This window comes from Physcomitrium patens, chromosome 26 (genome assembly GCF_059467195.1).
Source record: "Physcomitrium patens ecotype Gransden chromosome 26, ASM5946719v1, whole genome shotgun sequence".
Taxonomy (NCBI): domain Eukaryota; kingdom Viridiplantae; phylum Streptophyta; class Bryopsida; order Funariales; family Funariaceae; genus Physcomitrium; species Physcomitrium patens.
Window position 1 is genome coordinate 7,063,435 of NC_143435.1, and position 288,358 is coordinate 7,351,792.

A 288,358-nucleotide genomic window follows, 5' to 3' on the forward strand; every position below is an offset into this window, starting at 1 on the left:
CAAAATTGACTCAATGGTATATTTTAGTACTTATATTATTGATCAGTGCGGATATGATATTAGTAAACATACTTAGTAGTCAGCCAAAAATCTTATAAATGCAACAAAAAAAAGTTGATACTTTTCATCAAAAGCATCCATCAAAATCAAGATAAAACATAGAAATTTTTTATTATAGAAGAATTACAAATCAATATAGATTTCATTTGAACTTTTATCTTTATTTTTAATTTTTATATATTTGTGGTGCTAAAAAGATAGAGAATCAACAACCAACAAATTCAACTTAAAAGCCATTTTTTGATAATTTATCAAATGAGATATTACAGTTATTACAACCTTCATAATAACATAATCAAGATGAAGACCTTCAAGAATAACATGGTATTTTTTGAATAAATTCCAAGATATAATGTGTTTGATACTATGAACTTAGAAAAGATTCTTGATGTTTAATGATTTTATTGGAGATAGGAATGACTCCTAATGGTGTCACAAATATATCATTTGAAAGAAGTTACAAAAGCCTCAACAACGATTTAATAATAGGATGTTCTTTCCACCTTAAAGAGAGACATTACTAATAATTGAAAAGACCTATCAATTATCTTTGAAGAGAACAAAGATCACAATATGTGGCAAATACAAATCACCGCATCTTGGACTTTTTCAACATATGAACATCACTCCATGTACAATTCGTCCCTAAAAGAAAAAATAATGTCATAGTATCGTATGGCGTGATTTGCTATCTGGGAATACACCAGGTATCTAGCTATAGAGAGTTTAGGTTTCACTTGTATATCATGCCTTAGCTCCCAAAAATCCTCTTTGCTTTGTATAAAAACTCAAAATATATTAAAATCCTTCAAAACATTTTTCTTTCCACAAAGTCCTTTTTACATCAGACTTTAGGATCTCATATATCTCGATCCAACCATTCAGTTTGTTTCAAATTTCTATATAAGCTAGATGCTATTCTTAACCCTTACCACAACAAAAATGAACCGTACATCTATCATCGATCTTTTAGCATCTTAGAAACCCTAGCTGGTGCACAAAACCCTAACTTACAAGCACCCGAAAACTATTTTTTCTATATCTCAAAAATCCAAACTTCAAATTCTACAAAACTTATGTAGAAAGTTTTATAACAAGATTATACACAATCTTGAAAATTTTGAGTCAAAACCTCGTCAAATTGTCTAAAATATAGCTCAAATCACAAGTACAAGTAAATCGGGCTACTTACTACCTTTCGATTCCAAGTGCTGACTTCAACTGTCAATATCTCCTTCATCAAAGCTCTAATTAAAATCTACTAACATGGCTTGCACCATGTTACTTAATAAATTATATATTAAGTACATAATTACATTATTTTCATATAGTAGCCGAACTACAACACGAAAATGGATATACATATTTATTCAAATAATTACTTAGATATTATGAATAGATAAAAGTAATTTAACATTATATCATCTTTGAATATTTTTTTGGCCTTTTCAAGTGATGGAAAAATATATTAATCTTTTAGTTTTTTGAGATTCATGTCTTTGATAAGAAACTTGGCTCTTCTTATTAATATTATGTCGAAGTAAAATTAAAGAAAATATAGCCCTCTATAGTAGTATTTTGCTATCAAGTTTTTATTTTGTATCATAAAATTTGTAGCTCTAATTATCTTGGTCTTTGAATGGAAAAAATAAATATTTTTTATATTTTATGTTTATAAAGAGACTGAGATTGGTATGAATCTTGTGACATAAGGTAAGAGCAAAAGGTCGCAATAGAAGAGATTAAGGTAAAGAGAGGAAAAGATGAAGGAAGTATGAAGGTTAAAAATAGAAGGGATTAAAATAAAGAAAGTGAAGAGAGAGAGAAGTATGAAGGCTAGAAACAAAACAAATAGAGATTGGAAATAAAAGAGATTAGAATGAAGGTTGGAAACAAAGATAGAGAGTGCTTAGAATAAAAGAAGTTGGAATGAATTTGTCAAGGACATACACTAGGAAATTGTAGAAGATTCTAGAAGGTTCTAGAGAAGCTTTGTAGTTTGTAGAAGCTACTTGAGAAGTTTTCAAGCTCGTGGAAGCTGCTTGAGAAGCTTCATAGCTTGTAGAAGTTGCTTGAAAAGCTTCCTAACTTGTCGAAGCTGCATGAAAAGCTTCTTAGTTTGTGGAAGCTACTTGAAAAGCTTCCTAGTTTGTAGTATATATAGGAGCCAAGACTGAGAGGATCCTCAGTCTCGACAATACACCTCTTGGAGCTCTAGCTCACCTCTTTAGTGTTGTTCTTGTACTCATCTAATTAATCTAGTTCTTGTCGATTCTTTTTCAACTTCTTGTTTAGATTTTTAGTCAGTATTCTAAATTCGTGACAATTTGTTGAGACTACATTCATCTTTCATATTAAAGCTAGTTCTTTCTTGTTAGAGTGTGGATTATCTCTCTGCTTGAAGGTGCTGGCATTTTAGAGGTTGTGGATTACCTTCTTCTAAACTGATATTTCTTCTATTATAATATTGGAGTCTTATCTTTCTTCGAGAGAGTCGATTATCCCTCTTCTTGAAGGTTTTAAGGTATTTTAGAGGTTGTAGAGTACCTTCTACTAAACCAATATTGCCTTCTTGTAGAGTCATTTCTTTCTTTCTCTTAGAATGGTATTAGGGACATAGTCCTTAGAACCTTCTAAAGATAAGTTTCTAGAACCTTCTAAAGATAAGTTTCTAGAACCTTCTAGAAGCAAGTCTCTAGAACCTTCTAAAAGTTTTCTAGTTGATGGAAGTTGCTTGAGAAGCTTTCTAGTTAGTGGAAGTTGCTTGAGAAGCTTTTTAGTTGGTGGAAGTCACTTGAGAAACTTCCTAGTTGATAGAAGTTGCTTGAAAAGCTTCCTAAATAGGAGTATATATTGGAATCGAGGCTGAAGAATTCTTCAGTCTCGACAACACATCTCTTGGAGCTCTAGTTCTTATATTCATCTGATTAATCTAGTTCTTGCCAGTTCTTCTTAAACTTCTTGTTAGATCTCGAGCCTGTATTTCTGTGTCCGTGATAGTTTGTCGAGACTACACTCACCTCAAATATCAAAGCTAGTTTCTTCCTCATTAGAGTGTGGATTACCTCTCTGCTTGGAGGTGTACTAGCGTTTTAGAGGTTGCGGATTACCCTCCTCTAAACTAATACTTCTTTTGTTACAATATTAGAGTCTTATTCTTCTTGGAGAGAGTGGATTATCTCTTTTCTTGAAGCTCTTAAGGCATTTTAGAGGTTGCAGAGTACCCTCCTCTAAACGAATATTATCTTCTTGTAAGGTCATTTCTGTCCTTCTCTTAGAATGGTTGGAGGCCAAGACATTAGTGTGACGGAAAGTTTGGGGTCTAAGTTGGATACTATCATGAATGCCCTCGCTACGTTATTGCAAAGAACTGCAGAGATTGAAGGAGTCGTGGCAAGGCTTCATAATGATGGTGCATCTGAGATGGTACAATCTAGGTTGCACCAGCCTCAAACTTCTATACTTGGAGAAGCAACTTTGTCTCAAGTTCGACAAGCACCACTGGTTCTACAACATAAGGAGCCCCGAGTTAGCCTCCCGGATAAGTTTGATGGTATGCATTCTAAGTTTCGAGGATTCGTCAATCAAATCAGGTTGATAACAGTTTTACAGCTCAAACGCTATCCAACGGAGGAGTCACGTTGTCGTGTTGTAATACGAGTATACCGTGAAAATATAAAGAAAGGGGACTTTTATTAATATTCAGTTACCTCGAATATTGGGAGCAACAACCAACTCCAGTGCAAATACTGAGTGGCCAGGTTCAGTCACCCCGTTACAGTCAGCCGGGGCATACTGAAATGCTCCGTTCGATTCCAATAACGGGAGTCAGCAGGAAGAAAAAGGACCAATTCACATGACGGGTGAGCCTGGTTCGAAGAGCCAATTGGATCCAATTTTAAGAATCCAATCCGGGTCCTCTTACCCAATATGAGACCTGAATTGGCCGGACAACCCAATGCAGTCTAATTACGGAAAAATCCAACTCTTACTACGGGCCTCAACCAATCTGACGTGAAGGACCAATTTGATCCAATTACGGGGACATCCGGATCTTACTACTGGACTCTTAGCCAATATGAGATCTGAATTGGTCGGGCGACTCAATGTGGTCCCGATTACGGGGTTTCGATTTTGTTTCAGGCTGTCCTGTTCTCTGTGCCATTTCAGGGAATGTTGTTTTCGGTAAAAAGATCTCTTAAAGATAAAAATGGGGGAGAAAGCTCTGACGACGAGAGCCAATTTTGGATCCAAGCTCTAACGGTGGGAGCCAATTTTGGATCCAAGACAGAAGATTGAAGAAATTCAGAGGATAAGGTTAGGGGGGAGAATAAGTTTTGGGGGGGTTTTTTTTGAAGGATCGAGAGAGCTAGCTTCATGCTTTGGGCGGGAAAAGAAAACAGAGAATTGGATTTTTTTTCTTCATAGGATTTGGGAAGACTGAGGCAATCGTTGCTGAAGTCAGTGTTGTAATGGTGAATCGGGATTTTTAATGAAGTGGGTTTGATTACTCTTGACTGTTTTATGAAATCGAGTTACGTCTGTGATGAAGAATTAAAAGGGTGTCTATAGGATTGAGTATGTGAAGTGAATGAAATTTATTGGGTTAATCTAACAAGACAGTTAGTGGATACAAGATCGTGAGTATAAAGCGGTGTCGAAGATTAGCAGTTTGGGTTGTTCGGGGTTCTCTGTAACGTCTAGAGACCTACCGGCTGGGACAAAAAGGACTTTGGCAAGCAGTCGATGGGCACCGTATAGATTTACAGTATATTCTTGCAGTCATTTATATTCCAACAGTCAAAAATTGATAGACTGCTTGACTATTGGCGAATCTCCATACTACCTTCTACAGCTAGACGCCCGGCGCGTTCTCGAGCAGGAAAGCACGTAATACAACAACGTGTTGGACTTGTTGGAACCTTACTTATAGGGCAAGCTCTATCATGGTTTGCTCCTTTGTTTGAGAAATGATCGTCCATACTAAACAACTTTGAAACCTTTTTGGAGGCATGTGCGGAAGCATTTGGTGAACACAACAAGGCTCGATGGGCTACAACAAAGATCTGGTCACTACAACAAGGGATGCGCTCTACATCAGTCTATGCATCAGATTTCAGGCAATTAGTATGCGACATCAATTGGGACAAAGAAGTGTTGATGAGTCAATTCTATTAGGATTTAAGAGACGATGTGAAAGATTTGCTGTTAACTCTTCCTCATCTGCAAATGCTCAACAAAGCTATTAATCAAGCTGTGAAGTGCGATAACCACCTATTTCAACATCGCCAAGATCAACATTCAAGACAACATACGGTTCGCCATGCCCTAACTAAATCGGCAAGTAGCAAGAATTCACATTCAGAGATAGAAGACTTACAAATTGATGCGGTACGTGTCAAATCTCTTACTCTAGAAGAAAAAAAGCGGCGTATGGAAGAAGGTCTATGCTTGTATTACGGTGAAGAAGGCCACAAAGTTGGAAACTGCCACAAGAAGCAAAATCGACGTACTATCAGGACCATGGGCACGTTTGTTTAGGAAAACAAGGATACCCAGCCACAATAGGAACCGTGTGACTAGACAGTGAAATATCGCAACAACAACCAAGTTCCTTTCTTTTTGCTCAACCTGCCCTTTGCTTTACAACCCCTTTGTTTATTGGCCCTCAAAAATTGAAAACCTTAGCATTATTAGATTCAAGATTATCTGCTTGTTTCTTAGACGAAGAATTTGCGAAGCGTCATAAGATCCCTTTAGTACAAAAATCCAAACCTGTTCACGTTGAGGTCATAGATTGACGACCTTTATTGTCTGGTAGTGTCACCTATGAATCAAAACCTATAGAAGTGACGTTTAAGGACCATAGTAGTCATATTATTTTCAATATTATTAGAATTCCATCAAATCCTGTTATTCTTGGTCTTTCTTGGTTGAAAAAGCATAATCCATCCATAGATTGGAGGTTGCAAAAGATAACCTTTCCCACAAAACCACCCAAGAGCAAGCCAAGTAGAAAACCCCAAATAGAAAAATCCTTATTCATTGGAGCAAGAGCATTTATAAGATCGTCCAAGGAAGGCACACCATTTATTATTTATGCGACTTCAACTATCGGGGTGAAGATCTCGACAGCAAGTATACTGGAGCAATATAAGGATTTTAAAGACGTATTTCAAAAGAAGAATGTTGACATGCTACCGGAACATCGATCATATGATTGCGCCATAGACTTGCAAGAAGGAGCATAACCGCCTTTTGGCCCAATCTACAATCTATCACAGATGGAGTTGGTAGAGTTGCGGAAGTACATCGATGAGAATCTAGCCAAGAACTTCATCCGTCATTCAAAATTGTCAGCTAGAGTACCCATCTTATTTGTGAAGAAGAAAGATGGCCCGTTGTAGATGTGCGTGGACTATCGAGGCTTCAACAAGGTAACAAAGAAGAATTGTTACCTGTTACCCTTGATTTCTGGTCTTTTAGAACAACTTGGATGTGCAAGGATCTTTACAAAAATTGATCTAAGGTGAGCTTACAACCTCGTACGAATCAAAGAAGAAGATGAGTGGAAGACTGCGTTTCGTAGAAGGTATGGCCATTTTAAGTATAATGTCATGTCCTTTGGTCTTACCAATACTCCAACGGTCTTCCAACATATGATGAATGACATTTTTTGGGAGCACCTTGACGATTTTGTTGTCATCTACTTGGATGATATTCTAATATTTTCCAAAAATGAGGAAGAGCATGAAAAGTACGTTCGTTTGGACTTAAAAAAACTACGCGAGCGAGGACTATATGCCAAGTTGGAGAAGTATTTATTTCACCAAATAGAAATGGATTTTTTGGATTTCATTGCGACTACGAAAGGCTTGAAGATGGACTCCAAGAAGGTAGAAGAAATCGTGTCCTGAGAGGTTCCGAAGACGGTTAGAGACATACAATATTTTCTTGATTTTGTATCACGGCCATAATCATGTAAGCTAATAATTACATATAGAAATAGGTAGAAGTAAGTAAAAGTAAATAAAAGTAAGTTAATTTTATAATATTTAATATAGAAGCTCCCTAGAAACTTCCTAGACGCTGCTTTGACTTCATAGGTGTCTTTAATTGACTTTTTGGATTAGAAACGTGGTCAACAAGTTGGCCATGTCCCACACATGTTGTTAGCTTGAAGATCAAGCTAACTATGTGGCCCACACGTAGAAAAACTTGCCTTGTAAGTCAAGGCATGTGTCCTACAAAGTCAACACATATTGGAGGTCCTATAGAACGTCGCCACGTAGCCCCTAGTTAGATAGTATATATAGAGACAAGAGTGAAGGCTTCTTCACTCTTGTCAACTCCTTTCTTGCTTCTAGTCCAGGTTCAAGAGTCTTTAGTTTCTTGTCTTGTGGCAATAGCCATTCCAGTTTCCTTTTAATATACCTACTTGTTTATATTTTGACTTATTATATCGAGATAGCCTTTTTGTGTATATTTTCCTTCATTGAGACTTTGTCTTTGACAGATTGACAAGAGTACACTATCAATATCAGAGCTTTATTTTTTTGAGTAAGAGTGGATTATCCCTTTCTCTTGACAAGACATAAGCATATTAGAAGTTTGCGGATTACCCACTTCTAAACTGATATTGTTCTTAGTATCTTCTTTGTTATCAAGTCTTTCTTTTCTTTTGTCTTGAGCAGTATCAAACAAATTTTTCTTCTTAGTGTCATTATGGCAGAGCTTGTTGAAATGAAGAGTGCAATGGCACAAATGCAAGAGCAAATGAGGGAGTTAATGCTTGTGATGCATCAACTCAATTCACCAACACATGAAAGAACAAGAATAGCAGAAAGTGGGGATATAGAGATGATCGGAGCTGCTTCAACATCTACAATAAATCACATTCCTTCTCCAATTGTACAACACCCTGTAAGCACTAGAGAACCAAGAATTGCCTTACCCGAGAAATTTGATGGTACGAGATCTAAGTTTCGAGGGTTCATCAATCAAGTATAATTGGCAATTGAACTTCAACCGCAAAGCTATCCAACTCCAAGATCACAAGTCAGGTTTATTGGCACTCTACTTTCTGGTTCTGCATTATCGTGGTTTTCATCTTTTCTTGAACAACAAAATCCAATATTGGACAACTTGGAAGCTTTTTTGGCGGAGTTTCGATCTATGTATGGTGAACATGATGCAACTTGTGTTGCAACAAATAAGATCCGAATTCTACGACAAAGAAATCGCTTAGTAACAGTGTATGCTTCACAATTTTGACAACTTGCAATTGACATCAAGTGGGATGATGCTGCACTCATCAGTCAATTTCTTTATGGATTGCAATATGAAGTAAAGAAATTGATGCTCAACTTACCTGATCCTCAAACTTTGAGTCAAGCAATCGATTTTGTGGTAAAATGTGATAATTGACTTTTCGAATTTCGATCCGAGAATCATTCACGGGAACCTCAACGTTATTACTCAATGGCAACATCAACATCTTTGCCAAACGTATATTCGGAAGTAGAAGACAAGCAAATTGACACGGTACATTTTAAACCCCTAACTGAGCAAGAAAAGATTCGTCGTCGTCAAGAAGGATTATGTTTATATTGCGGAGAATCTAAGCACACTGCTCAACATTATCTAAAGAAACGACGCAACTATAAAATGAGGGGTACGACGGTCAAAGAAGACAACATGTCGGAAAACGGATTCGTCCAGCTACAATAGGGACCATGCAGCTGGAACCTTGTACAATTCCTAATGAAGGTCCTATCCTCTCCTTAGAACCCTCTCCTTGTTTTATAATAGACTTATATTTAGGACCTAAGAATTACAAAGCCTCTGCTTTATTAGATTCGGGAGCCTCAGCATGTTTTTTAGATGAACAATTTGTTAAAAGTCGTAAAATATCTTTTGTACAAAAACCTAAACCAGTACATGTAGAAGTCATAGATGGTCGTCCCTTGTCTTTTGGAGATGTCACTCATGAAACTCATCCTATAAAAGTAACAATAGACGGTCATGATAGCTACATAGCTTTTAACATAATTAAATCCCCGTCCAATCTAGTTATTTTAGGTTTATCCTGGCTAAAAAAATATAACCCTCGAATAGATTGGAATTCACGTAAACTTGACTTCTCCCAGAGCGTTATTAATAGTTCTACCAACCAAATAAAAAATTATAAGTCTAGTATAGTAAAACCCGTATTGATAGGTGCAAAAGCATTTATACACGCAGCAAAAGAAGGATCAACTTTTGTTATTTATGCTGCACCTATTTCTAAAAACGTAAAGACTTCAAGTGGCATTCCAAGTCAATATCAGGAGTATCAAGACGTTTTTGAGAAAAAGAATGCAAATATTCTTCCTGAGCATCGCCCTTATGATTGTTCAATCGACCTCAAGGAAGGAACTCAGCCACCATTTGAACCAATTTACAGTTTATCGCAAGATGAGATGGCTGAACTCAAGACATATATTGACAAGAATTTAGCGAAGAATTTCATACGCCATTCAAAATCTCCAGCAGAAGCTCCAATTCTATTTGTAAAGAAAAAAGATGGAAAAGTGTATATTTCACACTACTCAAGTTGACTTTTTAGGATACATCATTTCAAATGATGGTCTCATGATGGATTCTAAGAAAGTCCAAACAATCATGGATTGGAAGATTCCAAGGACAGTAAGAGATGTCCAATGTTTCTTGAGATTTACCAATTACTATCGGATCTTCATTAAAGATTTCTCACGAGTTGCAGCTCCACTTACACGCTTGACTAGTAAAGATAAATTCCAATGGAATCAAGAAGCGGAAGCAGCATTTGAAGCCTTAAAGACATCGTTTGTCTCTGCACTAGTCTTATATCGTGTTGACTTTTCCAAAGCATTTTTTATGGAAACAGATGCATCAGATTTTGCCTTGGGTGCAGTTTTATCACAAATGGGATCAGATGACAAACTTCATTCGATAGCTTTTCATTCAAGAAAATTCTCAGCAGCCGAGATCAATTATGAGATCCACGATAAAGAACTTCTTGCGATCATGGATTCCTTTCAAGAATGGCGTCATTATCTAGAAGGCGCTTCTAGTCCAGTCACTGTGTATACAGATCACAAGAACCTCAAGTATTTTATGTCAGCATGCGTATTGAATCGTGGTCAAGCTCGTTGGAGTATGTCTTTGTCAAGATTCGAGTTCATTATCACTTATCGGCTAGGAAAACAACAAGGTTTATCCGATGCCCTATCTAGACGTTCTTATTTTGCACCAAAAGAAGGAGATGTAGCTTTTGAGCAACAAAGAACGGTCCTTTTGAAACCGGAGCAATTTCATCTCCGAGTAATGAAATCAACATTGACTATTGATTCAACTTTTCTCAAGCAAATCCAGTCCAGTATGTCCTCAGACCCTCTTGTTCATGATATTGAGAATAATTCTTCCAAGTCTCATGATCCTTCTAAGTTCGAGTTCAAGAATAACCTATTATATTTTGAAGGACGCCTATATGTTCCAGAAGGAGAAGCACGTTTACGTGTTCTTCAAGCACGTCATGACTTTCCAGCAGCAGGGCACTTTGGATATAATAAGACTTTGGAACTCATATCAAGAGATTTTTGGTGGCCACAAATGTGGAAGTCAGTCAAAGACTTTGTACAATCATGTGATATTTGTTCAAGATCAAAAATTCCTCATCATCGACCTTATGGACTTCTTCAGCCATTACCTATACCAGAACAACCATGGTCTTCTGTTTCTATGGATTTCATCACAGATCTTCCAAGCTCAAGAACTTATGATTCTATATTTGTGATAGTAGATCGTTTCACCAAGATGGCACATTTTGTGCCATGTACAAAATCTATCAGAGATGAAGAAACAGCTAAGCTTTTCATTGATAATATCTATTGCTATCATGGATTACCTAAAGATATCACATCGGATAGGGGAACTCAATTTGTGTCAAGATTTTGGAGGACCCTTTTCAAGATTTTAAAAGTGGACATAAAGCTATCTTCGGCTTTCCATCCTCAAACTGATGGACAAACAGAGCGCGTAAACCAAGTCTTGGAGCAATATTTAAGGTATACTATTAACTACCAACAAGATGATTGGACAACCCTTCTGCCATTGGCAGAGTTTGCTTATAATAATACGGTACATTCTTCCACGCAACAAACACCTTTCTTTGCCAATTATGGCTATCATCCACGACTTGATACTTTTGATTTTTCAAAAGTTGATAATCCTGCAGCAGAAGATATGGTAAATCGGTTGTCAGAATTACATGCAATAATGAAGACGCAATTGAAGGAAGCTCAAGAACGACAAAAGATAAACACAGATCTATATCGTAAGGAGCAACCACAACTCAATGTGGGTGATGAGGTATGGCTACTTTGTCGCAATATCAAGACTACTCGACCTTGTGACAAGTTGGACTATCATAAGCTTGGCCCCTTTTCTATTTTTGAACAGATCAATCCAGTTGCATATCGGTTATATCTACCGGAGTCAATGAAGATCCATCCTGTATTCCACATGTCTCTTCTTGAACCATATAAGACAGTGGATATACAAGGAAGAAGACAAATGCCACCGCCTCCTATAGAAGTAGATAATAATGAAGAATTTGAGGTGGAAGAGATATTAGACTCAAGGCGGCGCCAAAATAAGCTGGAATATCTTGTTCATTGGCGCGGATATGATATTAGTGAACGCACATGAGAGCCATCCAAGAATCTAGCAAATGCATCAGCTAAAGTCAAAGTTTTTCATCAACGACATCCATTAAAACCAAGATGAAAATCTCTCTTATAAAAGAGACAAGATTGAGGCAAGATAACATTCAATTTCCTATCCTTGTTTGTAACTTCTTTGCATTTGTGACGCTAATTAGATGGAGAGCCAACAACCAGCGGATTCAACTCAAGAACCTTCGTTTGCTGACCTACCGGACGAGACATTACGATTGTCACAACCTTCAAGTAACGCAATCGAGATGAAGATCTTCAAGAACGACATATTCTTCCTCGAATAGATGGAGAAATACAATGCGTTTGGTATCACGATTTGGGAAGGGACTCCCGATGTTTGGTGATTTTGCTAGAGGTAGGAACAACTCCTCATGGTGTTCCAAATATTCTATTCGAAGGAAGTTACGAAGGCCTCAACAATGATCAAATAACTCGATGGTCTTCCCGCCCTGGTATGGGACACTACCGATGGTTGAGAGGCCCTATCAATCATCTTCGAAGAGAACAGAGATCAGAGTATGTGGCGAATACAATTCGTCCCATCATAGATTTCCTCAACATATGATGACCGCTCCTTGTGGAACTCGTCTCTAAAAGGGGGGGTAATGTCACGGCCATAATCATGTAAGCTAATAATTACATATAGAAATAGGTAGAAGTAAGTAAAAGTAAATAAAAGTAAGTTAATTTTATAATATTTAATATAGAAGCTCCCTAGAAACTTCCTAGACGCTGCTTTGACTTCATAGGTGTCTTTAATTGACTTTTTGGATTAGAAACGTGGTCAACAAGTTGGCCATGTCCCACACATGTTGTTAGCTTGAAGATCAAGCTAACTATGTGGCCCACACGTAGAAAAACTTGCCTTGTAAGTCAAGGCATGTGTCCTACAAAGTCAACACATATTGGAGGTCCTATAGAACGTCGCCACGTAGCCCCTAGTTAGATAGTATATATAGAGACAAGAGTGAAGGCTTCTTCACTCTTGTCAACTCCTTTCTTGCTTCTAGTCCAGGTTCAAGAGTCTTTAGTTTCTTGTCTTGTGGCAATAGCCATTCCAGTTTCCTTTTAATATACCTACTTGTTTATATTTTGACTTATTATATCGAGATAGCCTTTTTGTGTATATTTTCCCTCATCGAGACTTTGTCCTTGACATTTTGCTAACTTCTATCAGATCTTCATCAAGAATTACTCTCAAGTTGCTGCCCCTCTCACTTGGTTGACATGCAAGGATAAGCTGGAATGGAGACCTCTAGCGGAGAAGGAGTTTCAAGACCTGAAGATGGCATTTACTACGGCTCCAATCTTGGTACATCCAGACTTTACAAAGGCCTTCTATTTAGAAACTGATGCTTCGGATTTTGCTTTGGGAGCTGTACTTTCACAAATGGGAGAAGAGAAGAAGCTCTATCTGGTTGCATTCTATTCTCAAAAGTTCTCTATTGCTGAAATCAATTATGAGATCCACGATAAAGAACTTCTTGCTATAGTGGATTCTTTCTAAGAATGGCATGATTTTCTTGAAGGAGCTGCACACCCAGTGATCGTATACACTGATCACAAGAATTTGGAGTATTTCATGTCGGCTTGAGTTCTAAATTGACGTCAAGCTCGATGGAATATGTCACTATCTAGGTTCAATTTTGTTATCACTTATCGACCTAGAAAGCAGCAAGGACTATCCAATGCCTTATCGTGGAGATCGTATCTTGTACCAAAGACTGGAGAAGCAGCGTTTGATCAAAAATGTACGACGTTGTTGAAGTCAAAGCAATTTTAGCTTTATGCTACTATTATACCAATTGATGCTAACTTCTTGAATCAGGTACGTTTCGTGACCATTGAAGATTCAGTAGCCATTGATATCAAGGAACATGCCAATGATGACAAGTTCAAGGTGGAGGGAGATCTTTTATACTTTGAAGAGTGGTTGTATATTCCAAAAGGACCAACATGACTCCGAGTTCTTCAATCTCGCCATGATTTTCCAAGTGTAGGACATTTTAGATTCAACAAGACCTTGAAGCTTATTTCTCGAGATTTCTGGTGGCTTCAAATGTGGAAGGATGTGAAAGATTTTGTCTTCTCCTGTGACATCTGTTCAAGATCCAAGAATCCTCGGCATCACCCTTATGGACTTCTACAGCCATTGTCGATTCCACGTCGACCATGGTCTTCAGTTTCCATGGACTTTGTCACGAACCTGCCATCATCGAATTCATTTGACAACAACTTCGTCGTGGTAGATTAGCTTACAAAGATGGCACACTTTGTCCCTTGCAAGAAGACATTGTCTAGTGAAGTCACAGCAAGGCTCTTTCTCGATAATGTGTATCGATATCATGGACTATCAATGATATCGTATTAGATCAAGGAACCCAGTTCATGTCAAAGTTTTGGAGATCTTTCTTTGGGATACTGAAGGTGGATATCAAGCTTTCTTCAGCTTTTCATCCTTAAATTGATGACCAAACGGAATGGATGAACCAAGTCTTGGAACAATACTTACGATGTAGCATCAACTATCAATAAGACGATTGAATCACATATCTGTCGCTAGTCGAGTTTGCATATAAAAACACCCTCCATGCGTCGACTCAATATACACTATTCTTTTCTAACTATGGATATCATCCAAAGTTTGATTTATTGAGTCCGTCAACAAATAACAATCCAGCAGCTGAAGGTTTTGTGAAGCAACTATCAGAGCTTCAAACTATGTTGAAGCTTCAATTACAATCCGCTCAAGAATCCTACAAAGCGTCTGTAGATAGATTTCAGAATCAAGCACCTACTTTCAAAATTGAAAATAAAGTATGGCTTCTTTAATGGAATATTAAGATCAAGCGACCATGTGATAAGTTGGACTATCGAAGATTGGGACCATTTATCATCCAGAAGCAAATCAATCTAGTGGCGTACCGTCTGGAATTATCGGCTTCTATGAAGGTACATCCATTCTTTCATGTTTCTCTGTTGGAGCCTTATCAAGAGTCGTCTTTTTCTGAAAGAGTACAATGTCCACCACCTAGTATTGAGATCGAGAACTATAAGGAATACGAGGTTGAAAAGGTGTTAGATTCATGGCAAAGGTGGGGCAAGTTGGAGTATCTTGTTTATTGGTACAGCTATGACATTAATGAGCGAAGGTGGGAGCTAGCTGAAAATCTCGCCAATGTGCCACAAAAGGTACAAGAGTTTCATCAACAACATCCTCATAAACCTAAGCCGGTTCGACAATAGCTTCTTTCTGAAGCTTGTTCACCCAAGAATATAAGAAAGGAAGAGAGCACCACCAAAATTCGTAGTTGATGTAGTTATTTTCTCCAAGATAAAGTAGAATTTTTTCAATAGCCATAGTTTGGTCTTCTAATATGGATAGCCAAGAGATAGATACTATGCTAATCAGATTATTTCAACTGACTAGCTCATGAAGGCTACCCCAAGATGAAGAACTGCCTATACCACGACGACGACGAAGGATACCAAGTAACCGATCACTGGTGATTATATTTGAGATCGAGCCTGCTTACGATTGTCAACGAGAAGGCATGTTTGCAGGACAATTTCGCAATGAGGACACGAAAGTTCATGCTTGGTCAGAAGTCGAAGGCATGGGCGACTATAATTGGCTTCAAGGACCGATGAACCACTTGCCTCATGAACAACAATTGGAGTTCATAGTAGACATTATGCAACAGATCTTCATTTTCTTACGTTAGTAATGATTAACAACAACATTGCTTCTCAGAGACCTCGAAGCTAAAGGAGGGGTCAAGATATTAGTATGTCTAAAATTTTGGAGTCCAAGTTGGATGCCATTATGAATGCTTTTACTACGTTATTACAAAGAACTGCAAAGATTGAAAGAATCATTGCAAGATCTCATAATGATGGAGCATTGGGGATGACACAATCAAGGATTTATCAGCTTCAAGCTTCAGTACCAAAAGAAGCAGCTTTGCTTCTAGTTCAACAAGTACTGTTGGTCTTACAATGAAAGGAGCATTGAATTAGCCTTCCAGACAAGTTTGACGATGCACATTCTAAGTTTTGAGGTTTTATCAATCAAATTGGATTGATAACAGCTTTACAGCTCGAACGCTATCCGATAGAGGAGTCACGTTTTGGACTGGTTGGAACTTTGCTCACGCAACAAGCTCTATCATGTTTTGTTCTTTTGTTTGAGAAAAGATGGTCAATTTTGAACAACTTCGAAACTTTTTTGGAGGCATTTACAGAAGCACTTGGCAAACATGACAAGGTGCGATGGACTACAACAAAGATCCAGTCGCTACGACAAGGGGCACACTCTGCATAAGTCTATGCATCATATTTTAGACAATTAGCATACGACATTAACTGGGATGAGGAAGCATTGATGAATCAATTTTATTGGGGCTTGAGGAACGACGTGAAGGATTTGTTATTATCTCTTCCTGATCTGTAAACGCTCAGCAAAGCTATTAGCCAAGTTGTAAAGTACGATAACCGCTTATTCCAATGTCATCAAGATCAATGCTTAAGACAACATATGCCTCACCACGCTCCAACTATGTCAGCAAGCAGCTTGAATTCACATTCAGAGGTGGAAGACATGTAAATTAAAGCGATATGTATCAAATCTCTAACTCTAGAAGAAGAAAAAGTAGCATATAGAGAAAGGACTAAGCTTGTATTGTGGTGAAGAAGGCTTTAGAGCCAAAAACTGTCCCAAGAAGCAAAATTGATACATTGTCAAGACCAGAGGCACATTTGTATAGGAAAACGAGGATGCCCAGCCACAATAGGGACCGTGCAGCTGGACAGTTCAATACCACAACAACAATCAGGTTCCTCTCTTTCTGCTCAGCCTGCCCATTGTTTTACTATTTTTCTATCTTTTGGCCTTCAAAAACTAATAACCTTAGCGTTATTAGATTCAAGAGCATCTTCTTACTTTTTAGATGAAGAATTTGCTAAGCATCACGAGATTCTTTTAGTACAAAAATCTAAACCCGTTTACGTAGAAGTAATAGATGGACAACCTTTATTGTCTGGTAGTATCACCCATGAATCACAACCTATAGAGGTGATGTTTAATGACCATAGTAGTTATGTTATTTTCGATATTATTAGAACCCTGTCAAACCCTGTTATTTTTGGTCTTTCTTGGTTAGAAATGCATAACCCATCCATGGATTGGAGGTTACGAAAGATGACATTTCCTATAGAACATTCTGAGAGTAAGCTTGTTAGAAGATCTCGAATCAAAAAATCGTTATTTATTGGAGCAAGAGCATTTATAACATTGTCCAAGGAAGGCACACCGTTTATCATTTATGCAACTTCAACTAGCGGAGAGAAGATTTCGACAATAAATATACCGGAGCAATATAAGGATTTTGAAGACATATTTCAAAAGAAGAATACCGACATACTACTGGAGCATTAACCATACGATTGTGCCATAGACTTGTAGGAAGGAGCACAACCACCTTTTGGCCCAATCTATAATTTGTCGCAGATGGAATTAGCAAAGTTGTAAAAATACATTGATGAGAATCTAGCCAAGAACATCATTTATCATTTGAAGTCGCCAACTAGGGTATTAATCTTATTTGTGAAGAAGAAAGATGGCTCGCTACGGATGTGCGTGAATTATTGAGGTCTCAATAAGGTAACAAAGAAGAATCGTTATCCATTATCTTTGATATTAGATCTTCTAGAGCAACTTGGGCGTGCAAGGATCTTTACAAAGATTGATTAAAGAAGAGCTTACAACCTCATGCGAATCAAAGAAAGAGACGAATGGAAGATAGCTTTTCATACAAGATATGGCCATTTTGAATATAATGTCATGCCTTTTGGTCTTACCAATGCTCCGATAGCCTTTCAACATATGATGAATGACATCTTTCGAGAGCACCTTGATGATTTTTTTTTCATCTATTTAGATGATATTTTGATATTTTTTAAGAAAATAGAAGAGAATGAAAAACACAAGCGAGGACTTTACGTCAAGTTGGAGAAGTGCTTGTTTAACCAAACTGAGATGGAATTTTTGGAATTCATTGCAACTACGGAAGGCTTGAAGATGGATCCTAAGAAGGTAGAAGCAATCGTATCATGGAAAGTACCAAAGATGATTAGAGATGTACAATGCTTTCTTAGCTTTGCTAACTTCTATCAGATCTTAATCAAGAATTATTCTCAAGTTGCTGCTCCGTTCACTCGGTTAATATGTAAAGACAAGCTCAAATAGGGACCTCTAGCGAAAAAAATATTTCAAGATCTTAAGTCGGCATTTACTATGGCTCCAATCTTGATACATTCAGACTTTACAAAGGCCTTCTATTTAGAAACTAATGCTTCAAATTTTACTATCTAAGTTGTACTTTCGTAAATAAATACAGATGAGAAGCTTCATGTAGTTGGATTCTATTCTCAAAAATTTTCTACTCACAAGATCAACTATGAAATCTACAATAAAGAACTTCTTACGATAGTAGATTCTTTCTAAGAGTGGCGTCACTTTCTCGAAAGAGCTATGCATTCGATGACCGTATACACAGTTCATAAGAATTTAGACTACTTCATATCGGATTGGTTTCTGAATTGTCGTCAAGCTCAATGGAATATGTTGTTATCCCGGTTTAATTTTGTTATTACTTATCAGCCTGGGAAGCAATAAGGACTATCCGATGCATTATCAAAGAGATCGTATTTAGCACCAAAGGCTTGAGAAGCAGCATTTGATTAACAGTGTACAACATTGTTGAAATCGAAACAATTCAGGCTTTACTCTGCTATTGTACCAATTGATGCTGACTTTCTCAATCAGATACATACTATGACTATTAGAAATTTTGTAGCCCTCCATATCATGCAACGTGTCAATAATGATAAGTTCAAGGTGGAAGGAGATCATTTATACTTTGAGGAGCGGTTGTATATTCCAAAGGGACCAACACGACTCTGAGTTCTCCAATCTTGACACGACTTTTCAACTGCGGGATATTTTCGATTCAATAAGACCTTAGAACTTATTTCTCGAGATTTTTGGTGGCTCCAAATGTGGAAGGATGTCAAGGATTTTGTCCTCTCCTGTGACATTTGTTCAAAATCCAAGAACCCTCGACATTGTCCTTATGGTCTTCTTCAGCCATTGCCTATTCCACGTTAGCCATGGTCTTCAGTTTCTATGGACTTCATTATAGACTTGCCACCATCAAATTCATTTGACAGTATCTTTATTGTGGTAGATCGGCTTAAAAGATGGCACACTTTGTCCCTTGCAAGAAAACATTGTCAAGCAAAGACACAGCAAGGCTCTTTCTTGATAGTGTGTATCAATATCATAGTTTATCAGATGATATTATGTCATATCGAGGAACCCAATTCGTATCAAAGTTCTACAGATCTCTCTTTGAGATATTAAAGATAGATATCAAGATTTCTTCGACTTTCCATCTTCAAACTGACGACCAAATGGAATGGGTGAATCAAACTTTCGAGCAGTATTTATGAAGAAGCATCAACTATCAACAAGATGATTAGACTACATATCTATCGTTAGCTGAGTTTGCATATATCAACACCCTTCATGCATCCACTCAACAAAGACCATTCTTTTTCAACTATGGGTATCATCCAAAGCTTGATTTATTGAGTTCGTCAAGTAATAACAACTCGGCAGCTCAAGGATTTGTGAAACAACTATCGGAGCTTCAAACTTCATTGAAGCTTCAATTGCAAACCGCCCAAGAAGCTTATAAGGCGTCCAAAGACAAATTTCAAAATCAGGCTTCTACTTTCAAAATTAGAGATAAAGTATAGTTGCTTCGACAGAATATCAAAACCAAGCAGCCATGTGGTAAGTTGGACTATCAGAGATTGGGACCATTTATCATCTAGAAGCAAATCAATCTAGTGGTATACCATCTGGGATTACCGACTGCTATGAAGGTACACCCAATCTTTCATGTTTCTTTATTGGAGCCTTATCGAGAGTCGTCTTTTCCTGGAAGAGTGCAATATCCACCACCTAGTATTGAAATTGAAAACCACGAGGAATACGAGGTAGAAAAGGTACTAAATTCATAGCATAAGTGGAAGAAATTGGAATATCTAGTGCATTGGAACAGCTATGATATCAATGAGCATACATGGGAACCAGGGAAAAATCTTATCAATGCGTCGTAAAAAGTAGAGGAGTTTCATCGACGCTATCCTTAGAAACCTAAGTCCTTTTGATGAAAGTTTTTTAGTGAAGTTCCTTTTCTTTGAAGCCTCTTAATCCTGGGCCTTACAAAGAAAGGAGAAAAGGAACCTCTAAAAGACATAGTTAGAGACTATAAATGTGTAACCTGAGTCCATTCTTCCATGTTTAGTACTTGTTTTTTTGGTCTGATATGGATAGCCAAGAGATAGATACCATACCAATTATATCTTCTCAACCGAGTATTTCACAAAGACGACTCTGAGATGAAAAACCACCTGTACCTCAAAGTCAACAGAGGATACCTAGTAACAGGTCGCTAGTGATTGTATTTGAGGTGAAACTTGTCTATAGTGAACTTCCCAAAGGAGTGTTTGTAGGGCATTTTCACAATGAAGACACGGAAGTTCATGCTTGGTTGGAAATTGAAGGCATAGGATACTATCATTGGTTACAAGGACCAATGAACTACTTGCCGCACAAACAATAATTGGAGTATATTGCAGACACTATGGGACAAATTTTCAACTTCTTACATTGGTACTAACTCACAATAGGAGTGCTTCTCGGAGACCTCAAAGCTAAAAGGGGGGGGGGGGGGAGAGGAGGGGGGTGATGTCAAGAACATACACTAAGAAGTTGTAGAAGATTCTAGAAAAGCTTTGTAGTTTGTAGAAGCTACTTGAGAAGTTTTCAAGCTCATGGAAGCTGCTTGAAAAGCTTCTTAATTTGTGGAAGCTACTTGAAAAGCTTCCTAGCTTGTAGTATATATAGGAGCCAAGATTGAGAGAATCCTCAGTCTCGACAACACATCTCTTAGAGCTCTAGCTCACCTCTCTAGTGTTGTTCTTGTACTCATCTGTTTAATCTAGTTCTTGTTGATTCTTCTTAAACTTCTTATTTAGAATTCCAGTCAGTATTCTAAATTCTTTACATCCACTTATAGAAATAAGATTTAAGTCAACAAAAATTACAAAACTACTTAACAAATGCATGAAATATTTTTACAAAAAAATATTTATTCTATAAAAATTAGAGAAGTATTTTTAAAACTATTTTATACGATATTTTTTCTAAAATGATAGAAAAATTTGGATGCAAATCCATAACTGTAAAAAAAAATAAAAAAAAAATAAAAAAAAAAGATTGGACTTTAAAATTTAGTAAAAGTTTAAATATCTTATAATATTTTTTTAATTACAAGTAATAGATTAAAATTAAAATATTAAATCTCTCAATTTATTAGAATTTCTATATATAGAATTATTTAAATAAAAACTTAATCATAAATTTTATACTTTGAAGAAAAGAAAAGAAGAAAAAAAAAAAAAAACAACAACAACAACAATAACATTTAAAAAGTATACAAAAAGAACTTTGACTTATAAAACCAAATTATATTTAAAATAAAAGACAATTGATGCATTATTATAGATATAGATCTTATAAAAATAATCACAAAAATCCAAAGACTATCACATTATTTTATGGATTAGTTAAAAAAATTATAATATAGAAATAAAAATTTAAAAATAAATCATTAAAATGCATAACTAAATTAGATTACTAAATTACTAAATATAAAAATTATAATTAAAATTGAAATATATATATATATATATATAATCCTAAAATAAAATTTTGAATTTTAATGTCTATTACATGGATCAAAGTTTGAGCATAGAGAGTGGGCAATTTTTTATAACTAATTTGGCATTAAATTTGTGGAAAAAATACAAAGAGGATCCAAGTTCATCCAAATATTCTAATTTAATTCCAACTATCAATTTTTTGTTTGAAAGGTATTGTAATTGGTGAGAATGTAAAATATTTTCTACAAAAAGATATCATTGCATCCTAATTTCTTATTTAGTCTAATTTCTTTAAAAATCATATGATTTTTATTGCAAGATCTTTATTTATAAGTTTTATAAGTTGAAATAAATAAAAAGAATAAAAAGGCTATTTAAAAAGAAGCATAGAATGAAATTCTAGAGAAAAAAATATTTTAAAGAAGTATTATAGAATATAATAAAGTATCATAGAAATTAACAAAAGATAAGAATAAAAACAAATTGTTAGTACCAATTCTTCTAAAAATAGAAAAAAATTGGATATTTAAAAATACACTAAGCTTTAAAGATTACTTAAATTAAGTAATATAGTAATTTTTATACGACAATCATACACAATAGAAAAAAATATATATATGAGTAAATGTAAAATTTTTTGGTATTTTAAAGTTTATTTTCATAAGTATGGAATAGTAATTTAAAAATTTAATTCGGCTATATTATGCTAACATCTCACTTTATATTAATTCTAAAAGCCAAGACAAGCAAAGACTTCGCAAGAAGTTTTGTTTCACCAAATGAAGGACCCTGTTAAGGCTTTATAGATCACTTCCTTTTTTAAGTTTATTTTTAATGTTTTAGATCATGCCTTTTCGAAAGTCCATTTTGAAGTACAAAAGCATCCAAGGATTATATATTATATACTTTTTAAACTAAGGCAACAGACTTTGCTCAATAGGTGTTAATAAACAAAACAATAAATTCAAAATTATAAAATTATAAAAAACAAATAAATAACTTAGTTCAGCAACGGGGAAGTGGGATCAGAGCTGTTGGGTATTTAGTCTAGAAACAGACACAACAAAGATCGAAAGTTTGCAATGTCAAATAATGCAGACAGCGAAGCATCACAGCACGGCGCGTTTATTGCCCCTTCTGAAGCTTCAAACTAATGCGCGAAGGCATTCACCATGAAGATTACTAGAAAGAATTCTTGAACATGAACTAACCTCCAGAAAACGGTAAACTCTTTAGTGAAGATGTGGACTCAAAGTATACTTTGGCTGTTGTCTCAATTCTTGTCAAACCAACGTTGGATACACACCCTGCAACGGCCATGTGGGAAGTATGCAGCGGTTTCCTACACCTTGGTGTTGCTTCCAAGGGGAGGAATATAGTGGCTGATGCCACTATGAAATAATTCCCTCCAAGGAATTTTAGACAATAGTTACTTAGTCCTACATTAATCCATATGATGGTCCTCAGAAGCTTGGAAATGTCAGTGAAGCACTGGCTAACAGTCAGCAGTTGCAAACCCGATCTTTTTGGCTTCCAAGTCGTAGACGACGAGGTGATTCTGTTGCTGGATATTACCGATGATACTGAAACCCTGACTCCCCCCCATTGCTAAGCACAACGTGGTGGCACTAGTATCAACGAGGACGAACAAATTCTCACCACGCATCTGAAAATCTGCCCCTTGGAACTTGAAAACCATGTCTGGAACACTAGGATTCGACACGCCAGCGATGTTGAAACACAGGTCCAGGCCGTATGCGGAACCATCCAACCGAGGGTAGTTGACAAAGGATTCGTATGCCTGTACATAAGGCGTGGTGAATATTGAGCCAAGTTAGTTTCTTATTCAGATAATCGCATGCCAATTTTCTCGAACAACTCTAAATTCAAGAGTTCAAGCAAGGTTAAATCAGGTCTAGTATCTTCAAATCAGACCCAACAAGTGTAGCGGGTTACCCTCAAGACAGCACTATATGCAGGCAGAGTGAGCATGGTGATAGTCGTTCCGGAATCGATGATAGTTCCACCACGTCCCGTCGACTGATCGATTGCAAACACACTTGGCGCAAGATTCAGAGGCTGCCCACCAACTTCGATGGAGTTAAGCTGAACGTAGTAGTAAGTGGGGTGCCGGGCATTTACCACAATGGACGTGTACTGAATGTTTGCGGCTGCAGCTATTGATCCGAAGGTCAAAGGGCTTGCTGACAACGAGTTCAAGCTCACCAAACAGTAAGAAAACTTATTGGCGAACGTGTGTGATAACTGCGAATTAAGAGATAGCGGACCCTGACCGAGGCCAACCAACCCAGCAGCTCCCGCGAATGTACCAAGGTTTTGCGTGCCGCATCCAAATGCAAAGTTAGGAACGCTTTGCGTGCCAGCGCCGTTGTTGAGGGAAATCGTTTCGAAGGCCAAATCACCGTTGGTGTTGGACTGATCACCGTACGTATATTGATATTGACAGACGTTGGCAGCACAAGCCTTAAGAGGAAGAGCCTGGGACAACGCCAAGAAATTCAGATTGCCAGTCAATAATACAGGATGCAGAGCTGAGAAGATGATACAATGCTACACAATTATCTTAACATCAATAACCTAGTTTACCGGTTGGAATGATCATCCCAAAAGGTTGTCTATCCGCGGTAAGTCAATGAATTCAGACAAACCGTGCGAGGGATTGGTAAGAAACAGCATTTAATTACAACACTTACATTACACAGGTTATCGGTGCAAGCAGCCTTGCGAAAGGAGCGGGATTTGGAAGGATCAAACTTAGGACCAGGCTGCTGGTAACAAACTCGGCAAGGCAAGCACTGTACCCAGTTCAAATCACTTCCTGTGTCCACAATAACATCGAACGACTGCGGAGGACTTCCAAGCGTTAGAGTCATGAGATACTCTCCATTTCCAGCCTTGACAGGGCTCTGAAATTCTTGGGACCCAAATGCATCGGGGCTAAGTTTTAGCGTGTAAAATGCAACACGTTCATGGCTCCGTTGCACTGCTTCAGTGAAGCTCTGCTGCCAGGACTTTCCTGAGACACCGGCGAGCTTCTCATGTTGATCTCTTCGCAGGAGGTTCACAGTAAACGCCTGCTGCAATGTCCAAAGAAGTTCGTATCAAATTAGCTCAAATCTGCGAGGATGGACATGGCCTCCAATCGGCAGTCAAATGCAAGCAATAACTGCAATAAGATCGTTCACGATAAACCACATATTCTAAGATGGTTCATCCAAACAACAACTATCCGTTGTGATGACCAAAGTATACTTAAAAATTCGCCTCTCAAAACTTAGGCCCCGGAAGATTCTTGATTTGCTCTCATTTACACCTCCAACACACAACGAGGGAGAGAAAGCATCTCATGGTAAATAACCGACACCCATACCTCAATTACCTTAACAAATCTAAACACAATATCTCCGTCCCATGGATTCTAGTCTACACACCACACTAACAAACCATAGATCATAGAGTTTTATAAAGAACCGATGTCATGCAATTAGCTTCATCTCACCAAGCAAGATAGAGGTAATGTGTACAATATTTGAGGCAATATATCAACTTTCAATTGAGCAACATAAGGGCCTAATAGTCACAGACCGCTTTCGCAGGGTCGCCGAATGTAGTGGCCACAACCGCTCCATCCACTCGATGGGGAAAGCTCGCAGTCTCAAAATAGTTGAAATGCCTGCCAAAGCCCTCATCGGCTGCTACGGCAAACTGCACGAAAAGAAGTATGGCCAAGACCACCAACAGGACAGGTAATCCTAAATGTCGCCCCATTCTTATTGTCTCGCAAGTGGTAGCTCCCGCACCGATTGCGAGCTTCTTCCCGACCGGCTGAACAGAGACGCACCACACCCAAATATCTTTGCAGCTACTGCTATTGTAGAAAGGTTGTCCCGCAACCCTATAAACTTTCACTGTTTACAGTGCTCAGTACTCAAATCCTTCAGCAGCTCAAAAAGGAGGTAAACGTATCACCATGGAAACATTATCTCCAACGATGCGGCAGCTGGTGGCGAAACTGCTGAGCTAAACCATGCGGTGCAGATGGAGTGCTAGTTACAGCTTGAGCTGAGCATGCATGATCAAAGTGACTCTCTGACAATAGCCTATTATTGGGACCAGAGCCGAGGACAAGAGTAATAAGTCCGGGTGTGAGAATGAGTGTCAGAGATGCAGAAACCTCTACGAAGTCATGGGCGCTCATACAATTGGGGTGGGGTCAAACCCTTTGATCAACAATTGTCATCACTCCCTATTGGACCTCTACATGTGCGGCTTGAAGACATACGTAGTCTCGAGACTCATCGCCCTCATCTGTAGGGATTTGCACCTCCCTTGGCCGATTAAGAGCATGGAGATGAATTTATTGTGATCGCTGAGAATTATGTACATGGCCCTGTCGCCTGTACAACCGCCCTCACTTGCAGCCCTTCTGTCTATACTGCAGTTGTTGCACTTGCGATCTCACCCCAGTAACCATGCCCTGTTCCCCTTGTATTAGAACTGCGGAAGCCTGTTGGAATTGAAATCGTACTATTACACAATAATTCGTAAGTACTGCAATACACATAGAATGCTTGAAGCTGCAGGGTTCCTAAAAGTCCACCTTACCTCACTTCTTTTTCTGTCTTTCCTCTGTGCGGAGTTAATGCAGGGACGTCGATTAGTACAAGGCCATTAGTGACGCTTGTCTCGCATTGCTCTGATGGTCTGGTGCACACACCAACTCTCATCAACTGCGCGGAACTGTTAATCAAACAACTCACCATCAGTTGGGTGCAGACACCAGCGATTGATGCAGCAGTGGAGTGTTGGCGTGGCCTGATTACTCAACCATTTGTTATTTTACAAGAAGATTCTATCGTCCTCGTCCCAGTTCACATCTCATCCCTATGTCTGCCAGGTGAAAGTTTGGTGACAAATAATTGGCAGAAACAACTCGAGCGCCGAAGTAGAGAAAATGACTCCAGTCCAGTGGCATCCACGAGGTCGCTGGTATTTGATAAATGCACCAGTAGTGCATTGATTACATGAGATGAAGGTAGAGCACTAATTTGCAGTAACTAATTTTAGGTTGAACCTGTGGAACCATCTGTGTTTGCTCTTGGAGGCCATATATTCTCTGTACCAGCATTGAAGCGTTCAATCAATCTTTGACGCATGTACAAAAAGAAAGTTTGTCTGAAAGTAAATAATTCCACATTTGTTGACGTGTATATTTTCAAGTAATCTGAAATTTTAACTTCAAAAAATTATGAAATGACTAAAATTGCACTCTTTTCGAATTTGATCTCCTTTAAACATAGGGTGACAAGACTGAATGGGAATAGGTTCTACACCCGATGATGTGGACAGAAAAAAAAACAAGTTGTACTGCATGGCATAGAATCAACTGACACATTGTGTGGAAATTGTCAGCTCAGTTGCTATCAACCCTCACATGACAGTGAGGAAATCATAGCACATCACACATTTAGTGATATCATCCAAAAAAAATGGGAGAAGGGGTTACTCATCTAATAAGGAGTGAGGTCTTTCACTATTTCACAGAGTGGGTCACTTGCTGTTAGGGTGTACTTCTTGACTGTATTTCTGCCTAAAATAACTTACTCACATTTTTTCTCATGGTAATGAAGCAGATGGGCACTCACACTAAATGCATTTTATTATATATGCACTTGCAAATAATCTGCATGAAGTGATATGATTACATTAAATGAAATAAAATAATAATAAAAGAACAAAAGAAAATTATGTAGGACTATTTATTTGAGTTTTTAAATTCTGTCATATTTAATGTTTAAAATTTGAACAATAATCTGATTTTATGATTAGAGAAATGAAGTCAGATTTTGAAGTTTAAGATTTTTATTTATTAATATAAACTGCAAATGTTTCAAAATAAATTTTGAGCAGTTAATATTAAAAAAATAATAATTTGAGCTGTCCTTACAATCAAACATCAAGTTTAAACTTTAATCTGTTTATTTTATTTATTTATTTATTTCATGCTTAGAGTAGGAAAATTCTGGATAGATTTTTTTGTCTGAAACCTCAACGTGCACAGATAACTAAAAAGATGACTAGTTGGGTAGATGACATAAAAACAATGTCCACCTAGTCTTTTTTTTTTTTTTTTTTTTTTTTTTTTACCTATGTATTCTGAAGAGTAAACATGACCTGGATATTACATGGGATCATTCTTTTTAAGTTTATTTTATACAAATTTGCCGTTTCTTTTAATACAGCTTAATCTTTAACATAAATACATTCATCTCCAGAGCTTGGGAGGCCTCTTTTTTAATTTTATTAATAATATTACTAATTTTATTAGTAATATTACTAATTTTATTAATAATATTAATATTTAATAATGAAAAAAATGCTTATTTTAAAGTTTTGTAGGTTGAATCAAAAAGCTTTATTTATTTTTAATATAATAAAAGATGACAGAATATGTTTTTTTGTATCTTTATTTATAAATCTAAAAAATCTATATAGATCTATATACATATATTTTAAAATTTTATTTTATATAAATATAATATAATATTTTTTTAAAAAATTAATTGTCTTAATGACTCTTATTTTAAATAATATATATAAGATTCAATTTGAATGCAAAGAATAAACCTTTGATTTTTTATTTATTAATATATTTAAAATTTAAAATTTAAAAATATTGAAAAAATATGTGATGTCAAATCATAAATAGAATATTACTTGAATTTATTTTATGATAGAATAATATATTATAATATTTCATGAATAAAAAATGATATCTTTTCATATTTTTTAATGATTTGAAAGCTATATTTAAGATATATTATATCATTTTTTTATAAAGTATAGCCACTATTTGATCATATTTCATTTTATAAAAAAATATTTTTTGATATATAATACAACTAATTTAATACCAAATAATATATTAATATATTTTTTCATAATTTTAAGTTTTTTATTTTTATTTTTTTGATTTATAATAGAAAAGATAATATAATTTCTTCCTTCTTTATGACATAAAATTTTATAACCAATAAATCATATGCTATTAATTTATAAAATTCTTCCATGTAATTTTTATTTATAATAATAAAAAAATAATTTAACTTAATATATATATATACATATATTTTAAAAAATTAATATAATAATTTATTTTAATACATAATTTTAGTTAGTTATTAAAAATAATATTATATATATTTATATCATCTTCAATTATTAGATATAATAAAATTTTGAGATTAAGTGCATTTATACCAAAAAAATACTAAAACGTGACAAAAGTATTAAAATCTAAATATTAAAATATATATATATATATATATATATATATATATATTTAAATTTTATATGATAAAATAATTTATCATATAATAATATACGAATTAGTATCATAGACATACATATCAAGTTTATGTATACATATTTTATTTTCTAAGTATTTCTAGGTAGTTGAAAGGATAAAAAATTGGCCAAAAAATTGCTATGTAGCATGCATATTGGAAACTTGCCTTGCAAGTAAGACACATTTTTTGCAAGTTAGATATGGATTGGATGACCTATAAAATATTAGCATATAATTTTTTAATCAGATAGTATATATAGAAGCTAGAATAAGGACTTCTTTACTCTTATTAAATCTTTTCTTATTTCTAGCATAGTATCAAGATTTTGTATCTTTTTTGGTTTTGACAATAGTAGTTTTAACTTTTCTTAAATATAATTTTTTTATTATCATCTTTATGTTATATTTTTTTTAAGATACAACTTAATTCTTTAATTATATTTTTTAAGTTATAAATCTTGACAATTGATTAGTTACAATATATCACAAATATCCATATTTATTCTAATAATTACCTAAATAATATGAATATTTATTAAAGACATGAATCTTAGAGAACTAAAAAATTAATACATTCTTGTGTCATTTAAAAAGATTGAAGAATTATTCAAAGATGGTATAATATTAAATTAGAATGGTCATTACCAATGCCAAGAAGACTAGAAAGTCTTGAAACAAGCTTAAAGACAAAAAAAATATTAACAAGAAGGAACGAGGCTTCACTCTTGCCTCTATATATACTTCAAAACTCTATAAAATTAGATTTTTCTTATATAAATCATAATCTAATTTATTCAATTATCATAAAATAAGAAAAAAATTTAAATTAAAAATTTGAAGCATAATTGAAAGGTCACAATCTTTGTATACTTTCACAATAGCTTTGTCCTTCTATGTCATCATATTACTAATATAAAAAATAATAATCGCAACCAAATCCATATCAATCACATTGAAATAAGAGCCTAGCTTATCAACATTCATAGTGCTGCATCTTTACAACCTTAAATCTTAATAGTGACAAATGAATGTAGGATTAAGATGGTGGTTGTATAAGAAGAGTTAAAGTAGTTTGTCAATGCACAATAGTTCATAGTTGTTCAATCTTCAAATTCCTTCCCAAAATAAGATAATAAGGCCAAAGTAGTAGTTGACAACTAGAAGCATTGATAGTCCTTGATGCCACATATAGAACCTTGGAGCAAAAATCAGATCTAATATTATATTTCTTGTGTGGCTTTAGATACTTCCAACTCCTCTATCAACCATCATTTACTCAAATAACAAAACTCAACCCTTCTAAGCAATGACCATGATTCTAAATCAAAGTATGAAACTCAACAAAAGACTATATGGATTGGTTCATAAGGCCTTTTATATAGCACAACTTGTACGATTGGTCTAAGATCTATAATAGAAGCTACCAATAGGTACTGCTTGAAATGCTTCAAAATCAAGCTAACCTTAAAAAATAAATTTGCTTATCCACTTATCTTTTTATTTTTGTAGAAATTTTCAAACATATTAGAAGAGGCTTTGTGATTGCTCGTTTTACTTATTCCAAATTAATCTAATGAAAATAAACCCATATAGGGAGATTCGAACACAGGAAATGACTAGTTGCTTAAGCGTTCACATTAGGGTCACACAATCTATTACCTCCTAAATGTATCGTCTCTATTTCCAATATCTGAACACACAAGGAAACTATAATCTCTTCCTTCACCTTATAGGTCTCTTCCTTATAGTAATTCAGTCATACCAATAACTGCTATTTCTACTAATATATTCATCCTCATAATCTCCAACTGTAATACTTCGCCCTCACAGCTTTCAATACACAATTATCCTCATTCCAATCATTGGAATTCTTCACACAGAACTGCCATTCACATTACGGTGTTTCACACAAACACAGACTCATTTTCTTTGCTGAACTACAATCAGATTTCAGCATTCAATCTTTCTTCTTCTCAAATAATACCAATGACATTTCCATTCCATAATTCACTTCACAATATTTAGAAACTCTCAATCCTCTTATTCAAAGAAATTAACAAACAAAAGAAAAGAGGTAGCACCAAGCTTATTCCAGCTCATAACTATCACAACGATGGCCCTCGGCTCATGACTATCACAGTCTGGTACCTTAATTAACTTCTACAATTTTTATATATTTTTTCATGATTTTCCAGATTCTAACCGTATTTCTATAATTAACCACTTTTAAGAACTAAATTATTCATCTGTACTCTTGAATTTCCTATTATATGGACTATTAATATATTTTACTAATATCTTTCAAAAATGAATTAATATCTATTCTACATTGCCCCACTCCTATCTGTGCAGCATCCTCACAAACACTCAATTGATACCTATCTAAAAACTACTTAACAAATCTCTACAAAGTTACTAGTTCCTCTGGCCTATCTAATTAATCAATTTTTGCAGTATCTGTTATTGGTTCCATCGATTCCGGTTCCAAGTGCAAATCTTTGTCCTCCTCCAATCCTTCCATCGGCTCTTGCCTCAACTGAGCTGAAAGATCTTCATTGTACTCGCCCAGTTCATGGACTTGAGCTTCCAATTTCAAGATCTGGGCATCTTTCAATTCCAATTGTTGTTGTTGCTGACTCATCCATTCTGGAACATCTTCAATCGACACTTGTGACCAGTTCCTCACTATTAACTTTTATTTGGAACTACTACTCTCAAAAATACAAGAAATACAAGAAAATGGCACTCCAGCCAACCCAAAACAATACCACAGAATGACTTTAACTGGTGCCCCACTCCTATTCTTTTACTACCTAGTGATAATGACAACAAGTTATCCATACTGTCTGTAAAAGGTAATGGAAAGTAATCTTTCTTGGTGGCTACATTAAGTTTCCAAAAATCTTGACAAATTTAGATTTTCTCATTCTTTATCGGTACCATCATGATTAGAGAAACTCACTCACTATTTGGTACTGGGTAAATAAAATCCACGTTGAGAAGTTTATCCAATTCCTCTTTCACTAAAAGGGAATATTTTGGGTTAAGTCAGTGTTGTCTTTGATGAACTGGCATAACACCCTCCTCCAAAATAATCTATTGCTCACACACATCAACTGGAATCCCTTTCAAATTCACATACGACCACGCAAAGGTAGATTTGTGATGGACGAAAAACTGTTTCCAAGCATCCAATTCTTTACTTATAATACCACCATATATTTTAATTAGCTGTGGCGTTTTGTTGGTGCCCAGGTTAATAGATTGACACACATGGTCTTCAACAATCTCTGATTTAATTATCTTCTCCTGATCTGAATATCTTGTATTATCTGACATATGGGAACTATCCAAATCTGGTTCCAATGTGCTGACTCTATTGACTGCGAGATTGTTCATCCATTCGGCAATAGCATGATCCGAGTTAGTCACATCCTCCTGATGTAGTAAATATTCAATGGGACTTCCATATTAGTAGACTCTTGCCTTTGTTGTTGAAGTATTTTGTCCTACCCCAAATTATGGTAAACCTATAGCATCGGCATCTTCCTCAATTGATTGACTCTCATTGTCCGATGTAAATTCTAATTCTGGCAATTGAGATTCTCCATGATATTGTACCGGATACATTTGTAAAACAATCTGATCTCGGCCTTTTCCAATTATCAATGTGCCTCAGCCCCAATCGTTCTTAGCTTTGGTTTGATAAAGCCAAGGTCTGCCCAATAAAATGGGATATGATAACATAGAACTCTGTAATCGGAATACAATATAATCGATTTTGTATGTCAATCTCGTGATTATAGTGGCAATATTACGTAAGATTTCCATTGGCTTTATCCGACTATGATCTGCCATTCGCAAGATCAATATCGTAGGTAGCAATTGCTTTAGATCCAAGTACTCTATTGTATCTGCATTCATTAAATTCACACTAGAGCCACCATCGACTTGTATCCCTGGAATTAAAATGCCATCGATTGATACATCGATTGTTGGTGCTCCCGGATTTGAATTTAAGCTAATTTCATGAATTTCTTTAGTGTAGGATCTTTGTCATATTAGCATTGAATTCAATGTAGATCGACATTCTGGTACTACAACCAAAAGTTGCTTCATTGTAATTGAAGGCTGAATAACATCCAAATCCTTCAAAATATCGTAGAGTTCCATATTTAGGATAATTCCCAATGCCCTCTTTCTTTTCAATTGTTTGAATTTAACTCCGTGAGGTAAGATATTCCTCTACCCTAGACTCAGAATTGGAACAGCAATCGGGGCTTCCTTTGAATTCTCGCCCCCGAGAGGATCTTTCAATGGATAGGACGTTTCTTGGAACTATATAGAGATCAACACTGCTTGGAATGGAACCAAAGCCTCCGTAATTGGAACCTCATTGGGTTGTGCCATCGAGTCAGGTCTCATACTGGTTACAAAGCCTATAAGAGGACGTGGATTGGATGGTCCCCTAATTGGGTCAAATTGGTCTTTCGAATCGGGATTACCCAAATGTTGAATTGGTCCTTTTCTCTTTTGCTGACTCCGGGTAAGAACGGCTTGGACACATTCCACCAAATTTACTGGAGAATCTTGAGGACCTCGATTTATTTCCTCAATTTTTCCTTGGCTTTGGATCTACTGATCACAATTATTGAAATTAAAAGGAGCATTACATTGCTGATACGTATACCCCAACTGCTTGCAATTCCCACAAACTGGTGCATAATCATCACTGGCTCTGAGATTAGGACATTCATTGGCATGATGACCAATTTGTCTGCAACGAAAACAACAAAGTGGTCTTCTTGTACATCCATCAGGCATATTGGGTGTCTCCACCGATATATACCTACTAGGCTTATTCCATGTAGGATTAAAAAATGATCCTGGTTATCCCATTGGTACTGAGGGAACTTAGTTTGATGACATCAATGGAGCATATTGCTAATATCTCTACTGCTCCTTACCGTAGTTCTGGAGATTCGATGCAGATCTTTGATTAAAATTGGAACTTTGAAAGTTATTGAATGCTCGATTTTATCGATTAAATTAATTTCCATTCCATCCAAACATATTTTTCATTTGTACTTGATTGACGTCCCATTGGGTTGGTGGAATCATGGTCTGATTACTAAATTGTTGTTGTTGTCTTTGCCAATTTCAACAATTTGCTGTTAGGTGCTTTCCTCTGCAAAATGTACATTGATCCATTATTTGTGAAGGTGAGGGGCATTTTGTTACAAAATGACCATGGCCCTTACAATTATTGCACCATATATTGGTCTTACTATTGGTAGGCTTTTACCTCTTCTCCCTATCTCTAGTCATATTGTCGGCCATTTCCTCCATTTTCTTCGTCAAATTCAATAATAAGGTTTTATTGAAATCTTTTAAGGCTGACATTATTGGTATCTCTGCCGTAGTTAACGCTTGTTGTTGATACGGAAAATATGGAATATACGCTATTGTCACATTTGGTGGTATAGCTTACAAAGAGGTGACATTAACTGGCCCCTTAATATTGGTATTGGAATTGGTCCTTATTTCTAACATCCATGGATAACTACCCACTGATTTGTTCCAAGTCGGATTTTGATATCTACCTTGAATTGGAATCATCGTGGCTCCGACAGTAAAAAACTGATCATAATAGCATTCCTCCCAAACCTTGGCTCTATTAAGGGATGCATCCACCGTAACGGTTTGAGCTTCCTTTCTAAACATTTTTAGCTCTGGTGGGTGTAAACCATCGATTAATATGGATAAGATAAATGCCTTCGACATTTGATGATTCAGCCACTTAGTGAGTATATCAGCCACTTGACCATAGTACGATTCTACCGCCTCCCTTAAGATCATTATGATGTTCATTAACCACTCTTGAAGGCGGTCCTCAAAACCAATTGGTCGAAAATGAGATAAAAATACATTCTTCAATGCTTCCCAATTCGGAAATTGATCCACTGGTTGGCGGTTGTACCATTCAAATGCCATGTCTTTTAAGGTCGCTGGCAGCCATCGCAATCAATTATCTTCAGTTCTGCCATTATTAGCTTCACATGCTGTAAGAAACTGAGACAAATGTTGATCGGGATCCACATCCAAAAATCCCCAAAAAGTAGGTAGTGGCACAATATTAGTCATGTGATCATCCACTGCACCCATTTGTAGTGCAATTGCAATGGTTGGTCCTCCTAATGCCATTGAATTTTTTGTACTGCTAAACTCCATTTTAAAATAATCTCTGCTTTTTCTTATTCTAATTTCCAAGCTCTCAGTGCTCCTCGATTCACTGTTATTTTCTCCAAATATTTTTATTGGTTGAATTGCAGGTGAAAACATCAGATTTTCAAATATAATATAGTTATCTTTATTGGCGACCAATTTGTGCCAATCTGAAGAGCCACTATTGCTCGTTTCAGCGGTACCCCTTACTGAAAAAATATCCAATAGAATACCAAATTCTTCTACGCCTCCTTCTCTTTTAATTAATGGCCTCAAGATTTCTACTCGAATGTTAACAAAATTATCCAGAAGTGTTCTTGGTAGTTTCTCTAATGGTACATACGATTGGGAATTAACAGTCTGTCCGGTTCTTGATATGTTCGGATGCGCCGACAAGCTTGCAACCATGGTTTAATCCAATTTTGTCGATGCTTCTTTTTAAGATTACATTTTTGCTCCTCTCTAAATAAGTTCTTTCTTTGCGCACTTCCCTGACTTTCTCTCAACTGATTTATTTTCCTCGATGCAATGCTCTCGTTCTTATTAACGATAATCTTGCTTCAAACACTACTAAAATCGTCTTCCATTGCCAATTTTCTCACATGTTTGGTAATTAATTCCTAACACTCACAGCTATTATCACTCCCTGACAATGGTGCCAAAATATGATTGCTCGTTTTACTTATTCTAAATTAATCTAATAGAAATAAACTCGTATAGGGAGATTCGAACACAAGAAATGACTAGTTGCTTAAGCGTTCACATTAGGGCCACACAATCTATTACCTCCTGAATGTATCGTCTCTATTTCTAATATCTGAACACACAAAGAAACTATAATCTCCTCCTTCACCTTATCGGTCTCTTCCTTATAGCAATTCAGTCATACCAATAACTGCTATTTCCACTAATATATTCACTCTCATAATCTCCAACTGTAATACTGCGCCCTCACAGCTTTCAATACACAATTATCCTCATTCCAATCATTGGAATTCTTCACACAGAAGTGCCATTCACATTACAGTGTTTCACACAAACATAGACTCATTTTCTTTGCTGAACTACAATCAGATTTCAGCATTCAATCTTTCTTCTTCTCAAATAATACCAATCACATTTCCATTCCATAATTCACTTCACAATATTTAGAAAATTTCATTCCTCTTATTCAAAGAAAATAACAAACAAAAGAAAAGAGGTAGCACCAAGCTTACTCTGACTCACAACTATCACAACGATGGCCCTTGGCTCATGACTATCACAACCTGGCACCTTAATTAACTTCTACAACTCCTATATACTTTCTCATGATTCTCCAGATTCTAACCGTAATTTTGTAATTAATCACTTTTAAGAACTAAATCACTCATCCATCCTCCTGAATTTCCTATTATATGGACTATTAATATATTTTATCAATATCTTTCAAAAACGAATTAATATCTATTCTAAAGGATTTCATGAGAATTTAATAGTAGCACAACAAATAATATAGAAAGAAAAAAATATAACAATGACCATAAGGCTGCTCCACTACTTCAATACTAATTACTTCAAGTAGCATCAAGCATAGCTATTAGACCTAAACAAGATTATTTTGAAACTATCAAAAAAGCTATTAAAAAATAATATATGAATTAAAAAAAAACTTAATGTCATTCATATATTATTTTTCATTGTAATCCATCAAATAATATTTCCAAAAAAAACTTAATATAATTTTTAATTGAGACAATTACATTGGAGATATCAGTGGAACAATTACATCGGAAAGAACACTTTTTCAACTATACTTTTGAAATATTATTTGATGGATTCTAAGTTGGAATAAAGGAGATATTCAAGATTGAAGTCAATTTTTACAAATCTAATGGTAGTAAGTAATCAAATTCACTAGTGGTTGTGTTTTGAGCTATATCTTGAGCAATTTGATGAGATTTTGGCTCAAATTTCTGAAAACGTGTATAGTCATATTTACAAATTTTGTATTTAAATTTTGTAGTATTTGAAAATTTAGTTTTTGAGATATGAGGAAAATAGTATTCTGATGCTTGTAGATTAGGAATTAGAGTACCTTCAAGATTTTCTAACATACCAAAAGATTGGTAATAGATTTATAGTTCAATTTTTTTGTGATAAAGCTTAAAAACAAAATCTATATTATATAGAAATTTGAAAGAAACCAAAAAATTGGAACAAGAGATATGAATTTCTAAAGTTCAAGGTAAAAATATCCCTTGCGGGAGGAAAATGTTTTCAAGGATTTTGTTATAATTTGAGCTTTTGTGCAAAATAAAGGAATTTTTGAGAGCTAAGATATCATATATAAGTCAAAGCTAAACTCTCTATAGCTAGATATTTAGTGTATTTCTAGATTGCAAATTATACCATATAACAATGTATAGATGACTTATGGAACAAGCTAACTATGTGGCACACATAAAAGACTTGCCTTGCAAGTTAAGTCATATGGCTTGCAAAGTCAACACATGTTCAAGGTCTTATAGAATGTCACTACATAATTCTTAGTTAAATAGTATATGTAGAAGTAAGATTGAAGTCTTCTTCACTCTTGTCAACTCCTTTCTTCTTTTAGTCTAGATTCAAGAGTCTTTAATTTTCTTATCTTTTGGCAATAGCCATTCGAATTTTGTTTTAATATATGTTTTTTCTTACTTCTATTTTTTTATACTTCTACAAAAAAAGTCTCACTTGATTATTTGGTTTCATCAAGTTCTTATTCTTGACAATAAGTCCATCGAAGTTGAATCAAAATGCTCAGAGGATACAACTTTTATTCTATCTCATATTATTACCTAGGAGTCTAACCTTAATTGTTTATTTTAATCAAGTACCACTAAGAAAAAACTAAAAATAGGATATTTAGGGCTATATATAAAAATATATATGAATAAATATAATTTTTTAAGCTTGCTTTATGCACATTGATTACATAGATAGAGGCATTGAACTTGCCAACCTATGAATTAATTTCTTTACTTGATCTTACAAAGCAATTACAATAGATAACACTATAAGACAAGAAAAAGAAGACAATTCAAGAGAAATAATATACTTAAGTGCCTCAATTGCAAGTAGAATAAGATAATATAATAACTTTATTTTATTAAAATTAGATAGTTAGCCTTTCAAAATTAAAGCACCAACTTAGCCAATCTACTAGATTTAGAGTTTTGGTACATCTTTTAAATAAATCTAGAAGCTCAAGACTCTAGTACAATAATTTCAAGCAATTCAAACTTTGCCAACTAATGATAAGATTAGTCTATTGACATCATTTGATTCTAATTGTTATTTTGTCACTTAATTCAATAGTTTCAAATAGACAATACTAATTGCTATAGAAGATATTTTGGACAATAGAAAGATTTGTGAATAAATATTCTTTAAAAAAAAAATCAAACCTTAAGATAATATATTAGATCTTTAAAAACTCTCTTCGATAATAAAAAGATGATCAATATATCATAAATTTAATTATGGATATAATTACTATTAAAAAAAAAATTATTATATATCTATTAAAGATACTTCAATTTTTATAGGAATAGTATTATATTAAAAATCACTTCTATCTATCTTAACAACCACAATCAAAATGAATAAGGTGATACATAAATACAAGATCTTAAAAAAGTGTCAGTGCAAGAATCCAAACTTTATTATCAAACCTTATAGTGTTCATGAGACAAGTTCTTATGCAAGATCTTAAATAGAGTCTAAATTCTTTGCAACATAAGCAATCTAATACAAAACAATTGTCTCCTATTTCTATGGAGTTGCATTAATGGCCATTTTTTGACTTTGCAAATGAAGTGAATTATAATATTATTTTTTACCTCTTAATATTAAATTAAACCTTTAAAATTGATAAAATAGCAATATACTTCTTAATTACATCAAAATTCTTAATATTCTTTCTTGCATTTTGTAGTAGTATTATATTATAAGATGACTATATAATAAAAGATAAAAATATGGATTCTATAGAATTAATATTATAATTTTTTATAAAAATGGCTTCTATTTATTTTATAAAATTATAAATAAGGCAAGACAAAGTGGATTAGAAAAATAAATAATAAAATCATCTTTAAGAATATTTTGTAGCAAAAACTACCATAAGTAATTAGAAATTGATACCTAAAGAGGACCAATTAAAATTGAGAATCAAAATCAGATTCTAAAGCATAAAACCATACACCTATGGTAATTTTGAGATTTTTTTTCTAATTAAAGAAAAACTTTAAAGACCAAACTTTAAAAAATTTTAAATAGCATTGATTTCAAGTAAATTAGATGGATATTGAGTTTTTGAGAGCTTTTCAAAGTAAAAGATGTATTTTAATGATTTTTGACTTTTAGAAATAAGAAGCAGCTTACACATATGAGGAATTTGCAAATATTGTTATAGATATATGGATAAAATGTTTTAGGTATGTAAATACACTTGTCTTAAAAGTATTCTTAAACTTGAGGTCAATTGAATTGTTGGATTCAAGAATATATGAATTTGATTGGATTAAAGTCTCAAATATTTGAATTTTAGGATTAATAAGATTTTCTATGATCTTAAAAAATCCGTAAATTTGATTGAAGTAAAATTTTGTGAAGACATAATAGACTTAGGTATCTATGCTTAAATAAATTTAAAAAGAAATTAAATAATTCAACAAAGAATAATTGTTGCTAGAAGATCAACATCTATATTAAAAAAGAAAGCTGGTTGACATCTAAGAGTATTAGGAGCTCTTTCTTCTAATAAATTAGTTTTATTTTTTTCAAAATTTTTGTATATGTATGTGTGTGTGTATTTTTCTTTTTTCTTTTTTCTTTTTTCCTCTAAAGATTAAAATTTATATTTTTTTAAATCAAAATAAAAAAATTCAATGAATAATTATTGAGATTTTAAAACTACTATTAAAATTTAATTAGGATTTTTTTAGGATTAGTTTTGGATTTCATTAGGATTTTGTTGAGATTTTATTAAGATTTGGTTAGGATAAACTTTAGATTTGAATACAGTTATATTAAGATTTAATTTATATTTTATTAGGATTTTATTAGGATTTTTTATTATTTCTTTTTGATTTCTATTTTTATTGTTTTTTTTTAGGATTTCTTTATTATTTCTTCAAAAAAAAGTAATATTTATTTAGATTTTTTTAAAGTAATTTCTTAAATTTTATTTATAATTTCTTTGTGATATTTTTTTTATAAAATTTAATTAATATTTTTAAAAAATTGATTAAAATTTGATTAGAAACTCTCAGATTTAATCGGAATTTATTCGATATTTTATTAGAGTTTTTGGAACCATTTTTGTTGAAATTTTTAATTTACCTTCCACAATCATGTGCCCAATGCATTCTCAAGCAAGAGAACACGTTATATAATAGTAATTGCTCATTCAATTTTAAATTAATAGATACTTGCTAAATATACTAGATTTATCAATTTTTACAATAATGATTCACAATAATTTAGATGTTATTTAGACTTTGCTAAGTCTTATTAGGATAGACACTAATTCAACTACACAAAATGTTAATATTATTTTAGAAGTAGTAGCAAACCTAAAGCTAATTACTTCAGCTCATTTTGCCTATACTTACATATGTGAATATTTAATTTAGACTATTTCTCTAAATTTTAGTATTCAAAGAATGGAAGATTATTATGATCCATAAACTTTAAACTTTGATAAAACAATCTCTTTTCTTTAGGATCAAATTAAGCCATATTTTAATTCGCCCATTTATTTTTAAAAAAATTGATTTTGATGGTTAAGTCATTACGTGCAAGTAAGATCAATTTTAAAAACCTCTTTTTCTCAAAATTTCTTAGAATGAAGAGAAATAGGAAAAAAAATGCTACATCTCATGATTGAGAGAGATTTCATTTTTTAAGACATCAAGTACTTATTGATATAAAAGTCTAAGAATCTTTGCTTATATATTGTTGATAAATTTAATAGTCATCTTCTATAATTTTTGTAGATTAAATAATACACACAAAATTATAAAATTATCAAATTATATACAAAATATTTCTCTAAAATATGATATTCTTATTATTGAAGAACATAAACTATGAAGCTATTAAGTATAAGATTTAGAAAGGATTTTATAGCTAAATATAAGATTTTATTTTATAATTATTATTATTTTAGAATTTTTACTTGACTATATAAAAAACTCTAAAAATACAAGTATTAGTGGTATTTATATACATATTTCTCCTTCAATAAAATATTTGGTTTAAGATGTTGGTTCTTTTCTAAATATGAGAATTTTTTGCATCAGCTTTAATGGTATTCTTAAAAAAATCTATAAGTATTGTTAATATATATGCTTCCAACAAATATTAAGAATGTAATAAGTATTGGACATTGCAAAATTACTACTTCTACATTACATGGAATTTTAGTATACTTTTCAACCACCTTCCTATTGAATTTTAGTTTTAATTTAAAAAATCTAAACCTACACCTTCCAACTTCAAAATTTATATTTATTTTATCTAAATGTTCATGTAGTTTTTCAACCTATTAATAAAATTTGATCTCAATACAATAGTTAAAGATCCTTTATTCAATGCATGAAAATTTGTATTTGTTATTAAAAGTCTTTTTTATAAAGAACATGCATTATTGCATACAAGAAAATACATTGAATTACAAGGCTAATTACAAAGAGTATACTCTACTTAAGCCAATCTTCAAGACATTTGCCTTCAAGCTTGTTTTAAATAAATTTAGGTTTCTTTCAACTAATTTGAAGATTAGTTGAAAGAAGAGAAGATTGATAACAAGAAGAGAAGATAATATGTGCTTAGCTTAAATGAAAAAAATAGATAATGATTTTGACAAATCTTATAATGTTGCAATTAAAAAATATATATTCTAAATCTATCATCATAAAACTTCAAAATATCTATGATAAGCTATAGAGTGATACTCAAGACTTGAAATAATTTTATTTTAATTTTTAATCTAATTTTTATAAAACAATTCTAAGATCCAAAAAAATCTAATAAATCAATTCAATATATACGAAATTGAAGAAGTTATTAAAAAAATGACCATAGGTAAATTACTATGTCCAAATGGTGTAGGTATTAAGTTTTTTTCAAACCTTTTGATGCATTACTAGTAATAACTACATTTCTACAATCAACATTGCTTTAGCTATAAGTTGATTTCTACATTGCATTGTCAAAGAGAATATTGCTCTTTTATATATAAAAAAAAATAATAATTATAAGTCCATTACTTTATTAAACACATATTATCTTGAAAAGGTTTTCATATCTTTTCATCTTAGTTGCTAAAAAAATTAATATTAATATTCATAATGCTATGACATAATACTATTTATAAGATACTTTTTTATTCCATAGAGCCCTTACTTGTAAGTCATCAACTAATATGTTAATGTGTCAAGGACAAGAACATGATAAAAAAAAAATCAACAAGTGAGACTTCTCTCAAAGAAAGATGATAAAATAGAAATAATTTGATATATATATATATATATATATATATATATATATATATTAAGAAAGAAACTAGAATGGCTATTGCCAAAAGCCAAGGAAAGTAGAGACTCTTGAAATTAGACTGGAAGCAAGAAAAGAGTTGACAAGAGTGAAGGAGGCTTCATTCTTGTCTCTTTATATACTATCTAACTAGGGGCTATGTAGTGACATTCTATAGGACCTCGAATATGTGTTGACTTTGTAGGACACATGCCTTGACTTACAAGGTAAGTTTTTTTATGTGTGGGCCATATAGTTAGCTTGGTCTTCAAGCTAACAACATGTGTGGCACATGGCCAACTTGTTGACCACGTTTCTAATCCCGAAAAATCAATTAAAGATACCTATAAAGTCAAAGCAGCATCTATGAAGCTTTTAAAAAGCATCTACATCAAATACTATAGAAATAACTTATTTTTATCTACTTTTATTTCTATTTATTTTTATATGTAATTATTGGCTTACATGAATATGTCTGTGACATTATCCCCCCTTCTAGGGACTAGTTCTACAAGGGGCGGTCATCATATGTTGAAGAAATCTATGATGCCATGTATTGTATTTGCCACATACTCTAATCTTTGTTCTCTTCGAAGATGATTGATAGGGCCTCTCAACCACCGGTAGTGTCCTATACCAAGGCGGAAAGACTACTCAGTTATTTGATCATTGTTGAGGCCTTCACAACTTCCTTCGAATAAAACATTTGGAACACCATTAGGAGTTGTTCTTACCTCTAGTAAAATCACCAAACATTGGAAGTGCCTTCCTAGGTCATGATATCAAACGCGTTGTCAGGGTAGAGAGAGTTTGCCTCAAGAAAACATTCGGCTTCTAGCTGTCACTAATTATTCAATTAAGCTTGAAAATAAGAAAAGTTCTAAGTTTATATATATAAATTTTTCCTTTTTGAGTAATTATACCAAATACAAAAGCCTCAAGTTAATAACAAGATCCAAAAGATGACAAAATCCTCTAAAACCTTATTTATTCTTATGTGGAGATTTTCTCGAATTTCAACACCTCATATTCCCTAATCCGACCGTCCAAACAAATTCAAATTTTACATGAGGTACTAATGTATTCTTATTAACTTCTACAACAATTTTTAACCACAAATTCATTGCGGATCTTGAGATATCTTGAAAATCCTAATAGTCGCTTCAAACCCTTGTCATTATATACCTGGGTGCAATTTTCTTCATATCTCACAAAATATAAGCTCAAATGCCAAAAAAATTATATTTATAGCTTTTTAATACATAAATTTATATTTTCCAAAAAGTTTAAGCCAAAAATTCTTCTGAATACAGAAGTTATGGCTCCAACCCTTAATACAAACAAAACTGCTTACTTACTGCCTTTGATTTGGAAGCACCGCCTTTAATTCCTTATAACTCCTTAATATAAACTCTAAAATCAATTATTCTTTCAAAGCAGATGTAGGCCTTAAAATCGTCATTCAAGTCGCATCTTTTGATCTTCAGAAGCTATTGTAAAACTCCTTGTATCTTCAAAAGAGTAACATTATGTCTTCAATTAACACCTTAACTTCAAACGGCTATAACTTCTTCAATCTAACTCCAAATCCTCTAGATTTTGCACAAAAATTTTACTCCAAATCTTAAAATTTACAATCTTAGCTTATAATCTCCAAATGCCTTCTTTAAAGTTGCCGAAACTCTTGTTAAGGTCGCGGGTTGCCTCCTCAAAGTCCATTAGGCATGGAATTCGACCAATAGGGATGAAGTTTCCTATTCCTTGCCTTCATCCGACCATGCCTTGCTTTCATCCCTCTCAATAAGCCTCCTACTTATTTAGATATTCATCCTTAGGCTTCCACCTTCTCCCAACACTTCATACTAAATATTTAGGTCTTAAAATTTATTTTAATGACAAAATCAAAATAAGTAAAGAAACAAAGTAAAGTTTCTTATACCAACTCTTTTTAATTTAATCTACTAGCCACTCTAACACACATCTAAAATTATTAACATATAATATGATTTAATTAATTTTTACATATTGTAAGCATTTACAGTACAACAGCATTGTATCTTGCCATCTATTCCAAGAAGAACATGTTGTTCTTGAAGATCTTCATCTCGATTGCATCGTCTTGAAGGTTGTGACAATCGTAATGTCTAGTCTGGTAGGTCAACAAATGAAGGCTCTTGAGTCAAATTCGCTGGTTGATAGTTCTCTATTTCCTGAGCTTCACAACTACAAAGAAGCTACAAACAAGAATTGAAAGTAGAATATTATCTTACCTAGATCTTGTTTCTTTTATAAAGAAGATTTTCATCTTCATTTTGATGGATGTCATCGTTGAAAAGCCTCCACTGCCTTTGCTACATTTACAAGATTCTTTACCGCTTCCATGTGCATTCACTAATATCATATCCGTGCCAATCGACAAGATAATTCAATTTATTTTGACTCCGCCTTGAATCTAAGACTTCTTCCACTTCAAACTCTTCATTATTGTCCACTTCTATAAGAGGAGGTGAAACTTGTCTTCTTCTTGGTATATCCACTGTCTTGTATGGTTCAAGAAGAGACACGTGGAATACTAGATGGATTTTTATTGACTCTAGTAGATGTAACGATATGCAACTAGATTGATTTATATAGAAAAAAAAAATTGTCTAAGCCTTCTATAGTCCAACTTGTCACAAGGACAAGTGGCCTTGATATTGCGATGAAGTAACCATACTTTATCATCCATGTAGAATGGTGGTTGTTCCTTTTGATAGACATCCGCATTGTCCTATTGTTGTTCTGAAGCTTCTTTTAATTGTGCCTTCATTGTTGCATGTAGCTTTAACAAATGAATTGCCAAATCTTTTGCTATAGGATTATCAACTTTTAAAAAGTCAGAAGTATCAAGTCGTGGATGATAACCATAATTAATAAAGAAAGGTATTTATTTTGTAAAAGAATGTACCGTGTTATTGTAAGTAAAATTTGCCAATGGCAAAAGAGTTGTCCAATCACCTTGTTGGTAGTAAATGGTACATCTTTAATACTGCTCCAAAACTTGATTAATACGCTCCGTTTGTCCATCAGTTTGAGGATGGAATGCTGAAGATAGTTTTATATCTACTTTTAGAATCTTAAAAAGAGTCCGCCAAAATCTTGATACAAATTGAGTTCTCCTATTTGATATAATATCCTTAAATAATCCATGATAACAATAGATATTGTCAAGAAAGAGCTTGGCTGTTTCTTCACATGTGATACATTTTGTATATGGTACAAAATTAGCCATCTTGGTAAAAGGATCCATTGTCACGAATATAGAGTTATAAGAACTTGAAATTGGAAGATCCGTGATGAAATCCATAGAAATTAAAGACCATGGTTGTTCTAGAATGAGTAATGGGTGAAGAAGTCTGTAAGGTCGATGACAAGGAGTTTTTGATCTTGAGCAAACATTATAAGATTGTACAAAATCTTTGACTGCTTTCCACATTTGTGGCCATCAAAAGTCCCTAGATATTAGTTCCAAAGTTTTATTGTATCCAAAATGTCCTGCTGCTGGAAAGTCATGACGAGCTTGAAGAACATGTAATCGAGCTTCACTTTCTTGAACATATAGGCATCCCTCAAAATATAGTAGATTCTTCTTGAATTCAAACTTAGAAGTATCATGAGACTTTGAAGGATTTTCCTTAATATCACAAATAAGAGGATCAGAAGACATACTTGATTGAACTTGCTTAATAAAAGTTGAATCAACAGTCAGTGTTGATTTCATTGCTTGAAGATGAAGATGCTTTAGCTTCAAGAGAATTATTCGTTGTTGGTCTAAAGCAACATCTCCTTCCTTTGGTACAAGATAAGATCGTTTAGAGAGTACATCTGACAAACCTTGTTATTTTTCTGGTCGATAAGTGAACTTGAATTCGAATCTTGACAAAGACATACTCTAATGGGCTTGGCGATGATTCAAAACACATGTTGATATGAAATATTCAAGGTTCTTGTGATTTGTATACATTGTGACTGGACTAGAAGCACCTTCTAGATAGTGGTGCCATTCTTGAAACAAATCCATGATTGTAAGAAGTTCTTTGTCGTGGATCTTGTAGTTGATCTCGAGTCCTAAAAATTTTCTAGAATAAAAAGCTATTGGGTGAAGTTTATCATCTGTTCCCATTTGTGACAATATAGCACCCAAAGTAAAATCTAATGCATCTGTTTTCATAAAAAATGGCTTAGAAAAATCAACGCGATACAAGATTGGTGCAGAAACAAAGGCTGTCTTCAAAGCTTCAAATGCTACTTCTACTTCTTAATTCCATTGAAGTTTGTCTTTGTAAGTCAAACGTGTAAGTGGAGCTGCAACTTGAGAGAAGTCTTTGATGAAGATCTGATACTAGTTGGCAAATCCCAAAAAGCATTGGACATCTCTTACCGTTTTTGGGATCTTCCAATCCATAATAGTTTGAACTTTCTTAAGATCTATCATAAGTCCATTATTTGAAATGATGTATTCTAAGAAGTTGACTTGAATAGTGTGAAATACACACTTTTCTATCTTGGCATAGAGTCCCGCATCTCTTAGTTTTTGTAATACTTGGCAAACATGAAGTTCATGTTCTTCTGGATTCTTAGAATAGATTAAGATGTCATCTAGGTAATAGACAATAAAATCATCTAAAAACTCCTAAAAGACATCATTCATTAGATGTTGGAATGCTGCTGGTACATTTGTAAGTCCAAAAGGTATGACGTTGTATTTAAAATATCCATACCTTGTTCGAAACACAGTCCTCCATTCATCTCTTTCTTTGATGCATACCAAATTATATGCTCCTCGTAGATCTATTTTTGCATAGATCTTAGCTTGATTCAATTGATCAAGAAGTCCAAATATCAAAGGTAGTGGGTATTTATTTTTGATAGTGATTTTGTTGAATCCTCGATAATCAACACACATCTGGAATGATCCATCTTTTTTCTTCACAAATAAAATTGGAGCTCCTGCTAGAGATTTGGAATAGCGTATGAAGTTCTTGACCAAATTTTCTTCAATATACTCCTTGAGTTCAGTCAACTCATTTTGAGATAAATTATAGATTGGTCCAAATGGCGATTGTGCTCCTTCTTTAAGGTCAATTGAGCAATCATAGGAACAATGTTCTGGAAGAGTATCCACATTCTTTTTCTCAAATACATCTTGAAAATCTTGATATTTGCTTGGAATGCCACTTAAAGTCTTTCTACTAGTAGAAACAAGTGTGGCATAAATGACACAAGGTGATCTTTCTTTTACAACAAGCAAGAAAGCACTTGCACCTACAAATATAGGTTTAATTATACTAGACTTATGACTTTCTACTTGATTAACTACACTCTTAGTTATACTTTAAGAAAAGTCAAGACTACGAGAAGTTCAATCTATTTTAGGATTATATTTTTTTAGCCATGATAAACCTAAAATGATTGGATTAGAATGAGATTTAATGATATTAAATATTATAAAGCTACTATGACCATTAGTTGCTATTTCTATAGGAAGGATTTGATGAGTAACATCTCTTGAAGACAATGGACGACCATCTATGACTTCTACATGAACAAGTTTAGTTTTCTTTATTAAAAATATGCTATGTCTTTTAGTAAATTTTTCATCTAAGAAATATGCTGAGGCTCCTGAATCTAGCAAGGCAGAGGCTTTGAGATGTTTAGGTTTTAGAATAACATGTATTGTAAAACATGGAGTGGGTCTGAGGAGAGGATAGGACCTTCACTAGGCGTTGTACAAGGTTCCAGCAGTAAGGTCGTTATTGTAGCTTGACAAATTTTTTTTGGACATACTATCTCCTTTGATCGCTATACCCATCATTTTATGGTTGCGTCACTTCTTTGGGCAATGTTGAGCAGTGTGTTTAGGTTCTCCACAATATAAGCACAATCCTTCTGGACGACGACGAGTCTTTTCTTACTTAGTAAGAGGTTTGAAACGTACTACATCAATTTGCATGTCCTCTACTTTCGAATGTATGTATTGAAGAGATGTTGGTGTTGCTATTGAATTATAGTTACGTTGAGGTCCACTTGTATGGTTCTCAAATCAGAATTCAAAAAGGTAATTGTCGCACTTCACATCAACGTCAATTGCTTGACTCAATGTTGGAAGCTCATGTTGTCGTGATGTAACATGGATAACAAGTGAAAGGATGAAGAAAATATCATGTTTTGAGGATCTCACTTCAAAAATATTATAGCAAATTATCTTGGAAAAATAGATATTAGTCAAAGTGTAGAAAATTTTAAGGTGCTAATGCTCCCTATTTGCAAATTATGCTTCTATTTACTCATAAGGCCATAAATATGGCAAAACAAGGTAGACTAAAAAAATAAAGGTTATAGGCATATGTAGGAAGGAGTTAGAAGTACAAATTAGTAAAAATTACCTCAAAAATACGAAATATTGATACCCGAAGAGGACCGGTTTTGAACCTGGGTCGAAATCAGACCCCAAGGCACAGAACTGTGCTCTGACGGCGACTCAAGGACTCTTTGGCAGATCGGAGAGTGGGATTTGATAGAAGATTGGATAAGTCTTCTATGGATGTTAAATTTGGATAATTTGGATTTGTATTGTCTTTGTAATAGCTTTGCAAAGTCAAGGTTTGTTTCGGATGACTTGGGTTTTATGAAATAAAATTGGGATTACATTTTAGGTGATTTCAAGAGTTTAGTAATAGATCTACGGGTGAAATTATGTGGGTTTACGGTAAAAGATGTGTTCAATATGTATCGAAAATTTGAGCTTGATCTAACTGTTGAATTGAGGAATATTGAGGTTTAAGTAGATTAAGCTCTTAGAAAGTAGAATTTTAGGTGCAATGCGGATTTTTGAGATTTCTTGCAATATATTGGTTGAATTGGGGTAAAACTTGCGTGAGAGAATATTATACTTGTTTTTCTATGCGTATGGAAATTTTGAGATCAATCGAATGGTGCAAAGAAGAGATATTGGCTCTGGAAGATTGGCATTAAGATTGGAGAAGGAGGCTGGCCAATATCTGAGCAAATTTTTGAGGATATCATCAATTTGGTTACTCCGATCCTTATCAAATTTTTTGTGCTTTTTTTTAACTTTTTTTTTTTTAGAATTTTTTAAAATTTTAGTTAAGATCAACGGTTTGTTCATTAGTTATTGAGGTTTAAATCTATTGTAGGAATTATTAGGATTTTGTTTAGGGTTTGGTTAGGATTTGGTTTGGGGTTTAGGATTTGGATTAGGATTTGATTTAGGGTTTAGGGTTTGGTTTAGATTTTAGGGTTTGAATTAGAGTTTGGTTTAGGATTTAGGATTTGATTAGGGTTTGATTTAGGATTTAGAGTTTGGATTAGGATTTGGTTTAGGATTTAGGGTTTAAGATTTTGATTAGGATTTGATTAGGAATTAAGATTTGATTAGGATTTGGCTTAGGATTTAGGGTTTGTCTAGGGTTTGATTAAGGTTAGATTAAGATTAGGATTTAGTTAGAATTTAAGATTTTATTAGATTTTTGTTAGGGTTTGACTAAGTTATCTTTAATATTCTTTTATATTTCTTTAGGATTCCCTTGTGTTTCTTTTATAACTTCAATAAAATTTAATTGAGCTTGCTTAATGTTTGATTATGATTTTTAACATTTAATTGTAAATTTTTTATAATCCTATTGGATTATTAGGACATTTTGTTGTAATTTTCTTTTACCTTTCGCAGCCAGGTGCTCGGTGCATTCTCAAGCAAGACTTCACGTAATACGACAACGTAAGTTGAGCATTAATTTTTTTACCTCATATTATAATCCGTAGAAAAATTGGCTAATAAGTGCAGCATCATCCTATTTGATATCAGTTGCAAGTTGTCAAAATTGTGAAGCATACAACGTTACTGATCGATTGTCTTGTCGTAAAATACAAATCTTATTAGTTGCAACACGAATTGCATCATGTTTTCCATACATGGATCGAAATTTTGCCAAAAAAGCCTCTATATTTTCTTATATTGGATCTCGTCGTTCAAGAAAAGATGAAAACCATGATAATGCTAAATCTGAAAGAAGCGTATCAATAAATCTAACTTGCGATTCTGGACTTGGATAGCTTTGGGGTTCAAGTTCAATCACAAGTTGTACTTGATTGATAAATCCTCTAAACTTTGATCTGGTGCCATCAAACTTCTCGGGTAGGGCAATTCTTGGTTCTCTAATATTGGAAGGGCATTCCACCATAGGATGAGGGACATGATTTGGTGCAGATGTTGAAGCAACTCCAATCATTTCTATATCTTCACTTCCTTCGAATCTTGTTCCTCCTTGTGGTGGTAAATTGAGTTGATGCATTGCAAGCATTAACTCCCTCAATTGCTCTTGCATTTGTGCCTTTGCACTCTTCATTTCAACAAGTTCTCCCATGATAATACTTAGAAAAGAAAAGATGTCTAATATCACTCAAGACAAATAGAAGAGAGGGCTTGAGAACAAAGAAAATACTAAGGACAATATCAGTTTAGAAGAAGGTAATCTGCAACTTCTAATATGCTTATGTCTTATCAAGAAAAAAGAGTAATCCACTCTTAATGAAGATTAGACAAAGCTTTGATATTGTAAGTGTACTCTTGTCAATCTGTCAAGGACAAAAACATGATAAAAAAAAATCAACAAGTGAGACTTCTCTCAAAGAAAGATGACAAAATAGAAATAACTTGATATGTATATTAAGAAAGAATACATACACAATACATACATTCAATGTCAAATTGATTAGTCCAATATATTCCATAAACAAGTTGAGAATATAAACCTCCATGAAATAGGGTAGATAACAAGAATATAAGCTTATGCAAGACTGAAGTGTCTAAATTTACGTTGTGAAAGAAACATGATAGTTTGATTGTTGTGGTAAACATTAAAAATTAAAAGAAAGAAACAAAGAGATACCAAAGTTTCTAGGGGCTGAAGATCTAATGTAATGTAAAGGATGAGAACAAATCTGGTAGCCTGCATCCCAAGGTGGTGAATAAGGAGCCATCTGCAGTGAGCCATCTGCAGTGCACTAGAGTAGAGTGGGGGACAGATTTCGTTGAACTGCCCTGAACTGCCCTGGTCCTGAGAGCTCACGAGATGTCCTGCCAAAGCAGATGGCTCCCATCGAACACACTTCTTGCACTGCAAGAGTTTTGACTTGGGTCAACTATTAACCACCTACATCACCTCACAGTCCAGATCTATACCACCACAACCCACATTTCGAAATCATCCACCGGTGTCCATGCGTACGGGTTGAAACTCGAGAATGTTGGAAGTAACATAATTAATGTCTATACAATAAAACTCGGCTGAAAACCTGACATCAAGCCTTGCGACTTCGGATGCCGATCAAAGAACTTGTACATATGTAAATTACAAAAAACTCTTCCCTCCACGCTCTTACGGATCGAGGAACACAATCATTTTCCCGATTCAATCAAATCGACTACAGCTGGGTGCACCCTTTGTAGCTTACTGTCTCATGGGAGTAACCTTTTCCTACGCTAAATTAACAAGACGAGAATTTACCGATAAATCTGTGCTGACCCTGCCACAAACTCAAGAAACTTGGTGTGCAAGCTCTGTATCCAGAGACTAGATTACACCGAGCTTTGGTCGAACTCAATGGGCGCATAGTACCTGATTATTAGAATCAATTTTCCAAATCTATCTAACCGAAAATAGCTGCTAATGATATCAGACAGGCGAGTAGCAGTGGTAGAATGTCGGCCAACACCGCAGTCGCAACATTAGAGTTCGCTGTGACTGTGCTATTCGGCGAAGCCGGACGTGGAACAGCAGGGAGAGGAGCCGTCGGTGGCAAGGCAGCAGGAACAGAACCAGGTGTGGAATTACTTAGAGTGAGGTCAGTGGAGCCTGCACCGCACAGCATTTATCAGGAGTGCAAAGCAGGGGCGTTACGTGCGATCCGCGCGTGCTAACTAAAATTTTAAAGTCCATAAAAACCTAATAAAAAATAACAGGTGGTGGGATCCTTACAGTCCGAGGGGGTCCAACCGATGGTCATTTTTGCGCGATTGTAGGTGATGCTGTAGTTTGTCATAAAATTCTCTGCATAATGGAAAACACGCAATCAATATGCTTCGCCTATTCTTGTGGGACTCGCAAAGCTTTAAAAAAACACGTGGATGAGGTACGGCATGCCATTGCATTTACATGCGTCCCTCTGCACTGCCGCTGGAGTGGAGACAACTTTGAAACGAAGTTGATGAATGTCTAACTAACAACAAACGCCAAGAAAGAACCGTGTCGACTGAGAGAACATTGAACTTACGACCGATGATCGAGAGGCCAGCACCGCTGTCCATTACTGTTACGCAAACCGCAATCATCGCATTGTTCTGAATACAGATCGCGAACAGTGAAGGTCAAAAATAAAGTAACGACAAAACTCATAACAACAGCAGAACATTGGCAGGTTCGGTTCGAAATATCACGTGATTATGTTCTTTACGAAAAGTCGGACGGCCGGAGATCTATTCATGCGACAACCTCCAAATTCAGATGGAACGAAAGGCACTACAATGAAACGCGAAACTCACATCGTCGACGATGCTCTTCAGACCACTGACGACATCCAAAGAGTTCCCGCCTGACAAAGCTAAGCTGACCACTGGAACTTGAAAGTTCGTGTTGCTGCATTTCCAAAGAAAGACACACCCCACATGATTAAAACAACATCGTGCGCATCTGACTGTTGAGATGACGAAATGATCCATTTTTGTGTTATCAAGCATGTACAACAGCCGATCCAACGGCTTTACCACGTGACAAACAACATCGTACACGTAAGTTCCTTAAAGTTACCGCACCTCAAATCCTTACATTTAGAATAATCCAGGCTCGATTCATTGAAATCCTCTAGCAGCTAGATATCTTTAGGAACTCACACGCCATCCCTAGCAAGGACCGACATGTGTTGAGAAGTCGTGGATACAAACCTCGTCTGGTAGCAGAGATCCCATTTGCTGAATCTGGGATCATTCCACTTGGGTAACGACATCTGAGCATCATACTGCAAACCAAAAGCACAACAAACTCACAGACGTCATTCTACAGTGCTTGTGAGCACGTTCCGTACGCAAGGAGTTCACGCTGGCTGAACATGGTCCAGCCTTCAGTTCCCAAATCGTGTGGACGTTGAGGCACAACCAGAAGACAAGCAGTTACAGGAACTCACAGCCTGTACGAATTGGGGGTAGACGGTCTTGGAAAGGTAAGTGAACGAGGTTCCCGTATCAAAGAGAGCATGCGAAGCCATAAGCAAGTTTGTATTCCCCACGGTGATCGAATCAATCTCCACAATATACGTATCACTGCACGATATAAATCACGAGCAGGCCAGCCAATATTCATGGCCAGTTCCAATGAGGGGTTACCAGCAAGTCAACACCATGTCTCATCCGTGGCAATAAAAAAAACATTTTCAAAATCCAAGTTGCTAAAACTTTGAGGCTAAGCTCCGCAAAGATACGGCATTATCCGCACACCACATCTGCTGCGGCCCCATTTCATTGGACAGGAGTTACAGCCAAGAAACTTACAGCATCGAAACCGACTTGGGAATAATTGGAGTGGTTCGTTGTGCAGCAGGCCCTTCATCCCCAAAGGTGAGAGTCCCTGATCCCCCAGGACTTATGCACAAGCTAAACGAATCCGCCAGCTGCCCTGTGCTTGCTAACTTGTTGGGCACGGATATGTCAGTCGTCCCGAGACCCATCAGTCCATTGGGCGCAGCGCCCTTCAAAAGTGAACCCGTTTGAACCTTGCCACATCTGCAACGATGATTGACCTCCCTTAAATTCTTGTCATCAAGCCCGCATGTCGACCTCAAGTAGGCGAAACTCAGATAAACACTCGCATTCACTTTCGAACTACTTACCCCAAGTAGACAGGCAACTTCACTGGATTGCCTCCTGATTCCCGCATGAAATACATGTAGTCTTCGTAAAGTGCTCCGGAAGTCGAGGTGTTGGCAGACACATAATTGATTTCATATGGGCATTGATCTGTTGGCGCCATGCACGTACTAGACATCTCGCAGAGAGGATCACTACACAGAACTGGCTTCGCAGTCGACGATAGTGACGGCGTGTAAGGATTCAATTGACTCTGCCAAAAGTGTTCAGGATCAACATTATTTAGATCCTTGTCAATCCAATTTGCGAAAGATTGCAATTGTGTAGGAATCCTCTCGCCAGAATGGCCTCCAATGAGTGGACAGGGAAAGGGAGTCCAATTAGAGAACTTACGGTGCGGGGGTCTTTGCTTTCAGCCGATAGAGGAGCGCAGGACTCACACTCACAGGGGATCCATAGCAGGTCACTTCCTGTGTCCAGAACCACCAAAAACTGCACGTTTGGAGTCCCAATGTCTATGTAACTATAGTGTAATCTGCATGTGATGGCGTAAAAACATAACCACGTCAACACGGCTGACATTACGCAAACGACAAGACTTCCGCATGTGACGAACACGGCAACAAATCTTGGGCATACTTAGCATACTCCACGAGATGATGCAACAAGGGATGCATTTCATGCCACGCCGCAACTCTGTGGCTTACAATTTCGAAGAGACACATGCGCACAGAGACTTGTCAAACAAGTTCTCAGCAAACACAAGGTGGGCCAAGCATCCCAATTTTCCCGCGAAGGAAGCAAAGCACCATCGCAGCTAAAAGAATAATTAAGGGGTTGAGATCGAAGAACCCATCAAAAAAAATGCAACCCATTTCATTTAGCTGTAAACTAACCCACCGTGCAGCTACGTCCCGCAATGCCGAATTGTTCTAGAAAACGAAACCGACAACCATTCTGCAGAGAATCGATGTTTCCGACAGCGGCGTGAAGACTTGACGAACAAAGAAAGAGAGATCCGGTCTAGATATCAAGCCATTTCGTCCGGCTCTCGTGCCCTAGTGCGAAGACGGTGCCAAAAGGCAGCACGCTTTCTAGCAGTTTAAAAGCGTTGAAGAAACTCACCCTCCTCCGAACAGCTGCTCTGTGGCATTTCCCTGGATGAGAACGTACTGGTCCATCGAGGATGCAGCTAGAATCCGTCGCGCCGTGCGGGTGTGCCTGGCAACATCGTGATCGCGCAGCATGGTCTGGAACTCGATAGTGCCCTCCGTGGGCCAATCCTGGGCGTAATCCATGCCGTTCCGGCTGCGCATCGCTTCAATAGCCTGCTTGGAAAACTTGTGAAACAGGTCCATCCGCAGAGCATTCGCGAAGGTTGTGGCGAGCATCCACAAGACGCAACAATGGACCATCACCAAGACCCCGCGGGAGCGGACGGTGGTGGCCATGCTTGAGGGCCTGGAACGATAAGCAGACAGAATGCAAGAGGACGGAGGGCACACGATGGCACCACCGAAGGGAGGGGGTGGAGGAGGCCTCCAAAGGCAGATGAGGAGGAATTACTTCCCGAAAGAGTGCACAAACAAAGAGAGAGGTGGAAGGGAGAGGAAAGGAGGCTACACATGAGGCGGCTGAGTTGACGCCGCATACATCGTCAGCGCGCAGTAGCCCGAAATTACGTGCAAGGCTTGCGGCCCCATTGGACCTCCCCCTGCTACGATGAAAATTTGGTATTTTTTTTTCTCTTTATAATTATTTGCGTAAATGTTTTTACTTCATCCTCAATAAATATTTTAAAAGTTACTTTTTCACTAATTAAGATATTTATAGTTTTTCAATTTATTATATTTAATTATATATATCTAATAGAAAAAAGTTAGTGCTATTTTTATTCTTTATTATAATTTTAATATTAAAAATTAAAACTATTTTCTGTTAGATATAGATATTGGCTTTTTTTTTTTTTTTTAACTCTCTGAATTTATTCACATTAAATTAAACTTGTCCTTCAATGTCAACTTAAATATTCAACTTAGATGTTTTCTTTTTTTAATTTTAAAAATAAAATTCAATTAAGTATATCTTAAATCAATTAGAATTTTTTGAACATAAATAATTAAATTAATCTTTAATTAATTGATGCAATAATAATTATATTTATATTTTTTTAATTAGTTGATTTATCTATATTCATTTTTTACTTTTAAAACCCTTTTTAATTATAAAAGTTCTAACAAAATTTTCAAACATAGTTATTTGTTTTAATTCACAATTGGAAAATTTAAAATATTACTTATCAACAAGTACATCATTTATATCATAAAATTAAATGAATTTATAGTTATTTTAAGTCATTTTTATGAGAAATGTTTACGAATATCTTTTTATAATAAAGAGTATGAAGAAGGAGAAGAATAAGAAAAATTTAAAGACAAATTTTATTATATTTGCACAAAGCAATATATTAGCTTTAATTATTTTTAAAATATCACTTATTTCTATTAACTTAAAAATAATAACTAATTTATCAATTAATTATATTTAATATTATTCAACATGAAACATTCTAATGATTTAGTATTAAAATGCTAGATTTTCAATATTAACTTTTGAACAAAAAATAAACAAAGAATGATTCAAATGAAATATTAGTTTGAGCCAAAAACCAATAAAACTAAAGATTTAGATACTTTGAAGGTCTATAATAGTGGATTAGAGGTTCAAAGTGTTAATATAAAAATAGAGTATTAATTATAATATATTAAATATATATATATAATTTTTCTTACATAACATAATTCCATTCAAGATAAATATTTTATTATATTAATTTATTTATTTCATCTCCTAAATGATGGATTAAATGTCAATTGTCATAACACTTATTAATGAACAAAATATAAATCTTAATAACCATTCATGCCAATATTCTGTCTTGAATTGAGTCTAGCATGAGTATATGGTTTTTGTTCATTTTCACTTTTCTTATCTTATTATGTATCATCATCATGCTCTTATGAGTAATTTGATTTTACAATATTGCACATAAAGTACTTGGCATGGTAAAGGGCATGGTGTTAGAGGTCAAGGCTATGGCTTTGGTGGTCCTCAAATCCATCATAGTATAACAAAACTTCCTTGAGGTAGAGACGTTTATTACAAATAGTGATAAAAAATTATTAAAAGTAAAGGTTGTTACAAAGATCAAGTAATTTGGTAGCTTATCTTTAAAATAAAATATAAAACTAGGCTATGGAGGTACTAAAGAATAAGAAGAATAAGGTGTTGAAGCTATTGGTGGGCAATAAGAAGCTAATGGTGGAAGAATTATACTATTACCAAGAACAAGAATTCAAAGAATGTAAATAAACAAGCAAGACATATATTAAAGAGACATGAAAATAAATAAATAAATAAATAAATAAACATGTATATTTAAGTTAAAATTAGAATAGCTATTGCTAAAAATTAAAAAAATTGAAGATTCTTGAAACTAAATTAGAATTAAAAAAAAGAATTGATAAGAATAAAGAAGGCCTCACTCTTTCCTCTATATACACTTTTTAATTAGAAGCTATGTATCAAAGACATATATATTTATCTAGATTAAAGAAATTAGATAAAAAAAAATTAATTTGATAACTATACTATGTCAAGTTTCTTCTCTATGCTTTTTTATTGATGTCATTCTTAACCGAGTTATAATGCATAAATGCATATTGAGCATGGATGGCTTCTTGGACTATAACTAAATAGCTATAATTCCCAAGTATAACCACAAAATTACTTTTGTCACTAATAGCGATAGATACGTTAATTTTATTATGCCATTTAAGTTCCAAAATGCACTAGAAACCTTCTAATGATATATAATTATAGTCATTATAGCCTTCAAAAAGATTTTGGTACTCTACCTTGATAATATATGTGCCTACAACTCCATCTAGAAGCACACAAAGATACTTCAAAAAACTTCTTTGCATGTAGGGTTGCATATATATTCTTTAATCTCTCTTAATTTATATTTATTGTAAAATACAAACTCTTTTAAAATACGTTGTCAACAAGGCTAAAATTATGATTGAATTGAAGAAAGTAAAGATAATCATTATAATATTGTCACTAATAATAATCAAATAACTTCATAGTTTTTTTCAATTGCAGCAACTATTATAAGTGATTTGTAGATAAATTTACATTCTTCTCTCATTTTTTAATTCAACCACTACAAAATTATGTAAAATTTATATGATCCACAATATGTATACATACTTACAACTCTTTCAAATAGACACTTGTGTTGGTGCTAATTCTATAGGCACCATATTAAGACTATGAATTCCATATATTTAAAGATATATTGAATATATCAATGAGAGTGGTCATTTCTCATTTTAATAACAACAATTAAGATCATATAATATACAATACATCTTGGCAGCTCAATTCCACTAAAAAAAATCTTAAACTTGAAGAATTAATTAAGTATAACTTTCTACAATTAGATGTAGATCTTTGTCTATTGGAGCTATATATAAAAAAATATATTCTAGAAAATCCATGATGTCACAATCAAGGATTTATATATGAAGCAAGAAAATATTAAATGAAGTCGTATATATGTAATAAACTCTAAATTTCAAGGACTAATTAATATAACTTCCTACAAATATGAAATTCATACTCTTTAATACTTTTTGGAATAGATTTAGATGTCATCTAGATAATAAATAATAAAATTACTAAAAACTTATAAAAAAATATTATTTATGAGATGTTAAAAAATAGCTAAGGTATTTGTGAGTCTAAATGATATGGCATTATATTCAAAATGCCTATATTTAGTTTGAAATATAGTTTTTTATTCATTCCATTTTTTAATAAATATCAAGTTATATGTTTTTTGTAGATCTATTTTAGTATAGATCTTTGCTTAATTAAGTTGATTCTCAACAAAGATATATTTTGATATAGATCTTTGTCTAATTATCAAGGATGAGAACATGATAAAAACAAATAAAGAAGTGAGGCTTCTCTCAAAGAAAGATGACAAAATAGAAATAACTTGATATGTATATTAAGAAAGAAACTGGAATGGCTATTGCCAAAACACAAGAAAAGTAGAGACCCTTGAAACTAGATTGGAAGCAAGAAAGGAGTTGACAAGAGTGAAGAAAGCTTCACTCTTGTCTCTATATATACTATCTAACTAGGGGCTATGTGGCGATGTTCTATAGGACCTCCAATATGTGTTGACTTTGTAGGAGACATGCCTTGACTTACAAGGCAAGTTTTTCTATGTGTGGGCCACATAGTTAGCTTGGTCTTCAAGCTAACAACATATGTGGTACATGGCCAACTTGTTGACCACGTTTCTAATCCAAAAAGTCAATTAAAGACACCTATGAAGTCAAAGCAGCATCTATGAGGCTTCTAGGAAGCTTTTATATCAAATACTATAGAATTAACTTACTTTTATCTACTTTTACTTACTTCTATCTATTTATATATTTAATTATGAGTATGTCCATGACATTACCTTCCCTTCTAACGACGAGTTCCACGAGGAGCGGTCCTCATGTGTTGAGAAAATCTATGATGCGATAAATTATATTCGCCACATACTCTGATCTTTGTTCTCTTCGAAGATGATTGATAGGGCCTCTCAACCATCGGTAGTGTCCTATACCAGGGCGGGAAGACCATCCAGTTATTTGATCATTGTTGAGGCCTTCATAACTTCTTTCGAATAAAATATTTGGCACACCATCAAGAGTTGTTCCTACCTCTATTAAAATCACCAAACATCGGCAGTCTCTTCCAAGGTTGTGATACCAAATGCATTGTATCTTGCCATCTATTCGAGTAAGAACATGTCATTCTTGAAGATCTTCATCTCGATTGCATCGTCTTGAAGGTTTTGACAATCGTAATATCTCATCTGGCAGGTCAGCAAACGAAGGCTCTTGAGTCAAATCCGCAGGTTGTTGGTTCTCCATTTCCTGAGCTTCACAACTACAAAGAAGCTACAAACAAGAATTGAAAGTAGAATGTTATCTTACCTAGATCTTGTTTCTTTTATAAAGAAGATTTTCATCTTGATTTTGATAGATGTCATCGATGAAAAGCCTCTACCGCCTTTGTTGTATTTGCAAGATTCTTTACTGGCTTCCATGTGCGTTCACTAATATCATATCCGTGCCAATCGACAAGATATTTCAATTTATTTTGACTCCACCTTGAATCTAAGACTTCTTCCACTTCAAACTCTTCATTATTGTACACTTCTATAAGAGGAAGTGAAACTTGTCTTCTTCTTCGTATATCTACTATCTTGTATGGTTCAAGAAGAGACACGTGGAATACTAGATGGATTTTTATTGACTCTAGTAGATGTAACGATATGCAACTAGATTGATTTATATAGAAAAAAAAAATTGTCTAAGCCTTCTATAGTCCAACTTGTCACAAGGACGAGTGGCCTTGATATTGCGATGAAATAACCATACTTTGTCACCCATGTGGAATGGTGGTTATTCCTTTCGATAGACATCCCCATTAATCTTTTGTTGTTCTTGAGCTTCTTTTAACTGCGCCTTCATTGTTGTATGTAGCTCTAACAAATGAATTGCGAAATCTTTTGCTACGGGGATTATCAACTTTTGAAAAGTCAAAAGTATCAAGTCGTAGATGATAACCATAATTAATAAAGAAAGATATTTATTTTGTAAAAGAATGTACCGTGTTATTGTAAGCAATATTTGCCAATGGCAAAAGAGTTGTCAAATCATCTTATTGGTAGTTAATGGTACATCTTAAATACTGCTCTAAAACTTGATTAACACGCTCTGTTTGTCCATCAGTTTGAGGATGGAATGCCGAAGATAGTTTTATATCTACTTTTAGAATCTTAAAAAGAGTCCGCCAAAATCTTGATACAAATTGAGTTCTCCTATTTGATATAATATCCTTAAATAATCCATGATAACAATAGATATTGTCAAGAAAGAGCTTGGCTGTTTCTTCACATGTGATACATTTTGTATATGGTACAAAATTAGCCATCTTGGTAAAAGGATCCATTGTCACGAATATAGAGTTATAAGAACTTGAAATTGGAAGATCCGTGATGAAATCCATAGAAATTAAAGACCATGGTTGTTCTAGAATGAGTAATGGGTGAAGAAGTCTGTAAGGTCGATGACAAGGAGTTTTTGATCTTGAGCAAACATTATAAGATTGTACAAAATCTTTGACTGCTTTCCACATTTGTGGCCATCAAAAGTCCCTAGATATTAGTTCCAAAGTTTTATTGTATCCAAAATGTCCTGCTGCTGGAAAGTCATGACGAGCTTGAAGAACATGTAATCGAGCTTCACTTTCTTGAACATATAGGCATCCCTCAAAATATAGTAGATTCTTCTTGAATTCAAACTTAGAAGTATCATGAGACTTTGAAGGATTTTCCTTAATATCACAAATAAGAGGATCAGAAGACATACTTGATTGAACTTGCTTAATAAAAGTTGAATCAACAGTCAGTGTTGATTTCATTGCTTGAAGATGAAGATGCTTTAGCTTCAAGAGAATTATTCGTTGTTGGTCTAAAGCAACATCTCCTTCCTTTGGTACAAGATAAGATCGTTTAGAGAGTACATCTGACAAACCTTGTTATTTTTCTGGTCGATAAGTGAACTTGAATTCGAATCTTGACAAAGACATACTCTAATGGGCTTGGCGATGATTCAAAACACATGTTGATATGAAATATTCAAGGTTCTTGTGATTTGTATACATTGTGACTGGACTAGAAGCACCTTCTAGATAGTGGTGCCATTCTTGAAACAAATCCATGATTGTAAGAAGTTCTTTGTCGTGGATCTTGTAGTTGATCTCGAGTCCTAAAAATTTTCTAGAATAAAAAGCTATTGGGTGAAGTTTATCATCTGTTCCCATTTGTGACAATATAGCACCCAAAGTAAAATCTAATGCATCTGTTTTCATAAAAAATGGCTTAGAAAAATCAACGCGATACAAGATTGGTGCAGAAACAAAGGCTGTCTTCAAAGCTTCAAATGCTACTTCTACTTCTTAATTCCATTGAAGTTTGTCTTTGTAAGTCAAACGTGTAAGTGGAGCTGCAACTTGAGAGAAGTCTTTGATGAAGATCTGATACTAGTTGGCAAATCCCAAAAAGCATTGGACATCTCTTACCGTTTTTGGGATCTTCCAATCCATAATAGTTTGAACTTTCTTAAGATCTATCATAAGTCCATTATTTGAAATGATGTATTCTAAGAAGTTGACTTGAATAGTGTGAAATACACACTTTTCTATCTTGGCATAGAGTCCCGCATCTCTTAGTTTTTGTAATACTTGGCAAACATGAAGTTCATGTTCTTCTGGATTCTTAGAATAGATTAAGATGTCATCTAGGTAATAGACAATAAAATCATCTAAAAACTCCTAAAAGACATCATTCATTAGATGTTGGAATGCTGCTGGTACATTTGTAAGTCCAAAAGGTATGACGTTGTATTTAAAATATCCATACCTTGTTCGAAACACAGTCCTCCATTCATCTCTTTCTTTGATGCATACCAAATTATATGCTCCTCGTAGATCTATTTTTGCATAGATCTTAGCTTGATTCAATTGATTAAGAAGTCCAAATATCAAAGGTAGTGGGTACTTATTTTTGATAGTGATTTTGTTGAATCCTCGATAATCAACACACATCTGGAATGATCCATCTTTTTTCTTCACAAATAAAATTGGAGCTCCTGCTAGAGATTTGGAATAGCGTATGAAGTTCTTGACCAAATTTTCTTCAATATACTCCTTGAGTTCAGTCAACTCATTTTGAGATAAATTATAGATTGGTCCAAATGGCGATTGTGCTCCTTCTTTAAGGTCAATTGAGCAATCATAGGAACAATGTTCTGGAAGAGTATCCACATTCTTTTTCTCAAATACATCTTGAAAATCTTGATATTTGCTTGGAATGCCACTTAAAGTCTTTCTACTAGTAGAAACAAGTGTGGCATAAATGACACAAGATGATCTTTCTTTTACAGCAAGCAAAAAAGCACTTGCACCTATAAATATAGGTTTAATTATACTAGACTTATGACTTTCTACTTGATTAACTACACTCTTAGTTATACTTTAAGAAAAGTCAAGACTATGAGAAGTCCAATCTATTTTAGGATTATATTTTTTTAGCCATGATAAACCTAAAATGATTGGATTAAAAAGAGATTTAATGATATTAAATATTATAAAGCTACTATGTCCATTAGTTGCTATTTCTATAGGAAGGGTTTGATGAGTAACATCTCTTGAAGACAACGGACGACTATCTATGACTTCTACATGAACAAGTTTAGTTTTCTTTATTAAAAATATGCTATGTCTTTTAGTAAATTTTTCATCTAAGAAACATGCTGAGGCTCCTGAATCTAGCAAGGCAGAGGCTTTGAGATGTTTAGGTCCTAGAATAACATTTATTATAAAAAATGGAGTGGGTTTTGAGGAGAAGATAGGTGTGATTGTCATTTTACTTACTCTAACTAATCTAATCAGAGTAAAACTGTATAGGGGAATTCAAACATAGGGAAAGAATACCGCATGAGCTTACACGTTATGATCACACAATTAACTATATTTCGCACTACTTAAAATACCCAGGAAACACTACAATACTTTCCACTTCGTAATAATACTCCACCATCATTGATAACAAGAACATGTAATCCCGCACTATCCTAAATGACAGGACATAATCATAATATAATCCAAATTCTGGAGTTCTTCTCCATTAATTGCCTTCACATTACAGTGATTCACACAAATACAGACTCATTCTCTCTGCTGAACTACAATCAGATTTCAGTATTCAATCTTTCTTCTTCCCATTTAATAACAATCATACTTCCATTCCATAATTCACTTTCACAATATTCAGAAACTCTTAATCTTCTTATTCAAAGAAAATAACAAACAAAAGAAAAGAGGTAGCACCAAGCTTACACCGGCTCACACTATCACAGTCTGGCCCTTACTTCCGCTCTCCCATCCTCCTTATGCTACCACGAGATACCAACTGCTACATCTCTAATGAAAACTGCTTTTTCTAACTATTCATCCATTTTACCTACTGAACTACCTTTTCAACAGTCATCTATCCCTGTTTACACTATAAACTAAGTATCTACAATTCAACAAATAACTACTTATTCTACATAGCCCCACTCCCATCTGTGCAACGTTCTCGCAAACATAGAACCGATACATAACTAAAAAAAAACTTCTCCAAAATTTCTATTTATCTGATACACCCAATTGATCAATTACTACATTATCCATTATTGGTTCCACCGATTCTGGCTCTAGTGGTACGTCTTCATTCTCTTCCAATATTTCAAGCGACTCCAATCTCAACTGGGCTGAAAGATCTTCATTGTATTCTCTCAATTCCCGGACCTGAGCTTCCAGTTTCAGGATCTGGGCATCGCGAAGTTCCAACTGATGTTGCTGCGGACTCATCCCTTCTAGGTGTTAGGGACATATTCCTTAGAACTTTCTAGAGAGAAGTTTCTAGAACCTTCTAGAAAACAAGCCTCTGGAACCTTTTAGAGAGAAGTTTCTAGAAGCTTATAGAAAGGAAGTCTCTGGAACCTTCTAGAGGAGAAGTTTCTAGAAGCTTCTAGAAAGGAATCCCCTGGAACTTTCTAGAAGCTTCCTAGTTAATAGAAGTAGCTCGAGAAGTTTCTAGAACCTTCTAGAAAAGAAGCCTTTGGAACCTTCTAGAAGCTTCCTAGTTAATAGAAGTAGCTCGAGAAGCTTCCTAAGTAGGAGTATATATAGGGATCGAGGCTGAAGAGTTCTTCAGTCTCGACAACACATCTCTTGGAGTTCTAGCTCACCTTTCTGGTGTTGTTCTTGTACTCATCTGTTTAATCTAGTTCTGCGACTTCTTCTTGAATTTCTTGTTAGATTTCAAGTCTGTATTTTGTGTCCGTGACAGTTTGTTGAGACTACACTAACTTGAGATATCAGAGCTAGTTCTTTCTTAGTAGAGTGTGGATTACCCCTCTACTTGAAGGTATACTAGCATTTTTTAGAGGTTGCGGATTACCCTCCTCTAAACTGATACTTCTTCTGTTACAATATTGGAGTCTTATTCGTCTTGGAGAGAGTGGATTATCCCTCTTCTTGAAATTCTTAAGGCATTTTATAGGTTATGGATTACCCTCCTATAAACCAATATTGCCTCTTATAGGGTCATTTTTGTCCTTCTTTTAGAATGGTCGGAGGTCAAGACATTAGTATGACAGAAAGTTCGGAGTCTAAGTTAGATGCTATTATGAATGCCCTCACTACGTTATCACAAAGAACTGCAGAGATTGAAGGAGTGGTGGCAAGGCTTCATAATGATGGAGTATCTGGGATAGCACAATCTAAACTATACCAGCCTCAAATTTCGGCACTTGGAGAAACAACTTTACCTCAGGTTCGACAAGAACCACTAGTTCTACAACATAAGGAGCCTCGAGTTAGCCTTCCAGATAAGTTTGATGGAACACGTTCCAAGTTTCGAGGATTCGTCAATCAAATTAGGTTGATAACAGTTTTACAGCCTGAACGATATCCAACGGAGGAGTCACGTGTTGGGCTTGTTGGAACCTTACTTACGGGACAAGCTCTATCATGGTTTGCTCCTTTGTTTGAGAAACGATCATCCATATTAAACAACTTCAAAATCTTTTTGGAAGCATTTGCGGAAGCATTTGGTGAACACGATAAGGTTCGATGGGCTACAACAAAGATCTGGTCGCTACGACAAAGGATGCGTTCTACATCAGTCTATGCTTCGGATTTCAGGCAATTAGTATGCGACATCAATTGGGATGAAGAAGCGTTGATGAGTCAATTCTATTGGGGTTTAAGAGATGATGTGAAGGATTTGCTGTTAACTCTTCCTGATCCACGAACGCTCAATGAAGCCATTAGCCAAGCTGTGAAGTGCGATAATCGCCTATTCCAACGTCGCCAAGACCAACGCTCAAGACAACATACAATTCGCCATGCTCCAACTATGTCGGCAAGCGGTGTGAATTCACATTCAAAGGTGGAAGACATGCAAATTGATGCGGTACATATCAAATCTCTTACTATAGAAGAAAAAAAGCGACGTATGGAGGAAAATTTATGCTTGTATTACAGTGGAGAAGGCCACAAAGTTGGAAACTGCCCCAAAAAGCAAAATCGAGGCATAGTCAAGACTAGGAGAGTATTTTTTCAGGAAAACAAGGATGCCCAGCCACAGTAGGAACCGTGCGGCTGGACAATGAAATATCCCAACAACAATCAGGTTCCTTTCTTTCTGCCCAACCTGTACTTTGTTTTACAATCCCTCTGTTTATCGGCCCTCAAAAACTGAGAACCTTAGCACTACTAGACTCAGGAGCATCTACTTATTTTTTAGACGAAGAATTTGCAAAGCGTCATAAGATCCCTTTAGTACAAAAATCAAAACCTGTTCATGTTGAGGTCATAGATGGGCGACCTTTATTATCTGGTAGCATCACCCATGAATCAAAACCTATAGAAGTAACATTTAAAGACCATAGTAGTCATATTATTTTTAATATTATTAGAACCCCATCAAATCCTATTATTCTTGGTCTTTCTTGGTTGGAAAAATATAATCCATTGATAGATTGGAGGTTGCGGAAGATGACTTTTCCCACAAAACTACCCAAGAAAAAACCTAGTAAAAAACCTCGAAAAAAAAAATCCTTATTCATTGGAGCAAGAGCGTTTATAAGATCATCTAAGGAAGGCACTTCATTTGTCATTTATGCGGCTTCAACTACCGAGGAGAAGATCTCAACAGCAAGTATACTGGAGCAATATAAAGATTTTGAAGACGTGTTTCAAAACAAGAACGCCGACATACTACCGGAACACCGACCATATGATTGTGCCATAGACTTGCAAGAAGGAGCACAACCACCTTTTGGCCCAATCTACAATCTATTGCAAACGGAGTTGACAGAGTTACAAAAGTACATCGACGAGAATCTAGCCAAGAACTTCATTCGTCATTCAAAATCATCAACTGGAGCACCCATCTTATTTGTGAAGAAGAAAGATGGATCATTACGAATGTGTGTGGACTATTGAGGCCTCAACAAGGTAACAAAGAAAAATCGTTACCCATTACCCTTGATTTCTAGTCTCTTAGAACAACTTGGACGTGCGAAGATCTTTACAAAAATTGATCTAAGGGGAGCTTATAATCTCGTACAAATCAAGGAAGGAGATGAGTGGAAGACAGCATTCCGTACAAGGTATGGTCATTTCGAATATAATGTCATGCCTTTTGGTCTTACCAATGCTCCAGCGGTTTTTCAACATATGATGAATGACATCTTTCGAGAACACCTCGATGATTTTGTTGTCATCTACTTGGACAATATTCTAATATTCTCTAAAAACAAGGAAGAGCATGAAGAGCATGTTCGTTTGGTCTTGGAGAAACTACGCAAGCGAGGACTATATGCCAAATTAGAAAAGTGTTTATTTCACCAGACGGAGATGGAATTTTTGGGGTTCATTGCGACTACAGAAGGTTTGAAGATGGACCCCAAGAAAGTAGAAGCAATCATGTCTTGGGAGGTTCCGAAGACGGTTAGAGACGTACAATGCTTTCTTGGTTTTGCTAACTTCTATCGGATCTTCATCAAGAATTATTCTCAAGTTACTGCTCCTCTCACTCGATTAACATGCAAGGATAAGTTGGAATGGGGACCTTTGGCGGAGAAGGCGTTTCAAGATTTGAAGACAGCATTTACTACAGCTCCAATTTTGGTACATCCAGACTTTACAAAGGCCTTCTATTTAGAAACTGATGCTTCAGATTTTGCTTTGGAAGCTGTGCTTTCACAAATGAGTGAAGATAAGAAGTTCCATCCAGTTGCATTCTATTCTCGAAAGTTCTCTATTGCTGAAAACAATTATGAGATCCACGATAAGGAACTTCTTGCTATAGTGGATTCTTTCGAAGAATGGCGTCACTTTCTTGAAAGAGCTGCACATCCAGTAACCGTATATACAGATCACAAGAATTTGGAGTATTTCATGACGGCTCGAGTTTTAAATCGGCGTCAAGCTCGGTGGAATATGTCGCTATCTAGATTCGATTTTGTTATCACTTATCGACCTAGAAGGCAGCAAGGACTATGCGATGCTTTATCAAGGAGATCGTATCTTCCACCAAAGGCTGGAGAAGCAACATTTGATCAACAATGTACAACGTTATTGAAGCCAGAGAGATTTCAACTTTGTGCTACTATTGTATCATTTGATGCTGACTTCCTAAATCAGGTACGTGCTATGACCATTAAAGATTCAGTAGCCATTGATATCAAGCAACGTACCAATGACGACAAGTTCAAGGTGGAGGGAGATCTTTTATACTTTGAAGAGCGATTGTACATTCCAAAAGGACTAGCACGACTCCGAGTTCTTCAATCTCGTCATGATTTTCCAGCTGCGGGACATTTTGGATTCAACAAGACCTTGGAACTTATTTCCCGAGATTTTTAGTGGCCCCAAATGTGGAAAGATGTGAAAGATTTTGTCCTCTCTTGTGACATCTGTTCAAGATCTAAGAATCCTCGACATCGCCCTTATGGACTTCTACAGCCATTGCCAATTCCACGTCGACCATGGTCTTCAATTTCTATGGACTTCATCACGGACTTGCTATCATCAAACTCATTTGACAGCATCTTTGTCGTGGTAGATCGGCTTACGAAGATGGCACACTTTGTTCCTTGTAAGAAGACATCATCCAATGAAGTCACAGCAAGACTCTTTCTCGATAATGTGTATCGATATCATGGACTACCAGATGATATCATATCAGATCGAGGTACCCAGTTCGTGTCAAAGTTTTGGAGATCTCTCTTTGGGATATTGAAGGTAGATATCAAGCTTTCTTCAGCTTTTCATCCTCAAACTGATTGCCAAACGGAACGGGTGAACTAAGTCTTGGAGCAGTACTTACGATGCAGCATCAACTATCAGCAAGACGATTGGACTGCATATCTATCGCTAGCCGAGTTTGCATATAACAACACCCTCCATGCGTCGACTCAACAAACACCATTCTTTTCCAACTATGGGTATCATCTGAAGCTTGATTTATTGAGTCCGTCAATAAATAACAATCCAGCAGCTGAAGGATTTGCGAAGCAACTATCAGAGCTTCAAACTATGTTGAAGCTTCAATTACAATCCGCTCAAGAATCCTATAAGACGTCTGCAGATAGATTTCAAAATCCAGCACCTACTTTCAAAGTTGGAGACAAAGCCTGGCTTCTTCGACAAAATATCAAGACCAAGCGACCATGTGATAAGTTGGACTATCGAAGATTGGGACCATTTTATCATCCAGAAGCAAATTAATCCAGTGGCATATTGGCTGGAGTTACCGGCTTCTATGAAGGTACATCCAGTCTTTCATGTTTCTCTGTTGGAACCTTATCGAGAGTCATCTTTTCCTGGAAGAGTGCAATGTCCGCCACCTAGTATTGAAATCGAGAACCACGAAGAATATGAGGTTGAAAAGGTATTGGATTCACGGCGAAGGTGGGGAAAGTTAGAATATCTTGTTCATTGGTGCAGCTATGACATTAATGAGCGAACGTGGGAGCCAGCTGAAAATCTTGCGAATGCGCCACAAAAGGTACAGAAGTTTCATCAACGACATCCCGATAAACCTAAATCAATTCAATGATAGCTTCTTTCTGAAGCTTGTTCTCCCAACAATATAAGAAAAGGGGAGAGCACCAGCAAAATTCATAGTTGATGTAGTTATTTTTTCCAAGATAGATCGTAGTTTGGTCTTTTGATATAGATAGCCAAGAGATAGATACTATGCCAGTCAGAGTATCACAACCGAGTAGCTCACGAAGGCGACCCCGAGATGAAGAACTACATGTACCACGATGACGATGGAGGATATCGAATAATCGATCACTGGTGATCGTATTTGAGATCGAGCCTGCTTACGATGGTCAACCAGAAGACGTGTTTGCAGGACAATTTTATAATGAGGACACGGAAGTTCATGCTTGGTCAGAAGTCAAAGGCGTGGGCCACTACCATTGGCTTCAAGAGTCGATGAACCACTTGCCTCGTGAACAATAGTTGGAGTTCATAGCAAAAGTTATGCGACAGATCTTCATTTTCTTGCGTTGGTACTGATCAACGACATTGCTTCTCAGAGACCTCGAAGCTAAAGGAGGGAGTGATGTTAGGGACATATTTCTTAGAACTTTCTAGAGAGAAGTTTCTAGAACCTTCTAGAAAACAAGCCTCTGGAACCTCCTAGAAGAGAAGCCTCTGGAACCTTTTAGAGAGAAGTTTCTAGAAGCTTGTAGAAAGGAAGTCTCTGGAACCTTCTAGAAGAGAAGTTTCTAGAAGCTTCTAGAAAGGAATTCCTTGGAACTTTCTAGAAGCTTCCTAGTTAATAGAAGTAGCTCGAGAAGTTTCTAGAACCTTCTAGAAAGGAAGCCTCTGGAACCTTCTAGAAGCTTCCTAGTTAATAGAAGTAGCTCGAGAAGTTTCTAGAACCTTCTAGAAAAGAAGCCTCTGGAACCTTCTAGAAGCTTCTTAGTTAATAGAAGTAGCTCGAGAAGCTTCCTAAGTAGGAGTATATATAGGGATCGAGGCTGAAGAGTTCTTCAATCTCGACAACACATCTCTTGGAGTTCTAGCTCACCTTTCTGGTGTTGTTCTTGTACTCATCTGTTTAATCTAGTTCTGCCACTTCTTCTTGAACTTCTTGTTAGATTTCAAGTCTGTATTTTGTGTCCGTGATACTAGGACATCTTCAATTGACACTTGAGATTGGCTCCTCACAGTTAACTCTTCCGTCAGTTTTGACACCTCATTTTGTAAAACTTCAATTTCAGACGTCATTTTTCCCGTTTCACATCTCAATTGGTCACACAATAACGCTTTCTCTGTCGCCAATAACTCTGTCTTGTCCACTTCCGCTTGCAACTGGCATTTGAACTTCTCTTGTTTCAAATCCCATGACTTCCTATTCTGAATCAATTCATCCCGTTGTCCTTCCACAATCCGTGAAATTTGTTTTTTTTCCTTTGTCCAAGACTCATATTGGAGAACCAATTTCCGCTCTAGGACCAACTTGGCTTCTTCAATTTCTTGAATCCTCAATTCTTGCTTCCTAATTTTTCGATTTTGATCTGATATCCTTTTTTTATTGTCCTCCCAATCCCGTTTACTTCTGTCTTCTACATCCAATGCTCGTACCATACAATGTATTTACGAAATGTGCTTCAATACGGCATTTTTAAGAGATAGTCCTTTAGGTAATCGACCTTCTGGAAACGCCAACTGGTTGATATCTATCAATAATGGGACTTCATTCTCCTCTTCCACCGCAACACCACTTGGAACCCGTCCTGCTTCGATAACCAGAACTATTCCTTGAACCACTATATGACTTGATTCTCCGATTTCGTGTATTACATCCGCTGCATTGTGATTCTGTGCCAACAAATTTTGTTCTCTCTGCAAAGGTACTGACACTGGTATAGGGTTTTCCTCTTCTGACGGTGGTTGACGCAATGTGTGCGCGATGACAGCATACACATAATTTGAACAAAGCAAAGATGTGAACTTCCTCAATTTGAACTTGGCTCCTATCTTCGCATGAATACGAGTAGCTACGTAAGTCGCCCAGTTGAACACCATCCCTTCAAACGCCCCTACTGCTGCATACAATAATCGTTTTGACACATATGTGGAGTGTCGGTACAATCCTAACTGCCTCAGTACGAACCGCAATCATTCCACATATTCTGGTGTAATCGCCTCTTGAGTCCGCCATCCTTGGTTCCTTTCAAAAGATGACATTCTTCGCTTGAAATATCTACCTGGGCTGAAATCGCTTGACTCATCAGTCCCTACTGCCATCTCTCCAATGGGAAGAAACAACACCTTTTTTAGGATTGTTTCATCAATCCCAATAATTTGCCCTTGAACGACACTCGATCCATCCTTGGGGTCGTAATTCTTAATGTATTCCTCCACTAATGACACATTGATTGATGATAAATGCTCTGAATGGTGCAAAAACTGGAACAGCTTTGCAGTCCAAAAATCCCTTATTTTTCTCTACGTCCAATAGATTTCTAACTTCATCGGCTCCATATTGGTAACGATTATCACAGACGGTGGTTTTGCTGTGCGTTTAGCTCTCATAGTCCGGCCACTTTCATCTCTATCTACAGCTCTCTTGGTACTTTCAATCGCCATGACTCAAATGCTTACAGGTCCTAACCATCAATGCGACTCTCCAGTATGCCCGAAACACTAAAATGAAACACAAATAAGCAACAACAGAATATAATACCACAGAATAATTCTTAATAGGAGCCCCACTCCTATTCTATTACCTAGTGATGAGAACGACAACATGGTACCCATACTGTCCATTCTCACTTCCTTCGCATCTGACACAATAGTGATTACTAAATATCCTTGCAGCCGCCTCTACGCCTTATACCACAATTAGGTCCCTCCTGAGTCCATTCGAAGTCCCCTCTCCTCAAATGAAATAAAATCCGTCCAGGGTTTTAGGTATTATATAACCGTAAACGATTCCCATTAATGCGGGTACTGAAATGATGGCCCATGAAATCCTCCAATTGAACAGACCCATTGAAAAATCCTTCAATTACGCGATATGGCCCATGCCAGCGAAGTTGAAATTTTTCCGAAAAATGATTGAATAGTCTGTCATACAGCAATACCAAATCATTGGACATAAAATACTTCGGCCGCAGTTTACTATCATAGTCACTCTTACTCCATTTTTGAGTGGCTTCAATGTGGAATAGAGCGACAGCCCGTATTTTATCCAATTCCTCCAATTTCATCAACCGAGAGTGTAAAGACTCGGTGTCACTGAGACGTTTGTCTAAGGTAATACGTAAACTGGGAACCTCCAATTCGATAGGTGAAATTGTCTCTTGACCGTAAACTAATTGGAACAAAGTAGAGTGGGTAGTTACTTTATAGGCGGTACGATAAGCCTACAAAGCTGCAAAGAGTTTGGTCTCCCAATCAGTACCGGCCCTTAAAATTGTCTTAGTCAAGACTTTGCACAAAATGCCGTTGGTCTTTTCCATGTGCCCATTGGCACGAGGATGATAGGGAGTGGTCTTACGATGCTTGATCTCATATGTGGTCGTCAACGGGGTGTCGTGTTGTAACACGAGTATACAGTGAAAATAAAAAGAAAGAGGAATTTTATTAATATTCAGTTACCTCGAATATTGGAAGCATCGACCAACTCCAGTGCAAATACTGAGTGGTCAGGTTCAGTCACTCCATTACAGTCAGTCGGAGCATACAGAAATGCTCCGTTCGATTCCAATAACGGGAGTCAGCAGGAAGAGAAGGACCAATTCACATGACGGGTTCGAAGAGCCAATTGGATCCAATTTCGAGAATCCAATGCAGGTCCTCTTATCCAATATGAGACCTGAATTGGTCGGTCAACCCAATGCAGTCTAATTATGGGAAATCCAAGTCTTACTACGGGTCTTAGCCAATCTGACGCGAGGACAAATTTGACCCAATTACGGGAACATCCAGGTTACTACTGGACTCTTATCCAATATGAGACCTGAATTGGTCGGGCGACTCAATGTGGACTCGATTACGGGGTTCAATTCTGTTTCAGGCTGTCCTGTTCATTGTGCCGTTTCAAGGAACGTTGTTTTCGGTAAATGGATTTCTTAAAGGTAAAAACGGAGGAGAAAGCTCTAACGGCGAGAGCCAATTTTGGATCCAAGCTTGACGGTGGGAGCCAATTCCGGATCTAAGATGGAAGATTGAAGAAATTCAGAGGATAAGGTTAGGGGGGATATAGTTTTGAAGAGGGGGGGTTTTTTTTTCTTTTTCTCTGGGAATCGAGGGGAGCTAGTTTTCAAGCTTTTGCAAGGTTACTAGTTCGGTTTTCATTGGAGGTTTTTGAAGATCAAAGGGATTAGAGAGAGGAGCTTCATGCTTCGGATCGGGGAAGGAAAGACAGAGAATTTGGATTTTTCTTCTTCGTAGAGTTTTGGGAAGGCTGAGGCAATCGCTGCTGAAGTCAGTATTGTAATGGTGAATCGAGATTTTTAATGAAGTGGGTTTGAATACTCTTGACTGTTTTGTGAAATCGAGTTACGTCTGTGATTGAAGGATTAAAAGGGCGTCTATAGGATTGAGTATGCGGAGTGAATGAAATTTATTGGGTTAATCTAACATGACAGTCAGTGGATACAAGATCATAAGTACAAAGCGGTATTGAAGATTAACAGTTTGGGTTGTTCGGGGTTCTCTGTAACGTCTAGAGACCTACCGGCTGGAGCAAAAAGGACTTCGACAAGCAGTCGAAGAGCATCCGTATAGATTTACGGTACATTGTTGCAGTCGTTTATATTCCAACAGTCAAAACTAATAGACTGCTTGACTATCGACGAATCTCCATACTACCTTCTACAGCCAGACGCCCGGTGCGTTCTTGAGTAGGAAAGCACGTAATACGACAAAAAGTGGTGAACTCGACGTGAAAGCTTGAGGTAGAAGGTATTGGATTTTGGTTGATTTTATCTTTATTTTATGGAAAACAAAAATAAAAATTTGGAAGGATTTTTGGGAGGAGTTTCTGGTGGGGAGTCTTCTAAAGGACAAGGTATGCACATGGATCCGTCTATTGCTAGTTTGTTTCAAGCCTTCTCATTGTCAATGCAGCAATAGCAAAGCAATGATCGAAAGGAAGCTTTGGCAACCAAAGCATTGCAAGCAGTGGTCAATAAAATTGATCAGTTTGATGGGAGGAATATTTCAAGGTATTTAAGATGTTATGTTCGTGAAATGGAATTAAATCGGATTTCTGAGAAGAAAATGGTTGCACTATTTGGACTTGCCACGATACCAGAGATAAGAGACCACATTACATCGATTACGGATCGTTATGGGAATTCATGGGAGGTTTTTTCACATGCATTGAAAGACGAATATTTCTTGAAAGATGCTGATCGCGTTACTAAGAAGCTGTTTCTGGGATGGATTGAACGGCCCAATAAGAATTTGCAAGCAACAGAGCTACTAAGAGAATTTGAGAGGCAGTACTCTCAATTATCGAAGGTAGAAAAATTGACATTGGAGCCGAACAAAGTTGATCTATTTCTTCAAGCTGCTGATGGAGAATTGCAAGAGAAATTAGAACCCCTTCTTGAAGACAAAGAAGAAGATGAAGGATTGACAACGAAGTGGAAGAACGTTGAAGATGCGGTGGGGTTGCTTACAAAAAAAGAAAGGAGGAAGGATAGGAGCAATATTCCGAAAACAGTACAAGCACCCAAAGCTCCAATACGTACAACACCACCAACAATGCCTACAGTTCAACCTTCGACATCCTTGTCAAAGAAAGCAGATATGGGTATGGAAGAAATTACACTTCTTCAGGAGGAATGCGAGATCTTCAAATCAAATACTTCTATAAACAATTCGAAGAATGTTTAAAAACAAGGATATGTACAAAGATGTATTTGGTGTGATGATGCTTCACACACTAGAAAAGATTGCAATGAATTTAATAATATGATATGGCAGGGAATTATTTGCTGGAAAGATGAGAAGATAGCATTGAAAAATAGAGAGGATCTTCTTCAAACCAATTTTGGCAAGGGAGGAATGAGAGCATTGATTCAAGATTACTTAAAAGAGCATGAAACAATAGCACGAGAAAGTGCAAGTTATGGTGCTAGAGTAGATGATGAAATTGGTGGAAGTACGGAAACTAGTGAGTTTTGGGCTTCTGCCATTTCTACAATGCAAGAAGGGAAATTACCTCGAGAAGCGTTATTGAGAACTGCAGCTATAATACGAGGTAGAACAGGTTGGGAGGATCCTGTTGAGTCTCTTTCAGTTCATGCATATATTGCTAAGAGCCAACATGAAGCTTTGATGGAAGAAAAGAGACGAAGAAATTTTGATGATACTAGAGAAGGAAATTCTTTTAAGAGGCAAACTCGAGGAGACAAGGCTCAGGAGGCAGCTTCACAAGAATTGCCTGTAAAGGATACCTCATCATCATTGAGAGAAAAAACAACGGAGACAAAAGATAAGGGCAAATCAATTGCTTATAAGCTACTTTCTGACATTGAAGTGGCAACAAATTTGAAAGGGGTGTTGGAAGAACGTATATTAAACGCTAAGGTGGAATTCACATTGAAAAAAGTCTTGGGAATTGCAAAGAAGGAGTTTCATGATGTTATCATTGACAGCATTAAGCGAAAGAGGCAATTAATGGGCGAAACTGGAATGAGTCATGCTATTGATGCAAGAATATGTAGAGATGAAGAAGAGGTTGATATTGGTTACAAGCAACCAACAAATGAAAAGAATGGGTATAATCAGCGAGTACGTTTCGAAGATTCTAGTAACAAGGAAATGGAAACTTTGAGCCATTATACTCGAAAGCATTGGGCAAGGGCAACTACTGAGGTATTGGTGAAGGTAGGAGATATAGATGAACCAATAGTTGCTTTGGTCGACCATGGTTCTGAAATAAATCTCATGTCTAAAGATCTTTATAAGAAGCAAAAACGGCCAATTGATATGGAACATGGATGGGCAATACGAGCAGCTAATAACACACGGAGCGAATTATATGGAGCTTGTCCAGATGTCAAAATTCGGATTGGGGATGTTGCGACGGAGCAACATTTCTTCATTCAAGATACAACGTCTTATCCGTTGATTTTAGGACAACCTTATATCACGGCAACACGGATGGAAACAAAAGTACTTGACGATGGTTCTGCTTATGCAAGGGTACGGAGCGAAGATGAGAGGAAAGCTATACAATTTCTAACAGTACGTCCTAACCATGAACGGAATCGAGATAGGTTGAGGGAGAAACCATTGCCAAAGATTGTTGAAGGATTTTAGGATTTTGGGGAGGTACCACTGTAAAGCGAGATTATGGAGGTACAATTGAGGACCTACTCTCGCGAGATGAAGGTACCTTTGATGCGAGTTTTATTGGTATATTGGAGAATGGAAATATTATGTATAAGAAAGTTGATGATTTTAAAAGAAAAGAAAGAAAAAGATTATATAATATTGAAGGACAATTATGCAAGATAGGTGCATTACAAGATGATGAGAGAATTTTGGGTGTTTATGAAGAAAATGGACTGGAAGATTCATTGGAATTGATTACATCTATTGGGTTAGGGGATAAAGATGAGATTGTTGAGATTCATTTGAGAGAGGTTTATACCATGCTTGAATCTTTTCAAGCACCAGAAGTCACAGTAGAGACGAGATATAAAACGGCAGATAAGAAGGTAAAGCCTGTTGCCGGACCATTACCAGAGGATTCTAAAGAACAAATGGGAGAAGCATCAAAAGAAGCAAGTTTAAGAGATCCAATGAGTATTGGACATCAATTTACTGAAGAGACTTTTGAAGAATTGAAGATTGGTTCTGATGGTTCTTTATTGCCGGAGGAAATTACTTGCTTCAAAAAGATGTTGGCTAAACAAGGTAGATCGTTTGCCTTCGAATCTCATGAAATTGGGTGTGTGGATTCAAATATTGTCACACCTATGGTTATCTTCACTGTACCGCATGTTCGTTGGAATCTAAGACCGATTCCAGTACCGAAGGCACATTTACCTAAATTGGTTGAACTATTAAAAGAAAAGATAAAGATGAAAATATTGGAACCTTCATTTGCACCGTATTCTAGTCGATGGTTTACGGTACCTAAGAAGAATGGGTCACTATGGTTTATTCAAGATATGCAACCAGTGAATGCAGTAACTGTCAGAAATACAGGAATTGGATCTATTGTGGATGAATTTCCCGAGGCGTTTGCTGGAAGGGCGATCTATTCAATGGGTGACTTGTATTCAGGTTATGATCAATTTCAACTTGCCGAAGGAAGTAGAAATATGACAATAATGAGGACACTACTTGGATTGGTTAGAATGTGCACTCTTCCTCAAGGCGCGACCAACTCAGTTGCACATATGATGAATGGGATGAATAAGGTATTGAGAGATTTTATTCCAAAAAAGACTATGCCTTTTTTGGATGATGTTCCTATAAAAGGGTGCAGAGAAGGAGACAAGGATGAAACTTTAGATACGAGGGGGTGTCGCAAATATGTTGTTGATCATATACAAGATTGTGAAAAGATTTTAACTCGGCTTGGAAAAGTTCATCTTACATTATTGGGTATGAAGTCCGTATTTGGAGTACGAGAGGTTGTAATTGTTGGACATTTATGTGGATCTTACCGAAGAAAATCAGATCCGACTAAAGTTGATGCAATTGGAAGGATGAAAGAGGATTGTGATTCTTTAACAGAGGTTCGCAGGTTTTTGGGTGCATGTGTATTTTATCGAATCTGGATCCCTCATTTTGCTCACATAGCGGATCCATTATATGAACTGTTACGCAAGGGTTACCGATTTAAATGGGAAGAAAGGCATATTCAGGCCATGCAAAGATTGAAGAAATTATTGATGTCACCTCCAATATTGAGGAAGGTTGATTATAAGTGCAATAGACTAGTGATTCTTACTGTAGACGCTAGTCCAATTGCCGTTGGATGGGCTGTGGATCAAGATGATTCAAATGGGAGTAGATTTGCAGTTCGATTTGGGGCTAAAGTTTTAAGTATTCATCAGCGTGCATATTCGCAAGTCAAAAGAGAACTTTGGGGAGTCGTTTCGGCTATGAAAGCTGAAAAGGACTATTTGATTGGGGCAGTAGTAGTAATTGAAACAAATTGCTTGCCATTGCTTGGAATGATTATTAACTGTTCAACGCTAGATATTGCAATGTTGAGATGGATTGCTTATATTAAATCACTAAATCCAGAATTTAAGCATGTTACTGGAAAGGGCAATTTAGTAGTAGACATGCTATCTCGAGCAAGATACGAGAGGGAGGACGAAATGGTTGAAGATATTGATGACGTCGGATTGAAATTCTATTCAATATCAAATCTCAACAGGGAAGACAAGCTATTTCTTGAAGAATCTTATGAAGGAGAATTATTGGATATTGGTCATTACTTGAATACCTTGACTAAGCCAGAAAATTGGTCTACAGAAAAATTCAAACAAATAAGAAAAAAAGCATATGGATTTTTACTTCAAGATGGATTCTTATGGAAGAGACCGAAGAAAGGAATTGGGATGCCACAACGAGTGATAGGCAAAAAGAAAGAAAAACTAAAATTATTAAAGAAGTTTCATGATAGTTTATGGGCAGGGCATAGAGGAATCTGGGCTACTTTTGCTAAACTCAAGGAATGATATTGGTGGAAAAATATGTATCGAGATGTGCTCTCATTTGTAGAGTCATGTAAAATCTGTCAATCGTATTCTAATATCCGACACCGAGATGGTCTTCATCCTACATATCCTCTGGCTATTCATTTTAAATGGGTTGTTGATTTGGTTATTATGTCGGTTGGGTTATGGCAGATGAGATATTTGATTTTAGCTCGTGAAGATTTATCAAATCAAGTAGAAGGAAGAGCATTGAGGACAAAATCTACAGAGGGGATTTGTAGGTTTTTGCTTGAAGATGTCATTTGCCGTTACGGGTGCGTAGGAAAAATCACTGCAGATCGTGGAGAATTAAATGCACAAGAAGCTCGTAAGTTCTTTGAAAGATGTGGAGTTAAACTATCATTGACTACTGCTTATAATCCAGAAGGGAATGCAAAAAGCGAACGTGGTCACCCACCGATTGTGAAAGCATTAGTTAAAGCTTGTAATGGGAAAGTTAAAGAGTGGCCACGGCTTTTGTCATTTGCATTATGGGCTGATCGAACAACACATAGCTCGGTGATAGGATATATGCCAGTAGAACTCATGATAGGTCAAAAACCAATTATGCCGATTGAAGAAAAGGTACTTACTTGGAGTATGCTACTATGGAAAGATGGATTGACAAGAGAAGAACTTCTGGCTATTAGGATTCGATAATTGGAGCAAAGAACGGAAGATGTGTAGATAGCATTGGAAAGGTTAAAAAGAGCGAGGTTACAAAACAAGGCGCGATTCGATAAGCAACATCGATTGAGACCAAAAGCAATCGAGGAAGGTGATTGGGTACTTGTTTATGACAATAGTCTGGGTAATCAACATAATACTTTGCGAAAATTTTCAAAACGTTGGTTTGGACCATATGTGGTAACAACAGTTCATGATAATGCGACTTACTCGTTACGGGAGTTAGATGGTACAAAATTGAAAATACCAATTGCAGGGAAGCGAGTAAAAATATTTAAATAAAGACACGCAGAGATGAATATGGAAGACCTTAATCAAGGTATAGAGATTCCGCAGCAAGAAGATGAAAGTGATTTGGATAATGAAGGTGACGAAGATGAACTAGACAAATACGTAGAGGATATATTCTGAATCAAACAGCAATTGGATAAATTGGTGTATACCGGAGGATGCACAGGTTCAAAGGGGGTGGATGTCATGTTGTAACACGAGTATACAGTGAAAATAAAAAGAAAGGGGAATTTTATTGATATTCAGTTACCTCAAATATTGGGAGCATCGACCAACTCCAGTGCAAATACTGAGTGGTCAGGTTCAGTCACTCCGTTATAGTCAGCCGGGGCATACTGAAATACTCCGTTCGATTCCAATAACGGGAGTCAGCAGGAAGAGAAGGATCAATTCACACGACGGGTTCAAAGAGCCAATTCGATCCAATTTCGAGAATCCATCCGGGTCCTCTTATCCAATATGAGACCTGAATTGGTCGGTCAACCCAATGCAGTCTAATTATGGAAAATCCAAGTCTTACTACGGGTCTTAGCCAATCTGACGCGAGGACAAATTTGACCCAATTACGGGAATATCCAGGTTACTACTGAACTCTTATCCAATATGAGACCTGAATTGGTCGGGCGACTCAATGTGGTTCCGATTACGGGGTTCAATTCTGTTTTAGGCTGTCCTATTCTCTGTGTCGTTTCAGGGAACGTTGTTTTCGGTAAATGGATTTCTTAAAGGTAAAAACGGAGGAGAAAGCTCTAACGGCGAGAGTCAATTTTGGATCCAAGCTTGACGGTGGGAGCCAATTCCGGATCTAAGATGGAAGATTGAAGAAATTCAGAGGATAAGGTTAGGGGGGATATAGTTTTGAAGAGGGGTTTTTTTTTTTTTTTTTTCTCTGGGAATCGGGGGGAGCTAGTTTTCAAGCTTTTGCAAGGTTACTAGTTCGGTTTTCATTGGAGGTTTTTGAAGATCAAAGGGATTAGAGAGAGGAGCTTCATGCTTCGGGTCGGGGAAGGAAAGACAGAGAATTTGGATTTTTCTTCTTCGTAGAGTTTTGGGAAGGCTGAGGCAATCGCTGCTGAAGTCAGTATTGTAATGGTGAATCAAGATTTTTAATGAAGTGGGTTAAAATACTCTTGACTGTTTTGTGAAATCGAGTTATGTCTGTGATTGAAGGATTAAAAGGGCGTCTATAGGATTGAGTATGCAGAGTGAATGAAATTTATTGGATTAATCTAACAAGACAGTCAGTGGATACAAGATCGTAAGTACAAAGCTGTATTGAAGATTAACAGTTTGGATTGTTCGGGGTTCTCTGTAACGTCTAGAGACCTATCGGCTGGGGCAAAAAGGACTTCGACAAGCAGTCGAAGAGCATCCGTATAGATTTACGGTACATTGTTGCAGTCGTTTATATTCCAGGAGTCAAAACTGATAGACTGCTTGACTATCGACGAATCTCAATACTACCTTCTACAGCCAGACGCCCGGCGTGTTCTCGAGCAGGAAAGCACGTAATACAACAACGTACATCTCATAGAAGGTGATTTTGATGTGCATTTAGCTCTCACATTTTAGCCACTATCCTATTTGTTTGTAGATCACTTTATACTTTCAATTTCCATGACGCTCCTTCTCTCAAACTCTTAACTAGAACTACTAGTTTTGAATACACAAGAATTACAAGAAATGGCAATGTGAGATTTAAAAAAAAAAAAAAAAACAACAACAACAACAACTCAAAACAACACCAAAGAATGACCTCTAATTAGTGCCTTATTCCTATTCTCTTACTACTTGGTGATTTTTCTGAAAAATGAGTAAATCGGCTATCATATAGTAATACCAAATCATTGGGCATGAAAATCTTCAAATGCAGTTTACTATCATAGTAACTCTTCTTCCATTTTTGAATTGCTTCCATGTTTAAAAGACCTGTAGTCCATATTTTATCCAATTCCTCTAATTTCGCCAACCGAGAGTATAATGACTCATTGTCACTAAGACGTTCATCCAAGGCAATCTATAATCTTTGAACCTCCAACTCGATAGGTAAAATTACTTCTTATCCGTAAACTAGTTGGAACGTAGTAGTATTAGTTGTTACTTTATATACGATACGATACGCCCACAAAGCCACAAAAAGTTTGGTCTCCCAATCGGTACTCGCCTCTGAAATTATCTTAATCAAGACCTTGTACAAAATTCCATTGATCTTTTTTATTTGTCCATTTGTGCAAGGATGATATGGAGTAGTTTTTCGATGCTTAATCTCATATGTATTTTTCAAGGCGGCTATGGTAGCATTTATGAAATGGGTGTCGCGATCATTAACTAATTCTTTCAGACACCTAAATCGAGTTATAATATTCTCGTAAAAAAAAGTGGCCACCATATTGGCATTATCATGGCGAGTAGCAATAGCCTCTACCCATTTTGTTACATAATCTATGGCGACTAAAATATATCGCTTCTAGTCAAGTTTTGATATTGGTATGATGAGACCGACAAAATCAATACCCCATTTTTTAAATGGTGCTTGTGCCAAGATTGGTACTAATGGCATGGCTGAAGTATCTATGGGTCAACTCATTCATTGATAAGGATCACAACGACAAAAAAATTGATGTGCATCAAAAAACATTGTAGGCCACCAATATTTGGCCATTAAAGCTTTATGAGCAGTATTGTCGCCCGTAAAATGACCACCACAACTATCCAAATGACAACCCTCTAGTATCGACTATATTTTACTTGGAAAGATACAGCATCTTAAAATATCATCTTTACCTTATTTATACAAAATATTGTAAATCATTGTATATGGGGCACTCTTCAGAATAAGTCGCTTCTTAAGCTTCTCGGTAAAAGTCAGCGAAAAAGTATGGAAGGTCAAAAACTGAATGATTTCACTATACTTGGGAGAAATTACATCCACCACAAATAATTTGGCATCAAGAAGAGCATCAAGGACAGACTTGTTGCCAAAAATATTAGACAACCAGGATAAATGATCAGTATTTGCATGTTTCTTCCCAAGTCATACAACAATCGTAAAATTGAACTCTTCTAGAAGTAATACCCATCGAACAATGCATCTATTCAATTGAGGCTCATTAATCATGTATTTGAAGGCATCATGATCTACATAAAATTTAAAAAAATATTCAAGCAAATAGTGCCAAAAATTCTGAATCGAGTATATCATACCCAACGCTTTATATTCAGTAGTAGTATAATTATGTTTGGCAACCACCAATTCCTAATTGACATAATAGATGAGATGATCTAGATCTTGGTCATCCTTCTGACTTAGCATCGATCCAATAACCACATTGGATGCATCAAAGTACACATGGAAATGCTCCATCTATCAAGGTGCCACCAATATTGATACAGAGGCCAATTTTGACTTTAATGCCTCAAAGGCCACAGTACACTCCATGGTCCTAAGTGGACTAGTTCCATCTAACGAAGGTTTCTTTAGTAAGTTCGTTAAAAGTTGACAAATAACTACAAACGAATAAATAAAGTGGCAATAATAACTAACATAGCGGATGAACCCTCGAACACCAGAGACCGTCTCTAGTTTGGATAAGTTCATTATATGCTGCACTTTGTCAAGATCCGTAGCAATATCTCGATTGGAGATGATATGTCCCAATAATTTTTAAGACGAAATACCAAATTGACACTTACCAGAGTTCAACAATATTCCATACTTAATGCACCAAGCCAAACATTTGTCTAGACAATTAAGATGATTTTTTTTTGTACTAAATGTACAAAAGTCATCTAAAAAGATCTCCATAAACATCTAGAGATATTTTTGGAAGGCTTAAGTCATCACTCTCTGAAATGTGGCTCGAGCATTGCATAATCCAAAAGACATCACGTGATAAGCAAATGTGCTCTAATCCGTAGTAAAGGTTGTCTTGAGTTGGTCTTCCAATGCAATTTGAACTTGATTATATCCAAAAAATCCATCAAAGAACGAATAACATTCGAGATTTACTATGACGTCTAATATACTATTCGTGAAAGGTAATGGGAAGTAATCTTTCTTGGTGGCCACATTAAGTTTTCAGAAATCTTGACAAATTTGGATTTTCTTATTCTTTTTCGATACCATCACGATTGAAGAAATCCACTCACTATTTGGTACCAAGTAAATAAAACCAACTACAAGAAGCTTGTCTAATTCCTCCTTCACTATGAGAGAATATTTAGGATTAAGGTGATGTTGCCTCTGCCATATCGATTTAGCATTTTCTTCTAAAATGATATGATGCTCACAGACTTCAACAAGGATACTTTTTAGATTATCATAAATTTAAGCAAAAGCTGATTTATGATGCAAGAAAAATTCTGTCTAATAGGTCAACTCCTATTCTTTAATACCTTCATAGACCTTAATTGTCCAAGGCTCTGCTGTGGTCGCCAAGTTGATAGTTTGACATAAAAGTGCAATGGCAATGTTCTATTATAACTCCCGCACTGGTTTAAAATCAGTCGACAAGTCCGACATGTACAAAGTACTGAATTCCATGTCCAAGGTACTTACATGGTATATGTCATACTTGATTATTCAATCAATACTAATTTTAGCAAATATTTCTAAATCTGGCAGGTATATCAAATATTTCCCTAGACCTCCACATAGATATACCACTCCAGGGTGTTGAATTGCTTCCACAGGTGTCGCCGTAATCGATACTACTATGTCATCATTGAAGCTAAGCTCATTGTTCGATGTGAATTTAGATGCTGACAATTGAGACTCCCTGTGATAGTATACTGGATACATTTGTAATACCATTTTATCTCCATCCTTACCAATTATCAAAGTACCCCAATTCCAATCATTCTTGGCCTTCACTTGATAAAGCTAAGGTTGCTCTAATAAAATTGAATACGATAAAGTTGAATGTTATAACCAAAAGATAATGTAGTCGATTTTATATGCAATACCGATAATTATAGTTTAAACAATCCATAAAATATCTATTGGTTTAACCCGGCTATGATCTGCCATTTTTAACACCAATATTGTGGGTACTAAGTGTTCCAAATCTAAAGCATCCATTATATCAATGTTCATTAAATTGACGCTGAAACCACCATCGACTTGAATATCTGAGATCATAATACTATCAATCGAAACATTGATGGGTGAGACACTTGAGTTACGGTTCAAATTAACTTCACAAACTTCCTTATTGCCTTGCTTATGCCGTGTTAATAATAAATTCAATATAGAATGGATCCTGGTGTCACCGCTAGAAATTGCTTCATAGAAATAGAAGGCTGAATAGCATCTAGATCCTTCAAAATGTCATAGGGTTCCATATTTAAGGTAATTTCTGATACCTTCTTTCTTTTCATTGGGTTGAGTTTAACTCCGAGAGGTAAGATATTCTTCCGCCCTAGACTTGGAACTGGAATAATAGCCTGAGCTTCCTTAAAATGCGTGCCCCCGAGAGGATCTTTCAATGGATAGGACATTTCTCAAAATTACGTAGAGAATGAAACTACTTGGAATGGATCTGAAGCCTTCGTAATCGGGACTTTATTGGATTGTCCAACCGAGTCAGGTGTCATACTAGGTAAGAGGCCCGTAATAGGATCTAGAGTAGATGTCCTCGTAATTGAGTTAAATTTGCCCTTTGCATCAAGCTCACCTAAATGTTGAATTGGTTTTTTGCTGACTTTTGGTAAGAACAACTTGGACACATTCTACTCGATTTACTGGAGAACTTGAGGACCTTGATTTATCTCTTCAATTTTTCCTTGGCTTTGAATCTGTTAATGTCGATTATTGAAATTGAACGGAGCATTATATTATTGATACATATGCCCTGACTGCTTGTAATTCCCACACACTAGCACATAATCATTACTAGCTGTAGGATTGGGACATTTACTCCCATAATGACTAATCTATCTACAACAAAAATAACGAAGTAGTCTTTTGGCACCTCCATCAAGCATATTGGATGTCTTCACTGGTATATACCTACTAGGCTTATTCCATGTAGAGTTAGAAAATGATCCTGGTTGTCTCGTTGATATGGAAGATACTTTGTTCGATAATGCTGATAGAACATAATGCTGATACCTTTGCTGCTCTTTATCATAGTTTTAAGAGTTTGATACAGACCCCTAATTAAAATTGGAACTTTGAAAGTTATTGAATGCTCAATTTTATTGATTAGATCGATTTCCATTCTATCCAAATGTATTTCCCATTTGAACTTGATTGACGTTCCATTGAGTTGGTGGAATCATAGTCTGATTACTGAATTATTGTTACCTTTGTTAATTCCAACAATTAGCTATTAAGTATTTTCTTGCGCAAAATGTACATTGATCCATCATTTATGAGGGTGAAGGGCATTCTTATACCAAATGACTATGGCCCTTACAATTATTGTATCATACATTGGTCATAGTTTTGATAGGCTTGTGCCTCTTCTCCTTATTCTTAGCCATATTAACGACCATTTCTTCCATTTTCTTCGTCAGGTTCAATAACAAGGTTTCATTGGAAACTTTTGGAGCTAGTATAAATGGTAACTCTGCTGTTATTAACGCTTGTTGATATAAAAAATATGGAGCATACGCTGTTGTGACATTTGGTGGTATAGCTTGCAATGCGGTGACATTAACTGGCCCCTAAATATTGGCACTGGAATTGGCGACTATTTCTAATATCTGTGGATAACAACCCACTGATCTGTTCCAAATCGAATTTTGATAGCTGCCTTGAACTAGAATCATTGTGGCACCCCTAGTTAAAAACTGATCATAATAGCATTCCTCCTAAACCTTGGTTCTATTAAGAGATGTAGTTACCATATTTGTTTGAGCCTCTTTTACAGACATTTTTTGTTCGGGTGGGTGCAATCTGTTGATTAATATGGATAATACAAAAGCCTCTGACATTTGGTGATTTAGCCACTTGTGGAGCATATCTGCCACAAGACCATAGTATGATTCCACTACCTCTTTTCAACTCATTGTGTTAGTCATTAATATTTCCCGAAGTCGATCCTCAAAACCAATTGGACAAAAATGGATTAAAAATATATTCTTCAATGTTTCTCAATTGGAAAATTGTCCCACTGATTGACAGTTGTACCATTCAAATGCCGTGTCTTTTAAGGTTGCTCACAACCATCATAACCAATTATCTTCAGTTCTTCCATTATTGGCTATATATGTTATCAAAAACTAAGACAAATCTTGATCAGGCTTCGTATCTAAAAAATCTCTAAAAATAGATAATGGAGCCATACTTATTATGTAATCACTCATGTCACCTATTTGTACTATTATTAGAACCGCTAAATCACTCGTCACCATTGAAGAGAACAATATTTCACTTAATCTTTTGTTAAAACAATTGGCACCTTCTCCAATTGATTATTTTGAATTTTCAAGTTTTTTTAATTTACTATTATTATTCCTTACAAAGTTATTCGATTGAATTGGAGATAAAAATGATAGATTTTAAAATACTCTGAATTGGTCCTCATTGATCAGTAATTTATACCATTCTACAAAACTAGTTTTGATGAAATTGAAAGCTTCTATTATTAAAAATATATCCAATGGAGTACCCAATTCTTCTGTGATTCTCCCACTTGCAATTAACGGCCTCAAGAAAAATACTTATCTATTGATCAAATTTTCTCCGAAAACTCTTAGCAATTACTCTAATGGTATATACTTTTGAAATATTTGATGTCGATTAGCTTCTTGACATACTCGGATATGCCAACAAGTATGTAACAATGGTTTAATTCAACTTCGTCAATGATTCTTTTTTAACTTTCATTCTTGCTTATTATGCAACAAATTACTTGCTTACAATCTCACTATTCTTTCTTTTGATTGTCGTATTATCTTTAGTGTTAAGTTCTCATTCTTAATAATCATACTCTTTCATTATATTCTATTGAATTTGCCTCCTATCTATCACCTAATTAAATCGGCAGTTAATTTTTAACACTCAATGCAATTGTCTATCCCTAGTAGTGGCGCCAAAATGTGATTGTCATTTTACTTATTCTATAATTCTTTTCAGAATAAACCTGTGTAGGGAGATTCGAACATAGGAAAAGACTAAGTGCATGAGTTTTACTTATTAGGATTACACAATTAACCGTATTCCGAACCATTAAAATACCAAAAAATACTACAATTCTTTCTCCCAGTAACAATACTCCTTCATCAATTGATAACAATAGTGTACAATCCTACACTCTCAAAAGATCACTCAAAACACAATAATTTCATCTAACACCAGAAATAATAGACTTTAGTCCAACCAATCTCAATTCACATAATTTCTGTAATCTTAAATTTCTTCTATCAAAACACACACAGCTCTCAATAAACAACAATCATAATCTTTCAATAACTCCTCATATAATTCAATCACTCAGTGCTCCAATTACATAATCAATAACTCATAAATCAATCTCTGATTTATTCCCTAGACTTACTTCTCAATATTCAGAAACTATCCAATACTTTTCAACAATAAAGAAATAAAGAGGTAGCACCAAGCTTACCTCGGTTCATGACTATCATAGTCTGGAACCCCAACAAACTTCTACAACTCCTATATAATTGCTCCTGATTTTCAGATTCTAATTGTAATCCTATAATTAACTACTTTTAATAATTAAGTTAACCATCTGTCCTACTGAACTGACTATTCTATGGACTATTAGTCTATCTTATCAATATCTTACAAAAACAAACTAATATCTATTCTATAATTATTTGTATTCTTTTTATCTCTTTTCTTAGCTTTGTAGCAATTCTTAATAAAGTGATCTGATTTTTTAAAAATATGATATTTTTTTAGATTTTTTTTAAAATTATCGTATTAGTGAAAATAATTGTCTTTGCCTTTTCTTGAAAATAGAGCCAAATCATCATTTTGAAGCTCATTTTTTTTTCTTCTTTATTATTTCATAGAAAAGATTTGATGTGGCATAATTCATAATAAGCTCTTTCATGTTGATAGATTCCAATACCATAATGAAGTAGTTTTAGAACTTAAAAGACTTATAAATAATGTCAACACAATGTTCTTATTATTAGCAAACTTATCATCAATTGTTAGTTGGTTTACAAGTATTTTTATCTTGCTAACATGAGTCATGATGTCATCTTCTTCTACAATCTATATTATTAACTTCTTTGTTGTCTATAGAATGTTAGCAAGGTTTCTATTCTCATAAATATTACAAAGAATCTGCAATGCTTCTTTTGATTCATTGCGAGCAATTATATGTGAAAAATTAATATCATTTGAATTTGATACAATTATATCAAAAGCCTTTATTTTATAATATTTATATTCTTTCTTTACTTTGTCATCAACATTGTCACTTAGAAGCTCTTTACTTCCATCAATAATATTCCAAAGGTCTAGTGAAGCCAACAAAAGCTCTATTTTTTTTCTTCCAATCGTAGAAATGATCACCTCTTAATTTTTCAATCACTTTCAAATCCTCACCTTCACTTGAAGCCATGTCTAATAAAGTAGTATATAAGAAAGAATTAAAAAAAAAGAAGTTAAAGCTTCTTAAATAAATAAGGTCTTCTTGTCTTACAAACTTAGAATACATCTTTTGTTAGTAAATAAGTGATTTCACTCTTTAATCATTCTCAATTTTCATAGGAATACTTGTAATTCCACAAATATCTTCTTATGACTATACAAAAGAATAATATTAGTGTATCAATAATATATCTCAATAAAGAAATACAATACTAATATTTTATAATATCATTCTCAGTTGATTGATAACTTCTAAAATAATAAATATAATTAATAATGAGTAAGAAAAACTATATTAATAATTAGATGTAAAAGAAAATTTAGAAGATATCAAATTCTAATATTAGTAATAATTATAAGATTTATTCTTCAAAATAAGAAAGACTTCAAATAACTTCAAAATTCTTAACTAAAGATGAATGGATTAATATCCTATCAAAGAAAAAGAACTTTGAAGTCACCAATACATAACTTTAATAAGGTTGCTTGCAAAGAGAGTATAAAGTAAGATATCTTTTACTTCCAATATTCATTACTTATAAATAGTGGCTTGTGTTCTAATAAAAAATCTCCATCTTTTGATGAATACATCCATCTAATATTTTATTGAAACTATCCATTGATAACTTGTTTATTATATGAATATATTTTTAGCATATTTTTTATATCCATAAGATACTTAGTCTGTTCATTTACTTTATTCTTTGGCTTTTTTATATACCAAGAGCCAATCTTTTAATCAATGGAAACTTATCTAAAATAATATTTTTTATAATATAACTTATTCTACTTTTATATTTACTTAATTACTTCAATAATAATTAATATGAAATATTATACAATAGAAGACATGCTTGCTAATTTATTGATAAAAGTATTCATAAAAGATAGATGAAATAGGATCCATCTATTTCAAGAATCTAAGATCCTTCTAATTCATAGCAATTTAAAACCTCATCATATAGTAGGACAAAATGGACCAGAACAAAATTAAATAAAATTAAACAGAAGAGGACACAAAGACAAAACAAAGCAAAGTAAAATAGAACAAAATGAAATTGAATAGGAAGATACAAAATCAAATTTTACTAAAAAAAAAGGTCCAAATCCATATTTAACCAGATGCCCTAAAAGGCCTTGGCTATTCTTATTTATATTTTATTCTATCACCTAGGATATTTTAGAATGTTTTTAAATAATGGACCCCATTTAGATAACCATTCTAAATTCTTTCTAGAAGGTTCTATAGTAGACGCCACCTAAATAATCACCTTAAGCTCTTTCTAGAAGATTCTATGGTAGATTCTATATAGTCTATCAAACTAGTCTTAATTCTGAAAACTTCCATAATTTCTCAAACATGGATCCAACTATCTATTCCTATGTATCAATAATACAAATATCTTATTTATACTGTCTTATAGTTAATCCTCCTCCACTAATGCGGAATGTCCTTGTTTTGCTTCTGATGGTAACTCCAAATTGTCTCTTGGCAATAAGTGAGGTTTTGTAGAAGTTTTTACATTATATCATAGATGGAATAACCTTCCAAAAGAACTTTGTATTAAAATTGTAGACATCCATTGCCTTTATAAAGATAGCAATGTTTCAAAATGTTATCCATTTCATATTTTTATTAGTCAATAATTATAATTGGTAGTAGTAGTTATTAGTATTGATTCAGAAAGCACTTTGGTTTGGTATGAAATTCCTTCAATTGTAAAATATAGAACATTAGATAGACTCAAATATGTAGTAGAAGCTTGAGATGGTATGCGACATCAAAAATCACTCTAGAAATTTGAAAAGGTCCAAGCCACCAAAGTTTCAATTTATAGATTTAGGTTGATGTAACAAGTGGCGTATTGGTATTAAAATATAACACCTTATTACCCTCTCGAAAGGTCATGTATTGCTCATGGTTATCTATATACTGCTTTTGTTGATTCTGTGCAATAAATAGGTGGTGCCATACCTCTTATAAGACCATTATAAGTCATTATATAAACTCCTCCGTAATCAGATAGTTGGTATCAATGGAATAATAAAAAATTATTAACATGATTACATGCTAACCAATATTAAAGAAAAATTAATATGAGCTTGAATATAATCATTGTAAGTAAGTTCTAAAGGCATCAAATATTCGTCCTTGTTATTATGATGAACAACCATGAATATTTGTAGTATATCTTTTAAGGTCTGATTTGCATGCTATTATGATATAACCCGACTAATAGGTCAAAAGGATAAAGAAATTATTATATTATAGAAGATCTTACTTCAAATATTATAGTAAGTTATCTTAGAAAATAGACAATAGTCCAAAAGAAAATAAATTAAAGATATAAATGCTACTTTTTTATAAAGTAGGCTTCTATTTACTTTGTAAGGCCATAAATAAGGCAAAATAAGATAGATTAGAAAAATAAAGAATATAAGCATATTAAGAAAGAAGTTAGGAGTTGCTTTTGGTAAAACAGAATTTAAAAAGATAAAATTTAATACGTAGAAAGGACCAGTTATAATCTAGGTTGAAATCAGATCTCAAAGTATAAAATTGGGAACCTATGGCAATTTGGAGGTTCTTTTGTAGATTAAAGAGTAGAATTAGAGAAAAAACTTAAATTTTTTTTTTAGATATTAATTTTGAGTGATTTGAGTGTATAATGACTTTACAAGAGCTTTGCAAAATCGTAATTATTTTGAGTGACTTTGAAATTTGTGAAATAAAAAAGAATATTATGTTTTGGAGAATTTCAAAAGTTTGGTAGTAGATCTATAGTTCAAAATTTGAGAACTTATGAAAATATTTGTTTAAAGTGTATGCAATAAGTTTAAGCTTGATTGAATTGTTGAATTAAAGGTTATTGAATTTTAAGAAGGTTGAGGTCTCAAAAATTGGACTTTGAGAGGCAGTTAGAATTTCTAAGATCTTTAGCAATCTATATATTGGATTGAAGTAAAATTTATGTGCAAAAGTAATAGACTTAATTTGCTATATATATGTAAAATTTGAACAAAATTGAATGGTTTAAAAATGAAATATTAGTACTTAAAGTTTATTATTCAGATTAGAATAGGAGGTTGGTATCATATTATAACACAAATAAATAGTGAAAAATAATAATATGGTTCTTATTATCAAAAAGCTAAGTTAAAAAATAAAATAAAAGAATATAGATAAAAGATAGGAAGGTATTAAAACTTTTAGTAATAATTCTATATTTTTAGAAAAGTGGCTTCTACTTACTTTGTAGAGCCATAAATAAGGCAAAATAAGGTAGATTAGAAAAATAAAAGATATAGACATATGTAGGAGGGAGTAAAGAGTTGTTTTTAACAAAATATACTTCAAAAAAGACAAAAAATGTTATATGGAGAAGACTGATTACCAACCCGGGTCAAAATCAGACCCTCAAGCACAAAACCAAGCTTCAATAATGATTCTAGGATTCTTTAGTTGATTGGGAGTGGAATTGAAGAAAAGACTTGATAGAATTTTTATGAACATTCATTTTGAGGGATTTGGTTCAATAATGACTTTGTAAGAGCTTTGCAAAGTTGATGTTGTTTTCAATGACATTGATTTTTGGAAAATAAAATAGGATTGATGTTTTGGGCAATTTTAGGAGTTTAGTAATAGATCTACTACTGAAATTTTTTGGATTTGTAGATGAAGTTGTACTTGATGTATGTTATGAATTTGGGTTTGATTAAATAATAAGATTGAAAAGCATGAAGGTTTTTGTGGATTAAGGTCTTGGAATTCTTGGATTTTGAAGACCAGTGAGGTTTTCTTAGATATCTATCAATCCGCCAATTAAATTGAGGCAAATTTTTTTCACAAAAGTAGTCAACTTAATTTCTAATAAGTATATAAATTTTAGAAGCAAAGTAATGGTTTAATTAGGAATAATTGGCTTTAGGAAATTAACATCCAAGTCGGAGAAGGAGGCCAAGCAATATCCAAGGACATTTTTAAGGTTATCGTCTATTTGGTTTTTTTGATCTTTTTTAATTTTTTTTGTACTTTTTTTCAACTTAATTTTTAGAAGTGTCCAAAATTTAAGTTAAAATCAAAAATTTATTTATTAATTATTGGAGTTTAAATTTATTATATGAATTACTTGAAATTTATTAAGGTTTGATTTAAGGATTTGGTTTAGGATTAGGATTAGGATTTTAGATTGATTTAAGGTTTGTTTAGGATTAGGATTTTATTAAAATTAGAATTAGGACTTTGGATTTGTTTTAAGGTTTGATTCAATCTTAAATTAGGTTTAGGATTTCATTAGGCTTTGAGTAGAGTTTGTCTAGGATTTGGTTAGGTTTATTTACGATTTGATTAGGTTTATTTAGGATTTGATTAGGATTCAATTAAGATTTAACTAGGATTTGTGTAAGATTTGGTTAGGACTTATTTAGGATTTGATTAGGATTTGACAAGGATTTGAATAAAGATTGATTAGAATTTGACTATATTTTGATTAGAATTTAATTAAGGTTTTATTTTAATTTTTTATTAAATTTTTTATTTTAGTATTTTTTTTTAATTTCTATGTCATTTTTTTATGATTTCTTTAAAGGCTCTCTAAAAATTCTTTGTATTTTTTTATAATTCTTTTAAAATTTTAATTGAATTTGATCAATTTTTTATTATATTTGCTAAACTTTAATTGAAATTTATTTAAAGAATCTATTAAAGTTATTAGAACTTGTTGTTGTAATTTTTCTTTTATCTTCCATAGCTAGGTGCCTAGTGCATTCTTAAGCCAAACATCACGTAATAAGACATCAATCAACACTTGAGTGGATTTTAGAATTTTTCTTGTATTTGGTACTTGCAATTATCTTCAAATTCCGTAAGCTTGTTGCTAACTTAGTTGTTGAGAAGTGTGTAAATTTTCAAGTAAGATCAACTGTTTAATTGATAGATATTGAGATTCTAAATAGTCCTAAGATTAGATTGAGTTGATTAAGATTTACTTAGGATTTGGTTTAGGATATGATTTAGGGTTTAGGATTTATATAGGATTTAATTTAGGATTTTTTTAGGATTTGATTAGGGATTTAGGATTTGTTTAGGATTTGGTCTAAAATTTAAGATTTTTCTAGGATTTGGTCTAGGATTTATGATTTTTTTAGGATTTGATTTAGGATTTAGAATTTGTCTAAGGTTTAATTGAAGTCCATTAGGATTTCAACAAGGATTAAATCAAAACTTCATTAAAATTTATTTAAAATATATTTATAATTATTCTAACATTTTTTAGGATTTCTTAAGGATTCTTTTAAGGTTTATTGTCGATTTTCTTTCAATTCCTTTAATATTTTTTATTATTTCTCTTGTAATTTTTTTCAGGTTTCTTTTGAATTTGATTAAAGATTTTTTAGAATTATCAAGATTTAATTAGAATTTATTTAGTATTCTATTAGAGTTAAGATTTTATTGTAGAAATTTCTATTCTATCTTCTACAATTAAATTCTCAATGCATTCTCAAGTAAGTCTTCACATAATACAATAATGCTCTATTTGTCCAACTGTTTGGAGATAGAAGGCTATAGATATGACAAGTCATGTATCTAGTAGCTGAGACAAGGATTGTCAAAAACTTCCTATGAAGTATGGATCTTGATCTGAAATAATGACATAAAGTAATCCATAATGAAAAAAGACATAATCAAAGAAGACTTGTACAAGCATTGAGACATCAATATTTAAGTGCATGATGGCTAAGTAGAGTTGCTTTAAGAGTCAATCTATAAAGATAGTAACTATGGTATGATTATGAGGCATCTGCAATAAATACATAATAAGATTCATAATCACTTATTTTCAACGTGCCATAGATAGGAGAATTGGCTATAATAGTATAAGAGATATTGTATTATGTACTTTATTATTTTGACATGATTTTTAGTAGAGCACAAAAGCTCAAATATCATAATTCAAATCTATCCAAAATCATGTCTATGAGATCTATTTTAAAATATTCTCTCATTCTAGATATCCAAATATTAGGATGTTATGTCACTCTTGAAGTATACGCATCTGGAATATAATATTGTCAAGTATACAAATCTGCTTCTTAAATTAAAGTATGCCATTACTAAGACTATAATCTTAATATTGTATATTACTTACCTTCAGCCAATTACTAACTACCTTCAAATAAGCATCTTCATGCATAGCTTCCTTCTTTTCTATTTCTTTGGTTAGATTTGAAATGATACTACTAATAATAGCTACTTTTGCCTTATTTCTTGATTTGACTTTCAATTCTAATCTTTGCAATAAATTATTTAATACAATATATTTTTGCTTTTACTCGTACTCAAGTTAGATATCAAAAATTTGTAATTATTCTTCTCAATAATGATATTGTGATTTCATATTTTTCAAATACAAATTGAATAGAAAGAATTGATGGTCAGTTCAAACAACTACTAGCTTCTCTAATAGATAGTGTCACTATACTTTTATAGCATGTACAATTACTAATTACTCTTCATCAAGTAGTGATTAATTATACTTTGTCCTTTTGAAATTGCATGATTCATATGCCACAAATTGAAGGTCCCTACCAAAGTCTTGTTGAAGAACCATTACAATAGCAAAGTGAGAATCATCAATGTCAAGTGTTCAAGGAAGGTTGGATTTATATGATTGTAATATTGGAGTAATAATCAATGTCTCCTTCAACCTATCAAAGGCACTTTGCTACTCCAATTTTTATTCAAACAAGGCACCCTTCTCTAATTGGTTTATCAATGAGGTAGTAATGTGTCCAAATTGTCAAACAAAATGGAAATAGTATCCAACAAGGCTTAAAAATGAGTGGACTTCAAAAGCATCTTTGGAGGTTGAATAATTATATATATATAGATATTATTATATATAAGGATATCATCAATGAAGACAACTACATACTTATCCTAAAGGTCTTGAAAAAAATTGTTCATGTCATCCATAAAAGAAGTTGGAGCATTGATAAGGCCAAAAGATAAAATAAGCCATCTAAAGTATCCATAGTACATATAAAAAACCATCTTTTCTATATTCTTTCTTAATAAAAATATCTATCAATAACTACTCAAAAGATCTAATTTGCTAAAGATGGTCACACCTTAAAATTGATCAAAAAGATCATTCATGTATAGAAATAGATATGAATACTTAAGGATTTGTTTATTAATGCCTCAATAGTTGATGCAAAGTTCAAATCTACTATCTTTCTTAGGTGCAAAGAGTACATATGCTTCCTATCATAATATGCTCTCTTGAATGATGCCCTGCTTGAAGAATTTATCTAATGTGTTTTACACCTCTTTAAGTTCATTTAGTGCTAGGCAATAAATTAATTGACTTGTTGATTTGGCTTTAAGCAATAGTTTTATTTGAAAGAAGATATCTTAATGAAGAAGCAAGTCACTAGGTAGGTCAATTGAAAAGACATCTTGATATTTCCGTATGAGTTGCTCTACTTATTCTACCCCTTTAGCTATCTTTTTTACTATTTATGGAAGATTTAGAACCACCATATATACAAATTACTTATTTTGTATTTTCTTCTTCATAAGGGTCATTCCTCCAAATAAGTCTTTATTTGTAGATTTTCTTTCCTCTTTGCTCAATAAAAAGGTACAAAGAATCATCTTTTATCAATTCTCTTTGAAAAAGATTGTCCTTGCTGGTAAATAAACTTATTTATTTTTCACACCTAGCCATGGCATACCAAAGATTATATCATATCTTAGCTTTGTTATCTTGAATCTCTTTCTTAAGATATAGGTATCAATCAACCTCAAAGTTACTTCTTCATATGTCTCACTTGATACATTCTCTTAATCATTTACAAAGTATATACTTCCTCCTTTGATTACTTTAGTTTTAATTTCAAATCAATCAATACTTTCAATAGAGATGTAATTTTTTGTAGAATAAAAATCTATAAGTACTTGACACAATGTTATATTGTATGGTTTTCTATCTGAAAATACATTGGATACTAAGCTATAGAGAAATTAGTTTTAATTTATTGTTTTAATTCCAATAAGTTATTTAACATTTAAAATAAAAGACAAATAAATACTACAATATCAAAAAGATATTGTACTAGTAAAATATTTTGTAGTTAAGAAGGTTTGTACATAAGGCTTTTTAAAATATCTAGAAATTTCCTAATACTGTTGGCTATACCAAATCATAACTAATCATTTGCTAGTAAGTTAGATTTTCAATAATTCCAAAGAAAATCCATAATCTCCTCTCAAAAGCTCACCTTTATATCAAAATTTAACCATAGCTCTATATATCCATCTTCAACAAATAGATAAAGTCTTGACTTCCAAAACCCCTTTATTTTGTATAAAATTTTTAAATTATAATAAAATCCCTTCAGAACATAATATTCCTGCAAAGGATTTTTTCTTTCCAAACTTCAAAAATTTATATCACTTGATCCAACTATTTTATTTTTATCAAATTCATAAATATTATAGAATTTATCTTTCAATTTTATTTTAAAAAAATTAAACTTTAAATTTGCTATTAATCGTTTGAAATCTTAAAACTCTTAGTAGGTATTCTAAAACCCTAATTCACAAGCATCTAAGTACTATTTTCTTTATATCTCACAAATCCAAAATCCAAATGCTACAAAAATTATATATAAAGTTTAATAATATAAAAATACACATTCTTAGAAATTTTAGCCAAAAGCTTGACAAATTACACAAGATATAGCTCACAATACAACCAATAGCAATTTAGGTCACTTACTACTCTTTAGATTCCAAGTGTTGACTTCAACTTCCAATATCTTTTTCATTCTAGCTTAGAATTCATCAAGAAATATGCGTAAAGTATAGTCAAAAAAGTATTCTCTCTAATTCTAGTTGCCGATTCTTAATTTTTTTTTGTATGCTTGTGTTATATCTAGAAGTGTGATAGTAGATACAAAATCGATACCTTGACTTTGAGCGCTTGTATGTCTTTCAAAAAAATTCAAAATGACTCAAAAATTGCACCAAAACTATAGCTAAAAATTTGAACTTGCCGACATTAGCCTCTAATGTTCAAATCTTCTAAAAGACTACTCTTAATTCCTAATATGGCCTTAGACAACCTCCTTGAAGCCCATTCATGATGATTTTTGATCAATAAGAATAGAGATTTATATCATCTATCTCTATTTATTCACATTGGTATCCTAATTCCTTATTTTTCCATCAAATCCCTTCTTCAATCTCTTTTAATATAAGATTTATATATTATATGCCTTAAACACCAAAGTAAAGAATCAAAATAAAACTTTAAGGGTCACCAATATCTAACAAAGGTGACTCTATTTGTATAAAGTTACTATCAATAAATCCAAAGGAATCACCTTTATTAGAGAGCTTCATTTTTCTACTATGTCTCATTATCAACTTGATATATTTTGAGATTCTAAACCTACTTTCTTTTGTTAATACTTGAATTTTGAGATTTTGAATAACCTCAAATCTAAAGGCCTCACTCTCAACAATAGAAACATAGTTTCTTTTATATCAATATTTGTCATCTTTATAATATCAATAATCCTTGTAGGGCACTAATTTCCATTAACATTGGTTGTTGTACCATAGCATTAAATAGCAGCATAAGACTTTGTATTATAGGTCATACTCTATAATTTTTGAAATCAATAGCATCAATCCTCTCTCCATTAATCCTCATTGGCTCTCTAAATATTTGTAGATCCCTTAATTCTACCTTTTGTTAGACCTCAAGTTTCAAATCTCATAGGAATCAATCTATGATAAGCCCCTCTAAAATATTGTCAATTTAGAAACATAAGAATTTGAATTAAAAGACATAATCTTGTATCAACCTAGTTTGTGTAAGATTTTCCAATTGATCGTATGCTATCATCTCTACATTGGTGGGCCAAAATTGATTCCTAAATTCAATTTCAAATTCTTCCTAATCACAAAATCTACCTTGAACTCTATAGCTTTTAACTCAATGTTACCACCAAATAGTTGTTGCATCTCTTAAATAATTGGTTGCATATACAATTGCTTTAGTAATATTTGTCCCTTATTATTGGAGGTATTATTGCATATTAAAGAGCCATTAATATACATCCTCTTGGCTTGAAGTTTTAGAGTATGTATTAAGTTTATTCAATTTCAACATAGTAGATGTCAATTTTCTTGTCATAGAAGCTTCTATTTGTCCTTGAAAAGTAGCTATTTAGTCTAAGAGGTATTGTATTTGAGCTTCTATTTGGTATTGCTAAACTATATCTCTCAAGTTGTGATTTCTGTATTGAACTCCTTCATTGTAATGCCTTCTTATCTTTTGGTTGATTTTTTAAGAATAACTTGTGGTAGCCTCAATATAGTACCCAGTGTGACTATAACAATTGATCTCAAACTAGATAATGATTGAAAAATGGATAGAAATTGGTTTTTGTAGGACATTGATTAGATATTTCTAAAATTGATTAATCATCAATAGGACAGTCAATTCAAGAGGTAGAATAAATGATTTAATCAAGAAAAGTAATTAAATAAGAAATATTGGTTGAAATCTCTATTTTGGAATAAGTATAAATCAGTTAAAGAAGAAGTAGAGATGGCTAGATTATGATAGTCATGAGCAAATATAAGCTTGATGCTACCTCTTATTTTTATTTTCTTTATAGAAGAAGGATAATTGATAGATTTTGAATAATGTGAAGTGAAATTTTATAATGAAAGAGAGATTTGATTTATATGAGGTCAAATAAAAAATTAAATTTATTGTGTACTGAATTATAAGTGGAGAATTAAAAATTTGATAATTAAAGATGTTTTTGAAGTATAGATATGAATGGGAGAATTATAATACATTGATTATAGAAAATTGAAAGTGTTCCACAAGAAAAAGTTTGTGAAGTTTGGAATTGTATGAAGCAGATTATTAGGAATGATAGTTAGTTTTGAAGAATTCCAATGATTGGATTATAAAATATTTTATGCAGTCTTTTAAGGTAGTGTAATATTACATTTTATTATTATAAGTTTGGAGAGGCCAAGAGATAGTGAATGGATAAGATAGAATCATCAATTATAATATTTTATTTGTTAGAAGAGGAATTAATAGAATATAGAAGGGATTGTAGCATTCTTGGGTGTTTGTAGTAAATCAAAAGATAGTTAATTGTATGATCTTAATGTGTAAACTCATGGGAATAGTCTTTCTTCATGTTCAAATTCTCCTTTAATGATTTATTCTGGGAAGGTATTTGAAGAATAAGTAAAACAATAATTACATTTTGGCACCAGTGCCGAGGATTGACAATAGTATTTAGTGTTAAGAATTAATTGCCAAACGAGTGATTTTGGATGTTAAACAAAGAGGTTATAAAATTGATATTGATTCAAAAATGAAGCCAAATATATAGTAAGATTTAAAATAGAAAGCAATTTAAGAATTATATGATGAAAAATCATGATTAATAAGAATAAAAATATAGCACTAAAAAAACACGCCTGTTGAAGGACGATAAGAGAGAGCACAAGCAAATTTTTTATTGAAGGATGATGTCACGGCCATAATCATGCAAGCTAATAATTACATATACAAATAGGTAGAAGTAAGTAAAAGTAGGTAAAAGTAAGTTAATTGAATAATATTTAATATGGAAGCTTCTTAGAAGCTTCTTAGACGTTGCTTTGACTTCATAGGTGTCTTTAATTGACTTTTTGGATTAGAAACGTGGTCAACAAGTTGGCCATGTGCCACACATGTTGTTAGCTTAAAGATCAAGCTAATTATGTGGCCCACACGTAGAAAAACTTGCCTTGTAAGTCAAGGCATGTGTCCTACAAAGTCAACACATATTGGAGGTCCTATAGAACGTCGCCATGTAGCCTCTAGTTAGATAATATATATAGATACAAGAGTCAAGGCTTCTTCACTCTTGTCAACTCCTTTCTTGCTTCTAGTGTAGTTTCAAGGATCTCTAGTTTTTTTGTCTTTTGGCAATAGCCATTCTAGTTTCTCTTTCAATATATATACTTATTTATATATATTTTGTTACTTCTCTTTGAGTGAAGGCTCACTTGTCTGATTTTTTTTCATCGAGTTCTTGTCCTTGACAGATTGACAAGGGTACACCTACAATATCAGAGCTTTGTCTAATCTTGATTAAGAGTGGATTATCCCTTTTTCTTGATAAGATATAAGCGTATTAGAAGTTACGGATTACCCTCTTCTAAACTGATATTTTCCTTAGTATTTTATTTGTCCGCAAGTCCTCTCTTCTATTTGTCTTGAGCGATATTAGACATCTTCTCTCTTCTAAGTATTATCATGGCAGAACTTCTTGAAATGAAGAATGCAATAGCACAAATGCAAGAGCAATTGAGGGAGTTAATGCTTGCGATGCATCAACTCAATTTACCACCACAAGGAGCAATAAGATTGGCAGGAAGTGAAGATATAGAAATGGTTAGAGCTGCTTCAACATCTGCACCAAACCATGTCCTTTCTCCTATGGTGGAACGCCCTTCAAATGTTAGAGAACCAAGAATTGCCCTACCCGAGAAGTTTGATGGCATCAGATCCAAGTTTCGAGGATTTATCAATCAAGTGCAACTTGTGATTGAATTTCAACCCCAAAGCTATCCAACTCCAAGATCACAAGTTAGATTCATTGGTACGATTCTTTCAAGTTTGGTACTATTGTGGTTTTCATCTTTTCTTGAACGATGAGATCCAATATTGGATAATCTAGAGGTTTTTTTGGCATAGTTTCGATCCATGTATGGAGAACTGTGAGCTAAATTCCTCCACCCTTAATTGCGTTTAGTAGTCAAGTGGATTAACTTCACTCACACGCAATTTTTATAAATCCTAAGTTCATTCATAAACCCTAAGTTCATCCATAAATCCTAAGTTCATCCATAAACCCTAAGTTCATCTAGAAACCCTAAATTCATTCATCCTAAATTTCTCTTCATCAATCATCCATCCCTTAAATCTCATTCATCCTATAACATTCATTCATTCAAAGTTTGTTCATCCAATTTTCATCTAAAGATTCATTCATCCAACCATAAGTCAACTTATCATCCAATTGACAATTCGTGCAATTGACCTAATTCATCCAAGATTCATCCTAAAAATTAAAGAAAATTGGAAGTCGCCACCTTCCAAGTCATGGTAGCGACCCCCTTGCACGAATTCTACTACAATGGTTGCATCACTAACTTGTTTATAACAAGCTTTGCTATTTTAGAAAGTAGACTTACAAGCGCTTGTCCTCCAACAAAATTCAATGCAAAACAATAATTAAGCTAAAAGAAATCTTGCCTCAAAGTTGCCTGACTTTCTCGGCCTAGTCAGAGCACCCCTGGCCACAAAAACCCTTGCCCTTGCTCCATTCCAGTTGTGCAATGCATATGCTTTAGCATTCTAGAAACTAGAATTGAAGCCGCATCACCTCCAACAATTTTTTCTTGAAAATCTTGGGTGAATTCCAAGATATGACCTTCCAAAGTAGCTTGAGTTGGCGGAGTGCTACATCTTCACCACGGCCGACTCCTCTTCACTCCAACCACCATAACTACCTTGGCCTTTACTCAATCTAAGCGTGCAAATAGTTCTTGCAAAGCTGACAATAAGAACCATCGCCCACAAAAGTTTCAGCTCCAAATTCAATACTTTCCGCCAACACTCGCCTTCCAAAGTCGGACCTCCAGATCTGGCCGGCAGCTGACCTCCTTGTCACTAAAACCACCACAACTTTCTTGTTTTCTCTCCAAACAAAGCGTGCCTATTGTCCCGAGGAAGCTAACGACAAGATCTAACTATTGGTAAAGTTTGACGTTCTATTTCCACATAACTAATATACTACAGCTGCGCAATTGCAACTCTATAGAAACAAGGGTACGTGGGGATGCAATTTGGCATGGCTTCGCCCTTCCAAAAAAAAAAAAAAAGAGAGAGCGAGCGAGTGTGGCCACCTCCACCCTCTTATCCAAGTAGGAAGAAACCAAAGGGTGGCGGCCACATCTCCACCATCCGAATCCACCAACCCTAATCAAGATCAAGGGCCCACATTAACCCTAAATCCTAAACCCGATTTTAGTACTGGACATGCCCAAAATCCCCAATTCGAAGCATTTTTTGACAAAACTAACTCTACCAATGTGTTTAAAACATATTTAAACATCAAGTTTGACTATTCATACATCCAAATCTAAGTTCTAGATCATTAAGAACCAACAATTTGACAAACCCATCACAATAAATTTACTTCTAATTATTTTCTTCTCCTTTTTCTTCTTCTTCTCCTTGTCCATCTTCATCTTCTTCCTTCTTACTTCTTGGCCTATTTGTTTTGTTTTGTTTTGTTTTGTTTTTTTTTTTTTTCTTTTGGCTCTTTTTCTTATCTTTCTTTCCACTCCTTTCTCCCTTGATTTTTCTTTCCACTACTAATCATCAATAAGCCACTAACATTAATGTCTATAACTAACTTATTATAACAAAACATAATCAAAATCCTCATTTTTTTTAGATTTTTTTAGTTTAACCAACAATGTGAACTAACTTTTGGACTCACATAATTGGCGACCATCAGGGGACGAATCCAGCTTGTACTTGCCAATTTTTGTCCTTTAAAGTATTTTCACCATGCCAGTTCATACTATCGCCTTATCATAAGATAGAAAGGTGGAGCTCTTGCCCAAAATTGCGCTCCCTCATGTCTTATATTCTTTACACCTGCTACCTAATGTTCGTGTGGGAAACAATTGACCATTTAAGGTCTCCAATTGTACGGAGTTGTTTAAAAACACCTCCTTGACAAGATAAGGATCCAACCATACGGCATCAAACTTGCTTGGAAAGTCGATCTTCCGAGCATCTTGTAACAATACTAGCATACCAGGTTGCAAGATCCGAGTCTTGTTCCGTTTATCAAACACGACCTTGCGCTGCCTCTGGATGGCCTCAATGTGTTGAGCCCCTCGTCTTTTGCTCTCATCCAACGCCTCGAGCTCGTACAACCATGTCTTTAAAGATTGTCTGTCAGTCAATCTGGAATCTACTGCAATCCAAAGGGATGGAACCTCAAACTCAATTGGTAAAACTGCTTGCAGTCCATAGACTAGAGAGAATGGCATAGCCTGCGTGGTGACCTTGAATATTGTTCTATATGTCCATAAGGTGGCTGGCAGTTTCACATCCCAATCACGCTTGGAGTCTCTAACAGTTTTCCTCAATATAGTACCAAGTGTTTGGTTGACTCGCTCTGTCTGACCATTGGTTCGAGGGTGATAGAGTGTAGTCTTCCGATGATCAATCTGGAATCGCTCAATCATGGATTCAATCACCTCGTTGAGGAAATGAGTACCTCGATCACTCACAAGGATCTTCGGGACTCCAAATCTAGTAATCACATTCTCAAAGAGAAAGATTGCAGCATTCTTGGCATCATTTGTCCTCACAGCCTTGGCTTCAGCCCACTTAGTGAGATATTTAGTGGCCACTACAATATATGCCATTCCTCGAGATGAATGAGGATGAATCTCTCCCATGTAATCGATGCCCCACTTCTCGAATGGCACCAATGGTAGGGAAATGTGAAGCGGCAACTGCATGTGAAGGTCATTCCTAGCAAATCTCTGACATGCATCACAATGCTTCACATAGGTATGAGCGTCCTTGAAGAGTGTTGGCCAGTAATAACCAGCCCTAAGAATTTTCTGACCAGTCAATTGGCCAGAAAAATATCCGCCACACGCATTGTCATGACAAGCCGACAAAATAGAAGGAACCTCATCTTCCATCACACAATGTCTTAACACTCCATCCAATCCACGTCGATACAACCGATTTCCTAACACCACAAAATCAGGACTATTGAACCGAATCTTCCGCCTCTCGTCCTTGGATAAATCCACTGGCAATTGTTGAGTAGTCAAGAACTCAATAATCCTAGAATACCATGCTGGTCTAGCTGTCACCAAGAAAAGACTCTCGTCTATCAATCTATCATCAATCAGGTGGGTCTCCATTCCTCCAGGCAATCTCGACATGTGATCTGCTTGTTTGTATATGGATCCAGGTTTGTACTCCACAGTGTAATCAAACTCTTGTAGCAACAAGATCCACCTAGCTAGCCAACCGCTCAACTCAGGTTTGTTAACCAAATACTTGATGGCCATGTGATCCACATAAAAAACCACTTTGTTGCTCAACAGATAATGTCTAAACTTCTTAGCTGAGAACACCATGGCTAGACATTTCCTATCAGTGGTGGAATAATTTTTCTCTGCAAGATTTAATTGCCTACTAGCGTAGGCAATTACATGATCCTTGCCCTTGCTTGGGCCTTCTACAAGTTGGCACAAAATGCTGCCAACCGCCACCGCACTTGCATCACAATAGATGTGGAAAGGCAAGTCCCACCTCGGGGGCCTCAATATTGGATAAGAAGACAATTCCTTCTTTAGAACCTCGAAAGCATCATTACAAGCCTGAGTCTATATAAATTTGGTGCCTTTCTTCTGAAGGCTAGTGATGGGAAGGGTAATAGTGGCGTAATCTTCAATCAACTCTCTATACCAACCGGTGTGTCTCAATACACGTTGCACTTCCTTCACACTGGTAGGAGGTGATAAATTCTGAATTACCTTCATCTTTTCTGGCTCGGGCTCATGATCCCTCTTACTAATCATATATCCCAACAAAATGCCTCTAGTCAAGGCAAGATAGGTTTTTTCTGGATTCAGGGCCATTCGAGCTTTCTTGCACCTCTCTAAGCTTTCTTTCACCAAATGAATGTGAGAATCTGCATCAGATTGGGTGCTGAAATCATCAATGAATACGGTCATTGATTTGTATAACAAGTCTGAGAAGATAGACATCACCAGACGTTGGAAAGTAGCAGGGGCGTTACATAATCCAAATCGCATCACATGCCACACAAACGTCCCCCAAGGTGTTGTAAATGCAGTCTTGTGTCGATCTTCAGGTGCAATAGACATTTGGTTGTATCCAGAATATCCATCCATAAATGTGTATAAATCGTGACCTGCCACTTCTTCCAAGATGCTAGTGATAAATGGCAAGGGAAAGTGGTCTTTTTGGGTGCAAAAATTCAACTTCCTATAATCCACACATACCCTAAGTTTACCATTCTTCTTCTTTACAAGCACCATGGGAGAGACCCAATCTGTGATCTCAACAGGTTTAATAAAACCTGCTTGGAGTAATTTCTCCAGTTCCTCTTTCACAATCAATTGAAGCTGAGGATTCATTCTCCTCTCCTTTTGCCTGATCGGCACTGCACCGGTCATCAAGGGAATTCGATGTTCTACAATCTCAGGAGGAATCCCCTTTAACTCTTTGTAAGACCATGCAAAGACCTCCCGATACTCTCTTACCAACTAACAGTAGGCCTTGATCTCTTCATCGTCTAGTTGGCTTCCCATCTTCATTTGTCTTGGTTCTTCTCCTTCAAACTCCACTGTCACAAACTTCCAGTCTTCCTTAGCAACGTGAGATTGCTCATTGTTATCTCGATACCAATCCGAAGGCACATTGGGATAGCTGAAAATGTCTTCTCCAATCGTAATTCCCGAAGAACCAGTCTTAAATTTCAATGATCCTCCCAAAGGCTCACTTTCCTCTAAAATCTCTACTCCTTCAACATCCTCTATTCCAATCAAATGGACATCTACCTCAATTAAAGGTGTCAAACCATCGTCCAACTCCATTCCAATGAAATTCAATCCTGTCGTCAATTCTGATGAAGAATCAGGGTTGTCCTGGAGCCACTTGGCATACTCTCCATTGTCTGACCAATGGTAGAGATTTGGACCAAGACACTCCAAGGTTTGAACCTCAGCTTCAAACGTCATCCCATCCACGGATTTTAATGGTGTGCCTTCTCCAATAGATATGGTGTCAACCACCTCGAGTCCTATCAAAGGCTTGATTCTAACTTTAGTGGGATTTTCATATGGACCGTAAACTGTGGAGGGCTTATCACCACCCCACATGATGGTGGCATTGGCCATCCTCAACCACGGACGACCTAAGAGAAGTGGAAAAGATTCTTTGGAAGTGTGCATCGTGATAACATGGAAGGTCACTAAGTAATCCTCCCCTCCTGTAGAGATTTTACAGTTTGTGATCTGGCCTAAAGGCCTAGCAGGACTCAGATCTGCCATGATTAATACAAATGGTGAAGGTCCGGTTAAATTCAACCCCAACTTCTCCATGGTATGAAGTGGCATGATGTTAAGCCCACTACCTCCATCAATGAGCACATTCGGAACCACCTTGTCCACGATAGTGACCTCGATCTCCACTGCCTTCACATCCACTGGCCTAATAGATGCTTGTACCCTAGCCACTGTCCTCTTCTGAGTCTTCTTCTTCCTCTTCACCCTAGGCAATCCTTCTTTGAAACTCTCCCTCATCAAAGGAGATATTTCCAATAATTGAGCAATTGAGATGTCAGCCTTTATCCTCTGCAAGTCCCTCCAGAGATCATACTTCTGATAAGAGGTTGGCATCTTACGACCCAACCCTCCAAACTCCTCCTCTGGAATATCTGGACCCTCTCATTCACCCAGTTCTAACCCTTTATCTGGATCAGAGCCTTCAGATGATCTTTCATCACCTACCGCGGCGCCTACCTCCCTTGTAATTCTTGCCGCCTCCTTTGCAGCCACCTCAAGAGCTACTAAATCCAACAACTCTTCAGACTCACTACTATCTGAGTCTTCTTCATCGATTGGTGATTGCCTATGAGCTTGCCCTCGGGTAATCACAGCCAAAGTATTATTCTCATGGCCACCGCCTCCATCTTTCTTCAATTCGTGGATCACTAAATTAGAAGGTGCTTCATGTTCTTCAATTACCACTGTGGTCTTTGCTAGAGATGGCGCAGGACCCTTCAATAAGACCTCTTCTGCTACTTTAAAATCTTAGTTAGAAGATGGACCTTGTTTCTGGTTTGCATAGTTTCGATAGCCGCCTTGTTGATTTTGGGCAATTGAGATATAACCTTGGTGGGTTTGTAACCCTTCCGGAGGTTGATGGTTTTATCTGAAATCTTCATAGTTGTAGTAGAGATTAGGAGGTTTTAGGCCCCTCTGATCATCACCATGAGGTCGTCTCTGATCTCTCATGTTATTCCGTGCGTTCTCATAAGGATTTGTTATTGGTGGTGGTAGTTGAATTACCTTATCAGGTTGTCTACATTCATGGGTAGGGTGATTGCCACCACAATTGCCACACGGCCATGGTTGGCCATCATCCCAACACTGACCCGGCTCATGCCATCTCCTGCAAAGCTCATGGTACTCCTTTCGAGGCTTGCCACTTCTACCATATCCTTGAGGACCACCTTGATAACCTCCTTGCCACTGCTGAGGTCCTCTATCTCTTCTATAGCCCTGTGTTGGCTGGTATGGTTGAGGATTTGGATTACCTTGAGGCCTTACTCGGCACTGAAGAGATGAATGCCCATTTTGGCCACAAATAGTGCACCAAACCTCCGAGTTATGGTTACCAGACTCTATCCGAGGAAGTGGGGTGTTTGAATTTTGATTCTTTACCATGAATGCCATCTGCTCAGTCAAGGCTTGGATCTGCTTCATCATGGAGTCTTGAAAACCTTCTTGTCCGGCCTGTATTTTCTTCTCCAAGTCCTCCACTCTCCTCTCCAATTGTGGCTCTGGTAATGCCAATAAGGGTACCGGAGCTCTGGTGGCCGTGGGCATGACATTGTAATATTGAGCACCATTGTCGACTATCGGAGGTGTACTTGACGTACTTGGTCCTACCGCTTGGCTTACGGGATTAATTGGAATAAACCCAGGGATAGACTCATCTTCCTTCCTCCAATGCCTTTCATAACTTCTCTTGATTAAATCTACAACGCGCGCCGCTGTTTTAGCTTCCTCCAAAGTGGCTGGGTTTCTCTCTAATACTCCCTTGATTGTAGATCGATTAGCAAATCCTTCAATGAAGAATTGCTTTAACGTATTGCCATTCAACAATCCTCCTACATAACGCATGCAGACCAAGTCAAACCTCCTGATGTAGTTAGCCATTTCTTCATCTCTTTGCTGTTGTACCGCTCCCAGTGCTCTCAAGGCTGTACTTTGTCCAACCTCTGGCCTAAAGTGGTTTAAGAAGGCTACTTGCAACTGGGACCACATGGTAAAATGTCCCTCATCATGGTCTCGATATCAATTGTAAGCCTCATCGTGTAAGGTTCCGGGGAACCAAACCAGGTAATACCCCTCGTTCCTAATGAGGGATGTTGTCAAAATCTCTATGTACCTCTCCATGTGTAGGGTTGGATCCTCGTCCTTGGTGCCATAGAACTTGGAGAGATTCCCTGGAACTGTGGCCGCTAATAGCCCTACTGGCATAGCCACGGGCAAACCTCGTGGCCTAACTAAAGGATCCAAAGCTGGAAGCTGCTCCTTCGCCAACTCGTGAACAAATCCCTCGATCGCAGGCACAAAGTCCAAGGTCCTATCTTGTTCTCCTATTTCCCTAAGGTTCACGTCTCCAAACACTCCGTCTTTAGGGTCTATGTGTTCTATCTCTAACTCCTCCACTTTCAACTCCTCGAATAGCTCGCTGCCCCTGACGTCTCCTAAAGCCTTTTCTAAATTCCTTCTAATGTCTCCTCCAAGAAATTCTTCATTGCTTCTACTATTAATGAGTGTATTCCGAGAAGGGGCTGCTTCCTTGTTATCCACGACCTTGCCCCCACGTCTTCTAATACGTTCAAGTCCTTGGTTCAAAGTAGGTTTTTGAGATCTAGTTTTCGGGAACATCTAAACGTCCTCACTGACCTTCTCTCATTACCTACCAACCCATTTTTTTTTTTTTTTTTTTTTTTTTTTTGAAAATTTTAAATTGATAATTAATAATCTAGCCTACCCTCAGGTGGGTAGGGAACGCAAACCACCAAGATAGTAATTATGGGCGATGACATGGAATTCACCAGGACAAACCAGCCCGCTAGTCCAATCTTGGCATACGGTACAACCTATGTTGTGGGGCTTACCCGGTCAGTAAACGAGACACTGTGATTCTGCCTTCGTGGCCAAAACCCCCCTCATTCTCAATTCAGCTCACTACCGAGGCATTACCCACTAACAAGGCAACGACAACGACAAATTACTATCCTAAGTTAACATAGATCATTCAATGTATGATGGCTTACCTCATGCAATTCCACCTTCCTGAATAATTAGTATACCACCGGCCTCTCGATCACATGCTAAGGTTTCTAGCAAAAACTAACCATAGATATCCCTAGGACCCACATACCTTCTGCTGTGCTCCCTCCAATCATGACCCCATCATCTTGCTCCTATTATCTCCTTCCTCAATGTAATCAATCATCTCAACTCAAAAAAAAAAAAAAAAAAAAAAAAAAAAAAATTTGTTAGACAACGTCTCTAAGATCGGCTCCCGACAAACGTACCATTTATGTGAGCTAAATTCCTCCACCCTTAATTGCGTTTAGTAGTCAAGTGGATTAACTTCACTTACACGCAATTTTTATAAACCCTAAGTTCATTCATAAACCCTAAGTTCATCCATAAATCCTAAGTTCATCCATAAACCCTAAGTTCATCCAGAAACCCTAAGTTCATCCAGAAACCCTAAGTTCATCCAAAAACCCTAAGTTCATCCAGAAACCCTAAGTTCATCCATAAACCCTAAGTTCATACAGAAACCCTAAGTTCATCCAGAAACCCTAAGTTCATCCATAAACCCTAAGTTCATCCAGAAACCCTAAGTTCATCCAGAAACCCTAAGTTCATTCATCCTAAATTTCTCTTCATCAATCATCCATCCCTTAAATCTCATTCATCCTATAACATTCATTCATTCAAAGTTTGTTCATCTAATTTTCATCTAAAGATTCATTCATCCAACCATAAGTCAACTTATCATCCAACTGACAATTCGTGCAATTGACCTAATTCATCCAAGATTCATCCTAAAAATTAAAGAAAATTGGAAGTCGCCACCTTCCAAGTCATGGTAGCGACCCCCTTGCACGAATTCTACTACAATGGTTGCATCACTAACTTGTTTATAACAAGCTTTGCTATTTTAGAAAGTAGACTTACAAGCGCTTGTCCTCCAACAAAATTCAATGCAAAACAATAATTAAGCTAAAAGAAATCTTGCCTCAAAGTTGCCTGACTTTCTCGGCCTAGTCAGAGCACCCCTGGCCACAAAAACCCTTGCCCTTGCTCCATTCCAGTTGTGCAATGCATATGCTTTAGCATTCTAGAAACTAGAATTGAAGCCGCATCACCTCCAACAATTTTTTCTTGAAAATCTTGAGTGAATTCCAAGATATGACCTTCCAAAGTAGCTTGAGTTGGCGGAGTGCTACATCTTCACCACGGCCGACTCCTCTTCACTCCAACCACCATAACTTCCTTGGCCTTTACTCAATCTAAGCGTGCAAATAGTTCTTGCAAAGCTGACAACAAGAACCATCGCCCACAAAAGTTTCAGCTCCAAATTCAATACTTTCCGCCAACACTCGCCTTCCAAAGTCGGACCTCCAGATCTGGCCGGCAGCTGACCTTGTCACTAAAACCACCACAACTTTCTTGTTTTCTCTCCAAACAAAGCGTGCCTATTGTCCCAAGGAAGCTAACGACAAGATCTAACTATTGGTAAAGTTTGACGTTCTATTTCCACATAACTAATACACTACAGCTGTGCGATTGCAGCTCTATAGAAACAAGGGTACCTGGGGATGCAATTTGGCATGGCTTCGCCCCTCCAAAAAAAAAAAAAAAGAGAGAGCGAGCGAGTGTGGCCACCCCCACCCTCTTATCTAAGTAGGAAGAGACCAAAGGGTGGCGGCCACATCTCCACCATCCGAATCCACCAACCCTAATCAAGATCAAGGGCCCACATTAATCCTAAGTCCTAAATCCGATTTTAGTACTGGACATGCCCAAAATCTCCAATTCAAAGCATTTTTTGACAAAACTAACTCTACCAATGTATTTAAAATATATTTAAACATCAAGTTTGACTATTCATACACCCAAATTTAAGTTCTAGATCATTAAGAACCAACAATTTGACAAACCCATCACAATAAATTTACTTCTAATTATTTTCTTCTCCTTTTTCTTCTTCTTCTCCTTGTCCATCTTCATCTTCTTCCTTCTTTCTTCTTGGCCTTTTTGTTTTGTTTTGTTTTGTTTTTTTTTTTTTTTTTCTTTTGGCTCTTTTTCTTATCTTTTCCACCACTCCTTTCTCCCTTGATTTTTCTTTCCACTACTAATCATCAATAAGCCACTAACATTAATGTCTATAACTAACTTATTATAACAAAACATAATCAAAATCCTCATTTTTTAGATTTTTTAGTTTAACCAACAATGTGAACCAACTTTTGGGCTCATAAGAATATGATGCAATTCGTGTTGCAACCAATAAGATCCGTATTGAATGACAAGGCAATCGATCAATAACGTTATATGCTTCACAATTTCGACAACTTGCAACTGATATCAAGTGGGATGATGCTGCACTTATTAGCCAATTTCTCTACGGATTACAATATGAGGTAAAAAAATTAATGCTCAACTTACCTGATCCTCAAACATTGAGTCAAGCAATTGACTTTGCTGTGAAGTGCGACAATCACCTTTTTGAATTCCGATCTGAGAACCATACAAGTGGACCTCAACGTTACTATAATTCAATGGCAACACCAACATCTCTTCAACACATACATTCGGAAGTAGAGGATATGCAAATTGATGTAGTACGTTTCAAACCTCTTACTGAGCAAGAAAAGACTCGTCGTCGTCAAGAAGGATTATTTTTATATTGTGGACAACCAAAGCACACTGCTCAGCATTGTCCAAAGAAACGACGTAATTACAAAATGAAGAATATGGCTGTAAAAGAAGATAATATGTCGGAAAACGAGTTTGTCCAGCTACAATAGGGACCGTGCGGCTGGAACCTTGCACAACATCTAGTAAAGGTCCTATTCTCTCCTCAGAGCCCTCTCCTTGTTTTACATTAAATGTTATTTTAGGACCTAAACATTACAAAGTCTCTGCCTTGTTAGATTCAGGAGCCTCAGCGTGTTTTTTAGATGAAGAATTTACTAAAAGACATAGCATATCTTTAATAAAGAAAACTAAACCTGTTCATGTAGAAGTCATAGATGGTCGTCCATTGTCTTCTGGAGATATTACTCACGAAACCCTTCCTATAGAAGTAATAATCAATGGTCATAATAGTTTTGTAGTATTTAATATCATTAGATCTCCCTCTAATCCAGTCATTTTAGGTTTATTGTGGTTAGAAAAATACAACCCTCAAATAGACTGGATTTCCCGAACTTTCACTTTCTCTGAAAGTATAACTAATAGTGTAGTTAAGCAAGTAGAGAGTCATAAGTCCAGTTCAATTAAACCCATATTTATAGGTGCAAAAGCTTTCTTGCATGCTGCTATGAAAGAATCACCATACATTACTTATGCTACACCCGTTTCTACTGGTGAAAAGACTTCAAGTGGCATTCCAAGCCAATATCAAGAATTTCAAGATGTAGTTAAAAAAAAGAATGCAGATACACTCTCGAAACATCGTCCCTATGATTGCTCAATTGACCTTCAAGAAGGAGTACAACCGCCATTCGGACCAATCTATAGTTTATCATAAAATGAGTTGGCTGAACTCAAGGAGTATATTGAAGAAAATCTAGCCAAGAATTTCCTACGCCATTTTAAATCTCCGGCGGGAGCTCCAATTCTATTTGTGAAGAAAAAAGATGGATCATTACGAATGTGTGTTGATTATCAAGGACTCAAGAAGATTACCATCAAAAACAGATATCCACTACCTTTAATATCCGGACTTCTTGATCAATTGAATCAAGCTAAGATCTATACAAAAATAGATCTTCGAGGAGCATACAATCTAGTACACATCAAAGAAGGAGATGAATAGAAGACTGCATTTCAAATTAGGTATGGACATTTTGAATACAACGTCATGCCTTTGGACTTCCAAATCACCAGCGCTTTTCAACATCTAATGAATGATATTTTTCGAGAGTTTTTAGACGATTTTGTGGTAGGTTATCTAGATGACATCTTGATCTATTCTAAGAATCCAAAAGAACATGAACTTCATGTTCGTCGTGTGTTACAAAAATTAAGAGATGCAGGACTCTATGCCAAGATAGAAAAGTGTGTATTCCATACTATTCAAGTCGATTTCTTAGGTTACATCATTTCAAATGATGGAATTATGATGGATCCAAAGAAAGTTCAAACTATTATAGACTGGAAGATTCCAAAAATGGTAAGAGATGTCCAATATTTTTTGAGATTTGTCAACTACTATCGGATCTTCATCAAAGACTTCTCTTGAGTTGCAGCTCTACTTACACGTTTGACTTGTAAAGACAAACTCCAATGGAATCAAGAAGCGGAAGTTTGTTTTGAATCATTGAAGACAGCGTTTGTTTCTACACCAATCTTATATCGTGTTGATTTTTCCAAAGCATTCTTTATGGAAACAGATGCATCGGACTTTGCTCTGGGTGCAATTTTATCACAAACGAGAACAGATGACAAACTTCATCTAATAGCCTTTCATTCAAGAAAATCCTCAGCAGCAGAAATCAATTATGAGATCCACGATAAAGAACTTCTTGCAATTGTGGATTCTTTTCAAGAATGGCATCATTATCTAAAAGGTGCTTCTAGTCCAGTCATCGTGTATACGGATCACAAAAACCTCGAATATTTTATATCAGCATGCGTATTAAATCGTCGCCAAGCTCGTTGGAGCATGTCTTTATCAAGATTCGAGTTCATCATCACTTATCGACCAGAAAAACAACAAGGTTTATCTAATGCCTTGTCTAGACGTTCTTATCTTGCACCAAAAGAAGCAAATGCAGCTTTTGAGCAACAAAGAATGGTTCTCTTGAAGCCGAAACAATTTTATCTTCGAGCAATAAAATCAACATTGACTGTTGATTTAACTTTCCTTAAGCAAGTCCAGTTAAGTATGTCTTCAGACCCTCTTGTTCATGATATCAAGAATAATTCTTTTAAATCTCATGATCCATCTAAATTTGAATTCAAGAACAACCTACTCTATTTCGAAAGATGCCTATATGTTCCAGAAGGAGAAGCTCGTTTACATGTTCTTCAAGCTCGTCACGACTTCCCAACAGCAGGACATTTCGGATATAATAAGACTTTGGAGCTGATATCTAGAGATTTCTGGTGGCCTCAAATGTGGAAGGCAGTTAAAGATTTTGTACAATCATGTGAAGTTTGCTCAAGATCGAAAACTCCTCGTCATCGACCTTTTGGACTTCTTCAGCCATTATCCATTCCAGAACAATCATGGTTTTCTGTTTCTATGGACTTCATCACGGATCTTCTAATCTCAGGTTCTTATGACTCTATATTCGTGATAGTAGATCGTTTTATCAAGATCGCACATTTTTTACCATGTACAAAATCTATCACAGGTGAAGAAACAGCTAAGCTCTTTCTTGACAATATCTATCGCTATCATGGATTATCCAAGGATATTATATCAGATAGGGGAACTCAATTTGTATCAAGATTTTGGCGAACTCTTTTAAAGATTCTTAAAGTGGATATAAAACTATCTTCGGCATTCCATCCTCAAATTGATGGACATACGGAGCGTGTTAATCAAGTTTTGGAGCAATATTTAAGATGTACCATTAATTACCAACAAGATGATTGGACAACTCTTTTGCCATTGGCAGAGTTTGCTTACAATAACACGGTACACTCTTCTATAAAACAAACACCTTTCTTTGCTAATTATGGTTATCATCCACGACTTGATACTTTTGACTTTTCAAAAGTTGATAATCCTGCTGCAAAAGATTTGGCAATTCATTTATCAGAGTTACATGCAACGATGAAGGCGCAGTTAAAAGAGGCTCAACAACAACAAAAGGCCAATGTGGATGTCTATCGAAAGGAACAACCATCATTCGTCTTGGGTGATAAGATATGGCTACTTCGTCATAATATCAAGACCACTCGTCCTTGTGACAAGTTGGACTATCGAAGGCTGGGACCATTTTCTATTTCTGCACAAATCAATCTAGTTGCATATCGTTTACATCTATCGGAGTCAATGAAAATCCATCCAGTATTCCACGTGTCTCTTCTTGAACCATACAAGACAGTGGACATACCAAGAAGACAACAAGCTCCACCTCCTCTTATAGAAGTGGACAATAATGAAGAGTTTGAAGTAGAAGAAGTCTTAGATTCAAGGCGACGCCAAAATAAATTAGAATATCTTATCCATTGGCGCAGATATGGTATTAGTGAACGCACATGGGAGCCAATAAAAAATCTTACAAATGCAGCAAAGGCGGTGGAGGCTTTTCATTGACGACATCCATCAAAATCAAGATCAAAATCTTCTTTGTAAAAAGAAACAACATCTAGGCAAGAGAACATTCTACTTTCAATTCTTGTTCGTAGCTTCGTTGTAGTAGTGGCGCTCAAGAGATACAACGCGTTTGGTATCACAATTTGGGAAGGAACTCCCGATGTTTGGTGATTTTGCTAGAGGTAGGAACAACTCCTGATGGTGTTCCAAATATTCTATTCGAAGGAAGTTACGAAGGCCTCAACAATGATCAAATAACTAGGTGGTCTTCCCGCCCTAGTATGGGACACTACCGATGGTTGAGAGGCCCTATCAATCATCTTCGAAGAGAACAGAGATCAGAGTATGTGGCAAATATAATTCGTCGCATCATAGATTTTCTCAACATATGATGACCGCTCCTCGTAGAACTCGTCTCTAGAAAGGAGGGGTAATGTCACGACCATAATCATGTAAGCTAATAATTACATATACAAATAGGTAGAAGTAAGTAAAAGTAGGTAAAAGTAAGTTAATTCTATAATATTTAATATGGAAGCTTCTTAGAAGCTTTTTAGACGCTGCTTTGACTTCATAGGTGTCTTTAATTGACTTTTTGGATTAGAAACGTGGTCAACAAGTTGGCCATGTACCACACATGTTGTTAGCTTGAAGATCAAGCTAACTATGTGGCCCACACGTAGAAAAACTTGCCTTGTAAGTCAAGGCATGTGTCCTACAAAGTCAACACATATTGGAGGTCCTATAGAACGTCGCCACGTAGCCCCTAGTTAGATAATATATATATATAGATACAAGAGTGAAGGCTTCTTCACTCTTGTCAACTCCTTTTTTGCTTCTAGTGTAGTTTCAAGGATCTCTAGTTTTCTTGTCTTTTGGCAATATCCATTCCAGTTTCTCTTTCAATATATATACTTGTTTATATATATTTTGTTACCTCTCTTTGAGTGAAGGCTCACTTGTCTGAATTATTTTTTCATCGAGTTCTTGTCCTTGACAGATGAGTAAGAACGTAATTTAAAAAGGAAGTATTGATAGAGTTGGATGAAACCATGGTTGCATACTTATTGACATATCCAAGCATATCCAAAACCTTAAAAGACCTTTAATATTTTAGACATGTATATCGTTAAAAAAAATTACCAAAGGCATTCAAGAAAATTTTTGTCAACAATCTAGTGTATCTCTTAAATCCATTAGCTGAAAGTGAAGGAGGCACAAAAAAATTAGATAATCCATTAGATACTTTTTTAATAGTAGATATATCAATTTTGACAAGACTAGTTCCTTAGAATGGCATAAATTGCTTGCCAATAAATACCAATTTAACATATTTCAAAATCCATCATTTTTTATTTCTAATTCAATTAATAAAATTATTATAAATAATAATAGCAAATTGAAGAGGTTAAAAAATTTAAAATAGATGATTACGAAAGGCAATATTTATTTTAATAAGGAATTAAGTAGAACATTGCTATCTTCAATGGCGGTGGAAGATCCAACAGTTCCAATTGGGGTCCAAATAGGTGCAGTGGATGATTACACAACTAATATAGCTCTATTATCTATTTTTAGAGGTTTATTAAATCTAAATCAATATTTATCTCAATTTCTAATTGTATGAGTAGTTAATAATGGTAGAATTAAAGATATTTGGTTGAGATGGCTACTAATGACCTTGAGAGATACAACATTTGAATGGTATAATCGTCAGCTTGTGGATCAATTTTTTGATTGTAAAGTATTAAAAAATACGTTTTTAATCCATTTTCTACGAATTGAATTTGAAGAACATCTCAAAGAAAGATTAATGAATAATAGAATGGTATCAAGAGAAGCGATACAGTCATGTTATGGCCGAATAGCAAATATTCTTTGTAAATGGCCAAATAATCAAATGTCGGATTTGTTTGTTTTGTCTATATTGGTTAATGGACTATATCCACTAGAATTGAAGATGTTTGTAAAAGAAGCTTAACTAGGCATTTTTGTGTTCTCACTTGATTGAGTTAAGGTATGAAAAGAATGTCATTATGATCAAATCCTAATCATAAGACCTATGATGATTCTATCACAAAGAGGTTATTAAATGCTAGCTTGGAATAAAGCAGTGGATAGTTATTCAAAAATGATTGATTACAGTGCAAATCTTAGTACTAATCCGTAAAAAATAGTTAATGTTGTCTCATTACATGCTGTCATATTACATGGTGTTTGACTTGAGAATGTAGCGAACACTTGGCTGTCAAAGATAAAAAGAAAAATTGCAAAAATATGCTCTAATAATCTTAATCAAATCCTAAACAATCTTAAATAAATCTTAATCAAATCCTAACCAAATTCTAAACAAAATCTAAAAACATCCTAATCAAATCCTAAGCAAACTCTAACCAAATCCTAAACAAATCCTAACCAAAATCTATATAAATCCTAACCAAATCCTAATCCTAAATCAAATCTTAATCCTAAATCAAATCCTAACCAAATCCTAATCCTAATCAAATCCTAAATAAATCCTAAATCCTAAATCAAATCCAAATCAAATCCTAAATAAATCTTAAATAATTCTAAACAAATCTTTACTAAATCCTAACTCTAAACCAATCCTAAACAAATCGTAAATAAATTCTAAGAAAATCCTAAATTAATCCTAGTAATTCTTATAGCAGATTCAAACCTCAATAATTAATAAATGAATCATTGAATTTAACTCAAAATTTGTACTCCTCTTAAAAATTAAGTTGAAAACAAACACAATAAATTTGAAAAAGATCAAAATTATCATATAGACGAAAACTTCAAAAATGTGCTTGGGTATTGATTGGCCTCCTTCTTTGACTTTGATGCCAATCTCCCTAAGCCAATATCTCATCTTTTCACCATTCGATTGATCTCAAAATTCTTATATACATAAAATAACAAGTTTAATATTTTTACACATAAATTTTACTCCAATCCAATTAGTAGATTGCAAGAAATCTTAAAAACTTTCACTAGACTAAAAATTCTACTTTTTGAGACCTTGACCGACTTAAACCTCAATAATCCTCAATCAAACTCTTTGATTAAGTTCAAATTTACAACACATATTAAACACAATTATAAATATTAATCCACAAAATTTCACCTATAGATCTATTACAAAACTCTTGAAATTATCGAAAATAAAAACCCTATTTTATTTCACAAAATCCAAGTCAACTGAAACAAACCTTGACTTTGCAAAGCTCTTATAAAATCAATACATATCCAAATCACCCAAAACCAATGCTCATTGAAACCCTATTAAGTCTGTTTTCAAATCCCACTCTTTGATCTACAAAAGAGTCCCAAAATCGCAATCAGAGCTCGATTTTGTGCCTCAGGGTCTGATTTTGATCCAAATTCATAACTGGCCCTCTTTGGATATCAATATTTAGTTTTTCTAAGTAATTTTTATTTGAATTCACTCTTAACTTCCTTCTAAAGATGTTTATATCATTTATTTTTTCAATCTACTTTGTTTTGCCTTATTTATGGTCCTACAAAGTAAGTGAAAGTCACTTTTTTAAAAAAGTAGCATTACTACTAAAAGTTTTAGTACCTCTTTATCTTTTATCCATATTTTTTTATTTTATTTTTTAACTTGGCTCTTTTATAATAAGAACCATATTATTATCTTTCTCCATATAGTTGTGTTATAACATGACAATGTTGTACTACCAATAGCAATAGTTCTATATTCTTCTTATTTTCCATATCAAAAACCAGTATTTATAAAAGAATTATCCAATGAAATAGTATCAAAGGATTCAAATGAAGCTTTTTTGTTAACTTTGACAAAAAAGATGGACAAATTAGCTATTAATCTAGCAAAGGATAAGGAGAAGAGGCATAAACCAACTAATATGTGTGCCAATATTTGATACAATAATTGTAAAGGATAAGGCTATTTGATAACAAAATGTTCTTCACTACCCCAAATAATTGTGCGGTGTACATTTTGTGGAGATAAACATGCTACGATCAATTGTTGGAATTTATAAAAATAACAATAGTTCAGTAATTAGACTATGATTCAATCGACTTCGTGGAGTGTTAATCAAGTCCAGACAGGAAATATGTTTGGCTAGAACAAAAATTATTTAAATAAACAAAATAGAAATTTTTTTAATTTTTAAAATTCTGTATATAATCAAGAATGTGGATCCAATTCTCAAGATATTGAGCAAAAACAACAAGAATATTCTCAATATCCACCCATTCAAAAATCAATTTCAGATTCTATAGTATCAACCAGAGAGTCAGGACCATTTATCAATCCAACCTAGAATAAGCCTAATTCATATATATCAATAGAAACATCCAATATTCCTGATGGAGTTGGAAGAAGACCACTTTGATGTTATTATTGCAAGCATATAGGACATTATGCTAGTAAATGTCCCAATCTAAGAGTCAATGATGAATATACTCTAACATGTAGAAATTATAAGTAGTTGAGACATATATATCAGTAGTGCAATGTTCCATTTAATTTTAATAATCAAGATCAATAGATCTAGTTGCATAGTAAGATAGAAGATAATAATTGAGGTCCATAAGATTTTCTTGTAAATTGGGTGGAATGCGTTCATGCAGTACTTATTAGAGGCCAACAAAAAAGAAAAGATCCAATTCAATAATTAGATGCACCAATTACAAAGGACCACTTCAATCCAATTATGGAAACTCCAAATTCAATACATGTATCAAAAATATTACCAACGATGGAACCAGGTCTGTCTGTGTAATCTAATGATATTTTTAGTACTGAGGTATTGATTCAACCTAAATTAATATCATTATCTAGAAAGTTTTAAGAGCTATCTTATACATTAAAGGATCTTCTCATCGATGGACATTTTGAAAAAATTCATTCAACTATTCTACATCCAAACTCCATAAAAAAAGATATATTATTTCAAGGAATTAAGTTGAAATCCATGAAAAAAAAGAGGGCCCTAAGAATCATTACCAATAAAGAACTATATGATATTTTAAAAGATTTAGATGCAATTCAGCTCCCTATTACAATGAAGCAACTTTTGGTGATAACTTCAGAATGTCATTTGATATTGAATTCCTCATTAATAAGATATAGGTTCCATAATAGAGAAATTTATAAAGTCAATTTAAATCCCTATGTAGGAGCATGAGCTATTGATGTATCTATTAATGGTATTTTTATTTCTAGAGTTCAAGTGGATGGTGACTCTAGTATGAATCTAATACGTCGATATAATAGAGGACTTAGATTTAAAACAATTAGAATCCATGACATTGATATTAAAAATGGCAGATCATAGTTGCGTAAAATCAATGGATATCTTATGCAATATTGATACTTTAATCGTTAGAATTATATACAAGATTGATTATATTATATTTTTTATTATAGAGTTCTAAATTATCCTATCCAATCTTATTAGGTCGACCATGGCTATATCAAGCCAAAGCAAGGAACAATTACGGCCATAGGATATTGAATATTGAGAAGAATAGAGACAAGATTGTGTTACAAATGTACTCAGTTCAATATCATGGAGAATCTCAAATTTTAGATTCAAAGGCGACATTTGATAATGAGAGCCAATTTGATGTAGAATATGATGAAATTATTAATGCAATGCAAGTTAGTGATGATCCAATTCACATGCAAAAGCAAGGCATATTATATCAATATTGAGGACTTAGAGAATATTTAGTATATCTGGAGGATATAGTAAACTTTGATCATGCTATTATCAATTAGATGAATAATTTTACAGTTAATAAAATCAGTATATTAGAACATGAATTGAGTAGTTCTAACTTGTTAGATTATATGAAAGATTACAAGTCGGAGATGAAAATCAAATCAAATGATGTCGAGGAATCTGTGTCCCAATCTATCAACTTAGGTACCAATGAAACACCAAAGATTATCAAAGTATAGAATGAAATTATGGATATTCAATTGAAAAATTAGAATGCTTTCTCCTTAAGTCATAAAACTTCTTTTGCGTGGTCATATGTGGATTTGAAAGGCATTCTTGTTGAAGTTTGTGAACATTAAATTATTTTAGAAAAGAATGCTATACTTGTTTGACAAAGACAATATTGACTCAATCCAAAATATTTTCTTATAGTGAAAGAATTAGACAAACTTCTTGATATAGGTTTTATTTATCCAGTCTCATATAGTGAATGGATTTTACTAATTGTGATGGTACCAAAGAAGAATGAGAAGATCCGAATGTATCAAGATTTTTATAAATTAAATACGGCTACTAAGAAGGATTTTTTTTTTTTTTATCTTTTATGAATAGTATCCTGGATGTAATAGCTGAGCATCAATGTTATTCTTTTTTGGATGGATTTTTGGATTACAATCAAGTTAAAATTACAAAAGAAGACTACTTAAAGACTACTTTCTCTACAAACTTGGGGACCTTTGCTTATAAAATTATGCCTTTTGAGTTATGTAATGTCCCAACCACATTTCAAAGGATAATGACACAAGCTTTTTAAGGTCATTTACGACATTTGATGGAGATATTTTTAGATGATTTTTGTACATTTAATATGAAGGTCGATTATTTGGAATGTCATGGTAAGTGTTTAGATTGCTATGGCCATTATGGAATCTCTTTGAATTCAAAGAAATATCAATTTGAAATACCATTTGATAAATTATTAGGAGATATTGTCTCACTAGCTGATATTGCTATTGACTTAGATAAAGTTATTCATATATTGGATTTATCAAAGCCAGAAACAATGTTGGATGTTTGTGATTTTGTCGGCTATGTTAGTTATTATCGATGATTTATTCATTCATTTGTGTTCATATTTCAATCTTTAATTAATCTCTTAAAGAATTCATTGATGGATGAATCTAGTTTAATTTGGACCAAGGAATGTACAATTGTATTTGAGAAATTGAAACAAAAATTGGTGTTTGCACCAGTACTGGATGCACTTTGTTAGACGAAATTATTTCATGTTTATGTTGATGCATCCAATATTGCTATTTGATCCGTATTAAGTCAAAAAAATGAAAAGAATTTAGAACATCCAATATATTATGCTAGTTGACAATTGGTTGTAGTTGAAAGAAATTGTACTATGACTGAACAAGAAGCTTTGAGAATGATTTATTCTATTAAAAAAATTTGGTATTATTTGCTTAGTTATGCATTTATGTTTCATGTCAATCATGATGCTCTTAAATATATGATTAATAAACCTCAATTGAGTGGATACATTGCTCAATGGATATTTCTACTTCAAAAATTTAACTTTACTATCAATGTCAGATTAAGAAAGAAACATGCTAATGCAGACCACATGTCCCATTTATCTAATATATTAAAAAATGAGCATATCAAAGATACTCTACTTGATGCAGAATTATTTACCATTGACGTAATTATACCTAAATATAATGAATTGATTTAGTATTTGACATTTCAAACATGTCTACGTACATATAGTGAGAAACTTAAGAAATGCTTGATTTTAAAAAATGCGCCATATATAATGATTGATGATGCCTTGTATAAGCCAGATATGAGCTCCAAATTCACCACTCATTAAATTGACGCCACACAACAGGTTCAAAAAGTGGAATGGAAGGACTTCTAATTGTGAAATTGTTGAGTTAATTTAAATGTAGATATTTGTAGTTCAATTCAGATTAACACCTTCCAAGTAATGATTATTGACATTAAATTAAAATGTTAAATGAAATTTACTATACAAACATAGTAAAAATAATTAACTAAGTTGTTACTATTAATTGATCATAAGAATAAAAAGTTAAGTTTGAATTAAAAGTTAAATTAAAAGTTAAGTTAAAGAATTAAAGTTTAAAGTTAAAGTTTAAATTTAAACTTAAAAGGTTAAGTTAAAAATTTAAAATTAAAAGTTAAAGTTAAAATTTAAACTTAAAAGGTTAAGTTAAAAATTTAAAATTAAAAGTTAAAATTAAAATTTAAACTTAAAAGGTTAAGTTAAAAATTTAAAATTAAAAGTTAAAGTTAAAATTTAAAATTAAAAGTTAAATTTAAAAAATTAAGTTAAAATTTAAAATTAAAAGATTAAGTTAAAATTAAAAGGTTAAGTTAAAATTTTAAATTTTAAATTAAAAGGTTAAGTTAAAAAGTTAAAATTAAAAGATTAAGTTAAAATATAAGGTTAAGTTAAAATTTTAAATTTTAAATTAAAAGGTTAAGTTAAAAAGTTAAAATTAAAAATTAAGTTAAAAGGTTAAAATTAAAAGTTAAAATTAAAAGTTAAATTTAAAAAATTAAGTTAAAAGTTAAAAGTTAATATCAAAAGATTAACTTAAAAGGTTAAAATTAAAAGTTAAAATTAAAAGTTAAATTTAAAAAATTAAGTTAAAAGTTAAAAGTTAATATTAAAAGTTTAAGTTAAAAGGTTAAAATTAAAATTTAAAGTTAAAAATTAAATCTTAAAAATTAAGTTAAAAGTTAAAATTAAAAGGTTAAGTTAAAAAGTTAAAATTGAAAAGTTAAAGTTAAAATTTAAAGTGAAAATATTCAAGGTTAAAAGTTAAACTTAAAATTTACTAGCCAAAAGATGAAATGTGGAGATTAGAAGTCACTGTGAAGATGATAGTAAAAATAAAGTAAGAGAGGTGAAAGCGAAGGTACCTTGACAACATGCAAGGATTAAAGGCAGCAACTCTCTTTTACTCCAAAATTTGCCAAAATTTTTAGTCAACTTTGATTAGAATGGTTTTTAGCTTGTTGCAAGGAAAATTTAAAGACGCTCTTGATCCAAAAAATTTTGTTGCAATCTAATGATCTAGTCATGAAAATTCTTCCTTTGAAGTTGAATGATCCAAACTGCCATGGCGACCAACCCTCTTCACTTAGAAATTCATTAAAAATTAAGATTGTCTTTAAATCTAATAAAACTTATGTTTTTCAGAGCTTGGCTTATAAGGCTTGATTCTCTTAAAATTTCAAATAAAGCCAATCATCAAGCATTGAGAAATGCTTTTCCAAACTCGATTGATTCAAACTGCAAAGGCAGTCGACTCCCTCAAACTAAAAACTTCATCAAAAATTCCTTCTAACTCCAAATCAAGCGATTCTTATCTTTTCGGAAAGTTAACAACAAAAGCTACAGCAAATTGGGATTTAATATTGAAACAAAAGAAACTAAGTGAATGATTGAGGAAAATTCTAGGCCTTTAAAACTTTTAGAATATTAGGAAGGTCGAGGAGCTATCTACCTCAATGAAGCATATTTTAAAACTTAATGACCATCCTTCACAATTCAAAATCCATACACACACAATCATAAGGTTCACAATGAGATTTAAAATCTAAATAAAATTATGATTAGGATTTTGGCCAAATTTTGTCATGGCTTTGTCTTTCATCCAAAAGAAGAGAGAAGGCTTGGAAAACCAAGCCTCTCTTATACAATTGAATGAAGGTTCATAGAAGGGTGCCTACATCTCCACCCTTGAGTTTTAAGATCTCTAATCTAGATCTACGGCCCTCATTCATCCAAGAGCCAATCTCGTTACTAAGGCTGATGGCTCTTGTAAGTCGTCAAGAAAGCATTTTATTTGTAAATCAAACTTCACTATTGTGTTCAAAACACCTTTTTAAGCTAAGATCTACTACTCACATGCCTCAATCCATGCTCAATTATAATTTTCATGGAAGTTTTTACTTACAAGGATCTTCGTAATTTTTTGTAAAATTCTTCAAAATGATAATTTCATTGCTTCACTTGCATTTTGAAGGAGAAGATTTTGATCTGGTGCCATCATTGCATTAAAAAGACTCCCATTAATTAGAAGAACCACCATGGTGTTTGAATTTGTCAAATTTGGAGGAAAATTCAAAATTATCATTCCTAACTTTCCTAAATCTTTTAGAGAATTATAATTCCAATTCCTAAATCATGTAAATGATTATAGGTGCACTCATAGGCTTTTAGTCAACCCTCATGGTAATGACTAACAACCTCTAAATTATTAAACTAACTAAGTTGCTATTCTAATTTTCTAACTTTTATCACTTTAATCCTAACTAACCTAATTGAAGGAATTAGACTATAATTTATACTATCGAGGATTGTAATTCTAAAAATTCTATAAAATTAGATTTTACTTATATAAAATCTTAATCTAATATGCCTAATTATCATAAAATAGGAAAACAATAAAAATTTAGATTCTAGAGTATAATTGAGAGCTCACATCAAGGCAAAATAGAATTTTATATCACTGTATCTTTCAAAATGAAGTGCATACCATATTGGAAGGTTGCCATTTGGATAGTTGTAGTGGGCAATTTACCAGTGATAGTACTGCTTGTAAAGCTTTAATGGCTGATTATTAGTAGACAATAATGTTTTCAGATGCATACCAATATGTTTGATATTATGATCCTTGTCAACGAATCAATGGATCTATTAGGACTTTTGCCATACCATTGGTACCAATTTTGGCATAAGCATCTTTTTAAAAATAGAGTATTGATTTTGTAGGGCCAATTATACCAATCTTACAAAATAGATAAAAATGATATATTTTGATAGTAATCGATTATGTAATAAAATAGGCTGAGGTGGTGGCAACAAAAAATGATATTACCAATAAAATAGCCATATTTTTATATGAGAATATTATCACTAGGTTTGGATGTTCCAAAGAATTGGTTGGTGATTGACGAGCCCATTTTATTAATTTTATGTTTGTCACTTTGACAAATAAAAATGAGATTAAATATCAAAAAAAAATCCTATAGCATCCTTGAACCAATGGTCAGACTGAAAAGACCAATAGTATTCTGTGCAAAGTTTTAACTAACACCATATTTGGTGTGAGATTGGATTGAGATAAAAAATTATTTATAGCTTTGTGGGCATATCGTACTTCATATAAAGTGACTACTAATTCTATACCATTCCCATTGATGTATGAGCAAGAAGCAATATTATCAATTGAATTAGAAGTTTAGAATTTGAGAATTGCATTGAATGAACATCTTGGTGACTAGAAATCCTTTCAATATTGGTTTACTCAATTAAAAAAATTAGATGAAGTTAGGACTACAGTTCTTTTGATTATGGAAGCTATAATATGTAGCCGTATGAGTTATTATGATAGTAAATTACATCCCAAATCTTTTTTGCTCAATGATCTACTGTTTCTTTATGATATTAAATTTCATAATTTTTTGAAAAAATTTTAAATTTTGTTGACATGGACCACATCGTGTAATAGAAGATTTTCCTAATGATTCAATTTAATTGAAAGATTTTATAGGTAACTGATTTACTACATATATCAACGAATATTGATTATAAATTTATTATACATAAATCTGAGAGAAGTTTCAAAAATTGGAAGGAAGAAGGCTTACCTATTAATGATAGATTACCTATAATCATAGGAGTATGATAGAAACTAAAGATGGCTGATATTTCGTTTTGGACCTAATATCGATTATTTAAGAAAATTAAAATTGATGCTAAGATAAATTGGATTAGAGATTGTTGATTCAGATCTTAAATAAAAGGTTAGAAGTGGAGTACTTAGTGGATATTTTTTTCAGTAATTCAAACATTGTTGTTTGGATTGTAACTATTGAAATATAGGATTTATTTCAATGAGAAAGAAAGTAGTATTAGTACAAAGAAGGAGTGAAAAGAAAGTATTTCACAATGTCAATAGAAAGAATGAAGAGAACTACGGACAGAGAAAAAAGTTGCCAAAATGTGAGAGCTAAGAGCAATTTGGAGTTGCTGTCTTTAGTCAGTCTTATCAATATAGAATCAATGAAATTGGAAATCTACTAGTTCCTAAAAAGACAAAGAGATTTTAGAAATACATAGTTATATTAGTTTTTGCGAGGATCAGATAACTTGCTACCAATTGATGTGGAATTGATAGATGAATATATAGCAAATTATGATCCAAAGGATGGTTTGAGTGTTGTCAAGGAGAGCATTATTGGGATCGATGAGACTACCTTATAAAAAATAGGGCACCTTTTGATTGATGAATTTGTGATGGGTATTAAAGTGTCCAGTGATTTCAGACTAGAAAGTTATTTTATAAGTAGAATGTCATCATTTGAAAAGAATCAACATTGGCAAATGGCGGAAGCAATTACACTAGAGCTTATGGAGTAGATGTATTTCATTCAGAAGCAGTTAGGCTTGAATCAACATACTATGTACATATCCAAATAGTTATTATTTGCTGCGATAGGAATGCTTGAAGGTATGGTTTTTAATTGGGCAACTTTTGTAGCAACTAGAATCCATTTAAAGATAGAAGTCAAGCAAAAGACAAAAAAATTTGCATCTTTGCTCTACTCCAATTATTAGCACTTCACGATTACGTATATATTGAATCAAACACTGCTAGTAAAAGAAAAAAATATACCCTTTTTAATGGCTCAATAATGTGTTTGGAGTTTAATGGCAGTGATAGCTAGTCTAAAGGTTGTAGTTCACAAATTGGGGAATCAAGTAACTCTTTAGAATAGGAGGCTGTATCAGAGATTATACCATGGCAGGTTTTAATTTGTTTGGCCATTGAGGTGATGAATGAAGCTCCAGTTCTGATGGACATCAACCAATTAGCATTTCTATAGAGTAGAATATTGGAAAGAATTAATCTCAAGGAAGTTATATTAACTCAGATTTCTCAATTATAGCTCATGGTGAGTAAATTGGATGGAAAAAAAAATTTAAGGTAGCAATTGGAAGAAAGTATAAAAGAGATATTAGAGCAAAGCCATTAAATTAAGAAACAAGATCAAATTATCTAAAAAAAATGTGGAATCCAAGTTGCTATCGGAGCATAAATTTGGAAAAAAATAGGAAACTTTAGTAAAAAAAAAAGAACGCACTCAACATCTTTTGAAAGGCCAAAGGCAAGAACTATTATAAAATCACAAGACATGGAATTTAGAATGGGAGGAGGTAAAGTATTAGTTGAAAGTGGAATGACAGAAGATAAAGTTACTGGAATAAATAAAAAAAAAAAAAAAAAAAAAAAAAAAAAAAAAAAAAAATCCGCACTCAGTATAGAATTGAAACAAAAAAGTTATGGATAGAAATTAAAACCTTGAAAGCTATAGTGACAAAATTAGAGGGTAATTTAGTGAGTATTGGTTGGTTATAGATATTTATCAATTTTAATAATTGATGAATTGGAAGAGAAGATGAGGCAAGAGCAGCACCATTTAGAAGCAAAAGATGTTAGGATTTTGTAATTGGAAGCTCAAGTTTGTGAATTTGGAGCATATAACGAGGACTTATCAGTCTAATTGAGAAGAGAACCATTAGAAGTATTGGAGGAGGATGAAGACTTATCATTAGAACCAAAACTAGTAGAACTACCTATAGAGAATGCTGGGATTGATTAATCCAGCAAGTTAAAGGGATAGAAACTTTATAAGGGTTTTGTTGAAGTAGTTTTTTTTACTAGTTCTGCTTTTGCAAGGACGTTGCATAATTAAAAGTAAGAAAAGTAGAATGGATAGCAATTGATTTTTGTAGGACATTGATTAGATATTTATAAAATTGATTAATCATCCATAGGGTAGTCAATTCAAGAGGTAGAATAAATGATTTAGTCAAGAAAAGCAGTTAAGGAAGAAATATTGGTTGAAATCTCTATTTTAGAATAAGTATAAATCAGTTAAAGAAGAAGTAGAGATGACTAAATTGTGATAGTCATGAGCAAATATAAGCTTAGTGCTAACTCTTGTTTTTATTTTTTTTTATAGAAGAGGGATAATGGATAGATTTTGAATAATGTGAAGTGAAATTTTGTAATGAAAGAGAGATTTGATTTATATGATGTCAAAAAAAAATTAAATTTAGTTTATATTGAATTATAAATAAAGAATTGAAAATTCAATAATTGAAGATGTTTGTGAAGTATAGATATGAATGGAAGAATTATAATTCATTAAATATCATGAATCCTCTTAATAGAATTTAATTAGTGGATTGATTAAAAATATATTATTGAATTATTTAATATAATAAATACTAATTTTAGAGAGTCTTTTTGACTGTTTATATATTTATTAGAATTTAGAAGTATTTATAAGTGTAAAAGTCTTATTAGAAGAAAGGTTAAAAAAATGGAGTCTTAGTAAATCTTGGAAGCAATAATCTTAGTTGGTTTAGTATTTTCACTCATTATTGAGTATTAATGATTAGTAATTGATACCAATTTCTATATTGGCCTCATATCTACATATGTTACTTAAAAAAATCCTATCAATGATTAGTTAATAGTTAAAAGAAGAATAAAAAAGAACTTCATATCTTTTAAGTTATGTATATAAAAAATAAGATTTTTAGTGGATTTAAATTAATTTTATTACTATATAAAATTATAAAAATAGAAAGATATAGTCTCATATAGATATTAGTATTATATAAATATTATAAGATTTTTAAGAATTTATTTAGAATTTATTGAGGATTTTTTATGAATTTTTAGAGAATATTTTAAGACCTTGGTAAAATTAAATTTTACCACCTTGTTAGCCACTATGAAGAAATGAAGGAAGATTTGAAGACTTTTAAAGGTTTATAAGCTAATTGGATGTTTTTGAACACCATGGTATAGTCAAAAATGCAAAAAAAATAGTTTTATTAGTAGAAAATAGGAGGACCAACAGCTAGTATAGTCCTTGTAGGAAGAGAGGTGCACAATTCCCATGTGCATTGTAGCACCTTGGGTATAGGTAGGAAGATAAGACTAAGGCCTCAAGGCCTCTTTGGACGACCAATATACAATATTGGTGAGTCTTGGTGACACTCGAACTTTTGATTTCTTGAGCAAGTTATCCTTGAGGTAAAAATTGTTCACTAAATTTTTTTATTATTTACATTCTATCTTTAATCTATCATAACTTACTCATAGTAACTTAAAATTATATGATTTTTATGTCATTGGAAAGATAAAAAAAATATATCTATCTAAAAATATATTTTTTAATTTTTATTTTTATTTTTTTCTAAATAAAAATCCAATGAATAGACTATAACTTAGTTTTGAGTGTTGTAATTACTTGATTTCATTTTTTTCACTTATATTGTGATTGTTCACCTTGGTTTTTGCTAATTGCTTACTTCACTTCACACCACCAATTACAAACAACTCTTAATTGAGGCCATCTTATAATTGAGGTTGAAGAGTGAAATTTATATTGTTAATAATGAAAAATTGAAAGTATTCCACAAGAAAAAGTCTATGGAATTTGAAATTGTGTGAAGCTAATTACTAGGAATGACAATTAGTTTTGAAAAATTCCACTAATTGGATTATGGAATGTTTTATGCAAACTTTTAAAATAGTAAAGTATTACATATTGTTGTTATAAGTTTGAAGAGGAGAAGATATAAGGAATGTATAAGATAGTATCATCAATTGTAATATTTTATTTATTAAAAGAAGAATTGATAGAATGTGGAAGGTACTGTAGCATTCTTGGGTGTTTTTAGCGGATGAAAAGATAATTAATTGTATGATCCTAATGTGTAAACTCATATAGATAGTCTTTTCTTGTGTTCAAACTCTCTTTTACAGATTTATTCTAGGAAGGTATTTGAAGAATAATTAAAAAAATAATTACAATAATTTTTAATACACTACTAAAGAACTATTTAATACTTGCTTAAATACTAATAAAACAAGTCCATCTATCTTAAGAGTCTAAAATTCTTCTAATCTACATGAATATAAAACTTCATCACAAAGTAGGACAAAATGGATTAGAACAAAACTGAACAAAATTAAATAGAATAGGACACGAAGACAAAATTGAGCAAATGATAATTGAATGAAATAAAAATTAAATATAAAGATGTAAAACCAAATTTTATTAAAAGAAAAGATCTAAAACCATACCTAACTAGATGCCTTAAAAGGCCTTAGCTACTTCTATTTATACTTTATTGTACTATTTTGAACTTTCTAAAATATTCTTAAATAATAAATTTTATTTAAATAACTGATCTAAATTCTTTTTAGAAATTTTTATGGTGGATCCTATTTAAATAACTACCTTAAGCCCTTTCTAAAAGGTTCTATGATGGATCCTATATAAACCACCAACCTAATCCTAGTTCTAGAAACTTCCATAACTTCTCAAACTTGGTTCCAATTATCTATCCTTATATGTCAATAATACAAATATCTTACTTATATCCTATTATAATAGACATCTCATATTGAAAATATTATTAAACTATATATTTTTATGTGTCAATAATACAAATATCTTATTTATATCGTATTACAATAGACATCACAAATTGACAATAATATTATGATTGAATTCATTTGAAAATTGGTTATTTATTAACAACTTCTACCTTCTCTCAAAGAATTGCATTCAAATCAAATTCAATACAAGTTTTAAAATAAAATTTGTATAGTACTATTTTTTTTAATAAAAAATGTTCTTTTATATGGAACTTTTTATGTGCACCTTCTTTATTTTCTTCTAAAACCTTCATAATATGATTTACTCTACAAAAAAAAAAATACTTCAAAGAACTTCAAAACTTACAAGTGAAGATAAATGGATCTATAACTTTTTAAGCTGCACAAGTTAGAAGTTTCAATATTTAGCATTATGAAGGTTACACATAATGAAAAGTGTAGAATGAAATAACTTTCACTTTCAACATCTATTACTTACAAAAAGTGGTTGCTACTCTTATCAATATCTTGTATCTTTGTAGAAAATATCTTAGTATATATTTTATATTTTTAAGATTATTTAAGCTCTCATTTGCCACAAGGATATAATATAGCATATATTATATATTTTTTTTTAGTTTTTAAATATTATTTAATATATTTTTTATACATGTAATAAAATAAAAAAAAATATATATATCTTTTTTAATAATAAAATATAAATATAATATTTGAATCAATATGTACTTATAATAAAGGTACTATTTAAATATTTTTTAAATTAGTAGATTATTAGTCATAAGATTTATATTAAAAAGAGCACAAGATTGATTATTATGATAATAAATTCATAATCAAAATAAATTCTTTAGTTTTATATTTACATTCTTATATTTTATTTTTTATTAAATAATAATGTAATTAATAAATTACTATTATTTTTTAGAATATAATTTTTAATTTTAAATCTTTTATTTATTTATTTCTATTCTTTTTTATTATTTATTAATTTTATCTTTTATTTCACTTCATTAATTACAAGTAATTTTTAAATAAAATAATTTTTTAATTCTAGGTTTAATTTTAGCTTTATATTTTGGCATATTTCTTAAAAAATGGTTTTTTTAATTATGTGTATAAAAATAAAGACCTTTCTTTTGTTATTGAACTTCTTTTATTGATTATATTGAGTAAGCATTTCAACTTCTTATTTATTAATTATAAAACTTTTACTCCTAATAAAGATAACAAGACACATATAATTACATGAATTAAAATTTTCATATGTAAATTGATATAAATTAATCAATCTAAATTAATTATTACATATCATATTTTAATTTAATTAAAAAATTAATGAATTAATTGATATTTATATATCTATTCAATCCAATTTATAAAAAAGATATCGTTCCAACTTTTCATTTATAAAATATTATGCATTCAAATAGACAATCTCATTTTAGTATTGCATCTATCAAAATTTGATCCATTGATTTAATTATTTATATAAATTTCTTTCTACACCCTTCTTAAATTTCTATCAAAGATTCAATTTTTATAACTTATTTAAAAACTAATATCATCATTCAACTAAGAACCTAAAGACTTTCATACTTTTAAGTATTTTATTACATTTAGCTTTAGAAATTAATATAACAAAATTGATTATAAATTCTAAATTTAATCTTTCTAGTCTTGTTAAAAAATAAAATAAAAAGTACTTCCAACCACCAAAATTTGCCTTAATTCTCCACAATAAAAACTTGTGTTTTTTTTTTTTTTAACTTTATAGAGATAAAAGAGTGCCCTCTAATATGGAGCTACCAAACTTGAGTAATAAAATATCGCCCTTTATTAAATTAGAGGATTCTTCAAGATTTTTATGTCTACATAAGTTCAATAAAAATTATAATGTATATCTAAATTTTTAAGAATTAATTCTAAAAATTTAAATAGAAAATTAAAAAAGATCAAAATTACTTATAAAAACTTATCAAAAAAATATAATGGATTTATTCATTAACAAAAAATAAGAGAGATTTGATCAAATGAGCCCATGAGACCTCTTGTATTCTTGTCCTAAGTCCTCAAGGTGGCAATCACATCTCTACCTTTGAATTCTAAAGAGCCTAAACAAATATCCATGGTTTTTTTTTAATCCAAGGATCAAAATCCAAAATCAAAAATAATAGCCATTAAATAAACTCCATAAATTATTTTTTTATCAAAATAAATTCACTATTATATTTAAATCTTATTTTCTGATAAGGTTTGACTACTCACATGTTTTAATCCAAAAGAAATTGTAATAATCATAAAAATAAAAGGAATAAAAATTTACATTGAATCTTATTTATTCTTAAATTTTTTCCAATTTAAATATGAAATATTTATGAATATAATTAAATAAAAATCAATCTATAACTAAAAATAATTAAATAAATAAAAATAATAAGAACCAACATTAAAAAAATTAATAATTTATCTATTATGCTTATAGTTCTTTCTTCTTAAAAATAATAAAACCATGCCATTTTTAGTTTTAAAATCATATTGCTAATTTGAATCATTTATGTAATTACTTAAATATTTTTAAAGTTTAAAAAAATCAAACTTTGTATATTTTAAAATTATATATAAAATATTTGAAATATATTTTTATTCATAATAACTTTTTCAAAATATAAAGCTATCATAATTATGATTTTTAACAAATATTTTTTATATTTTTAATACAAAAAGGCCAATATTTTGTTACTAATATTTATAATTATTAGTATATTTATGTGATAAAATAATAAAGTTAGCTAAACCAATATATTAATATCTTATTAAGATGTTTATTACAAGTACTAAAGAAAAAAAATTGATTTTATACATATTTATAGAACATATTTATGTTAAACAATTGACTAATAAATTGGCCATATGTTGTAAGTCTGGGCTACTTAAATTATAAGATAGATATGGTACACACATTAAAAACATATCTTATAAATTAAACATGTCTTACAAGTTGATCATGTGTTTTGTAACTTATAAGACATTGCCATAGGGTTCTTTAGTTTTTGAAGCAATATTCTAATAAATCCAACTAGTAATCTGAAAATTAGATAAATTTGAAGGTAAAGCTCAATGATTGAAGTTAAAAGCCAATATGTCATTTTTCCACAAGATTTTTTGGAAGTAAAATTTTAAAAAATAAAATAAAAAGAAATTAAAAATATAATTTGAAAATCTAATTGAATTTTTAAAATTATTAGAATAGGAATTATTGTAGTTTCTATCCACAAGTAAAATATTGTTAAGATTAATTTTTTTTTATTTATATTAATTTATAAATATTTATTTAATCATGTAATTAAATTTTAATTATACTTTTAATTTTTTAAAATTATTTTTACTTATATTTTATTTTATACATATTTATTCTTTATTTTAAAATTATTAAATTATATAAAAATTATACAAATAGTTTTGAATAATTTAATATTATTGGAATAAAAAATTTGTAAAAATATTGAAAGAGCTAAAATAGTCAACATAAAAAAGATTGTATAAATAATCTTTAAAAATATAATTAAATCTAAATAATTAATTTTTATATAATGTATCAAATTTATTTTATTTTATTTACTTATTTACAATAATTATTTCTAAAATTTAAATAGAAGTTTTATTTAAAAAATTATTTTATTTTAATATTATTGATTATTTAAATATTATTATTAGTAAAATAAAATATAAAAAATAACCCTCAAGTAGACAATATGAAAAAGATCTTAAAAGAGTATGTAGAAATTAAGTAAAAATCATGTAAATAATAATAAATTATTTTATAGTTTTATTTTGGAATATATCAACATGTTTTGTATTAGTTTTAATAGTATTTTTATCACAATCTCAATATGTTGGTACCATCTCCTTGATAATTGCTTGAGCTCATACAATGATTTCTTCAACTTACAAACAAGATGTGATTTGTCTTCTTCAACAAATCCTTACAGTTGATCCATATAAATATTTTCTTTCAAATTTCCATTCAAGAAAATTGCCTTTACATCCATTTCATGTGTCTCAAAGTCAATTGTTACTCTAATTTTTTTTTTATCTCTCAAAAGATATTTTATTTTATTTTATTAAGATTAACCTTCATTTACTCTAAGATCTCTTGTAAGCTTTTTTTTTAAAACCTTATGTCTTCACATTCACTAGTTAATACTCTTTATTATCATCTTCATCTTCAACATCTTAATTATCTTTATTATTAATTCTAGCAATTATAGACATACTTTGATTTACCTTCATTGGCTCTTTGTTGCTTTCTATGAAACATCTTTTATTTCATCTTCAACTTCAAGAAACTTCTCATCTATGAACTTGATCAACTTCAAATTGGCCTCTAAAGGTGTTTCAATGTACTTATACTCCTTTATATTAAATTGTTTTAATATCTCTTCAATGTATTTGCTTTGGCTAATTGTAATGGTCTTATTACCACAATCTCTTACAAATTCTACTCTTAAATAATAATAGAGCTCTTTCAAATCACTCATCTCATATTCCTTCTCTAACTTTGCCTTCAACTAATCCATCTTCTTCATGGTATTACTCAATATGATTAAATCATCAATATAGAGAATGAAAATTAATATAAATTTATTTGATTACATTACATAGAAGAAATGATTAGTGTCATTCCTTACAAATTCTTTATTTATAAAGAATATATCAATACATTGGTAACATACTCTTCATAATCATTTTAGTCTATACAAGGATTTTTTCAACTTACAAATAAGATTTTGTTTGCCTTCTTCAGTAAATCTTTGAAGATGATCCATGTAAATAAATTTTTCTAATATTTCATTTAATAAAGCCATCCTTATATCTATTTGATATATTTCAAAGTCTATTATTATTCCAATTGCTATAATAGTTTTAACAGTAGTAAATTTGGCCATGAGAACAAATGTTTTATTAAAATCAATACCAAAAACTTTTAAATAGCATTTAGAAATTAATCTTAGCTTATATCTCATAATATTATTTATAACAATCCGTATGATTTTAAACACCTATTTATAACCAATTGAAAATCGATTTTGTAGAAGTTGAGCCAATTTTCATGTTTCATTGTTCATAAGTAATTTGTACTCTTTTTTCATGGCCTTCTCTTACTTTATAGCATCCATAGACTTCATTACATTATACAAATTTAATGAATTAGCAAAAAATATAATATTGACATGTTTATTATTTACTCAAGAAAAGATGTCATTCTTCTACTATTCACAATGTGGTCTTATTTCTCTCAAAAGATATCTCTTTCTATTTAAAGAAGATTCATCTTATTGTACTCTATACTCTCTTCTTATTTTTTTTAAGCTTATCTTTTTTTACTCAAAGATTAGTACTCTTCATCATTATCATCATCATAATCTTTAATATTATTATTACTAGTCCAAGAAATTGTAGAGGCCTTATCTTTTATCTTTTTATCTTCATTCATACCTCCACCATTTTCATTGTCATCATCATCTTTTCTTTTATTCATTGAATTTGAAGATATATCTATAAATAGACTATTACTTCTATTTAGATACATCTCTAAGTATTCATAAATATTCTTATGTTCTAAAAATTCTATATCATAACTTTTGATGATCTTTTTATTATCCAAACACATTAGCCTATATGCTTTGGTACGTTTACAATATCCAATGAACATATATTTTGTATCTTTTGCATCAAGTTTGGACCCTATATAATTTAGAATCTTTGTATAAGGAATACATTCAAAAGTCATCATATGTAAAATACAAGGTTTTTTCATAGTGTATATTTATTATGAAATTATTGATTTGAATACATTTGTAAGGCATCTATTTCTTATATATAGTGCATTCATCACAATTTCTATCCAAAATTCATATCCAAGATATTAAAAATGTAGTATATTTCTTGTTACTTCTACAATGGTTTGATTTATTTTTTGTGTAATTTTATTATGTTGTAGAGTGTAAAGAGTAGAGAGTTATCTTGTAATACCTTATATTTTTAAAAAGCCATCAAAATAATTTGATAAGTACTCATTTCTATTGTCTATATGCAACACCTTGATCTTACACTCACATTATTTTTTTACAAATGCCATAAATTCTTTAAATCTTGAAAAGTACTCATTCTTAGATTTGAGGATGAAAATCCATATCTTTTTTAAATAATCATCAATGAGTGTGACAAAGTACCTTTCTCTTCCAATTGTTGATGTTTTCAAAGATAAGAAATTATAAAAAATAAATAAATAAGTAATTTTTTTTGAAACAAATAGAAATAAATATATATATATATTAAAAAAAAAAACTAAAATGGCTATTGCCAAAAGATAAGAAAACTAGAGACTCTTGAAACTAGATTAGAAACTAGAAAGGAGTTGAAAAGAGTGAAAAAGGCTTCATTCTTGCCTTTATCTAATCTATTTGCTCAAGACCTATATGAAAATATTCTATAGGACTTCCAAAAATATGTTGACTTTGTATGACATGTATCTTAACTTATAAGGCAAGTTTTCTATATAGATACTATATACTTAGCTTATTTTGCAAGCTACCAATACATATAGTATATTGTTAATTTATTGATCAAGTTTCTTATCTATCAATTAACTACAGATACATATAAAGTCAAAATACTATGTCAAAACAAATGTTGGAAATGAAACATATCTTACTCTATACTCTCTTTGTATATAATGTTATTGATGCTAAGTATTCTTACTTTATAGTACTTGTTCTTCAATAAAAAGATCAAGAAAAATAATCTTAAAGCTCTTAAAATCAGCAAGAAGGGATTGTTGCCTTTAAATCTTAAAATGCCTTCTTTATAAATAAACAAGTGTTTTCACTCTCAAACACTCTCAACTTCACTTCTAGGGCTTTCTAAAAGTCTAATGAACTATACAAACATCTCAAACCAGATTTGCAATTCTTATATCACTTTTATGCTCATAAATCACTTCTAAATATTATGAAAGTACTTTGAGTATCTTAAGTTTTTTCAATACATAAAACTACAAAGTTAGTATATCAAAGATCTAATTCAGTAAGAAAACACATTTTATATGTTCTATAACCTTTAACTTAAGGTGTAAAGTATGTCCCAAATTCAAAATATTCCTATTAACAAGAGCAAATCAAGATCAAGATCTAGATTTTAATTTGAAAGTTAGGAGATTCTAAATCCTAATATCAACAAAAAAAACATGATCTACTCCATACAACAACAAAGACTTTATATAACTTCAAAACTCACAAAGAAATGTGAATGGATCCATAACCTATTGAAAAAAGAGAAGTTAGAAGCTACAACACTTAACATGAGTAAAATTGCTTACAAAGTGAAGTATGGAATAAGATAACCCTCACTTCTAATACTCTTTATTTATAGCTAGAGTTTATATCAATAAAAGATAAACTTCATCTACAATCATTTTCATCTTTCTTTCTTACATCCAACTAAATCCTAAATTCTTCTTAATCTAGCTGCCACCTAAAACCATAACTGCCACCATAGTAATACCTTTTAATCTTTTGTTATTTTTTGACTATTAACAACTTTATGTCAAGAATATGAATCTTAAAGAAAAAAAAGAGAGATGTATCTAAAAGAGAGATGTCTCTTTATTTATAGCCAGATGTAGCAATGTCCTATAGGATCTTCAAATGTATTGACTTTAGAAGATTTATATCTTAATTTGCAAGCCAAGTTTTTTATATGTACACTACATAGTTAGCTTATTCCGTAAGCTATCAATATGTGGTTAATTTGTTGTCCAAGTTTCTAACCTATCAATCAATTGCAAATATATATAAAGTCAAAACAACATCTATGAAGGTTCTAGAAAGCTTTTCTAGAAGGTCTTATGAAATTAAACTATTTTTATCTACTTTTATCTATTCCTATTCAATCATATAGATATTTATTAGAATATCTATGTATATCTAAGATACTTTATTATGGTTTAATTCTATGTGCTTGTAATTATGCAAGATCTTGTTGATCTTTAACATTAAGGTAATGTAATAAAAAATTTGTAATATGTTTTCTTGCTGAGTTAGATCTTTGATAGACTAATAATATAGTTTCATGAGTTGAAGAAGCTTAAGATACTTAAAGAATCTCTTATAGTATTTAGAAGTAATTTGTGAGTATAAAAGTGATATAAATATTTTAAATCTGATTTGAGATGCTTACATAGTTCATTAGATTTGTCAAAAGCCTTAGAAATAAAGTTGAAAGTGTTTAGAGAATGAAACATTAGTTTATATATGATAAGGATATTTTGAGATTTTAAGACAATACCTTCTTACTATTTTTGAAAGCTTTAGAATTTTTTTTTTGAACTTTTTAGATACATCTCTCTTTTAGATATAGTTTTAAATCAAGGTAAAGGCTTGTGAGTAATTAAATAGTTTAGAGGTAAAAATTTTTACTATTGGAAGCTCAAAGTAAAGCGTTTGTTGTCTTCTTTGGATCTATGGGATATTGTAGATAAAATTAAAGAGTGTCTAAGCATGCTTGCTGATACAAAAGAGAAGGACTACAAATATTATAAAAAAAAAGGCCTTTAGATTGAATACATGAAATGTTGATGAAGCCATCTTTTTCCAGATTATCTTTTATAAAGGACTAAAATCACAACACTTAGCATGATCAAGGTTGTATACAAAAAGAATATGGAATAAGAAGTCTCTCACTTCCAACATCTAATATTTATAGGTGGTGTAGAAGACAACTTCTATTCTTTAACTTTTACACACTTAATCGTAGGATCTTTTGGCATCTTACTAACCACAAGAGTTTTCTTTGTAAAATACTAATTACTCTTACCTAATCTTTGAATATTCTTTAGTTCATACTTTATCCTCCATATTTTGACTCTTGGTCCTTGATCTCATCCTATATCCATAAGATGCCCTTTTAAACCACCATGAGTCAATCTTTTCACTATTAATAATTTACTTTAAATAATATCCTCTAAAAAGTAACTTATTCTATTTTTTTATTTTTTTATTTTTTATTTTTTTTTACTTATATACTTTAATACCTCCACTTTGCTATTGGTTAAAAAGCTATTAATTCTAATACCTTTATCAACATGTGATGTCTATCTTTTATTAATTCTTTTTTCAAAAAATCAAAAAGCATATTTTTTTTTATATAATATTTTATATCAATCACTTCTATTTCAATCTTCTCTCTTATGAAGTGATATTACATTTTAATGTACTTGGTTCTTGAATGATGTTTTGGATTCTTTGCAAATAAAAGACATCTTTGATTGTCATACTCTATTGGAATTGAATTTATTTGTAATACTCTAATATCTTTTAAAAGTTCTCTTAGCCGTATTGCTTTGATTGTACCATGGTTTGCTGCCATATACTCCACTTTCATTGTTAATCTTCCAATTCTTGATTGTCTCTTACAATTCCATGAAATAACTTCTACTTCAAAAAAGAATACATATTTGATTGTTGTTTTTTTATAATTTATATCTCTAATCCAATGTGAATCAAAATAACCATATAAATTAATGTTATAACCTCCAAGGTATAATTTGAGATGTAAAATATCTTTAAAGTACCTCATGATCCTTTTGATGGTTGTCTATGAAATATATTGGCTTACAACACTTACCGCATATGTTGTTAAAATAAATAAGTAAAAAATAAAAGTAGAATAAGTTATATGGTAAAAGATATTACTTTAGGAAAATTGCTAATATTTAAAGGATTGTCTCTTAGTGATTAAAAAGGGCATCTTATGGATATAAAATAAAGTTAAGAGCCAAAAATCAAAGCTAAGAGGATAAAATATGAATTATCAAATAATCAAAGATTATATAAGAATAATTAGAATTTGGCATAGCATACTTTTGTGGTTAGTAAGATGCCAAGGATCCTAGGATGATAGAATACTCTTGAGGTAAGTTAGATGCCAAAAACTCCTAAGATCATAGAATACTATCGAGTTAAGTTAGATCCCAAAGGATCTTAGGACCATGTATATAAAAGTCAAAGGGTGGAAGTTATCTTTTAAGATAGCAACCACCATCTATAAATATTGAGTATTTAATTATGTATGTAATGATTGGCATAAGAGTGGATCTTGTATATGCAGTGAGTGTTCTAAGCCAACACATGTCAAAGGCTAGACCAATCCATTGAAAAACTATCAAAAGTATCATTAAGTACTTAAAAGATATTTTTTATTTTTAATTGTACTTTGAAAGTGATAACATTACTTTGTATGGTTATTATTATATAGATTAGACTAAAAATAAAAATATCAAAAGATCAACAATAGAATATAAGTTCTTTATTGGAGTGAGAGCTATTTCATGGAATTGTAAGAGACAACTAAAAATTGTAAGATCAATAATGGATGCAGAGTATATGGTAGTAAGCCATAGAGCAACGAGACAATATAACTAAGATAACTTTTGGAGGATATTAGAGTATTATAAATGGAAGAAATTCCAATGGAATGTGACAATCAAAAATATCTTACATTTGTAAAGAATCCAAAGTATCATTCAAGGACCAAGCACATTGACATTCAACATCACTTTATAAGAAAGAAGATTGAAATGAGAGTGATTGATATAAAGTATTGTGCAATAGAAGACATGCTTGCTGATTTGTTGACAAAGGCATTAATAAAGGATAGACATCACATGTTGACAAAGGCATTAGAATTGAAAGCCTTTTGATCAATAACAAAGTAGAAGTATTAAAATATATAAGTAAATGTGGAAATAGAATAAGTAATATTGTAGAATATATTACTTTATATAAGTTGCTATTGATTAAAAGATTGGCTCTTGGTATCTAAGAAGGTCAAGAGATAAAGTAGATGAATGGACCAAGGATCTTAAGAGTATTTAAAATATACTAAAAACATATTTTTATAGTAGATAGGATAACAATAGATAGTCTTAGTAGAATTTTGAATGGATATATTTATCAAAGGATGGAAGTTGTCCATTAGGGCAGTAGCCACTACCTATAAGTAATGGATGTTGGAAGAGAGAGATATCTTGCTTCATACTCTCTTCATACATAACCTTGCTGATACTAAGTGTTGTGACTTCATAGTGCTTATTCTTCAATAATAGCATGCTTATAATTGCTAAAATCAATAATGAAAATAATATCAATATTGAAGATGATGATGATGATGATGATGTTGAGTATCAACCTATGTATATAAAGAAGTAAATTTTAAGAGAGAAGTAACTTAGAAGAAATTTTAGAATAAAAGAAGGTGAAGCTTCATCAAGTAAAAAGATATATCCTTTGAAAGATAGAAAAAAACTTGATGCATGGTAGAAGAATTACATCTTTTTTCAAGTAAATGAAAAATATACCAATGTTGCATTCTTTGGTGATCTATTGAGTTTGTGTGATGCAATGAAGTCTATGAATACTATTATTGAAGAAAAAGAAGTTAGAAGCTACAATACTTAATATCAACAAGGTTGCACGTAAAATAAAGTATAGAATAAGATAATTTTTAGATAATTATTGCCTCTATTGCATTGGACTTGTTGCCATGTACTCTGTCAATCCATTGTTGATCTTATAATTATTGGTTGTCTCTTATAATTTTACAAAATGGCTCTCACTCCAAGAAAGAATGCATATCCTATTGTTGATCTTCTATCATTTGCATCTCTAATCCAATATGCATCACAATAACCATGCAAATAATATTATCATGTCTAAGGCACAATTTGAAATGCAAACTGTCTTTTAAATATTTCATAATCTTTTTGATGGTTGTCCAATAGATTGGTCTAGCCTTTGACATGTGTTGGCTTACAACACTTACTACATATGCAAGATCCACCCTTGTGCCAACTATTGCATATATAAATGATCTCATTGTGACATTGTATAGAATACCTTACATTTCACTTTCAACTTCAACAAATTCTTCATCCATGAGCTTCATCAACTTCAAATTGGCCTATAAAAATGTTTTATAGGGCTTAAATTTTTCCATATTGAATTGTTTCAACACTTCTTTAAAGTACTTACTTTGGCTCATTTTAATGGTCTTTTTAGTATAATCTTTTACAAACTCTACTCTTAAACAATAGTGAAGCTCTTCCAAATTACTCATCTCATACTCTTTTTCTAACTTTGCCTTCAATCAATCCAACATCTTCATAGTATTGATTAAGATGATCAAATCATAAACATAGTATTGAAGAAATACAAGAAGCAAGATACAAGTAAGTAGAAATTAGTAAGGTTGTACACAAAAGAAGCGTGGAATGAGATATCTCTCACTTCCAACATCCTTTACTTATAGGTAGAGTTTACATCTATTATGGCTGAACTTCATCTTCATCCATCATTGCTTCATATAATGAAATCTTAAATTTTACTTAAATTAGCCACCACCTTAGTTTAATACTAAGAACTCATTTTTACTAAGATCTTAAAAATTTCTCCAAAAATTCCTAAATAATTTTAAATAAATTCTGAAAAATTCTATAATATTTTTATAATGCTAATATCCATCTAAGGCTATATTTTCGTACCTTGGTGATTTTTGATAATAATAAAAATCAATTTAAATCCACTATAAATCCTATTTTTTTTTTTATACCAATAACTAAAATGACATGAGGTTCTTTCTCATGCTTCTTTTAACTACTAATATTTATTATTTTTATAAGTAGTACATATAGATAGAAGATTAATATAAATATTAGTCTTAATAAATAATTCTTACTATTCAACAATGAAAAAAATACTAAACCAACCTAGATAATTTCTTCCAAGACTTATTAAGACTCTATTTCTACTACTAACATTCTAATTTTTTAATTCTCTAAGGATTTCTATACTACTTATTATATATTGTCATTTAAAGCATTCTAAATGCATATTTTTATCTTAAAATAATAAGTGAGTCAATTTGATGACTTATAATAAGTATTATCATATATATAGTAAAATAAGTAAGTATTACCTTAAGTAAGTTGTTAATAGTCAAAGGTCTACAAAAAGGTAAAGGAAAATAACTAAGGTGGCAATTAGGATATAAGGTGGCGGCGAGGATAAACTAAGGCTTTGTGGGCTCTCTAAAAGATCCTTATATACTACATGTTAGCCTTGGTGAAGTTCAAACCCTTGATCTATAAGTAAGTTACCTTTGAAATAAAATATTTTCACTTCACTTTACAATTCTTTACTTTATATCTTTAAAACTTCATAACTTACTCATAGTAATTCGGATTTATATGTTTCTTACATCATTGGAAGATAATAAAATTAAATATCTAAAAATATACTTTTATTATTTTTTTACTTTCTACTGACTGAAAATACAGTGAACAGACTTTGACTTAGTTTTAGGTGTTGTAATTGCTTCATGTCATTTATTTCAATTACTTTGTGGTTGTTCTTCTTTTGTTCTTGTTATTTGCCTACTTCACTTCATACCACCAATTAAAATCAACTCCTAATTAAGGCCCATCTTGTAACTTGGGTTGAAGAGTAAAAATTTACACTCATATTTTGGTACATTTGCCAGGAGATGGTGCTTCTAATGGGTGTGTGTAGATGTGAAGTTGCTTGTTGTAATTCATTGTGCTTGGTTTTATTGAGGAAGAAATTTAAGTAGCTCTTCATTATTATTAAGTGTTTTACATCTCTTCTTTATTAGTGGAATCAAAGCATTTATATTTCTTTAGTTTACAAGATAGTAAAATTTTCATTATTGAGTTGATTATTGATTTATTCTTGGATTTTTGTCAATCCGTCTTTATATGTTGCGTGTTTGAACTTCAAAATTTTTGAGGTTGTGTATCTTAATATGAGCTTTTTAAAAAGCTATTATATGTTTGAATTGGACTAAAATTGAATTTTAAGAGGATTTTTGATTAGAAGGGGATTTTATGTACTCCAAGTTACTCTCAGGTTTTCATCAATCAGTTTTTATGTGTTGTATATTTGATAGTGAAACTTTTTGAAGTTATATATATTGATGTTATCTTTTCAAAAAGCTATTGCATGTTCAAATTGGAATTGATACAAATTTATAGTGAGTTTTAGACTAGAAAGGGGTTCATTGCCTTGGTAGTTTCATGTACTTCATATGTAGAAAGGCATTTCTTAGTGCTTGGTGACAATGTAATATTGAAAAATTCTGAGTACAAGAACCTTTAAGTTAAAATTTTAGTAGTACTAATGAATCAAAATTAAGATTGTAGCGATTTTTGGAATAGAGAGGGGTTGCTGCCTTAAGTGGAATACAATTGAGGTGGTTGTCACTTGCAAGCATAAAAGGTGGAGCTCGCCTTCAAGGTTTCATCACTCCCCCCCTCCTTGTAATTTTTCAAGTTGAGAGTCTTTCTTTAGTAGTAGGAGGATTTGATCACTCCCTCCACCTCTTATATTATTTCTTTTCATCCTTGTGAACTTCTAGTTGAGGATTTTTCTCTGGTGGTAGGGAGATTTAATCACTCCTTTTATCCTTCAAATCCCTTCTATTCATAGAAAGTAGTATAAAAAGAAGTCAATAAGAACCTCAAGAGAATTTTTCATCAACAAAAGAAGAAGAAATAGATAGAAAAATTAGCTAGAAAGAATTTGGAAAAAAACAAGGAAAAAAGAAAAAAAGAAGAAAAGAGAAGATCAATAAGTTCAAATCATAATCTAACGTGAGTATCTTTTCAACAGACTTCATTGAATTAAAACTTATTTTGCTAACACAGATTGTGGTTTGAGAAAAAAGAGCATAAGAAAGAAGGATGAAATCATTAATAGCTTGCAACCAAGTAAGTCTTTGAACCTTGTCAATTATTTTTTCTTTGAAATTTTAGAAAATTGCTTAATTACAAGGAGCAAGAGGTAGGAATTGGAGGATAGAATCTAAGAAGAAGACATAAGAAAGATAAGTCTCCAATCTCTTTTATAGGTGTCGATGGGTAAAGGTAGATAGAACCTTTAATCTACTATCTTTAATCTTTAAACTCTTATTTAGAATGTTTAGTTTGAGATCAGCTAAAAAATGAGTCATGTATTTTGGAAGTTTGTTAACAAGTGACAAGTTGGCTAGAGATGCAATTAGATGAGTTCTTCTTTAATGTGGTGTGATTTGGTTGCAAAGAATTATTTTTATAAAATAACTTTTGTTGTTAATTGTTATAGTAGGTAATTCTTTAAATATCTTATTGTAAAAAAGTAAGAAAAAAGGAGAACTTAGACTCCTTATTGTCCCACTATAAAATTCTTTTTTACAACTAATATTGTTTAGGGTCACTCTTATACAATAGTAGTTTTGTATAGCAATTAAAGTCAGAAATAGCTAAGTCATACTTGAGATGATACTTAAAGAAGCATTCTTCTTTTAATTAATTTTTTTTTATTTCACTTCCTTGTCGAAAGGTACTTAAGTAGATTGCAGGTAGAAGAGTCAAACATTTAAATTATTGATAAATTAATTAAATTAAAAATTAGAATAAGTTAAATGATATGTCTATAATCATATAGATGCATCATTTTGCTACATCTAAGCAACCCAATCTATCTTCAATTATAGAAAATCTTGGATCTATTGGCTAGAAAAATAAATCAAAGCTCAAATAAGTAAAGATTCAACAATTGGACAAGCAATCTTCACCTCCAACATTAGAAGTTATTTATGTTTCAAATCCAATTGAATCAAGTCTGGACAAGGAGGTAGAAGAGAAAGCATTAGATCCTAACTCTCTTAAGTTAATTTTAGAGATAAATCAAGAGAGAGAAGGATCAACACTTCTTTTTCTTCTAATGGAACGTAAAGAAGAATCTACACCAACCTCTATATCCATCAACTCCTTGATTCAACCAAGAGACTTGCCATTAGTAATTTCTAAGGATTTACAAGCAGCTCCCATGCTCCACAACCTCTCTATATTTAAAGGGACTAGAGACAATGATCTATTCGCGTATGTCGAGAGATTCGTAGAACTTTTCACGACATATTTAATAATCAATTCAGGTTATTATCTTGTATGGTTTTCAAGTACTTTAAAGGATGGAGTGTATGAATGGTATAGAAGCCACCTTTTTCAAACCTTTATGAATTGAGAAATGTTCATGAGAGCATTTTTAGAAAAGTTCATGCCAAAAATAGGGCAAAGTAATGCCCTCACATCTCTTTTCTCTTTGAGATAAGAAAAAGGAGAAGAAATCACTGAATATATTCGAGAATTTGAACATATAGTAACTAGATTTGTAGGAACTCCTCTCACAGATGATACTCTCATCTATTTCTTTATTCAAGGATTTAATAGTGAAGGCACAATTTGAGAGATCTTCAAAAGAAGATCAGATAATTTAGAAGAGGCCAAAAAAATAGCTCGGGTAGTAGAAGATATTTAACAAGAGCATATGTAGAAGAAAGAATATCATAAAATCTCTAATTTTATTCCTATATATGCCTAAAATATAGAGAATTTTTAAGGATATTTGTATGGAAGTGTGGAACCTCAATTTCATTCTATAAACCATTATCCAACCTCCTTAGAGATTAGATTACCTCCCGTCCTTTCTAAGTTGACATATCTAGAAGACAAGAATAGATAGAAGGAAGACTTTAAGAATGAAGTTCTTCAAAGCCAACAAGGATTCCAAAATAAACTTGCACAAGAAATGAAGGCTATACAAGAGCAAATGTCTCTTTTAATTAAGAATCAAAATCCAAACCAAGCTTCACCTCCTAATGAATTCGATAGACATGCCTTAAGGCTTTGGTGCATTCAATGCAGCTAGTTATGGCATACAAGCCAATTTTGTTCAAACTAGCAAAATTACCAACAAAATCAAGGATGGTGTGAGTGGATTTTTCTCCCCTCACTTAAATTTGATTTAATTAGATCATAACTTACATCAGATCCCAATACTAATTAATGTGGAGATGCAAATCATCTATAAGATAGAAAAACCAAAATGATGTAATAATCGAGATTAACTCAATAACACAACAAGTTAGTTACACTTATTTATGAGTTAATTTTTAGCATTTGTAGTTCATTAAGTTAAAAGCCTTCCAAGACTTATTCTATCAAACTTAAACTCTTAAAATTATGAATTAAAATAAAATAAAATAAAATAAATAAATACCATGCTAGAGTGCTAGTTTAAGGCTTTCCAAGGTAGTATTAATCATGAAAATCGGAGTTCTATATAGAAAGTTATCTACAGATAAAGTTTTTATGTCAAAACTTCATCTAGAATTAGAAATTCAATAATAAATAGTCCTAAATATTTAAGTTCAGCACTAACATGATGTTAAGATTTTTTTAAGATAAAAGATGAAAGTTGGAAGATTAAAAAATTAAAATAAATAAAATAAATAAATTAAAATTTAATTTAGAATTAATAATTAAAAGTTAAGTGAAAGTTTTAAAGTTTTAAAGTAAAAGTTTAAAGTTGAAGATTAAAAATTAAGTTAAAAGGTCAAGATTAAAATAAATAGGAAAAAAATTCATATATCAGATTAATTTTTATTTATTTATTTATTTTTATTTTATCCTTAAGGGTAAGAATGGATGGAAAGAATAGAATTTAAGATTAATTTCCAAGTGAGATAAAAGTCTTTTGAAATTATTAAATAATATTAGTTAATGATAATAAGAAAAATAAGTGATAATATAGCAATTTAGGTACTAAGGGATGTGATTAGAGGGTGATTAGGGAAGAAAAACTTACTTAGAGTATGTCAAGTTGAGGGCAACAGATCCCTTGTCATTCAAAAATTTTCTTACAATTCCACACAAAACAAATTCTTAGTGGTCTTACGACTAGAAATGACATAGTTATCTATCTATAAATTACAAATGATTGGTACAAAGGTCCTACAAAATAAGCTCATGTGCACAAACTTGATTATAAATTAATGGATGTGTCTTTAGAGAATGAGGATCTAAAAGTCATCAAAGTAAGAATTCAATTGAGAGAGGATGAATTGACAAGTTACAAGTCATTAATTATGGCATTGTCATATTGTGGTTTGGCTATCATGTAAAAATAATGTGATTATGTATTAAATATATAATTTACTTAGCAACACGGTGACAGCCATGTTACTAGATTTTAATTAGTGAAGAGTGTGGTTAAATTATTACTTTAAAAGGAGGTTGTTTAAAAGGATTACTATTAGAATTTTTATATCTTTATTTTCTTTTGATAGTGGCTTTTGAAATTGATTTTGTTGGAAGTAACTTTAAATATTTAGAGTCACCTTTATTAGACATTGATGATCCTTAAAGTCTTATTTTGGTTCTTTAATTTGATATTTAGAATATATACTAATTAAATCTTACAAAGAAAAGAGTTGGAGAGGGATTTTGATATCAAAAAGAGAATTAAAGGCATCCATATAAATGAATGGAGATGGGTGATGAAAATCTCCATTCCTATTGATCAAAAATCATGACCAATGGGCTTTGAGGAGGCTGCTTGATGCCATATTAGAGATAAGGGTTATTTTTTTGGAAGGCATTTGAGCTTCGGAGGCTAAAGTCAGCAAGTTTAGGTTTTTGGGTATGGTTTTGGTGCAAATTTTGTTTGATTTGGAGTTTATATGAAAGAGATATGGGTGCTCAAAGTTAGGGTGTTGATTTTGTACCTACTGTCTTTCTTTTGGATGTAACACACGTGTATAGGAAGCAACTAGGATTAGGATTATTCAATTAGGATTATAGAGAATACTCTCTCAGCTACTCTTTTGATATATTGCTTGATAGATTTCAATTTTGGAGAAGGAGATATTAGAGGTTAAAATCAGCACTTGGAAATCTAAGGGAAATAAGTTATCCAAATTACTAGAGGTTGTGTTTTGAGCTTTATCTTGTGCAATTTGACAAGATATCGGCTAAATTTTTTTTAAAAATATATATTTTTATATAACCAAACTTTTTATATAAGTTTTGTAGCATTTGATTTTGGATTTGTGAGTTATGAAGAAAATAGTACTTAGGTGCTTGTGAATTAGGATTTTAGAGCACTTATTAGGATATTTAAGATGCCAGACGATTGGTAGCAAATTTATAGTTGAATTTTTGTAAGAAATATTTGTAAATTCTATAATATTTGTTAATTTTGTAAAATTTTAATGATTAGATCAAGAGATATGAATTTCTAAAATTCAAGAAGAATTTTTTTTTTCCAGGAATATTATATTTTGAAGAAATTTTGTTATAACTTGAGCATTTATATAAAGTAAAGAAGTATTTTGGAAGCCAAGACTTTATATATATATTGAAGATGGAAATATGGAGCTATAGTTGAATTTTTGTATAAAGATGACTTTTTGAGAGGAGATTGTAGATTTCCTTTGAAGTTATTGAAAACCTAATGTAGCAGCAAATAATTAGCTATGATTTGGTATAGCCAAGAATATTAGAAAATTTCTAGATATTTTAGAAAGTCTTATGTACAAACTTTCTTAAATATAAAAAGATTTATTAGTATAATATTTTTTTGATATTATAATATTTATTTATCTTCTATTTTTAAGATTAAATAACTTATTGGAGCTTGGTCAATAAATTAAAACTAAACTCTCTACAATTAGGTACCCAATATATTTCTAAATAGAAAACCACAAAATATAACAGGGATAGGGATGTATTTGCATGATTTCATAAAGTTCTTAAGGACATACTTCCAAAAATAGCTCAACATAGAATCTCCTTCCTTGCTAATTCAATTCCTATGAAACAAAAAAAAAAAAAAAAAAAAAAAAAAAAAAAAATCCCAATCTGAAATTGTCAAGGTAGAATCAAAAAAATTCTTCTAAATAAAATTTATTGAATTTGTGGAGATTATGGATTGGGTTTCACCTATGGTTTTAGTTAAAAAGAAGAATGAAAAACTTTGAGTGTGCATAGAGTATAGAAAATTTAACAAGTGCACTCAAAAAGATACAATTTTAGAAGAAGTCGCAGATTATTTATGGATGGATATTTGGGATATAATCAAATATCCATAGCTCAAGAAAATCATCATAAAACTACTTTTACTATGCCATGGAATACTTTTATTTATATAGTGATGTCTTTTGGACTTTGTAATACTCTATCGGTGTTTTGAAGGGCTATGTCCTTTGCCTTCTCTAACCTTCTACACAAGTCAATGACACTATTTATTGACAACTTTACCACCCAGTCTTTTAAGAAAAAATATTTGGAATATGTCCATGCTAGTCTTTAATGTTGTCAAAAGGCTAAGATTGCACTAAAATGTGACAAGATATTCCTAGGAGTTCAAAAGAGAGTTCTAGTAGGATATGTAGTATCAAAAAATGATAAGAAGCTCAATCCAAAAAAGGTCAAAGTTATCAAAGAATTAAAACCCCCTTCAATGGTGAAAGAGGTACAAAGGATATTGGGATGCATATGATAGTATCAAGAAGTCATACAAGATTATGCTATACATTCCATGCCTATAACTCGACTAATACAAAAAGAAGTAAAGTTTGAATGAGGTGACAAATGCCAAGAGGCATTTGATATCCTTAAAGAGAAACTTAGTACTTTTTATATCTTAAGACCTCCCAATTGATCATTGTCCTTCCATATACTTTTTAATACTTTTTTTATAGTCATAATGAGCATGTTGTATTAAACAAATAGAAAATAAAGCAAAGATTATCCCATAGCATTTGCTACTAGGTAATTGAATCCTGTAGAGAAAAATTATACTACCACAGAAGTGGAATACATTGCCATGGTTTTTCCTATTAAGAAGTTTAGACGTTATCTTCTCTTAAATCTAGTGGTGTTTTTTGTGGACCACATGGCAATCAAGTATCTTATGAATAAGGCTAATTTAAGGGGTAGACTTGTAAGGTAGGTACTTCTACTAGAAAAATTTTATTATACGGTGGAATATAAGCTAGGAAGGATGCACAAGCAAGCAGATCATTTATCTAGGTTGTCAGTCCAAATTGGTGAAGCTCCAATTGATGATACATTGATAGATAAAACCTTGTTTATTATTCCAACCTCGCCTACTTAGTATGAATTAAATACCAAGTTTTTGACAACTCAAGCCTTGACTCCTCATCTTTCTAAAATAGACATAGGAAGATAAAAATTAATAGTAGATATTTTACCATAGTTGGTGGAAAATTATATAGACATAGAGTTGACGAGATGTTAAGAAGGTGTATAATGGAAGAAGAAATTCCTACCATTCTATCGGCATGTCACAATAGTGCATATGGGGGTCACTTTTCAAGAACCTTAACAAGCCAAAAAATACTTAGAGTAAGTTATTATTAGTCCACATTATTTCAAGATATACATAAATATACTAAGACATGCGATGCATGTCAATGGTATACTAGGAATGACTTAAAGATGAGTTTACTTCTCTATGTGTCTCTTCTTTTAGTTCTCTTTGAAAAATGGAGAATTGATTATATTATAAAAGTTTATCCTAATTCCACTAGTGGTATGAAATATATAGTGGTAGCAATCAAGTACTTGATCAAGTGTACTGAGTCAAAGGCAGTTAAAGCCGACGATGCCAAAGAAGTTACTAAATTTTTCTATGAACAAATCATAACTAGGTTTGGATGTCCAAAAATCCTAACTAGTCATAGAGGTAAGCATTTCTTAAATGAAGTAATAGAAAATTTAATCTTTCAATTTATAATTGAACATAGAAAAACTACTCCTTATCACCCTCAAACTAATAGACATACAAAAAAGATAAATCAAACTTAGTCAATATCCTTAGAAAAATTGTGACAACATCTAAAAGAGATTGGGATATAAAGCTTCCTGCAACCTTATAGGCTTATAGAATAATGTTTAAAGTGAAAACCTAAGCAACTCCATTTTCCTTGGTTTATGGTATAGAAGCTATTTTACCAATTGAATTTTAAATTCCTTCCCTTTGAATTGCCTTGAAAGAAAGATTATCAACTAAATAATCTTTGATTTATAGATTAAAGTAATTAAAAGATCTAAATTAGACCAAAAGATAGAGTGCTCAACATATAGAGGCTATCCAAAGAAGAAGAAAAATTACCTTTGATAAGACACATAAAGTTAAAACCCTTAAGCCTAATGTGTTAGTTCTCTTATAAGATGCTAGGAGATTAGATTTTCCAAGAAAATTTGATGCCATATGATTAGGTCCTTACTTAGTCAAAGAAGTCTTTTCAAATAACTCAGTTTGGCTACAAATACTCAAGGGAAAAGATTTCCTATCAAAACATCTAGAAATAGATATAAAGAATATAGAGTGTGATTTTTATCATATATAAGTCAAATGGCTCATCCTCAAATTCACCCTTATTCAATCTCTTAAGTGGTAAATTATCAAAATTGAGTGGAATTTAGATACTAAATCATTAGAGATCAAAATAAAGAATAGTCATATTCATTTGTTTTGTCTTCTTTTTAATTTAGTTCCTTCACCAAGAAATTAGAGTTATTGTAATTAAAGAGACAAGTATTTGATGAGAATTTCATAAAAATAAATAAATAAATAAATAAATAAAAAATATATATATATACATATATATATATATATATATATATATTATTAAAAATTGAAAGAATGTGTCTTAGTAAATATCCAAATGGCATAGAAAGATTGGTTAGGTGAGAGGTAGTTAAGTGGATGACTCGAATTCAAATTTGGTTGGAAAAAATAGGCTATCCTAATGAACTAGTATTAATGTAAGAAAAGACCAAATTTTACACTCAACGGATATATAGACCTTTAAAGGTTGATAGTAAAATCCTCTCATATTAAAGAAGAATTTGAAAAGATCACTTTTTTATTTCTTAACTCTGATTTTATATATATATATATATATATATATATAATCATTAAGTCTTAGATTAGATTTAATTTTTTTTGTCTTCCTTGCTTAGATCTATAGAACAAAAACTACTTTAGTTCTTTCAAATTAGAAGTAAAGCTCTCATTCTTGTCTTGAATAGTTGTTAAAATACTTTTGTAGATAATTCTTCTTTTTATTCGATAGCATTTTGGAAGATCAGTTCTATGTTCCTCTTCTTTACAAGTCATCCCGGATGGTCGCCATATGTGGATCATCAAATTGATTCACTTATTATTTTAGATAAAAATATATATTTTAAATACTTTAAATCACAATATATAATAAGTAGTATAGAAATCTTTAGAGAAATAAAAAATTAGAATGTTAGTAGTAGAAATAGAGTCTTAATAAGTCTTGGAGGCAATTATCTAGGTTGATTTAGTATTTTTATTCATTGTTGAATAGTAAGAATTATTTATTAAGATCAATATTTATATTGGTCTTCTATCAATATGTACTACTTATAAAAACAATAAATTTTAATAGTTAGAAGAATCATGAGAAAGAACCTCATATCATTTTAGTTATTGATATAAAAAAAATATGATTTATAGTGGATTTAAATTGATTTTTATTATTATAAAAAATTATCAAGGTAGTAAAATGTAGCCTTAGATAGATAATAGCATTATAAAAATATTATAGAATTTTTCAGAATTTATTTAGAATTTATTTAGAATTTTTTAGGAATTTTTGGAGCAATTTTTAAGATTTTGGTTAAAATGAGTTTTACCACTTTGGGAGCCTTTTTGAAGAAATAGAGCAAGATTTGAAGGCCATGCATGGTTTCTAAGCTAATTGGGTGTTTTTAAACACAATGATGAGGTCAAAATTTCAAAAATATTGGTCCTTCTAGTAGAAATTAGGAGGACCAGCAGCAAGTGTACTCCTTGTAGGAAGGGGAATGCATAAGTCTCATATGGATTGTAGCACCTTGAAGGTAGTTAGGAGGATAAACTAAGGCTTTGTGGACTCTCTAAAAGACCCTTATACACTACATGTGAGCCTTAGTGGGGCTCAAACCCTTGATCTATAGGCAAGTTACTTTCGAGGTAAAATATTTTCAAATCACTTTACAATTCTTTACTTTATATCTTTAAAACTTCATAACTTACTCATAGTAATTCGGATTTATATATTTCTTACATCATTGGAAAGATAATAAAATTAAATATCTAAAAATATACTTTTATTTTTTTCTTTTACTTTCTATTGACTGAAAATATAGTGAATAGATTATGACTTAGTTTAGGGTGCTGTAATTGCTTCATGTCATTTATTTCAATTGCTTTGTGGTTGTTCTTCTTTTGTTCTTGTTATTTTCCTACTTTACTTCACACCACCAATTAAAAACAACTCCTAATTCATGCCATCTTGTAACTTGAGTTGAGAAGTAAAAATTTATACTTATACTTATTTACTTTAATACTTCCACTTTGCTATTGGTCAAAAGCTATTACTCTTAATACCTTTGTTAACTTTTGATGCCTATCCTTCACTATTGCTTTTGTGAGCAAATCAACAAGAATGTCGTCCACTGTTATACTATAATTGCTTATAGTATGTAAAAATTAGTTACAACATATACTATGTTCATAAGTCTTGGTATTTGTTAGAATGATTAATAGATTAATTTTAAGAGAGATGATTCAAGTAACTTTATTTTGGATTTTATTTTTTTTATTATATCATTTAAAAAAATTATAGGACCTAAATGTTTAGTATGAAGCCTTGAGAAGAGATTAGAACTTAAAGAATAAAATCTTAAATAGTAAGAGGCTTATTAGGAGGAATAAAAGCAAGACATGACTAAACAAAGGCAAGAAATGAGAATCTTTATTCTTATTGGTCGAAGACCATGTCCAATGGATTTCAAGGAGGTTGTTCGAGGCCTTATTAGAGATAAGGATTTCTCATTTCAGGTCATTTGAGCTTTAGAAGCTGGGATCAATAAGTTTATGTTTTTGAATATGGATTGAATGCAAATTTTGTATGATTTGGAGTTTTTATGAAGAAATTATTGGTATTCAAAGTTAAGGTGTCAATTTCATATCTACTATCATTTTTTGAGGCATAATATATGTTTACAAAGAACAACGAAGGATTAGCGACCAAAATTGAAGAAAAAACTTCTTCAATTATATTTTTTATATATTATTTGATGAATTTGGAGTTTTAATCAAGAAGTTATAGAAAGTTAAAATCAACACATTCAAAGCAAAGGCAGTAAGTAAGTGATTTTATTCATCATAATGGTTGGAGCCATATTTTGAGTTTCACAAAGAATTTTTAGCTAAATATTTTTAGAAATAATAGATTATTATTTTAAAAAGCTATATATAAAAATTTTGTGGCAATTGAGTGCTTAATTTGTAAGATATGAAGAAAATTACATGTGGATGTATAAAAACTAGGATTTGAAGCTATTGTTAGGTTTTTGGTGATATCTTAAGATTTGCAACAAATGTGCAGTTGAAATTTGTTGTGGTAGTTGTGAGAAGTATATTAGTACTTTATATAAAATTTTAATTTATTTAAACGTTTTGATTAAAAGATATGAATTTTTGAAGTTCCAAAATAATATCCCACAAGGATATTTAAGGATTTAGAGGTATTATCATATTTTAGGTATTTTGGAGAATTTAAGACCTATATATTTCGTATAATACCAACTAAAAGTGTTATATATATATATATATATATATATATATAAACTTGGTCTTTCTTATTTCAAGACTTGATTGAGCAATTAGTGGCAGCTAGGAGTCGAGTGCTTTCTTGAAACAAACTCTCTCTACTCCAACACCATTACACAATATTTCATATCAATCACTTTTATTTCAATCTTCTCTTATATGAAACAATATTAAATGTCAATGTCTTTGTTTCTTAAGAGATTTTTGAGATTCTTTATAAAAGAAAGACATCTTTAATTATCACACTTTATTGGAGTTGCTTCCATTTACACATGTCCAATGTCTTCTAAAATTTGTCTTACCAGAAATGCCTCCATTGTACCATGACTTGCTCCCATATATTTTGCCTCCATTGTGGACCTTGTAATTGTTGGTTGTTTCTTGTAATTCTGAAAAATTGCTCCTACTCCAACAAAAAATACATATCCTATTCTTGATCTTCTATCATTTGCATCTCCAATCCAATCCACATCACAATATTGCAACATTATTCACTCTACTATATAATTTGAAGTTTAAAATACCTTTTAAATATCTCATGATCCTTTTGATGGTTACCAAATGGATTAGTCGATCCATTAATAGGTGTTGACTCACAATACTTACTACATATGCAAGATCCATCCTTGTGCCAACCATTGCATACATGAGTGAATCTACTACTTTCTTGTATAGAATACCTTTCATTTCATCTTCAACTTTAGCAAATTCTATTGGAGAAAAGAAGTCTAAAAGCTACAAATATTTAGTATTAGCAAAGATTGTACTCTAAAAGAAGTGTGGAAAAAGATGACTCTTACTTCCAACATCTTTTACTTATAGGTAGTGATTTGCTAACCAAGGAGGCAACTTCCATTGTTTTGATATTACATCCATTTCTACTTCATCCAACTAAATCCTAGGTGCTATCATAATAACTTCCTATAATTCTTTATTAGCTTTTGACTATTAGCAATATACTATGCTTAATCTCTAAGTAAGTACTTGTTGATCTTCAATACTCCCACTTTGCTAATTTTTAAAAGGCTTTCAATCCTAATCTCTGTATCAACTCATGATGTTTATCCTTAACTAATGTCTTTGTAAGTACATCAGTAAATATGTCATTTGTAGCACAATAGTTCATAACAATTATTCCATCTTCAATCTTCTCTTGTATGAGATGATATTGAACATCAATGTGATTGGTCCTTGAATAGTACTTATCCTTGAAATGATATTGAATATCAATGAACTTGGTTCATGCTCTTCATAATTGTTTGAATCTATACAAAGATTTCTTCAATTTGTACAGAAAATGTTCTTTGCCTTGTTGCAAAAATCCTTGAGGTTGGTCCATGTAAATGTCTTCTTACAATTCTACATTCAAAAATACTCTCTTTACATCCATTTGGTGTATTGCTAAGTTTATTGCTGCCCCAATTGTGACAATGGTCCTTATGGTGGTGAATTTGGCAATGGGTGCATAAGACTCATCGAAATCAATACCAACAACTTGTGAATATCTTTTGACAACTTATCTTGCCTTGTGATTTATCACCACATCCATTGTATCTGATTAAGTCCTAAACACCCACTTACAACCAATACTAGATCAATTTTCTGGAAGCAGTGCCAATTCTCATGTACCATTGTCCATAAGAAATTGGTATTCTTCTTCTATAGCCTTCACCCACTTCATTGCATCTTAGGACTTGAATACATCACACAAAGATAATGGATCAATATGAAGAATAACATTTGCATATTTTTCACTTACTTGAGAAAGATATAATCCTTCCATCATTCACCAAGTTGCCTTCTTCCTCTCAAAAGGTATCTCATTTCACGTATAAAAGAACATTCACCTTCTTGCACTCCATATTCTTTTCCAACCCTTATGTGGTGTCATTGATGCAAGAACACTTGTTTGACATCTATTTCTTATATACACTACATTCACCACAGCTTCCATCTAAAACTCATAACCGAATTTTTGAACATAAAGCATATTCCTTGCTATTTCTATAATGGTTTGATTTGTCCTTTTAGCAATACTATTTTGTTGTGGAGTATATAGAAATAAGGTTAGTCTAACAATTCCCTCATTCTTCAAATAAACATCAAATTGCTTCGACATTTATTCACCTCTTTTGCCCATATGTAATACGTTGATCTTGCATTCACTTTATTTTTAATACCTGCTTTAAATTACTTAAACCTCCAAAAGCATTTATTCTTCCCTTTAAGAATGCAGATCCAAATCTTTCTTGAATAATCATCAATAAAAGTGAAAAAATACCTTGATCCTCAAATACTTGTTTTCTTCATAGGTCTATATTCATTTGAATGGACAATCACCTGCAACTTAGTAGCATGTCTTTCTATGCTACTTCGAAATGAGGCCCATTATTGTTTATCTTGTAAACATCCTTTATATGTAATTTATTTTGTAATTTGGATTATATTGCCAAGATCTAATCCATTTACCAAAGACTTGAGCTCTCTCATGCTCTTCACATTCAAATGGCCAAGGCAATGATGCCATATATTCAACTTTTCTTAGTTTGATGTAAACTGAGTAAATGCAACTACATCCACTTCATTTACCTTCTTACAAATGAAATAGTACAAACTTCCTTCTTTTAAGACTTTGAAGACCTTGTCTCCACTCAATGATCTTACAAAACATCCATTCATATCAAATTGAACTTTAAAACCTTCTATTATAAGTTTACTCACTGAAAATAGGTTTTGCTTCAACTTAGGCATATGAAGGACGTTTTTAAATTTGATCCTATTGGTTTGTCCATTCACAATCACCTCCACCATAATAGAGCCAATTTCAATGGCTTCACATGTGCTACTATCTACCAACACCATGTTTGATGTTGGAATAGTCTCATAAGTATCAAATGAATATTTATAAGATGTCATATGCTTAGAACAACCTAAATCTACAATCCATCTTGACATGGCAATTATAGAGGTCTCATTTTTAGCCGTGAATGCATAATCTTATCCTCAAAATTCATCTTGTATACTATTTTCATTCTTCTTCTCCATTTTTTTGCCTTTGTAGCAATTTTGAACAAAATGCCTTACTTTGCCACAAATGAAGCAATATTTGATATTACCTCATTGATTTGGATAGTGGCAATTGCGTTGACAAGAGTAGAGTGTTGAGACTTCACTTTAGGGCTCTTTTTCTTTCTTCTTAGTTACTTCATGAGGAAGTCTTGCCGTCATATTATCCATTGTAAGGTCTTTTAGCTTAATAGACTCTAATGCCACAATCAAGTAGTTATAAGTTTCATGAAGGCTCATAAGCAAGGTCATGACAATATCACTTTCTTCTAAAGGCTTGTCAACAATTGTTACTTAATTTGCAAGAGCCTTTACCTTATTGACATGAGCCATGAGGTCCTCACCATCTTCCATCTTGCAAGTAAAGAATTCCTCCTTGTATAGATGATGTTGGATAAGTAAATGCTCTCATAGATATTACAATGAATCTTCTATGCTTCCATTGCTGTGTTGTAACACAAATATATGGTGAAAGATAATAATATGGATCTTATTATAGAAGATCCAAGTTAAAAGATAAAGTAAAAGAACATGGATAAAGGATAGGAAGGTAGTAAAATTTTTAGTAGTAGTACTGTCATTTTACAAAAGTGACTTCTATTTAGTTTATTGGGCCATAAATAAGACAAAATAAGGTAGATTGGAAAAATAAATGATATAAATATCTTTAGGAAGAAGTTAAAAATAAATTCTACTAAAAATTACTTAGAAAAATTAGATATTGATATCTCAGGAGGGCCGATTATTAACTTGGGTCGAAATCAAACCTTGAGGTACAAAATCGAATACCTATGGCAACACGGGGATTCTTTTATAGATCAGAGAGTGGAATTTAATAGCAAACTAGATAGAATTTTTATGAGCATTGGTTTTGGAAAATTTAAAGTTTTAATAACTTTATAAGGACTTTACAAAGTCAAGATTATTTTTGGATGACTTGGATTTTGTGAAATAAATTAGGATTGATGTTTCAAGTGATTTCAAGAGTTTTGTAATAGATCTATAGATGAAATTTTGTAAATTAATGGTTATAGTTATACTTAATATATTTTATAAATCTTAACTCCATCTAATAGTTGAATTAAAGTTTATTGAGGTTTAAGTAGGTCAAGATCTCAAAAAGTAGAATTTTAGGTCTAGTGAGAGTTTTTAAGATTTCTTCCACTATACTAGTTGGATTTAAGTAAAATTTGTGAGAAAAGATATAAGACTTGTTTTTCTATGTGTATGAGATTTTTAAAATCAATAAAATGATGAAAAATAAAGATATTGGCTCTGGAAGATTGGCATCAAGGTTGGAGAAGGAGGCCGACTAATATCCAAGCATGTTTTTGAGGCTATCGTCTATTTAGTAATTTCGATCTTTTTCAAAAAAAATTGTGCTTTTTTTCAATTTAATTATTAAAAAGAATACAAATTTTGAGTTAAGATCAATAGTTTATTTTATAAAAATTGAGGTATAACTCTGTTATAGGAAATACTAGGATTTGATTTAGAATTTATGGCTTGTTTTAGGGTTTAAGATTTTATTTGAGTTTGTTTAGGATTTAAAATTTAGTTAAGTTTTGGCCTTAAGTTTGAATGAAGTCCAATAAGATTTTAACTAGGATTAAATTAAGATTGAATTAAGATGTATTTGAAATATATTTGTGATTATTTTAATATTTCTTCAAGATTTCTTATTATTTCTTTGTAATTCTTTTAAAATTTCTTTCAATTTGATTAAAGCTTACTTAGCATTGTTATGGTTTGATTAGAGTTTAGTTAGAATTCTATGAGGATTAGGATTTTGTTGTTACAATTTCCATTCTACCTTCCACAGCCAGATCTCTGGAATATTTTCAAAGAAGACTTCAAGTATTATGACACTGATGGTCGTTTGCAAGAGATAATGTGGGAGAACTTGGCTTCATCTACATTGCAATCAATCCAAAAGACTTCTTTTCATGACATTTGAACTCCTTCTTCTCCTTTATATCAAAATCTTCTCTTGAAGCATCTTCACTTTCATCTATAATATCCCAAAAATCCAAAGATGCCAACAAAAGTTTCACTTTTACCTTCAATGGTAGAAACTCTCACCTCTAAACTTCTCAATAACTCTCAATCCTTCATCCTCACTTAAAGCCATTTCTAAAAAAGAGTTGTATCAAAAAAGATTGTAAGAAGAAGTTCTAATGCTCTCAAAATCAGTAAGAAGGTTTTGCTGCCTTGAAATTACATAATTCTTCTTTATAAACAAACTAGTGTTTTAATTCTCAAACACACTTTCGACTTCACTTCAGAGACTTCTCAAAAAAGTGATGACCTATCTAAGTGTCTCAAATCTGATTTGCCACTCAAATATTACTTTAAGGTCCACAAATAACCTAATATACCATCAGAGGCCTTTTAAGTACAATCAACAATTTTAGGACATGAAATTATAAAGATAAATCACTAAGGATCTATCTCAAGAATAGTACAATGCAAGTATTCTAATAACTTTGCCTTAAGGTAAAAAACCAAACACTAATACCGAAATACTTTTAACCACAAGTAAGTACAAAATAAGATCTAGATCAAGATCTGAATCTGAAAGTTAGGTACTTCAAAAGCCTAACATCAACAATAATAACTTGATCTACTCTACACTTATACAACCACTTCAAAGAACTTCAAAAAACACTCAAGCAAATATGAGTGGGCCCATAACCTATTGAGGAAAAGTAGACTAAAAGCTACAAAGATTTAGCATCAGCAAGGATTATAATCTAAGAAAAGTGTGGAGAAAGATGATTCTTACTTCCAACATTCTTTACTTATAGGTGGTGGCACTGAAGAAAAGAAGTCTAAAAGCTACAAGCGCTTAGCATCAGCAATGAATGTACTTGAAGATAAGTATGAAAAATAATGTCTCTTACTTCCAACACCTTTTACTTATAGGTGAAATTTACATCCCAACTACATAGACTTAATCCACAGTCACCTTCATCCTTTCAATCTAACTCTAGATCTAGATTCATCTTAACCTAGCTGCCACCTATAAATCCTTGATGCCACCACAATAACTTACTTTGACTCTTTGCTACCTTTCTACTATTAGCAACATACTATGCTTAATCTCTATGTGGTTGTAACTAAGCAAGTACTTGCTGATCTTCAACGCTCCCACTTTGCTAATATTTAAAAGGCTTTTAATTCTAATCTCTAAATCAAGTCATGATGTCTATCTTTCACTAATGCCTTTATAAGCACATCAGGAAGAATGTCATTTGTAGCACAATACTTCATACCTATTATTCCATCTTCAATCTTGGCTCATATGAAATGATGTTGAACATCAATGTGCTTGATCCTTGAGTGGTGTTCTAGATTCTTAGCAAATACAAGATATCCTTGATTGTCACACATAATTAAAGTTACTTCTAATTACACCAAATCAATTTCTTCTAAGAGTTACCTTATTCAAGATGCCTCCATTGCACAATGACTTGTTGCCATGTACTTTGCCTCTATCAATGATCTGGCAATGGTAGATTGACTCTTGGAATTCTATGAAATGGCTCCCATTCCAATGAAGAAGACATGTCCTGTTGTGGATCTTCTATCACTTGCATCTCGAGTCCAATTCACATCATAATAACCTTGCAAGTCAATGTTCTTACCACCAAGGTACAATTTATTATTTTTCAATGCATTGGTCTAGCCTTAGACATGTATTAGCTTACAACACTCATCGCATATGCAAGATCCACTCTTGTGGCCACCATTGCATATATGAATGAGCCTACTATTGCCTTGTATGGAACACTTGGTATTTCATCTTCAACTTGTGTAAACTCCTCATCCGTGAGCTTCATCAACTTCAAATTAACCTCCAAAAGTGTTCTAATAGGCTTATACTCCTCTATATTGAATCGTTTCAACACTTCTTCAATGTACATGGTTTGGCTCATTATAATGGTCTTGTTACCACGATTTCTTACAAATTCCACTTCCAAGCAATAGTGCAACTCTCCCAAATCACTCATCTCATATTCCTTCTCTAATTTGGCCTTTATCCAATTCATCTTTTCCATATTGTTAGCCAAAATGATCAAATCATCAACATAAAGGATTATAATCAGCAAGAACTTTCTTGAATGCAATACATATAATGAATGATCAACTTTACTCTTCACAAACCTTTCATTGATAATGAAGGTGTCAATTCATTGGTACCATGCCCTTGCTGATTATTTCAATCCATACAATGATTTTTTTAATTTACACCCCAAATATTTTTTGCCTTGTTGTACAAATCCTTCAAGTTGGTCCATGTAGATGTCTTCTTATGATTCTCCATTCAAAAAGGCTGTCTTCACATCCATTTGGTGAATTTTAAAATCTATAGCTGTCCCAATTGTTACAATGGTCTTAATGGTAGTGAATTTGGCAACGGATGCATAAGTCTCATTGAAATCAATTCGAGCAACTTGTGAGTATTTTTTTGTAACTAATCTTACCTTATGCCTAACTACCACACCCAATGCATCTCTTTTAGTTATAAACACCCACTTACAACTAGCACTAGATCGATTTGCTGGAAGAGGTGCCAATTCCCATGTACCATTGTCTATAAGAGATTGGTAGTCTTTTTCCATAGCCTTCTCCAACTTAATTGCATCTTCACACTTCATACCATCACACAAAGACAATGGATTAGCAAAAATAGCAACATATGTAAGTTCTTTATTTACTTGAGGAAAGATGTGATCCTTCCATCATTCGCCACATTGCATGCTTTCTCTCAAAGGATATCTCTTTTCACTTGTAGAAGAACATTCACCTTCTAGCACTCCTTGCTCATTTCCAACTTTTAAACCTTGTCATTTTTCACTCAATGGTTGGTACTCTTCATCATAATCATCATCTCAAACTTCAACATCTTCATTTCTTTCATTGATGTTCCTACCATTGTAGGAGCATTCATCTTTTCAACCTCCTTTGGCTTTTCATTTTCATCATCTTCATTGTCTTCATCTTCTTGTTTCTTTGTTGAGTTCAAAAGCGTGTCCACAAACACACCATTACTTCCACTTGGACACATGTCGAAGTGCTCACAAGCACTTTTGTGCTCCAAAAACTCAACATCACGACTTTTGATGATCTTCTCGTTTTCCAAGCACATTAGCCTATATGCTTTAGTACCTTCACAATAAGCAAGAAATATACACTTTATACTTTTTGCATCAAATTTGGACCTCATACAATCTGGTATTTTTGCATATGAAATGCAACCTAAGGTCGTCATATAAAAATACAAGGTTGTCTCCCATTCCAAGTTTCTTGTGGTGTCATTGATGTAAGAGCTCTTGTAAGACACCTATTTCTTGTATACACTGCATTCACTACAACTTCCGTCCAAAACTCATAGCCAAGGTTTTGAGCTTGAAGCATGCTCTTTGCCATTTCTACAAGAGATTGATTTATCTTTTTCACATCCATAGCGAAGGTGGAGGCCCTCAAGGCATATGAGGCTATAGTGAAAGAGGCCCCCACAGTTGCAATGGAAGAGGAGGCCGAGGTTGAGGAGGCCGCTGCCCCTATTGTAGAGGAGGTGAAGGAGGCCGAGGTTGTACTAGAGGTTGCAGAGCTAGAAGCCCCAGTGGCGGAGGTGGTTGCGCTTGGGACAATCGTCGCTAAGGAGATGAAGGAGGCTAAGGTAGCCCCCGAGGTGGCCCTTGAGGTAGAGTCTTGCAAGATAGAGCTCTCGATGGCGAGCGAGGAGGTGGTACCAGAGGCTGTACAAGAGACGGTATCAGAAGCCGTGGCTGAGATGGAGGTGGTTGCTGCAAGTATTGAGGTTGAGGAGGAGGCCGCCCCGCATCTATGGTGGAGATCGAGGCCTCCAAGGCCGAGGAGATTGTGGTCAAAAAGGATGGATGAGTGATTTAGTTATTAATAATAGGAAATTCAGGAAGATAGATGAATGATTTAGTTATTAAAAGTAGTTAATTATAAAATTATGATTAAAATTTGGAGAATCAGGAGAAAGTATATAGGAGTTGTAGAAGTTAATTAAGGTGCCATTACTGTGATAGTTGTGAGCCGGGGTAAGCTTGGTGCTACCTCTTTTTTTTTGTTTGTTATTTTCTTCGAATAAGAGGATTGAAAGTTTCTGAATATTGTGAAGTGAATTATGGAATGGAAATGTGATTGGTATTATTTGAGAAGAAGAAAGATTGAATGCTGAAATCTGATTGTAGTTCAGCAGAGAGAAAGAGTCTGTGTTTGTGTGAAACATCGTAATGTGAATGGCAGTTCTGTGTGAAGAATTTCAATGATTGGAATGAGGGTAATTGTGTGCTGAAAGCTGTGGGCACAATATTACAGTTGGAGATTATGAGGGTGAATATGTTGGTGGAAATAGCAGTTATTGATAGGACTGAATTGCTGTAAGGAAGAGACTAATAAGGTTAAGGAGGAGATTATAGTTTCCTTGTATGTTCAGATATTGAAAATAGAGACAATACATTTAGGAGATAATTGATTGTGTGACCCTAACGTGAACGCTTAAGAAATTAGTCATTCTCCATGTTCGAATCCCCCTATATGGGTTTATTTCCATCAGATTAATTTGGAATAAGTAAAACGAGCAATCACACATATGTGGTGTGTGTTGTGAGTCAACACATGTTAAGGGTTTGACCAATCCATTGGACAACCATCAAAAGAATCATGAGGTACTTAAAAGGTACTTTGAACTTCAAATTATTCCTTGGAGGTGATAACATTAGTTTACATGGTTATTGTGATGCGGATTGGATTGGAGATGCAATTGATAGAAGGTCAACAATGGGATATGTATTCTTTGTTGGAGTGGGAGTAATTTCATGGAATTGCAAGAGATAACCAATAATTGCAAGGTCAACAATGGGACAGAGTATATGATAGCAAGCCATGGTACAATGGAGGCAATATGGTTAAGACAACTTTTAGAAGACATTAGAGATGTACAAATGGAAGCAACTTCAATACAGTGTGACAATCAAGGATGTCTTGTATTTGCAAAGAATCCAAAGCATCATTCAAGGATCAAGTACATTGACATTCAACATCACTTTAAAAGAGAGAAGATTGAAATGGAAGTGATTGATATGAAGTATTGTGCAACGGAGGACATGCTTCTTGATTTGTTGACAAAGGCATTAGGCTTAAAAGACATTTGATAAATAGCAAAGTAAGAATATTAAAGTAAAAGTAGAAAATATTAACTTGTATAAGATATTATCTTAGATAAGTTACTAGAAGTCAAAGGTTTGACTCTTGATATATGGTAAGGACATCCAATGGATATAAGACAAAGTCATGGACCAAGAGTCAAAGTCAAAAGGATAAAGTATTAACAAGGGAATATCCAAAGACTAAGTATGAGTCATTAGTGTGTGTCATATTAAAGTAAAAGTAAAAAATGTTACCTTGTATAGGATATTACCTTAGGTAAGTTACTAGTGGTCAAAGGTTTGACTCTTGATATTTGATAAGGGCATCCAATGGATATAGGATAAAGTCATGGACCAAGAGTCAAAGTCAAAAGGATAAAGTATTAACAAGGAAATATCCAAAGACTAAGTATGACTCATTAATAATTATCATAGGATACCGTCCAAGTTCGTGAGATGGCAAAGGATCCTAAGACCATGTGTGTAAGATATAAGAGTAATTAGTATTAAACATAGGATATTTTTGGGACTCGTGAGATACCAAAAGGATCCTACAGCCATATGTGTAAAAGTCAAAGAGTGGAAGTTGTCTTTTAGGGTAGCAACTACCACCTATAAGTAATGGGTATTAGAAATAAGAAATATCTTACTCCATACTCTTTTTGTATGCAACCTTCCTGATGCTAAGTATTGTGTCTTCCAAGTACTTGTTTTCTTAATAGGTTATGGGCCCACTTTCCTTTACTTGTGAGTTTTGAAGTACTTTGAAGTCTTTCTTGTTGTAAGAAGTAGATCTTATGGTTAAAGCTGAAGTTTGAATTTGTTATCTTTTAATCCTTCTTATGCATCCAGTTGTTGATGTAATTTTGCTCTTATTTATTGTTAAGTGCACTTATAGTCTTTGTTGTTGTTAGACTCCATATAATGATGTTTTAGAACTCTAGTGTTATTTTTCTTTGCTGAGATTTATCATTGGTATTCTAACTTTGTACTTTCATGTACTTAACTTCTTAAGAAATTGTTCTATTTTTACAAGAAGTTTTTTTTGTGAGGTGATTGAAGAGTAGAAAAGCTTATACAAGAGGTTTAGATAGAATATAAGACTTGTGAGAAGTCTTATATGTGAAGTTGAGAGTGATATAAGAGTGAAATCACTTATTTATTTACAAAGAGGTCATTCTGGGTTTCTAACGCAGCAATACCTTCTTGTAGATTTTGAGAGTTCTATATCTTCTTTTCTTGATTTTCTTTCACACATCCCTTTCTTAGATATGGCTTCAAGTGACGGTGAGAGCATGAGAGTGATGGAGAAGTTTAGGGGTGACAACTTTTACCATTGAAAGAAAAAAATAGAGCTTTTGTTGGCTTCATTGGACCTTTGGAACATTGTTGATGAAAGTGAAGACCCTCCAAGTGACAATGCTCATATCAAAGTAAAGAAGGTATACAAACGTCATGAAAGGAAGGCTTTTGGGATGATTGCAATAAACCTTGATTATGCCAACTTTTCACATATTATAGCTTGCAATGGACCAGCAGTGTCGTACTATAAATACTTACAGTATATAAAAATTAGTTAAAACATATTATATGTAAATAAATCTAGATGTGTGTTAGAGTGGCTAATAGATTAAATTAAAAAGAATTGGTATAAGAAACTTTACTTTGTTTCATTATTTTTTTTGATTTTGACATTAAATATATATATATATATATATATATATATATAAGACCTAAATATTTAGTAAGAAGCCTTGGGAGAAGGTAGAAGCCTAAGGATGAAAATCTAAACTAATAGGAGGCTAATTGAGAGGGATGAAAGCAAGGCATGGTCGGATGAAGGCAAAGAATTGGGAAACTTCATCCTTATTGGTCGAAGGCCATGCCCAATGGACTTTAAGGAGGCTGCCCGAGGCCTTATTAGGGATTAAGGTTCCTCTTTCGAAGACATTCGGAGATTTCAATCTAGGATTGTAAAGTTTAGGATATGAGGTACAATTTTTGTGCAAACATTAGATGATTTGGATTTAGGGTGAAAAAGTTATAGCCATTTGAATTTAAGGTGTTTATATAAGACATACTGTTACTCTTTTGAGAGTACGAGGAATTTTACAGTAGCTTTTGAAGACCGAAAGGTACAACTCGAACGGCATTTTTAAGGCCTACATCTTTCACAAAAGAATTATTACTTTTGAAATTCATATGAAGGAGTTGTAAGGAGATGAAGGCGGTGCTTCCAAATCAAAAGCAGTAAGTAAGAAATTTTATTTGTAATTATTGTTGGAGCCATAACTTGAGTATTCGGATGAATTTTTGGCTCAAACTTTTGGAGAATGTAAATTTTTGTGTTAAAAAGCTATACATACAAATTTCGTGGCATTTGAGCTTATATTTTGTGAGATATGAATAAAATTGCATGTAATTGTATAAAGACAAGGGTTTGAAGCGACTGTTAGGATTTTCAAGATATCTGAAGATCTGCAACGAATTTGCAGTTGAAATTTGTTGTAGAAGTTAAAAAGAATACATCATTACCTCATGTAAAATTTGAGTTTGTTTGGACGGTCGTATTAGGAGATATGAGGTGTTAAATTTTTGAAAAATCTCTACATAAGAATAAACAAGGTTTTAGAAGATTTTATCATATTTTGGAAGTTGTGGATTACTTGAGGATTGTGTATTTGGTGTAATTACTCAAAAGAAAAAAATTATATATAAACTTAGGGCTTTCCTTATTTTCAAGCTTAATTGAATAATTAGTGACAGCCAGAAATCCAACATTTTCTTGAGGCAATTTCTCTCTACCCCGACATATTGGTGCTTCCACTGAGAGAGCTTTAAGGCATTGATTTTTTTCAACAAGTTGAAATGGGGGATCAAAATCCAGGGTTTGGATTATCAAGAGGAGTGGGTGCCCATGATTTATTCAAGACATTTACCCAATTTATGGAAGAAAGGCAACAGATACATGGAGAGGATAGAAACACTACTAAAGCCTTATAAGTAGTAGTGGACAAAGTTAGGAGGTTTGATGGAAGGAATATCACCAAGTTCTTAAGGATTTATACATGTGAAATGGAGGTGCATCAAGTTTCAGAGATGAAGATGATTACCACCTTTGATTTGGCAGTGGTACCAGAAATCAGAAGAAAGGGTGCAAGAGTTACATTTTGAGATTATATCATGGAAGAAATTTGAAGAACTCTTGAAAGATGAATTTTTTGAAGAAGATTCAGAAAGAATGACAAGACAGACCTTTTAAGAGTGGATTGAGCAAAGGCCAGGGAATCAATTGGCTCCAAATGAATTAACCAGGAAATTTGAGACCAAGTTTGGACAATTACCATAGTAAGAGAGGCAGCTCTTGGAAACAAGGAAAATTTGATTATTTTTACAAGTAACTGATGAATATTTGGAAGATAAGCTTTTCTTTTATCTAGCAGATAAGACATCTGAGAGTAGTTTTACAAATAATTGAAAGCTAATAAAAGAAATTGTGGAACTTTTGGCTAAACAACAAAAGATTAAGACTCGTGGTTTAATATTGAGATTGGAACCAGTGCCTACATCTTAGAATCAAGGACCACCTCAAAGGATGATCAAGACTATTAATGATGGTACTCTTGAAGAATTGATAAAGGATATACAAGATTTGAAGGTGGAAATGACTGAGTTGAAGAAATTTCAAATAGAAAATTCATCAAAGACAATTAAAGGCTCAAAGGGATTTGTAGAGAGATGTATGTGGTGTGACAATCCAAACCACAAGCATGGTAAATGTGACAGCTATAAAGGTGTAATCAAGGATAGTATTGTATACTTCAAAGAGGGCAGGATAAGACTCACAGGGTCAAATGACCCTTCAAAGACAAATTTTGGGAAGGATGGCATGAAAAAATTGATAGAAGAGCAAATATTAAGAAATAATGCCCTATAAGGAAAAAGAGTTGAATCTTACTCTGTTACAGTTGAACAAAAAGTACTTAAGGCTTATTCCTTATCAACTACACTTGTCATGATTAGGGGAGATGAAGCTATCAGAAAGGTAATGTCAAGGACAAGAACTCGATGAAAAAATAATTCAGACAAGTGAGCCTTCACTCAAAGAGAGGTAACAAAATATATATAAACAAGTATATATATTGAAAGAAAAATTGGAATGGATATTGCCAAAAGACAAGAAAACTAGAGATCCTTGAAACTACACTAGAAGCAAGAAAGGAGTTGACAAGAGTAAAGAAGCCTTCATTCTTGTATCTATATATATATATTATCTAACTAAGGGCTTCGTGGCGACGTTCTATAGGACCTCCAATATGTGTTGATTTTGTAGGACACATGCCTTGACTTACAAGGCAAGTTTTTCTATGTGTGGGCCACATAGTTAGCTTGATCTTCAAGCTAACAACATGTGTGGCACATGGCCAACTTGTTGACCACATTTCTAATCCAAAAAGTCAATTAAAGACACCTATGAAGTCAAAGTAGCATCTAGGAAGCTTCTAAGAAGCTTTCATATTAAATATTATAGAATTAACTTATTTTTACCTACTTTTACTTACTTCTACCTATTTGTATATGTAATTATTAGCTTACATGATTATGGCCATGACATTACCCCCCTTTCTAGAGATGAGTTCCATGATGAGTGGTCATCATATGTTGAAGAAATCTATGATGCGACGAATTGTATTCGCTACATACTCTGATCTCTGTTCTCTTCGAAGATGATTGATAGGGCCTCTCAACCATCGGTAGTGTTCCATACCAGGGCGGGAAGACCACCCAGTTATTTGATCATTGTTGAGGCCTTCGTAACTTCCTTCGAATAGAATATTTGGAACACTATCAGGAGTTGTTCCTACCTCTAGCAAAATCACCAAACATCGGGATTCCCTTCCCAAATTGTGATACCAAACGCGTTGTATCTCACCAGCTATTCAAGGAAGAACATGTCGTTCTTGAAGATCTTCATCTCAATTGCATAGTCTTGAAGGTTGTGACAATCGTAATATCTCCTCCGGCAAGTCAACAAATGAAGGCTCTTGAGTTGAATTCGCTGGTTGTTGGTTCTCCATCTCTTGAGCGCCACTACTACAATGAAGCTATGAACAAGAATTGAAAGTAGAATGTTATCTTGCCTAGATGTTGTTTCTTTTATAAAGAAGGTTTTCATCTTGATTTTGATGGATGTCATCGATGAAAAGCCTCCACCGCCTTTGCTGCATTTGTAAGATTTTTTATTGGCTTTCATGTGCGTTCACTAATACCATATCCATGCCAATGGATAAGATATTCTAATTTATTTCGGCATTGCCTTGAATCTAAGACTTCGTCTACTTCAAACTCTTCATTATTATCCACTTCTATAGGAGGAGGTGGAGCTTGTCGTCTTCTTGGTATATCCACTGTCTTGTACGGTTCAAAAAGAGACAAATGGAATACTGGATGGATTTTCATTGACTCCGGTAGATGTAAACGATATGCAACTGGATTGATTTGTGTAGAAATAGAAAATGGTCCCAGCCTTCGATAGTCCAATTTGTCACAAGAACGAGTGGTCTTGATATTGCGATGAAGTAGCCATATCTTATCACCCAAGACGAATGATGGTTGTTCCTTTCGACAGACATCCGCATTGGTCTTTTGTTCTTGTTGAGCCTCTTTTAACTGCGCCTCCATCGTTGCATGTAGCTCTAATAAATGAATTGCCAAATCTTTTGCAGTAGGATTATCAACTTTTGAAAAGTCAAAAGTATCAAGTCATGGATGATAACCATAATTAGCAAAGAAAGGTGTTTGTTTTGTAGAAGAGTGTACCATGTTATTATAAGCAAACTCTGCCATTGGCAAAAGAGTTGTCCAATCATCTTCTTGATAATTAATAGTACATCTTAAATATTGCTCCAAAACTTGATTAACACGCTCCGTATGTCCATCAATTTGAGGATGGAATACCGAAGATAGTTTTATATCCACTTTAAGAATCTTGAAAAGAGTTCACCAAAATCTTGATACAAATTGAGTTCTCCTATCTGATATAATATCCTTGGATAATCCATGATAGCGATAGATATTGTCAAGAAAGAGCTTAGCTGTTTCTTCACCTGTGATAGATTTTGTATATGATAAAAAATGTGCGATCTTGGTAAAATGATCTACTATCACAAATATAGAGTCATAAGAACTCTAGATTGGAAGATCCGTGATGAAGTCTATAGAAACAGAAGACCATGGTTGTTCTGGAATGAGTAATGGCTGAAGAAGTCCAAAAGGTCGATGACAAGGAATTTTTGATCTTGAGCAAACTTCACATGATTGTACAAAATCTTTAACTGCCTTCTACATTTGAGGCCACCAGAAATCCCTAGATATCAGCTCCAAAGTCTTATTATATCCAAAATGTCCTGCTGCTGGGAAGTCGTGATGAGCTTGAAGAACACGTAAACGAGCTTCTCCTTCTGGAACATATAGGCATCTTTTGAAATAGAGTAGGTTGTTCTTGAATTCAAATTTAGATGGATCATGAGATTTAAAAGAATTATTCTTGATATCATGAACAAGAGGGTCTGAAGACATACTTAACTGGATTTGCTTAAGAAAAGTTAAATCAACAGTCAATGTTGATTTTATTACTTGAAGATGAAATTGTTTTGGCTTCAAGAGATCTTTTAGTTTATAATAGTTTGACCTTTCTTAGGATCCATCATAAGTCCATCATTTGAAATGATGTAACCTAAGAAATCGACTTGAGTAGTGTGGAATACACACTTTTCTATCTTGGCATAGAGTCCTGCATCTCTTAATTTTTGTAACACACGACGAACATGAAGTTCATGTTCTTTTAGATTCTTAGAATAGATCAAGTTGTTGTCTAGATAACATACCACAAAATCGTCCAAAAACTCTCGAAAAACATCATTCATTAGATGTTGAAAAGCTGCTAGTGTATTTGTAAGTCCAAAAGGCATGACATTGTATTCAAAATGTCCATACTTAGTTCAAAACGCAATCTTCCATTCATCTCCTTCTTTGATGCGTACTAGATTGTATGCTTCTCGAAGATCTATTTTTGTATAGATCTTAGCTTGATTCAGTTGATCAAGAAGTTCAGATATTAAAGGTAGTGGATACCTGTTTTTGATGGTAATCTTATTGAGTCCTCGATAATCAACACACATCCGCAATGATCCATCTTTTTTCTTCACAAATAAGATTGGAGCTCCTGTCGGAGATTTAAAATAGCATATAAAATTCTTGGCGAGATTTTTTTCAATATACTCCTTGAGTTCAGCCAACTCATTTTGTGATAAATTATAGATTGGTCTGAATGGCGGTTGTGCTCCTTCTTGAAGGTCAATTGAGCAATCATAGGGACGATATTCCGGGAGTGTATCCGCATTCTTTTTTTCGAATACATCTTAAAATTCTTGATATTGGCTTGAAATGCCACTGGAAGTCTTTTCACCAGTAGAAACGGATGTAGCATAAATAATGTATGGTGATTCTTTCATAGCAGCATGCAAGAAAGCTTTTGCACCTATAAATATGGATTTAATTGAACTGGACTTATGACTCTCTACTTGCTTAACTACACTATTAGTTATACTTTCAGAGAAAGTGAGAGTTCAGGAAATCCAGTCTATTTGAGGGTTGTATTTTTCTAAGCACAATAAACCTAAAATGACTGGATTAGAGAGAGATCTAATGATATTAAATACTACAAAACTATTATGACCATTGATTATTACTTCTATAGAAAGGGTTTTGTGAGTAATATCTCCAGAAGACAATGGACGACCATCTATGACTTCTACATGAACAGGTTTAGTTTTCTTTATTAAAGATATGCTTTGTCTTTTAGTAAATTCTTCATCTAAAAAACACGCTGAGGCTCCTGAATCTAACAAGGCAGAGACTTTGTAATGTTTAGGTCCTAAAATAACATTTAATGTAAAACAAGGAGAGGGCTCTGAGGAGAGAATAGGATCTTTACTAGATGTTGTACAAGGTTTCAGCCGCACGGTCCCTAATGTAGCTGGACAAACTCGTTTTCTGACATATTATCTTCTTTCACAGCCATACTCCTCATTTTGTGATTGCGTCGTTTCTTTGGACAATGCTGAGCAGTGTGCTTTGGTTCTCCACAATATAAACATAATCCTTCTTGACGACGACGAGTCTTTTCTTGCTCAATAAGAGGTTTGAAACGTACTGCATCAATTTGCATATCCTCTACTTGCGAATTTATGTGTTGAAGAGATTTTGGTGGTACCATTGAATTATAGTAACGTTGAGGTCCACTTGTATGGTTCTCAGATCGAAATTCAAAAAGGCGATTGTCGCACTTCACTACAAAGTAAATTGCTTGACTCAATGTTTGAGGATCAAGTAAGTTGAGCATTAATTTTTTTACCTCATATTGTAATCCGTAGAGAAATTGGCTAATAAGTGCAGCATCATCCCACTTGATATCAGTTACAAGTTGTCAAAATTGTGAAGCATGTAACGTTACTAATCGATTGCCTTGTTGTAAAATACGGATCTTATTGGTTGCAACACGAATTGCATCATGTTTTTCATACATAGATCGAAACTCCGCTAAAAAATCCTCTAGATTATCCAATATTAGATCTCGTCGTTCAAGAAAAGATAAAAACCACCATAGTGTCGAACCTGAAAGAAGCGTACCAATGAATCTAACTTGTGATCTTGGAGTTGGATAGCTTTGGAGTTAAAGTTCAATCACAAGTTGCACTTGATTGATAAATCCTTGAAACTTGGATCTGGTGCCATCAAACTTCGCGGGTAGGGCAATTCTTGGTTCTCTAACATTTGAAGGGCGTTCTACCATAGGAGAAAGGACATGGTTTGGTGCAGATGTTGAAGTAGCTTCAACCATTTCTATATCTTCACTTCCTGCCAATCTTGTTGCTCCTTGTGGTGGTAAATTGAGTTGATGCATCACAAGCATTAACTTCCTCAATTGCTCTTGTATTTGTGCCATTGCACTCTTCATTTCAAGAAGTTCTGCCATGATAATACTTAGAAGAGAGAAGATGTCTAATATCGCTCAAGACAAATAGAAGAAAGGACTTGCGGACAAAGAAAATACTTAAGACAATATCAGTTTAGAAGAGGGTAATCCGCAACTTCTAATACGCTTATATCTTATCTAGAAAAAGAGGTAATCTACTCTTAATCAAGATTAGACAAAGCTCTGATATTGTAGGTGTACTCTTATCAATCTGTCAAGGACAAGAACTCGATGAAAAAACAATTCAAACAAGTGAGCCTTCACTCAAAGAGAGGTAACAAAATATATATAAACAAGTATATATATTGAAAGAGAAACTGGAATGGCTATTGCCAAAAGACAAGAAAACTAGAGACCCTTGAAACTAGACTAGAAGCAAGAAAGGAGTTGACAAGAGTGAAGAAGCCTTCACTCTTATATCTATATATATATATATATATATATATATATATATATATATATTATCTAACTAGGGGCTACGTGGCGACTTTTCACAGGACCTCCAATATGTGTTGACTTTGTAGGACACATGCCTTGACTTACAAGGCAAGTTTTTCTACGTGTGGGTCACATAGTTAGCTTGATCTTTAAGCTAACAACATGTGTGGCACTTGGCCAACTTGTTGACCACATTTCTAATCCAAAAAGTCAATTAAAGACACCTATGAAGTCAAAGCAGTGTCCAAGAAGCTTCTAAAAAGCTTTCATATTAAATATTATAGAATTAACTTACTTTTACTTACTTTTACTTACTTCTACCTATTTGTATATGTTATTATTAGCTTACATGATTATGGCCGTGACAGATAAGTGGGTAGAATGATCCAATTGATGCTATTAATATTAAAGCATATTTATATGGAAAAAAACATGATGATGATATGCATAATGCCATGGTTGAGGAAAAAAGAGATAGAGCTATTCATGAGGAGGATGTTGAATTTTGAAGCAAGAAGAGGTCTCAAAGTAATAAAGAAGCTTATGAAGGGCAAAAGCTAGTGAAGGTGCCTTCTTCTTCTCATCCTAGAGATATATCAATATCAAAAGTATGGTGGGAGAACGACAAAGAGAAGGAGAAAGATGACACATGGAAACCCAAAGTTGAAGCTATTATAGTGGAGGCATTGGATACTCATACAATAGAAGAAGAAAAAAAAAAAAAAAAAAAAAGAAGAAATTGGCGAAGTATTTACTTTCATGTGTGATCCTATGATTAATGATGGTTACAAAATAAAGCAAGAAATTGACTCTAGTGAAGCTCAAGAAGAATTTTTCAATGAAAAAATGAGGTTTTACAAATATTTGCTAGAACAAATATGAATAATATAAAGATTATTATGGATACAATATATATCCAAAATCAAGGTGATTTTGAATATGGAGGAGCGCAAGGCTTAAGAAAAGGAGCCCAGACCATCCAAATTCAAGAATTCATGGTTGAAGAAATATCAAATGAAAAGATGGTTCACAAGGATATAAAGGTACTTAATTATGCTCATAACTACAACTCAGAGTGTGGTAAAGAAGGGAAGGTGGATTATTATCATTTATTTTGGACAAAAGTGAAGCTTAGAGAACTTGAAGATATGTTTTTATCTTTGATTATTCATGACTCTGAGAAAAAAATCATGTCTAGGAGACTTTTTGATAGGAAAAAATGGTCTATTGATATCAACCAAAAATGGATTTTGAGAGTTTGTAATAATATGGAAGATATGTGAACAGAGGTTTTTAATGGTACTTTAGATTACCAATATAATACATAGAAAAAGTTTCTTAAAGACAATTTGAATCATATATAGTTGCAATCATGCAACACAATGCAGCACATATATTATGAGAGTTAGATGGTATAATGTTGAAGATACCTATAGTTAGTCAAGGCATTTAAGAGAAGAGATGGCAGATTTATTCCAAGTGATCTTCCAAATTTTAAAACATTAGATTTAGATCAAGTAGAAGATGGAAAAGAAATAGGAATAATGAAGCAAACAGAGATGATCAGATTCACACATGCCAGAGGATGTGTAAGTTTGGAGGGGGTGGATGTTGTACTGTAAATACTTACAGTATGTAAAAATTAGTTAAAATATATTATATATAAATAAATCTAGATGTGTGTTAGAGTTGCTAATAGATTAAATTAAAAAGAGTTGGTATAAGAAACTTTACTTTATTTCATTATTTATTTTGATTTTGACATTATATATATATATATATATATATATATATATAAGACCTAAATGTTTAATATGAAGCCTTGGGAGAAGATAGAAGCCTAAGGATGAAAATCTAAACTAATAAGAGGCTAATTGAGAGGGATGAAAGCAAGGCATGGTCGGATGAAGGCAAAGAATGGAAAACTTCATCCTTATTGATCGAAGGCCATGCCCAATGGGCTTCAAGGAGGCTGCCCAAGGCCTTATTAGGGATTAAGGTTCCTCTTTCGAGGACATTCGGAGATTTCAAGCTAGACTTGTAAAGTTTAGGGTATGAGGTACAATTTTTGTACTAACATGAGAGGATTTGTAATTAGGGTGAAAAAGTTATAGCCGTTTGAATTTAAGATGTTTATTTAAGACATACTGTTACTCTTTTGAGAGTACGTGGAGTTTTACAGCAGCTTTTGAAGACCGGAAGGTGCGATTGGAACGGCGTTTTCAAGGCCTACATCTTTCACAAACGAATTATTACTTTTGAAATTCATATGAAGGATTTGTAAGGAGTTGAAGGCGGTGCTTCCAAATCAAAAGCAGTAAGTAAGCGGTTTTATTTGTAATAATGGTTGGAGCCATAACTTGAGTATTCAGATGAATTTTTGGCTCAAACTCTTGGAGAATATAAATTTTTGTATTAAAAAGCTATACATATAAATTTCGTAGCATTTGAGCTTATATTTTGTGAGATATGAAGAAAATTGCACGCAATTGTATAAAGAGAAGGGTTTGAAACGAGTGTTAGGATTTTCAAGATATCTCAAGTTTTGCAACGAATTTGTAGTTGAAATTTTTTATAGAAATGAACAAGAATACATCATTACCTCATATAAAATTTGAGTTTGTTTGGACAATCGGATTAGGAGATATGACATGTTGAATTTTTGAAAAATCTCCACATAAGAATAAACAAGGTTTTAGAAGATTTTATCATATTTTGGAAGTTGTGGGTTATTTGAGAATTGGATATTTGGTATAATTTTTCAAAAGAAAAAAAATTATATATAAACTTAGGGCTTTCCTTATTTTCAAGCTTGATTGAATAATTAGTGACAGCCAAAAGTCCCACGTTCACTCGAGGCAAACTCTCTCTTCTACGACAACGTAAGCATGGAAGACTCTTTGCAACATCTATGAGAGTAGAAACCTTGCCAACATCCTTTGGACAAGGAGGGAATTCTTGACAAAAAAGATTGAAGAAAGAAATGACCTCATGGCTCATGTTCACAAGATAAAAGCACTTACTAACCAACTAGTAGTTGTTGACAAATCAGCTGATGATAAGAATATGATATCATACAAGTATTCATTTGACAATTTTGAAGAAATTCCAGCAACAAAAGTGTAATTGGGAGACAATGGCATGGTACAAGCCATTGGAAGTGGCTCCATTGTTGTAAAGATTGTTATGAAGGACCAAATGAAGAGGATCAGATTGAAAGAAGTCCTACATGTGCTAAAAATGAAGAACCTCCTTTCGGTATGCAAACATGTATCACATAGTTGTAAGGTTCAATTTAACATAAATGGATATTTAGGGTTTAGGGTTTAGGGTTTAGGACTTAGATCTTAGTCAATTCAGCCACAAATCCATGATACTTGCTTGTGATGGGTGTATACAAGGCAAACAACAAAGTGCTTCATTTCCAAGTGGAGTTGCAACACGTGCAATAAAATTGTTGGAGATTGTGCACTCAGATGTTTGTGGACTAATGAAGACACCGTCAATTAGAGGACCAAGGTACTTTGTTACACTCATTAATGATTTTTCAAGAAAGGTGTGGATTTACATCATTAAAGCTAAGAGTGAATGTTTTTCAAATTTTAAAGAATTTAAGGCTCTTGTAGAGAAACAATGTAAGTGCAAGATCAAAGTGTTGAAAACAGACAATAGAGGTGAATACATGTCAAAGTATTTTGATGACTTCATGAAGATTCAAGGTATTGTAAGACAAACCTCCATTCACACTCTACTATAAAATGGTGTTGTTGAAAGAGCAAATCATAATATTGTGGAGATGACAAGGAGTATGCTTCAAACACAAAACCTTGGGCATGAATATTGGGCAGAAGCTGTAGTAAATGTGGTGTACACAAGGAATAGGTGCCCTACAAGTGCACTTACATCAATGACTCCACAAGAAGCTTGGAGTGGAAAGAAACCTTATATTTCACATATGAGGATTTTTGGATGCATTGCTTATGCAAAGGTACCAAATTGTATGAGGTCCAAATTTAATGCAAAAGGTACAAAATGTGTATTTGTTGGATATTATGAAAGTACCAAAGCATATAGGCTAATGTCTTTAGAAACCAAGAAGATTATCAAAAGTCGTGATATAGAGTTTTTGGAGCATAAGAGTGCTTTTGATCACTTAGAAGAATATCCAAGTGGGACTAAAGGTGTGTTTGTGGACACATCTTCAAGTTTAGTAAAGAAAGAAGAAGAAGAAGATGATGATGATTACAATGACGATGGATGAAATAGATGTCGAGATCAAGTACCAAAGAAGATAAATCTTAGTGTGCCTTCAATTTCTAGAATCAACATTGAAGACAATGAAGATATTGAAAGTGATGATGTTGATGAAGAATATCAACCTTTGAGTGAGAAAAGATAAGCATTGAGGAAGAAGAAGGAAGGAATGCAAGAAGAAGAGTCTTCTTCAAAAGAAAGGAGATATCCTTTGAGAGAAAAAAACTACGTGCTGAATCGTGGAAGAACCACATCTTTCCTCCAATAACTGAAGAACATGCCAATATTGTACTTCTCGCTGATCCATTGAGTTTATGTGATGCAATGAAGTCTACGGATGCGTTGAAGTGGGAGAATGCTATGGAAGAAGAATACAAATCACTCATAGATAATGAAACATGGGAATTAACTCAATTTCCACTAAATCAATCTTCAATTGGTTGTAAGTGGGTGTTTAGAACCAAAAGGGATGCAATAGGCAATATTAAGAGAGACAAGTCTAGATTGGTTGCCAAAGGCTACTCACAAGTTGCTCGTGTAGATTTTAATAAGATATTTGCTCTCGTGGCCAAATTCACCACTATTAGAATCATTGTGGCAATTGAGACAGCAATGGATTGGGAGATGCATCAAATAGATGTAAAGATGGCTTTCTTGAATAGAAGTTTGAAAGAAGACATCTACATAGATCAACCTCAAGGATTAGTTGAAGATGGCAAACAACACCTTGTTTGTAAGTTGAAAAAATCCTTGTATGGGCTAAAACAATTACCAAGTGCATGGTACCAATGCATTAATACATTCTTTATGAGTGAAGGATTTGTAAGAAGTGAGGCTGATCATTCCTTATATGTGATGCAATCAAATGAATTCATATTGATTGTCATCCTCTATGTTGATGATTTGATCATCTTAACTGTTACATTGAAGATGATAGATTGATTGAAAGCAAAGTTAGAAAAGAAGTATGAAATGAGTGATTTGGGAGAGCTTCAGTATTTTTTAGGAGTGGAGTTTGTAAGAGATCGTGCTAAGAAGACCAGTGCATTAAGCCAAAGCAAGTACATTGAAGAAGTACTGAAATGATTCAACATGGAGGAGTGTAAGCCTATTAAAACACACCATTAGATGCAAACTTGAAGTTGATGAAGCATACAGATGAAGAGTTTGCTGAAGTTGAGGTCAAATATAAGGTGTTCCATACAAAGCAGCGCTAGGCTCACTTATGTATGCAATGGTTGGTACAAGGGTGGATCTTGCATATGCGATCAGTGTTGTAAGCCAACACATGTCAAAGGCTGGATCAATCCATTGGACAACCATCAAAAGGATCATGAGGTACTTAAAAGGTACTTTGAACTTCAAATTATGCCTTAGAGGTGATAGCATTAGTTGGCATGGTTATTGTGACATGGATTGGGTTGGAGATGTAAATGATAGAAGGTCAACAACGGGATATGTATTCTTTGTTGGAGTGGGAGCAATTTCATAGAATTGCAAGAGACAACCAACAACTGCAAGGTCAACAATGGAGGAGGAGTATATGCCAGCAAGCCATGATGCAAAGGAGGCAATAAGGTTAAGACAACTTTCGGAGGACATTGGAGATGTGTAAATGGAAGCAACTCCAATGGAATTTGACAATCAAGGATGTCTTGCAATTACAAAGAATCCAAAGCATCATTCAAGGACCAAGCACATTGACATTCAACATCACTTTATAAGAGAGAAGATTGAAATGGGAGTAATTGATATGAAGTATTATGCAACGGAGGACATGCTTGCTGATTTGTTGACAAAGGCATTAGTAAAGGATAGACACCACATGTTGACAAAGGCATTAGGCTTAGAAGGTATTTAACCAATAGTAAAGTGGGAGTGTTAAAATAAAAGTAAAAAATCTTATCTTGTATAGGATATTACCTAAGATAAGTTACTAGTGGTCAAAGGTTTGACTTTTGATATATAGTAAGGACATCCAATGGATATAGGACGAAGTCATGGACCAAGAGTCAAAGTCAAAAGGATAAAGTATTAACAAGGAAATATCCAAAGACTAAGTTAGAGTCATTACAGTTGAGAATAGAACTCTTTAAGTAGTTGCTAATGGTCAATAGAGTACAAGTATTGTTAAGGATATCCCATAAGGTAGGATGCAGGTCTATAGTGCATTAGAATACAAGGAAGGGCTGGTCCTAGGAGATATCCCATATGGATTGTAGCACTTGGTACCTTGGTACTAGTATATAAGGAAAGGGTTGGCATGGGAAGAATTATCTCATACCATGCTCTATTTGTTATAGTGCAACCTTGCTGGTCCTAACTTACTTGTGTGGAGTTTGCTTTCTATGTTTCAATAGGTTATGGGCCCACATTCTCTTACCAAGTAAGTTGTTCTTGCATTTTATTTTCTTTGTTGCTTGTTTGGTGGTTGAGATCTTATGGTATAGTATTACTAGTGTTTTGTTGAAGTCATTACTCCTGGATTTGTGAGTGTATGAGGTTAGTGCAAGACCTTGATAGTGTCTTTGCTGAAGTAACACTAGTATTTGAGAGTTTTATGAGAAATTGAGTCATTTTGAGTGAGGTGATGTGAGGGAGATGTTTGAAAGCCATAGAATTACATGACATAGCATTTTCCACAATTTAGACGTGATTTGGACTCAAAGTATGCAAAAAGTTGCAAAACAGCGAATTCTGAGTTTGTAGTTCAACAATCTTTGAGTAGTCATATCTTTTGCATTACAACTCCAAATCAAGAGATTTTTGGACCTACTTGTAGCTTGAGATGGCATCTTTTGAGAGTGATAGCTTAAGAATGGTAGAAAAGTTTAGAGGTGACAACTTTCACCACTGGAAGGCCAAAATGGAGCTACTTTTGGCGTCATTGGATCTTTGGGAGATTGTATGTGAGGAGGAAGAGGCACCTGGGGTAGAGGCAAGCATCAAGGAGCAAAAGGACTTCAAAAGACGAGAAAAGAAGGCTTTTGGCATAATTGCCACCAACTTAGATGAAACCAACTTTGCTCATGTCATTTCTTGCAAAGGAGCAGCAGATGCATGGAAGACTCTTTGCAATGTCTATGAGAGTAGGAATCTTTCCAATGTGCTATGGTCAAGGCAAAAGTTCTTCACCGTGAAGATGGAAGAAGGTAAAGATCTCATGGCTCATGTAAATAAGGTAAAGGCACTTGCAAACCAACTTGCTGTTGTTGACAAGCCTTTACTTGAAGAAGATGTTGTGATGACATTGCTCTCAAGCCTTCCGGACTCCTATTCCTCCCTCATTGTGGCATTGGAATCCATTTCAAGGAAAGACCTCACTTTGGACTATGTCACGGCAAGACTAGCCCATGAAGTGACCAAAAGAAAGCAAAAGGAGTCTATTGGGGAGCAATCAGCACTATTTACAAGACCAAGTAAGGCAAGTGCCCCTTTTCAACGTTATCCTCCTAAAACTTGTTACATTTGTGGAAAACCAGGCCATTTTGCTAGAAATTGTTTCAAGGCCAAGAGAGGAGAAAGAGAGAATGCCAACAATGCGTTTCATGACCAAGGAGGTGAAGACTTTGCATTCATGGCAAAACAAACTCCTTCCATGTTTGATATGAGCAAATGGATTGTGGATTCCGGATGTACCAAACACATGACTCCATACAAGTGTTCATTTAACACTTATCAACCAATTCAAGCAACCAAGGTTTGGTTAGGTGATAATTGTATAGTACAAGCCATTGGAATAGGCACCATTGTAGTGGAGGTGGTGGTGAAGGGCATAAGCAAGAGAATCACTCTCAAGGATGTGTTGCATGTGCCAAAGATGAAGAAGAACCTCCTTTCGGTGAGTAAACTTGTAACTCATGGGTACAAAGTGCAATTTAACATGAACGGATGTTTTGTGAGAACCATGGAAGGCAAAGAAGTAGCAAAAGGGACTAGGAATGACAATCTCTATATTATCAATTGCAAGAGGATCAATGGAGTGGAGGTTGCTGCCTTTGCTGAATTTCCATCAAATGAAGAGAAGATGGGCATTTGGCATCAAAGACTTGGGCATTTGAATGCCAAAAGCATGAAGGGGCTTCAATCCAAGGTAAAAGGCATAGACCTTGGCTATTCTACCATAAATCTTGCTTGTAAGGGATGCATTCAAGGCAAACAACATAGGACACCATTTCCTAGAGGAGTTGTAACAAGAGCAAACCATTTGCTGGAGCTTGTGCATTCGGATGTTTGTGGATCCATGAGGACACCATCTATGAGTGGTAGTGAAAAGTGGGAGATGTGTCCAAGTGGGAGTAGTGGTGTGTTTGTGGACACATCTTCAATTCCAACAAACAAACAAGAAGATGAAGAAGTGCATTCTCAAAGTGAAGAAGGAGAGGAAGTTGCCAAGATAGAAGAGCCCAATACTATGAAGACTTCAATTCCAGCAAGATACAACAAGGACAATGAAGAGAATGAAGATGAAGAATACCAACAAATGAATAAGAGAAAGCACTCCATGAGTCAAACAAGGCAGCAAGAGGTGCAAGAAGGCTCATCTTCTTTGCATGAAAGAAGATATCCAATACGTGAGAGAAGACCACAAGATGAATGGTGAAAGAACCACATCTTTCCACAACAATTGGATGTAAGGGGGTATCACAATAGGGGCGGAGTATTTGGCAGCAAGTCATGAAGCAATGGAGGCAATTTGGTTGACGTTGTTATTGGAAGATATTGGACTCGTGCAATTTGAAGCTACTCCATTGAGGTGTGATAATCAAGGATGTCTTGCTTTTGCAAAGAATCCAAAGCATCATGCAAGAACTAAGTACATTGATATTCAGCATCATTTCATAAGAGAGAAGATAGAGATGGAGGTTATTGATATGATGTATTGTGAAACCAAAGACATGTTGGCTGATTTGTTGACAAAAGCCTTAGTTAGAGAAGGACACAACAAGTTGAGTAAGGCATTAGGATTGATAGCTAATTGACCAATAGCAAAGTGGGAGTGTTGAGAATAGAACTCTTTAAGTAGTTGCTAATGGTCAATAGAGTACAAGTATTGTTAAGGATATCCCATAAGGTAGGATGCAGGTCTATAGTGCATTAGAATACAAGGAAGGGCTGGTCCTAGGAGATATCCCATATGGATTGTAGCACTTGGTACCTTGGTACTAGTATATAAGGAAAGGGTTGGCATGGGAAGAATTATCTCATAAAATGCTCTATTTGTTATAGTGCAACCTTGCTGGTCCTAACTTACTTGTGTGGAGTTTGCTTTCTATGTTTCAATAATTACTGTGTATCATATTAATGTAAAAGTAGAAAAAATTACCTTGTATAGGATATTAATTTAGGAAAGTTGCTAGTAGTCAAAGGTATGAGTCATTAGTATGTATCATAGGATACCTTTGAAGTCCGAGAGATGCCAAAGGATCCTAAGAGCATGTATGTAAGACGTAAGAGTAATGAGTATTGGACATAGGATACTCTTGGGACTCGTAAGAGGCCACAAGGATCCTAGGGCTATGTGTGTAAAAGTTCAAGAGTAGACATTATCTTTTAGGGCAGCAACTACCACCTATAAGTAATGAGTGTTGGAAGTGAGAGATATCTTATTCCAAACTCTCTTTGTGTGCAATCTTGCTGATGCTAAGTATTGTATCTTCTAAGTACATATTTTCTTAATAGACTCTAACAGTTGTTAGGACCAGCAATGAAACAAATGAAGATGTTGAAGATTGGAATGATGATTATGATAAAGAGTATCAACCATTGAGTAAAAATTGACAAGGTCTAAGAGTTGGAAAAGAACAAGGAGTGCAAGAAGGTAAATGTTTTTCTATAGGTGAAAGGAGATATCATTTGAAAAAGGCCATTTTGCTCGAAATTACTACAAAGGCAAAAGGATGGAGAAGGAGAATGCAAATAATATACAAGATGAATTTGGAGGACAATATTATGCATTCACAGCAACAAATGGGACCTCTATGGCTGCCATATCAAGATGGATTGTGGATTCAGGTTGTTCCAAGCATATGACACCTTATATGTATTCATTTGATACTTATGAGGCTATTTCAACATCCAACGTGGTTTTGGCGAATAGTGGAACATGTAAAGCCATTAGAATTGGCTCTATTATGGTGGAGGTGGTTGTGAATGGACAAACCAATTAGATCAGACTCAAAAACGTCCTTCATGTACCTAAGATGAAGCAAAACCTTCTTTCGGTGAGTAAACTTATAATGGAAGATTTTAAAGTTTAATTTGACATGAATGGATGTTTTGTAAGATCATTGAGTAGAAACAAGGTTTTCAAAGGCTTGAAAGATGGAAATTTTTACTACCTCATTTATAAGAAGATGAATGGAGTGGAGGTAGCTGCATATATTAAGAAAATAAGTATTTAGAAGACACAATACTTAGCATCAGCAAGGTTGCATACAAAAGAGAGTATGGAGTAAGATATCTCTCACTTCCAACATCCATTACTTATAGGTGGTAGTTGCTGCCCTAAAAGACAATGTCCACTCTTTCACTTTTATACACATGGCCCTAGGATCCTTTTGGCATCTGACGAGTCCTAAGAGTATCCTATGTCCAATACTAATTATTCTTATGTCTTATACACATGCTCTTAGGATCCTTTGGCATCTCCCGAACTATGAGGGTATCCTATGACACACACTAATAACTCATACTTAGTCTTTGGATATTCCCTTGTTAATACTTTATGCTTTTGACTTTGATTCTTGGTCCATGACTTCGTCCTATATCCATAAGATGTCCTTACCATATATCAAGAGTCAAAGCTTTAACCACTAACAACTTACCTAAGATAATATCCTATACAAGATATTTAACAGCATTTGCTGAGTTGACATCAAACGAAGATAAGTTGAATATATGGTATCGTCACCTTGGCCATTTAAATATAAAGAGCATGAAAGAGCTCAAGACCATAGTAAGTGGCTTAGATCTTGGAAATACAAGCCAAAATGTAAAACAACTTGCATGTGAAGGATGCATACAAGGCAAACAACAAAGGGCCTCATTTCCAAGGAGTATAGCAACACGTGCTACCAAGTTCCTGGAGATTGTCCATTCAGATGTATGTAGACCTATGAAAAATACAAGTATTGGAAGATCAAGGTATTTCCTCACTTTCATTGATGATTATTCAAGAAAGATTTGAATCTATATTCTTAAAGCCAAGAGTGAATGCTTTTGGAGGTTTAAAGAGTTTAAAGTACTTATTTAAAAATAAAATGAATGCAAGTTCAAGGTGCTGCATACAGACAATGGAGGTGAGTACATGTCTAAGCAATTTGATGTTTATTTGAAGAATGAAGGAATTGCTAGACAAACCACAACTACGTACACTCCACAATAAAATGGTGTTGCTGAAAGGACAAACGAACCATTATAGAGATGGCAAGGAGTATATTACATGCTCAAAACCTTGGCTATGAATTTTAGATGTAAGCTGTGGTGAATGCAGTATATACAAGAAATAGATGTCCAACAAGTGCTCTTGCATCAATGACACTACTATTGAAACATAGAAAGCATACTCCACACAAGTAAGTTAGGACCAACAAGGTTTCACTTTAACAAATAGAGTTTGGTATGAGATAATTCTTCTCATGCCAACCCTTTCCTTATATACTAGTACCAAGGTACCAAGTGCTACAATCCATATGGGATATCTCCTAGGACCAGCCCTCCCCTTGTACTCTAATGCACTATAGACCAACACCTAACCTTATGGGATATCCTATTGAAACAAAGAAAGCAAACTCCACACAAGCAAGTTAGGACCAGCAAGGTTGCACTTCACAAATAGAATGTGGTATGAGATAATTCTTCCCATGCCAACCCTTTTCTTATATACTAGTACCAAGGTACCATGTGTTACAACCCATATGGGATATCTCTTAGGACCAGCCCTCTCCTTGTATTCTAAGGCACTATAGACCAGCAACTAACCTTGTAGGATATCCCTCATTACTCATATACTCTATTGACCATTAGCAACAACTAAATGAGTTCTTTCTTTCAACACTCCCACTTTGCTACTGGTCAATTAGCTATCAATCCTAATGCCTTACTCAATATGTTGTGTCTCTCTTTCACCAAGGCTTTTGTTAGCAAATCAGCCAACATGTCTTTGGTTTCACAATACATCATATCAATAACTCCCATCTCTATCTGCTCTCTTATAAAGTGGTGTTGAATATCAATGTGCTTGGTTCTTGCATGATGCTTTGGATTCTTTGCAAAAGCCAAACATCCTTGATTGTCACATCTCAATGGAGTGGCTTCCAATTGCCCAAGTCCAATGTCTTCCAACAACAACCTCAACCAAATTGCCTCCATTGCTCCATGACTTGCTGCCATATACTCCGCCTCCATTGTGGACCTTGCAATGGTTGGTTGTCTCTTACAATTCCAAGATATGGCTCCCATTCCAACAAAGAATACATAGCCCGTTGTTGATCTTCTATCATTTGTATCTCCAGCCCAATCCGCATCACAATATCCATGTAATGCAATATTATTTCCTCCAAGACATAGTTTATGGTTCAAAGAGCCTTTCAAGTACCTCATGATTCTTTTGATGGTTGCCCAATGCATAGGACTTGGTTTTGCCATGTGTTGACTTACAACACTTACTGCAAATGCAAGATCCATCCTTGTACCCACCATTGCATACATGAGTGAGCCTACTGCTGCCTTGTATGGTATGCCTTGCATTTGATGCTCCACTTCAGCATATTCCTCATCCGTGAGCTTCATCAACTTCAAGTGTGCTTCCAAAGGAGTTCCAATGGGCTTGCAATCTTGCATATTGAATCGTTTCAATACTTCTTCAATGTACTTGCTTTGACTCAATGTGATGGTCTTTGATACTCTATTCCTTGTAAATTCCACACCCAAACAATAATGAAGCTCTCCCAAATCACTCATTTCAAACTCTTTCTCCAATTTCTTCTTCAACCAATCTAATTTTACCATGGTGTTGCTTAAGATGATTAAATCATCTACATAGAGGATCACAACCAGCAAGAAGTCCTTGGCTTGCAACACATACAAAGAATGGTCAGCTTCACTTCTTATAAAACCTTCCTTCACAAAGAATGAGTCAATGCGTTGATACCATGCTCTTGGTGATTGCTTGAGTCCATACAATGACTTCTTCAACTTGCATACAAGGTTGGGTTTGTCTTGATCAATAAATCCTTGAGGTTGCTCCATGTAGATGTCCTCTTCCAATTCTCCATTCAAGAAGGCTGTCTTGACGTCCATTTGATGCATCTCCAAGTCTATTGATGCTCCAATTGCTACTATGGTTCTAATGGTAGTGAATTTGGCCACTGGAGCAAATGTCTCATTAAAATCCACTCCAGCAACTTGTGAGTAGCCTTTGGCAACCAATCTTGCCTTGTACCTCACAACATTGCCCATAGCATCTCTCTTGGTTCTAAACACCCACTTACATCCAATTGCTGAACGATTTGGTGGAAGTGGAGTCAACTCCCATGTCTTGTTGTCCATAAGAGATTTGTACTCTTCTTGCATAGCAATCTCCCACTTCATTGCATCACCACACCTCATTGCATCACACAAAGTCAATGGATCATCAAGAAGAGCAACATTGGCCTGATCTTCACTTACTTGTGGAAAGATGTGGTTCTTCCACCATTCACCTTGTGGTCTTCTTTCACGTGTTGGATATCTTCTCTCATGGAAAGAAGATGAGCCTTCATGTACCTCTTGGTGCCTTCTATGGCTCATACACTTCCTTCTCTCATTCATTGGTTGATATTCTTCATCTTCATTCTCTTCATTGTCCTTGTTGTATCTTGCTGGAATTGAAGTCTTTATAGAGTTGGGCTCTTCTTCAATGATATCTTCATTTCCATCTTCACTTTGAGAATGCTCTTCTTCATCTTCTTCTTTGTTTGCTGAAATTGAAGATGTGTCCACAAACACACCACTACTCCCACTTGGACACATCTCCCACTTTTCACTTGCACTCTTATACTCCAAGAACTCTACATCACGACTTTTGATGATCTTTTTGGTGTCTAAACACATGAGCCTATATGCCTTGGTGCCTTCACAATATCCAAGGAATGCACATCTTGTGCCCTTTGCATCAAGTTTGCCTCTCATACTATCTGGAACTTTAGCATATGCAATGCATCCAAAAATCCTCATATGAGATAAACAAGGTTTCTTACCAGTCCAAGCTTCTTCGGGAGTCATTCCTTCAAGTGCACTTGTGGGACACCTATTTCTTGTATATACGGCATTTACCACAGCTTCCGCCCAATACTCATATCCAAGCTTTTGAGCATGAATCATACTCCTTGCCATCTCCACAATGGTGCGATTTGCTCTTTCAGCAACTCCATTTTGTTGTGGGGTATAGGGAGTGGAGGTTTGTCTTGCAATGCCTTCATGCTTCAATAACTCATCAAAGTCTTTGGACAAATACTCACCTCCATTGTCCGATCGCAGCACCTTAATCTTGTGCTCACATTGCTTCTCCACAAGTGCTTTCCACTCCTTAAACTTAGCAAAACACTCACTTTTGGCCTTGATGATATAAATCCATACCTTCCTTGAAAAGTCATCAATAAATGTGACAAAATATCTTGCTCCACTCATAGATGGTGTTTTCATGGGTCCACAAACATCAGAATGCACAAGCTCCAGCAATTGATTTGCTCTTGTTGCAATTCCACTAGGAAATGGTGTCCTATGTTGTTTGCCTTGAATGCAACCTTCACAAGATAGATTCATAGTAGAATGGCCAAGGTCTAAACCACTTACCATGGATTGAAGCTCCTTCATGCTTTTGGCATTCAAATGTCCAAGTCTTTGATGCCAAATGCCCACCTTATCTTCATTTGATGGAAATTCAGCAAAAACAGCAACCTCTACTCCATTGATGCGCTTGCAATTGATAATATAGAGATTGCCATCTCTAATCCCTTTTGCTACTTCTTTGCCTTCCATGGTTCTCACAAAACATCCATTCATATTGAATTGCACTTTGCACCCATGACTTACAAGTTTATTCACCGAAAGGGGGTTCTTCTTCATCTTTGGCACATGCAACACATCCTTGAGTGTGATCCTCTTGCTTATGCCCTTGACCACTACTTCCACTACAATGGTGCCCATTCCAATGGCTTGTACCATACCATTATCACCTAACCAAACCTTAGTTGCTGGAATTGGTTGATAAGTGTTAAATGAACACTTGTATGGAGTCATGTGTTTGGTACATCCAGAATCCACGATCCATTTGCTCATATCAAGCATGGAAGAAGTTTGTTTTGCCATGAATGCAAAGTCATCACCTCCATGGTCATGAAAAGCATTATTGGCATTCTCTCTTTCTCCTCTCTTTGCCTTGAAACAATTCCTAGCAAAATGCCCTGGTTTTCCACAAATATAACAAGTTTTGGGAAGATTACGTTGAATGGAAGTACTTGCCTTACTTGGTCTCGTGAATAGTGCTGATTGCTCTCCAATAGACTCCTTTTGCTTTCTTTTGGTCACTTCATGGGCTAGTCTTGCCGTGACATAGTCCAAAGTAAGATCTTTTCTTGAAATTGACTCCAATGCCACAATGAGGGAGGAATAGGAGTCCGGAAGGCTTGAGAGCAATGTCATCACAACATCTTCTTCAGGTAAAGGCTTGTCAATAACAGCAAGTTGGTTTGCAAGTGCTTTTACCTTATTCACATGAGCCATGAGATCTTCACCTTCTTCCATCTTCACGGTGAAGAATTTTTGCCTTGACCATAGTACATTGGAGAGATTTCTACTCTCATAGACATTGCAAAGAGTCTTCCATGCCTCTGCTGCTCCTTTGCAAGAAATGACATGAGCAAAGTTGCTCTCATCTAAATTGGTGGCAATTATGCCAAAAACCTTCTTTTCTCGTCTTTTGAACTCCTTATGCTCCTTGATGCTTGCCTCTACCCCAGGTGCCTCTTCCTCCTCACATACAATCTCCCAAAGATCCAATGACGCCAAAAGTAGCTCCATTTTGGCCTTCCAGTGGTGAAAGTTGTCACCTTTGAACTTTTCAACCATTCTCAAGCTATCACCCTCAAAAGATGCCATCTCAAGCTACACGTAGGTCCAAAAAACTCTTGATTTGGAGTTGTAATGGAGAAGATATCAATACTCAAAGATCGCTGAACCACAAACCCAGAATTCGCTGTTTTGCAACTTTTTGTAAATTATGAGTCCAAATCACGTCTAAATGGTGGGGAATGAATTGTAAAGTAATTCTATGGCTCTCATAAGTCTCCCTCACGTCACTCCACTCAAAATGACTCACTATCTCATAAAACTTTCAAACACTAGTGTTACTTCAGCAAAGACACTATCAAGGTCTTGCACAAAACTCATATACTCACAAATCCAGGAGCAATGACTTCAACAACACTCTAGCAACACTCTACCATAAGATCCCAACCACCAAAGTAAGCAACAAAAAATAATGCAAGAACAACTTACTTGGTAAGAGAGTGTGGGCCCATAACCTATTGAAACAAAGAAAGCAAACTCCACACAAGCAAGTTAGGACCAGCAAGGTTGCACTTCACAAATAGAATGTGGTATGAGATGATTCTTCCCATGCCAACCCTTTTCTTATATACTAGTACCAAGGTACCATGTGTTACAACCCATATGGGATATCTCTTAGGACCAGCCCTCTCCTTGTATTCTAAGGCACTATAGACCAGCAACTAACCTTGTAGGATATCCCTCATTACTCATATACTCTATTGACCATTAGCAACAACTAAATGAGTTCTTTCCTTCAACATATCCCTAACAACACTTGTACTCTATTGACCATTAGCAACTACTTAAAGAGTTCTTTCCTTCAAGACTCTCACTTTGCTATTGGTCAATTACCTATCAATCCTAATGCCTTACTCAACTTGTTGTGTCTTTCTCTAACTAAGGCTTTTGTCAACAAATCAGCCAACATGTCTTTGGTTTCATAATACATCATATCAATAACCCTCATCTCTATCTTATCTCTTATGAAATGATGCTGAATATCAATGTGTTTGGTTCTTGCATGATGCTTTGGATTCTTTGCAAAAGCAAGACATCCTTGATTGTCACACCTCAATGGAGTAGCCTCCAATTGCACAAGTCCAATATCTTCCAATAACAACCTCAACCAAATTGCCTTCATTGCTCCATGACTTGCTGCCATGTACTCCGCCTCCATTGTGGACCTTGCAATGGTTGGTTGTCTCTTGAAATTCCAAGATATGGCTCCCACTCCAACAAAGACTACATAGCCCGTTGTTACCTTCTATCGTTTGCATCTCAAGCCCAATCCGCATCACAATATATATGTAATGCAATATTATCTCCTCCAAGACATAGTTTGAAGTTCAAAAAGCCTTTTAAGTACCTCATGATTCTCTTGATGGTTGCCCAATGTATAGGACCTGCTTTTACAATGTGTTGGCTTACAACACTTACCGCAAATATAAATCCATCCTTGTGCCTACCATTACATACATGAGTGAGCCTACTGCTGCCTTATATGGTATGCCTTGCATTTGATGCTCAACTTCAGCATACTCCTCATCCGTGAGCTTCATCAACTTCAAGTTGGCCTCCAAAGGAGTTCCAATGGGCTTGCAATCTCTCATGTTGAATCGTTTCAATACTTCTTCAATGTACTTGCTTTGGCTCAATGTGATGGTCTTTGATTCTCTACTTCTTGTGAATTCTACACCCAAACAATAATGAAGCTCTCCCAAATCACTCATCTCAAACTCTCCCTCCAATTTCTTCTTCAACCAATCCAATCTTACCATGGTGTTGCTTAAGATGATTAAATCATCTACATAGAGGATCACAACCAGCAAGAAGTCCTTGGCTTACAATACATACAAAGAATGGTTAGCTTCACTCCTTACAAAACCTTCCTGTACGAAGAACGAGTCAATGCATTGGTACCATGCTCTTGGTGATTGCTTGAGTCCATACAATGACTTCTTCAACTTGCAAACAAGGTGGTGTTTGTCTTATTTAATAAATCCTTGAGGTTTCTCCATGTAGATGTCTTCTTTCAATTCTCCTTTCAAGAATGCTGTCTTGACGTCCATTTGATGCATCTCAAGATCCATTGATGCTCCAATTGCTACTATGGTTGTAATGGTGGTGAACTTGGCCACGGGTGCAAATGTCTCATTAAAGTCCACTCCAGCAACTTGTGAGTAGCCTTTGGCAACCAATCTTGCCTTGTACCTCACAACATTACCCATAGCATCTCTCTTGGTTCTAAACACCCATTTACATCCAATTGCTAATCGATTTGGTGGAAGTGGAGTCAACTCCCATGTCTCATTGTCCATAAGAGATTTGTATTCTTCTTGCATGGCAATCTCCCACTTCATTGCATCACCACACCTCATTGCATCACACAAAGTCAATGGATCATCAAGAAGAGCTACATTGGCATGGTCTTCACTTACTTGTGGAAAGATGTGGTTCTTCCACCATTCACCTTGTGGTCTTCTCTCATGTATTGGATATCTACTTTGATGCAAGGAGGATGAGCCTTCATGCACTTCTTGCTGCCTTGTATGGCTCATGGAGTTCTTTGTCTTACTCATTGGTTGGTATTCTTCATCTTCATTCTCTTCATTGTTCTTGTTGTATCTTGCTGGAATTGAAGTCTTTATAGTATTGGGCTCTTCTATTATGGCATCTTCCTCTCCTTCTTCATTTTGAGAATGCTCTTCTTCATCTTCTTATTTATTTGCTGGAATTGAAGATGTGTCCACAAACACACCACTACTCCCATTTGGACACATCTGCTACTTTTCACTACCACTCTTATACTCTAAGAACTCTACATCACGACTTTTGATGATCTTTTTGGTATCTAAACACATGAGCCTATATGCCTTGGTACCTTCACAATAACCAAGGAATACACATCTTGTGCCCTATGCATCAAGTTTGCCTCTGCCCCAAGTGCCAGTTCTTCCTCATCTACTATCTTCTAAAGATCCAATGACGCCAAAAGTAGCTCCATTTCGGCCTTCCAGTGGTGAAAGTTGTCACCTCTAAACTTTTCAACAACTCTTAAGCTATCACCTTCAAAGGACGCCATCTCAAGCTACAAGTAGGTCCAAAAAACTCTTGATTTGGAGTTGAAATGCAAAAGATATGACTACTTAAAGATTGCTGAACTACAAATCAAGAATTCGCTGTTTTGCAACTTTTTGCATATTTTGAGTCCAAATTACGTCTAAATGGTGGAGAATGGTTTGTAATGTGATTTTATGACTTTCAAACGTCTCTCTAACATCACTTCTCTCAAAATGACTCACTTTCTCATAAAACTCTCAAATACTAGTGCTCCTTAAGCAAAGACACTATCAAGGTCTTGCACTAAGCTCATACACTCACAAATCCAAGAGCAATGACTTCAAAATTTCACTAGCAATATTCTACCATAAGATCTCAACCACCAAAAAAACAAGCAACAAAGAAATAATGCAAGAACAACTTACTTAGTAAGAGAATGTGGGCTCATAACCTGTTGAAACATAGAAAGCATACTCCACACAAGTAAGTTAGGACCAGCAAGGTTGCACTTTAACAAATAGAGTGTGGTATGAGATAATTCTTCCCATGCCAACCCTTTCCTTATATACTAGTACTAAGGTACTAAGTGCTACAACCCATATGGGATATCTCCTAGGACCAGCCCTCCCCTTGTATTCTAATGCACTATAGATCAACACCTAACCTTATGGGATATCCCTAACAACACTTGTACTCTATTGACCATTAGCAACTACTTAAAGAGTTCTTTCCTTCAACAACTACAAGAAGCATGGAGTGGTAGACAACCTTACATTTTCCATATGAAGACCTTTGATTGCATTGCATATGCAAAAACACCTAATTGTATGAGGTTCAAACTTGATGCAAAAAGTACAAAGTGTGTATTTCTTGGTTATTGTGAAGGTACCAAGGCATATAAGCTAATGTGCTTAGAATCCAAGAAGATCATCAAAAGTCGTGATATTGTATTTTTAGAGCACAAGAGTGCTTGTGAGTACTTGGAGATGTGTCCAAGTGGGAGTAATGGTGTGTTTGTGGACACATTTTTGAATTCAGCAAAGAAACAAGAAGATGAAGTCAATGAAGATGATGAAGATGAAAAGCCAAAGAAGGTTGATAAGATGAAGGCTCTTATAATTGATAAGACCAACAATGAAAGAAATGAAGATGTTGAAGAATGAGATGATGATAATGATGAAGACTTCCAACCATTGAGTGAGAAACGACAAGGTTTAAGATTTGGAAAAGAACAAGGTGAATGTTCTTCAATCAATGAAAGGAAATATCCTTTGAGAGAAAGAAGGCAACGTGGCGAATGGTGGAAAGATCACATCTTCCCTTAAGTAAGCGAAGAAAATGCAAATGTTGCTCTTCTTGCTGATCCATTGTCTTTGTGTGATGCTATGAAGAGTGAAGATGCAATCAAGAGGGATATATTATCTTTGTGTAATGGTTTGAAGTGTGAAGATGCAATCAAGTGGAAAAAGGTTAAAGAAGAAGAGTACCAATCTCTTATTGACAATGGTATATGGAAATTTCCAAAAAACCTAAACATCACTTAAAAACCAAAGACATTGATGTTCAACATCATTTCATACAAAAGAAGATTGAATATAGTTAATGTTAAAATAAAAGTAGAAAATGTTACCTTGTATAGGATATTATCTAAAGTAAGTTGCGTGTGGTCAAAGGTTTGATTCTTGGTATATGGTAAGGGCATCCAATGGATATAGGACGTAGTCATGGACCAAGGGTCAAAGTCAAAAGAATAAAGTATTAACAAGAGAATTTTCAAAGACTAAGTATGAGTCATTAGTGTGTGTCATAGGATACCCTCGTAGTTTGTGAGATGCCAAAGGATCCTAAGAGCATGTGTGTAAGACTTAAGAATAATTAGTATTGGACATAGGATACTCTTAAGACTCATGAGATGCCAAAAAGATCCAAGGGCCATGAATTTAAAAATCAAAGAAAGGACATTGTCTTTTAGGGCAGCAACTACCACCTATAAGTTATGGGTGTTGGAAGTAAGAGATATCTTATTCCATACTCTCTTTGTATACAACTTTGCTAATGCAAAGTGTTGTGTCTTCTAAATACTTTTTTTCTTAATAGTTAATGGGTATGAAGTATTGTGCTATAAATGACATGCTTGTTGATATCCTTACAAAGGCATTAGTGAAGGATAAACATCATGACTTAATTTAGAGATTAGGAATAAATACCTTTTGATTATTAGCAATAATAAGAAAATAAGTACTAAAAAGATACAACACTTAGCATCAGCAAGGTTGCACACAAAGAGAGTATAAAGTAAGATATCTCTCACTTCCAACACCCATTACTTATAGGTGGTAGTTACTGCCCTAAAAGACAACGTCCACTCTTTGATTTTTACACACATGGCCCTAGGATTCTTTTGGCATCTCACAAGTCCCAAGAGTAGCCTATGTCCAATACTAATTACTCTTACGTCTTACACACATGCTCTTAGGATCCTTTGGCATCTAACCAACTACGAGGGTATCCTATGTCACACACTAATGATTCATACTTAGTCTTGAGATATTCCGTTGTTAATATTTTATCCTTTTGACTTTGACTCTTGATCCATGACTTCGTCCTATATCCATTGGATGTCCTTACCATATACCAAAAGTTAAACCTTTGACCACTAACAACTTACGTATAGTAATATCCTATACAAAATAATATTTTCTATTTTTATTTTAATACTCCCACTTTGCTATTGGTCAAATGCCATCTAAGCCTAATGCCTTTGTCAACATGTGGTGTCTATCCTTTACTAATGCCTTTGTCAACAAATCAGCAAGCATGTCCTCCGTTGCATAATACTTCATATCAATTACTCCCATTTCAATCTTCTCTCTTATAAAGTGATGTTGAATGTCAATGTGTTTGGTCCTTGAATGATGCTTTGGATTCTTTACAAATACAAGACTTCCTTGATTGTCACACTTCATTGGAGTTGCTTCCATTTGCACATCTCCAATGTCCACCAAAAGTTGTCTTAACCATATTGCTTCCATTGCACCATGGCTTGCTGCCATATATTTCGCCTCCATTGTTGACCTTGCAATTGTTGGTTGTCTCTTGTAATTCCATGAAATTGCTCCAACTCCAACAAAGAATACATACCCCGTTGTTGATCTTCTATCATTTTTATTTCCAGCCCAATCCGCATCACAATAACCATATAAACTAATGCTATCACCTCCAAGGCATAATTTGAAGTTCAAAGTATCTTTTAAGTACCTCATGATCCTTTTGATGGTTGTCCAATGGATTGGTCCAGCCTTTGACATGTGTTGGCTTACAACACTCATCGCATATGCACGATCCACCCTTGTGCCAACCATTGCATACATAAGTGAACCTACTACTGCCTTGTATGGAACACCTTGTATTTGACTTTCAACTTTAACAAACTCTTCATCCATGAGCTTCATCAACTTGAAATATGCCTCCAATGGTGTTCCAAGAGGCTTACACTTCTCCATATTGAATCATTTCAATACTTTTTCAATGTACTTGCTTTAGTTCAATGTAATGGCTCTAACTTGCTTTAGTTCAATGTAATAGCAGGATCTCTTATAAACTCTACTTTTAAACAATACTGAAGCTCTCCCAAATCACTCATTTCATACTTCTTTTCTAACTTTGCTTTCAATCAATCTATCATCTTCAATGTAACAGTTAAGATGATCAAATCATCAACATAGAAGATGACAATCAATATGAACTCATTTGATTACATCACATAAAAAGAATGATCAGCCTCACTCCTTACAAATCCTTCACTCACAAAGAATGAATCGATACGTTGGTACCATGCCCATGGTGATTGCTTTAGCCCATACAAGGATTTTTTTAACTTACAAACAAGGTGTTGTTTGCCTTCTACAACAAATCCTTGAGGTTGATCTATGTAAATGTCTTCTTTCAAATTTCCATTCAAGAAAGCCGTCTTCCCATACATTTGATGCATCTCCAAATCTATTGCCGCCCCACTTGCCACAATGGTTCTAATAGTAGTGAATTTGGCCACGGGAGCAAATGTCTCATTGAAATCTAAACGAGCAACTTGTGAGTAGATTTTGGCAACCAATCAAGACTTGGATCTCACAATATTGTCCATTGCATCCCTTTTGGTTCTAAACTAGTGAAGAAATACTATAAGCATAACACAAGTAAGTAGTAATCAGCAAGGTTGCACATAAGAGAAGTGTGCAATGAGATGACTCTTACTTCCAACACCCGTTACTTATAATCAGAGTTCACATTCGATATATATAGACTTCATTCACATTCATCTATAACTAGCCGCCACTCGATACCCTAAACTTAACCGTCTCTCGAGATTCTAAACCTAGCCGTCTGTCGAGATATTAAACCTAGCCGTGTGTCGAGACCCTAGCCGCCACTTAATCCTTAGTTGCCTTTGATCATTAGCAACTTACCTAAAAGAATATTCTCTATAAGATAACTTATTCTACTTTTACTATTACCTATTTATCTCAACATCTTTATCTTTTACCTTAACACTCCCACTTTGCTAATTATCAAAGCCCTTCAAACCTAATGCCTTTGTCAACATATGATGTCTATCTTTGACCAATGCCTTTGTTAACAAATCAGCAAGCATATCTTCTGTTGCACAATACTTCAAGTCAATCACTCCCATTTCAATCTTCTCTCTTATAAAGTAATGTTGAATGTCAATGTACTTGATTCTTGAATGATGCTTTGGATTCTTTGCAAAAACAAGGCATCGTTGATTGTCACAATTCAATAGAGTTGCTTCCAACTGCACAAGTCCAATGTCCTCCAAAACTTGTCTTAACCATGTTGCTTCCATTGCACCATGGCTTGCTGCCATGTACTCCGCCTCCATTGTGGACCTTGCAATTAAGGGTTGCCTCTTGCAATCCCACTCCAACAAAGAATACATAGCCCGTTGTTGACCGCCTATCATTCACATCTCATGCCCAATCTGCATCATAATAACCATGCAAAGCAATACTTTCACCTCCAAGGCATAATTTGAAGTCCAAAGTGCCTTTCAAGTACCTCATGATCCTCTTGATGGTTGCCCAATGAAGTGGTCTTGTTTTTGACATGTGTTGACTTATGACACTCACCGCATAAGCAAGATCCAACCTTGTATCAACCATTGCATACATGAGTGACCCAACTGCTGCCTTGTATGGAACACCTTACATATGGATTTCAACTTGTGTAAACTCTTCATCCGTGAGCTCCATCAACTTCAAATTGGACTCCAAAGGTGTTCCAATAGGCTTGCAATCCTCCATGTTGAATCGTTTCAACACTCCTTCAATGTACTTCCTTTGGCTCATTGTAATGGTCTTATTAGCACGATTTCTTACAAATTCCACTCCTAAGCAATAGTGAAGCTCTTCCAAATCACTCATCTCATATTCCTTTTCTAACTTTACCTTCAACCAATCCATCATCTTTAGAGTATTGGTTAAGATGATTAAATCATCTTTATAAAGAGTAACAATCATCAAGAACTCTTTTGATTACATCACATACATAGAATGGTAAGACTCACTTCTTTAGAATCTTTTATTAACAAAGAATGTGTCAATTCTTTGATACCATGCCCTTGGAGATTGCTTGAGTCCATACAAAGATTGCTTCAACTTACAAACAAGATGTTACTTGCCTTCTTCTACAAATCCTTGAGGTTGATCTATGAAGATGTCTTCTTCCAACTCTCCATTTAAGAAAACCGTCTTCACATCCATTTGATGCATCTCCAAGTCCATTGCTGCCGCAATTGCCACAATGGTTCTAATGGTGGTGAACTTAGCCACGGGAGCAAATGTCTCATTGAAATCAATACCAGCAACTTGTGAGTATCATTTGGCAAGTAGCCTTGCCTTATATCTCACAATATCACCCATTGCATCCCCCTTGGTTCTAAATACCCACTTACAACCAATTGAAAATCGATTTAGTAGAAGTTGAGTCAATTCCCATGTTCCATTGGTCATGAGAGATTTTTACTCTTCTTCCATAGCCTCCTCCCACTTCAATGCATTTAAAGACTGCATAGCATCACATATATTCAATGGATCAGCAAGGAGTGCAACATTTGCATGTTCTTCACTTACTGGAGGAAAGATGTGGTCCTTCCTCCATTCACCACGTTGTTTTCTTTCTCTTGTAAGATATCTTCTATCATTTGAAGAAGATTCACCTTGATGCTCTTCAACCTTCTTTTCTTTTGAACCTTGTCTCTTCTCACTCAAAGGTTGGTATTCCTCCTCATCATCATCATCTTCAACTTCTTCATTGTTTGTCATACCAAGTGTATACACTTTCTTCTTTTTCTTCTGCATCTTCTTTGGTTCTTCATGTTGATTCAAGGCTACTTGCCAAAAAATACTCACAAGTTGCTAGTATTGATTTCAATGAGACATTTGTTCCCGTGGCTAAGTTCACCACCATTAGAACCATTGTGGCAATTGGGGCAGTAATGGACTTGGAGATGCATCAAATGGATGTGAAGACGGCTTTCATGAATGGAGAGTTGAAGAAGACATCTACATGGATCAACTTCAAGGATTTGTAGAAGAAGGCAAGCAACATCTTGTTTGTAAGTTGAAGAAATCCCTGTATGGATTCAAGCAATCTCCAAGGCCATAGTATCAAAGAATTGACACATTCTTTGTTAATGAAAGATTCTAAAGAAGTAAGGCTGATCATTCTATGTATGTGATACAATCAAAAGAGTTCTTGATGATTTTTATTCTTGATGTAGATGATTTAATCATCTTAACCAATACTCTAAAGATGATGGATTGGTTGAAGGCAAAATTAGAAAAGGAATATGAGATGAGTGATTTGGGAGAGCTTGACTATTGTTTAGGAGTGGAATTTACAAGAAATCGTGCTAACAAGACCATCACAATGAGCCAAAGGAAGTACATTGAAGGAGTGTTAAAACGATTCAACATGGAGGATTGCAAGCCTATTGGAACACCTTTGGAGTCCAATTTGAAGTTGATGAAACTCACGGATGAAGAGTTTGCACAAGTTGAAATCCAAATGCAAGGTGTTCCATACAAGGCAGCAGTTGGGTCACTCATGTATGCAATGGTTGGCACAAGGATGGATCTTGCTTCAGCGGTGAGTGTCCTAAGTTAACACATGTCAAAAGCAAGACCACTTCATTGGGCAACTATCAAGAGGATCATGAGGCGGTCAACAAACTGGCTATGTATTCTTTGTTGGAGTGGGAGCAATTTCATGGAATTGCAAGAAAAACCCACAATTGCAAGGTCTACAATGGAGGCAGAGTACATGGCAGCAAGCCATGGTGCAATGGAAGCAACATGGTTAAGGCAAGTTTTGGAGGACATTGGACTTGTGCAATTGGAAGCAACTCTATTGAATTGTGACAATCAACGATGCCTTGCTTTTGCAAAGAATCCAAAGCATCATTCAAGAATCAGGTACATTGACATTCAACATTACTTTATAAGAGAGAAGATTGAAATGGGAGTGATTGACTTGAAATATTGTGCAACAGAAGATATGCTTGCTGATTTGTTAACAAAGGCATTGGTCAAAGATAGACATCATATGTTGACAAAGGCATTAGGTTTGAAGGGCTTTGACAATTAGCAAAGTGGGAGTGTTAAGGTAAAAGATAAAGATATTGAGATAAATAGGTAATAGTAAAAGTAGAATAAGTTATATAGAGAATATAGTAGAATAAGTCTTATAGAGAATATTCTTTTAGGTAAGTTGCTAATGATCAAAGACAACTAAGGACTAAGTGGCGGCTAGGGTCTCGACACACGGCTAGGTTTAATATCTCGACAGACGGCTAGGTTTAGAATCTTGAGAGACGGTTAAGTTTAGGGTATCGAGTGGCGGCTAGTTATAGATGAATGTGAATGAAGTCTATATATATTGGATGTGAATACACTAGATATGCTTATAGTATTTCTTGAATATAGAAGTCACAAGAAGTAGAGAATCAAAGACCATCACATTGAGCCAAAGCAAGTATATTGAAGAAGTGTTGAAACGATTCAACATGAGAGATTGCAAGCCCATTGGAACTCCTTTGGAGGCCAACTTGAAGTTGATGATGCTTACGGATGAGGAGTATGGCTAAGTTGAGCATCAAATGCAAGGCATACCATACAAGGCACCAGTAGGCTCACTCATGTATGCAATGGTAGGCAAAAGGATGGATCTTGTATTTGAAGTAAGTGTTGTAAGCCAACACATGGCAAAACCAGATCCTATGCATTAGGCAATCATGAAGAGAATCTTGAAGTACTTGAAAGGCTCTTTGAACCTCAAACTATATCTGGGAGGAGATAATATTGCATTATATGGATATTGTGATAAGGATTGGGCTGCAGATGCAAATGATAGAAGGTCAACAACAGGCTATGTATTTTTTGTTGGAGTGGGAGCCATATCTTGGAATTGTATGAGACAACCAACCATTGCAAGGTCCACAATGGAGGCGGAGTACATGGCAGCAAGTAATGGAGCAATAGAGGCAATTTGGTTGAGGTTGTTATGAGAAGATATTGGACTTGTGCAATTGGAGGCTACTCCATTGAGGTGTGATAATCAAGGATGTCTTGCTTTTGCAAAGAATCCAAAGCATCATGCAAGACCAAGCACATTGATATTCAGTATTATTTCATAAGAGAGAAGATATAAATGGGGGTTATTGATATGATGTATTGTGAAACCAAAGACATGTTGGCTGATTTGTTGACAAAAGCCTTAGTTAGAGAAAGACACAACAAGTTGAGTAAGGCATTAGGATTGATAGCTAATTGATCAATAGCAAATAGGGAGTGTTGAAGGAAAGAACTCTTTAAGTAGTTGCTAATGGTCAATAGAGTACAAGTGTTGTTAGTGATATCCCATAAGGTTAGGTGCTGATTTATAGTACATTAGAGTACAAGGAAAGGGCTGGTCCTAAGATATATCCCATATGGGATGTAGCACTTGGTACCTTGGTACAAGTATATAGAAAAAAGTATGGCTTGGGAAGAATTATCTCATACCACACACTATTTGTTAAAGTGCAACCTTGCTGGTCCTAACTTACTTCTGTGGAGTACGCTTTCTATGTTTCAACATCCAAGTGGGAGTAATGGTGTGTTTGTGGACACATACTCAATTTCAGAAACGAAAGAAGAAGAAGAAGATGAAGACAATGAAGATAGTGGAGATTTGAATCAACATGAAGAACCAAAGAAGATGAAGAAGAAGAAGAAAGTCTCTACAATTGGGATGACTAACAATGAAAATGTTGAAGATGATGATGATGATGAGGAATACCAACCTCTGAGTAAGAAGAAACAAGGATCAAAAGAAAAGAAGGTTAGAGAGCATCAAGGTGAATCTTCTTCAAATGATAGGAGATATCCTACAAGAGAAAAAAAACAACATCGTGAATGGTGGAATGACCACATCTTTCCTCAAGTAAGTGAAGAACATGCAAATGTTGTACTCCTTGTTGATCCATTGAATATATGTGATGCTATGAAGTCTATGAATACATTGAAGTGGGAGGAGGCTACGGAAGAAGAGTACAAATCTCTCATGAGCAATGGAACATGGAAATTGACTCAACTTTCACCAAATCGATCTTCAATTGGTTGTAAGTGGGTGTTTAGAACCAAGAGGGATGCAATGGATGATATTGTGAGATATAAGGCAAGGCTAGTTGCCAAAGGATACTCAGAAGTTGTTGGTGTTGATTTCAATGAGACATTTCTTCCCATGGCTAAGTTCACCACCATTAGAACCATTGTAGCAATTGGGGCAGCAATGGACTTGGAGATGCATCAAAGGGATGTGAAGATGGCTTTCTTGAATGGAGAGTTGGAAGAAGACATCTATATGGATCAACCTCAAGGATTCGTAGAAGAAGGTAAGCAACATCTTATTTGTAAGTTGAAGAAATCCTTGTATTGACTCAAGCAATCTCCAAGGACATGGTATTAAAGAATTGACACATTCTTTGTTAATAAGAGGTTCCAAAGAAGTGAAGCTGATCATTCTATGTATGTGATACAATCAAGAAAGTTCTTGATGATTGTTATCCTTTTTAAAGATAATTTAATCAACTTAACCAATACTTTAAAGATGATGGATTGGTTGAAAGCAAAGTTAGAAAAGGAATATGAGATGAGTGATTTGGGAGAGCTTGACTATTACTTAGGAGTGGAATTTGTAAGAGATCATGCTACCCAGACCATGAATGAAGCAAGGAAGTACATTGAAGGAGTGTTGAAACGATTCAACATGGAGGATTGCAAGCCCATTGGAATACCTTTGGAGTCCAATATAAAGTTGACTTATGAAACTCACCGCATAAGCAAGATCCACCATTGTACCAACCATTGCATACATGAGTAACCCAACTGTTGCTTTGTATGGAACAACTTGCATTTGGCCTTCAACTAGTGCAAACTCTTCATCCGTCAGCTTCATCAACTTCAAATTGGACTCCAAAGGTGTTCCAATAGGCTTGCAATCCTCCATGTTGAATCGTTTCAACACTCCTTCAATGTACTACCTTTGACTCATTGTGATGGTCTTGTTAGTACGATTTCTTGCAAATTCTACTCTTTAGCAATAGTGAAGCTCTCCCAAATCACTCATCTCATATTCATTTTCTAACTTTGCTTTCAACCAATCCATCATCTTTAAAGTATTGGTTAAGATGATTAAATCATCTACATAAAGAATAACAATCATCAAGAACTCTTTTGAATTTATCACATACATATAATGGTCAGCCTCACTTCTTTGGAATCCCTCATTAACAAAGAATGTGTCAATTCTTTGATACCATGCCCTTGGAGATTGCTTGAGTCCATACAAAGATTTCTTCCACTTACAAATAAGATGTTGCTTGCCTTCTTCTCCAAATCCTTGAGGTTGATCCATGTAGATGTCTTCTTCCAACTCTCCATTCAAGAAAGCCGTCTTCACATCCATTTGTTGCATCTCCAAGTCCATTGGTGCCGCAATTGCCACAATGGTTCTAATGGTGGTGAACTTAGCCACGGGAGCAAATGTCTCATTGAAATCAATACCAGCAACTTGTGAGTATCTTTTGGCAACTAGCCTTGCCTTATATCTCACAATATCACCGATTGTATCCCTCTTGGTTCTAAACACCCACTTACAACCATTTGAAGATCGATTTGGTGAAAGTTGAATCAATTTCCATGTTCCATTACTCATGAGAGATTTGTACTCTTATTCTATAGCATCCTCTTACTTCAACGCATTCGTGACTTCATAGCATCACATATATTCAATGGATCAACAAGGAGTGCAACATTTGCATGTTCTTCACTTACTTGGGGAAAGATGTGGTCATTCCACCATTCACGACGTTGTTTTCTTTCTCTTGTAGGATATCTTCTATCATTTGAAGAAGATTCACCTTGATGCTCTTCAACCTCCTTTTCTTTTGAATCTTATCTATTGTCACTCAAAGGTTGGTATTCCTCATCATCATCATCATCTTCAACTTCTTCATTGTTTGTCATACTAATTGTACATACTTTCTTCTTCTTCTTCTTCTTCATCTTCTTTAGTTCTTCATGTTGATTCATATCTCCACTATCTTCATTGTCTTCATCTTCTTCTTCTTCTTTCGTTGCTGAAATTGAAGATGTGTCCACAAACACACCATTACTCCCACTTGGACACATCTCCAAGTGCTCACAAGCACTTTTATGCTCGATAAATTCAACATCACGACTTTTGATAATCTTCTTAGTATCCAAACACATTAGCCTACATGCCTTCGTACCTTCATTGTCTGTACGCAACCCCTTGATCTTGCACTCACATTGCTTCTTTACAAGTGCCTTAAAATCCTTAAACTTTGAAACACATTCACTCTCGGATTTAAAGATGAAATTCCACACCTTCTTTGAAAACTCATCAATAAATATAACAAAGTATCTTGATCCTGCCATTGATGGTGTCCTCATAGGTCCACAAACATCAGAATACACAATCTCCAACGATTTGGTTGCACGTGTTGCAACTCCACTTGGAAATGAGGCTCTTTGTTGTTTGCCTTGAATACAACCCTTACAAGTAAGATTTGTGCATGATTGACCAAGATCTAAGCCACTAACCATGGATTGGAGCTCCTTCATACTTTTGGCATTCAAATGACCAAGGCATCGATGCCAAATGCCAAACTTGTCTTGATCTTGTGGAAATTCAGCAAATGCCGCCACTTCAACTCCATCCATCACATGCATTGTTAGCATTTTCTTTATTTTCTTTCTTGGCCTTGTAGCAATTTCGTGCAAAATGATCCGGTTTTCCACTAATAAAGCAAGTTCTTGCATTGCTTCTCACTTTGTCACGTTGGTTGGAATAGGTACCTTTACCTTGTCTTGAGAAGAGAGCTGAATCTTCACTTTGATGCTCCTTCTCTTTCTTTTTAGTTACTTCATGTGCAAGTCTTGATGTCACATAGTCCATTGTAAGCTCTTTCAACCTCAAAGACTCCAATGCCATAATGAGGTAGTTGTAGGACTCGGGAAGACTCATGAGGAGAGTCATGACAGTATCACCATCCTCTAAAGGCTTGTCAACAATTGCAAGTTGATTTGCAAGAGCCTTTACCTTATTAACATGTGCCATGAGGTCTTCACCTTCTTCCATCTTACAAGTGAAGAATTTTCTTCTTGTGAAGAGGATGTTGGACAAGTTCTTGCTCTCATATATGTTGCAAAGTGTCTTCCATGCTTCTGCTGGTCCTTTGCAATGGATAATGTGAGAAAAGTTGGCTTCATCCAAATTTGTGGCAATCATGCCAAAAGCCTTCTTTTCACATCTTTTGAAGTCCTTGTGGTCCTTAGGGCTTGCATCTATGCTTGAAGGGTCTTCACTCTCATCTACAATATCCCAAAGGTCCAAAGATGCCAACAAAAGCTCCATTTTGACCTTCCAATGGTAGAAATTATTGCCTCTAAACTTCTCAATCACTCTCAAACCTTCACCCTTACTAGAAGCCATGTCTAAGGAGGAGTGTATCAAAAAATATTGAGAGAAGGAGTCTCTAAAAGCTTAAAGTCACAAAACGAAGTTTACACTAGCAGAATCTCAAAATGCCCTGTTATGAACAAAAGAGTGGTAGCTCACTGAAAACACTTTCAACTCAACTTGTGAAGTTTTCTACAAGTAAGTGCTACAACCCATATGTGATATCTTCTAGGACCAGCCCTCTCCTTGTACTCTAATGCACTATAGACTAGTGCCTAACCTTATGGGATATCTCTAACAACATTTGTACTCTATTGACCATTAGCAACTATTTAAAGTGTTATTTCCTTCAACACTCCCACTTTGCTATTGATCAATTACCTATCAATCCTAATGCCTTACTCAACTTGTTGTGTCTTTCTCTAACTAAGGCTTTTGTCAACAAATCAGCCAACATGTCTTTGGTTTCATAATACATCATATCAATAACCCTCATCTCTATCTTATCTCTTATGAAATGATGCTGAATATCAATGTGTTTGGTTCTTGCATGATGCTTTGGATTCTTTGCAAAAGCAAGACATCCTTGATTGTCACACCTCAATGGAGTAGCCTCCAATTGCACAAGTCCAATATCTTCCAATAACAACCTCAACCAAATTGCCTTCATTGCTCCATGACTTGCTGCCATGTACTCCGCCTCCATTGTGGACCTTGCAATGGTTGGTTGTCTCTTGAAATTCCAAGATATGGCTCCCACTCCAACAAAGACTACATAGCCCGTTGTTGCCTTCTATCGTTTGCATCTCAAGCCCAATCCGCATCACAATATATATGTAATGCAATATTATCTCCTCCAAGACATAGTTTGAGGTTCAAAAAGCCTTTTAAGTACCTCATGATTCTCTTGATGGTTGCCCAATGTATAGGACCTGCTTTTACAATGTGTTGGCTTACAACACTTACCGCAAATATAAATCCATCCTTGTGCCTACCATTACATACATGAGTGAGCCTTCTGCTGCCTTATATGGTATGCCTTGCATTTGATGCTCAACTTCAGCATACTCCTCATCTGTGAGCTTCATCAACTTCAAATTGGCCTCCAAAGGAGTTCCAATGGGCTTGCAATCTCTCATGTTGAATCGTTTCAATACTTCTTCAATGTACTTGCTTTGGCTCAATGTGATGGTCTTTGATTCTCTACTTCTTGTGAATTCTACACCCAAACAATAATGAAGCTCTCCCAAATCACTCATCTCAAACTCTCCCTCCAATTTCTTCTTCAACCAATCCAATCTTACCATGGTGTTGCTTAAGATGATTAAATCATCTACATAGAGGATCACAACCAGCAAGAAGTCCTTGGCTTACAATACATACAAAGAATGGTCAGCTTCACTCCTTACAAAACCTTCCTGTACGAAGAACGAGTCAATGCATTGGTACCATGCTCTTGGTGATTGCTTGAGTCCATACAATGACTTCTTCAACTTCCAAACAAGGTGGTGTTTGTCTTGTTCAATAATTCCTTGAGGTTGTTCCATGTAGATGTCTTCTTCCAATTTTTCATTCAAGAATGCAATCTTGACGTTCATTTGATGCATCTCAAGGTCCATTGATGCTCCAATTGCTACTATGGTTCTTATGGTGGTGAACTTGGCCATTCGTGCAAATGTGTCATTAAAGTCCACTCCAGCAACTTGTGAGTAGCCTTTGGCAACCAATCTTGCCTTGTACCTCACAACATTGCCCATAGCATCTCTCTTGGTTCTAAACACCCACTTACATCCAATTGCTAATCGATTTAGTGGAAGTGTAGTCAACTCCTATGTCTCATTATCTATAAGAGATTTGCATTCTTCTTACATGGCAATCTCCCACTTCATTGCATCACCACACCTCATTGATCACTTCATGGGCTAGTCTTGCCGTGACGTAGTCCAAAGTGAGGTCTTTCCTTGAAATGGACTCCAATGCCACAATGAGGGAGGAATAGGAGTCCGGAAGGCTTGAGAGCAATGTCATCACAACATCTTCTTCAAGTAAAGGCTTCTCAACAACAGCAAGTTAGTTTGCAAGTGCTTTTATCTTATTTACATGAGCCATGAGATCTTCACCTTCTTCCATCTTCACGGTGAAGAACTTTTGCCTTGACCATAGCACATTGGAAAGATTCCTACTCTCATAGACATTGCAAAGAGTCTTCCATGCATCTGCTGCTCCTTTGCAAGAAATGACATGAGCAAAGTTGGTTTCATCTAAATTGGTGGCAATTATGCCAAAAGCCTTCTTCTGTCGTCTTTTGAAGTCCTTTTGCTCCTTCATGCTTGCCTCTAATCCAGGTGCCTCTTCCTCCTCACATACTATCTCCCAAAGATCCAATGACGCCAAAAGTAGCTCCATTTTGGCCTTCCAGTGGTGAAAGTTGTCACCTCTAAACTTTTCTACCATTCTTAAGCTATCACTCTCAAAAGATGCCATCTCAAGCTACAAGTAGGTCCAAAAATCTCTTGATTTGGAGTTGTAATGCAAAAGATATGACTACTCAAAGATTGCTGAACTACAAATTCAGAATTCGCTGTTTTGTAACTTTTTGCATACTTTGAGTCCAAATCACGTCTAAATGGTGGGAAATGCTATGTCATGTAATTCTATGGCTTTCAAACATCTCCCTCACATCACCTCACTCAAAATGACTCAATTTCTCATAAAACTCTCAAATACTAGTGTTACTTCAGCAAAGACACTATCAAGGTCTTGCACTAACCTCATACACTCACAAATCCAGGAGTAATGACTTCAACAAAACACTAGTAATACTATACCATAAGATCTCAACCACCAAACAAGCAACAAAGAAAATAAAATGCAAGAACAACTTACTTGGTAAGAGAATGTGGGCCCATAACCTATTAAAACATAGAAAGCATACTCCACACAAGTAAGTTAGGACCAGCAAGGTTGCACTATAAGAAATAGAGTGTGGTATGAGATGATTCTTCCCATGCCAACCCTTTCCTTATATACTAGTACCAAGGTACCAAGTGCTACAATCCATACGGGATATCTCCTAGGACCAGCCCTCCCCTTGTACTCTTATGTACTATAGACCAGCACCCTTCCTTATGGGATATCCCTAACAACACTTGTACTCTATTGACCATTAGCAACTACTTAAAGAGTTCTTTTCTCAACAATAATCACGTCTTTTGAATTCCTTGTGGTCCTTAGGGCTTGCATCTATGCTTGGAGGGTCTTCACTCTCATCTACAATATCCCAAAGGTCCAAAGATGCTAACAAAAGCTCCATTTTGACCTTCCAATGGTAGAAATTGTTGCCTCTAAACTTCTCAATCACTCTCAAACCTTCACCTTCACTAGAAGCCATGTCTAAGGAGGAGTGTATTAAAAAATATTGAGAAAAGGAGTGTCTAAAAGCTTAAAATCACCAAACAAAGTTTGCACTAGCAGAATCTCAGAATGCCCTGTTATGAACAAAAGAGTGGTATCTCACTAGAAACACTTTCAACTCAACTTGTGAAGCTTTCTTCAAGTAATTGCACCCTCATGGAACTCACAATCACTCGTCTTAATCACTTTCTCATCAAAACACTCAAGAATAATGAAGAAACTTCACCAACTCAAAAGACACTATCAAGGTCTTTCTACAAAGTCTTAACCTCACAAAGCAAGGAGATAAGAACCCACAAAGCAATGTTAGAGATGTACAAGCTTAATACCAATAGCCTCCTTATACCAACAAACCTAACATCAACAAATACCATAAGATCTAATCCACACAAAAGCAACAAAGAGAAAATGACTTCAACTTACTTGAGTAGCACAACAAAGAGTGTGTGGGCCCATAACCAATTGAGAAAAGAATACTATAAGCATAACACAAGTAAGTAGAAATCAGCAAGGTTGCACATAAGAGAAGTGTGGAATGAGATGGTTCTCTCTTCCCACTCTCGTTACTTATACGTGGTGGTTGCTGCCTGAAAAGGACTTCTTCCACGATTTGACTTGTATACATATGCTCCTTGGATCCTTTGGCTCATACCACGAGGGTATCCAAGGATCCTAGATCCTATGGCATCTTACATCCTATAGCATCTTACATCCTATGGCATCTACATCCTATGGCATCTCCACATTCATCTATAACTAGTCGCCACTCGAGACTCTAAACTTAACCGCCTCTCGAGACTCTAACCGTCACTTAGTCCTTAGTTGCCTTTGACCATTAGCAACTTACCTAAAAGAATATTCTCTACAAGATAACTTATTCTACTTTTACTATTACATATTTATTTCAACATCTTTATCTTTTACCTCAACCCAGACAAGGTTCAAAAGAAAAGAAGGTTGAAGAGCATTAAGGTGAATCTTCTTCAAATGATAGAAGATATCCTACAAGAGAAAGAAAAAAACGTGGTGAATGGTGGAAGGAACACATCTTTCCTCAAGTAAGTGGAGAACATGCAAATGTTGCACTCCTTGTTGATCCATTGAATATATGTGACGCTATGAAGTCTATGAATGTGTTGAAGTGGGAGGAGGCTATGGAAGAAGAATACAAATCTTTCATGAGCAATAGAACATGGGATTGACTCAACTTCCATCAAATCGATCTTCAATTGGTTGTAAGTGGGTATTTAGAACGAAGAGGGATGTAATGGGTGATATTGTGAGATATAAGGTAAGGTTAGTTGCCAAAGCATATTCACAGCTTGCTTGTATTGATTTCAATGAGACATTTGCTCTCGTGGCTAAGTTCACCACCATTAGAACCATTGTGGCAATTGGGGCAGCAATGGACATGGAGATGCATCAAATGGATGTGAAGATGGTTTTCATGAATGGAGAGTTGGAAGAAGACATCTACATGGATCAACTTCAAGGATTTGTACAAGAAGACAAGCAACATCTTTTTTGTAAATTGAAGAAATCCTTGTATGGACTCAAGCAATCTCCAAGGGCATGGTATCAAAGAATTGACACATTCTTTGTTAATGAAAGATTCTAAAGAAGTGAGGCTGACCATTCTATGTATGTGATACAATCAAAAGAGTTCTTGATGATTGTTATTCTTTATATAGATGATTTAATCATCTTAACCAATACTCTAAAGATGATGGATTGGTTGAAGGCAAAGTTAGAAAAGGAATAAGAGATGAGTGATTTGGGAGAGCTTCACTATTGCTTGGGAGAGGAATTTGCAAGAAATCGTGCTAACAAGACCATCACAATGAGCCAAAGGAAGTACATTGAAGGAGTGTTGAAATGATTCAACATGGAGGATTGCAAGCCTATTGGAACACCTTTAGTGTTGAAACATAGAAAGCATACTCCACACAAGTAAGTTAGGACCAGCAAGGTTGCATTAAACAAATAGAGTGTGGTATGAGATAATTCTTCCCATGCCAACCCTTTCCTTATATACTAGTACCAAAGTACCAAGTGCTACAATCCATATGGGATATCTCCTAGGACCAGCCCTCCCCTTGTACTCTAGTGTACTATAGACCAGCATCTTACCTTATAGGATATCCCTACCAACAGTTGTACTCTATTGACCATTAGCAACTACTTAAAGAATTCTTTTCTCAACACTCCCACTTTGCTATTGGTCAATTAGCTATCAATTCTAATGCCTTACTCAACTTGTTGTGTCTTTCTCTAACTAAGGCTTTTGTCAACAAATCAGCCAACTTGTCTTTGGTTTCACAATACATCATATCAATAACCTCCATCTCTATCTTCTCTCTTATGAAATGATGCTGAATATCAATGTACTTAGTTCTTGCATGATGCTTTGGATTCTTTGCAAAAGTAAGACATCGTTGATTGTCACACCTCAATCGAGTAGCCTCCAATTACACAAGTCCAATATCTTTCAATAACAACCTCTATCAAATTACCTCCATTGCTTTATGACTTGTTGCTAAATACTCCGCCCCTATTGTAGACCTTGCAATGTTTGGTTTTCTCTTGCAATTCGAAGATATGGCTCCCATTCAAACAAAGAATACATAGCCCATTGTTGATCTTCAATCGTTTGCATCTCTCTTGGTTCTAAGCTCCCACTTACATCCAATTGTTGTGGAAAGATGTCGTTCTCCCACCATTGACCTTGTGGTCTTCTGTCACGTGTTGGATATCTTCTTTCATGCAAAGAAGATGAGCCTTCTTGCACCTCTTGCTGCCTTGTATGACTCATGGAGTACTCTTTCTTACTCATTTCTTGGTATTCTTCATCTTCATTCTCTTCATGGTCCTTGTTGTATCTTGTTGGAATTGAAGTCTTCATAGTATTGGGCTCTTCTATCTTGGCATCTTCCTCTTCTTCTTCACTTTGAGAATACTCTTCTTCATCTTTTTGTTTGTTTGCTGGAATTGAAGATGTGTCCACAATCACACCACTACTCCTACTTGGATACATCTCCCACTTTTCACTACCACTCAAAGATGGTATCCTCATGGATCCACAAACATCAGAATGGACAAGCTCCAGCAATTGGTTTGTTCTTTCAGCAACTCCACAAGGATATGGTATCCTATATTGTTTGCCTTAAATGCATCCCTCACAAGCAAGATTCATGGTAGAATGGCAAAGGTCTATGCCATTTACCTTGGATTGAAGCCCTTTCATGCTTTTGGCTTTCAAATGCCCAAGTCTTTGATGTCAAAAATCCATCTTCTCTTCATTTGATGGAAATTCAGCAAAAGCAGCAACCTCCACTTCATTGATCCTCTTGCAATTGATAATATAGAAATTGCCATTTCTAGTCCCTTTTGCTACTTCTTTGCCTTCCATGGTTCTCACAAAACATCCATTCATATTAAATTGCACTTTGTACCCATTAGTTACAAGTTTACTCACCAAAAAGAGGTTCTTCTTCATCTTTGGCACATGCAACACATCCTTGAGAGTGATTCTCTTGATTATGCCCTTCACCACCACCTCCACTACAATGGTGCCTATTCCAATGGCTTGTACCATACAATTATTACCTAACCAAACCTTGGTTGCTTGTATTGGTTGATAAGTGCTGCCCCAATTGCCACAATGGTTCTAATGGAGGTGAACTTGGCCACGGGAGCAAATGTCTCATTAAAATCAACACCAGCAACTTGTGAATAACCTTTGGCAACTAACCTTGCCTTATATCTCACAATATCACCCATTGCATCCCTCTTGGTTCTAAACACCCACTTACAACCAATTGAAGATCGATTTGGTGGAAGTTGAGTCAATTTCCATGTTCTATTGCTTATAAGAGATTTGTACTCTTCTTCCATAGCCTCCTCCCACTTCAATGCATCCATGGACTTCATAGTATCACATATACTCAATGGATCAGCAAGGAGTGCAACATTGGCATGTTCTTCACTTACTTGAGGAAAGATGTGGTCCTTCCACCATTCACCACATTGTTTTCTTTCTCTTGTAGGATATCTTCTTTCATTTGAAGAAGATTCACCTTGATGCTCTCCAACCTTGTTTTCTTTTGAACCTTGTCTCTTTTCACTCAAAGGTTGATATTCTTCATCATCATCATCATTGTCATCTTCAACTTCTTCATTAATTGTAATACCAATGGTATACAGTTTCTTCTTCTTCTTCTTCATCTTCTTTGGTTCTTCATGTTGATTCAATTCTTCAATGTCTTCATCTTCTTCTTCTTTCTTTGCTGAAATTGAAGATGTGTCCACAAACACACCATTACTCCCACTTGGACACATGTCCAAGTGCTCACAAACACTTTTATGCTCCATAAATTCAACATCACGACTTTTAATGATCTTCTTGGTATCCAAACACATTATCCTATATACCTTAGTACCTTCACAATATCCAAGAAACACACATTTTTTACCTTTTGCATCAAATTTGTATCGCATACAATCTGGTACCTTTGCATAAGCAATGCATCCAAAACTCTTCATGTGTGAAACACAAGGTTTTCTCCCACTCCAAGCTTCTTGTAGAGTCATTGATGAAAGTGCATTTGTAGGACACCTATTCCTTGTATACACTGCATTCACCACAGCTTCCACCCAAAATTCATGCCCAAGGTTTTGAGCATGAATCATACTCCTTGCCATCTCCACAATAGTTCGATTTGCTCTTTCAGCAACTCTATTTTGTTGTGGAGTGTAGGGAGTGGAGGTTTGCCTTGCAATACCATGAATCATCAAATACTCATCAAAATGCTTTGACAACTACTCACCTCCATTGTCTGTACGCAACACCTTCATCTTGCACTCACATTGCTTCTCCACAAGTGCCTTAAACTCTTTAAACCTTGAAAAGCACTCACTTTTGGCTTTAAGGATGAAAATCCACACCTTCCTTGAAAAGTCATCAATGAATGTAACCAAGTACCTTGATCTAACCATTGATGGTGTCCTCATAGGTCCACAAACATCCGAATGTACAATCTCCAATAATTTGCTTGCACGTGTTGCAACTCCACTTGGAAATGAAGCTCTTTGTTGTTTGCCTTGAATACATCCTTCACATGAAAGATTTGTGCATGATTGACCAAGATCTAAGCCACTTACCATGGATTAGAGCTCCTTCATACTTTTGGCATTCAAATGACCAAGGCGTCGATGCCAAATGCCAAACTTGTCTTGATCTTGTGGAAAATCAACAAATGCCGCTTCTTCAACTCCATTCACCTTCTTACAATTGCTGAAGTAGAGATTGCCATCTCTAAAGCCTTTAAAAACATGATCTCCATCCATTGTCTTCACAAAGCATCCATTTATATCAAATTGCACCTTACAACCATGAGAAACAAGTTTACTCACCGAAAGAAGGTTCTTCTTCATCTTTGGCACATGTAACACTTCTTTCAATCTGATCTTCTTCATTTGATTCTTCACAACAATCTCCACCACAATGGAGCCAATTTCAATGGCTTGCACCATGCCATTATCTCCTAACCATACTTTTGTTGCTGGAATAGCCTCATAAGTGTCAAATGAACACTTGTATGGAGTCATGTGCTTGATAGCACCCGAATCAATAATCCATTTGGACAAGCCAGCCATGGACGTGCCTTCACTTGCCATGAATGCATAATCATCTTCACCAACTTCATTACATGCATTGTTAGCATTCTCTCTATCTCCTATCTTGGCCTTGTAGCAATTTCGTACAAAAATGACCCGGTTTTCCACAAATGAAGCAAGTTCTTGCTATCAAAACATAGAAATTAAACTCCACACAAGCAAGTTAGGACCAGCAAGGTTGCGATTCACAAATCAAGTGTGGTATGAGATAATTCTTCTCATTCCAACCTCTTGCTTATATTGTAGTATCAAGGTACCAAGTGCTACAACCCATATGGGATATCACCTAGGACCAGCCCTATCCTTGTACTCTAAGGCACTATGGACCAGCAACTAACATTATGGGATATCCCTACCAATACATATATTCTATTTGACCATTAGCAACTACTTGAAGAGTACTTTCTTTCAACACTCCCACTTTGCTATTGGTCAATTACCTATCAATCCTAATGCCTTACTCAATATGTTGTGGCTTTCTCTATTGAAACATAGAAAGCAAACTCCACACAAGCAAGTTAGGACCAGCAAGGTTGCACTTCACAAATAGAATGTGGTATGAGATGATTCTTCCCATGCCAACCCTTTTCTTATATACTAGTACCAAGGTACCATGTATTACAACCCATATGGGATATCTCTTAGGACCAGCCCTCTCCTTAAATTCTAAGGCACTATAGACCAGCAACTAACCTTGTAGGATATCCCTCATTACTCATATACTCTATTGACCATTAGCAACAACTAAATGAGTTCTTTCCTTCAACACTCCCACTTTGCTACTGGTCAATTAGCTATCAATCCTAATGCCTTACTCAATATGTTGTGTCTCTCTTTCACCAAGGCTTTTGTTAGCAAATCAGCCAACATGTCTTTGGTTTCACAATACATCATATCAATAACTCCCATCTCTATCTTCTCTCTTATAAAGTGGTGTTGAATATCAATGTGCTTGGTTCTTGCATGATGCTTTGGATTCTTTGCAAAAGCCAAACATCCTTGATTGTCACATCTCAATGGAGTGGCTTCCAATTGCCCAAGTCCAATGTCTTCCAACAACAACCTCAACCAAATTGCCTCCATTGCTCCATGACTTGCTGCCATATACTCCGCCTCCATTGTGGACCTTGCAATGGTTGGTTGTCTCTTACAATTCCAAGATATGGCTCCCATTCCAACAAAGAATACATAGCCCGTTGTTGATCTTCTATCATTTGTATCTCCAGCCCAATCCGCATCACAATATCCATGTAATGCAATGTTATTTCCTCCAAGACATAGTTTATGGTTCAAAGAGCCTTTCAAGTACCTCATGATTCTTTTGATGGTTGCCCAATGCATAGGACCTGGTTTTGCCATGTGTTGACTTACAACACTTACTGCAAATGCAAGATCCATCCTTGTACCCACCATTGCATACATGAGTGAGCCTACTGCTGCCTTGTATGGTATGCCTTGCATTTGATGCTCAACTTCAGCATATTCCTCATCCGTGAGCTTCATCAACTTCAAGTTGGCTTCCAATGGAGTTCCAATGGGCTTGCAATCTTGCATATTGAATCGTTTCAATACTTCTTCAATGTACTTGCTTTGACTCAATGTGATGGTCTTTGATACTCTATTCCTTGTAAATTCCACACCCAAACAATAATGAAGCTCTCCCAAATCACTCATTTCAAACTCTTTCTCCAATTTCTTCTTCAACCAATCTAATTTTACCATGGTGTTGCTTAAGATGATTAAATCATCTACATAGAGGATCACAACTTGCAAGAAGTCCTTGGCTTGCAACACATACAAAGAATGGTCAGCTTCACTTCTTATAAAACCTTCCTTCACAAAGAATGAGTCAATGCGTTGATACCATGCTCTTGGTGATTGCTTGAGTCCATACAATGACTTCTTCAACTTGCATACAAGGTTGGGTTTGTCTTGATCAATAAATCCTTGAGGTTGCTCCATGTAGATGTCTTCTTCCAATTCTCCATTCAAGAAGGCTGTCTTGACGTCCATTTGATGCATCTCCAAGTCTATTGATGCTCCAATTGCTACTATAGTTCTAATGGTAGTGAATTTGGCCACTGGAGCAAATGTCTCATTAAAATCTACTCCAGCAACTTGTGAGTAGCCTTTGGCAACCAATCTTGCTTTGTACCTCACAACATTGCCTATAGCATCTCTCTTGGTTCTAAACACCCACTTACATCCAATTGCTGAACGATTTGGTGGAAGTGGAGTCAACTCCCATGTCTTGTTGTCCATAAGAGATTTGTACTCTTCTTGCATAGCAATCTCCCACTTCATTGCATCACCACACCTCATTGCATCACACAAAGTCAATGGATCATCAAGAAGAGCAACATTGGCCTGATCTTCACTTACTTGTGGAAAGATGTGGTTCTTCCACCATTCACCTTGTGGTCTTCTTTCACGTGTTGGATATCTTCTTTCATGCAAAGAAGATGAGCCTTCATGCACCTCTTGCTGCCTTCTATGGCTCATACACTTCCTTCTCTCATTCATTGGTTGATATTCTTCATCTTCATTCTCTTCATTGTCCTTGTTGTATCTTGCTGGAATTGAAGTCTTTATAGAGTTGGGCTCTTCTTCAATGATATCTTCATTTCCATCTTCACTTTGAGAATGCTCTTCTTCATCTTCTTCTTTGTTTGCTGAAATTGAAGATGTGTCCACAAACACACCACTACTCCCACTTGGACACATCTCCCACTTTTCACTTGCACTCTTATACTCCAAGAACTCTACATCACGACTTTTGATGATCTTTTTGGTGTCTAAACACATGAGCCTATATGCCTTGGTGCCTTCACAATATCCAAGGAATGCACATCTTGTGCCCTTTGCATCAAGTTTGCCTCTCATACTATCTGGAACTTTAGCATATGCAATGCATCCAAAAATCCTCATATGAGATAAACAAGGTTTTTTACCAGTCCAAGCTTCTTCGGGAGTCATTCCTTCAAGTGCACTTGTGGGACACCTATTTCTTGTATATACGGCATTTACCACAGCTTCCGCCCAATACTCATATCCAAGCTTTTGAGCATGAATCATACTCCTTGCCATCTCCACAATGGTGCGATTTGCTCTTTCAGCAACTCCATTTTGTTGTGGGGTATAGGGAGTGGAGGTTTGTCTTGCAATGCCTCCATGCTTCAATAACTCATCAAAGTCTTTGGACAAATACTCACCTCCATTGTCCGATCGCAGCACCTTAATCTTGTGCTCACATTGCTTCTCCACAAGTGCTTTCCACTCCTTAAACTTAGCAAAACACTCACTTTTGGCCTTGATGATATAAATCCATACCTTCCTTGAAAAGTCATCAATAAATGTGACAAAATATCTTGCTCCACTCATAGATGGTGTTTTCATGGGTCCACAAACATCCGAATGCACAAGCTCCAGCAATTGATTTGCTCTTGTTGCAATTCCACTAGGAAATGGTGTCCTATGTTGTTTGCCTTGAATGCAACCTTCACAAGATAGATTCATAGTAGAATGGCCAAGGTCTAAGCCACTTACCATGGATTGAAGCTCCTTCATGCTTTTGGCATTCAAATGTCCACCTTATCTTCATTTGATGGAAATTCAGCAAAAGCAGCAACCTCTACTCCATTGATGCGCTTGCAATTGATAATATAGAGATTGCCATCTCTAATCCCTTTTGCTACTTCTTTGCCTTCCATGGTTCTCACAAAACATCCATTCATATTGAATTGCACTTTGCACCCATGACTTACAAGTTTACTCACCGAAAGGAGGTTCTTCTTCATCTTTGGCACATGCAACACATCCTTGAGTGTGATCCTCTTGCTTATGCCCTTCACCACTACTTCCACTACAATGGTGCCCATTCCAATGGCTTGTACCATACCATTATCACCTAACCAAACCTTAGTTGCTGGAATTGGTTGATAAGTGTTAAATGAACACTTGTATGGAGTCATGTGTTTGGTACATCCAGAATCCACGATCCATTTGCTCATATCAAGCATGGAAGAAGTTTGTTTTGCCATGAATGCAAAGTCATCACCTCCATGGTCATGAAAAGCATTATTGGCATTCTCTCTTTCTCCTCTCTTTGCCTTGAAACAATTCCTAGCAAAATGCCCTGGTTTTCCACAAATATAACAAGTTTTGGGAAGATTACGTTGAATGGAAGTACTTGCCTTACTTGGTCTCGTGAATAGTGCTGATTGCTCTCCAATAGACTCCTTTTGCTTTCTTTTGGTCACTTCATGGGCTAGTCTTGCCGTGACATAGTCCAAAGTAAGATCTTTTCTTGAAATTGACTCCAATGCCACAATGAGGGAGGAATAGGAGTCCGGAAGGCTTGAGAGCAATGTCATCACAACATCTTCTTCAGGTAAAGGCTTGTCAATAACAGCAAGTTGGTTTGCAAGTGCTTTTACCTTATTTACATGAGCCATGAGATCTTCACCTTCTTCCATCTTCACGGTGAAGAATTTTTGCCTTGACCATAGTACATTGGAGAGATTTCTACTCTCATAGACGTTGCAAAGAGTCTTCCATGCCTCTGCTGCCCCTTTGCAAGAAATGACATGAGCAAAGTTGCTCTCATCTAAATTGGTGGCAATTATGCCAAAAGCCTTCTTTTCTCGTCTTTTGAACTCCTTATGCTCCTTGATACTTGCCTCTACCCCAGGTGCCTCTTCGTCCTCACATACAATCTCCCAAAGATCCAATGACGCCAAAAGTAGCTCCATTTTGGCCTTCCAGTGGTGAAAGTTGTCACCTTTGAACTTTTCAACCATTCTCAAGCTATCACCCTCAAAAGATGCCATCTCAAGCTACACGTAGGTCCAAAAAACTCTTGATTTGGAGTTGTAATGGAGAAGATATCACTACTCAAAGATCGCTGAACCACAAACCCAGAATTCGCTGTTTTGCAACTTTTTGTAAATTATGAGTCCAAATCACGTCTAAATGGTGGGGAATGAATTGTAAAGTAATTCTATGGCTCTCGTAAGTCTCCCTCACGTCACTCCACTCAAAATGACTCACTATCTCATGAAACTTTCAAACACTAGTGTTACTTCAGCAAAGACACTATCAAGGTCTTGCACAAAACTCATATACTCACAAATCCAGGAGCAATGACTTCAACAACACACTAGCAACATTCTACCATAAGATCCCAACCACCAAAGTAAGCAACAAAGAAAATAATGCAAGAACAACTTACTTGGTAAGAGAGTGTGGGCCCATAACCTATTGAAACATAGAAAGCAAACTCCACACAAGCAAGTTAGGACCAGCAAGGTTGCACTTCACAAATAGAATGTGGTATGAGATGATTCTTCCCATGCCAACCCTTTTCTTATATACTAGTACCAAGGTACCATGTATTACAACCCATATGGGATATCTCTTAGGACCAGCCCTCTCCTTAAATTCTAAGGCACTATAGACCAGCAACTAACCTTGTAGGATATCCCTCATTACTCATATACTCTATTGACCATTAGCAACAACTAAATGAGTTCTTTCCTTCAACATTCTCTGACCAAGGCTTTTTTTAACAAATCAGCCAACATGTCTTTGGTTTCACAATACATCATATCAATAACCCCCATCTCTATCTTCTCTCTTATAAAATGATGCTGAATATCAATGTGCTTGGTTCTTACATGATGCTTTGGATTCTTTGCAAAAGCAAGACATCCTTAATTGTCACACCTCAATGGAGTGGCCTCCAATTGCACAAGTCCAATATCTTCCAATAACAACCTCAACCAAATTGCCTCCATTGCTCCATGACTTGCTGCCATGTACTCCGCCTCCATTGTGGACCTTGCAATGGTTGGTTGTCTCTTACAATTCCAAGATATGGCTTCCATTCCAACAAAGAATACATAGCCCGTTGTTGACCTTCTATCATTTGCATCTCCAGCCCAATCCGCATCACAATATCCATGTAATGTAATACTATCTCCTCCAAGACATAATTTGAGCTTCAAAGAGCCTTTTAAGTACCTCATGATTCTCTTCATGGTTGCCCAATGCATAGGACCTGGTTTTGCCATGTGTTGGCTTACCACCCTTACTGCAAATGCAAGATCCATCCTTGTGCCCACCATTGCATACATGAGTGAGCCTACTGCTGCCTTGTATGGTATGCCTTGCATTTGATGCTCCACTTCAGCATATTCTTCATCCGTGAGCTTCAACAACTTCAAGTTGGCCTCCAAAGGGGTTCCAATGGACTTGCAATCTCTCATGTTGAATCGTTTCAACACTTCTTCAATGTACTTGCTTTGGCTCAATGTGATGGTCTTTGACACTCTATTTCTTGTGAATTCCACACCCAAACAATAGTAGAGCTCTCCCAAATCACTCATCTCAAATTTTCTCTCTAATTTCTTCTTCAACCAATCCAATCTTACCATTGTGTTGCTTAAGATGATTAAATCATCTATATAGAGAATCACAACCAACAAGAAGTCTTTGGCTTGCAACACATACAAAGAATGGTCAGCTTCACTCTTTACAAAACCTTCATTTATAAAGAATGAATCAATACGTTGGTACCATGCTCTTGGTGATTGTTTGAGTCCATACAATGACTTCTTCAACTTGCAAACAAGGTTGTGTTTGTCTTGTTCAATGAATCCTTGGGGTTGCTCCATGTAGATGTCTTCTTCCAATTTTCCATTCAAGAATGCTGTCTTGACGTCCATTTGATGCATCTCAAGGTCCATTGCTGTTCCAATTGCTACAATGGTTCTAATGGTGGTGAACTTGGCCATGGGTACAAATGTCTCATTAAAGTCCACTCCAGCAACTTGTGAGTAGCTTTTGGCAACTAATCTTACCTTGTACCTCACAATATTGCCCATAGCATCTCTTTTGGTTCTAAACACCCACTTATATGCAATTGCTGAACGATTTGGTGAAAGTGTAGTCAACTCCCATGTTACATTATCCATAAGAGATTTGTACTCTTCTTACATGGCACTCTCCCACTTCATTGCATCACCACACCTCATTGCATCACACAAAGTCAATGGATCATCAAGAAGAGCAACATTGGCATGGTCTTCACTTACTTGTGGAAAGATGTGATTCTTCCACCATTCACCTTGTGGTCTTCTTTCACGTGTTGGATATCTTCTTTCATGCAAAGAAGATGAGCCTTCATGCACCTCTTGCTACCTTCTATGGCTCATGGAGTTCCTTCTCTCACTCCTTGTTTGGTATTCTTCATCTTCATTCTCTTCATTGTCTTTGTTGTATCTTGCTGGAATACAACTCTTCATAGTGTTGGACTCTTCTTCATCTATATCTTCACTTTGAGAGTATTCTTCTTCATCTTCTTGTTTGTTTGTTGAAGATGTGTCCACAAACACACCATTACTCCCACTTGTATTGAAGCATAGAAAGCAAACTCCACACAAGGAAGTTAGGACCAGCAAGGTTGCACTTCACAAATAGAATGTGGTATAAGATAATTCTTCCCATGCCAACCCTTTTCTTATATACTAGTACCAAGGTACCATGTGTTACAACCCATATGGGATATCTCTTAGGACCAGCCCCCTCCTTGACCCAATCCAATGTCTTCCAACAATAACCTCAACCAAATTGCCTCCATTGCTCCATGACTTGCTGCCATATACTCCGCCTCCATTGTAGACCTTGCAATGGTTGGTTGTCTCTTACAATTCCAAGATATGGCTCCCATTCCAACAAAGAATACATAGCCCGTTGTTGATCTTCTATCATTTGTATTTCCAGCCCAATCCGCATCACAATATCCATGTAATGCAATGTTATTTCCTCCAAGACATAGTTTATGGTTCAAAGAGCCTTTCAAGTACCTCATGATTCTTTTGATGGTTGCCCAATGCATAGGACTTGGTTTTGCCATGTGTTGACTTACAACACTTACTGCAAATGCAAGATCCATCCTTGTACCCACCATTGCATACATGAGTGAGCCTATTGCTGCCTTGTATGGTATGCCTTGCATTTGATGCTCCACTTCAGCATATTCCTCATCCGTGAGCTTCATCAACTTCAAGTTGGCTTCCAAAGGAGTTCCAATGGGCTTGCAATCTTGCATATTGAATCGTTTCAATACTTCTTCAATGTATTTGTTTTGACTCAATGTGATGGTCTTTGATACTCTATTCCTTGTAAATTCCACACCCAAACAATAATGAAGCTCTCTCAAATCACTCATTTCAAACTCTTTCTCCAATTTCTTCTTCAACCAATCTAATTTTACCATGGTGTTGCTTAAGATGATTAAATCATCTACATAGAGGATCACAACCAGCAAGAAGTTCTTGGCTTGCAACACATACAAAGAATGGTCAGCTTCACTTCTTATAAAACCTTCCTTCACAAAAAATGAGTCAATGCGTTGCATATGCTAAAGTTCCAGATAGTATGAGAGGCAAACTTGATGCAAAGGGCACAAGATGTGCATTCCTTGGATATTGTGAAGGCACCAAGGCATATAGGCTCATGTGTTTAGACACCAAAAAGATCATCAAAAGTCGTGATGTAGAGTTCTTGGAGTATAAGAGTGCAAGTGAAAAGTGGGAGATGTATCCAAGTGGGAGTAGTGGTGTGTTTGTGGACACATCTTCAATTTCAGCAAACAAAGAAGAAGATGAAGAAGAGCATTCTCAAAGTGAAGATGGAAATGAAGATATCATTGAAGAAGAGCCCAACTCTATAAAGACTTCAATTCCAGCAAGATACAACAAGCACAATGAAGAGAATGAAGATGAAGAATATCAACCAATGAATGAGAGAAGGAAGTGTATGAGCCATAGAAGGCAGCAAGAGGTGCATGAAGGCTCATCTTCTTTGCATGAAAGAAGATATCCAACACGTGAAAGAAGACCACAAGGTGAATGGTGGAAGAACCACATCTTTCCACAAGTAAGTGAAGATCAGGCCAATGTTGCTCTTCTTGATGATCCATTGACTTTGTGTGATGCAATGAGGTGTGGTGATGCAATGAAGTGGGAGATTGCTATGCAAGAAGAATACAAATCTCTTATGGACAACAAGACATGGGAATTGACTCCACTTCCACCAAATCGTTCAGCAATTGGATGTAAGTGGGTGTTTAGAACCAAGAGAGATGCTATGGGCAATGTTGTGAGGTACAAAGCAAGATTGGTTGCCAAAAGCTACTCACAAGTTGCTGGAGTAGATTTTAATGAGACATTTGTTCCAGTGGCCAAATTCACTACCATTAGAACTATAGTAGCAATTGGAGCATCAATAGACTTGGAGATGCATCAAATGGACGTCAAGACAGCCTTCTTGAATGGAGAATTGGAAGAAGACATCTACATGGAGCAACCTCAAGGATTTATTGATCAAGACAAACCCAACCTTGTATGCAAGTTGAAGAAGTCATTGTATGGACTCAAGCAATCACCAAGAGCATGGTATCAACGCATTGACTCATTCTTTGTGAAGGAAGGTTTTATAAGAAGTGAAGCTGACCATTCTTTGTATGTGTTGCAAGCCAAGGACTTCTTGCTGGTTGTGATCCTCTATGTAGATGATTTAATCATCTTAAGCAACACCATGGTAAAATTAGATTGGTTGAAGAAGAAATTGGAGAAAGAGTTTGAAATGAGTGATTTGAGAGAGCTTCATTATTGTTTGGGTGTGGAATTTACAAGGAATAGAGTATCAAAGACCATCACATTGAGTCAAAACAAATACATTGAAGAAGTATTGAAACGATTCAATATGCAAGATTGCAAGCCCATTGGAACTCCTTTGGAAGCCAACTTGAAGTTGATGAAGCTCACGGATGAGGAATATGCTGAAGTGGAGCATCAAATGCAAGGCATACCATACAAGGCAGCAATAGGCTCACTCATGTATGCAATGGTGGGTACAAGGATGGATCTTGCATTTGCAGTAAGTGTTGTAAGTCAACACATGGCAAAACCAAGTCCTATGCATTGGGCAACCATCAAAAGAATCATGAGGTACTTGAAAGGCTCTTTGAACCATAAACTATGTCTTGGAGGAAATAACATTGCATTACATGGATATTGTGATGCGGATTGGGCTGGAAATATAAATGATAGAAGATCAACAACGGGCTATGTATTCTTTGTTGGAATGGGAGCCATATCTTGGAATTGTAAGAGACAACCAACCATTGCAAGGTCCACAATGGAGGCGGAGTATATGGCAGCAAGTCATGGAGCAATGGAGGCAATTTGGTTGAGGTTGTTGTTGGAAGACATTGGACTTGTGCAATTGAAGCCACTCCATTGAGATGTGACAATCAAGGATGTTTGGCTTTTGCAAAGAATCCAAAGCATCATGCAAGAACCAAGCACATTGATATTCAACACCACTTTATAAGAGAGAAGATAGAGATGGGAGTTATTGATATGATGTATTGTGAAACCAAAGACATGTTGGCTGATTTGCTAACAAAAGCCTTGGTGAAAGAGAGACACAACATATTGAGTAAGGCATTAGGATTGATAGCTAATTGACCAGTAGCAAAGTGGGAGTGTTGAAGGAAAGAACTCATTTAGTTGTTGCTAATGGTCAATAGAGTATATGAGTAATGAGGGATATCCTACAAGGTTAGTTGCTGGTCTATAGTGCCTTAGAATACAAGGAGAGGGCTGGTCCTAAGAGATATCCCATATGGGTTGTAACACATGGTACCTTGGTACTAGTATATAAGAAAAGGGTAGGCATGGGAAGAATTATCTCATACCACATTCTATTTGTGAAGTGCAACCTTGCTGGTCCTAACTTGCTTGTGTGGAGTTTGCTTTCTATGTTTCAATAAATAAGGTAAAAGCACTTGCAAACCAACTTGCTGTTATTGACAAGCCTTTACCTGAAGAAGATGTTGTGATGACATTGCTCTCAAGCCTTCCGGACTCCTATTCCTCCCTCATTGTGGCATTGGAGTCAATTTCAAGAAAAGATCTTACTTTGTACTATGTCACGGCAAGACTAGCCCATGAAGTGACCAAAAGAAAGCAAAAGGAGTCTATTGGAGAGCAATCAGCACTATTCACGAGACCAAGTAAGGCAAGTACTTCTATTCAACGTAATCTTCCCAAAACTTGTTATATTTGTGGAAAACCAGGGCATTTTGCTAGGAATTGTTTCAAGGCAAAAAGAGGAGAAAGAAAGAATGGCAATAATGCTTTTCATGACCATGGAGGTGATGACTTTGCATTCATGGCAAAACAAACTTCTTCAATGCTTGATATGAGTAAATGGATCGTGGATTCTGGATGTACCAAACACATGACTCCATACAAGTGTTCATTTAACACTTATCAACCAATTCCAGCAACTTAAGTTTGGTTAGGTGATAATGGTATGGTACAAGCCATTAGAATGGGCACCATTGTAGTGGAAGTAGTGGTGAAGGGCATAAGCAAGAGGATCACACTCAAGGATGTGTTGCATGTGCCAAAGATGAAGAAGAACCTCCTTTCGGTGAGTAAACTTGTAAGTCATGGGTGCAAAGTGCAATTCAATATGAATGGATGTTTTGTGAGAACCATGGAAGGCAAAGAAGTAGCAAAAGGGATTAGAGATGGCAATCTCTATATTATCAATTGCAAGCGCATCAATGGAGTAGAGGTTGCTGCTTTTGCTGAATTTCCATCAAATGAAGATAAGGTAGGCATTTGGCATCAAAGACTTGGACATTTGAATGCCAAAAGCATGAAGGAGCTTCAATCCATGGTAAGTGGCTTAGACCTTGGCCATTCTACTATGAATCTATCTTGTGAAGGTTGCATTCAAGGCAAACAACATAGGACACCATTTCCTAATGGAATTGCAACAAGAGCAAATCAATTGCTGGAGCTTGTGCATTCGGATGTTTGTGGACCCATGAAAACACCATCTATGAGTGGAGCAAGATATTTTGTCACATTTATTGATGACTTTTCAAGGAAGGTATGGATTTATATCATCAAGGCCAAAAGTGAATATTTTGCTAAGTTTAATGAGTGGAAAGCACTTGTGGAGAAGCAATGTGAGCACAAGATTAAGGTGCTGCGATCGGACAATGGAGGTGAGTATTTGTCCAAAGACTTTGATGAGGTATTGAAGCATGAAGGTATTGCAAGACAAACCTCCACTCCCTATACCCCAGAACAAAATGGAGTTGCTGAAAGAGCAAATCGCACCATTGTGGAGATGGCAAGGAGTATGATTCATGCTCAAAAGCTTGGATATGAGTATTGGGCGGAAGCTGTGGTAAATGCCGTATATACAAGAAATAGGTGTCCCACAAGTGCACTTGAAGGAATGACTCCCGAAGAAGCTTGGACTGGTAAGAAACCTTGTTTATCTCATATGAGGATTTTTGGATGCATTGCATATGCTAAAGTTCCAGATAGTATGAGAGGCAAACTTGATGCAAAGGGCACAAGATGTGCATTCCTTGGATATTGTGAAGGCACCAAGGCATATAGGCTCATGTGTTTAGACACCAAAAAGATCATCAAAAGTCGTGATGTAGAGTTCTTGGAGTATAAGAGTGCAAGTGAAAAGTGGGAGATGTGTCCAAGTGGGAGTAGTGGTGTGTTTGTGGACACATCTTCAATTTCAGCAAACAAAGAAGAAGATGAAGAAGAGCATTCTCAAAGTGAAGATGGAAATGAAGATATCATTGAAGAAGAGCCCAACTCTATAAAGACTTCAATTCCAGCAAGATACAACAAGCACAATGAAGAGAATGAAGATGAAGAATATCAACCAATGAATGAGAGAAGGAAGTGTATGAGCCATAAAAGGCAGCAAGAGGTGCATAAAGGCTCATCTTCTTTGCATGAAAGAAGATATCCAACACGTGAAAGAAGACCACAAGGTGTGCAAGTGGTTTTACCGTATTCACTTGGTTTGCAAGTGCTTTTACCTTATTCACTTGAGCCATGAGATCGTCACCTTCTTCCATCTTCACGGTGAAGAAATTTTGCCTTGACCATAGTACATTGGAGAGATTTCTACTCTCATAGACGTTGCAAAGAGTCTTCCATGCCTCTGCTGCCCCTTTGCAAGAAATGACATGAGCAAAGTTGCTCTCATCTAAATTGGTGGCAATTATGCCAAAAGCCTTCTTTTCTCGTCTTTTGAACTCCTTATGCTCCTTGATGCTTGCCTCTACCCCAGGTGCCTCTTCCTCCTCACATACAATCTCCCAAAGATCCAATGACGCCAAAAGTAGCTCCATTTTGGCCTTCCAGTGGTGAAAGTTGTCACCTTTGAACTTTTCAACCATTCTCAAGCTATCACCCTCAAAAGATGCCATCTCAAGCTACACGTAGGTCCAAAAAACTCTTGATTTGGAGTTGTAATGGAGAAGATATCACTACTCAAAGATCGCTGAACCACAAACCCAGAATTCGCTGTTTTGCAACTTTTTGTAAATTATGAGTCCAAATCACGTCTAAATGGTGGGGAATGAACTGTAAAGTAATTCTATGGCTCTCATAAGTCTCCTTCACGTCACTCCACTCAAAATGACTCACTATCTCATAAAACTTTCAAACACTAGTGTTACTTCAGCAAAGACACTATCAAGGTCTTGCACAAAACTCATATACTCACAAATCCAGGAGCAATGACTTCAACAACACACTAGAAACACTCTACCATAAGATCCCAACCACCAAAATAAGCAACAAAGAAATAATGCAAGATCAACTTACTTGGTAAGAGAGTGTGGGCCCATAACCTATTGAAACATAGAAAGCAAACTCCACACAAGCAAGTTAGGACCAGCAAGGTTGCACTTCACAAATAGAATGTGGTATGAGATGATTCTTCCCATGCCAGCCCTTTTCTTATATACTAGTACCAAGGTACCATGTGTTACAACCCATATGGGATATCTCTTAGGTCCAGCCCTCACCTTATATTCTAAGGCACTATAGACCAGCAACTAACCTTGTAGGATATCCCTCATTACTCATATACTCTATTGACCATTAGCAACAACTAAATGAGTTCTTTCCTTCAACAGTATATGGCAGCTAGTCATGGAGCAATTTAGGCAATTTGGTTGAGGTTGTTGTTGGAAGACATTGGACTTGTGCAATTGGAAGCCACTCCATTGAGATGTGACAATCAAGGATGTTTGGCTTTTGCAAAGAATCGAAAGCATCATGCAAGAACCAAGTACATTGATATTCAACACCACTTTATAAGAGAGCAGATAGAGATGGGAGTTATTGATATGATGTATTGTGAAACCAAAGACATGTTGGCTGATTTGTTAACAAAAGCCTTGGTGAAAGAGAGACACAACATATTGAGTAAGGCATTAGGATTGATAGCTAATTGACCAATAGCAAAGTCGGAGTGTTGAAGGAAAGAACTCATTTAGTTGTTGCTAATGGTCAATAGAGTATATGAGTAATGAGGGATATCCTACAAGGTTAGTTGCTGGTCTATAGTGCATTAGAATACAAGGAGAGGGCTGGTCCTAAGAGATATCCCATATGGGTTGTAACACATGATACCTTGGTACTAGTATATAAGAAAAGGATTGGCATGGGAAGAATCATCTCATACCACATTCTATTTGTGAAGTGCAACCTTGCTGGTCCTAACTTGCTTGTGTGGAGTTTGCTTTCTATGTTTCAATAAAAAGATATGACTACTCAAAGATTACTGAACTACAAACTAAGAATTCGCTGTTTTGCAACTTTTTGCATACTTTGAGTCCAAATCACGTCTAAATGGTGGGAAATGCTATGTCATGTAATTCTATGGCTTTCAAATATCTCCTTCACATCACCTCACTCAAAATGTCTCAATTTCTCATAAAACTCTCAAATACTAGTGTTATTTCAGCAAAGACACTATCAAGGTCTTGCACCAACCTCATACACTCACAAATCCAGGAGTAATGACTTCAACAAAATACTAGTAATTCTATACCATAAGATCTCAACCACCAATCAAGCAACAAAGAAAATAAAATGTAAGAACAACTTACTTGGTAAGAGAATGTGGACCCATAACCTATTAAAACATAGAAATTTAACTCCACACGAGCAAGTTAGGACCAGCAAGGTTGCACTTCAGAAATCAAGTGTGGTATGAGATAATGAGCAATGAGGTCTTCACCTTCTTCCATCTTACAAGTGAAGAATTTCCTTCTTGTGAAGAGGATGTTGGACAAGTTCTCGCTCTCATAAATGTTGCAAAGAGTCTTCCATGCTTCCACTGGTCCTTTGCAATGGATAATGTGAGAAAAGTTGGCTTCATCCAAATTGGTGGCAATCATGCCAAAAGCCTTCTTTTCTCATCTTTTGAAGTCCTTGTGGTCCTTAGGGCTTGCACCTATTTTTGGAGGGTCTTCACTCTCATCTACAATATCCCAAAGGTTTAAAGATGCCAACAAAAGCTCCATTTTAACCCTTCAATGGTAGAAATTGTTGCCTCTAAACTTCTCAATCACTCTCAAACCTTCACCCTCACTAAAAGCCATGTCTAAGGAAGAGTGTATCAAAAAATATTGAGAAAAGGAGTCACTATGAGCTCAAAATGATCCAACCAAGTTTGCACTAGCAGAATCTCAGAATGCCTTGTTATGAACACAAGAAGGGTTTTTCACTCATAACAATTTCAACTAAAATTGGAATGCTTTTTACAAGTAATTCTACTCTCATGAACCTCTTACTCAAGTTCTTTCACTCGTCTAAATGTCTTTCTCATAAGAACACATAGGTTGAAAGAAATAACTTCACCAACTAAAAAAAAAAGACACTGTCAAGGACTTTCTATAAACTCTTAATCTCACAAAGCAAGGAGATAAGAACCCACAAAGCAATGTTAAAGATGTATAAGCTCAAGAACAACTCCCTCCTTATACAAACAACCCTAATCATCAGCACACACCATAAGAACTATTCCTTACAAAAAGCAACAACAAGAAAATGGATTCAACTTAGTTGAATAGCACAACAAAGAGTGTGTGGGTCCATAACCTATTGAAGAAACACAAGAGGCATAACACAAGTAAGTAGAAATCAGCAAGGTTGCACATAAGAGAAGTGTGGAATGAGATGGTTCTCTCTTCCAACACTCGTTACTTATAGGTGGTGGTTGCTGCCCTCAAAGGACTTCTTCCACCATTTGACTTTTACACATATACTCCTAGGATCCTTGGCTCGTCCCATGAGGGTATCCAATGATCCTAGGATCCTTTGGCATCTTCCATACCACGAGAGCATCCTATGCCATATACTAATTACTCTTACCTAGTCCTTTGGATATTCCCTAGAAGACACTTTATCCTTTTGACTTTGATTCTTTGTCCTTGACCGCATCCTATGTCTATAGGATGCTCTTTCTATATGACAAGAGTCAATCTTTTGACCATTAGCAACTTACCTATGGTAATATCCTTTACTAGGTAACATATTCTACTTTTACTATTATCTATTTATCTCAACATGTTGCAATCATATTGAGGTAAAAGATGAAGATGTTGAGATAAATAGGTAATAGAAAAAATAGAATAAGTTATCTTGTAGAGAATATTTTCTTAGGTAAGTTGCTAATGGTCAAAGGCAACTAAGGACTAAGTGGCGGCTAGGATCTTGATACGCTGCTAGGTTTAATGTCTCGATAGACGGCTAAGTTTAGAGTCTCGAGAGGCGGTTAAGTTAAAGGTCTTGAGTGGCGGCTAGTAATAGATGAATGTGGATGAAGTCTATACATATTAGATGTGAACTCTGATTATAAGTAACGGGTGTTGGAAGTAAGAGACATCTCATTCCACACTTCTCTTATGTGCAACCTTGCTGATTTCTACTTACTTGTGTTATGCTTATAGTATTTCTTCAGTAGGTTATATTGAGAAAAGAACTCTTTAAATAGTTGCTAATGGTCAATAGAGTACAAGAGTTGTTAAGGATATCCCATAAGGAAGGGTGCTGGTCTATAGTACATTAGAGTACAAGGGGAGGGCTGGTCCTAGGAGATATCCCATATGGATTGTAGCACTTGGTACCTTGGTACTAGTATATAAGGAAAGGGTTGGCATGGGAAGAATTATCTCATACCACACTCTATTTCTTATAGTGCAACCTTGCTGGTCCTAACTTACTTGTGTGGAGTATGCTTTCTATGTTTTAATAGGTTATGGGCCCACATTCTCTTACCAAGTAAGTTGTTCTTGCATTTTATTTTCTTTGTTGCTTGTTTGGTGGTTGAGATCTTATGGTATAGTATTACTAGTGTTTTGTTGAAGTCATTACTCCTGGATTTGTGAGTGTATGAGGTTAGTGCAAGACCTTGATAGTGTCTTTGCTGAAGTAACACTAGTATTTGAGAGTTTTATGAGAAATTGAGTCATTTTGAGTGAGGTGATGTGAGGGAGATGTTTGAAAGCCATAGAATTACATGACATAGCATTTCCCACCATTTAGACGTGATTTGGACTCAAAGTATGCAAAAAGTTACAAAACAGCGAATTCTGAATTTGTAGTTCAGCAATCTTTGAGTAGTCATATCTTTTGCATTACAACTCCAAATCAAGAGATTTTTGGACCTACTTATAGCTTGAGATGGCATCTTTTGAGAGTGATAGCTTAAGAATGGTAGAAAAGTTTAGAGGTGACAACTTTCACCACTGGAAGGCCAAAATGGAGCTACTTTTGGCGTCATTGGATCTTTGGGAGATAGTATGTGAGGAGGAAGAGGCACCTGGATTAGAGGCAGGCATGAAAGAGCAAAAGGACTTCAAAAGACGAGAGAAGAAGGCTTTTGGCATAATTGCCACCAACTTAGATGAAACCAACTTTGCTCATGTCATTTCTTGCAAAGGAGCAGCAGATGCATGGAAGACTCTTTGCAATGTCTATGAGAGTAGGAATCTTTCCAATGTGCTATGGTCAAGGCAAAAGTTCTTCACCGTGAAGATGGAAGAAGGTGAAGATCTCATGGCTCATGTAAATAAGGTAAAAGCACTTGCAAACCAACTTGCTGTTGTTGACAAGCCTTTACTTGAAGAAGATGTTGTGATGACATTGCTCTCAAGCCTTCCGGACTCCTATTCCTCCCTCATTGTGGCATTGGAGTCCATTTCAAGGAAAGACCTCACTTTGGACTATGTCACGGCAAGACTAGCCCATGAAGTGACCAAAAGAAAGCAAAAGGAGTCTATTGGAGAGCAATCAGTACTATTTACAAGACCAAGTAAGGCAAGTGCCCCTTATCAACGTTATCCTCCTAAAACTTGTTACATTTGTGGAAAACCAGGCCATTTTGCTAGGAATTGTTTCAAGGCAAAGAGAGGAGAAAGAGAGAATGCCAACAATGCTTTTCATGATCATGGAGGTGAAGACTTTGCATTCATGGCAAAACAAACTCCTTCCATGTTTGATATGAGCAAATGGATTGTGGATTCTGGATGTACCAAACACATGACTCCATACAAGTGTTCATTTAACACTTATCAACTAATTCTAGAACCCAAGATTTGGTTAGGTGATAATTGTATGGTACAAGCCATTGGAATAGGCACCATTGTAGTGGAGGTGGTGGTGAAGGGCATAAGCAAGAGAATCACTCTCAAGGATGTGTTGCATGTGCCAAAGATGAAGAAGAACCTCCTTTCGGTGAGTAAACTTATAACTCATGGGTACAAAGTGCAATTTAACATGAATGGACAAAGTGCAATTTAACATGAATTTAACAAAGAAGTAGCAAAAGGGACTAGGAATGGCAATCTCTATATTATCAATTGCAAGAGGATCAATGGTGTGGAGGTTGCTGCCTTTGCTGATTTTCCATCAAATGAAGAGAAGATGGGCATTTGGCATCAAAGTACATTGATATTCAGCATCATTTCATAATAGAGAAGATAGAGATGGAGGTTGTTGATATGATGTATTGTGAAATCAAAGATATGTTTGCTGATTTGTTGACAAAAGTCTTAGTTAGAGAAGGACACAACAAGTTGAGTAAGGCATTAGGATTGATAGCTAATTGACCAATAGCAAAGTGGGAGTGTTGAGAAAAGAACTCTTTAAGTAGTTGCTAATGGTCAATAGAGTACAAGTGTTGTTAAGGATATCTCATAAGGAAGGGTGCTGGTCTATAGTACATTAGAGTACAAGGGGAGGGCTGGTCCTAGGAGATATCCCATATGGATTGTAGCACTTGGTACCTTGGTACTATTATATAAGGAAAGGGTTGGCATGGGAAGAATTATCTCATACTACACTCTATTTCTTATAGTGCAACCTTGCTGGTCCTAACTTACTTGTGTGGAGTATGCTTTCTATGTTTCAATAGGTTATGGGTGCACACACTCTTTGTTGTGCTACTCAAGTAAGTTGAATTCATTTTCTCTTTGTTGCTTTTGTGTGGATTAGATCTTATGGTATTTGTTGATGTTAGGTTTGTTGGTATAAGGCGGCTATAGGTATTAAGCTTGTACATCTCTACCATTGCTTTGTGGGTTCTTATCTCTTTGCTTTGTGAGGTTAAGACTTTGTAGAAAGAACTTGATAGTGTCTTTTGAGTTGGTGAAGTTTCTTCATTATTCTTGAGTGTTTTGATGAGAAAGTGATTAAGACGAGTGATTGTGAGTTCCATGAGGGTGCAATTACTTGAAGAAAGCTGCACAAGTTGAGTTGAAAGTGTTTCCAGTGAGATACCACTCTTTTGTTCATAACAGGGCATTCTGAGATTCTGCTAGTGCAAACTTCATTTGGTGATTTTAAGCTTTTAGAGACTCCTTTTCTCAATATTTTTTGATACACTCCTCCTTAGACATCGCTTCTAGTCAGGGTGAAGGTTTGAGAGTGATTGAGAAGTTTAGAGGCAACAATTTCTACCATTGGAAGGTCAAAATGGAGCTTTTATTGGCGTCTTTGGACCTTTGGGATATTGTAGATGAGAGTGAAGACCCTCCAAGCATAGATGCAAGCCCTAAGGACCACAAGGACTTCAAAAGACTTGAAAAGAAGGCTTTTGGCATGATTGCCACCAATTTGGATGAAGCCAACTTTTCTCACATTATCCATTGCAAAGGACCTGCGGAAGCATGGAAGACACTTTGCAACATATTTGAGAGCAAGAACTTGTCCAACATCCTCTTCACAAGAAAGAAATTCTTCACTTGTAAGATGGAAGAAGGTGAAGACCTCATGGCACATGTTAATAAGGTAAAGGCTCTTGCAAATCAACTAACCATTGTTGACAAGCCTTTAGAGGATGGTGACATTGTCATGACTCTACTCATGAGTCTTCCCGAGTCCTACAACTACCTCATTGCGGCATTGGAATCTTTGAAGTTGTAGGAGCATGTAATGGACTATGTGACATCAAGACTTGCACATGAAGTAACTAAAAGGAAAGAGATGGAGCATCAAAGTGAAGATTCAGCTCTCTTCTCAAGACAAGGCAAAGGTACGTATTCCAACCAACGTGACAAAGTGAGAAGCAATGCAAGAACTTGCTTCATTTGTGGAAAACCGGGTCATTTTGCACGAAATTGCTACAAGGCCAAGAAAGGAGATAGAAAAAATGCTAAAAATGCATGTGATGAAGTTGGTGGAGATGATTATGCATTCATGGCAAATGAAGGCACGTCTATGGCTGCTTTGTCCAAATGGATCATTGATTCGGGTGCTACCAAGCACATGACTCCATACAAGTGTTCATTTGACACTTATGAGACTATTCCAACAACAAAAGTATGGTTAGGAGATAATGGCATGGTGCAAGAAATTGGCATAGGCTCCATTGTGGTGGAGATTGTTGTGAAGAATCAAATGAAGAAGATCAGATTGAAAGAAGTATTACATGTGCCAAAGATGAAGAAGAACCTTCTTTCAGTGAGTAAACTTGTTTCTCATTGTTGTAAGGTGCAATTTGATATGAATGGATGCTTTGTGAAGACAATGGATGGAGATAATCTTTTGAAAGGCTTTAGAGATGGCAATCTTTACTTCATCAATTGTAAGAAGGTGAATGGAGTTAATGTGGCGGCATTTGTTGAATTTCCACAAGATCAAGATTAGTTTGGTATTTGGCATCGAAGCCTTGGTCATTTGAACGCCAAAAGTATGAAGGAGCTCCAATCCATGGTTAGTGGCTTAGATCTTGGTCATTCATGCACAAATCTTACTTATGAAGGTTGTATTCAAGGCAAACAACAAAGAGCTTTATTTCCAAGTGGAGTTGCAACACGGGCAACCAAATTGTTGGAGATTGTGCATTCTGATGTTTGTGGACCTATGAGGACACCATCAATGGCAGGATCAAAGTACTTTGTTACATTTATTGATGACTTTTCAAGGAAGGTGTGGATTTTCATCCTTAAATCCAAGAGTTAATGCTTTTTAAAGTTTAAGGAATTTAAGGCACTTGTGGAGAAGCAATGTGAGTGCAAGATCAAGATGTTGCGCACAGACAATGGAGGTGAGTATTTGTCAAAGCATTTTGATGAGTATTTGAAGATTCATGGTATTGCAAGACAAACTTCGACTCCCTATACTCCACAACAAATGGAGTTGCTGAAAGAGCAAATCGAACTATTGTGGAGATGGCAAGGTGTTTGATTCATGTTCAAAACCTTCGGCATGAATTTTGGGCGGAAGCTGTGGTGAATGTAGTGTATACAAGGAATAGGTGTCCTAAAAATGCACTTACATCAATGACTCCACAAGAAGCTTGGAGTGGGAGGAAACCTTGTGTTTCATACATGAGGACTTTTAGATGCATTGCTTATGCAAAGGGACCAGATGGTTTGCGGTCCAAATTTGATGCAAAAGGTACAAAATGTGTGTTTCTTGGATATTGTGAAGGTACCAAGGCATATAGGCTAATGTGTTTGGATACCAAGAAGATCATCAAAAGTCGTGATGTTGAATTTATGGAGCATAAAAGTGCTTGTGAGCACTTGGAGATGTGTCCAAGTGGGAGTAATGGTGAAGGTGTGGACACATCTTCAATTTCAACAACGAAAGAAGAAGAAGAAGATGAAGACAATGAAGAAAGTACAGATTTGAATCAACATGAAGAACCAAAGAAGATGAAAAAGAAGAACAAGAAGTTACTTCGTAAAGGATATTATATTAAGTATGTTGCTAATGGTCAAAGGCTTGACTCTTGGCATGTAGAAAAAGCATCGTATGGACATAGGATGCAGTCAAAGACAAAGAGTCAAAGTCAAGAGGATAAAGTGTGTCCTAGGGAATATCTAAAGAACTAGGTAAGAGTAATTAGTATATGGCATAGGATACCCTCGTGGTATGTAAGATGCCATAGGATCCTAGGATCCTTGGATACCCTCGTGGTATGAGCCAAAGGATCCAAGGAGCAATGGTGGAAGAAGTCCTTTTAGAGCAGCAACTATTGAAACATAGAAATTAATCTCCACACAAGCAAGTTAGGACCAACAAGGTTGCACTTCACAAATCAAGTGTGGTATGAGATAATTCTTCTCATTCCAACCTCTTGCTTATATTCTTGTATCAAGGTACCAAGTGCTACAACCCATATGGGATATCACCTAGGACCAGCCCTACCCTTGTATTCTAAGGCACTATGGACCAGCAACTAACATTATGAGATATCCCTAACAATACATATATTCTATTTGACCATTAGCAACTACTTGAAGAGTACTTTCTTTCAACACTCCCACTTTGCTATTGGTCAATTACCTATCAATCCTAATGCCTTACTCAACATGTTGTGTCTTTCTCTGACCAAGGCTTTTGTCAACAAATCAGCCAACATGTCTTTGGTTTCACAATACATCATATCAATAACTCCCATCTCTATCTTCTCTCTTATGAAATGATGCTGAATATCAATGTGCTTAGTTCTTGCATGATGCTTTGGATTCTTTGCAAAAGCAAGACATCCTTGATTGTCACACCTCAATGGAGTGGCCTCCAATTGCACAAGTCCAATAACAACCTCAACCAAATTGCCTCCATTGCTCCATGACTTGCTGCCATGTACTCCGCCTCCATTGTGGACCTTGCAATGGTTGGTTGTCTCTTACAATTCCAAGATATGGCTCCCACTCCAACAAAGAATACATAGCCCGTTGTTGACCTTCTATCATTTGCATCTCCAGCCCAATCCGCATCACAATATCCATGAAATGCAATACTATCTCCTCCAAGACATAATTTGAGCTTCAAAGAGCCTTTTAAGTACCACATGATGCATCTACTCCCATGTTACATTATCCATAAGAGATTTGTACTCTTCTTACATGGCACTCTCCCACTTCATTGCATCACCACACCTCATTGCATCACACAAAGTCAATGGATCATCAAGAAGAGCAACATTGGCATGGTCTTCACTTACTTGTGGAAAGATGTGATTCTTCCACCATTCACCTTGTGGTCTTCTTTCACGTATTGGATATCTTCTTTCATGCAAAGAAGATGAGCCTTCATGCACCTCTTGCTGCCTTGTATGGCTCATGGAGTTCCTTCTCTTACTCCTTGGTAGGTATTTTTCATCTTCATTCTCTTCATTGTCTTTGTTGTATCTTGCTGGAATACAACTCTTCATAGTGTTGGACTCTTCTTCATCTATATCTTCACTTTGAGAATGTTCTTCTTCATCTTCTTGTTTGTTTGTTGGAGTTGAAGATATCCACTACTCCCACTTGGACACATCTCCCACTTTTTACTACCACTCTTATGATCCAAGAACTCTACATCACGACTTTTGATGATCTTTTTGGTATCTAAACACATGAGCCTATATGCCTTGGTGCCTTCACAATAACCAAGGAATATACATCTTGTGCCTTTTGCATCAAGTTTGCCTCTCATACTATCTAGAACCTTGGCATATGTAATGCATCCAAAAATCCTCATGTGAGATATGCAAGGTTTCTTACCAGTCCAAGCTTCTTGGGGAGTCATTCCTTCAAGTGCACTTGTGGGACACCTATTTCTTGTATATACGACATTTACCACAGCTTCCGCCCAATACTCATACCTAAGTTTTTGAGCATGAAGCATACTCCTAACCAACTCCACAATGGTGCGATTTGCTCTTTCAGCAACTCCATTTTGTTGTGGGGTGTAGGGAGTAGAGGTTTGTCTTGCAATGCTTTCATGTTTCAATAATTCATTAAAGTGATGAGACAAATACTCACCTCCATTGTCTGATTTGAGCACCTTAATCTTGTGCTCACATTGCTTCTCCACAAGTGCTTTCCACTCCTTAAACTTAGCAAAATATTCACTTTTGGCCTTGATGATATAAATCCATACCTTCCTTGAAAAGTCATCAATAAATGTGACAAAATATCTTGCTCCACTCATAGATGCTGTTTTCATAGGTCCACAAACATCCGAATGCACAAGCTCCAGCAATTGATTTGCTCTTGTTGCAATTCCATTAGGAAATGGTGTCCTATGTTGTTTGCCTTGAATGCAACCTTCACAAGATAGATTCATAGTAGAATGGCCAAGGTCTAAGCCACTTACCATGGATTGAAGCTCCTTCATGCTTTTGGCATTCAAATGTCCAAGTCTTTGATGCCAAATACCCACCTTGTCTATATTTGATGGAAATTCAGCAAATGCAGCAACCTCCACTCCATTGATCTTCTTGCAATTGATAATATAGAGATTTCCATCCCTAGTTCCTTTTGCTACTTCTTTACCCTCCATGGTTCTCACAAAACACCCATTCATATCAAATTGCACTCTACATCCATGAGTTACAAGTTTACTCACCGAAAGGAAGTTTTTCTTCATCTTTGGCACATGCAACACTTCTTTGAGTGTGATCCTCTGGCTTGTGCCCTACACTACTACCTCTACTATAATAGTACCCATTCCAATGGCTTGTATCATACCATTATCACCTAACCAAACCTTGGTGGCTGGAATTGGTTGATAAGTGTTAAATGAACACTTGTATGGAGTCATGTGTTTGGTACATCCAGAATCCACAATCCATTTGCTCATATCAAGCATGGAGGGAGTTTCTTTTGCCATGAATGCAAAGTCTTCACCTCCATGGTCATCAAAAGTATTGTTGGCATTCTCTCTTTCTTCTCTCTTAGCCTTGAAACAATTTCTAGCAAAGTGGCCTGATTTTCCACAAACGTAACAAGTTTTAGATGGATTACGTTGAGAAGGGACACTTGCCTTACTTGGTCTTGTAAATAGTGCTGATTGCTCTCCAATAGACTCCTTTTGCTTTCTTTTGGTCACTTCATGAGTTAGTCTTGCCGTTACGTAGTCCAAAGTAAGGTCTTTCCTTGAAATGGACTCCAATGCCACAATGAGGGAGGAATAGGAGTCTGGAAGGCTTGAGAGCAATGTCATCACAACATCCTCTTCATGTAAAGGCTTGTCAATAAGAGCAAGTTGGTTTGCAAGTGCCTTTACCTTATTTACATGAGCCATGAGATCTTTACCTTCTTCCATCTTCACGGTGAAGAACTTTTGCCTTGACCATAGCACATTGGAAAGATTCCTACTTTCATAGACATTGCAAAGAGTCTTCCATGCATCTCCTGCTCCTTTGCAAGAAATGACATGAGCAAAGTTGGTTTCATCTAAGTTGGTGGCAATTATGCCAAAAGCCTTCTTTTCTCGTCTCTTGAAGTCCTTTTTCTCCTTCACGCTTGCCTCTAATCCAGGTGCCTCTTCCTCCTCACATACTATCTCCCAAAGATCCAATGATGCCAAAAGTAGCTCCATTTTGGCCTTCCAGTGGTGAAAGTTGTCACCTCTAAACTTTTCTACCATTCTTAAGCTATCACTCTCAAAAGATGCCATCTCAAGCTACAAGTAGGTCCAAAAATCTCTTGATTTGGAGTTGTAATGCAAAAGATATGACTACTCAAAGATTGCTGAACTACAAATTCAGAATTCGCTGTTTTGCAACTTTTTGCATACTTTGAGTCCAAATCACGTCTAAATGGTGGGAAATGCTATGTCATGTAATTCTATGGCTTTCAAACATCTCCCTCACATCACCTCACTCAAAATGACTCAATTTCTCATAAAACTCTCAAATACTAGTGTTACTTCAGCAAAGACACTATCAAGGTCTTACACTAACCTCATACACTCACAAATCCAGGAGTAATGACTTCAACAAAACACTAGTAATACTATACCATAAGATCTCAACCACCAAACAAGCAACAAAGAAAATAAAATGCAAGAACAATTTACTTGGTAAGAGAATGTGGGCCCATAACATATTGAAACATAGAAATTAAACTCCACACAAGCAAGATAGGTCCAGCAAGGTTGCACTTCACATATCAAGTGTAGTATGAGATAATTCTTCTCATTCCAACCTCTTTCTTATATTCTTGTATAAAGGTACCAAGTGCTACAACCCATATGGGATATCACCTAGGACCAGCCCTACCCTTGTACTCTAAGGCACTATGGACTAGCAACTAACATTATAGGATATCCCTAACAATACATATATTCTATTTGACCATTAGCAACTACTTGAAGAGTACTTTCTTTGAACAGCAACCACCACCTATAAGTAACGAGAGTTGGAAGAGAGAACCATCTCATTCCACACTTCTCTTATGTCCACCTTGCTGATTTCTACTTACTTGTGTTATACTTATAGTGTTCTTTTTCTCAACACTAGTGAGGGTAAAGGTTTGAGAGTGATTGAGAAGTTTAGAGGCAATAATTTTTACCATTGGAAGGTCAAAATGGAGCTTTTATTGGCGTCTTTGGACCTTTGGGATATTGTAGATGAGAGTGAAGACCCTCCAAGCATAGGTGCAAGCTTTAAGGACCACAAGGACTTCACAAGATGTGAAAAGAAGGCTTTTGGCATGATTGCCACTAATTTGGATGAAGCCAACTTTTCTCACATTATCCATTGCAAAGGACAAGCGGAAGCATGGAAGACACTTTGCAATATATATGAGAGCAAGAACTTGTCCAACATCCTCTTCACAAGAAGGAAATTCTTCACTTGTAAGATGGAAGAAGGTGAAGACCTCATGGCACATGTTAATAAGGTAAAGGCTCTTGCAAATCAACTAGCAATTGTTGACAAGCCTTTAGAGGATTGTGACGTTGTCATGACTCTACTCATGAGTCTTCTCGAGTCCTACAACTACCTCATTGTAGCATTGGAGTCTTTGAGGTTGAAAGAGCTTACAATGGATTATGTGACATCAAGACTTGTACCTGAAGTAACTAAAAGGAAAGAGAAGGAGCATCAAACTGAAGATTCAGCTCTCTTATCAAGACAAGGCAAAGGTACCTATTCCAACCCACGTGACAATGTGAGAAGCAATGCAAGAACTATCTTCATTTGTGGAAAACCGGATCATTTTGCACGAAATTGCTACAAGGCCAAGAAAAGAGATAGAGAAAATGCTAACAATGCATGTGATGAAGTTGGTGGAGATGATTCTGCATTCATGGCAAGAGAAGGTACGTCTATGGCTGCCATGTCCAAATGGATCATTGATTCGGGTGCTACCAAGCACATGACTCCATACAAGTGTTCATTTGACACTTATGAGACTATTCCAACAACAAAAGTATGGTTAGGAGATAATGGCATGGTGCAAGAAATTAGCATAGGCTCGATTGTCGAGGAGATTGTTGTGAAGAATGAAATGAAGAAGATGAGATTGAAGGAAGTGTTACATGTGCCAAAGATGAAGAAGAACCTTCTTTCGGTCAGTAAACTTGTTTCTCATTGTTGTAAGGTACAATTTGATATGAATGGATGCTTTGTGAAGACAATGGATGGAGATAATCTTTTGAAAGGCTTTAGAGATGGCAATCTCTACTTCATCAATTGTAAGAAGGTGAATGGAGTTGAAGTGGCGGCATTTGCTGAATTTCCACAAGATCAAGACAAGTTTGGCATTTGCCATCTACGCCTTGGTCATTTGAATGCCAAAAGTATGAAAGAGTTTCAATTCATGGTAAATGGCTTAGATCTTGGTCAATCATAGACAAATCTTAATTGTGAAGGTTGTATTCAAGGGAAACAACAAAGAGCTTCATTTCCAAGTGGAGTTGCAACACGTGCAACCAAATTATTGGAGATTGTGCATTCTGATGTTTGTAGACCTATGAGGACACCATCATTGGAAGGATCAAGATACTTTGTTACATTTATTGATGACTTTTCAAGGAGGGTGTGGATTTTCATCCTTAAATCCAAGAGTGAATGCTTTTCAAAGTTTAAGGAGTTTAAGGCACTTGTGGAGAAGCAATGTGAGTGTAAGATCAAGATGTTGCGTACAGACAACAAAATGAAGTTGCTGAAAGAGCAAATCGAACTATTGTGGAGATGGCAAGGAGTATGATTCATGATCAAAACCTTGGGCATGAATTTTGGGCGGAAGCTGTGGTGAATGCAGTGTATACAAGGAATAGGTGTCCTACAAATGCACTTACATCAATGACTCCACAAGAAGCTTGGAGTGGGAGGAAACCTTGTGTTTCACACATGAGGACTTTTGGATGCATTGCTTATGCAAAGGTACCAGATGGTTTGCGGTCCAAATTTGATGCAAAAGGTACAAAATGTGTGTTTCTTGGATATTGTGAAGGTACCAAGGCATATAGGCTAATGTGTTTGGATACCAAGAAGATCATCAAAAGTCGTGATGTTGAATTTATGGAGCATAAAAGTGCTTGTGAGCACTTGGAGATGTGTCCAAGTGGGAGTAATGGTGAAGGTGTGGACACATCTTCAATTTCAACAACGAAAGAAGAAGAAGAAGATGAAGACAATGAAGAAAGTACAGATTTGAATCAACATGAAGAACCAAAGAAGATGAAAAAGAAGAAGAAGAAAGTATATACAATTGGAATGACAAATAATGAAGAAGTTGAAGATGATGATGATGATGAGGAATACCAACATTTGAGTGAGAAGCGACAAGGTTCAAAAGAAAAGAAGGTTGGAGAGCATCAAGGTGAATCTTCTTCAAATGATAGGAGATATCCCACAAGAGAAAGAAAACAACGTGGTGAATGGTGGAAGCACCATATCTTTCCTCAAGTAAGTGAAGAACATGCGAATGTTGCACTCCTTGCTGATCCATTGAATATATGTGATGCTATGAAGTCTATGAATGCGTTGAAGTGGGAGGAGACTATGGAAGAAGAGTACAAATCTCTCATGAGCAATGGAATATGGAAATTGACTCAACTTCCACCTAATCGATCTTCAATTGGTTCTTAGTGGGTGTTTAGAACCAAGAGGGATGCAATAGGTGATATTGTGAGATATAAGGTAAGGCTAGTTGCCAAAGGATACTCACAAGTTGCTGGTGTTGATTTCAATGAGACATTTGCTCCCGTGGCTAAGTTCACCACCATTAGAACCATTGTGGCAATAGGGGCAGCAATTGACTTGGAGATGCATCAAATGGATGTGAAGACGGCTTTCTTGAATGGAGAGTTGGAAGAAGACATCTACATGGATCAACCTCAAGGATTTGTAGAAGAAGGCAAGCAAAATCTTGTTTGTAAGTTGAAGAAATCCTTGTATGGACTCAAGCAATCTCCAAGGGCATGGTATCAAAGAATTGACACATTCTTTATTAATGAGGGATTCCAAAGAAGTGAGGCTGACCATTCTATGTATGTGATACAATCAAAAGAAATTTTGATGATTGTTATTCTTTATGTAGATGATTTAATCATCTTAACCAATACTCTATAGATAATGGATTAGTTGAAGGCAAAGTTAAAAAAGGAATATTAGATGAATGATTTGGAATAGCTTCACTATTGCTTAGGAGTGGAATTTGTAAGAAATCGTGCTAACAAGACCATCACAATGAGCCAAAGGAAGTACATTGAAGGAGTGTAGAAACGATTCAACATGGAGGATTGCAAGCCTATTGGAACACCTTTGGAGTCCAATTTGAAGTTGATGAAGCTCACGGATGAAGAGTTTGGAGAAGTTGAAAGCCAAATGCAAGGTGTTCCATATAAGGCAGCAATTGGGTCACTTATGTATGCAATGGTTGGCACAAGGGTGGATCTTGCTTATGCGGTGAGTGTCGTAAGTCAACACATGTCAAAAGTAGGACCAATTCATTGGGCAACCGTCAAGAGGATCATGAGGTACTTGAAAGGCACTTTGGACTTCAAATTGTGCCTTGGAGGTGAAAGTATTGCTTTACATGGTTATTGTGATGCGGATTGGGCTGGAGATGTAAATGATAGGCGGTGAACAATGGGCTATGTATTCTTTGATGGAGTGGGAGCAATTTCATGGAATTGCAAGAGGCAACCCACAATTGCAAGGTCCACAATGGAGGCGGAGTACATGGCAGCAAGCCAGGGTGCAATGGAAGCAACATGGTTAAGGCAAGTTTTGGAGGATATTGGACTTGTGCAATTGGAAGCAACTCCATTGAATTGTGAAAATCAAGGATGCCTTGCTTTTGCAAAGAATCCAAAGCATCATTCAAGAACCAAGCATATTGACATTCAACATCACTTTATAAGAGAGAAGGTTGAAATGGGAGTAGTTGACTTGGAGTATTGTGCAACAGAAGATATGCTTGCTGATTTGTTAACAAAGGCATTGGTCAAAGATAGACATCATATGTTGACAAAGGCATTAGGTTTGAAGGGCTTTGACGATTAGCAAAGTGGGAGTGTTGAGGTAAAAGATAAAGATATTGAGATAAATAGGTAATAGTAAAAGTTGAATAAGTTATCTTATAGAGAATATTCTCTTACGTAAGTTCTTAATGGTCAAAGGCAAGTAAGGACTAAGTGGCAGCTAGGGTCTCGACAGGCGGCTAGGTTTAATGTCTCGATAGACGGCTAGGTTTAAAGTCTCGAGAGGCGGTTAAGTTTAGGGTCTCGAGTGGCGGCTAGTAATAGATGAATGTGGATGAAGTCTCTATATATTGGATGTGAACTTTGATTATAAGTAACGGGTGTTGGAAGTAAGAGACATCTCATTCCACACTTCTCTTATGTGCAACCTTGCTGATTTCTACTTACTTGTGTTATGCTTATAGTATTTCTTCAAGAAATCATACCAAAAGCCTTCTTTTCACGTCTTTTGAAGTCCTTGTGGTCCTTAGGGCTTGCATCTATGCTTGGAGTGTCTTCACTCTCATCTACAATATCCCAAAGGTCCAAAGACGCCAATAAAAGCTCCATTTTGACCTTCCAATGGTAGAAATTGTTGCCTCTAAACTTCTCAATCACTCTCAAACCTTCACCTTCTCTAGAAGCCATGTCTAAGGAGGAGTGTATCAAAAAATATTTAGAAAAGGAGTCTCTAAAAGCTTAAAATCACCAAACGAAGTTTGCACTAGCAGAATTTCAGAATGTCTTGTTATGAACAAAAGAGTGGTATCTCACTGGAAACACTTTCAACTCAACTTGTGAAGCTTTCTACAAGTAATTGCACCCTCATGGAACTCACAATCACTCGTCTTAATTACTTTCTCATCAAAACACTCAAGGATAATGAAGAAACTTCACCAACTCAAAAGACACTATCAAGGTCTTTCTACAAAGTCTTAACCTCACAAAGCAAGGAGATAAGAACCCACAAAGCAATGTTAGAGATGCATAAATTTAATACCAATAGCCTCGTTATACCAACAAACCTAACATCAACAAATACCATAAGATCTAATCCACACTAAAGCAACAAAGAGAAAATGACTTCAACTTACTTGAATAGCACAACAAAGAGTGTGTGGGCCCATGACCTATTGAGAAAAGAACACTATAAGCATAACACAAGTAAGTAGAAATCAGCAAGGTTGCACATAAGAGAAGTGTGGAATGAGATGGTTCTCTCTTCCAACTCTCGTTACTTATAGGTGGTGGTTGCTGCCCTAAAAGGACTTCTTCCACCATTTGACTTTTACACATATGCTCCTTGGATCCTTTGGCTCATACCACGAGGGTATCCAAGGATCCTAGGATCCTATGGCATCTTACATACCACGAGGGTATCCTATGCCATATACTAATTACTCTTACCTAGTTCTTTGGATATTCCCTAGGACACACTTTATCCTCTTGACTTTGACTCTTTGTCTTTGACCGCATCCTATGTCCATAGGATGCTTTTTCTATATGCCAAGAGTCAAGCCTTTGACCATTAGCAACTTACCTAAGGTAATATCCTTTACGAGGTAACTTATTCTACTTTAACTATTATCTATTCATCTTTATCTTTTACCTCAACAGTTAAGTCTTTGTAGAAAGACCTTGATAGTGTGTTTTGAGTTGGTGTAGTTTTTTCATTATCCTTGAGTATTTTGATGAGAAAGTGATTAAGACGAGTGATTGTGAGTTCTATGAGGGTGCAATTACTTGTAGAAAGCTTCACAAGTTGAGTTAAAAGTGTTTTCAGTGAGATACCACTCTTTTGTTGATAACAGGGCATTCTGAGATTCTGCTAGTGCAAACTTCGTTTGGTGACTTTAAGCTTTTAGAGACTCCTTCTCTCAATATTTTTTGATACACTCTTCTTTAGACATGGCTTCTAGTGAGGGTGAAGATTAAAGTAAATAAGTATTACTTAAGATAAGTTATTAAAAGGTCAAAGGTAGCAAAGGTAAAAATAAGTAACAATGGTGGCGGCTAGGTTTATGATGGCGGCTAGGGTTTAAGAAGCAGCTAAGTAAAGTGGTGACTAGGTTAAGTGGTAGCTAGAGTTTTATTAGATGAATGTAGATGAAGTTTAGCCATAGTAGATGTAAACTCCTCCTATAAGTAAAGGAAGTTAGAAGCGAGAAGTATCTCATTCCACACTTCTCTTGTGTGCAACCTTGCTGATTTCTACTTACTTGTATCTTGCTTGTTGTGTTTCTTCAATACTTAGAAATCCAAAATGCCCTCTTTGTAAGTAAACAAGTGATTTCACTCTTGTATCTCTCTCAACTTCACATATAAGACTTCTCACAAGTCTTATACTCTATCTGAATCTCTTGTTTGAGCTTTGCCACTCTTCAATCATCCTTCTTTTCTCTTGTGAAAATAGAACAATCTCTTAAGAAGTTAAGTACATGAAAGCACAAAGTTTAAACACCAATGATAAATCTCAGCAAAGAAATATAACACTAGAGTTCTAAAACATCATTATATGGAGTCTAACAACACAAAGACTATAAGTACACTTAACAATAAATAAGAGCAAAAAAATATCAACAATGAGATGCATAAGAAGGATTAGAAGATAACAAACTCAAACTTTAGCAATAACCATAAGATCTACTCCTTACAATAAGAAAGACTTCAAAGTTTTTTACAACTCATAAGTAAAGGTGAGTGGGCCCATAACATATTAAGTAAAGAAGTACTTAGAAGACACAACACTTAGCATCAGCAAGGTTGTACACAAATAGAGTATGGAGTAAGATATCTCTCACTTCTAACATCCATTACTTATAGGTGGTAGTTGCTGCCCTAAAAGATAACGTCCACTCTTTGACTTTTATACACATGGCCCAAGGATTCTTTTGGCATCTCATGAGTCCCAAGAGTATCCTATGTCCAATACTAATTACTCTTACATTGTCGGGGTAGAGAGGTTTTGCCTCAAAAAAGCGCTGGGCTTCTAGCTGTCACTAATTGCTCAATCAAGCTTAAAATAAAGAAATCCTAATTTTATATATATAAGTTCTTCTTTTGGGACAATTACACCAAATACTTAAGTCTTAAATAACCAACAACACCCAAAATATGGTAGAAGTACTCTAAAACCTTGTATATCCTTGTGTGAAAATTCTCTCGAACCTCAATACCTCATAACTCTTGATCCAACCATCCAAACAAGATCAAAATTTACATGAAATATTGATATGTTTTTATTAATTTTTACAACAAATTTCAACCGCAAATTCATCGCGGATCTTGTGATATCTTCAAAAGCCTAACAGTCGCTTCAAACCCTAATCTTTATATACCCACGTGCAATTTTCTTCATAACTCACAAACCATAAGTCCAAATGCCACGCAACTTATATAGATAGCTTTTTAACACAAATTTCTACATTCTCCAAAAGTCTGAGCAAAAATTTCGTTCGAAAATTCAAGTTATGGCTCCTAACACTACTTTGAACAAAACCGCTCACTTACTGCCTTTGATTTGAATGCGCTGTCTTTAACTCCCTATAACTCCTTCACATAAATTCGAAATGCAAAATTTCCTTCGCAAAAGATATATGTCTTGAAGTTTTCCTTTCAGCCGCACCTTCCGATCTCCAAAAGCTTCCGTAAGACTCCTCTTAAACTCAAAAGAGTAACAATAGATATCAAATTGACACCTTAACTTCAAACGGCTATAACTTATTCACCCTAACTCCAAACCCTATAAAATTTGTACAAAAATTATAGTCAAAATCCTAAACTTTACAACCCTTGCTTTCGATTTCCTAATCGCCTCTTTGAAGTCGCCGAAACCCTTATCAAGGTCACGGGCAGCCTCCTAAAAGCCCATTGGGCATGGATTTCGACCAATGGGGATGAAGATCCTTATTTCTACCTTCATCCAACCTTGCTTTGGTTTCATCCCTCCCAATTAACCTCCTATTAGTTTAAATCTTCATCTTTAGGCCCCTATCTCCTCTCAAGGCTTCATACTTAACATTAAGGTTCTATAACTTTTATATACTATAATCAAACTAAGTAAGAAAAACAAAATAAAGTTTTTTTCATATCAACTCTTTTTAATTTAATCTATTATCCACTCTAACATAAATTTAGATTTATTAACATTTAATGTGTTCTAACTAATTTTTACATACTATAAGCATTTATACTACGACAACGTCTTACATACATATTCTTAGGATCCTTTGACATCTCACGAACTACGAGGGTATCCATTGATACATACTTTTGATTCATACGTAATCTTTGGATATTCCCTTATTAATACTTTATCCTTTTGACTTTGACTCTTGGTCCATGACTTCGTCTATATCCATTGGATGCCCTTACCATATATCAAGAGTCAAACCTTTGACCACTAGCAACTTATCTAATATAAATATCTTATACAAGGTAATATTTTCTACTTTTAGTTTAACAATCCTTGGTCCTAGGATCCTTTGGTATCTAAGGTATCTTGAAAGTATCCTATGGTCCTTAGATCCTTTGACCTCTTACTAACCATGGAGGTCTCCTATACCAAATACTAATTATTTTTATATTGTTAATGGATATTTCATAGTTTATACTTTGTCCTTTAGAATTTGACTGTTGATCCTTAACCTCATCCTATATCTATACGATGCTCTTTCTTTATACCAAGAATCAACTTCTAGACCGTTAGCAGCTTACCTTAGGAAATATCCTCCACAAGGTAATTTATTCTATTTTCACTTTTATTCCAACACTCCGACTTTGCTATTAGTCAAAAGACTTTTAATCTTAATGCCTTTGTCAACATGTGATGTCTATCCTTTACTAATGCCTTTGTCAACATATTAGCATGCATGTCTTTCATTGCACAATACTTTATATCAATCACGCCTATTTCAATTTTTTCTCTTATGAATTGTTGTTGAATGTCAATATGTTTGGTCCTTGAATGATGCTTTGGATTCTTTACAAATACAAGACATCTTTGGTTGTCACACTTCATTGAAGTTGCTTCCATTTTTACATCTCTAATATCCTCTAAAAGTTGACTCAGCCATATTGCCTCCATTGCACCATGGCTTGCCGCCATGTACTCTGCTTCCATTATTGACCTTACAATTATTGGTTGTCTTTTGTAATTCCATGAAATTGTTCATATCTTAATAAAGAATACATATCCTATTGTTGACCTTCTATCATTTGCATCTCTTGACCAATCCACATCACAATAACTATGCATAGTAGTTTTATCATCTCCAAGACATAATTTGAAGTTCAAAGTACCTTTTAAGTACCTCATGATCCTTTTGATGGTTGCCCAATGGATTGGTCGAGCCTTTGACATGTGTTGGCTCACAACATTCACTTCATATGCAAGATCCACCATTGTACCTATTTAAGAAACACAATAAGCAAGACACAAGTAAATAAAAATTAGCAAGGTTAGAGACATAAAAAGTGTAGAATAAGATACCTCTCACTTCCAACACCCTTTATTTATAGGTAGAGATTACATCCATTTTGGCTAGCATTCATCTTACTTTCATCTAATTAAACCCTAAATTCCTCTTGACCTAACCACCACTTTAAATCCTAGCCGCCACTTTAAATCCTAGTCGCCATCTACAACCATAGCCGCCACCTATAATCCTAACTGCCACTTATAACCCTAGCTGCCACCTTGGTAACTTTCCTTTATCTTTTTGCTACCCTTTGACTATTAGCAACTTATCTAAGATAACATCTTTTATCTTCTACCTTATCTTCCATTTACTTTAACACTCCCATTTTGCTATTGGTCAAAGGCTAATAAACCTAATCTCTTTGTCAAATTGTAATGTCTATCCTTCACCAATGCTTTTGTGAGTAAATCAGCAAGCATATCTTTTATTGCACAATACTTTATGTCAATTATTCCCATCTCAATCTTCTTCCATATGAAGTGATGTTGAATGTCAATGTGCTTTGTCTTTGAATGATGCTTTGGATTCTTGGCAAAAGAAGGGCATCCTTGATTGTCATACTTCATTGGAGTTGCTTCCAATTGTATAAGTCCAATGTCTTCTAAAACTTGTCTTAGCCATATTGCCTCCATTGCACCATGACTTGCTGCCATGTATTACGCCTCCACTGTTCACCTTTTAATTGTTGGTTGTCTCTTATAATTCCATGAAATTGCTCCTACTCCAACAAAGAAGACATATCTCATTGTTGATCTTCTATCATTTGCATCTCCAACCCAGTCCGCATCACAATATCCATGTAATATAATACTATTACCTCCAAGGCATAATTTGAAGTTCAAAGTACCTTTAAGGTACCTCAAAATCCTCTTAATAGTTGCCTAATGAATTGGTCTAGCCTTTCACATGTATTGACTCACAACACTCACTGCATATGTAAGATCCACCCTTGTATCAACCATTGCATATATAAGTGAGCCTATTGCTGTCTTGTATGGAACATCTTTCATTTCTTGTCTAACTTCAACAAATTCCTCATCCGTGAGCTTCATCAAATTTAAATTTACCTCCAAAGGTATTCCAATGGACTTGCACTCCTCCACATTGAACTGTTTCAATACTTCTTCAATATACTTTTTTTGGCTTGATGTTATGATCTTCTTAGCTCGATCTCTTACAAACTCCACTCCTAAGCAAGAGTGGAGCGTTTCCAAATCACTCATTTCAAATTCTTTTGCTAACTTTGCTCTCAACCAATCCATCATTTTTAAAGTATTAGTCAAGATGATTTAATCATCAACACAAAGAATAACAATAAGCAAGAAGGCTTTTGATTGCATCACATACATAGAATAATCAGCCTCATCCCTCAAAAATCCTTCATTCATAAAGAAAGTATCGATATATTGGTACCATGCCCTTGATGATTGTTTAAGCCCATACAAAAATTTCTTCAACTTATACACAAGGTGTTGTTTGCCTTCTTCAACAAATCCTTGAGGTTGATCCATGTAGATGTCTTCTTCCAATTTTCCATTTAAGGAAGCCGTCTTCACATCCATTTGGTACATCTCCAAGTCAATTGCTGCCCCAATTGCCACAAAGGTTCTAATAGTGGTAAATTTGGCCACGGGAGCAAATGTCTCATTGAAATCAATACCAGCAACTTTTGAGTAGCCTTTGGCTATCAAACTTGCCTTATACCTCACAACATTATCCATTGCATTCCTCTTTGTTTTAAACACCCACTTACAACCAATTCAAGCTCGATTTGATGGAAGTTGAAACAATTCCAATGTTTTATTGTCCATAAGTGATTTGTATTCTTCTTCCATAGCATTCTCCTACTTCAATGCATCCGTGGACTTCATTGCATCACATAAACTCAATGGATCAACATGAAGTGTAATATTGGCATGTCCTTTATTTACTAGGAAAAAAATGTGGTCCTTCTACCATTTACTACGTTGTTTTCTATCTCTCCAAGGATATCTCCTTTCATTTGAAGAAGACTCAACTTGTTGCACTCCATCATCACCTCCAACCTTCTTTTCATTTGAAGATAGTCTTTTCCACTCAAAGGTTCATAATCCTCATTACTATTAAGTAAACAAATATTTAGATGACACAACACTTAGCATCAAGAAGGTTACACACAAAGAAAGTATGGAGTAAGATATCTCTCACTTCCAACACTCATTACTTATAGGGGTAGTTGCTGCCTTAAAAGACAACATCCACTCTTTGACTTTTACACACATGGCCTTAGAATCCATCACTTAATCTTTGGATAATCGCTTGTTAATACTTTATCCTTTTGACTTTGATTCTTGGTCCATGACTTCATCTTATATCCATCGGATGCCCTTATCATACACCAAGAGTCAAACCTTTGACAACTAGAACCTTACCTAAGATAATATCTTACACAAGATAATATTTTTTACTTTTACTTTAATACTCCTACTTTGCTATTGGTCAAATGCCTTTTAAGCCTAATGCCTTTGTCAACAAGTAGTGTCTATCTTTTACTAATGCCTTTGTCAATAAATCAGCAAGTATCTCCTCCGTTGCACAATACTTCATATCAATCACTCCTATTTCAATCTTCTCTCTTATAAAGTGATGTTGAATGTTAATGTGCTTGGTCCATGAATGATGCTTTGGATTCTTTGTAAATACAAGACATCCTTGATCGTCAAACTTCATTCAAGTTGCTTCCATTTGGACATCTCCAATGTCCTCCAAAAGTTATCTTAACCATATTGCCTCCATTGCACCATGGCTTGCTGCCATATACTCCGCCTCCATTGTTGACCTTATAATTGTTGGTTGTCTCTTGTAATTCCATGAAATTGCTCCCACTCCAACAAAGAATACATATCCCATTGTTGACCGTTTATCATTTGCATCTTCAGTCCAATCTGCATCACAATAACCATGTAAACTAATGTTATCACCTCCAAGGCATAATTTGAAGTTCAAAGAGCCTTTTAAGTACCTCATGATTCTTTTAATGGTTTTCCAATGGATTAGTCCAGCCTTTGACATGTGTTAGCTTACAACACTCACCGCATATGCAAGATCCATCCTTGTGCCAACCATTGCATACATAAGTGAGCCTACTGCTGCTTTGTATGGAACACCTTGCATTTGACCTTTAACTTCAGCAAACTCTTCATCCGTGAGCTTCATCAACTTGAAGTTTGCCTCCAATGGTGTTCCAATAGGCTTACACTCCTTTATGTTGAATCATTTCAATACTTCGTGGTCCTTCCTCCATTCACCACGTGGTTTTTTTTCTCTCAAAGGATATCTCCTTTCATTTTAAGAAGACCCTTCTTCTTGTAATCCATCCTTCTCTTTCCTCAATACTTGTCTTTTCTCACTCAAAGGTTGATATTCTTTATCATCATCATCACCTTCAATATTGTCATTGTCTTCATTGTTGGTTCTAGGAATTGAAGGCACACTATTATTTACCTTCTTTGGCTCTTGATCTTGACTTCTATTTCCTCTATCCTCATTGTCATCATCATCTTCTTCTTCTTCTTTCTTTGCTGAACTTGGAGATGTGTCCACAAACTCATCTTTACTCTCACTTGGACACTCTCCTAAGTGCTCAAAAGTACTCTTATGCTCCAAAAATTCTACATCACGACTTTTGATGATCATCTTGGTTTCTAAACACATTAGCATATATGCTTTGGTACCTTCACAATATCCAACAAATATACATTTTGTACCTTTTATATCAAGTTTGGACCTCATACAATCTGGTACCTTTGCATAAGTAATGCATCCAAAGATCCTCATGTATGAAATACAAGGTTTCTTCCTACTTCAAGCTTCTTGTGGAGTCATTGATGTAAATACACTTGTAGGGCACTTATTCCTTGTGACACCACAATTACCATAGCTTTCGCGTAATATTCATGCACAAGGTTTTGTATATGAAGCATACTCCTTGCCATCACCACAATGGTACGATTTGCTCTTTCAGCAACACCATTTTATTAAATAGTGTAAAGAGTAGAGGTTTGTCTTGTAATTACTTGAATCTTCATGAGATCATCAAAATGCTTTGACATGTATTCTCCTCTGTTGTCTGTTCTTAACACTTTGATCTTATATTCACATTGTTTCGCTATAAGAGCCTTAAATTCCTTAAACTTTGAGAAACATTCACTTTTAGCTTTAATGATGTAAATCCACATCTTTCTTGAGAAATCATCAATGAATGTAACAAAGTACCTTGCTCCTCTAATTGATGGTGTCTTCATTGGTCGAAAAATATTTGAGTGCACAATCTCCAATAATTTTGTTGTACGTCTTGCAACTCCATTTAGAAATGAAGCACTTTATTGTTTGCCTTATATACATCATTAACAAGCAAGTGTCATGGCATTGTGGCTAAATTGACCAAGATCCAAGCCACTTACCATGGATTGGAGCTCCTTTATGCATTTGGCATTCAAATGACCAAGTCGTTGATGCCAAATTCCAAACTTGTCTTAATCTTGTGGAAAATCAGCAAATACCGCCACTTCAACTCCATTCACCTTTTTGCAATTGATGAAGTACAGATTTCCATCTCTAAAGCCTTTGGCAATATATTGGCCATCCAATGTCTTGACAAAACATCCATTCATGTCAAATTGAACCTTACAACCATGTGATACAAGTTTGCTCATCGAAAGGAGGTTCTTCTTCATTTTTGGCACATGTAGGACTTCTTTCAATTTGATTCTCTTCATTTTGTCCTTCACAACAATCTCTACTACAATGAAGCCAATTTCAATGGCTTGTACCATGCCATTGTCTGCCAACTACACTTTTGTTGATGGAATTTCTTCATAAGTGTCAAATGAAGACTTGTATGGTGTCATGTGCTTAGTAGCACCTTAATCTATAATCTACTTTGACATGGCAGCCATGGAGGCTCCTTCTTTTGCCATGAAAGCATACTCATCTCCACCAAAACTATCACTAGTATTGTTTGCACTTCCTCTCTCTTTTCCTGGCCTTGTAGAAATTTCTAGCAAAATGATCTGATTTCCCACAAATATAGCAATTCTTCATATTGCTTTTTGAATTATCACGTTGGTGAGAATAGCTACCTTTGCCTTGTCTTGAAATTAGAGCGGAATCATCACTTACAAGCTCCTTTTCTTTCTTGTTGGTCACGTCATAGGCAAGTCTTGGCGTGACATAGTTTATGGTAAGCTCCTTCATGTTCATAGACTCCAATGCCACAATAAGATAGTTGTAGGATTCGGGAAGGCTCATGAGCAATGTCAACACAATGTCCTTATCATCAACTGGTTTATCAACAACTGCTAGTTAGTGAGCAAGTGCTTTTACGTTGTTAACATGAGCCAAGAGGTCATCTCTTTCCACCATCTTTACCGTCAAGGACTTCCTTCTTATCGAAAGGATGTTGATAAGGTTTCTACTCTCATAGATATTGCAAAGAGTCTTCCATGCTTCCCCTGGTCCATTGCAAGCTATAACATGTGAAAAATTGGTATCATTAAGATTTGTTGCAATCATCCCAAAAGCATTCTTTTCACGACGTTTGTTGTACTCTTTCTTCACTTTGATATCAGTATTCTCACTTGGAGGATCTTCACTTTCATCAACAATGTCCCAAAGGTCCAATGAAGCCAACAAAAGCTCCATTTTTTTCTTCCAATGGTAAAAGTTGTCACCCCTAAACTTTTCGATCACTCACAAACTCTCAACCTCACTTGAAGCCATGTCTATGAAAGAGGTGTGTGAAAGAAAATCAAGAAAAGAAGATATAGAACTTTCAATATCAACAAGAAGATTTTGTTGGCTTAAAAATCTTGAATGCCCTCTTTGTAAGTAAACAAGTGATTTCACTCTTATATCACTCTCAACTTCACATATAAGACTTTCCATAAGTCTTATACTCTATCCGAACCTCTTCTATGAGCTTTGCGACTCTTCAATCACCCCTCTTTTCTCACAAAATATTTCTAATCTCACAAAAAAAAAAAAAAAAAAAAAAAAAAAAACTTTTGTGTGAAAATAGAACAATCTCTTAAGAAGTTAAGTACGTGAAAACACAAATTTAGAACACCAATGATAAATCTCAGTAAAAAAAATATAACACTAGAGTCCTAAAACATCATTATATGGATTCTAACAACAACAAAGACTCTAGGTGCACTTAACAATAAATAAGAGCAAAATTATATCAATAACTAGATGCATAAGAAGGATTAGAAGATAACAAACTCAAACTTCAGCAATAACCATAAGATCTACTCCTTACAACTAAAAAAACTTCAAAGTACTTCACAACTCACAAGTAAAGTTGAGTGGACGCATAATCTATTAAGAAAAGAAGTACTTAGAAGACACAATACTTAGTATCATCAAGATTACACACAAAGAGAGTATGGAGTTAAATATCTCTCACTTCGAACACCCATTACTTATAGGTGGTAGTTGTCGCCCTAAAAGACAACATTTACTCTTTGACTTTTACACACATGGCCCTAGGATCTTTTTGGCATCTCATGAGTCCCAAGTGTATCCTATGTCTAATATTAATTACTCTTACGTTGTCGTAATGTGTGAAGTCTTGCTTGAGAATGCTCCGGATACCTGGCTATAGAAGGAAGAATAAAAATTGCGATAACAAAATCCTAAATAGAATACTAACAATGCTCTAATTAGACTACAATAATGGTAAACAAATTTAATCAAATTCAAAACAACTCAAAGAAATTTTGAAGAAATAATAAAATTCTTAAAAAAATATTAGAATGATCACAAATTTTACTCAAATATATGTCCATTCAACCTTAATTTAATTCTAGTTAAATTCCTATTGAATTTCACTCTAAACCCTAAACCCTAAACTCTAATCCAAATCCTAAATCCTAAATGAAATCTTAAATCAAACTCTAATCCAAACCCTAAATCAAACCCTAACCAAATCCTAAACCCTAATCCAAATCCTAATCCAAACCCTAATCCAACTCTAAACTCTAATCTAAATCCTAAATCCTAAACCAAACCTTAAATCAAACTCTAATCTAAACCCTAAATCAAACCTTAACCAAATCCTAAATCCTAATCCAAACCCTAATCCAAATCCTAATCCAACCTTAAACTCTAATCCAAATCCTAAACCCTAAACCAAACCTTAAATCAAACTCTAACCAAACCATAATCCATACTCTAATCCAAATCCTAAATCAAATCCTAACCAAATCCTAAACCCTAATCCAAACCCTAGCCAAACCCTAATCCAAATCCTAATCCAAATCCTAGCCAAATCCTAATCCAAACCCTAATCCAAACCCTAAACCGAACTCTAGCCAAACCCTAATCCAAATCATAGTAATTCTTTTGACAGATTTTAAACCTCAATATCTAATGAATAAACCGTTGATCTCAATTAAAAATTTGCATACTTCTTAAGAATCAAGTTCAAAACAAGTAAATTTTTTTTGAAAAGGATCGGAATTACCAAATTGACGAAAACCTCAAAAATGAGTTTGGGTGTTAGCCGGCATCTTTCTCTAATCTTGTTGCCAACCTTCCAGAGCCAATTTCTCTTCTTTGCGCCGTTCGATTGATTTCAAATTTCTTATAAACATAAGAAAACAAGTCTAATATCCTCTTACATAAGTTTTATTCCAATCCAATGAGTAGATTGCATGAAATCTTAAAAACCCTTACTAGACCTTAAATTCTACTTTCTAAGACCTTGACTCACTTAAACCTCAATATCACTTAGTTCAATAGTTAGATCAAGCTCAAATTTACAGCATGTATTCAAAACAACTATAAACATGAATCCAAAAAAATTCACTCATAGATCTGCAACAGAACTCTCGAAATCACTCAAAACATAAACCCTATTTTATTTCATAAAACCCAAGTCATCCAAAAAAAAACTCAACTTTGCAAAGCTCTTACAAAGTCATATTAACTCCAAATCACCCAAAATTAATGCCTATAGAAATCTTATCCAACCTTCTCTTTAACCCCACTCTCCGATCTGCCAAAGAGTCCCGGAGTCGTCGTCGAGACTCAGTTTTGTACCTTAAGGTCTGATTTCAACCCTGGTTCATAACCGGCCCTCTCCGGGTATCAATATCTAGTTTTTCTAAGTAATTTTTTCTAGAATTTACTCTTAACTTTCTTCTAAAGATTCCTATATCATTTATTTTCCCAATCTACTTTGATTTGCTTTACTTATGGTACTACGAAGTAAGTAGAAGTCACCTTTCTAAAGGCAATATTGATACCTTTTAATTTTTCTTCCCCTTTGGCTATTAACTATATTTCTAAGATAATTTGTTCTAATACTTTGAACTAAGATCTCTTAAATTATAATAATCTCTACACTCTTTCACCTATTAATCATGTTACATCACGACAACATCTTACACAGATGCTATTAGGATTCTTTGGCATCTCACGAACTTCGAGGATATCCTATGACACATTCTAATGACTCATAGTTAGTCTTTGGATATTGCCTTGTTAATACTTATTTCTTTTGACAATGACTCTTAGTCCATGATTTCGTCCTAAATCCATTGGATGCCTTTATCATATACCAAGAGTCAAACCTTTGCCAACTAACTACTTACCTAAGGTAATATCCTATACAAGGTAACATTTTCTACTTTTACTTTAACAATCACCATCATCATCAATAACTTTCCTGCTCTTCATTGTTGGTCTTAGCAATTCTAGATTCTTTCTTCTCCATCTTCTTTGCCTCTTCATCTTAATTTCCACCTTTACAACCATCATTGTCTTTGTCTTCTTCTTCCTTTTTTTTCTGAATTTTAAGATGTATCCACAAACACACCATTACTCTCACTTGGATACATCTCCAAATACTCACAAGCGCTCTCGTGTTCCAAAAACTCAACATCACGACTTTTGATGATCTTTTTAGTTTCCAAACACATGAACCGATAAGCATTTGTACCTTCACAATATCCAACAAACACATATTTTGTACCTTTTGCATCAAATTTTGATCTCATACATTCTGATATCTTTGCATATGCTATGCATCCAAAGATCCTCTTGTGGAAAATACGAGGTTTTCTCTTACAACAAGCTTCTTCCAGCGTCGTTGATATAAGTGCAATTATAGGACACCTATTTCTTGTGTATACTGCATTCACCATTGCTTCCGCCCAAAACTCATGTCCAACATGTTGTGCATAAAGCATACTCCTTGCCATCTTGACAATCGTCTTATTTGCTCTTTCAGCAACTCCATTTTATTGTGGAGTGTAAAGAGTGGTGGTTTGTCTTACAATATCATGCAACTTTAAGAAATCATTGAATTGCTTTGACATATACTGACCTCTATTATCTGTATGCAGTACCTGGATTTTCCATGCACATTGCTTCTCCAGAAGTGCCTTAAACTCCTTAAACCTTATAAAACTCTCACTCTTTTCTTTGAGGATGGAAATCTACACCTTCTTTAAAAAGTCATCAATGAATGTGATGAAATACTTTGTACCTCATATTGATGGCATTCTCATAGGTCTACAAACATCAGAATGAATAATCTCTAATAACTTAGTTGCACATGTTGCAACTCCACTTGGAAATGAGGCCCTTTATTGTTTGCCTTGAATACAATCTTCACAAGTAACTGTCATAGCATTGTAGCTTATATGATGAAGATCTAAGCCACTTACCATGGATTTGAGCTCTTTCATGCTCTTGGCATTTAATTGACTAAGATGTTGATGCCAAATGCCAAACTTATCTTGATCTTGAGAAAATTCAACAAATACCGCCACTTCAACTCCATTCACCTTCTTACAAATAATGAAGTAGAGGTTGCCATTTCTAAAACCCTTTGCAATATAAACTCCTTCTAACGTCTTCACAAAACATCCATTCTTATGAAATTATACTTTACAACCATATAAAACAAGTTTACTCACCGAGAGTAGGTTTTTCTTCATCTTTGACATATGTAAGACGTCCTTAAGTCTGATCCTCTTGGTTTGGCCTTTCACAACAATCTCTATAATAATAGAGCCCATTCCAATAGCTTGTACTATGCCATTGTCTCTCATGAGGATATTTGCTATTGAAATCTCTTCATAAGTATCAAATGAACACTTGTATGGAGTCATGTGCTTGGTGGCACCAGAATCAATGATCCATTTGGACATGGCAGCCATGGAAATGCCTTCATTTTCCATGAATGCATAATCATCACCTCCATATTCAACACGAGCATTGTTTGTACTTTCTCTATCTCTTTTCTTAGCTTTGTAGCAATTTCGAGCAAAGTAACCTGGTTTTCCACAAATGAAGCAAGTTCTCACATTGCCACATTGGTTAAGATGTTTACTCTTGCCTTATTTTGAAAAGAGAGCCGAATCTTCACTTTGGAGCTCTATTACTTCTCTCTTCATGATCTCATGGATAAGTCTTGACATCACATAATCCGTTGTGAGTTATTTTACTTTGATGGATTTCAATGCCACAATGAGGTAGTTGTAGGATTGGGGAAGGCTCATAAGCAAGGTCATGATAATATCACTCTCTTCTAAAGACTTGTCAATATTTGCAAGTTGATTAGTACGGGCTTTTACCTTGTTGACATGAGCCATGAGGTCTTCACCTTCTTCCATCTCGTAAGTGAAGAATTTTCTCTTTGTGAAGATGATATTGGACAAGTTCTTGCTCTCATATATGTTGCAAAGAGTCTTCCATGCTTCTGCTAGTCCTTTACATGAGATGATGTGAGAAAAGTTGGCTTTATCCAAATTGGTGGCAATCATACCAAAAACCTTCTTTTCACATCTTGTGAAGTCCTTCATCTCTTTAGCATCAACATGCCTGCTTGGAGGCTCTTTACATTCATCTATAATGTCCTAGAGGTCCAAAGATGCCAACAAAAGCTCTATTTTGATCTTCTAATGGTAGAAATTATCACCTCTAAACTTCTCAATCACTCTCAAACCTTCACCTTCACTTGAAGCCATGTCTTAGAAGAGGTCTATCAAAAAATATCAAGAAAAGGAGTCTCTATGTGCTTAAAATCACCAAAATAATTTTATACTAGCAAAATCTCAAAATGCCCTCTTGTAAACAAATGAATGTTTCTTCACTTCAAACACTCCCAAATCAACTTTTGAAGCTTCTATAAAGTATGTTGACTTCAATCAACCTAACCATCAAGTTCTTCCATTCATATAATTCACTTTCTCACTACAACACCAAAGATACTACCTAGGTCTTCGTATAAGGTCTTAATCACTTAATCCTAGGAATTAAGAACCTTCAAACTGATGTTAGAGATCTATAAGGCCCAAATCAGAACCTCCACAAGTCAAAAACACGATTGATCATACAATCCCTAACATCAGCAAACACCATAAGATCTATTCCACATAAGATTATTAACCAGCAAATGACTTCAATATATTTGAATAGCACAACAAAGTGTATGTGGGCCCATAACCTATTGAAGAAACACAAAAAATAAGACACAAGTAAGTAGAAATCAGCAAGGTTAGACACAAGAGAAGTATGGAATGAGATATCTCTCACTTCTAACACCCTTTACTTATAGATAGAGGTTACATCCATTTTAGCTAGCATTCATCTTACTTTCATCCAACTAAATCCTAAATTCTTCTTAACCTAGGTGCCACTTTAAAACCTGGCCACCACCTACAACCCTAGCCGCCACCTATAACCTTAGCTACCACTTATAACCCTAGCCGCCACATTGATAATTTTCTTTTATCCTTTTGTTGCCTTTTGACCATTAGCAACTTATCCAAGATAATATTTTTTACCTTCTACTTTATCTTCCATTTATTTTAACAGTATCAACTATTGCATACATTAGTGAGTCCACTATTGCCTTATATGAAACACCTTGCATTTGTCCTTCAACTTCAGCAAACTCTTCTGCCGTGAGCTTCATCCACTTCAAATTGGCTTCCAAAGGTGTTCGAATAGGCTTACATTCCTCTACGTTGAATCATTTCAACACCTCTTCAATGTACTTACTTTGATCCGTTGTAATGGTCTTCTTAGCACGACTTTTTATAAACTCCACTTCTTAACAATAGTGAAGCTCTCCTAAATCACTTATCTCATATTCTTTTTCTAACTTTACCTTCAACCAATCCATGATCTTCATAGTATTGGTTGAGATGATCAAATTATCAATGTAGAGGATGACAATCAATATGAACTCATTTGATTGTATCACATACAATGAATGATCAGCTTTACTCCTTACAAATCCTTCATTCATAAAGAATGTTTCAATGCGTTGGTACCATGCCCTTGGTGATTGCTTCAGCCTATACAAGGATTTCTTCAACTTACAAACAAGGTCTTATTTGCCATCTTCAACAAATCCTTGTGGTTGATCCATGTAGATGTCTTCTTTCACACTTCTATTCAAGATAGCTATCTTCACATCCATTTTATTGAAGATTAGGAAGTACTTCCTTAGTTACAACCACATAGAAATTAAGCATAGTATGTTGCTAATAGTAAAAAGATAGCAAAGAGTTAAAGTAAGTTAATGTGGTGGCATCAAGGGTTTAGTTGAATGAGGTAGAAATGGATGTAATATCAAAAAGATGGAAATTACCTTGTTGGTGAAAAAACCACCACCTATAAGTAAAGAGTGTTGGAAGTAAGAATCATCTTTTTCTACACTTTTCTTAGACTACAATCCTTGCTGATGCTAAGTGTTTGTAGCTTTTAGACTTTTTTTCTTCATTACATTTGATGCATATATAAGTCCATTGGTGCTCCAATTACCACAATAGTTCTAATGGTGGTGAATTTGGCCACGAGAGCAAATGTCTCATTGAAATCAATTCTAACAACTTGTGAATATTTTTTGGTAACCAACTTAACCATGTATCTTACAATATTATCCATTGCATCCTTTTTGGTTCTAAACATCTACTTACAACCAATTGAAGATCGATTTAATAGAAGTTGAGTCAATTCCAATGTTCCATTGTCCATGATTGATTTATACTCTTCTTCCATGGCATTCTCCCACTTCATAGTATCACACAAACTCAATGGAACAGCAAGGAGTACAACATTGACATGTACTTCACTTACTTCAGGAAAGATGTAATTCTTCCACCATACACTAAGTTATTTTCAATCACTTAAAAGATATCTCCTTTCATTTGATGAAGATTCACTTTCATGCATTCCAATAGCTCTTGCAATCTTCTTTTCCCTTAAAACTTGTCTCTTCATACTTAAAGGTTGGTACTTGTTGTTCTCGTTTTGTTCAACTATGAATATTCCAAAGCAATTGAACTAATAAAGGTGGATTCAAACATAAAGAAAGACAGGTTATATGAATTGGGTGTATTAGTGTTACAATTGATTGTACTCTAGCTATCTAAAATCAATTATCAAACTACAAAACATCAAGGCTTACTACTTCCATCTTAATTCAATACATAATCTATTCTATGACTATCAATTCAATAATACTTCTATATTCTTATCAATTCATATCCCTTTTAATCTATTTGTAATTTGTATATATTCAATTACTGATCTCTTGCTTACTTATTATATTCAGTTTTTCAATTCATCACAAAGAGTTCAATAACTTCACTTAACACAATACAATTTGATAATCTCAATTCTCAAGGTCATAGATTTTCTCCAAAACGGTTAGTCCAAAGTCATATTCCACAATATTCTTATCACAATTTCAAAAATACTTCTCCCAATCACAATTCTTCATAAGCAAATAATAAAAGCAAAGAAAACAAACAGATAGCACCAAGCTTACCGTGGCTTACAATTACCATAGTCTAGCCCCGATCTACCTTTTCTCAACTTCTTTATCCTTCCAAAAGATGGACCGTTGGCCAGCAGATTCTAAAGGTTATGAATCTTTGAATTCTTAACCATTTGTTCCACTAACAACCTATTTTTACCAACTAAACTGCCTAACCATAAGTCTAATTCTCAAGATTATCAATAATCAACTAGTAACTTACTACAAAATTTATTTACATATTCTATATAGTTCCATTCCTACTTGTGCAGCACCCTTGTAAATATTATTTAGCTTCAACTTATAAAGTCGTAGCACCGTTGGCTTCTTTAGTCAATGGTGTTGGCTTATCAGCCTTTCAATTAGTGACCTCCTCCTCTACTACATCTTCATCATTAGTTTCAGTATTTGATGGTTCTCCATCCAAATGCACCATCAAATCTTCATTCAACAAATCCAATTCTTGTACCTGAGACTCAAGACGAGAAATTTGATTATCGGGCTCCTCCAACATCTTTTGCCATTCTTCTGTCGGTTTCAAAGGTATCTCTGAAGGTCTTGTCGCTAAAATTGGAATATTGGTCCGCACTAAATTATTGGCCTCATTTGCTAATGCAGCTAGCTTAGTCTGCAACATCGCAACCTCTACCTGCAGCCGCTCTTGCTATTCCTTCCAATCGATTTCCATCTTTGCTTTCTCAGACACCATGTTCGCTATCTTCTCCTTTTCTGCTATCTACTTCTCTTTAGTCTTAACTTCTACTAGCGCAACGTCAATTGGTGGTAAGTTTTGTGAAATGTGCAAAAACCCATGTCTATGTGCTTTTGGAAAATCCTTCTACTTTTTCTTAGTCCAACAAATATTTAATCGGATCGGCTCCATATAAGTCACAATAATACACTCCAATGGTGGCAACTTATCCTTGCACCTTACATTGCACTATTTCTCTTCCTATTCAACTGCCTCTTAGTCTTCTCAATCGCCATTGTATTCTAACATAAGCAAGCACTCACAACTACTCTCTCAAAACACACATACATAGCTTCTTACAGAAAAAAAAATACGATGCTTGTCAAAAGCATCCCTCGTATTTTTTACTATGGTCTAATCAATTGAATCGACTCCCCCTTATTTTCCATGATTTTTCATGATGAATTACTCTACTAAGTAGGTCTAACAACAAGTCTTTATTACCGCTGTCACTACTCCCATCCATATTCATCACACTTCTTATTATCTTACATTTACTATTCTATCATCATCATTATGTACCCCCTCCCCTCCCCCTTTTTGTAACAAAAAATCCGTCCCGGGTTTATGTATAGTAAAGTTTAAGTCGATTGCTGTTGATCCGTGTCATAAATTTAGTATCCATAAAATCTTCCATTTGCACTGAACCATTTGAAAATCCCTCAATAACTCAATATGGCCCATAGCATCGAATTTGAAACTTTCTTGAAATTTTTTTAAATCGACTATCATAAAGAAGTATTATATCATTTGGCATAAAAGCCTTTGGTCTAAGCTTACTATTATAATAAGTCTTCCTTCGTTTTTATGTAGTTTCCATTATCATTAATACATTGGCTCTACTTCCATCTAATTTTTTCCATTCTTCTAAACAGTGCCGTAATAAATCATGATCTCCCAACCTATTATCTATAGCAATTCATAAACTTTGGACTTCCAATTCAATACGTAATATTTCTTTCTGGCCATAAACCAATTGAAAAGAGGTAGCATTGGTAGTAACTTTATACGTAGTATAATGTCGTACTATAAATGCTTATAATATTTAAAAATTAATTAAAACATATTATATGTTAATAAATCTAGATGTGTATTAGAATAGCTAATAGATTAAATTCAAGACCTAGATTGAATGGCCCCATAATTGGGTCGAATTGGTCCTTCGCTTCAAGATTATCCAAATGTTGTATTGGTCCTTTACCTTTTTGCTAACTTCTTATAAGGACAGCTTGGACTACTTCTACCTGACAATCTGGTGATTTATATCTCCTCTTATTTTTTTTCTCTACAATTTGTACAGTCGATTGTATCTTCAGATCATGATTATTAAGTTTAAATGGAACATTGTATTGATAATGAAAATGACCTGATTAGTTGTAATTTCTACATACTTGAGCATATTCGTCTATAAACCTTGGATTAGGATGTTCACTGGTATAATGACCAATTTATCGGCACTAGTAGCAATGTAGTGGTTTTCGACCCATACCATCAGGTACACTTGGAGTCTCCATTGGAATATATCTACTAGGCCGATTTCGGGTAGTCATAGTAAATGATCCTACCTGACCAGTTGCTACTCGATGAGAATTGGACTGCTGAATTGGTATAGTTCGGAGATTACCCCCTTAATTATTACCATCGTTTTGCATATTTGTTTCATAAATCGTATTATAATTATTATTTTAAAAATTTCCAAAGCCACAATTAGGTCAATTTGGGCAATTACTATTCCAACCATCCATCTTTCCAGTCTGTACTTGATTAACATCCCATTGAATTGGCTGTAATAACGTCTCATTATTGAATTATTGTTGCCTTTGTAAATGTCAGCAGTTTTGGGTAGGGTGTTTTCCTCCACAAAATATACTTTGAACATCCATTTTTTTGGATGATGGACATTCCGTATCAAAATGACCTTGTCTCTTACAATTATTATACCATACATTAGATCTTGTATCAAAAGGCTTATGTCATTTTTCCTTATCTTTAGCCAAAATTACGGCCGATTCTTCCATCGTCTTTATTAGATTTAATAACAAGACTTCATTTGGATTTTTAACAATTACATTTGTGAACAACTCTGGTTGTTGATAGGTTGGCAATGTAAAATAAGGTGTGATTGTTATTGGTGCTATTGCTTGGAGTGGGATAGCATTAATTGATTTTTGCAATATAACATTCTTTATGTTGGATGCAGCCATTTGTGGATTATTATTCATCGACATATTTCTCGATTGTATTTATTGGCTTCCTGAACTTGAAATCATCATGGCTTCCATTGTTAATAATTGGTAATAATGATATTCTTTCCACACTTTTGCTCGTGCCAACAATGTCTCTATCGTAGCTAGTTGAGCTTCTTTTACAAACATTTTTAATTCTAGTGGATGTAAACCATTGATTAATATCGGCAATATAAACACATCTGGTATTTGATTATTTGGCCATTTACGAAGTATATCTATGACTCGGCCATAATAGGACTCTACTAATTCTCCTGTAAATATTCTGCTATTCATAAAATTTTTTCGAAGCCGATCTTCAAATCCAATTAGTTAAAATGGGTTAAGAAGGCATTCCTCAAGGCCTTCCAATTAAAAAATCTATCCATTGGTTGCCGATTATACCATTCAAAAGCTGTATCTTTTAAAGTTGTTGGCAACCATCTCAACCAAATGTCTTTAGTTCTATCATTATTAGTCACGTAAGCTGTCAAGAATTGAGATATATAGTGATCAAGATCAGAGCTCGGTCAACCACTAAAAATAGATAATAGTGACACGCTTGTAGTACGGTCTCCTACTGCTCCCATTTATACTACAATTGATACTTCTGGTACTCTCATAGCCATTGGTATTATCACTGGTCTCCTTGCTATTTGAATTTGAATTTTTCTTCTTTTAGTTTTACTTCAATCTACAATTCCATTTTATCATTCTCGTAGGAGATTTCTTATGTGTAATTACTCCTGTCTTTCTTTTGCTTGTCGATTAATTCTTTGATAATCCTCCCCTCTATGATTATCATTCATAATCTTTCATTCTTTTTTACAAAATCAATACTGCCCTGAATTATAACTCACATATTTGTAATCCTAAAATTGGATCTTTTCACATTCTAATTCAACATAGAATTTCATCTCTCATATAATCAATTTTTAACATTTCATATTGTTATCATTTCCGCGGCAGCAGCATCAAAATGTTATTTTTGTTGTGTTCAAACTTCAATATATCAAAGCAATTGAACTAATAGAAGTGGATTCGAACACGGAGAAAGACTAGTTATAGGAATTGGGTCTGTTAGTATCACAATTGACTGTACTCTAGCTATCTAAAATCAATTATCAAACTACAAAATACCAAGGCTTACTTCTTTTATCTTAATTCAACACATAATCTATTCTATGACTATCAATTCAACAATACTTCCATATTCTTATTAGTTCATCTCCCACTAACTTTCTTTGTGGTTTATATATATTCAATTATTGATCTCCAATTTACTTATTATATTCAGTTTCTCAATTCATCATACAGAATTCAATATCCTCAGTTAGCACAACACAATTCGATATTCTCAATTCTCAAGGTTACGGATTTTCTCCAAAACAGTGAGTCCAAAGTCATATTTGACAATATTCTAATCACAATTTTAACAATACTTCTCTCAATTACAATTCTTCATAAGTAAATAATAAAAGCTAAGAAAACAAAGATGTAGCACTAAGCTTATCCTAGCTTACGGCTCTCCCAATGTAGTTCCGATCTCCCTTTTCACAACCTCTTTATCCTACCAAAAGATAGACTGTTGGCGAGCAGATTTTAAATGTTATGAACCTTTGAATTCTTAACTATTTGTTTTACCAACAACCTATTGTTACCAACTAAACTGCATAACCATAAGTCTAATTCTTAAGGTTGTCAATAACCAACCAGTAACTTACCACAAAATTTATTTACATATTCTACAGTATTCTTCATCACCATCATCATCTTCAACATCTTAATTGTCTTCATTGCTGGTTTTAGTAATTATAGGCACCTTATGATCTACCTTCATTGATTCTTGATCTTGATTTGAAATTCCACCATCTTCAGCATCATCATAATCATCTTATTCTTCTTTCATTGCTAGATTTGAAGATGTATCCACAAACATACCATTATTTCCACTTGAATATATGTCTTAGTACTCACAAGCACTTTTGTGCTCTAAAAATTCTACATTAGGATTTTTAATGATTTTCTTGATTTTTAAATACATAAGCCTATATATTTTGGTATCTTCACAATATCCAACAAATATACATTTTCTAATCTTTGCATCAAGTTTAGACCTCATGCAATCTGATACCTTTGCATAAGCTATGCATCGAAAGATCCTGATGTGTGAAAGACAATGTTTCTTTCCACTCCAAGCTTCTTGGGAAGTCATTGATGTGAATGTACTTATTGGACATCTATTCCTTATATACAGTATATTAACCACAGCTTTCGTCAAATATTCATGCCTAAGATTTTGTGCATAAAGTATATTCTTTGCCATCTCTACAATGGTGTGATTTACTCTTTTAGCAACCTTATTTTGTTATGGAGTGTAAGGAATAGAGATTTATCTTGTAATTCCTTGATTTCTCAAAAATTCATCAAAATACTTTGATATGTACTCACCTCCATTGTCTGTGCACAATACTATTATCTGGAACTCACATTGCTTTTCCATAAGTGCCTTGAATTCTTTAAACCTTGAGAAACACTCACTCTTGGCTTTAATGATGTATATCCATACCTTTCTTGAGAAATCATCAATAAATGTCACAAAGTACCTTACTCCTCCAATTGATGGTGTCTTCATTGGTCCACAAACATCAAAATGAACCATTTCCAACAATTTGCTTACACGTTTTGCAATTCCGCTTGGAAATGAAGCCCTTTGTTGTTTGCCTTGGATACAACCTTCACAAGGAAGTGTCATAGCATTGTGGCTGAATTGACCAAGATCTAAGCCACTTATCATAGACTAGAGCTCTCTCATGCCCCTAGCATTTAAATGACCAAGTCATTGATGCCAAATGCCAAACTTTTCTTGATTTTATGGAAAATCAACATATGCTGCCACTTCAACTCCATTCACCTTCTTACAATTGATGAAGTAGAAATTTCCATGTCTAAGGCCTTTGGCAACATGTTGGCCATCCAATGTCTTGATAAAACATCCATTCATGTCAAATTAAACTTTACAACCATATGATACAAGTTTGCTCATCAAAAGAAGGTTCTTCTTTATCTTTGGCATATGTAAGACTTCCTTCAATCTGATCCTCTTCATTTGATCGTTTACTACAATCTCCACTAAAATGGAGCCAATTCCAATGGCTTGCACCATACCATTATCTTCCAACCATACTTTTGTTGCTAGAATTGCTTCATAAGTATTAAATGAATACTTGTATGGTGTCATGTGCTTAGTGGCACCAAAATCAATGATCCACTTATACATGGCAGCCATGGAGGCTCTTTTACTTGCCATAAAAGCATAATCATATCCACCAAAACTATCACTAGCATTATTTGTATTTTTCCTATCTCCTTTCTTGGCCTTGTAGAAATTTCTTATAAAACGACCTGGTTTTCTATAATTATAGTAATTTCTTATGTTAATTTTTGAATTATCACATTGGTGTGGAAAGCTACCTTTGCCTTATCTTAAGAATAGAGCCGAATCATCACTTTGAAGCTTCTTTTTTTTTCTCTTAGTTACTTCATGTGCAAGTCTTAATGTGACATAATTCATGGTAAGCTCCTTCATGTTCATAGACTCCAATGCCACAATGAGGTAGTTGTAGGACTTGAAAAAATTCATGAGCAATGTCAATATAATTTTTCTATCATCGACTGGCATGTCAATAATTGCTAGTTGGTTTGCTCGTGCTTTTAGCTTGTTGACATAGGCCATGAGGTCATCTCCTTCTTCTATCTTTACCATTAAGAACTTTCTCCTTATTTATAGAATATTAACAAGGTTTCTACTCTCATAGATGTTGCGAAGAGTCTTCCATGCTTTCGCTGGTTCATTGCAAGCAATTACATGTGAAAAATTAGCATCATCAAGATTTCTTGCAATCATGCCAAAAGCCTTCCTTTCAAATCGTTTGTACTCTTTCTTCACCTTGATATCAGCATCATCACTAGGAGGCTCTTCACTTTCATCAACAATATCCCAAAGGTCCAATAAAACCAACAAAAATTCCATTTTCTTCTTCTAATGGTAGAAGTTGTCACCTCTAAACTTCTCAATCACTCTCAAATCCTCACCCTCACTTGAACCCATGTCTAAAGAAAAGATGTATCAAAAAAAATCAAAAAAAGAGAAGGTAGAACTCTCAAAATCAATAAGAAGGTGGTTCTGCCTTAGAATCCCAAATGCCCTCTTTATAAATAAACTAGTCATTTCACTCTTTGATCACTCTCAACTTTACTTATAAGACTTCTCACAAGTCTTACATACTATAAAAAACTCTCATGCAAGCTTTGCTACTCTTTTATCACCTCTAATGTCTCATAACACCTCTTATGACTATAAGAAGATCTATTAGGAACTTAAGTACATGAAAATTCAATGTTAGAGTATCAATGAGGTAGGTCAGTTAAGAAATATACCACTACTATTTTAAAACAACATTCTAAAGTGTATAATAATTTTCAAGACCATGAATGCACTTTACAACAAGTAAGTATATAACTACATCAAGAACTAGATGCAAAAAGAGATTTAGAAGATACCAAACTCTAACATCAGTAACAACCATAAGATCTATTCCTCATAACAACAAAACAACTTCAAAGAACTTCAAAACTCACAACTAAAGATGAGTGGGCCCATAACCTATTGAAGGAATAGAACTTTGAAGTCACAACACATAGCATCAGCAAGGTTGTACACAAAGAAAGTAGAGAGTAAGGTGTCTCTCACTTCCAACATCAAATACTTATAGGTTGTGGTTGCTGCCCTATAAGATAACTTCCACTCATTGACTTTTATACATATGATCTTTGGTCCTAGGAATATTTGGTATGTAATGTACCTCAAGGGTATCATATGGTCCTTAGATCCTTTGACATCTTACTAACCACAAAGGTCTTCTATGCTAAACACTAATTACTCTTACATTATTTATGGATATTTCTTAGTTCATACTTTATCATCTTGACTTTGATTCTTGGTCTTTGACCTCATCCTATATTGATAGGATGTTCTTTCTATATACCAAGAGTCAATTCTTTGACTATTAGCAACTTATCTTAGGTAATATGCTCCACAAGGTAATTTATTCTACTTTTACTATTACTTCAACAACCCTTGCCTTGACGTGAATAGAATACTGAATCTTCAATTTGAGGCTCATTTTCTTTTTTCTTAATTATTTCATAGACAGTCTTGCCATCACATAATCCATTGTAAGCTCTTTTAGCTTGATGGCCTCCAATGCCACAACAATGTAGTTATAGGATTCGAGAAGGCTCATTAGCAATGTCATGATAATATCACTTTCTTCTAAAGGCTTATCAACAATTGCTAGTTGGTTTGCAAGATCCTTTACTTTATTGACATGAGCCATGAGGTCTTCACCTTCTTCCTTCTTGCAAGTGAAGAACTTCCTCCTTGTATAGATGATGTTGGATAAGTTTTTTCTCTCATTGATGTTGCAAAGAGTCTTCTATGCTTCTGCTGGTTTTTTGTAAGAGATAATGTGGGAGAAGATGGCTTCATTTACATTGGTTTCAATCAATCCAAAAGCCTTCTTTTCACGACGTTTGAACTCCTTCTTTTCCTTCATATCATCATCTATCCTTGGAGCCTCTTTACTTTCATCTATAATATTCCAAATATTCAAAGATGCCAACAAAAGCTTCATTTTTATCTTCCAATGGTAGAAATTATCACCTCTAAACTTCTCAATAACTCTCAATCCTTCACCTTCACTTGAGGCCGTGTCTAAGGAAGACTTGTATCAAAAAAGATTGTAAGAAGAAGTCCTATTGCTTACAAAAGCAGCAAGAAGGTTTTGCTACCTTAGAATCATACAATCCTTATTTGTGAACAAATTATTGTTTTTACTCTCAAAAACACTCTCAACTTCACTTCTAAGACTTGTCACAAGTTTGATGACTTATCTCTGTGTCTCAGATCTGACTTGCCACTCTAATGTCTTTCTTATGCTCACAAATCACCTCTATACACCAAAAGAGGCCTTTTAAGTACAATCATCAACTTTAGGATATGAAACTATTAAGTTAGATCACCAACAATCTATCTCAGCAAAAGCACCATGCAAACTTTGTCTATAGGTGAAAAACAAGACACAAACATCAAAATACTCTTAACCACAAGTAAAAGCAAACCATGATCTAGATTTAGATCTGAATCTAAAAGTTAGGTTCTTCTAAAGCTTAACATGAGCAACAACAACTTCATTTACTCCTCACTTACAAAGTCACTTCAAAGAACTTGACAAAATACTCATGCAAATGTGAGTGGGCTCATAACCTTTTCAAGAAAAAAAGTCTAAAAGCTACAAACACTTAGCATCAGCAAGGATTGTAGTCTTAGAGAAGTGTAGAGAAAGATAGTTCTTACTTCCAATACTCTTTACTTATAGGTGGTGGTTATAAGTTGCTAACAAATGAGGCAACTTCCATCCTTTTGATATTACATCCATTTCTACTTCATCCATCTAAACTCTAAGTTCTTTCTTAACCTAGTTGCCACCTACAAATCCTTGGTGCCACCACATTAACTTACTTTAACTCTTTGTTGCATTTTTACTATTAGTAATACACTATGCTTAATTTCTATGTAGTTATAACTCATCAAGTATTTGTTGATCTTCAATAGTTTGAAAACCTTCTTCTCTTTCATATCAACATCTTTTCTTGGAGCCTCTTCACTATCATCTACAATTTTTCAAAGATCCAAAGACGCCCTCAAAAGCTCAATTTTTATCTTCCAATGGTAGAAATTTTCACTTCTAAACTTCTCAATAATCCTCAATCCTTCACCGTTACTTGAAGCCATATCTAAGGAAGAGTTGTATCAAAAATGATTGTAAGAAGAAGTCCTAATGCTTTCAAAATCAGCAAGAAGATTTTGCTACCTTAGAATCATACAATCCTTCTTTGTGAACAAACTAGTATTTTAACTCTCAAAAACACTCTCAACTTCACTTTTAACACTTCTCACAAGTGTGATGACTTATCTTAGTGTCTCAAATCTGATTTGCCACTCTAATATCTCTCTTATGTTCACAAATCACCTCTATACACCATAAGAGGGTCTTTTAAGCACAATCAGTAATTTTAGGACCTGAAATTATAAAGTTAGATTACCAAGGATCTATCTCAGCAATAGCACAGTACAAATTTTTTCCTTTGGAAGATAAATAAAAACACCAACACCAAAATGCTTTTGACCACAAGTAAGAGCAAACGAAGATCTACATCTAGATCTGAATGTGAAAGTTAGGTATTTCTAAAGCCTAAAATTAGCAACAATAACTTGATCTACTCCACACTTACAAAACCACTTCAAAAAACTTCAAAAAATACTCAAGTGAATGTGAGTGGGCCCATAATCTATTGAAGAAAAGAAGTCTAAAAGCTACAAATACTTAGCATCAGCAAGGATTGTAGTCTAAGAGAAGTGTGGAGAAAGATATCTCTTACTTCTTGCACTCTTAACTTATAGATAGAGTTTACATTCCAAGCACATAGATCTTATCTACAGTCACATTCATCTTTTTGATCAAGATCTAAATCTAGATTCATCTTAACCTTGCGGCCACCTTAAAATCCTAGCTGCTATTATAGTAATTTTTTTTAATCCTTTGTTGCCTTTTTTTTACTATTAGTAACTTATTATGGTTAATCTTTATATGGTGGTAACTACTTAAGAACTTACTGATCTTTAATATTCTTTTTTCTTGGTTACTTCATCGACAAGTCTTATGTCACATAGACAATTATTAGCTCTTTTAGCTTAATGGACTCCAATGCTACAATAAGGTAGTTGTAGGATTTGAGAAGACTCATCATTAAGGTCATGACAATATCACTTTCTTCTTATGGCTTGTCAACAATTGCTAATTGGTTTGTTAGAGACTTTACCTTATTGACATAAGTCATGAGGTCTTCACTTTCTTCCATCTTGCAAGTGATAAACTTCGTCCTTGTATAGATGATGTTTAACTTAACTCTTTATTTTTTATATAAATGGCGGTAGGATATTTTTGACAACTCACTAACCTCAAAGGTATCCTATGCCATGTACTTATTACTTTTATTTACTCTTTAAATATTCTTTTATTAATACTTTATGTCCTTGACTTTGATTCTTGGTCTTTGACTTCGACTTATATCTTTCTTTATAATACAAGTTGATCCTTTGACCACTAGCTACTTATCTAAGGTAATATTTTCTACAAGGTAACTTATTCTACTTTCATTTTTATTCCTAGAATTTTAAGCATGAAGCATGTTCTTTGCCATCCCTACAATGGTTCGATTTATTCTTTGAAAAATACTATTTAGTTATAGATTGTATAGATTTGTGGTTTGTTTAGCAACTTCTTTGTTCTTTAAATAAACATCAAATTACTTAGTCATGTATTCATCTCCAATTTTCATATACAATATCTTAAACTTGCCTTCACTTTGTTTCTCAACAAGTGCTTCAATCTCTTTAAACTTCCTAAATCATACATTTGTGGTTTTAAGAATATAAATCCAAATATTTCTTGACTACTCATCAATAAAAGTGATAATATACCTTGATCTTCTAAAACTTGTGTTTTTAATAGTTGTACATACATCTGAATAGACAATCTCTAGCAATTTGGTAGCACGTGATGCTACGCATCTTAGAAATGAGGACATTTGATGTTAGCCATGTATGTATCTTTCACATGTAAGTTGTTTTACATTTTGGCTTGTATTGCGAAGATCTAAGCTACTTATCTTAGACTTGATTTCTTTTATGCTCTTCACATTCAAATGGCTTAAGTAAAAATACCATTTATTCAACTTGACTTGGTTTTGTTAAAGTAAATGGAGGATAAGTTAAAAGATAAAAGATATTATCTTAGATAAGTTGATAATGGTCTAAAGGCAGCAAAAGGATGAAGGAAAGTTACCAAGGTGGCAACTAGAATTATAGGTAGCAAATAGGGTTTAAAGTCGTGGCTAGGTTGAGAAGAAACTAGAATTTAGTTGAATAAAAGTGAGGTGAATGCTAGCCAAAATAGATGTTAACTCTACCTATACGTAAAGGGTGTTAGAAGTGAGAGGCATCTCATTCCACACTTCTTTTGTATCTAACCTTGTTGTTTTCTACTTACTTGTGTCTTATTTATTGTATTTATTCAATAGATTATGGGCCCACATACACTTTGTTGTGCTATTCAAGAAAGTTGAAGTCATTTGCTAGTTGTTGTTCTTGTGTGGAATAGATCTTATGGTGTTTGCAGATGTTAGAGATTGTATGATATAATCTTATATTTTGACTTGTAGAGGTTTTGATTTGGGCCTTATATATTGAAGAAACACAATAAACAAGACACAAGTAAATAAAAAACAGTATGGTAAGACACAAGAGAAGTGTAGAATGAGATTGCCTCTCCCTTCTAACATCCTATACTTAAAGATAGAGGTTACATTCATTTTGGCTAGGATTCATCTTACTTTCATCCAACTAAATCCTAGATTCCTCTTAACCTAATCACCACTTTAAATCCAAACTACCTCTTTAAACCTTAGACACCACGTATAATCGTAGCCACTACTTATAATCATAGCGGCCACCTATAACCCTAGCCCCTACCTTAGTAACTTTCTTTCATCCTTTTGCTGCCCTTTGACCATTAACAAATTATCTATGATAATATCTTTTATCTTCTAATTTATCATCCATTTACTTTAACACTTCTACTTTGCTATTGATCAAAGGCTAATAAACCTAATCCCTTTGTCAATTTATAATGTCTATCTGTCACCAATGTTTTTGTGAGCAAATCAGTAAGCATGTCTTCTATTGTACAATACTTCATGTCAATTACTCCCATCTCAATCTTCTTGCATATGAAGTGAAGTTGAATGTCAATGTGCTTGGTCCTTGAATGATTCTTTGGATTCTTTGTAAATGCAAGACATCCTTGATTGTCACACTTCATTGAAGTTGCTTCTATTTGCACATCTCTAATGTCCTCCAAAAGTTGTCTCAACCATATTGCCTCCATTGCACCATGGCTTGCTGCCATATACTCTGCCTCGATTGTTGACCTTGTAATTGTTGGTTGTCTCTTGCAATTCCATGAAATTGCTCCCATTCCAACAAAGAATATATACCCCATTGTTGACCTTCTATCATTTGCATTTTCAGCCCAATCCGCATCACAATAAGCATGCAAACTAATGTTATCACCTCCAACGCATAATTTGAAGTTCAAAGTGCCTTTTAAGTACCTCATGATCTTTTTGATGGTTGCTCAATGGATTAGTACAGCCTTTGACATGTGTTGGCTCACAACACTCATTGCATATGCAAGATCCACCCTTGTGCCAACCATTGCATATATAAGTGAGCCTATTGCTACCTTGTATAGAACACCTTGTATTTGACCTTCAACTTCAGCAAATTCCTCATCTGTGAGCTTCATCAACTTCAAATTTACCTCCAAAGGTGTTCTAATGGACTTGCACTCGTCCATGTTGAATCATATCAATACTTCTTTAATGTACTTTGTTTGGCTCAATGTAATGATCTTGTTAGCTCGATCTCTCACAAACTCCACTCCTAAACAATAGTGAAGCTCTCCCAAATCACTCATTTCAAATTCTTTTGCTAGCTTTGTCTTCAATCAATCCATCTTTTTCAAAGTATTGGTCAAGATGATCAAATCATCAATATAAAGAATAACAATAAGTTAGAAGGCTTTTGATTGCACCACATACATTTCTCCCACTCTAAGCTTCTTCCAACATCATTGATGTAAGTGCACTTGTAGGACACCTATTTCTTGTATAGACTTCATTCACCATTGCTTCTGTCCAAAATTCATGTCCTAGGTGTTGTGCATAAAGCATACTCCTTGCTATCTGCACAATGGTCCAATTTGCTCTTTCAGCAACTCCATTTTGTTGTAGAGTGTAAGGAGTGGTGGTTTGTCTTGCAATACCATGTAATTTTAAGAAATCATTGAATTTCTTTGACATATACTCACCTCCATTGTCTGTACGTAGTACTTTGATTTTGCATTCACATTGCTTCTCTACAAGTGCCTTAAACTCTTTAAACCTTGTGAAGCACTCATTCTTTACATTGAGGATGAAAATCCAAACCTTCCTTGAAAAATCATCAATGAATGTGACAAAATACCTTACACCTCCTATTGATGGCATCCTCATAGGTCCACAAACATCAGAATGGAAAATCTCTAATAACTTGGTTGTATGTGCTGCAACTCTACTTCGAAATGAAGCCCTTTGTTGTTTACCTTCAATACAACCTTTACAAGCAAGTGTCATAGCATTGTGGGTTATATGACCAAGATCTAAGTCACTTAATATGGATTGGAACTCCTTCATGCTCTTGACATTCAAATGACCAAGAAGTCCATGCCAAATACCAAACTTGTCTTGATCTTGAAAAAATTCACGAAATGCTGCCACTTCAACTCCATTTACCTTCTTACACTTGATGAAGTAGAGGTTGTCATCTCTAAAGCCCTTTGCAATATGATCTCCTTCCAATGTCTTCACAAAACATCCATTCTTATCAAATTATACTTTACAACCGTGTGAAATAAGTTTATCCATCAAGAAGAGATTTTTCTTCATCTTTGGTACATATAAGACGTCCTTAAGTCTGATTCTCTTGGTTTGGCCTTTCACAAAAATCTTTATAACAATGGAGCCCATTCCAATAGCTTGTACTATGCCATTGTCTCTTATGAGGATATTTGCTATTGAAATCTCTTCATAAGTATCATATGAACACTTGTATGGATTCATGTGCTTGGTGGCACTAGAATCAATGATCCATTTGGACATGGCAGCTATGGAAATGCCTTCATTTGCCATGAATGCATAATCATCACCTCTATATTCATCACGAGCATAGTTTATACTTTCTTTATCTCCTTTCTTAGCCTTATAGCAATTTCGAGCAAAGTGACCTGATTTTCCACAAATGTAGCAAGTTCTCACATTGCCATGTTGGTTGGAATGACTTTCTTTGCCTTGCCTTGAAAAGAGAGCCGAATCTTCACTTTGGGACTGTTTTTCTTTCCTCTTGGTCACTTCATGGGTGAGTCGTGCCATCACATAATCCATTGTGAGTTATTTTACTTTGATGGATTCCAATGCCACAATAAGATAGTTGTAGGACTCAGAAAGGCTCATAAGTAATGTCAATACAATTTTTCTATCATCAATTGGTGTATCAACAACTACTAGTTGGTTTGCAAGTACTTTTACTTTATTGACATGAGCCATGAGATCATCTCTTTCTTCCATCTTTATTATTAAGGATTTCTTTCTTGCTCATAGAATATTGACAAGATTTCTACTTTCATAAATGTTGCAAAGAGACTTCTATGCTTCCGTTGGTCCAATGTAAGAAATTATATGTGAAAAATTAGCATCATCAAGATTTATTGCATTTATGCCAAAAGCCTTCCTTTCACGTTGTTTATACTCCTTCTTCATCTTTACATTAGCAGTGTCACTTGAAAGGTCTTCATTTTCATCAACAATGTCTCTAAAGGTCTAATGAAGCCAACAAGAGCTCCATTTTCTTCTTCTAATGGTAGAAGTTGTCACCTCTAAACTTCTAAATCACTCTCCAACTCTCACCATCACTTGCAGCCATGTCTAAGAAAGGGGTGTATCAAAGTAAATCAAGAAAACAGAAGTATGAACCTTCAAAATTAACAAGAAGATGTTGCTGCCTTAGAAATCCAGAATGCTCTCTTAATGAGTAAACTATTGTTTACACTCTTTAATCACTCTCAACTTTACTTATAAGACTTCTCACAAGTCTGATAATCTTTGGAATACGCTTTACCTCTCTTTAATCACCTCTCTTCTTTTACAAAACACTTCTAACCTTATAAAGCACAAAGTTAGAGCACTAATGATGAAACTCAGTAAGAAAATACAACACAAGTGTCCTTAAACATCAATCTAAATTATATAACAACCTCCAGGACTATAAATGCACTTAACAACAAGTAAGACCATAACTACATCAACAACTAGATGCAAAAGGAGATTTAGAAGATACTAAATTCTAACATCAGGAACAACCATAAGATCTACTCTTAATACCAATAAAGACTTCAAATAACTTCAAAACTCACAACTAAAAATGAGTGGGCCAATAATCTATTGAAAAACAAGTACTTGAAGTCACAACACTTAGCATGAGTAAGGTTGCTCTCAAAAGGGAGTATGGAGTAAGATTACTCTTACTTCTAACTCTTGTTACTTATAGGTGGTGGTTGCCAACCAACAAGGCAACTTTCATCGATATTATATCCATTGTTATTTCATCCAACTAAATCCTAGGTTCTTTCTTAATCTAGCCACCACCTACAAATCCTAGCCACTACCTACTATTGAATCATAGAAAGCAAACTCCACACAAGCAAGTTAGGACCAGCAAGGTTGTACTTCACAAATAGAATGTGGTATGAGATGATTCTTCCCATGCCAACCCTTTTCTTATATATTAGTACCAAGGTACCATGTGTTACAACCCATATGGGATATCTCTTAGGACCAGCCCTCTCCTTGTATTCTAAGGCACTATAGACTAGCAACTAACCTTGTAGAATATCCCTCATTACTCATATACTCTATTGACCATTAGCAACAACTAAATGAGTTCTTTCCTTCAACACTCCCACTTTGCTATTGGTCAATTAGCTATCAATCCTAATGCCTTACTCAATATTTTGTGTCTCTCTTTCACCAAGGCTTTTGTTAGCAAATCAGCCAATATGTCTTTGGTTTCACAATACATCATATCAATAACTCCCATCTCTATCTTCTCTCTTATAAAGTGGTGTTGAATATCAATGTGTTTGGTTCTTGCATGATGCTTTGGATTCTTTGCAAAAACCAAACATTCTTGATTGTCACATCTCAATGGAGTGGCTTCCAATTGCACAAGTCCAATGTCTTCCAACAACAACCTCAACCAAATTGCCTCCATTGCTCCATGACTTGCTGCCATATACTCCGCCTCCATTGTGGACCTTGCAATGGTTGGTTGTCACTTACAATTCCAAGATATGGCTCCCATTCCAACAAAG

The 288,358-nt window shown here is 34.7% G+C and overlaps 2 protein-coding genes across 3 annotated transcripts; both read right to left on the reverse strand.

The window, feature by feature from the left end:
* Positions 1–22,681: 22,681 nt before the first annotated feature.
* Positions 22,682–25,495, reverse strand: LOC112277973 (aspartic proteinase nepenthesin-1). Of its 2 annotated transcripts, none has more exons than XM_024510907.3 (4): positions 25,221–25,495; positions 24,329–24,709; positions 23,571–24,113; positions 22,682–23,415 (listed from the first exon to the last, which is right to left on the reverse strand). In XM_024510907.3, the coding sequence occupies exons 1-4, from the start codon at positions 25,401–25,403 to the stop codon at positions 23,110–23,112; spliced, it is 1,413 nt and encodes a 470-aa protein (XP_024366675.1). In that variant the 5' UTR covers positions 25,404–25,495; the 3' UTR covers positions 22,682–23,109. The 2 variants fall into 2 exon arrangements, with proteins under 2 accessions (XP_024366675.1, XP_024366674.1); XM_024510906.3 differs by having other exon boundaries at positions 24,329–24,712.
* A 26,580-nt stretch (positions 25,496–52,075) lies between these two features.
* Positions 52,076–56,311, reverse strand: LOC112277972 (aspartic proteinase-like protein 1). Its single transcript, XM_024510905.3, has 10 exons — positions 55,814–56,311; positions 55,082–55,223; positions 54,712–54,941; positions 54,374–54,604; positions 54,010–54,145; positions 53,771–53,844; positions 53,372–53,465; positions 53,104–53,170; positions 52,809–52,880; positions 52,076–52,685 (listed from the first exon to the last, which is right to left on the reverse strand). Exons 1-10 carry the CDS (start codon positions 56,137–56,139, stop codon positions 52,480–52,482), a joined length of 1,578 nt encoding a protein of 525 aa, XP_024366673.1. The 5' UTR covers positions 56,140–56,311; the 3' UTR covers positions 52,076–52,479.
* Between the last annotated feature and the right edge of the window lie 232,047 nt (positions 56,312–288,358).

What these genes read in the sequence shown, in the direction of transcription:
- LOC112277973 (XM_024510906.3), bottom strand. Translation starts at nt 25,403, where the DNA reads ATGGGGCGACATTTAGGATTACCTGTCCTGTTGGTGGTCTTGGCCATA. An exon ending in TCGGCGACCCTGCGAAAGCG is followed by an intron (nt 24,713 to 25,220) that starts GTCTGTGACTAT and finishes TGGACATTGCAG; the next exon opens with CAGGCGTTTACTGTGAACCT. An exon ending in GCACCGATAACCTGTGTAAT is followed by an intron (nt 24,114 to 24,328) that starts GTAAGTGTTGTA and finishes GCGTTGTCCCAG; the next exon opens with GCTCTTCCTCTTAAGGCTTG.
- LOC112277972 (XM_024510905.3), bottom strand. Translation starts at nt 56,139, where the DNA reads ATGGCCACCACCGTCCGCTCCCGCGGGGTCTTGGTGATGGTCCATTGT. An exon ending in AAAGCAAAGACCCCCGCACC is followed by an intron (nt 54,942 to 55,081) that starts GTAAGTTCTCTA and finishes CACTTTTGGCAG; the next exon opens with AGTCAATTGAATCCTTACAC. An exon ending in TGAAGAGCATCGTCGACGAT is followed by an intron (nt 53,171 to 53,371) that starts GTGAGTTTCGCG and finishes ATCTGTATTCAG; the next exon opens with AACAATGCGATGATTGCGGT.